Genomic DNA, 281936 nt, shown 5'->3' with positions numbered 1-281936 from the left:
GTGCGTTCCACTTCTTGACTTTTGCTCTTCACATGTTACTACATACTACATATGTATAAATACCTTAGTTTGGATTCATTTATCAACTATGAAATTAACAGATGAGAGATTCAATGTCCATGAATGTGATGGATTTCTTTAACTCACAGAACTTACATGTAATTAATACTTCTAGTTTATTAATACCTCTAAAAACTATTGTAAACGAGTGTGCTATTCATGAATAATTCAAATCACTTCATTCATGGCAATTAAGTTAGTCGTAGCCATTGCGTAAGTATCTTAAAAACTAGTAAGGAGTCCCCTGGTGATTGTAAATACCTTAGTTGTTAATAATATAATATTTGTTAATAGCTTATTTGCGTGTCACTTGCTGTTTTCTAACGGTTCCCCCTTCAATTTGTAACTAATAGAATTGTCACTAGCATATCTTCACATCTGTTTGCCAGCCCAGAAAAAGTCGGTTGCCATCATTCATGTCGTCCAAGCAATTGTGTTGTCGGACAAATGAATTTGTCCTGGTACTAAAGTAGAAAAACAAAGCCAAGGCCAACAAAAGCCACTGGGCAAAAAAAAAAAAATGCTAGAGCCTAGAAAGTATGTGAGAGAGAAAAACAGACAATTAGAGTGTGGTAATATCTTAGATTGCCGCGGAGAAAAGGGTATTTAAAAAAAAATCATTTAGTCAAAATATTGCTTGCTATTTTTTGTGATCTTTGGCGAAAGCTAATTAACTAATTACGAAATGTTTTTCATTGATTGTTCAAGATAACCTTATCATAACTAGTAAAATTCTGCACGCCGCGTTCGCTTTCACTTTAACAGTAGCTGATAAGAAAAAAACATAACTTAAGCATTTTATTTTGTTTGCATACGCAATTATTTTAAATGTGTATATACTGTGTTATATATCAAACACATTTTTATTTATGTATAAATGTTCTCATATCTCTTCACTTGTTTAGTTTAGCGGTCAGTAAAATTTGCAGCAATGCGCACGCCCATCTCTTAAATCAAATCGTATTCGCTCGCTCTGTGTTAAAAACGGTTGCCGCTCAGTGAGTTGTTTTATATGCAACATTGGGCAACGGCACTCTCATCGCCTCTTTAGCTCAGTGGTAGAGCGTTGGTCTCGTAAACCAAAGGCCGTGAGTTCAACCCTCACAGGAGGCAGTAGAATGTTCGATTTTATTTTTTTTTATAACTAACATATTTGCCATTAAATGTTATTGATGAGCATTGGATCTTTTTCTTTTCCAGAATATTTAATTTTTAAATAGTTACTTATTACAAGTTTATTTCTTCCTCCGATTTCATTTTCATTACACATACATATATAATGGTTGGCTTACCATTCTTTTCAATTTCAATTCTCCAAACACATTTCTCTAGATTTTTCTGCGCATGTCATTTCATAACAAGCAAACGAGACATGATCTTCAAATAAAGCTACTTAAAAGACAGTGTTATTCACATATTACCTAGCTTCTTTAAGTCGCATTTTGTATTGCTGATTTGGCCGCGCTCCCATCGGCGCCTCTTTAGCTCAGTGGTAGAGCGTTGGTCTCGTAAACCAAAGGCCGTGAGTTCAACCCTCACAGGAGGCATCGATTGAGAGAGTTTTATTTTTAGTTTTTTTTTGTTACTACAAATTTCATAATAATGGAAAAATAAAGTAAATAGGTAGTTCTTCATAATTACCTGATTGTGCTAATAGATTCAGAGGGGAAAAATGTATATAAGAACACACATATGTCGGACTCATTCAAATTCACTTGTGTCGGACGCATAAATAGCTCTAACGCGCAATTATTTTCTACTGCTGTTATTTTATGACCAACACAAACGCATACATATACATAAAGCACGTTTGGGCCTTTAAAACTAACGGCAAATAAGAGTTGTACGCATTCGTTTTGGACTGTATATGGCAAATGATGCGGGCGCTCGCCTCGTTAAACGAATACATTCTATGTCTGACCCAATCTAGCGCGTTTGTGTGTGTGTGTGTGTGTGTGTGTGTGTGTGTGTGTGTGTGTGTGTATGTGAGTGCGTGCTTAGCACAGGCATTGACATTCATTTGCGAATGTAAGGGGCGAAATTAAGGAAAATGTTTTTGACGTCGCTTAAACTGGAAGTAAAAATATATTCAAGCATGCGAATACATCAGTGAAACTGCTTTATCTTTAATATTAATGCCACCTTTGACTATCCAGCTGAGGTAGTTGAGATGCTTATAAGGAAAAAATAATAGGGTTAAGATTATAACAATATTTATTTCATTTGACTTACCGCCAAAAGTCAAGTGTTTCTTACTGGCACAAACAGAAACGGATATAGGGCAAAAAACATTTATACATATAGATACTATATATATAAAGAAGAAGAGCAGAAGAACAAATGTCAATTCAGGTTGCTTTTTACTCAGTTTTAAGTAACACTTGAACTGTTATTTTTACTCCGTTTAGCCCTTCTAAAGAGCATAAGTCAAGCTTGACTTTTCAATTAAAAAGTTTTTAATGTCAATTAATGCGGGGCGATGTGAGTACCCAAATTAAGCTCATCACATCAGTAGAGTGTACTTTCCTGCACACGGCCAGCATATTTGCTCATATAACACATAATATAAAAGTTAAAAGTTACCTGACTTGACTTCGAGCGCAAGCTGCTTTCTGCGTTAATTAATGCGGATTTGCGGCACTGTAAAGTATGCTTTATATTCTGAAAAGGGCTAACAAAATGGCGGCTGAGAAGTGTGCAAAATGCGTCCACTTTTGCCTGTGGCGTTAAATGGAATGACATAAATTTAAAGCGTCTTGCCACGACCTAGGCAAAATTCGTATTTATGAATTAATAAGGCAGCTGATGGAGCCTTGTGCTAGGCATTAGCCAAGTCGGGGGCCTTGTGGCTGAAACTAATTGAAGGTGACAGTGCGACTGACGCAATGTGAAGCTCCTTTGTTGATGATGATAATAATGATGATAATAATGACAGACAAAGTCACAGGCAGAGGCAGAGACAATATGTAACTACGAAAGACTATGTCGTCGACTGAGACCTGGCGAAATCAAATTAAGGTAATTTAGCGTTAAAGACAAAAAGCCATCATTTCATTTTCATACTCCCAGACAGGCATATAGATACTGGCTGGCCTTGTCAGTCAGAATTTATAGGCGTGGCATAGCTGACAGTAATTTATATACGTATCTCAGGCGTTTTCCTTACTTTTTTCCGTATATTGTTATGCCGCCATCTGCACAATTTGCATATTGTTTTAGTCCTGGGTATGTACTCAATAAACAGAACCCGAAAAAAAGTACGTGAGACGCCTCAGGTAGATGCTTAGTATGCAGGTGGCACGCTCACCTCGATGCCTGTCTACCTTGCTTCCACATGTTAAAAGGGGCGGCATTGCACTTTCCCATACCTTTGCGCTTGGCCCATTTGCTTTGGCTTTGGCTCTGAAGCATACTTCAACACGCACTCGCACATTCAGAGGCAAGCATTTGCCTTTTCTCGTTTAATTTCAACATTTTTTGTGCTCGACTGAGCTAGTCTGGGCCAGAAGCGGCACGTGCACAGGCCAGGACCCGCAGTGAGTCCTTTGTTCCTTGCCGTGTGTAAATAAATGATTGTTGTCTGCCTTGAATTTAAACAAATGCCAGATTGTGTTCGCTTTTATGATCTCGCTGCCTTTTCAGTTATTTAAACATATTATTTTCTAGGCATTTGCCTGCCTTCGACGTGGCAGGCACTTGCTGTATGCATATTTTGAATTAAGTTGTATTTTATATAATTATCTTTCGTTTTTTTTTTTTGGTATTGCTAATGCATTAATGATATTATTCGCCTCTCTTTAACTGAGATATTCCATCAAAATAGTGTTCATGAACAATTCATGAATTTTATTGCCATAATCAACGTAGACGAATTTTGTGAATATTGCTGTAACAATTAAATGAATAAATGAAATGTCATAAATATTATATTATGGCTTATCATGGAGTATGAAGAGAGTCCCAATTAAGCTGACATTTGAATCGATGGGCAAGGCGAGTCGTTGCCTTTCCCTCACCCAGTTTCAAGTTTTTTTTTTGTTTGCTCAAAGGTCACAAATTCTATTTTTCCGGAAAATGTTCTGCATTTGCACATCTTATAAGAAAATGTTTAATTTTATAGTTATTTTATTTGTAGTATATTTTTTTTACATAGATTTAGCTTGTCGCACTTTGATAGACTGTTTGCGCCTATTTGTGAACATAATACGTTTACTTTTGTTAGATCAAAGTTAATTTCGTTTTACAGCTCATTAATACATATATAATTTATTTACGTGTTGTTTCTTTGTTTTGTTCTTGTAATATGTTCACTGAACTTAATACTAAACATATATAGGTAATTCAATATCGACAATTGATTTAAATATATGTATACGAATACGCGCTAGGTTTCCTCAACATAACTATAGTGGGGCTTAAAAGTTGATTTAAGTATAATCCCAAACATTTTGCTATAATGTACATAATACATACACATATCTGACTTTAATACGATTTTATGTGAACTATTTCATTTTATACAATTATCATTTCGTGTGCATTTTAGCCCAATTTCATATATGTAGTATGACATGCAAATGTTTATACACACATATGTAAACATTTATTTGTGCTAATAAAAAACCATAAACAGAAATTTCAACGCATCACAATTCCGCGTTTGCCGTTGAGATATCATTTTCAGCAGAGGGTTAAATAGTTTTAATTTTTATATTGATTGTTCTAGGGATTATTTAAGGACGGTCGAAACATAAACTTACACTCTTCTAGTTTCGACACTTTACTTATGAGCTTACGGAGTTCAGCAAATTTGTAGTATCTTCGTGTAACTTTAATGGAAGTTTTGGGTAAATTTTAGGCAATATATAACATATATATTCAATTCGCATACATAAATATTTGCCATATTTTGCCATATAAATATTTCGAAGACATGGGCTAAAGAATACTTGGGTAACACCGAAAATAGCTGTAAAAAATAATGATTTGATTTCCTAAGTTTGATAAGTTAAATTCCACCAATTCACATTTGATAAAGTTCAATTAATAACAATATTTAAATTATGATATTTCGAGTGGTGCAAGCAAATCCTTTATATAACTTCATTCTCACTTTTAAGTAATCACTCAAACTTTTCAAGATATTTATGCTTAATGGCATTTGGCTGACAATTTTTTATCCTCCTTATCCTCCTTTTCTTTCAGTTTTGGCAAGAAATATGGAATTCATATTGGTTATAAATATGTGTGGGGGCAAGTATTATGTATATACATTCACATTGTATATTTGACATTATTATTGGCTGCATTTGTGAGTTTATCCTTCAATTGTCAGTTTATAAAGCGTTGTAAGTGTTTCCTTGTATATTTTTATGTACTTTGAATAATATTGAAATTCAAATGCTATTTGACAATTTTCTAATAATTTATCCTTGAACAATTTACCATAGGTTTCTCCTAATCACCTTCGGGCGTTGAGTAATAAATAATCAATTTATTTATTATAATAAATATATTTAATAATAAATATATTTATTTTGGTAAATAAATAAATAACAAATATGTTTATTATAATAGGTATATAAATAATAAATATATTGAATAGTAAATATATTTATTACTCAATGACTTGCGGGCTTGTGGCTAAGATTGCATATTTACTGACTTTCTTTTATTTGTTATTTACTCAAGAAGTGACCCGTATTTAAATAGTTGCTTGTAGTTGTTTTTGGTAAGATAGCCGAGATAAATTCTTACAGTTTGTCTAGAGCTGAGACCCTACTAATATAAGTAAAAACATGTTTGTAAATTTATTTCTAGATTTCTTCAAATCACGTTTGTTTACGTTTTGCTCTGGTTTATTTCATTAACATTCGCATTTCGCGCTTCCCAATTTATAATTTCTAATTTCCTGTACTTGATTTAACAATTCAAAAATCATAACTTATTCTCTTTATGCACTCGGAATAGCATCAAATACTTGTTTAGCCAAAGGCAAACCGTAAGTTATTCATCAGCCGCTGCTTTATATAATTATTCATTCGTAAAATTCACTAGGATTCAAAACTATTAATATTCAATATAATGCTTGTCTTTGGCTCTGATTAATCGGTACTTGCAATTGGTAAATAAACTGTTTACTTTCAGGTAAACCGCTTGGGTATTTGCCTATGGGGATTGTTACATAAATTGTACGCTTAAAATGTTCCCATCGGAATATAAAGGTGGGCTCAAATCATTTAAGATTAGGATAGATTCTTCTTAGTTCCTCTATACTCTAAACGAATTTCAATTTGATGATAATTCTATTCAGATTAGGCCAATAAGTTAATATGGTCACAAATGCTTGATTTCTTCTCTCCCTTTTTCAAATATTTGCCTGCCTTGTTCCCATTCAAAATAAATATTTTTGATAAAAAATTAAGAAAACTCTCGACAATACAAAGATTTGACCTATTTTCGGGTATATAGACCAGGGAAGAGGCGTGTTTAAATTATAGTTAATCGTATCACAAACTTAAGAAGTTCGGAAGAGAGCAGAAATGCACTGCCGCAGCTGCTTAGTCCCGAATGAAAACAAATTCATTGTAATGATTCCAGCGATTCTCCTCCGTGTCCACGCCTGGCTTGGGCTCTGCCGCCGAGCCTGCGGTGCCGGAGCCACAGCTGCCGGCCATGCGATATCCGTGATCGTGTAGATTGTCGAAAGCCTGCTCGATGAAGCAGTGCTTGAGGAAGAAGCGCGACGTGTAGCGATCTGGACCACCGTGATCCGGATCTCGTGATTCATTCAGCGTGTCGCCGAATACCTCGCGACACTGTGCGACACGGCCACAAACCAGGATGCGTGACAGCTTGCGGAACTTGACATCGGCCAGGCCATCCTTACCGAACTGGAAACTGCCGCGGTATCCAATCGTGATACAGCCAGGTGGCCGGGCATCCCGGTCGCCACGTATGCACTCCAGCATGGCGGCCAACTTGAAGTGCTCAGCCTCGCGCTGCAGGCGCTGGCGTTCACGGAAGCCCTCGGGCAAATTGAGCGCCTTGTCGCGCAGAAAGTCCAATATATAGCGGAAAAGGACACCATCACGGTCCAGGAAATAACGGCCCTTGCTGTCCTTGGCCAGCGACTCGCGACCCTCCGGTCCTGCAAACAGCTCGTACAGCAGCGTCGCCTTCTCCTGCAGCAGGGTCTTCAGCGTCGTCGTGTAGTGGACACCGCCAACGTTCAACTCCACAATTTCAGGCATATCGACTGCTCTAGCTTAAACCTTAATAGTTCCTGTATTTACCGTTAGTTCAGTTTCTCACTTCTCTAACACATATGGGAAATGCGTGATTCGCAGTTAAAAGACCTCTTGCGATGTCTACACTAACAGGATTTTCTGTTCGCACAGATTGGCTTGTTGTTGTTGTATGGTTTATGGCTTTGGCACGCGCCGTTATCTAGCTTCGATTCCAATCGACCGTTTCGTCCGTTTCGCGCGTCCGCACTCGCTGAGTTCTCGTGTCGAACTGGTCTCCTGTCTGCCAGTGGGGAACTGCTTCTCGTTGGTGTGGTGTAAAAATATGTGTGTATGCATTGTAGAAACTTTCGAGAGAGACAGCGCAGCTTCGGAGGCGGAGAGATGGAGAGATTGAGAGAGAGAGGCGATTGGGTCGCGCACACGTTGCATTTGGTTTGTTATTGAATAATATTTTGTTTAACAAGTGGTTAAATTCTCCAATGTTCATCTATATTTTGGGCATCTAGCCTTGAGAGAACGATATGCATATGTGCGATTGATGAGTGCTCGACGGACCGAGCAGGTGTTGTTCTGTTAGTAATTGGCATCAAGTGTTGCATGCAACCAACACGCAAACGCACACACATCGAACTATGCAGATGGCAGGCAACTAGAGAATACTCGTTCGGTCCATTTCCTAATAGGCATGCACACACGCCTTTAAACCTCGGCTGTCCATTTTTGGGGCAACAGGCGTTGACAATTTGACACCTTGGCACTGACATTTACCCATTTACCTATTTGCCCATTTGGCCATCAGGCCACAGCAAACGTGCCTCGCACGACTAAACGCAACTGGTTGGGCTCCCCCCACTTACCCCACTTTGGGCTTGAGGCTGGAACTGGCCCCGTTGGCTGCTTGCCAAACGGACAGCATGTTGGCAGATTTGTCTGCCTGCCTGTTCACGCTTACCTGCGGCATGTTAACAATTCATATGCCTGTTGACAGACACTGAACATTACCTTGGCGACTCGACCAGCTCATTGGGCATCGGTTCTCAATATTAGCCCCAGATGGCCAGCATAAAAAGCAGCCAGAGCAAAATCCCCCAAAAATAACAATGCGTTGACGCAAAAACTTCGCTTGTGCTTTAAACTTGACTCACATGCACACACACACCCACACGCACACACCCATGCTTAATTGAAGTGAAAACTTTCACTTGAGACAACATTTTGGCCACTGAATAGTGTCCCAGCTGCGCCAACTGTTTGAGTATGTTTTTCAGCAAACCCAAACTCCTTTTTGTTCCTCTTGCTTTTGTCCTTGCTGATTCAGTTCATTTCCGTTTCCTACCACCTGCTTTTTTTGAGTGCTGGTTGATGTCCTTCAACGTGTTTTCCCTAGCTCGTAGTCGCTTATCGGTCGTCCGTTAGGCTCGGTCAGCTTCTCTTCCTCTTGAGTCATTGCGCCGTAGAATTTGCGGTTTTTAGGAACACACATTAAGATGGCAGCAACAATTTACGCGCCATTACGCGGCACGTGCTCTGTGTAAGTACGGGAGGGAGAGAGAATACACGAAAGCAAGAGCGAGAGAGAGAGAGAGAGAGAGAGCATGAGGGGCTAGGAGCAGAGGCCAGAAGAGAACATAAGTACTTTTGTGGCCAGTGTGAGTGCACTGCTCTTATGCTCTTATACCTGCGGTCTGCGGCTCACCCTCCCTCCCTCCCTTCCCTGCGCCAGTGTTGCGCAATCGTCTCGCCTTGATGCTATTTGGCTGCCTGGAAATTGATTTTGTTTACATACGTATGAGTGTGTGTGCGTGTGTGTGTACGTGTGTACGTGTGTATTTGTCTGTGAGCATATCGCATTTTGTTTTGACAACACGCCAAATTGTCGCTTCAGAGTAGCAAAAAGCAGCTCACGTGCTGCTTCTGATTTGTTTGTTTACCTTTGAGCAATCTCTTGAGTACAAGGTGTAAGGCAGGCTAATCACAATTACTTGAAGAAACTCGCAAAAACAAGCGCTCGTAGATTTAAATTCTTTTCAAACAATATTTTATAATAATTTAAACAGACTATGTACAAGTTACAAACTGCCATCCTGTCAATTACAATGATAATAGGTCGTTTGGCAAAGACATAACAGTATCCACATTACTGCTGTTTCATTCTAAATGCAGTCAGAGTGTGAACATTTCTCTATTCTGTTACTCATTCGCACCGTTGCACAAATATTGAATGCATATTTCATACCTGATTGGCAATAAATCGATGTCCAAAATAGCATTTCGTATCTCAAGGTTTACACTGTCAATCAAAACTTTGGTGCAAATTGTGAATTTGTTTTTGTGCAACGAGATTGCCCAATGCCAAATAACGGAATTTCAAGGCAAACAAATACACAAAATCACATACACTCGCACATACATACATACATACAAGTTTCCAATCTTATATACACGAAACTGACAGCCCTTAAATATTGACACAACTAATGTGAGGGGAATTGCAATTGTGGTGGGAAACAATTGATGGAAGAGCAGGAGCCACCGATTAGCCGAGTCGCAAACACATCGACTATTGATTTACACCGTGTTCGATGTAGCTACTGATGACTGTCCATTGTGTGGCATGGATAAATGCCAGAAGTTAGAGCACAGGCGACTTAAGGATACACGCCAAGAACTTTTCTAATGTGTGACAACGAGATGAGGCATGCTTGTGTGGGGCTTCTTGTCTGTGCATCCTCAAGATACTCGTATTCTGAAAGCCTGCACGCGCCGCTGCGCACGCGAGGAATGCAAATGTGCGCCAGGCTGCTGGGCAATTTAACACCATGCAATCCTCGGCGTTGAGGCGCCGCGGGGAAGGACGTACATGGCAATAGATTTAATGGCAGTGCCTGGGCATGTAAATAAAAAATGCATAAATATGCAGCGAACAGCAACAAACAAAAACATGGTGAGACAGAGACGGACACGGAGACGCGGCCGGATATTTCAGTATTTATATGAAAATAGAAAGAGAGAGAGAGGGAGAGAGAGAGAGAGAGAGAGAGAGAGAGAGAGACAGAGAGCGCAAAAAATGGAGCGGGACAGACAGTTTGTCTGCATGCGTTATCGTAGAAGCTGATTTTATTTACTGCCTGCAGCAACAGTTTGACCCCCCTTCTCCCTTCTCGTAAATGATGTTGCAAGTTGCAGAGGCATTGTGCACGAAGGACATTCCCGAAAGTACTCATATATATATACGTATGCACGTTATATAGCATGCCTTGTGCTTCAAGCAGCTATAAATAGACGCATTCGTTATAAAAAATAAGAGACTCTCTTGCTTTATACAATTTAAGTGGATTATTCAAAGCCGACAAAGTTAATGCCAACTAGTGTGCCCCAGGCTACAAAAAAATAGATGTATATGTACGTAGTTGCAAAAATATTTGGCAGCACTGTTTGCGTATAAATTGTTTGGAAAACTTTATAATGTAAATGTTGCCGATTAGTTTGAGTTAAAGCTGGTTATTAACTTTTGCTTTATTCAGTAACTTGTATCAACTTATTGGCTCAAAGTTTGTTTAAATTTACTAAAGAATTTGCTCTTTTAAATATTTAGTTAAGTTGAAATATCAGAATTGCAGCGAGTTCTATTTGATGAATTGAGAAAACTTGGCCAAGCTTGTTTTCATGTTAATCTCTTGCAAAGCAGAAAGAATACCAACTGCTGCGAATTCATATGCTGCTGCAAAAGTAATTTGCCGCATTTATGTATGTATGTATGTACCTACATCACGTTGCGACATTCGCCGCGCATATTCACAGTCGCTGCAGACAGTAGAAAAGTGCAAATGCAAAACTATAAACGAGTTCTATTTGATGAATTAAGAGAACTTAATTAAGCTTGCTCTCATTTTAATCCTTGACAATGCAGAAAGAATATCAACTATCTTTAACAAGACTCTGCGGCGAATTCGTTTGCTGCTGCAAGTGTAATTTGCCTCAATTTTGCGATATTCGCCGCGCGTATTCACAGTCGCTGCAGACAGTCGAAAAGCAAATGCAAAACTATTAAAACTAAAATTAGCCATGCAATAAAAATTACTCGTAAGAAAAACTGTACGTACAATAGCAAAATTTAACGAGTCTATTAAGGAACAATTAATGAATTGATTAATAATTGCATTTTCAGCAACTGCAATCAGCGATCAGATCGGATGACACATCTATTCACTGGGGGCCAGCCCCGCCCCGCGGCGGTCCACTGGGCCATTTGGCTGATTTCTCTGTGCGCCTTCACAAGTCTGTTGGACATCTGTCGAGCCGAGCGGACCAATGTGGGTGAGTTGGGCGCTAAAAAACTAGCGGAATTTATTGTTTTTCGCTAAAAATGGTTATGTAATCGAAAATGTATACAGCAGCGTGCAAATATGGCTGGCATTTTCCGTGAGTGTGTGTGTGTATTGGTCCAAGTGTGTGTGTATTTTTATGCAGCAACGAAAGAAACATATGGCACATGCGGCGAATTGGGCGCATTTGTTTTGGCCCTGTAGAATTCGTAAACAGAATTTGCAAAGCAAAATAAAAACAAAGTTCAAATACTATGAATAGATTCTCGCTTTTCTCTCTTCTTTCGTTTTTGTTTACAATAGGTCTTATTTATGAAAACACTAACCCCGATCTTGAGAAAATTTTCCACTTGGCCATTGGCAAGGCGAATGAGGAGAATGAAGAACTTAAGCTCCATGGCGTGGCCGTGGCCATTGAGCCGAGCAATGCTTTTGAGACCTCCAAGAAATTATGCAAAATTCTAAGGGTAGGCAAGAATCTATGTTATATTGCAATACAAAGTTATGATTTACACGTTTTTTAGCAAAATTTGGTGGCAGTCTTTGGACCCACGACAAATCGAGCAGCTCGTCACGCACTGAGCATTTGCGATGCCAAGGAGCTACCTTTTCTGGACACACGCTGGGACTTTGGTGCCCAGTTGCCCACCATCAACCTGCATCCGCATCCAGCGCAATTGGGGGCTGCGCTCAAAGATTTGGTTACTGCCCTAGGATGGGAGAGCTTCACCATCATCTACGAGTCGGGAGAGTATCTGGTCACAGTCAATGAGCTGTTGCAGATGTATGGCACAGCTGGTCCGACCATAACACTTCGTCGCTATGATCTAGATCTCAATGGCAACTATCGCAATGTGCTGCGGCGCATACGCAACTCCGAGGACGATTCATTTGTGGTGGTTGGATCGATGGAAACGCTGCCCGAGCTCTTCAAGCAGGCGCAGCAGACAGGCCTGCTGACCAGCGACTATCGCTATATCATTGGGAATCTTGATTGGCACACCATGGACCTGGAGCCCTATCAGCATGCCGACTCCAACATTACCGGGTTGCGCTTCGTTTCACCAGAGAACGGGCAGGTGCTGGAGGTGGCTAAGGCATTGTACGAGAGTGAAGAGCCATTTCAAAATGGTAAATCTGCGTAATCTCTATTTGGATAATAATTTTATTTCCTGCAGAGTGTAGCTGACAGTCCATGGCCAGAATCCAGAATCCATTCATATGAGCGCATATAAATAATTGAATTTCCTGTAAAAATGATAAATGCAAATGACCATTGAACCATTTATGAACGTTATCCTTTATGGCCATTTTCCTCTTGCAGTATCGTGTCCTCTGACCAACAGCATGGCCCTCATCTACGACGGCATTCAGTTGCTGGCCGAGACATACAAACATGTTAACTACCGACCCATGCCCCTGAGCTGTGGGGACGACAGTGCCTGGGACAAGGGCTACACGCTCGTCAACTATATGAAGTCGGTGAGTGAAACATGGCGGGAAACATGGCAGAGAATGCTTCATAAAACATAAACATATGTATATGTGCCGCCGCAGTTGTCGCTCAACGGCCTCACGGGCCCCATTCACTTTGACTACGAGGGACTGCGCACGGATTTCCAGTTGGAGGTCATCGAGCTGGGCGTCTCGGGCATGCAGCAAATTGGGCAGTGGAGCACTGAGGCCGGCTTTGAAATGAATCGTCCCGCACCAGCACATACCCTCGAGCCAGATATGCGGTCGCTGATGAATAAGAGCTTTGTGGTAGTCACGGCCATTGTGGGTATTACTTTTTTGCAATATTAGAATATGGCAATAATAATTTCTTGCTCTGCAGAGTGAACCCTATGGCATGCTTAAGGAAACCGCCGAGAAGCTGGAGGGCAACGCTCAGTTCGAAGGATTTGGCATTGAATTGATTGATGAGCTCTCGAAGAAGCTTGGCTTCAGCTACACCTTTTATTTGCAGCCGGACAATAAATATGGTGGCATAGATCCCAAAACTGGCGAATGGAATGGCATGCTACGCGAAATAATAGACAACGTAAGTTCCTGTCTGGGGAATGCCCATAAATCCAATTGAAATCGCCCTGCGGTCATCTATATCAATGAGCTAACCTTTCCCTTGAGCCTAAATATCGGGAATCACAAACAACGTTATTAACATAATTGTCCCCCTGCCTTCAAACAACAATTTATCTTATCAATAGATTGTTCGTTATTAATCCAATTTCTATTGCCATAAATTATGATGGTTAAATTAGTAGAAGGGCTCTGTGAATTAAATCAATGTGTGCGTGTATGTATGTGAGTGTGTGTATGTTTGTGAGTGTGCGCAAGTTCAAGAACATGTCCAAATTTATTAATCCAATACCAAATAGTTGGCTGAATTGGAAAAAACGTTAAAATTGTTGCTGATTGAGTACACATAAGTTCAAAATTTTTCTAATTAAGTCAAAGAATAATCTTTTTTTTTGAATATGTATATCAGATCATAATTTGCATGCTTTTTGTATCCATCTCGAACTACGGACAGGTAAATAATACACAGGTAAATAATACAATTAATAATTAATATAGTTGCGCACGCTGCGAATGTGTAATATTTGCGTATTCATTTCAATTTGCATTTCAATATACTGAGCGAAAAATTGTGAGAATTTGTAATGGATAATACATTTTTGATAACATAATTAATTAGCGCGCTGACATGGGCATAACTGATTTGACCATGACATCGGAGCGGGAGAGCGGTGTGGATTTCACGATTCCCTTTATGAATCTGGGCAAGTATTTGCTGTCCGTGTTGACTTGTGACTTGTCATTTTCTATAGTCTTTGTATTGCGACAGGCATAGCAATTTTATTTCGCAAGCCGATGAAGGAGCCCCCCAAGCTGTTCTCGTTTATGTCGCCCTTTTCCGGCGAGGTTTGGCTTTGGCTGGGTCTCGCTTACATGGGCGTATCCATCAGCATGTTTGTTCTGGGCCGCATGTCGCCAGCCGAATGGGACAATCCATATCCTTGTATAGAAGAGCCCACCGAGCTGGAGAATCAATTTAGCTTTGCCAATTGCCTATGGTTCTCAATTGGTGCGCTGCTGCAGCAAGGATCCGAGCTGGCCCCCAAGTGTGTGCCTTAGTTCCTTAATTTAAATGGGCTTTTCCAAACTTTGTTCTTTTGAAATGTGCTTGCAGAGCGTTCTCTACGCGTGCCGTGGCATCTTCTTGGTGGTTCTTTACGCTGATTTTGGTTTCCTCCTATACGGCGAACCTTGCCGCCTTTCTCACTGTCGAATCGCTCGTGACGCCAATAGAGGATGCCGAAGACTTGTCGGAGAATAAAGGCGGTGTCAATTATGGTGCGAAAAATGGTGGCAGCACCTTTACCTTCTTTAAAGTAAGCATATGTCGATACTTTCAACATGCAAGCTACCTTATGTTTTTGTATTTGTTAAGGACGCAAAATTTCCCACGTACCAGAAAATGTACGAGTTCATGAAAGACAACCCCCAATATATGACGAATTCGAATCAAGAAGGCGTCGATCGCGTCGAGAATAGCAATTATGCATTCCTCATGGAGTCCACAACAATTGAGTACATCACAGAACGGCGTTGCACACTGACCCAGGTGGGGGCACTCCTAGATGAGAAGGGCTACGGGATTGCCATGCGAAAGAGTAGGTAGCTCCCAGCTCCAATCTATTGCTTTGTATTCATGGCCCGTTTTCCAGATTGGCCTTACCGCGACGTCTTGAGCCAGGCGATACTCGAGCTGCAGGAGCAGGGCGTGCTAACCAAAATGAAGACCAAGTGGTGGAAGGAGAAGCGTGGCGGTGGCGCCTGCTCGGTAAGTGTTCGCATATCCGAAAGGAGTTTGCCTATGCCCTCGGGTATGAATGTGTCTGTGTGTGTGTGTGTGCGCGCAGGATGCAGGCGGAGAGGCTGGCGCAGTGGCCCTCGAGATAAGCAATCTGGGCGGCGTTTACTTGGTGCTGGGTGTGGGCGCCGCCTTCGGTGTATTTGTGTCCCTCCTGGAAATGTTGCTGGGCGTCAAGGAGCGCAGCAATGAAAACAAGGTACTGCCAATGCTTTTCGGTTATCTGGTACGCGTTCGCTTTTGCGACCATTTCGCTTTATTATGTACTTGGCCTGTATCCCAAACACACACACACATACACACACGCACCCACACACATACACGTGCACACACGCACACAATGGCAACACCTCGTTATGTTCATCACAATTTCCGCCATCGCTGTTGACATTGAGTACAGGAGGTTGCGGATTCGGATGCCTCCTCGTTGGGCTTTGCGAATTTGGGTGGCGTGTATCTGGTCATGTTCGTGGGCAGCTGCTTTGCCAGTATTTATGGCCTGATTAACTGCTTGCTCAGCATCTACTGGACCGCGCGAGAGAATAAGGTAACGAGCAGGAGAGGTGGACGCTCTAAAAATACATATATATATATATATATTAACAGCTATCCAGCTCCTCCGACGCGTTGGAAGAAACGCTTTTGTGTCGTGACTAAAAATGGGCATGGGCATAAAGGTCAATTGTGACTTAAATAACGAATATTTTTCAACAGCTTGTACATCAACTTATGGGGTAGCATTCGAAATAATCAACTTGGCGACCTAACTAAAACTAATTTTCATATTTTTTTTTTAACAGAAACTCAAACTTTAAATAACAATCATTTCTTTGACTAGTTATGCGATATGCTTTGCATGGCAGCTTACCATAATCAATGCATGCCTACCTTTGCCAAGGTTGACCCAAATATTAAAGGAGCTTTGTACATTCCTAGGTCAACTTCAAGGACGAACTTCTGGATGAATTGCGCTTTATTATACAATGTTCGGGAAACACTAAGGCGGTTAAGTATCCCAAGAACTCGGGCAGCTCACACTCGAGTGGCAGCTCCAAGTCAAAGGGATCATCTCTATCTGTGGACACTTTACCTGATGAACCATCTGATGCTGATGTGGAGGCAGTCAGGGTTAAGCGCGGAAATGCTGCAAAAAATTAGACATTTAATTTTAGTACTACCATGAAAGTTTGTTTTCATAGCTAATAAAATTGTTAAAAAGCTTTCCATTAAGCTTTTACGGAGAGCTTAATAGTGCTTTTGCGCCGAACCCGAGTCAAATGTAGAGCTTTTTATCTGAGAGCTTTATTTCTGTGCATATCTTCACACATAGATGGCATAATTAAACTTGTGGAAAGAGTCATGAATTGGGCAAAACGTATTTAAACAAATTTAACCAGTTTAAACGGAAATGCAGAAACAAGTCGAAAAGTCAAAACATTTAATAATCTTTTAAATACCAATATATTTAATAGGTTTTTATAATTTTGCATATTCGAGTATAATGCCATATGTAATAACATACACACATAATATCTTTAATTGTTTATTTTGTTATGTTTGTTTTTTACTTTGTATAACCACTTTCCGTTTCTGGTAGACACTTAGATATTGAAAGGTAAAATTGTACGAAGTTTTCGTATAAATTATGTAGGTATATACCCCTTGTTTGTAAGTATTTAGTGGGTATGTAAGCTTTTGATGTGTATGTAAATATGTATAGATTGTATAATACAGCTTTAAATATCCATTGAAGTAAGTATTAACTAGCTACTATGTATTTATTTTATAACATATTTCAGCTAAACAGGCACACACAAACACACACACGCACACACACACAAAGGACTAATGGGGCGTCAAGATATTGCTAGTATTCTTCATACATTTTGATTAATTTAGGTACGTTACTTTATATATATGATATATTTCCATATAATGATATATTTCAAAATATTTAATTTAGTTGCCAGAAATTAACTACACAAACGTGGCGTATCAACAAAATATAAAAGCGACAGAAATACTTAGTAGTTATGTTGTACAATATTTATGGTAGTACATATTTTAAGCATTTGTCGAATTAATGCCACACCATTTTAATGTGTCTTACGTGAACTGCATCATCGGGGACTTGTTCAACTTTCCTGATTTACAAGCTTTCAAAATAACACATAAATTATATTATGCACAGTTGTGCCAATATTTATAATTAGAAAAGAATTGTATTTATTTCTGTTGGAATAAAAAAAAATAATAATATGAATTGCTGAATAGCTTTCAAGAATTCAACGTGTACTTTAATGTACATCAAATGTCTCCTCTTTGCGAACTCTTTGATCCATCGTAGATGTATGCCTGACTTGTTCAGACATATGCTTCGAATGGATATAGTACTTGTTTTTAATTATAGTGGCTTGCGTTTAATGAGTAGATATTTTAAGTTGACTTTGATATTGTTTATGTTCGAGTGATTGTGTACAATTAGGTATTGAATGGCCTTTTATGTTGGTCAGTGTTTTTGGGCGCACAGTTGCCGTGTCTTCGGTGGGTGTGTCAACGTTTTAGTTAACTTATATGTAAAATAATTGCAAACTATAAATGAAACAATCGATTTAATTGATAAGATAGCTTACTTTCACCAAGTCTCATAAAGTTCGATATCAAGTGTTAATTTATGCAATAAGTTATTGAGTTGATTGAGGCTTGAAAAGTATTTTAGAGTGAAAATAAAATGGTTACAAATAAATATATTTCTTTTTAATTCTGCCATTTAATGTTGTAAGCTCGTAAAGTTTGTTTGTTTGATTGGTCTCGTATAAAAGTATTTGCATTGTGTCCTCTTTTTTTTATGGGTTTGGCTAAAGCTAAAACATGCACATACAAACGGCAACAATTTATTAATATTTGTATTTTTGACATAACTCTTTTTGTTTCGTGATATTTTTAATAACATATTGCAAAGGACTTAAAGCTTTTTTTTAGATAAATATATATAGTTACACATTTAAAGCGCTTGTATATTTGTAAAATAGGCTGCTGCATATTGTTGGGAGAGCCAAGGAACCATAACAAATGATCCTGAGTTATTTTACTTGAATGTATAATAGATTTTTTTTCGCATAAATTTGGTGTTTCCTTCAAAAGTGTAAAGAATTTTAATTCTGGGAACATTTCCCTTATATTGTCTAACTATACAAGTAATATTTTAAATTTTAAGTATGTATATACCATATGCATAAAATTGTTGTTTTAGTTGTGTTTACTTCTCGCATCATTTATAAAATAGAAAAAGGTCAGGGGCAAAGGAATATTTATGAGTTTAATATTTAATGCACTCATTATAAGTGAGTTGATAGTTTTTAATACCATGTATATGAAGTTATCTTTGATTAGTTTATGCAAATCATACAATATTTGAATTTAACATTATCCGCGTGTGTTTAGTTTATTTTGTGTTATTTATATTCATCTCAAAAAGTCATTAAAATAAATGCGTTTCTTTTGTTGGTTGGGTGGTTTCTTATCCCAACTACCAAAGTATATCCGTACTCAACTGTCTGTAAATACTTAGCATGTGGTTGTAGTTAGTTGTATTTGTTAGTAGGTTACATTTATGGTGGGGCTTTAGTGTAGTTTGTAGTTGGTTTTGCCTACTATTTGGCTAAATTTTATCTATAGATTTGTATCTAACTATTCAAAAGTCAACATCGCTCCTCCGGAACTAGCAAGAAAGGCTTTTTAAAATTGTTAAACATTTACGGAATGACAGAAAGACGCATGTGAAATTGGCACACACACACACAACTTACATCCTGTTGTTGCATTTGTTTTTGTGTGTGTTTTGCCTATGGGTGGTCCTCTCAAATGACACTCATGCGACGCCTGCCATTTCCGGATGCCTCGGCTCAGTTGGAGTTGGCCAGCGTTTCGTGACATACCTCCATGTAGTCCGGGTCGTGCATTATGCCCTTTATCATGTCCTTGAGCATTGTGTATCGTGGAAATATCGGATACATCTTTGAGCTGCCGTACTCTTCCTGCAAGGATACGGACGTATATAAAGAGAGAGACACGGGAAAACAGTTCACAATTTGGTAAATTTATGTCAACTCTTTCCTACCTTTAGCACGCGTATCAAATGCCGCAGGCCCAGATACTTTTTCAGCAGACGATACAAGTCATTAATCAGCTGTGTATTTTCGAGCTCAATTTGCGCCGTTGTCATGTCTGTTGAAGATGCAGGTAATCAGGATTCTTCTGGCTAGCATCTGTAATCGACTTACGTTCTAAACGCTCCATCCGCTCCCGGCGCTCGGCGGCCTCCTCGGCCAGCCGAGCCGATGTCTTTACGCCCTCGCCGGACTTCTGGGTCTTTTCCATAATTGAACAGGCTCGCATTACGTATGAGGGTACCGTTTCCTGTTTCTCCTGTCGCGGAATGTCTACCAATGTCCAGTACTGAGTCTCCAGGCGTATTACTTCCTAATAAAAAAATATATATATATAACATTAATACTTGATGGGGCAAGCAAAATAAATTACGAACCTTTATCATTAGCTTGAGCATGGGGTAGCGCTGAAATATGTTGCGATGACTCTTTGAATCGCCGTACTTGTTCATGAGGTTGATCAGTGCTTTCTTTACCGTGTCGTACGACTCCTCGAGACGCAGGCGTAGTGAGCGTAGGCGTTCGTTGGTTTCGATAACCTCATCACGGGTCATGCCGCTGGGTGCACCCTCATCTTTGACATCTTGCACGATTCGACGCACGCTCTGCGTGAACTTCCCAACAAAATTTGTGGTTGCTATAATGACAGGAAAGTATTTTATTATTATCGAAAGCATAAGTCAAAATATAATTGTACGGAAATTGCACGAAACACTGTCATTCACTTTGGAAATGTCAGTAGACACGCACATTAACCCCTATATTTTACTCTGCGATCCATGCGGAAATTATTCGTCTATGAAAGAGTCGAACTATTATGCCATGATGAGTCGCATTGCAGCATTAAAAATAAACTAATTTAACTTTTTCCAAGCATCTACCAAAATTCATCAGCGCGGTTTCGAACCCGCGACTACACATCAACGCGTGAGACTTGACTCCCCACGTACTTCACCAAGGCCGCCACTGTTTGGCATATTGCTAGGGAGCACTTTGTTGGGTTTATAAAGTTTTTTGTTAATATTGGAATACGTATTAAACATGCCGTTTATTTTTGTTGGGCCATGTATGGTATTTTAAATATAATTGAGTTCTGATTAGCAAATGTAAATTTCTCCAAATCTTCTTATTAAGTTTTGCCTTAGTTATTTTTGGAGTGCAATGTAAATACATATTATGAGTTTTTAAGGGAGCTATATATTTATTATGTTTAGTATCGATTTAGTTAGTCTTGTTACTAGCCTTTTGCGAACATTGACATTGACTAAGAGCATATGAATTTTTATAAAAATTTCAAAAAGGAATAGAGTAACATCTTATGCAATAGTCGTTTTTTTGTGCTACGAAAATTCATTATCTCAAGTAAAATATTGTTGAATAAATAAGTTTAGATATGATTGTAAATCACAAAATTGGTAAGGGGCAATTAGCATTAATAGCCACATCGGAAATTCGAATTTATTCATATGCACGCGAAACGTGACATATTTTATGGCATTAATAAGTCGGCGCCGAAAAACGTTGCACGTTAGTTTCAGGTGTTGCAATAGGTTCCAGATGGGACTGAATAATTGTTATATGGAGCTAATAACATAGCCTTTTTATGTTAAACTTATTTTGTACAAAGCTTCCAATAGATAATGATTTATATACATGTTTTTAATATTTTACCTCGTCACGTGCATCAAGTTGCAAGACATTAAGCATTAGTCATACAACCATACATTGTTGGGCTCTCTTGTGTCAACAAATGTATAATTGTTTTTATAATGACGATCGATACGATGTGATCGATAAGCCTAAAGTTTTATTAAGTAAACGAAACGAAAGCTCAAGGGAATTTTCGCAAAGCGTTAAAAAAAAACTCTTCTAAGTATGGTTAAGGAGGATTATAACCATAAAAAACACCATAGCATATCGTGCCAGTCTCTTGGGAGCAATTTGCTCTCTTTTTCTCTCTCTCTCTCTCTCTCTCTCTCTCTCTCGAGGCTCTCACGATCGAATGGCAACTAGGCTACGAGTGTAATTATAAGTTCTTACGCGAGGGAGATCTTTTCAGTCTTTAGTAATATATCCGACCGCCAGCACACGACCGTCCGAACAAGTGAGCGCAAAACGAATCAAACACAACAAAGAGGCACGAATACAGCATAAACAAACAGTAGAGAAACCTATATACACTCATACATATAGATATGTATATATGTAAATATATTTTTGCATAGAGTAAAATTCAAGCATATAACGAATACGAGATATATCAAAACGAAAAGCCAAAGAGTCAACGATCGGGCGTTTTATTGAGTTTAATTGCGACAAAAATAATTTATAATTGAAAAATGTTGTGAGACCGCATTATTAAAGATTGAACAACTTATCTGATACAGCATAGAGAACCCAAGACTAAGGTGTTAAAGTGCGAAGAACGTTCCCTATTTTCCGCAGATATACCCATAGTCAATCAAGGTAAGCTTGATTAGTTTATATTATGGGATGTGTACGAAGAAATAGTTCCCAACCGAATAGCTCATTTACATTAATTGCATTAGTTATTGCCGTACTCGACAGTTGGCCTTATGCTGTGCTGATTATTTGACTTCATATTTATTTTTTTTCGCTTTTAAAGTATGCCACAATATTTCCACATTAAAGCTAAAAGCTGCAATTAATACGTGATTGTATTGCAAGCGCACGATTTTTGCTGATTTGCATATTCAACATTATATTTACAACTTTTTTTTTATATGTTTTATTATTAAGCTTTTCGCTAGCGATGCGTAATAATATACATAGAACAGCATGTTGGCCATATGGAATCATGTTTTCATTTCAGAAATAAAAGCTAATAGTCTATGTTTTTTCAAATATTAATTTAGTTAGATCCCTGGACACCAGTTTTTAAAAAATGTAAAGAACCAGTTGACTTTAATATGTTTATTTGATTAGTCAAATTGGATGAAATAAAATTCAAAAAAAAGTTTTTAATTTGTCATCAAATCAGCATTCCATAGTTGCTTAATACAGGTTTTTTAAAGGGATATTTATATATATTATACTATTTATATATTTATATAGAAATCCTCGACTCTAAGTACTGACGTCAAAAATAAAAAAAATATGAATCGTCACTTTTCGAAATAGCTGACGTAACCTAAAACTCTTGAGCATCTCCCACAGATGCTGACTTATCCAATTATTATAATTATAATTTTAATAAGTAATTTATACAATTGTGAAACTTGAGGTTGCCCCCCAAATTTTTGTCTATTTAAGCTGGCCTCGTAACTGGAGTATAAAGCGCACTTTTCGACTCAACAAATCAAAAATGCACATACTATAAATGTTATTATCGATAAAACCCATGGAAACTGGTGTCGCTTGCTGAACTTGTTTCGCGAATCTGGACCAGTCCCAGAGCCAGGGGCCAGACAGACAGATTCAGAATTAAACAGCAGATAACAGTCAACCTACAGCTTCACGTCGCTCAAATTCAATCCGATCGCACGTGAAAATATGCATCATCTGAATTTGAATATATACATATGTATGTATGTACCTAGACATGTTTGAACGTGCAGAGTACATGGGCTCCAATGCATGTTATAACTCTCCACTTGTTGGCTTCTCTTGCACACTTTTGCCCACTCTCCCTCTCTCTTTTCATTCTTTTTCGCTCGCTCTCGCTCTCCCTCTCTTTGTCTTGTTGCTCTCACGACCTTGTTGACGCTCAAATAATTGCCAACCTGCCTGCGACCAAGTAGCTTGGCACTCCCCCCATAAATGGAGCTGATATGAGGTACGGCAAATGTTTGACTGCGGCACTCTATTCGCGAGTTGGTCGCGAGTTCGAGCGACTGCGACTAATGAGCAAAAGCGGCTTTTGTTTACCTTTAGCTTGCGTTGGTACCACTCCCCGATGCCCTTGCTGCCCCTCGACGACAACCAGTGTAAACCGGTTGTTGCTAATTTGGCAAAACACAAACACACAAACACAAAAAGAGGAGAAAACAAAAAATGAGCATTGTATGAACAGTTTTTTTGTTGTCTTGTTGGAGGGCACACTCATAAATGCACACATACGCACGTGTGTGTGTGTGTCTGTGCGTGTGTGTAGCCACAAACATAACGAAATATGCTCATACTTGGAGTAACTCGCACAACAATAACTTCAAACGAAACGTGTCTCCAGTTCTTCATCCACTTGGTCTTCGCTCAGTTTTCAGTCACATTTTGTGTTCGACTGCATGCAGTACTGTGAGTCGAATATATATATATATCTTAAATATACATTTAGTCGGGTCGAAGATACATTTTTTCGGGTGGGAATTTTTGAAATGTTCTGCACGTGTTTGTAAATCGAAATTGTTTTAAATCCGAGAGTAGGAATCGTGTGCATTTTAATTATTTGGTATACATTCCAGTTTCAGTTGGCCCAGACTTTAAAAATAATTATGTTATGCTGAATTATAAAATATTTACAATAGATGTATATATGTGTGAGCCAATAATTTGCTTTGCGCCTATTTCATGTTTAATCTCTTCTATATTATTCTGAAATTGTATTTGTATAGTGCTGTTTACGTTTGCCTTCTTTGTTTACTTTTAATTTAGCGCTTTTCATTTTTATTAATTAATTAAAAAAGTTTGTGATGTTTACCAGTCGTTTCTTGTTGTTAAAGTATTTCAAAGAAAATTATTCCTTACACTGACGCATTTTTTTGGTATTTTCTGTTTAACGTTTGCATAAGGAATGTGATGGAATTGGGTTTTTACGAATTATTCATCATTGACCTATGAGACATTCAGTACAAACAGAACCGATTAACATAAAGGGGCGTGCCTGCCAATGAATGCATACTTTAATGAATGGCTAAGGTTTATGCTACGGATACTTTACTATCTATTGGAAAGCAAACATGAAGCATGTGCGAACTATCTATTAACTTACACATTAATTTGTCAGCAAACCACAGAAACGTGCTATATGAGATAGGGTAGGAGGTGCCATTCAAAGCTAATTAGCAAGAACAGAAACACACCCCCTAATAAAATGCATTTGAGCGGCATTTAATCTTTAAATAGATAGATTTTATTTTAATTGTGGGAAATAACTTTAAAAGCCACCGATGATATTTCATCATTGGAAAATTCAATGACGTTCGTTGGCAAAGTTTTCTTGAATAATAATGAAGTGAATAATGATTATAATGATTAAGCCAAGTAAAGAAAATTCGTAACTATTTTAATCCAATTAAGAGGTTGGCTTTAAAATTTCCTAAACAAAAATGCTCAGAGATAGCTTCCACTGAATAACATTAAATTGGTCATTTAATAATGATTACAATGATCAACCAACTGATATTAAAAAAATTCGAAACTTTTTTGATCCAATTAAGGGTTAATATAATAAAAACAAGATTTAAATAATATTATGTAGAGCTTATATGCTTCTGTTTCTACTGTTGATTAGCTGGTAAAACCAGTTCGATCTAGCATTATTATTATAGATGAGCTACTTCTTTCATTGCTCATTGTCGTACATATATATGCAGATGATGTCATGAACAGTCGATTGCACTTTAAACAAGTGCATCTAAATAAATTCCTTTAATTAAAATCCACAGTCGATTGCTCTGCATGTCAGGCGACCGAATCGCTGAAATTGTTTTCTAACCCACCAAATGGCAAAATTAATTGCCGTTTACTTTGTGCTGACGCGTATGTATTTCACAAAATGTGTGTAATTAAGCTGTGTATCTGGGCGTCTACGATAAGTACATGAATAATAAAAGGCTGACAGGTGCAAGAGGCGAAAAAAAGACGCCCCAAATGAGCTATAAAGAGGTATTAAAAGGAATGATCACAAATATACTACATCCGATATCCATTTGCAAAAGTCTATGTCTAAGGTATCTTTCGGCTTAATTGGGATCGTAGCTTTGGTCACGGCCAATGCACAAAGAAACGGAAATTGCCATCGCCAACATGAGATCATAAGACATGAGGTAATGCTGAGCAAATAGTCGAGGGGCTTAACTCAAGTGAGAAAGAAGCGGGAATTAAATAGGTCTGAAATGACAAAGTCCTCACTTTTAGATTTAGTAAAACCCAATTTGGCATAAGTTATCATGTTGCTTATTTATCTTTTTAATCAGTCATCACTATCAGCGTATGCACAATATTTGTTGCCGAGAACTTTATCCTCCCCTCTCCCCGGGGAGGCTTTAGTATGCGAGGAGGTGCACGTGCCATTGGCCATTAATCAGGAAACTAAATAAGCGTAGGAATGTGACGACGCCTTACAAATCCTAGTCGCGCGTGCTATATTCCCCTTTGATATTTGTTCGTCTGGCAAAATGTTTGCTCAGCGCGTTTTAATTAGTTCGGGCTAAAGCCCTTTGTTTCACTAATTGACCGCATTTGGTAACATTGACAGACGACACGCCTCTAAATGTAAGCTGGGGCTGGAGGCGTGTCACAGTTTGGCACGTGTTTGATTTATTGAATTCGTGCGTCGTGCCCATGCATTGAGATTGGGTTAAATTGACGTTGACAAAATGCAAACTGCAGTCGTGACCCGCAGCATTTATGAATTTATGGGCTGATGATTTATTTCAGATCAGGTACTCGTGGGAGTTAACCATATACCACCGTAATAAATGTGCGAAAATTTGTAGAATGAAGGTGACAATATCGCGGATTAGTCACATTAAAAGCCCCAACCGACGGCTTAGCGCATGAAACCCAACTGATTAAATAGAGCGTGGGATTCTAGAAAAAAAAAACGCCCAAGGTGTGTAAATATTTATGGAAGCATATTGAGTGTAAGATGAGAACAGCTCAAGGGTTTTTCAAAAAAGGGCTTTAGTTTGACTTAAACTGATATAGTTAAGCTTAGTGGGGTAACCAGTTATTTATCCTATGGGACGTATGCGCACCATGCATACTTTTAATTCAATCGCTGCGCTAAATATTATCAAATTTTTGAAACTCTTAAGAAACTTTGCTTAATGCAGAAGTTACATTAAATTCAACGGAGTGCGGGATTCTGAAAAATTAATGCGCACTCTGAAGCAATGCTTTAGCGCCTCTTAATATTTGATGGAAGTGTCTTTGAATGACACTCGGGGGACACTCTGCATGCGGTGCTTGCCAGAATGTGGTTAGTTCGGCATTTTCATTAAAACTTTAAGTCACTTTCGTCGCTTCGTCATTTCATGCTGCCATTTTGCATTATTTAAGCAACAAACAAAAACAACCGACTGAAGTTGACAGTCGTGGATTCTTGGGGTAGCACAAATAAATGAGTGTCACATAAGCAAACAAAAGGAAACGTTGCAACACAGAACCCACAGGCACTTGTTAGAACCACAGATGAGGCCAGGCAGCTACAGTGGAGTCCCAAATGAGAGATCTATGTGGGAGCGAGGACTTGCTCTGCGGAGCTGAGGCCCAATTTTAACTCTTGAAAAAGTAACAAAAAGGCAAGTGGATACGCGCTTTGACAGAGTGGCAGCAGGTGACACGTATGATGTGGCAATAACCACATCGATAGACAGACAATAATTACAAAGGCAACAAGGATTCTTTGCTACTAACATATTGGCGCGGCAACAACAACAACATCAAGAACAACAACAGCTCCGACAACCAGCTGTCAAGTTGTGCAAACTAAACAACCAGAAAATACACACACAGGAGAGAACGCTTTCAGCCAGCGAGACAAATTGACAGACAATTTAGCTGTCAATTGTGCGTCGCTCGGCGGCTTTCCACAGCCCCAGCCCCAGCCCCAGTCCCAGCCCCAATCCCAGCCACAGGATATAGCATGGCATTAATTTGGCTCGTGCTGCGTGCAGCACGAGTGCGGGCAACAAATGCAAAGCAGCACAAAATGAAAATGGCCATTTGATGACCGTTAAGCTGCTCAGCAACAAGCCGAAAAGCACAAAGCGAACAAAAAGCTGCTTTTCGGCCATATTCCAGAGAGGGGGGAAGGACTTCAGCTGGACTTCTTCCAGAGCGGGGGAAGGACCTCAGCCGCGTTTGTTTGCCCTTGGCGTCAACATGAATATTAGACCAATTGGAAGTGTCCTATATGTACTACATCAAATCTATGGCTTCGCAGGGCCCGTGTTAATCGGACAGATTGCTTGGCTAATCCACATCGTAAGCTATACAGACTAATAAATATTACGTGGCAACTACAAGCTGGCTGTTCTGACTACCCACAGTCTCTATAAGTTTTCTTTTGCTATATATTTCAAAATTTGCATCTTGTGCGACGACGCTGAGTGCATCTAATTTGGCAGCTCGACTCTAGCGTTTGGCCTTTTGGGCAACTTTGGCAATTAGAACTGCAGATCTGGCCAAGTGGCATTTGTGGCAACCTCTGTCCTGTCGCAAAGTACGCCCTTGTTGGGGCAGCAACTTTGGCAGCCACTTGCAACAGAACAGCTGCAACTGCCACTTGGTACTTGCCATTTGGTACTTGCCACTTGCCACTTGCACTTGCCACTTGTTATTGCATTTGTTGCTGCTTGTTTTACTGTTGTCACCACTTTGCAGTTTCATTTGAATGTAACCAAGCCCAACCCAACCCAAAAGTTGAATTAACATACGTACAAAACTCTTCCTGTTGCACCTATTTTGATCACCTGTACGTTATCGAGAGAGGCACAAGAGTGAGAGTCAGCCGAAATAAGCATTCTTTTGTCTAGAGATGTATTCATTTTGTATACCTCCAGATTGATACTCAAAGTTCCAACAGATACATTATTATTATTCACTATTCAGACAGTCCACAGTACACAGTTGAGCATTTGGTTTTGTATTGTTTTACGTTTGGCCCATTTTACGAGCACAAAGTAAAGTTTTTCTGAGTGTGTGTGTGTGTGGGGCGCATAAAAATCATTCTCAACAATAATAAGAAAAGTTGGCAGTGTTTGGCCCGCGGACGAACCTCCCAGCCAGATCCGCAAAGCCCAAGCAACAAGAGAGAACAAACAGCACTGAAAACAAAAAGGCAGCGTGCATAATTTACACACAAAAGCATCAAGGCCGAAGCTAGAATACTCTGCCAGAGAAATATTTAGAGCTCATGATGTGTTTTTTACCCTCCAAAGCATTTCTGGGCGTTGCAAACGTTATGGTAAGTTGCATATATCCCAATGTATGGAATCGTATACTGTATACACATTTATGAAAAATAAATGGCAAAAACTGCAATACAAAGAAACTCATACGAAAAACTGACAGCATCTGGCCGCATTCCAAGGCAATGGGTGTCATCGTTCATATTGCGTATACGCACCATTGAACAAACAAATCGCAATTATGCGGCCGCATTTGCAAGTATTCGGGCCATAAGCACATTTCAACAAAGCCGTGTTTATTTTGGCAATTAATGGGTATCACAAAAAAACCTTAATTATACATATATACGCCAGGCATGAGAGCGCAAAATTGGCACAGATAATCGCTTGGCTATCAGAAACACATTTAACACTATTTCTACCTATTTTCAATTTATAACTTGAAACTATTTTCCAATTTTTGATAGTTTTGATAGTTTAGTTGAAATAGGTACACACAAAACCTTGTTAGAAATAGTATTAAATAGCATTTGCATTTTGTTGCAACCAGTGCAACTTGTGCTACGTGAGAGTATGACATGTCGACACCTTGACACATGAATGGAACGGAACAAACGCCAGGATAATGCTCAGCTCAGAAGTTGCTACTTCTGTAGCCTGGCATTGTAAGCCACTTAATATGGAAACGGTTTTCAAATTCATGTCACGCCCGTTTTGGCCAACACTGGCACTGACAGCACCTGTGCGTACCTGTAAGCAAATGAGCTTAGCTCAGGAATCAGTATTTAAAATTACATTTTGTTGCATGACTCTGCTTTAGTTTTCATTAGGTGCGTCATTTGAGTTATTGCGCATTTTTAAATAAAGGCTGAATATTTACTTTACCTCTCTGCATCTTTGTTTCGACTTTTCTGTTGGCTTTTAGTCACTTTTGTTGGTCTATTCCATATTCCTTTCATCAGCTGCTGTCTTCGCTGCGATCGACATTTCCGCTGAGTAAATTGACTTGAGCACCGAGCAGCGTGTCACTTAAAGGCAGCCTGATTCGCAATTACTTTCCCGGCGACTACAACGTCCGACTCACAGCCAGTGGACTGGTCATACGGAAGAGCTCTGCCACTCTGCTTGAGGTTAGAGCCTGGCAGTCCAATTTGCGCCCAGGTGGCCTGGCAGTTGGCTTAGACACGCTTCACTGACTCGGCCCTTAGCCTTTTTTGAGGCATATGACGAGCTTGCCAGCTAAATGGCTACATTATGAGAAAACGGCTGACGGGATTAGTCGACCAGCTGCATTCCACAGAGGGGCATTTGTCCCTGGCTTGCTGCGCTGCAGCAGAATGTGTTTGTTGGTTGCTTTGGTAAAAGTTTATCGCCAGCTTATAAAATACAATTTGCCCGAAGGTCAGTCGGCAGGTCGGTCCATTGCTCAGCGGATCGCAAATCACATGGCTGTGCGGATGGCTACCCATTTGGCCATTCAATTGAGTGCTCCTCACTTTACTAGATAAACAATTATTTAAGTGGCAAATGTACGTCATTTATGTTATTAGCCCCTCGTGTGTTCTCTATATAAATCATGCTCGATTATTTATTTGATTTGTGGGTCGCAATATTAAAAGTCCTTGCATGCAATTTAACCAGTAAATTATGCTATGCACATAATAAATATAAATAGTTAGTCTGCTAAAAATATTCCTGGAATTTGATATTATTCAATATTGAAATTTCCACCCTATGTATTAATATAAAATGTCCGCTAAATTCGATTACATTAAAAAAAATAGGTTATAATGTTATTTACGTGTTGTTGTTTATTTTATTTAACAATAAATAATTGAATTGTTGAACAAAAAATAAATTAAAATCGCAAAAAAATAAAAATTTGCATTGCAATTAAGCTTAATTCTTTGCGGAAATTAAAAATTAATGTCAACTCCATTTGCTGTTGGTAACATGTAAAATCGAAATTGCAAATTTGCAATAATGATGAAATTGTGTTTTAAATTACTAAGCTGGCTTGAATTTATAACACATCATGCTTGATTTAATAGCGTAATACTTGACATTTGTTTTTATTTATTTTCGTGTTAATACTCTACTTCAATCAAAAATTGCCAGCCTTTGCCTAACGCTCCATCATTTTTGGCTTTATTTAGCTTTTTGCACACCTGCACGTACACCTATGTAAATAATCACATTTGCCTACATTTGTTTGATTTGGCCCGAAAGGGGTTGATTTTACGGTAAAATGTGATGGTTTTAATAACGTGTAAACAATTCAACATGAAGTACTTATTTTACTACACTTGGCTAATGTTTTAATTGCAATAGACAAATATTGCACTGGCAGCCCAAAAATACATTTTTGTTAACGTACGAATTTTGAAAATATTTTATTCAAATTTTCAGCCGTTTTATTTGGCTGCATATTTATGACCCCATATCATTTTATTCCCAAGTCTCTCTAATCTATATAGCAATTTGTAAGGCTTGGCTTTCTATCTGCCAGCTCCATTTGCGCTCAATTAATGTTGCCTAAAGCTCATATAACAGCAATAGATTCACGCCTTGAAATTAAATGCTTTATTAAACTAATTGGCTGTCGTCCTTGCTCGTCCTGCAGACAGCTTCCAGCTGGGACAGCTTTGTTTTATACCTAGTACCCAAACCGTAGGAAAAACAACACGAAATTGGCTCATGTTTGTTTTGTTTTTGGCTTTTCGGTTTATTCTAAGAAAAAGTAATTTTTCTGATGCCAAAAATAAATGTTCAAATTTAATTAAATTTTTGGCAATAAACCAAAATATTTCCCTCAGTGTTTTAATACGAACCAATGTTTGCATTTAACCATGCACGTCAGCAATATTTGTCAAGCTGATAACAAACTGTTATTAACAATAATGGAATATCTATAAAAAATGACTCAACTCTAACTCTCAGTCAAAGTTCTAGAATCTTCCAAAAGGAATGTATGCACCACAATTTTCTTAGTCACCATCTTAGTCTTCACATTGATAAAAGTCGCTGGAAATAAACATTTTCTTCATAAAAAGTATAAAATATAGTCAGTTTAAATTAATCGTTATTTTAAAAAAAAATCTTATGACTGTGCAGAAGGTGTAATCGGTTAGACAAATGTACGTTTAGCCGGGTTATCAGGTCTTTGCAGACCTATATCTGCATAACTCTAAGTCTATTAAAATAACTCATTTATGAGTTTTGTTTACCGTCTACTGTTTGTTTACATGAATAACTGGGGTACGCGATCGTGAAAAACATTAAATTCTAGAGAAACGTCAATTGAAAAGCGACTATTTGCGAGAACGAGAGGCATTCTTTGAGCAGATACCTTATTATATCAGCTGTTGGGATCTCATTAAATTCAATTGCTTTCGGCTAAAAAAGCGCAGTATCGATTTGGCCAGCGAAGCGAAACGACCTAATATTCAAACATATAGGAAGCACATTTGAAGGGAAATCGAAGTGCACATTCAAAGTGGGTGAACATTATAAATATGTAATATTAATATTATTGAACGTTAGAATACAAGTGATTCTTTTCGAAAGAAAGTTTTAAACTCGAAACGAGTCCGGGCACTTTGGTTACGCCGGTTACTGGCGAGGTGGCGCAATAATTCCGAGTATTAGAAAAACAAAACAGATGTCAGAGAAAAGTAATTCAAAAGTTAACCGCAAGGCACAACATGCAGCAAAGTGCGAAGGCGAAGAAGAAAAATTGCACCAAACTTGATGTCTAATTTAAAACAAACTCCAAGCCTGGCCAAAAGCCAAGGCAGTACCGCAATAAAATTTACAGTTTCCAAAAGTTTGCTACGCAAGGGTTGGGCCAACTAATTGAGATTGAGTTGGCCAATAAAATCTTGACACTGAGCTGTGCGCCAACTAATGATGAATCCTTGCTCTCTGCTCTCCATTGTAGACCTCGCACCACAAGCAGGAACAACAAACTTGAGGATATGAACAAAACGAGACCGTCAAAAGCCGGCCTTCCGGTGCTTTTGGTAACTTTTCTGTTTTTTGTCGCCCAAGCCGCGAGTCGGCCCTCAACGGAAAATGAAAGTGACATTGCATCTTTGCCGCCGGATGCAGACAACGTTGAGGTAAGCGGGGGTCTAGAGACTGCGAACTGATTTATCCTTTACTTTAATTTGCATCCTTGCTGCAGTTTCATCATGTGAAAGTCGTGGACGGTGTTATGCACGAGGATCATCCGGTGGTAATGTACAAAGAGGACTTTGTCAACGAGGACTATGGTAAGAAACGCTTCCATTTCTATAAAAACTTAAATTAATTTCCACACACTCACACACAGATCCCAGCAAAAACGAGACCAAAGTGCACCATCGAAAATTGTTCAAGGGTCTGCAGCGTATTCGGCATCATCACTTAAGACCACCTACAAAACCGGTGGCGGTGGAGGAAAAGATCGTATTTGATGTGTTGCCCGAGTCCCCGCTTATATTGGGTGATGATGACTCTGTTGCCGACAAGTATGAGGTCGCCCAGCTGGTTCAGCCTTTACAGCAGGAATCACCGCAGAAGTATCCCAAGAAGTACCACAGTCGCCAACGTCGCCAGGCCGACAATCCGTATGTGCGTAAATCATATAAGAGCGATTTCTATGGCAAAGCACCAGCACCCTACTATTTGCCCGTTCAACCTCAATATCACTATCAACGGTAATATATAATTTTGAGCCACTTGGGGGATCTTACAAGTCTGCATATTATATCATTACAGGGTTCCAGTTGTGGGAAAGAAACCAAAGTATCAGGGAAAACTTCCTTTCTGGCAGACCCCAAAACCTTCCCTCAAGCCAACGAGTATTGGCAACCGTGACGATTTCGGCGAAGATAATGAAAACAGCCTGTTTCACAATTCCAATCCAGACGATGCGGACTTCTCGATATTCGATCAGCCCAGGCCAGACGATAAAGTAACCGGTGGAGGCAATGGTATCAACTGGCAATCACCCCCAGTGCAAGGTTAGTCCGACCTGTTTTCTAACCCAGCTACTGTGTAAATGCCAATCTATAACATAAGCTGTATTCACAGAATCAGAGCCTGCACCAGTTTTCGGATCAAGCCAAGGCAGACGTCCAACTAGTGGCCCAGGTAAGCTATCACAGCTATCGAGCCGTTGCCGTCTGTCATACTTATTGGTTAATTTACGATCCATCATCCGAGTGTACATAACAAAGTATCTTTGCTTCCTAACAAAACGATAGGTCGTCCATCATTTCCATCGCTTTCTGCATATCCTACCTTCTATCTCATACTCTTGCTGACCAGTTCACATTCTTGTTACGTCACAGCACGGAGACCCGACATACAGTTTCCACCGTGGCCTCCAACAACCAGCCGACCAGAAGTATGGTCACCATCAACCACCCGTCGACCGGCGCCACCGCCACAGGTGACCAGCTCACCCCCAGCACAAACCACAGCTCGGGTGTCCAACTGCGTGTGGGCAATTGTCAACTGCTGTTCGCAGGGAAGCAATAAGATTCGATACAACTGCTTTGAGGAGTTCGGTTGCCACGGCGCCTTCTGGGGTGTTAATCCCTGTGCAGACAACATTCGCGACCGTGCGATAGCCTCCTTAACAAGATCGTCCAAATAGGCAGTCTGCGCCAAGGACATTAATCTTACAAAAGTATTCGATTGTCTTGTTTGGCTGTGTGCCCATGTCAATGTATTTTTAATAGCTATACAGGAAATCGTTTTAATTAATTTTAAGATAGGTCTTTACTCGAAAATAAAGTATCCTCTTGATGACCATCAAATACGTAACCTAAAGTATTCATTTGCAGACCGTTCCCAGGCATAATGTGAAAAATACTGTGAATAGCACGAATATTATCGGTGTGGTATTTCCGAACTATTTCTATCTTTCTGTTGCTAATTAACTAAATTAAATTAATTTAACAAGTACTCAATAATTGGTTTTAAATCGCGAAGTTTAAGTTAATTTGAAAATAGCCAATGCATGTTTGGCCTTATTACAATTGAAGCAATATAAACAATTATCTATTAATTAACCATCTACCATAGCATCCTTCAATCCTCATTCAATTCTAACTGCCAGACAGCGTTGCCTGGTCGACAACCCCTGCTTTCCATTGACCCCTCACCTGACTAACGCTCAGGGACTGCATAAACACCTACCCCTACCTGCCCCTAATTAGAGCATGAGAACAGCACAGCTAAGAGTTTTTGTTGTCATTGTTATTAAGTGCATGATGAATAATACCAAAGAGCTGCACCCAGTGTTCAGTAGAGTGTAAATTAATTAAATTTTTATTGGCCAGCTAATCGCTCACATGCATGCATGCACTCACACGTTCACGCCTCGAAAGTTAACATGTCGGCGCCTTTTAATTACAGGGAATGTTCAGTCGCCTTCAGTCCAGGCGGCATCCTCCTGGGCCAATCCGCCCAGGCCAAGACCACGGCCGGTCTTTCGTCAAGGTGAGAATAATAAGTATAACTGATGCCAAGTAAACCGATTCATTTGATACTCTTCCAGATTCCGTGCAGTACCCATCGGAGCCCAGCTATCAGCCAGGCAGCGCCTGTCATCGGGCCGCGCAGCTGTGCTGCAGTTTCGCAAATCTGGGCACAACTTATGATTGTTTTCATCGCCAGAAATGCGAGCGAAGCCTCGCAGAAATAGTCTCATCGTGCTCCTAGCGCTTCTTTACCTCTGTCGTAAATTAAGTAATGCAGCTTAATCAGCATCTGTATCCCGATTACGTCTAATCCAATCTGCATCAATGCCGCATCTGTATGGAACAACAGGAATCTAGTCGACACTGCCCACCAACTATTCGCTACTAAGATGGTGCATAGGGACTTGTTTTGCATTTTCTTTGAAGAATATACACGCTTAAAATTTACTCTAGCTTAGCATATTTGTACATTTGTATTTATATATTTTGGAAACCAAGATTTTTAAATTCACTGCGCCGGTCATAAATATATATTAAATATATCTCTATATATAAAACTGTTTGTCCTAACTGACTGACTGATGTTTATAAGGTGTGGCTTTTTGTTCATGGTTTGACCTCTAGATCAATTTGGCATCTAAATCTGGCAAAATTATGATTGGTAAAAATTCATGTAAGATTGGTGTGCTCACATAGGTAAAAATTCGAAATTGCGGAAGCACGCGAGCACACACACACACATCCATACATACATACATACATACATACATACATACATACATACATACATACATACATACATACATACATACATACTTACATACATACATACATACATACATACATACATACATACATACATACATACATACATACATACATACATACATACATACATACATACATACATACATACATACATACATACATACATGCATACATACATACATACATACATACATACATACATACATACATACATACATACATACATACATACATACATACATACATACATACATACATACATACATACATACATACATACATACATACATACCTACATACCTACATACCTACATACCTACATACCTACTTACCTACGCCTCCAGCTCCGCCCCCTTGGTGCTCCTCCTCCGGCTCCTCAGCTTCCAGCGTTGAAGCCGCCTGCGCCTAATTCATAGGTGAAGCCTGCTGGCCTTACTTACATTTTTGAGAATCGAGGAGGAGGGCAACTTTAATAAATACGTTTTCTTATTCAAACTTTCCGCACAACAAGACAAATTGGGCTGCTATTGGTATAGAAGACAACTTACATGCATGTATACATACATATATACGTACACACATACATACAGACACGCACATACATACACACACATACACACACATATCATAGACCCTATTTATACAAAGGTCAACATTTCCCACCGCCATAACTTTGTCAAATCGTATCCGATTTTCACGAGGTTTGTTTTTTTGTTCATGGCTTGACATCTAAATCAAGTTGGCATTTAAATCTGGCAGCATTATTCTTTATTCGAAATTCATGTAAAAATGGTACCCTGAAATACCCTATATAGACATAGGTTAAAATTTTCTACCCACATCACTTGGTCAAATCTTATTCGATTTTTACGTGGTTTGGCTCTAGATTAATTTGACTTATAAATCTGACAACATTATTCATGTTCGAAATTCAAGTAAAAATGTTATTCCAAATATCCTATATAGACATTATATTCAAAGCTCAGCAGCAGTGGTAAATTGGCTGTGAGTGAATTTATATTATACGTACCACGTGCAAGGCCAGGGATATATCCGCCAGTATATATATATATATATATATATATATATATATATATATATATATATATATATATATATATATATATATATATATATATATATACATATATGTTTTTTTCATACACCCCGCTCTCATTCCTGTAAGCTACCACATATTATACTTATTCGCAGACAGCCGGCGGTAACAAATCTCAGTTGATTTAATTTGCCAGCCTAATGTCACTTGCACTGATATTTACAGACCTCCATGCGAGCCGAGTCAGTAAGGCGATTATGTTGTGGGTATTGTAGTGCCACACCCACAGTTGCTGACATTGTGTGCTTTGGCTTAATTGATTTGTGTTTTGCCGTACAACACTTTTTTTTGCTCTTTCAAGCGGGCCCAAAGAAAAAAGGTTGTACTCACCGCTGCCGCTGTCGTAGGATCGGGAGGTGGAGCCACTCGTATTGGAACGCTTAATCTCGCGCCGACCCATGCTGTCTCTGTCTGTGGTCTGCTGCGGTTCCTGTTGCTGTTGCTGGTGGTGGTGGTGGGATGAGTGTGCGGGCGAGCTGCTGGCCACGTGGCACGTGGCAAGAAGTGCGCAAGCAGTTGAGGCAGCCGCTTTGGCCACCGCAGAACTGTAACTGGAACTGGGTGCAGCTGCTGGGCTGCTGGGCTGACAGTGGAGCGACGGGGTGGAGGCGGTGGCGGGATAGCGGTTCGCGAGCAGCGACCCGGCACTGCGCGTGGTGGGTGGAAACTCGAAGTAGTTGACCTGCTGCCGATTGCCAAGCAAATTGATGGCCGGTTTCGTGGCCAAGCTGCTACCTGTGTCCGCGTGGCTGGAGCTGCTGCTGCGCCTGTGCTGCTGGTGATGCTGGAGCTGATGCTGATGATGCTGCTGGTGATGATGATGCTGATGCGTATGATGCCTTTGGAGCTGATTGCTGATGGCGCTGCTGCAGCTGCTGCCGGCTGTTTGAATCTGATGTGGCGTGGGCGGCGGCGGGGGACAAGCGTTGTTGATGCTGCTGCTGCTGGAGAAGGACGATTTTCGCAGTGATGATGGCCTTAACCCCTTGACAGGGTACAATGGGTACTATCGCCCGGCAACGCGTACCCAATCGCGGTGGTCTCGGTCGCTGTTGTACCAAATGCCTGCAAGCAAATAAAAGACAGACATTGTCGTAATCATCGTAATCGTTATTGTTATCGCCGAGCATCGCCCAGCGATAAGCAACAGCTCTTAAAGCGTACTCGGCGCGCGTGGCCAGCATGACAACGCACATTGCGTATACGCCCCGCGTTAATGTTGTGCGGCAGCATCGTAAAAGGCAGACCGCGAGCCCATTAACCACGCCAAACCATTTGGGACAGTCTCTGACATTATCGACAGTCAGTGCCAATTTTACCAAATATTTGGCACATGAAATCATTTTGCGCTAATAAAATTTCACACCCCACTGGGCGGATCATTGATTTGCTGTAAAATGCCAACCACAAACTGACCACGCATCCCTTTTACAATTTGCGCTTAATGGGCATGTCATATGGAGCTTAATATGCATTGGTTAGAATAAGATATGTGATCTGCAAATGAAATGTGCTCAGCAAAGTTCATAAATTTCAAGTATTAGTAAAAGTTTGTTATTAAAATTTAATCATCTGGCGCCGACTGTAACTCGATGTGGTTGGTAATTTAATCAAACACACCATACAGCAAGTGCCTTGAAGTCGCCAAGGTGGCCAAACTAGAGAAGAGTTTTATTTGCCTCGGAGTCCCACTTGAGGAGCCGTCAAGCTGCAGCAGCTTACTTCAGCTGACATCTTATCTTTATGGGGCAGAGAAATGCTTTTAGTGACAAGAAAAATCAAGCCGAGGCATGCCACGCAATAAGAAGGCAGCTGAAGCAGCGGCAACGGAAGTAAAAAAAGAAATCAATAATAATGGCATTTTATTAGAGTTGGATGCTTCTCGAGCCGCCAGTACTCAACAGGTTGCACTTGCAATATGTGATTCAGGTCAGGATGGGACAGGACACGGACTCGATTAACTGTCAGAATCGAATCAGTTCCTGTTGCTGTCAAGTGCAGCGAGTATTGAGTAGTAAACTAGTTTTTCCTGCTATTTAATTATGGTGTGTATCCGCTGATGGCACACCACTAAAAAGCAAATGAGATTCCAGTTGCAGCACACAGAAACAGAGACAAATGGCAGAAGATGGAGTGGAAGTGGGAACCACAATCTTGACATGCTCAAGGCGAGCAGGCAACCGGTAAATACAATTCCATTTAAATGTCATGAAATGCCTTCTAATAAAGCAAATGCTGGCTGTCTACCTAATAGCCCGAGGGAAAGTCCTGCACAGATATTGTGGTATTCACGTACAGCTTCCGTTTTCATTTGTCGATGTGAAGCAACAAGCTGATTTGCTCATTTGCTCGGTCAATATAGGAATACAGGAAGGTATATACTTAAAAAGCTGGCCTGAGCTCGGCAGGAGAATATCAAGGTTGAATGGTCTAATTCCCATGTGCAAGAGAAATAAAGACAGTGAAAGAGAGAGGGGGGAAGCGCAACACTCAGTCTTCCACATGTTGCCTCTAATCGGTTCGGATTTGAATTTCCATAATATGTGGCCAGATAGCAGAGTGAGAGACAAGGATGACACCATGCACAAGCGAGAGGAAGCAAAGGATGCAAAAACGAAAAAAAAAACACACGATGTCAAACCCAGTGAAGCTCATAGCTCAGTTTGCCAGCCCAACCAACCAGGCCAGATCAGGCAGCCTGGGCCGGATTAAGGCATCAAATTGTTAGCTAATGCCTTTGCCTACATGGATCAAAGCATGCCACAAACCTGGCATATGTATGTGTATGTGCTTCATTTGTCCCTAAGACTCCGACATCGTCAGTTATTCATGGCTAGGGGGTCGGCTCTAGTTTTAGCGTCGACAACGTTTTTTAATCAATTCCTCAAGTCAGTCTATCAATAATGCCAAATGGTAGACAGACAAAATGAATAATGTCTTGGCATCGCTTTTGTTATTGTTGTTATTGTTGCCGGATAACTGCTGAGCAAGTGGAAAATACGAGTTTCCTTTCGCCTTCCCATTACATTTTTCCATTTGCCAGTTCGCCCTTGCCATTTTCCTTTTCCGTTTTCTTTTAAAGCCGCTGTTATGGCATTTGCCATATGCCCTGGTCACAGAATGTGCCCGCCTTTGAACATGTCAATTCATCACCACCACCCGCACTTTGAAGGAATCGCCTAAGCTTTGTTATGCATTAAATTTGCTAGCTGCATGTTCCTGAATCCTATATGGAATTTAATTTGTTTAAATAATCGCCAACGCGTTCAGGTGAGCCCTGCCTATTTTGGATTTGGTATTTGCTGCGCTTGCGGCATGCTCTTCAAAATACTTTTGTTATAATATTTGAGTACCTGGCACATTCCAACCACAACTCCCTATCCCTTGTCAATCGTGTGCCCAGTCCAAAACTTCGTTTTGGCATAGTTGATGTTGCCCACGGCTCGACGTTGTCATAGTTAAGCCAATGTAAACTTTTTTAATTTGCCATAATAATAAAAATTCCGTTTGCCGCTCCACACAAAATAATTCAACAAGTTTTATGCAAAAAGCCGCTCTCAAATATTTGTGGTTCCAGTTTGTGTTTTATGGCAGCTCACACATGGCCAGACCCAACGATGGGGATCGGGTTCAGAGTGGGTGGTGGGAGGTGGGGAAAGCTCGCCAGCTTAAGAGCCATTTGATTTATGGACTCAAAGTGCAAGTAGAAGTGGTTTAATCCCGCAGCTCCACTCAGCTCAGCAAGACGCTGGCATTTCGAGTACCTGCTTAAATTTACAAACACTTCAATTTGCCATAAAATATGTACAACAATTCGAGACTGCAAATTGTTGATAAGAAAATTCAATTTGGACGCTGCCTGGTCGCAAAACTGAATTTTTTAATAGTTTGCTAGTGGAATATTTAAATATTTAAAATATTTAAGTGACAGCGGCTTATCTATAATCTGGAAAAGATGTGAATTAAGAAAAATATCAGAGCTTCTCGGACTGTTCCTCAATGGAATATTCCCCTATTTCACTGGATATCGTGAGTTCGGACCACCTGACTTTAAACATAATGGTGCCATCTGAGGACTAAATAGTAAAAACGCAATATACCTTGTATCTCCCGAACATCTGAAGTCCACAATCAGCCAGCGAGCTTCGTTTTAGGATTAAACTCTGGGAGGCGTCACTAGCAGAGGCTTCAACAAGGACACACAAAGGAAGCTGCAGGCATGCGGCAGATCCTTTAAAGTTAATGCCGCTGTCGTTTACCGAAAATCGATTGCCACATGGGACATGAAAACGAGAATGTATCAAAAGGGCAGGGGGGAGGGAGAGCAGCAGGTATATTGGGCGAGCAACATGTGGCTAGTGAGAAGATGGGCGTCCTGTCGGGCGGGACGAGTTTCAAATGAAAACTCAGAGGAAATGGCGGTGTTTGGCGATGTTTTTTTTTTTTTTTTTTTGTGAGTGCTGCACATTTGCAGCATAAGCATTTTTATTGTCGCCAGGGCAGCTTGATTGACAGAGGGCTGCGCGAATTCGTTAAAAAATTGTTTGGATAAACGCCTGGACACCTGAACAGGTAGTCTACATGTTGGCCAACTCAATTGCCCTCGGCTTAAATAAACGAAGTTGCACGTCCTTTGCCACAAGCAGTTGCAGTTGTGCGTGTGAGCTTCCGCTCCAGCCATTATGAACAGCTTGTTTACTCAAGCTACATGTGCAAATAACCACACCGGAACCCAAACGAACTGGAAACAAGCAAGAGGCTCTAATCGGGAGTTCCTGACTAGGGGATATCCTGAACCCTTTTCTACCAACACCTTATACATCGCATACCAATCGCAAACATATGTCAATATACGCAACCGTTTTCTTTAATAACTGTTGTGTTACTAAATCGAGCTTGATGAAATATTCTACAATAGATCTTGTTGTGCTATAGAATATTTATATATTCTCGGGCACTAGGAGGACCTACAGCTAAAATTTCAAGTCTCTAGCTTTTATAGGTTCTGAGATCCTTGCGGACATGCCGACAGACAGCCGGACATGGCTAGATCGACTCGGGTTATAATGCTGATCAATAATATATATACTTTATGGGCATGAAAGTGCTTCCTTTTGCCTGTTACATACACTTGCACCAATACATTATACCCTTCTTACCCATTTTGAATGGGTACAAAAACAACAAGCTGGCCTGAGGCACAGGCAGAAGTGAGACCTGAACCCACAAACAGTAGTCGCCATAAATGTTGTTGTTTTAATTAAAATTTAATGAAATTAAGCAAAATATTTTTATTGCCCAGTTGCGACGGTCCTGGTCAGTCCGTACTGTTAAATATGAAATGTGAAACTTTGTTAAAATTTGTTTATGTAAATGACACGGCGCCTGAGAGCTCGGTATTTTTGTTGAATACAGTTTTAAAAATTCTAGGAAAAAAAAACTCCGGAAAAAGCGGGCAGAAAGCGGCAACGAATGCTCTCAACTGTAAGTAATTCACGTTTATTAAAATACCATGGAAAAATATCAACCTTCGCTGGCAGCCAGTTATGCGACAGTGTGGCACAGGGGCACAGGAGCATGCGGCACGCGGCACTGTGGCAACACTTATAGCTTTAGATTAACTGGCAGCTTGGGCAAATTCAAAGCTTAGTTGGCAAACAGCTCCTTTGTCTCCCCCCTGGCATTTCGTCCTGCAAACAGGTTAATTGAATTTACCGAATGTGTTGAATGCGAGGCGGGCGGAGCACGCCAGCGAGGGCAGTTTAGAACGCATGCAGCTCCTGCCTGCAGTTAGGTGATTACCAGCTATTACTCCTCCCCTCCAATACACAACAATTTCTTTTCCTGACCCATTTAACGCTTTCTTCTGCCAGCTATTTGCATACAAAGGATCTGTCGCCGTTCTCTCTGTCTCTCTCTCTCTCTATCTCTGTTAGGCTGTTAAACACTTTCCATTTCAAGCCTGATTTCAGCAAAAAAGTGAGTTGCAGCTACCTGAATTATTCTACGGCCAACCCCCTGTTCGTGTGAGTTTGTTTGTGTGTGTGATGTAAAGTTAATTATTCTACGAAATGGATTCAACACTCGGTACACGTAACGAGGCGGCAATGTACAAACTTTTATCGCCATTGCTCTGCAATTTGGCGGCCATCTCGACTGTGTCTATGTGTGTGTGCCCTGAGTGTTTGGGTGTGTATGTATGAGTGTATGCGTGTGTATGCATTAACTTCATTACCACAGCGCAGCACTTGCGCTGGACCCTTTCCCTCATAAAATATGATGTGCTCCCATGATGTCCCCCCCCTGTCAGTCCGCCCCCCTCTGTCTAGCTTGTGGATGAACAGCTTTGAAAATTTGCACGTCATACGCACACACAGTTTTTACGAGCAGCTAGGGGCTGCAAAGCGGGGGGCTGGCAACCCTTTTTTTTTTGCCCCAACCCCCAACATACATGTGTGCGACTCGAAACTTTGACGTGTTTTCAACAGTTTCTACGTGACTTTTCACTGAGCGCTGCACTTGGCACTTCAGATGTTGCCTCTGATTTTGGCTAGCGCCAACTGGAAGCCAACCTGATAGCCCCAACTGTTGCTCAACAGTTGGCCGCACATATCAATGACATAGCACTCCTACCAATTACAAGCTAGCCATGGACACGGGAGCAGCATCATTTTGGCTTGGTTTGAGCATTCAAATAGGGGAGCAATCGGTTGGCAAAGCTTACAGGTTGGACTGCAATTATAATTGGTTCTGCATAACCCACCGAAACGAGCTGGCAATCTGGCCAGCAGCACAGTCCAACCGCAATGGCATAGCGTCCACCCACCATGAGTGGAGGCAACGAGATGATGGAGAACCCAATTAAATTTTTCATTTTCTAGTCATAAATCACATCGAACAAATGCCGCAGAAAACATTTTCACACAAAAAACACTGCACAAAATTGGCAAAAAATTGCAAAAGTGCAAATAAATGCTCAAAAAACATGGAAATACATTTTTTTCTCCGGAACTTTCCATACCCAAAACATGTGAAACAATGGAATCGTTAATGAAAATGGGGCTAATTGGACGTTGAAGAGCCGGATGAAGCGGAAGGGTCACCCAGCCGCCATTTGATGCACACCATTTGGGCAACACGGAGCCGCAATTGTGTGCGTCTGCCTCCATGTGCATGGATAATTAGAAGCAACTAATTGTGGCCAGAAAATTGCTGAAAGTGGCTCCAATAAAAAGGCAAAAAATTAGAGCTCCATTAGAGCAGCAGTTGAAAATTGTCGGCAAGCAGTAGAAAGATATGTGAGCTCCATTTAAAATGTCCAAATGGATTCACAAACACTAATACACACACACACACACACACACACATGAACTTGTAAATAACTGCGGGATATTCGATTCAGTGAGATGTTTTCTCAGCTTGGAATCCATATCCCCTCCTTGAGAACTATTAAGCTTGAGAACTATTAAGCTTGAGGAACACCCATGCTAAGTATATTGTGTGTTATGGAAAGTGTTTATATATAGTATATACAAACTTGTTGATGGCTGCAGTTTTTGAGTTTTTCTTATCCTTCGTCTTCCTTTTGCATTCCCACACACACAACATCTACAGAGCATATTTATCCTGCTTACCTTCTTTTCTTTACAAGGCTTGCAATTTTATTGGAGTGATAACAAAATGTGGAAGTGTGGAAAACCATTTTTTATTTTCAATTTTTGTTGTCGATGACATGACAAAGTGCCCTCAACAATGGGGTGTGGCATTTCTCTGTTCAAATATTGCCGTCGCGACTGTCTTACCAATAAGAAGGCGAAAGAATACAAAAAAAGAAAAAACTTAGGAATCCTCTAGTACGATATGCATACCGATAAAAGGATATCGTTGTCAGTGTTGTAAGCCGGGCCAGCCGGAGGGAACAACAAATTCGATTTAAACGATGACGTTGTCGAAGGAAACTTTAATAGCAGCTGCTCAGAAGGACGACTAGGAAGTCCTTCTCCAAACAGAGACCCACCCCACAAAAAGGTGGACCATACTCCAGCCGAAAGCTGGCTATCCACACCTTTCGATTTCGCTGTCTGTTTGCACAGTAACATTAACTGGGTGCCTTTTTTGCCTGAGTTTGTCTGCCTTCCGCCCTTAGCCTGAGCGAAACTGGCTAAAATATTGATGAAATTAAGGCTTAAATTGTTAATTAAACACGGAGGCACGCCGTTTGGCTTTCGGCGTGCAGACTCAGTTTCTCTTCCCTTGCCCCTCGCCCCCCCCCCCCCCCCCCTGCCACTCCTCTTGGGAATTGGTACATTCTGATGTCCTGCGTCCTTCGTGCTGGTTTGTTTTGCCATTAATGCTTGTAAGTATTCATTAACATAAGCCGCAGTTGTTGTTGTTGTTGCCTGAATTGAATATCTGTGCGGCGTGGTCCTCTCCTCGCGGCCAGGACTTGCTCAATGCGAGGCACATTTAAATCAATTTTTATAAAAAATCAAGCAAATTTTGTGAAATTGCCCCATTAAATATATTGTGCATAGAGTCACAAGAAAGTGGTCCATAAAAGCACAGAGCCAACTTGAACACGAAGGCTGGGCCAGGCAGCCCGGCATGAGCCCGAATATAAAAGATAAATTAAAAAATAATATTAAGAAAACAACGACAGTGACAAGGATGTGGACGACAACGAGGAGAATTACGCATAAGAAGCCGCAATTGAGTTTTTCGACAGAACTCCGAGCCAGAGACCGAGACAGAAAGAATACAATTTTCCATGCAATATATGCGTAAATCTCAACAAATTTCATTTGCCTGCCTGCCGCCGTTGGGGGCGTGGGCCCCGTCAATAGCAGCGACAACAACAACAACAACAATGCGAAAATGTACACAGAGCCAAAAAGTCATACACGAAAACGACTGTCAAATAAAAGCGGGTGTTAGCGGGAAAAGAAATACTCGACTTGAATATACCCTCTTAAATACCACGACTGTTATACAGCCAAGGGCACATCTAATTAGTTAAGTTTCTTAGGGGTACTACATATTTGTAAAATTGAAGGTTTTAGATTGGCATTCGATATTCTGAACTGAAATAATTTTTTTTAAATATACATGTTCTTGAATATATACCCTCTTTAATGCCACGACTATTAGACAGCCAAAGGCATATCTAATTAGCTGAGCTATCTTTTGGGTAGTATATATTTGTGAGATATTAGCTTGGCATTCGAAATTCTGAATTGAATTAGTTTAGATAATACATGTATTTAGAGCAACACATATACCACTTGCACCCTATAAAAGTGAGTATATGAAAATACGCCAAAAGCAAAAGTGAAAAAGCACAAAATGTCGGGAGCAGGCCTCATAAAAATGTACACACACTGCGGGGCGTGAGGGGATGAGGAGTTGCAGGGGGATGGAAGTTTTTTAAAGCGCTTGCACTGTTCCATTAGCTCTGCAGCAATACTTTGGTTCGGGGCTTCATATGCTCCCGGAACTTGCAAACTTTTTACGAGCCCTTTTTTCGCTTATGGAAATCAATGCACGCTTAAAAGGACTTAAGCAGTCCGTTGATTTACTTGTCGCTCGTGACTTAAGTCTCGTAAATCCTGGGGATGCTTGAGAGGAAATAAGTTATAATTGCAAATGCGCTCGCGCCTTGATGTCACTTTTTATCATTTAGGGATAGGCAAAGACAGATTTGTTTAGCAGCTCCGTAAGGAGCTTAAGATTTGGCCACATAGCTTGTCACTTGCTTCACAATATCTCGGGTTTTGAAAAATGGAAAAGCGCAATTATTATCTAAAGCAAACACCACCTGCCGCTCAATTCTCACAGTTTTCCTTCTATCTAAGCTAGGCATGCAGTTAGCTCTTAGTTTTTCTTTTGTTCTTTCTTCAGGTTTTTTTTTTTTGTTTTTTTCTGCGTACATGAATTAATGCTGTTTCTTTTCAACAGTTATACTTGTTGGTTGCTGACCAACTTTTTTAACCGTTTTTCTGGGCTGGTAAATAACTTTTTTGTCATTGTTATAGTTGGGTTTTTGTACCATGTCGCGACAATTTCTCTATTTCGTCTGTCTGTCTGTCTGTCTCTCCGTCTGTCTGTCCGGATTTTCCCTATGTGCTGGTGAGGCTTGGATGCGGAGTATGGAGCAGATCTGAAGCGCACATTGTGCACTTGTCAGATGTCGGCAGACAAGCGAAAACTCGAAAAAAATAAGAAAAAAACACTAACGCTGAAAAGTAAATATAAAGGACATTAAGTGGCGTTCAACAGGACACAATATGCGGCATTGAGGGGGAATCAAGATCAACAACAACAAAGGCGGCAAATAAGTATAAGGGAGAGGCAACATGAGCTTGTGGCACGTGGCGTGTAAATGAGCAGAGCAATCCCCACATTTATTAGCATAATAATCACATGGAAGCAAGCATCGACAATGGCAATCGCAGCTGAGAGGAGCAACAGCCGTGTCCTGTGAACAGAGAAGAAGTCTGGAAAGGAGAAGTCCCTACATTTGGTAACTTACTTATCATTTTATGCCGCGTGGCCGTGCGTAAATCCTTCCGCAAGGATTTCTGCTGCGCGCTCTAATTATGCCCAAGCACAATGGATAACTGTTGCTCTTGCACGGCGGATTCTTCCTGTTCAGAGTACACACACACTCACACACTCGCACAGTCACTGAGTTTTAAGTTGGTAGCCTGATCGTCTGCAGCACGGCGCCACCTTTAATTGCAGCAGCCTTCAAAGGTATGCGTAAGCAGGTATTTTGCTTAGGTGTACAAGCTTTTATCGCTAATTCCTGCGATAGACACAAAAACGCGCTTAAGACTGAGCTGACATAATCGGGCAACTGTGCAAGTTGGAGGTTTTGGAGTTGTGCTCAGCCCCTTTTCTGGCTGCTGCTATTAAAATTTGGTCGTAAGTGCGTTTTGCCGCGTGCAACGTGCCACCAGGACGAGAACTGTCAACGAACTGTGCGTGCCGAGCAGCTGGAATTTCAACAGGCACGACTGTTATACGCCGCTGCGTATAACAGTTACAGCCAGCGACTCGCAAGTACAGTGGGAAGCATTTCATTGCCGACGCACACGGCGTATGCGCAATTTCCCAGCAACCGAAAAAGAGAACGCGAGCGATAGAGAGAGAGGGAGAGAGTGTAAGCGATTTGCTACGCAGCAGCAGCGCAACAATTTGTTGAAGAGCGACGAGGCAGCCGCTTTAACTTGTTATACGACTTTAGGCAGGCGGACGTCGATGTCGTCGTCGTCCTGACCGGAAGCAAAAAGTCAGCGCGATAAGCAACGGCAGCTGCTGCGACCAGGCGAGCTTCTAGCGCCCTTTTATTGCCAATTCGAAAGAAAAAAAAACACGAAGACGCAGCTCACCTTGGCCGAGCCTTGACAATTGTGCAGCAACAGGAGACGCCACAGCCAAGGCGCAGCACAAATTGTTGTTGTTGCTGTTGTTGTTGCCGTGCCCCGCATTAGCATAATGGCATAGAATGGCGCTGAGTGGAAATTGAGTTTGGCAGCCTGCAACTTTGTTTTTAGCATTTGTTGTTGCTTCTTTGTTGCCGTGGCAACTGCGTTCCAAATGTGGTTTTCTTCTGGGGCAGCAACTGCTGGGCAACTGTTGCTCAATAAGCAATTTCGAGTGTCCAGTCCAGTTTTAATACCCTGGTCCAGTATTCATAAATATGCATGAGCTGCAGAGGGTTTCAATTAAATTTACTTAAATTGTTGTTGTTGTTGTTTTCTGGTTATTTGCCAGACTCTCAGCTTTGTGCCCTTGCCTGGCTGAAGTCAAGAACTTGCATCCAAAAAATTTCCAAAGAATTTATTTGGGTTTTGCATTTATGATGAGCAACAGCAATAATAACAAGTAGGAGGTTCTAGTCGGGAGCTCCCGACTAGGGGATACCCTGAACCCTCTTATTCCAACACCAAATTCAGCTCGAGTTACGTGCTCTTTTGCTTTAGTAGTAACATAGATCAATTAAACAAAAAAAAATTAGTTCACTTGGCAGGGTTCGAACTCGCAACTAACCGCATTACTTGCCGCCGTCTCTACTCAACAGCCACAAAAAAAAAAATAGTGCCCTCAGTAGGTCTCGAACTCGCGACAGACAACACCACCTGCCACCGCCTCTGCTTAACGGCTACACCAATAATTTAGTCTTCCTGAGAAAAAAACCAATTAAAATAGTAGCACAGAAAACAATACAATCGCAATTATAATGCTGTTGATGAATACGAAGCAGACGCGCATGAATGTGTGTGTGTACATGCATACAGATATTCTTCGAATTTGCGCTGGTGCCGCAAACACGTGTTTCTTAACCGATCTTCGTGAAATTTTCTACAGTATATCTTATTGTACCATGGACTAGGAGGACCTACAGCTAAAATTTCAAGTCTCTAGCTCTTATAGTTTCTTGCGTTCATATGTATATACGGGCGGACGGACAGACAGACGGACATGGCTAGATCGACTCGGCTGTTGATGCTGATCAAGAATATATATACTTTATGGGGTCGGATATGCTTCCTTCTGCCTGTTACATACATTTACATTTTGCACAAATATAATATACCCTTTTTACCCATTTTCAATGGGTTCAGGGTATAAAAACGCAAATTAAGGCCAAAGCCAGCTGGCCAGGACGAAAGTGTTAAAGCACCAAATGATTTCAAAGGCGAACGCAGACTTCCGTCTTGACACGGGCTGCGACTCGGACTTGGCCATAAGTCCACGCAGATCCGGCTCAAATTGCTGCACGCGCAGGCACACACACACAAACACACGCACACACACATACAAACTTGACTTGACTTGAATTGTCCACGGGCAAACATGAGCACAAAAAAAAACATGAGACGTGCGCTGCCTGCAAAGGACGTTGATTACGCAACAGGGCTGAATGACTGACTGCCTTATTCCTTTTCTGCCTGCTGCTGCTACTGCCACGCCTCCAATGAATTAATATACACACCCGCACACACCCTCAAATCAATGTATCACACCCCCTCACAATCGTCTTTGGCAAGCTGGCTGCTTTGCTGGGTTATTGAACCACAACACCTGTTGATTTGGCTCATCAGTTATTAGATTAAATAATGCCCACAAACAAAGACATTTTATGGCTTTTCGAGCAGCTGCACAAAGTGCCGTCTTAGCCAGATGCTATAACAATGTCGAAATAATTGCACAACATTAAAGCTTCAGATGGTTAGCTTCAATACGTATTACTGACTCAATCAAAACATATCTCTAAGACTATTTTAATTAAAGTAAAGCTATCGGTTAATAAAGACTTAGGTTAAAGAAAACTTAAAAGAAAAATGGGCAAATAAACGTATTTTAATTTAAAAGAATTAGAAATTACAACAACAGTCACAGCAAGGATCTAAAACTGTGCAATGAGCTTTCTATTTGAGTTGCTCTCAAAACGGCTGACATTTTTCAAAAGCGCCCTCTATGTTTGATTGTAAGACTAACAATTTTACAAGCATTTTGTATGAAGTTCGTTTACGCTACCAGCCAACAGATGGCGCATCGAAAAATTAAAACATTTCAAGTTGTTGAGTTTTGCGGATAAACATATTCTCTGTTATTCTAGCTAATATATATGCCATGGCTAGTATGTTTAAATCATGAATTTCTACATTTGTTGTTGTTTTTATTATCATCGTTATCTATATATATATTTATATAATATATATATTGTAATTGTTTTAAATATTATGAACTACATTTGAATTTTACAATCTAATTAATAATTAACATTTAGCCCATAATAGTACACAAATATGCGCATAGGTATAGTTAGGTAATATATTTATTTTTATATTTTGTTTTCTTTACGTTTATTTGCCTAGCAACATTTACATTTACTTAGATTAATATTTTATGAATTACATTCAATTTGTTTGTGTTGTTTTGATTAAATTGTATGATTACTATCTATAACAAACGTTAATAGCCCAGCTTTCTCTTACCGTTCAGTTTTCAATTGGATTAACGACTTTTCACAAAAAGAAAATCTCGTTAGCCACATTTGGGCCTGTGGGCCGAGCTATTTACACACACAGAGTAGTACCAGAGAATATTACGTATTCCATTACGAATCCTAAGCATATAATATACATATGATTTAAAGACTTCGTTTAAAGCAATCTAATAAAATGTACAATTACAATTACACGTATGTATGTGGACAAATATTTTCAATTAAATACATTGGGCATAAATTATTACATAATTGTGCTAATTGGTTTTTTAAGTTTCCATCATCTTATTATATTTCTTTTTTAACTTGTTTTACTTGTCGCTCTGCTAGTTGAATATTTGCATCTTTTTATCTTTTGGAACATTAATTTTTTGTATATATTTTTTTATGTACGTTTTACGTTTTACGCTTTGTTATTTGTGGTTCACTTTATGCTAAGGGTATTAAAATTAATATGTACATAAAATGACTTACTAACTAGCAAATATTTGCAAGGGTTGTTATTATTGTGTTGTTGTTGTTGAATGCAACTGAAATTTCTTTCAAAGAAATTTCAATGTAATTTTTCATTTATTGTTTTTTTTTTGTTTTGCGTTCGTTTGTTAATTTGTTATATTTTCAATGCACAGAGAATTCTACTAATTATAAGCGCTAAGCATTGTATATCATTATTAATTTCTATGGTACTATGCAGTTAAGTTTACGCGTTTCCATATGCTATACGTACGTATGTGTGTATTTATGTGTGTATATTTTAAATTAGAAGCGACCAGATAAATCCTGCAACGAAAGAAAATCAAGTTCTTATAAGTTTTGTAATCGAAATAAAAATGGACCCATACTGAGCCCATCAACATATCATTTTGTATTAGAGAGTCCTCCAAATGCCAATCAACACTTCATAAAGGGACAATCAGCAGCTTCTGCAAACTGCCCAGCGGCAGAATCCTCCCCCGTCGCCCTACTCCAGGATGGGTGCTAATTTATTCATTTAGGCACTTGACATTTGGCGTCAAAATATTCATAAGCGATAAGCAAATGTAAGAGATGGCTTGCCATAAGCTTCAGCCTGGCAAATTTTTATGCAAATGTGCTACTGCGAGTCAGCGGAAAAGCAAAAAAGATGCCCGAAAATGGAAAACTACAAAGAGCTGGCTCAAATTGTATCATAAAAACGGCAGCCTAAACATTTAAAACGAGAATCTGGCTATAACAATAAATTTTCTCTCAAACTGTTGTTGCCAGCATAAAAATCAAAACTCAACGCTTATCAGCCGTTTTATTAGTTTCGGCTTAAAAAAATGAAAATATATATAAATATGTATATATATTTGTATATGTTGATCACGCGCAATTTTTATGGCCAGCAATTGAATTTTATGCGCGCCCTTTGACACGGCCGGCCGGGGCCAAAAAATCATTGCCTACTTATGGGCGCCGTCAAATAAGTTTATTGCCGCCCTTGAGGGCGCATTCATTTCGCCCGCTTGACTGCCTCCTCGCTGATTAGTTGCCACGCCCACCGGGCATATTTGCACTCAGCACACACACGGCAGCTAAATTCCTTTGCTGTTTGCCAGCACCTCGGCTAAGTCCTGCAGTTTATTACAAGCGTGTCGCTTGTTTGCTTTATTACTTATTGCACACACCGTAAACGTGTGCGTGTGTGTGTGTGAGGGTGTTCATGTCTGTCACGTCATTATCCTTTGTCCGTGCAACAAGTGTTTCAATCCCGGCGCTTTGTGTGCCGTGTGTACATGAGAGTGTGTGTGTGTGAGACACAAATCCTTGCGTGTCTTAAGCAGCTTTTGCTGTCCCACTCTCGCTCGCCGCCAGCTGCCAGATGCTCGTCCTTACACAAATGTATGTACTTTGCCCTTTTCCTGCCACTTGGCAATTGTTTTCCGACACTTCCTTCGGGGCGTCGCCTGCCAACTCTGGGACCCGGCAAGACCTTTAAGTGTGTGTAAATGTGGTTTGAGCCCCGCACCGCTCCGGCCAGCTGTGTCCTTTGCCATTTGAGCTTCCTGTCGCCAGCTTAAATGCTGCTATTCAATTGCTGACAATTTGTATCATCATTATAAATTCTGCGCTCGCTGGCAAATTGATTCTGCTGCCTTGTCAGTCCGTCCGTCAGTTAGTCTGTCTGTCCGACTGTCTGTCACCTTGGCTTACGGATAATCAGATTTTCAATGGGCGAACAGTTGAACAATTAGCTGTCCGTCCTGACAACGAATTAGATGCGACAGCAGCATAGTGTGCTGCTCTCCTGGGCCATGCCTGGGCTAACTCAATTTATACAGCAACTCGAGCAAATCCCCGGACATTTATTAATGATGCGCGACCATTAAAATTTAATCAAATGTGCCCAAAAAATAGAAAAGGCGAAAAAATAGCAAAGTGGTCGGCAAAACTTCTTGACTTCTTCTTGAATTATTTAGCGAGTTGCGGGCAAGTTGCAACACCTCCAGAAATGGAACCCAGCCCCAAACCCACACGAAAAAAACTTTTGGTTCCCCCGACAGCCTAGGAGTAGGCCAGGACAACGTCGCCAATGTCAACCTCAAGCTGAGGCAACAGAAATCGCGCATTTTGATTTTCTCGCTTTTTGCTTTTTACATTCTTTTTCTTTTTTTTCCACTAATAAATTGGCCTAAAATGCTTTTGTGTTTCACGCGCGCTTTTGCCGGGGCAACAGCAGCTTCCCTCTCGCAGCAGCTGCAGCCATAATTTGTGCGACTTTATTATGTGTCAAGTGAGTCAATCTGCGGACGATGATGACACGACGGCAACGTGAAGAAATTGTGATTTCCGGAGCGGGGAGCAGCTCACATCTTAGCCGTTTATTGACATGTGTCTCGCTGGCGGCGGCTTATTAGGTAACCGTGTGCTATATATATATATATATATATATATATGTGTGTGTGTGTGTGTGTCCTTCTATTTTTTATTTTATTAAATATGCAACATGCGGCTGGCAACTTTAAAGCATGCCACAACATTTACCGCATTTGCATAATATATACAAAAAAAATTGTAAAAAAAATTTGTAAATTCCAGCTATGAGAAATACTTTGGTAAGTAGATCTGTCAGTTGGTCGGAATTATAAAAAAAAGTGTAAGATGGATAAATGGAAAAATGGAAATCCGCCTTCGAATGTTGGCTGCAATTCAAATTATTCACTCAAATGAAGCGGCGGCAGCCAAACACAAAAGTTTGCACTTGGCATAAATTTCGATGTGTCCCAGCCCCCTTCTCCTTCCCCTTCCCCTTACCCGACCCTCCCCATCCCCCTCGTCTTAGGTGGCACGCTGCTTGCCCCATGACAAAGACGATTTGATTTTATTTTATTAGCACATCACACGATTGGCGCCAGAACTTGACAAAGTTTCAACTTTGTCCTGGCGCTGGCTAACCCCCCCCCCCCCCCCCTCTCTCTCTATCCACCCGTCTCTCTCCCCCCTCTCCTGGAAACTTGGTCTTGGCCAGCAGCTTGAAGATTTTTTTCTGGTCGCTTTGCTGTTTTCTAATTGTTGGCTTACAAAACTTAATGTGGAATTCAATTTGTGCGTACTGCACCAGGCGGAGGAGGAGGCGGAGACGTAGGCGGAGGCGGGGCATTTGAAAAAGTTTTTCCTGGCACTTCATTGGGTTTTTTGTCGCCCCGCTGTCCACTGTCCCTACCCTCCCCGCAACAAACTTGAGCACAAAGCAAAAATGCACACTGACAGCTTAACTGACATTGAAAAAAGCCAGCAACAATGAAAGGCAGCAAAAGGTAGCGCAAGCAGATGCAACGACTTTTCAATACCCTGTAATATGAAAGTGAACAAAAGACTTGGCAGAAAGCAAACTTAGCCTAAGCTCCCTTTCTCGACGAACTTTCAACTGAACTTTGACAAAGCGAAGGGCTAAAAGTTGCACTCAGAATCTTAACCAACATTCTATAGGTAAAACCTTTGTAAAATATGCGAAAAAACTGGAGGTCATTTTTCAATATTAGCTGCACTTAACACGCTTGATTTGAGCGCGAGGCAAACAGGTAAATAGCCATAGGTTTTGTTGGCCAAGGACAACAACAACAACAGGAGCAACGGCAGCAATATTAGGGACATAAGTTACCCTAAGGACGTAATTAATTTTTCAGCATTTGCTGTTGCCACACACACACACACACCTGCACACACTGAGGCGGCAGGTACAGGTTGCCTTGACGAATTTGCGCCGCGGTCGCCAAAGGACTTGCAAAGGCAGCCCTCGGGCCGCTTGCCCAACCAAATTAGCGCGGCCATTACTTGGGCGAAATAGGAAGGGAAGGGGGAATGTGGGAGTGAGGGGGGTGGGGTGCATAAGGACACTTGAATGCCGGTGGCCAGGTCTTACATATTTTATGGGCCCCGGTAAATGGACTTAATTTTCCGCAGCACGCGCCGCTTTAACGTTGGAAAATTGAAAAAATATCAAAATACTTTAAACTTGTGTTTTTTTTGCGCCTATTTTTGATTTTTTTTTTTGGTGACGGAGGTGGGGGCTGGGTGTGAGGCGCACTTGACATTGTATTATGATAATTGAACGCGTGTAATTGCCCTCAAGACGAGAAGCCAGCAGTTGGCAGTCAAAAGCCAGCTCTGAAGAAGGCATCCAGCAAATGGAATCGCCATAAAAGATTCATGGAGCAGGCAACTCGGGGAAATGGCGACTGAACTAAGGCGATTTGTATATATGTATATCAAATGCTTATAAAGGCAGGACACGGCGAAAAAAATCAGAGTGAAAAAAAATTTGTGGAGCGTGGGGGTTGGCTGTGCTCCCCGTCTCTGTCCCAATCTTTGGTCCCGTCTTTGGTCCCGTCTCTGATCCATTCTCGGGCTCCACCATTTTACATATTCATAATGTATCGCTTTATGCGTTGTGATTTTACATTATTAACATAATTTATGCATAACTGTCACATTGAATGTCTTTTAGGCTTGATGCTAATTGAAACCGAAGCGGAGTCGACTCGGAGTTGGAGTCGGATCGGATCGGAGCACCATCTACTCACTTTGTAAACTGTTGTGGCTGCGAGCTCCCATCCTCCTGCTAGTTTAAAGTGTACACATTATATTGTCCTTAGATTAGGCCCAGCCACGTATTCCAGCTAGATACTACCTAATGCACCCAGGAGGGCGGCGAGGTGACCACGCTGGGCTGTGAGTACTGGACGCGGGCGTTCAGATTTGCAGTCGCCGTTTGTGTGGCCAGTTCCAAGCTGTTGTTGCTATTGTTGTTGTTGTTGTTGTTGTTGTTATTGTTGCTCAACAGCAACTGTTGCTGCTGCTGCTGCTGCTGCTGCTGTTGCTGTTGTTGTTGCTGCTGCTGCTGCAATTGCAGCTGAGCCTGCAACTGATTGAGCTGAACACCTGCGCTGCTGTTGGAGGCGGCATTGCTGCTGCTGCTGCCGCTGTTTGTACTATTATTGGTTAAGATCACATTGTTGGTATTCGTGTTGACCGCCGCGAGCGGTATATTGATGTCCAGCAGACCGTCGTATCGCATCTCCTGCTGCAGCAGCTAGAAGAACAAACAACAAGACAGGTTGAGAGGCTGGCTCCGATCTGGGATCTACGTTTGGCTTACCTCCTCGACGTTGCACTCGAGTCCGCCCTGAAAGTCCTCCAGATTAAATTCGTCAATTTGCTCGCTGTTGAGCGCCTCCAGGCATTGCCCTATCAAAGTAGAGGCGCAGTTATTATCTGTTCAAGCAGCGACAGACATAGACAATAGATAATAGACAATAGAGGAATAGATAAGACGGAAAGGAGATGCATCAGAGAGACTCTCAAGACTTACCCTCCAGACCTGAGGACAGCTGCTGCCTCTGCTGTTGCTGTTGCTGCTGCTGCTGTTGCTGATGCTGCACAAGAAGTGCAGCATTATCCGCGGAGCCATCTAGCAGAACGTTGCTGTATGTGTTCAGAGAGTCGGACGAGGGCTCGCTATTGGGATACGCAGGCGACATTGTGGTGGTAACTGAGTTGGGCGACAGGCCCTGCCAAAATAGGAGAACAGGCAATTTAAGGAGATTGATCTTTGAGAATCCTTGAGGATGGGATTACTCACATCTCGCACTGGGGCGCTGTGCAGGCAGCCGCAGTTGAGCGAGCGATGCAGCAGGCATTGCCCCTGCCCCTGTGGCTGTGGCTGCGGCTGCATTGTGGCATATCCTGGTCCGTTCAGGGAATAGCCCTGTGGAAGCTGCGGCTGCTGCGGCGGTTGATAGGGCGGCGGCGGCTGCGTCGGCAGGCCGGATGCGGCGCTGAACCTGCTCCAGCCGTACGATCGTTGGGTTGCAAATACAGAAACAGACGTTGACTTTATAGAGCAGTTAAATATCGTATATAAATATTGATTGGAATAAGAATATGTATATCGAAGCATGCAAAGCTTGTGAAACGAACAACAAAAGAAGGCGGCCCACACACACACACACACACACACACACGGACACACGGACACACAATCATAATCAAACACAACTGACCCTTGCTGCTGCAACATGTCGCTCTGGAGTTTCAGCTCTTCGGCCATGGAGCCGGCCAGCTGGTCAAGCTGTTGGGCCTGTGCCTGCGTCATTGTCGTGTTCTGATAGTCAACCGAGAAGCCCCAGTCGGGCTCGAGATCCAATGCCCGTATGGGACTCAGACGGCCGCAGGAGCTGGCATTCGATGAGGCGCGCTGACGAAAATCGGGCGACAATTGAAAGCCGCCGCTGAACCGCAAAACGATAGATAAATGTAAAGAAAACAAGTAAACAATACAAAATTAAAAATGTAAACAAAACAAAAAATACTCATAATAAACGAATCCAAAAATCATAAGCAGCTAATTCAAAGCTCAGACTTTTGAGTAATCTACAGTTAAAAGCCAACATTCAAAACTATTTATTTATATGCTTATGATCTAAAATATGCGAACAAATATTGCCAAATCTGCAAGCTACGTGAGGGCTGCATGCTCATTATTTAAAATTAAGGCTTAAGATTATATAGCTAGATTTCGTGTAGTCTGTTTTCTTTGATAATGGGTAAAAAGAGTGTTATATTTATTTTGGATATTTTATTGCGACCCTAATAGGAATATAAATGCAGCGTGGAGCTAGATAATCAGAGAGGATTAAGCTCAGCATGCTCATTATTTTGAATTAAGGCCTATAATCATATAACTAGATTTTGTATACTCTGTAGCTATAGAAAGTGGGTATAAAGGGTATTATATATATTTTGGAAAATAAAAAGTCAAATGCGACCCGGAGGCAAGTCCGTCTATCTGTCCTGTCTTCTGAATAATCAGTGTCCATAAGAGCTATAGGCTTCACATTTAAAGCTTAAGCACAGTTCTCTTCGGGGTAGTATAGATTAATAACCATAAAGAAATTTACCAGATGTGTTTGTTTCTATACTATAACTTCCCTAGAACTTCTGGGTTGATTATCCAATAAAAGCTATGCGAAATAGTAGTTTGATGAGATTTTTTATAAGGATAGTTCGAAAAAAAAAAAATATAACTTGTATTTTGAGCAATTGTGTTAATCTTGCCTGCAGCAAAATGATGAAACTATGTTAAGTTTCATCAGCTTTAATTTTAAACGGAAAGGCTTTAAACAGACAGACGGAACGATTCAAATTAAACTATATTTTATAGGGGCGATGTTTCCTTCAAATATCTTGACAAATAAACAAACATCTTAACAACTGTCTTATCAAATTTCTTGAAAAATTTCTTGACAAAATTCTAATACCTCCAGAGCAGAGCTTACGAACTATTTCAAATACCTTAAATGTTTGATTTCTAGATATATAATTGTATGGATAAATGATAAATAGATAGCAAAATATCTAAAGGATCTACTAAATTGCTATTTTTAATTGTAATCGAATCAAAGCTACTTTCTTTTTTGTTTTCTCAATTGTAAATAGTTACCTGTGCAGCGGACTCTCTGGAAAGTGATCCAGCCCCTCGCTGACGCTGCTGCTCGGCGAGGGCGTGGCATCATTGAGACCGACAACGCCGCCCTGGCGCAGAGCCTCGACACGCTTCTTGGCCCGTCCGCGGCGCTTCTCGTAGCGCGAAGTCTCCATGGAGGCGGCACGACGTCGCACCGATTTGCCAGGCTTAGCCTCCGGGTTGAGCATCCACCAGGAGGACTTGCCGGTGCCCTCGTTCTGCACGCGCATAAACCGATTGTGCAGCGACAGATTGTGCCGGATGGAGTTCTGTAAATGTGAAGGGAAACCCAAACCAAAAACGTGGCAATTATTATCGACGCTGAGCTGAGTTTTGTCTTTCTTTTTTTTTGATTTGCAAATCTTGCGGATTAAGCAATTCCCGTCAAGTCGCGCCGATGTAACGATTTGTAAGCAATTGCGTTAACTTCCTGTGGGGGTAGGATAAGGTCGGTAAGGTCTTGTGCTACGTTTCCTTTTCCCGGTTTGCCATTCAATTGTCTGACGACATTTTTATGGGTTTTAGAGAGCGAGCACACACACGGTCTCTAATTGGAAGTTGTCTTCACTTGGCTGTCGTTCTTAGAGCTCCGCGTTGTAGTCGTCGTCGTCGTCGTCGTTGCCTGTCGCTTAAGCTGTCAATTCATATTTTATAACAATAGTCATAAATATATCGTCATGCGCAACGTAATGACAGCAAATCGACGAGCAGACGGACGGACCACCAACTGGCAGACTAGAGTCCTCTGACTAGAGGTAAAAAAAGACGCACAACAATTACACACCAAACACAAGCAACAACAATCAAACACGTTTAGAGCGGATTTGTCATCGGTTACAATTTTGCCGGAATATATATATATATATACCATACAGAAAAAAGTGAAATGGAGCATTACAAGCTAAACTAACCGAAAAGCAAGGCTGCCGCAGATTCCCTCGTGTCCCAGCTCCGAACCAAATGCGATGCGTCGCGACTTCAGGCGGCAGATTGGCGCCATTTATCACCGTTGCCAGGACATATGTGTGTGTGTGTGTGTGTGTGTGTGTGTGGGTGGAAGTACGCCTGAGGACTAAACCTGTGCGCAGACAGCAGACGACACACGAGAGATAGGGTAGACAGGAGCAGGAACACCGCCAGGGTGCAGACCTTCCAATACTTTTTTTTTTTGCCAGTCAAAAACTTTTACTTGGCTTCAGTCGAGTCCTGTTGGCGTCTCCTGGCGTCGTCGTAATGACATTTCGGTTTTAGCCCACGCACACCCCCATGTACCCCACCGCACACACCCACACACACACACCACCTTACCCTTTCTATTTACTGGCTCTTGCATAAAGTTATCATTTTTATTTAAATGTTTAAGTGCGTCCTTTGGCCCAAGCCCAGCCGAACTTAATGTCTGGTATTTGCAAAGATGCTTGGCAATAATTTAAACAGCGAAACGTTTTTATTATGCTAATACGCCTAGAGGAAATTATCTTACAATTCGCTGGACAGGAACCATTATTTGGCATAACATGCATAAATTAGTTCCGATTAAGCTGCCACATGTCAGGCCAAAGGATTAAGCTGCTTAGTCTATAAATATGTTCCTTATCCTTACTGTCTCCAGCTCGATAAACGCAGCACACAAACGCATCAAATACATTCAAAAACGACAACTTTATCATTTTCGATGCGGAATCAGTAAATAAGGTAAACCATGCCCAAGTTAAAACGCCGAAGATTTCATACCCTTGCATAGCCAACCTTTTCATAATGCTCATAATGCTTTGCTTGTATCTAAGAAGCAAAGGGAAAATAGTTAATGCCGAGTATGGTTAAGATATCTAGATAATGAAAAAAAAGTTTTTTCATAAAAGATCCTCATTTTCGACCGATCGTTCCTTTAGCAGCAATAAGATATAATGGTCCGATGTAAATAAGATTTTGCATATATATAGGGAGCATAGTAAAACTTTTAAATACCTAGTTTTGTCAAGATATCTAGAAAAACAAAAAAGTTTTTCATACAACAACTTTATTTTCGACCGATCGTTCCTATGGCAGCTATATGATATAGTGATCCGATGTTGAAGGGATTTCTCATATATATGAGACGCAAAGTAAAACTTATAAACGCGGAGTTTGGTTAAGATATCTTGATAGACAAAAAAGTTTTTAGTACAAGAGTCTACTTTTCGACCGAACGTTCCTATGGCAGCTATATGATATAGTGGTCCGATCCGGCTGGTTTCGACATATGTACTGCGCGCACTTCTGCAGAATTTCATGACGATAGTTTTTAAACAGACAGAGGGGCAGACGGACATAGCTATATCCACTCGGCTTTTATTACTGATCAAGAATATATATATATATAATATGGGATCAGAGATGTCTCCTTCACAACAAAATTATAATAACCTGTGCAAGGGTATAACAAGATAAGTTTTTACAAGGCAAAAGGGCAGTTTAATGTCACGAAAGGAGATTTTTCTGGCGTTTCGTGTCACGCCGGAAAACACGACAAACACCCATCGCTACTTGGGTCCACAAAACCTACTATACGAAATGCTAACAAATGGCATTCATAATTTATGGCACACACTTCATTGAATATTCATAAACTTAAATCTGGCAAATGCCTACCAGAAAAAAATTCAATTCATCTAACTAATTGGCGCTATAAACTTGGAAGATATGTGTGTACATACATCGAGAAGACTTCCAGCCGAGTACAAGATACTCTAGAAAGGCAGCCAACGGCGGGGGCCGGGGGCAGTTGCCAGGGCGCTGCATTATGTGCTTGTCAGAGGGGTGTAGGCGGAAGAAGAAAAGCGGGGGTGTGCGCTCACAATACGTATGTGGGTCACACTCGGGGGGGCAACCCCCTCAATCAAATATGAAAAGAAAGAAAGCCTGGGCTGTTATGGAAAAAAAAGCGAAAGAAAGAAAAAAGCAGAAACTATGCGAAATGGCAGCTCGAAGGCTTCACTGAATTTGCTTGCAACAAAATGGGCGAGATCCAGAAATGGAAATTTAATACGTATATGAGCACAAGTCCATTTGTCGCCAAGGATATTCGCATGTCCTTTTGTGTACACACACAATTAATGTGCACCAAGCGTGAATTACAATGAAACAGCATCCCCCTGCCTCCCAATACACCCCCCCCCCCCCTTCCAAATGGTTGCCAGGCGCTCAGAATTTGACCCAGTTATGCAGAAATAGTTGCGAGCTGCCGATGCCAATTACATTTATTAGACACACAGTTTTTATTTATTAGTCAGCGCCTTGTTAAAGGTCGAGCTCTGATTCATTTCTCTATAATTTATAAGAGTAATTGGCCCACAGTTGGGGAGCTGGTTCAAATGGGGGCGCAATATATGAAATCTACCCGAGTCAAGTCCCCATTCAGCTAGCTTTTTGCTTGCCTAGCAGCAATCCGGGGGCACGCAACCCCCGCGACCCGCGACCCCTCGATAATGTGCCCTCAGCTCGACATCAAATATGCACATTTCACGTTTCGAGTGGCTTATTGAGCGCTTGTGGCAGCCGCAAATGCCGCCATGTGTCACTAAGTACGCCCAACCTGCAACGCACTCAAGTTGAAGCTAAAGAACAAACATTTCTCACAGTGGTATGTATTCTGAGGATGGATTTGTTTTAGAACAAACATTTTTCGCAGTGCACAGTCCTTGTTAGGTAGTTAAAGAGGACACCTCACCACAGAGCTGACCCAATCCAAGGGTAGATACATATAAATTACATTAAATGCAGCTCAATCAGTTTTATTCATTTAATGTCCAAAAGAAAAAAACTTGATTTAGACGGATCCAACAAGTACTTGACTGAGAAGTAAGCCAATCCGAAGCATAATCCTGCATAAATCAGATATATTTCATTTAAATGCTGCTCAATTAGTTAAATTCATTCAAAAGAACTTGAATTACACGAATCAAACAAGTATTTAATGTCGTGTTCCGTTTAATATATACATATATATTTGTATATATGTATTCAAATGAATAATATTAAAAATTATACGCAGTGGCAATTGTTTGGGGGCTCCCAAAAACAGATTGGCAGCAAAATAAAATTGTCGCTTTGAGTGGACTAAATGCCAGTTAGCCGGTCAAATCAGATCCATATCGGCACAAGGTACAGATATACATATATATATATATATATTTACAAAGGTGTGTGTGTGTGTTTGAGTGTGCATTGTGCTACTATAAAAAGAAATAAAAGTAAAAATAATAATAAAGAAATCGCGCTCGAATGCTAAACAGCTGCGGCAATTCTCACACACAAATCAAATGAACCCAAGCGCTGAACCCAACACAAAAAGCACAAAAAAAAAGAATAAAAAAATGGAGAAAAAAGATTATTCGCATTTAGATGTGAAATTGAGATATAAATTTTGAAACGGCAAACCATGCACCATGCGCAGGTTGTTCAGCTTGCCCCACAGCCTGCCACTAATTGCGGCACGAGCTGGCCAAGTTCAATGCATTTAAAATTTAATTTGCCACACAACCTGCAGCCACGCAGGCCACGCCCCTAGTTCTGAGCGCCTACAACTTGACTGGCCAGTTCTCTTTTGCGTGTTTTTTTTATTCTTCAATGAATTCAATTGTTTTAACAAATTTTTCTGCTAGCCAATTTGTAAACACTTCGACACCGAAGACTAAACAAATGCTTGTATCCATGAGATACAAATACTTCTATCCATGAGATACATTTTTGCCGGCCCTAAAATTGATGGCCTCGACTCGAGCATGTTTATGTTTACTTCAGTCTAATTAATTGTTTAAACATTTTTTTTTCTTTCTTTCTACTCTTGACTTCAAATGTGGCATCTTTTGAAAGCTGGGCAAGTAAGGAGGGGAGGGGGGGTGGGCGTGGCAAATATGGTATGTGGGATCAGGCCATCGAATTTGCATTTGCATAATCAATTCCCATCATCGTTGCCTTTGACACTCGCTATTAGTAAACGGTCATTTATCGTTTACCTTTTGTAGCCAAATTCTCAGCCGGGAGGGGCTTCGTTTGGAGATCTATCAGTCACCTATTTATTTAAAAGCAATTTGGCAAAAGTAACGCTTTATTTTTTGGTTCAACCTTTTTAGCTATTTTTATTTTTTTACTTTTTCTGGCGCGTGTCATAAATAAATTCATAGCTTTTAAACGGCCCAAGCGAAGCATTAACTCGATTTAAAGTTTGGTTTGTCAACGAAGTTTTTAAAATCCATGAAAACTAACTAGCCACATTTCAATAGAACAATTAAATTAAATATACTATTTTTTTCCGCTTTCTTTTTTTGTTTTATTTATTTATTTTACCAATATTAACTAAAAATAAAAACACACGCACATTTTTGTGAAGCAACCCTTTTAGAAAAAGAAACTGTTAACCTCAAATTTAGCTTGACCTTATCCCATTTTAAGGTTCGCCTCAAATAATAAATGGGCTCAAAGCCCTTACTCCCAGCATATGAAAAAAGAGTTAGAGCATCATTTTATGTTTGATTTTATTTTGACATTTGATGGAATCAGTTTTTAGGCCCAAGCTTAATCAATATTTTTACAGTGTATCAAAAAACTATTTGACGTCGGCGGAAACTTGAGCAAAGCCATTTGAACCAGCAAAACTTTAAGCACAAGCCGACTATCAAATTGGAATTGAGTAAAAAGCCCGTCGAAAAGCCGATGAGACAGATATGGCCCATTCCAAGAATCCAACCCCTCCCACAGAAAGTTGTCCAAATATTGTAAAGATATGCGAACATAAAACTGGCAGCATTATCGAGCCGATGATGATGTGATGATACGGGCATGATATAAAGAAAAGCAAAAGTTTTTCGTATCTCTTTTAGTTTTTTTTTTTTGTATCTGGGCAAACTTTTATGAATTTGAGTTGGCGACAAAGCCAAAAGGAAAGTTTGCGATTAATCGCTAAGGCAATGGCGCCTGCCGGCAGAGGAAATAAAAACCGGAAGCCGCAGCTGTAACGGAAGCTGTGCTGAAATTCTCAACTGCATTCAATTGCACCTGCACGACTTTAAGAAGCGCCACATAAAATGGCCAACAAATGGTAAGCCACACAAAATAAGGATCTCATCGTCCTGTCTGTCTGTCTGCCAAGAAGCAGCAGCAGCAGCAGCAGCAGAAGGGGAATGCACTCGATAAACAGTTCATAAGTGTCGCGTTTGTCTCGCAACAAACTGAATGGCCAAAAGGTTCTCAGCCAAAGGCTAAAGCAGCAAAAAGAAAATAAAGAAAAACTTTTCCCATTCAAGTGGCGACAACAACAACAACAACAACAAATCAAGCCAAATTATGTACAATTTGTGCGGCGAGGACATTGCCCCAAAATGTATGCAATCGAAATGGCAGCGAATTGAATTCAGTTTGTGCCACAGTTTGTGCCACAATTTGTGGCAATAGTTTGTTTGTCTGTCTGTCTGTCTGTCCACTCGCTAGTCTGCTTATGAAGCCGATGACATTCATTAAGTACTCGTCCAGTGCACTGTCCACCAAATCCCTGTGCCCGCTGGCCAATGCTTAGCACGTGATTGATTATGCGACAGCCTTTCGGAGCAGGTTTAAGGCACAGGCTTAAAGAGAAGACCGCGCGACTTAAATTACATAATCATTTAGTTTGTTCCAACTCTGCCTAAACCAATCGCAAATTTACGAGCTGGCCATTAGCTGGCCATTCAAATGATGAACGTGCTCCGCCTGGATCCTTCTCATCCGTTGTGGCCAGGTTGTCGGCACCTGCTCTGGCCACGCCCACATAGGCAGAGACAGGTTCTCGTGCCGTGCCAGAATTTTGCAACACGTTTAGCGCTAAGTTAACAAAATATATAATTTTATTATCTTCAGTCCGTCTGGTCTGGTCCGGTCGTCAGGGCCAACCACATGAGGTGCCCCACACACACACATCTCCACATAAAACAGTTTCTCTTCTGGCCAAGTTTTTATTATATCTTTCTTTGATCAGTTGCTGTTTCAGTTTTTTATTTTTATTGGCGTTTCTGATTATTATTGCATTATTATTTATTGCCTGTGGGGTGGCATTTTCTCTATGAGATAATTTCTCAATAAATTTTTTAATTTATTTTTTTATTACTTCTTTTTTGTTGGCGAATCGAAACCAGTTTGGAATGCATTATTTATAATTCTTCAAGTTCATTAAATGCCAAACTTTGGCACTTTGTATGTATATATGTATGTATGTGAGCTGATCAAAAAATAATTTATACCATTAATCTTATTCGCACAGCTAAAAAACTGAAGCTAAATGTAAGCGTAAGACTTGGCTCATTTGTTTGGAGACGAGTTTGGCTAAATTATATAAATTTTTATTTGACAAAAACTTCATGTTTGAGAGATAGTTCATATTTAGAGATTGGGTTGTTTAAAAAGTGTTTTTCTGCAACAGTCAAGCTTATTATGCTATAGAATATTCGTGTATTCCCAAAAACTTGATTTATAGCTATGTGGTGAGAGTGGGGTGAGGATGAAATATACTTTATATATATATATATTATTCTAGAAGCTACTTTTCACATTTCGGGTTCCCAGCTTTTATAACTTAAGAGATTTGCTCAAAGAACAGAATTTCGATTCCGACTTTGATCGATTACTCGAAAACGGGGCAATTTATCGATTATCGGAAACAAGCTAGTACTGCGCGAACACTAGGAGGACCTACGTACTAGATGACAATCCTTTGAGATTCTAGCGCTCATACATACGGGCAGACGGACGGATAAGCGGACAGACAGACGGACATGCATTCGATCGACTCGGCTATTGATGATCAAGAATATATATACTTTTTGGGGTCGGAGATGCTTCCTTCTGCCTGTTACATAGACTTGCACAAATACATTATACCAATTTTACCCATTTTTCATGGGGTGTTTTATTAAATTTTCGAGCCAAGGACATGTTCCTAACAGTTCTCAAATATCGCTTTGCAATGCGGCCTTGCAATCCACACAAAAGTCTACTGCGCACTTTGGCCATATTCCGGAGTGTGTATTTGTGTATGTGTGTGTTTATGTGTGGGTATACGTGTGTCTGTTATTCTGGCTGGGCTGCCAGACGTTCACGAATGCCAGACAATATTTGGCGCATAAATCGTGCAGCATTCAGAAGTAGCTTTATTTTGCATTTTAGTGCGAGAGCCAGGCAAAAATAAATAAAACTAAAAAAAAGCATTACAATTTTACGGCCTAAGGCAGACGTTGGCGTTAATAAGTGCAACAAACCCGAGCGTGCCATAAAAATTCCAATGTTTCGAGTGGAAATAGTGCAACAAATGCCACTAACCTCGGACAATGCAAAACTCAGTGCGACGCAATTGCAATTGCAATGGAAACAGAATTAGAAGCGGCTATAAAAAAAAAAAAAAAAAAAAAAAACTATTACGTGTTTAAGGTCTATTAGATCAGCCTCACAATCAGATTCAACTAATCGAGCAATTTTAAAATATCCCCCCCCATATAATTATTATTGTTATTAGCCATACTTGAGATATTAATCAAAAGCAACAATTTGGAAAGCTTCCGAGAAATTCAACAGTAATGCACGAAATTTATAAATATTCCCAACATTGAATCTAGGATTTCTTTTAATATACATACTTTCAATATTTTAAAGGATCAATCATTTCGAAAGCACATTAAAGCTTGCCATTAACTTTTCTTAAATTCAAAGCGTTTTATTTTTTATAATTAAAGTTTTTGGTTCAGATTCTTACTGCAAGTGCCTTAATCTACATACTACGTGGTGTGCTAATATACATATGTACGTACTATATATGCACATACCTATTTGAGGTTTATCAGTAAAGATATATAATTAAATGGGGGCACTTTAACAAATGGCCTGCAATTAAAATGTTAATAAATAACTGTAACTGAAACTAACACATGCACAAAAAGAGAGAAAAAACCAACAGCTAAAATCATTTGCCAAAGGGAGGCACGGCTGCTTCCGCGTCGCCAGCTGCTGACGTCGCTGTCAGCAGCGAAAAGTGGGCGTGTGTCAGGCCAAGCGTCTACTACGGAATTGCCGGGTACAGTTAGACGAGACACGACACCAGCAACAACAACGACGACGACATGTCAGCAGCAGCAGCAGCAGCCAGAACAACAAATACAAGAACCGAACGAAGATCATCAAAATAAGGAGCCTGCCACAGTCTGGCTACAGCGTGTGAAGAGGAAGAGAGAGAGAGAGAGAGAGAGAGAGAGAGAGAGAGAGAGAGAGAGAGAGAGGGAGAGATAAGTAGAGATCGACAGAGCTCGGCAAGGGGGGCTCGTGCAAGGTTATTATTTATTTATAAATAAAATATTGCTGATTGCTCTCATGTGTTTAGCACGCTCTCTTTCCCCCGCCTTCTCTGTCACTCTCTCATCTAGCATTCTCTCTTTTTCTCATTCCTATCAGTCTGTCTTTCAAGATTTCTACTGTGCACAATTATTCCAGTATTTGCACGTTTCATTTCATTGGATTTGCCAAATGTAAAGGAAAACAAAAATATTTTGCTTCATTTTACTTTGCGACCGCTTCTCGTAGCCCACACACAGAATACCTCCACCTCTCTTCCACTTATTGGTTTTATTGTGTTTCGAACTAGTTATTGTTTTTGTTATTGTTTCTCACATGCGCTTAGCACAAAATGCGCCGCTAACCGCATAAACGGAGCTGGGCGAACGAGGGTTAATGCGGCGTATACTTAACGCGCGCGCTTAACTAGCGTGCAAAATATTTTTGTTGTTAATCGTTGGCGTTTACAGGTTCTATTTCGCATTCTCCTTTCCGCTTCTCTTTTCTGCTGTTGCTTCTTGTTTGCATGCCGTCTCGCTTTTTTTTTTTGTTGCCATTTGATAAATTTGCAAGAGCGCAGCTGCATTTTTTCTTTATTTATTTTATTTTTTTTTTGTATTTCCTTTTGCAACTTTGCTAAGACGCAGTTCGACTCGGCACATGTCACATGGGCCCCGCGGCCCGCTCCGCTCCTTCCAAGTGGCTGCTCCAAGTGTCAAATTGATTACGCAAGCGACATTGGTTAAACGCAGTTAATGAATGGAATTACTTAGCCCACCTTGTGGTGAAATGCGGGGCACGTGTACTGCAACTGTATGCATAATGAGACCCGTTCTTTTGTAATTCCCCCATATAGACAGGCAAGTGCTGCGGGTGCAAGGCTGTGCCGTTAAATGGAGCCGTTTATATCGGAACTAGTTCGAATAATGATTCCCTATCTTGACGCCCCTGGCAAGGGGGGCACAATGCACTGATAAACACAAATGCCTTATGTACTTAGGGTAACAAAAGAAGTGCGAATTGGCCACTTGAGGACAGCTGATAAGGTGTATTGATAAAAAAAAGTTACAGTTACAATGACTATATAACTATCTAAAGATAAGCACCTCATGTTTTGAGTAGCCTTCAGGGGAAAAGATTAATTTTAAAACGTCATTTGAGGTATGTCCATAGAACCGTTAGAAAATATATCCCAGCTGCAGCTCACATCCTTTTGCTATAAATCAGCCTCATTTAATTACTGCATCGACTTATAAAAACTACAAAATGTTGGGCCAAAAATATGTTAACACTTTTAGGATCGCAGCCAAAGAAAAATAAAAATATATTTATACAAGAGAACATACGAGCACATACCTATAAAAATACAAGTTTTATTTCAAGAAATAGAAAACAAAAAATTAAATTAAAAAAAAATAACACTAAAGAGAAAAAAACTTGGCACAGGTTCAATGGCCAATCGTCGCTGGGAATGAAGACAACGCGAACGTGAACGTTGCCACAGACCGACCGCGAAGCCAAATTTAAAATTCCACAAATGTCATTTCAGTTTGTTTTTATTTTCCTTTTTTTTTTTTTTTTTATTGAAGAGGAAGCGCCTGGCAAAGGTGTTGCAGTGTGCCAGAATGGCCAGAGGGGCGGGTCGCGGGCGGCGGGGGGCGAGCCGCGGTCAGGCCAAAGGAAGCAAATGTCAGAGAATTGCAACGTGTTGCATAAAATTAGCCAAAGACTCTAGAGAAATTCATAAAAGGCATCCCGCACTCGACTGTCCCTTTCAGCAGAAAAACCGGAAAATTGCAGCACTAAAAATAGTCAGAGTGCACACGTTCAGCTGCAGTTGTACACTCAGAGAAAATTCATGCTCACAGCAAAAAGTTCGCATTTCGATCAGTTTTTAAATGCAAGAATCAAATGCAGTATTTAGATACCCTTGCACAGGTTATTATAATTTTGTTGTGAAATGTGTAACGCATACAAGGAGACATCTCTGATCCCATATTATATATATATATATTCTTGATCAGTAATAAAAGCCGAGTCGATATAGCTATGTCCGTCTGCCTCTCTGTCTGTTTAAAAACTATCGTCATGAAATTCTGCAGAAGTGCGCGCAGTACATATGTCGAAACCAGCCGGATCGGACCACTTTATCATATAGCTGCCATAGGAACGTTAGGTCGAAAAGTAGACTCTTGTACTAAAAACTTTTTTGTCTATCAAGATATCTTAACCGAACTCCGCATTTATAAGTTTTACTTTGCATCTCATATATATGAGAAATCCCTTCAACATCGGATCACTATATCATATAGCTGCCATAGGAACGATCGGTCGAAAATAAAGTTGTTGCATGAAAAACTTTTTTGTTTGTCAAGATATCTTGACCAAACTCGGCATTTACCATTTTTACAATGCTCCTCATATGTATGCAAAATCCTATCAACATCGGACAACTATATCATATAGCTGCGATAGGAACGAACGGTCGAAAATTAAGTTGTTGTATGGAAATCTTTTTTGTCTTTTAAGATATCTTGACCAAACTCGGTATTTATAAGTTTCACTATGTTTCCCACATTTATGCAAAATCTTATTTATATTGGACCAGTATATCATATAGCTGCCATAGCAACGATTGGTCGAAAATTAGGTTTTTGTATGTTCAAGATACTTTAGCCATACTTTGCATTAACTATTTTCCCTGTGCTTTTTAGTAACGGGCAAAATATTATGAAAAGGTTGGGTATGCAAGGGTATTAAATCTTCGGCGTGCCGAAGATAAACCTTCATTCTCGTTAAGACCTACTTTTGGAATGTTTTAAATCAAAAGTTTAAAAACATAGACCTGGCTTTTTTCCGAATACGGTTGTAGATTTAACTATGGGCTATATTTACATCTGCATGTCGCAGATGCGACTGTCCTTGACTGGGGCTGCCCGTCTTCCTGTTTTGGCTCTGTGTTGAATTTACTCTTCGAGTCCGCTCGGCGCGTGTTTTATGCCAACTGCGTACTTTCTTTGCCCAATCAGCAGTCGGTGTCAGTTTTCGCAGAACACGAATCGCACTGACACATTCACGCCTAAAGCGTCATCAGAGTGCGTTCTCATTCTCCGGCAGTTTCTTTATCAGGCTGTTATTTTGCCGCGTAATCGCCGAAAAGGGATCGAAACGACAGTCAGACAGTCGGGCAGTCGGACCGACGGAACGACACTCGACTACTTCCGCGAAAATAGCAACAGGCACATTTATAAACAATAACAATAACACATTCGCATTTATAATACGCTCATCACGCGATATTTCGCCGTACATCATCATTATCATAAAAAAAAAACTATAACACATCAAAATGGGTTTCGGATGTCGCCAGTGCAGCAAATTTTTTGGTTTTTGGTAAATGCGCAGACAGCGAGGTGTTAAAGTACAGCAACGACAGTCAGTCTGGTAAAAAATCAAAAACCCAAACCAAGCAGCAAAAAATTGGCGTCTAAATTCGTGATATGGCCAGAAAGTGGCGACGGGCAGGAATCACGTGCATGACGCACAACAGTTCGTGCGAACTGGAACTGGGAATGGATTGCGTTCTGTTGAAATTGATAAGCTGTTCTCTAGGAACAGTTTAAACTGGTTAAATATTGTTTGGAGTTATTTATGTGTGTTTATTATTTATGAAAACCATTCGAAACTTTTAGGAAATGTAATATGATCACTATACAATATAAATATAACTTATTCATTTAATTTGCAAAGTGTGAAGCGCAATTTTATTGATATACAAGTGTCAATGACCTTGCGCCATTTTGATAGCTAGCAAAAAAAATGAGCATGACCTTATCAGCCGAAGAAAAAAATACTATGTACATGCACAAAAACTTAATCAGAATTCCGATTGTTAACTGTTTTTTAACTGCCACACAATATCAGATGCTTGCATCGGGTCAAACAGAAAATAATCGAAAAGAAACCCTCTCACTTAATATGAATGGAAATGAAACGTGTTCTTTGTGTGCGTGTGTGCGTGTGTAACTGTTCTTCTATTTACGTATGAATGGATGTAAACAAAACGTAAGAGAGCAATGATAAAAGCGCATTAATTGCAACTTTGTGTTCTGTGCATGGACCACGCGATAGGGCGGTGAGGATGGGGGGCACACAGGGAGGTAGCATGTGTAATATTTCATGTATTTATTAAGTAACATGCACAACAAGTGGAAACGACAATGCAAACAACAGCAGACGACGACGTCGACGTCGACGGCCACTGACCGAACGACACACAACAGAAGCAGAAGCAGAATAATATGCGAAAAAAAAATTCAAGAAAAAAGCACAAATCGAATACAAAAAGTAAAGCAAACCAAACACGCAAAAAAAATGAAGAATACAACGAAAAGCACAACACACAATTGCCGACTCTTTCACTCCATTAGGCACTCTCTTTGGCCGTGAACTTGACCATATTCTTGCTTCTTTTATTCGCACGCTATAAAGAACCGAATCGTGTTTGGAACTAGTCGAATAAACCAGTTAGCATTATGCAATAGCTCACAAATATTGTGAACTTGTGAACAGACAAAGCTCATGTGAGCGCACTAGCATAGTCGCATGTGTTCTTTTATTTTGTTGTTAATGAAGATGTTCCCTTAAAGAGAAAATGTCCATTTAAGGAGAAGATGTTCCCTTAAAGGAAATTAACAACAATTGCTTCCGATCGAATTGATTGGCTAAAAGAGACAGATTTACACCGAAGAACAAGAACTTAGACTTACCTTCCAGCCAGCGCTGCTATTCGAGTCGCCTTTATCCTTAAAATAGGACACGTTTTGAACCATCCACTCGTAGATTTGGCTCAGCGTTAGTCGCTTGTCTGTGGCGGAGCCTATGGCGTGCGTGATGAGATCGGCATAGGACAGATTGCCCCATGCGTTGCGACGGGATGAGTTCTTTTTGGCCGCATTCGCATTCTGCATGGCCTGCTGTGGATCTGCGAGTGCAAGAATTTGTCAAATAGAAACAGTCGGAGGAGGAGCAGCAGGTGAGACAGTTGCTTACCGCCGCTGGCCAGCTGCTGATTGCTGGCCTTGGTGCTGTCCAGCTCATCGACGGGCTCCACAAAGTTCTCGGGCCGTGGACATGGCCACGTGTTGGAGCGGGCGCGCGTCTGCGGCTCAAAGCCGCCATCTGTTGGCAGCTCGCCGACCAGCTGATCCATATGCAGCCCGTTGTCCGACCGGGGCAGGGTGGGCCAGTCCTGAGCGAAGCCGTCCATGATGGCAAACAGTTCGTCCTGTAGTTGCAGCTTTGTGGCTTTCTGCAGCTCGCTCCAATACTTGAAGCAGCACTGCCAAATAGAGACAGAGAGAGAGTGAAAGAGAGAGAGAGAGAGAGAGCGTTAGTTAAATTGAGCGCAACTAAATGAAGCTCTTAGCAATATACCCTCCCCCTGATGCTCCGCGCACACACTTTCAATTGATCTCTAGTTAATCATAATGCGAATTGCCCTCATTTGCAATTCCATTAAATCATTTTGCAATTCCATTAAGTCATTTTGCCATATCATTTAGTTATTAAACGAGAACACGAACCAACCTTTACGGCTAATGGGACAAATGATGGGACTGGCATTCCATTATAATATCCGTTCACGATTAGCATGTCATGAAGAAGCAGATGATATAGACGCCAGCCTTATTCGATTTTCCAATTCAGGTAATTTAACCTGTTTCAAATTGATTACGAAATACGATATTTTTATGCTTTAAAGAAGCCAGCTCATTTTGTAAAATGAGTATCAAATAAAATAAATGTATGTATAATTACTCGATTTTAAAAATATTTAATCAATTAAATACAACCTGTTTCAAATTGATTACGAAATAAAGTATTTTAATGCTTTAAAAAAGCGAGCTCACAAAAAAAATGTAATAAATAAACTAAAATTATAATTTCCCTCTTTTATAAATATAAAATTAATTAATTTTCTTTAAGCACATTTTTAGTCCTGCCAAATTTCAGAATAATATATAAAGAAGAACATCATTTTGTGATAAAAAAATAAGTAATAAATAAACTAAAATTCGAATTTTCCTGTTTTATAAATATTAAATTCATAAAAAATATCAATTAGCACATTTTTAGTCTTTCCAACTTGCAGATTTTCATACAAAGAGGGAAAACTGGCAGCACAAAGAGCAAAAGCCCAAAGAGGGCGTATTTGCTTAAGAGCGAAAATAGAGTATTTGAGTAGGGTATTCATGTGACTGAGTGTGTGTTGGCGCAATCAGCTCTGGGTTACGATCTCGTCAGATGCGTTGATCAATTGAGCTCCATTAGGGTAGTGTGCGTGAAAAGTTGCTGCTTTTGTAACTACATTTAGCATGCCAAACTAACTAAATGATAATATTAACAAGGTAATCAAAAACAAGGCATCGAAGTGCTGTCAAACATTTGCTTTGTGAAGCTTTTGTCAATAGACATGTTGTATATAAATATGTGTGTATACCACACTATTCAAAGTGTGTGTGTGTGTGTGTGTGTGTTACTTTGTGTGTGTGCGTGCACATTATCAAAAGTCTATTGACACTGGCCGCGCTGTCTGCATGGGGACGCTGATAAGCTACTGAAAATTGACTGCAGCTTGACGAACTTTGCACGAATTTTAAATGCTCTTATCACTTTTCTTCTTCCTTTTTTGGACAGCCGAACTTTGTTGAAAGTTGTACAATACGTATAGTATATATATATATATATGTGTGTGTATGTAGCTATGTATCTTATCAGAAAAAAGCTTTGTATTCAAATACATTGAGGCCTGAACACAGTTTTATTTTCGACTCAATCGCAGACTCTCTTAAATTGGCACATGATAACACAGCCGCCCACTTCGCAAGAGAACGTCCGCTCTCTTCGAGAGCTTTGTAAACAAATTGAAATATGTGTGTGATTTAAAATACACCTCACGCGCACACTTTTGCACGCTCGCAAAGAGAGCGCCAGACACACACGCACACATTGAAAACTGAATATGTACAATGAAATTTTAACGAAAGAGGCGCAAAACACAACGGCCGTTGATCGCCGCAAAGGTTTTTTATTTATTGAGTTTGTTTTCGTTTTTGTATTTTTTTTTTGTTCAACATTTCTTTTGATTTTGTGTAGTTGTTTTTTTTTTGAACAGTGGCGCACTAGGTTTACCCTGTGCGTGTGTGTGTGTATGTGTGTGTGTGTGCGTGTTTGTATGTAAATTTAGGAGCAGATGTGGCGATGGCGACAGAGGAATACCTTGAGACAACAGCACAGAACACGGAAGTGTATCAAACAAACGTTGCTCTTGTTAAGTATGTATGTATACATATGTACATATGTGTGTGTGAATGCTTGGGATCTACCTGTGCAGGTAACTCGCACATATCCGAGTTATTCCAAGAACATGAACCAGCCGGCAGCAAACTCTCTGGAACAAATGCTGGCTACAAAAAAAGTAAGGCCTTGAAATATTTTTGAATAGTGCCATTTTTTAGATAAGCTCACCCGGCATTACATAACATTTGTAGCGAGTAGTTTATGGCTGTAGATAATGAGAATGAAATGGAAATTAGCTGCATTTTAACAGCTGGAAAAACCGCACGAACAGCCAACTGAACTGCACCTCAAACTGACCTTAGACACCACCGGCAACAGAAAAACAGCAAAATAGAAAAACAGTAAAACGGAAAAATGGAAAACAAAACAGAAATGAAAACCCATAAACACCCTGTAGCCAATTATATCCGTCACATAACTTTTACAGCAAAAAAAAAAAAAAAAAAAACAAATAAGTGGCATTGTCTAGTTGCGAGTGCACGACTGCAAAATACTCTGTTGCAAGCAGTTTATATTCATTATACACAAAAATATACAAAGACATTCACACATACACGAACATTAAACTTCGGTGCTTATTGTCCGATCAAAAAGCAATTTTCAGGAGGGACAGTTACACTACACTACACTCGAATTTTGGAGGTTGGTTAGCAATATTATTAAAATAGAAGGAATGGGAATTAGGTATAAAAGAATATTTCATTTCAATTTCAAATCTGAGTGTTGATTAAAAGTGCATGCATTCACTGTCTGTATAAAAAGGTATACTCATCTACACAAAATGGATTCAGGGTACAAAAAGGTATACTCTATATGTACTCGTGTGTAGTAAAAGCAACTACGACAACTTGGGTTTTATGTGTCAAACTATTAATTGGCTCTATTCTTAATAGCTGTGCACTGTTTTCAGATGCATTTGTAGGCCAGGCACTAACGATTGCCTTGTGCTTTAAAATAGTCCAAATATTCAAATATTTTCTTTTCGAAAATTGCGTCGCACAAGTGAGAAGCCCCTGATGGCTACTTGTTGCCGCATAATAAAAGTCCAAATTCTTGGCAATGCAAATATATATATATATATATATATATATATATATATATATATTTTAATTGCGAATAACAAAATGAATAAAAACACAAGGCAAATCTTTGATGGGACAGCTCTCGGGTTTTAAAATCTGCGTCATCGAATGTTTTTCTATACATTATCAAATTCCAGCAAAGTTAATTTGATATCAACGAAATAATGTGATTTGTTTACAACATCAAAACACAAAACCTGCCCAACAAAAAGCATATAGACCTACGCCAGACGAGACTAAAAAGTATATAACACGCATATTGAAGCGATATATATATACATATATACGTTATATATACATATATCAAAACACATATCGGGCATTATTACCACCTGAAAATGAGTCAGAATCGTTTCTCAAAGTGGGCCGCGTAGCATAACACAATTTTTTTATAAGAACCAGAAAAAAAAAGAGTGTGGGCGAGAAATTAGCATCTGAAATTTTGTACAAACTACGTAGTTCTAATTCTGTGCATTACACAATTTTCCCAAAACGTATCTGTGCCGTGAGTTGATCGAGAAAAGTACCTCGAAACGAAATAATTTGCATTTTCAATGTCACCAGAACGGAAAGGAAAAGTTCACTTTGACAGCAACTCATTAGCGAAAAGTTTAACTAATCTATGGATCTCTTATTTTAAAAGAGAGAGAGAGAGAGAGAGAGAATATATAATGCATAAATATTTAAACAGAATTTAATAATAATAATAAAAGGCAGGAAAACAAGTGGCGAGCAAACAAGAAAATGAAAGCAATAAACAACAAAAAACGCACACATAATAAAAAAAGAAAACTAGAACGGGACGAATATCGCATACCCTTTGTTTTAAAAGCTGTACGATAAGGTAGTGTGATTTTGATAAGGTTGTATGTTATGTTATAATGTTATAATTTTTAGTTATAATATTTAGTTGCTGTGTTTTTGATAAAGATAGCTTGAAAACCGGAACAACTTTTGGATGGAAAAACTAAGTTTTCGACAGATAATTCCTTTATCTTCCAGCTATACAACTTACATATCCGATTAGGCAATCTTCTTCCATATATTCTCCCTAGGGACTTAAACTCTATAAAGTCAATGCGACTCACATTTCGTGTAAAAGTTATAATACCCCGGCTAGAGTATAATGAAAGCAGAATAAGAAAGACGCCAACACAAAATTAACTAAAGACTTATTACGTAACATTTCTAACGCTTTACTTATTCTTTTTTTGTTTTTGTCCGATATTCGGAAGAGTAAAAATAAACACACTCACACACATGTATTTAGAGTTTGGCCGGATCAAGTGATAAGCAAAATATTAAAGAGTATGTTTTATATGCATCTATCTAGAAAGAAACATTTATCTGCTGCTTATCAGACGGGGCCAAGTAGATCCCAACGGTGTAGCTCTCTCCTAATCAGTGTGGCCAATACAGATAATTTTTGGCTAAATTTGGGCACTTTTAGAGGTCGTTGGGTAAAAACTATTTTATGGCATCTCAACAAAAAATTTAACACTTTTTTTTTAGCACTGGACTCGGCTAATTTTTTGAAGCGGCATTTGACAACACTGCTTCCGATGATCAATACAAATCCTCTGATCAGTGTGGCCAATTCAGATAATTTCTGGCTAAATTTGGCTACTTTTAGTGGTCCGATAGCAAAATGCAGCTATTTTTAACACTGGTTTCGGCTACTTTGACAACACTGCTCCCGATGTTCATGCGATGTGATTATGCGTCCGAATCAGCCAACCCCTCACACATGGCCAGGAAGTAAAAGATCGACCCACACACGCACATACAAAGAATATATACACACACACACATACAGGTACGCGCGCACACACACACACATGCTTGGCATAACTCGTCAAACAGGATTATTAAGCAAAGTATGTCAGCGCTGGCTTTGCTTTAAAGACGGCATCTCGAGTGAGAGAGGCGGCCCTCGGACGAGAAAACAAAATAAAGCTGACAGCTGGTCAACTGGTCTCGGTCCGCCTTGGCTCGGACTGGCCGGGCCAACACCTCGGCCCCAGATGTAAATGACAAAGATGCTGGCCGGGCCGAAAGCCGCTCACTCTTGTTACCGTTGCAGTTGGATTGGGCCAGAGTGCTCTCTGGTCACACTTGATCGGGCGACCTTTTAGGCCAGGCTGATATTGAGCCGCCGATTAGCATTTCCCGTTCCCATCTGGCGAAAGTGAAATCCATAGCTGCGCTTTTATAACTTTCTTTCCCTGGGGATCATGGCAACAGATTTTATAGACTTTATTCATATCCTGCAGAATTTTAGTACGAATGTTCTCTTGTAGAACCTTGGCATTCTCGTGCCGAACTTCTAGCTAGTAATAAATGCAGTAATATCTTAGTTGAATGTTTTTTAAAAGTTAAGTCATAGCTGGTAACTAGAGTCAGAGCAAAATGTTTGTGCTAAATTTTGCTATAATCAGTTAAAAAAACACATTTTGTTTTTGACAATTCTTAAATGAAATAATTGGCATTGAAAACGCTTGGATTAAGTGTAAAATATGTTTATATGAAAATTATGCAGGGCAATAATTCTATTTATAACTGAATTTCTGATAAAATTTCTTGTGTTTTTTTCCCTTTATAAAAAAATTACACGTTTGATGCTTGCGTTAGTTGCCAGCTTTTGGTATAATCTATTTCAAAATCATAGCTTAAGATCGTAAAAACACATTTTGTTTTTGACAATTCTTCAATTAAATTTGAATAAGCATCGTAAACGCTTGGATTCAGTGCATAATATGATTAATATGAAACTTAAATAAATCTATTTAATTCTTAATTTTGTCAAAAAATTCTTGTTTTTTTTTCGCCTAGTTAAAAATTATATGTTCGATCCAGGCGATAGTTGCCGGCGTTGTAGCCCGCGCTTCACTCGCCTTTAAGCACTTGATGCACACACAAAATGTTGGCGCTTTACGACGCTCGCGTTGGGCTCTCTTATCACACACGCATTAAGATAACACACACAGAGTACATTATCTGTGGCCAGCAACAGTCCAGTTTTCCCAGCTATACAAATGTCTGTCTGTCCATATATATATAGATATATATATATATATGTATATAGCTTATCACACGCGGCATTCCCCGGACTAAAACCTAGCACAACACAAAGAGCAAAAGTACCTTTCTTAGATGCCTTTTTCTCTCTCCTCTTACACACACGCACGCACACACACACGCACACGTATGTTTAGTTGTATGTGTGCGTGTGTGTAGTTTTGCATGTTTCTGTCATTACTTTTCATTAGCTGCTGGTCTTAAGTAAATCATCTCAACCCTGCACGCTCCCATGCATTCCCTCTCCCTCTCCCTCTCGCTCTCGCTAGCTGCAGCAATATTGTAAGTTCCCCTCTCCCCCCCCCCCCCCCCCCCCCCCCTAACGGAGAATGTGGAATGGAGAGGGAAAGCACCAAAAGAGGCGGTCAGTCATCGCAGTCGCCGCATTCTGGTTTTCATATGCTGCTGCTGCTTATACCCTTCGCTTCAAGCGGGCATATCGATTAGCTCATGCGACTTGCCAGCAGTAGGCAAGAGTAGAGCATCGCATTGTCGCCTAGGCTAATCTTATTTGTTATTAATTTATGAACTCAATTATCGCGGAAGCGCATTCAAATAAAAGCTTATTGAAAGTGCAATGCGCCGACTCTTTCGCACTTGTTGGCTTTGGAGCTTTACACGTGCCGAGGAAGGTCAAAGAGAGAAACACGCGCGATCCGCTCGAAGGGGAGCAGACCGAAGCTGGCAAATAAAAGATGATTTTTATTTATTTTATTTTTCATATTAATCAAAGGCTGTTTGGGTTATAGGAAATCGCCTATCGATCGATCAACAAATGATTGGAATCATTTTTAAAGCAGATGCAGTTCATAAATAGATAAAGCTACATCTAATGAACAATTTTTACCTGGGCGGACATCGCCTGTTGTCGAGAGCTACTTTTTTGTTAAAAACTTTACTCGAAAACCACTTGAGAAATTTAGAAATTAAATGAGATTATTTTGTTTTCTGATTTTCTAATTATTTAAGTATATTCTTTATATGGGGTATATATAATTGATCCCATCTAGCTGAATTTAATGTTTAAAAAAATAAAACAACACAATTTGGCTAGAAAAAGGCTGAATTATCAACACTAGTCCGGCAGCATTCCCCTCCAAAGATCTCTCACCGTATTTCGTAGAAAATTTTCCTTGAATTTACTTAAATAAATTCGTTTGATTTATGGCTTTTAGAATTAATAATTTGGCAAACCTATTTCAGACACTATCTGAACACACAATCTCAAGATATGCCAAAACGGCCAAGCATAGCCATAAATACACCAGTTCCAACTACCACCAGCAGCTATAGATAAGCCATTTACATAGACATTTATATAAGCACGCTCTGCACTTATCACTGATCGCCGGAGAATCGACCCATTTAATAAAGTCATTAGACCTAATCACATTTCAATGTCAATACTCTGTTGAGAAACTAAAAAAAGACGACGACAGAAAAAAACGAATTGAAGTCCTGAACAAAACGTGGAATAAATTAAACAAAAACTTTGGAAATGATTCCCGAAATTCCAATAGAGAGACAAGACTTCCTATAAGAAATATTGTGCGCTTTACACTACGCTTCAAAAGTAAAGACTTTCTAATAATTGTTATGTTTTCTCTTTTTTAAAGTCCACAACAAATAGTACATAGATTATTTATTTAATATCTTAATTTAAGAAAATACAATAGGAAAATAAAAAAAGTTATTATTTGTTCTTGAACCCTTTCATATTGTCAGAGGATTCCCGCCGTTCGACCTGTGTGTCGTAGCTAATAAGTCACACTTGCTGGAAGGGTAACAGAAACAAAAAAAAGAGCAAACGACAGCGACATCAGCGACAGCGACTGCGACAGCGACAGCGCACCGACACGCGCTGTAGTCGACGCTATCAGCAGCGCGTACTATTTTTAGACGCATTATCAGCCGTGTTCTAATTAAGATCTCTGCACTGGGCTTTCAAACAAAATGCTCACTAATCAAAATCGCAGCTCTGCAGCCCCCAAAAGAAGCGCAAGTTCAATAAGTCCAATAGAAACAATCATCTCCAATTGGAGTGATGGATACAGAGATACATACACACGCGCAGTTCAATTAGCCCCATAGAATTAAATATATCCAATTGGAGTTATAATATACATATGTACTTACATACACAAATTTAAACACGCACACATGCACACAAGTTCATACTCAAGTAAGATACAAGATGCCCAACTTCGATAAGTCCAATAGAATAAACTATCTCCAATTGGAGTTATAATGTAGACACACACACAAGTTCATAATCAAGTACGACTCTGATCCGCCTGATGATAAGCGTCTCGCATTTAACCTTTTGTAGGCGTTAATTGGACAGAAAACTTAAAACTATCTTAGACATGTTTAATGGAAATGTTTCTATTTACCTGTGTTGGTCTAATCAGAAATTGAGTAGAAGCTTTGCTGGCTCCTGATGAGGTTGCTGTTGTTGTTGTTGTTTTTGTTGTTGTTGTTGTTGTTGTTGTAGCTGCTGTTGTTGTTTCTTGTATTCTTGTGTTTATTGTTGTTAGTTAATATTGTGCACTTTATTATTAGTTGTCGACACTTTCACGGGAGTCTCTTTGTTGTGCATTTATTAACTCTTTAAATGCGATGTTTTTTGTTGTTTTGAGCGCAACTTTTGCCGGTTTTGTGTATTAATTATTATTAAGCTTCGTTTAAAGGCTAACTGGCATAATTTCTTGCTCACACACACACGCACACACAGTTACGTGTATCGATTCCGCATACAGATAAGAATGTACACATGTATATTATGTACAAACACACACTTATGTATTCATACACTTGTTGTTGGTTTTTTGTGGGCGGCTTCTGCTGTTGCTTGAGCTATAAACATACAAATTAAAACTGTATTTACTTAAGGAATAATAATAAAAATATAACAAAACAAAAAACCAAGAGCAAGTTATGTATAAATGTAAATATGTTTAAAAGCTTTATGAAGAGCGCGCGTGTTGGTGCCAAAGAGCGGGAGTGGAAACAAAAGAGAGAGTGAGCGTGAGATCGCGTCACGTCACCAATTCATGCCAATTGGACGCATACAGAAATTAATTGGAATTCGTATAAGAATTCAATGAAAGCGTGCGCCGCAGTCGACGACGGCACAAACACACACTAACGATCTACAGCACACATATACATAAGCAAGCATATGTGTGAGCTTATGTAGATAAATACATAATATACATATGTATATAGATATAGATACGTGTGTGTGCTTGTGTGTATGTATGTTTAAAGTTCAAATGGAAAAATTGATATGTATATGGATGTTCGTATGTATGTACACATACATATGTACATATATATAAGCACGTTTACTGTTTATTTTTTATTCTTGCTTTACTCAAATTTGAATTTGAGCAGCTATTTTGATTTTGCACTTGCGTGTATGTGTGTTTGTGTGTGTGTGATTATACGCGCGTAGCTGCCGGCAGCCCCCAATGGGAAAAGATCATTTCCAGGTCTTGCTACGCTATTTGATTTAATTTCTTACTACGCATTCTTCATACGCTATTTCTTTGTATTTATTCTTGCTCTCTTGTGTATGTGTGCGTGTGCGTGTGTGTGTGTGTGTATTTTGTATTATGTTGTGTTCACTTTTTCACATGTAAATGTTTTGATTTGGAATTTTGCAGAACTATTCACTTTTCAGAACACTCATCGTTCGCAGTTAATACGATTGTCGATTGGTAGCGGGGCGGGGGGTGGGCAACACGTGATCAAACGGCTTGGATTGGGCTCGAAAGAATTTGGTGACGTTGGGGTTAAGTAGCGCGCTTAACGCTGATCGACCTCGTGGCTTTTAACCGCAAACGCAACGGACTCTGCTCGTTAACTGCTTTCTAGTTGGATGCGAACTGACAACTGATTGGTATACGAAACGCCACAAAACGAAGCAGCGGGAAACGACAGCGTCGGCAACGGCGACAGCGACAGCGACAACGACGAAGCGACACGAACAGCTAGCCGCCAGCCAGCAGCCAGCCAGCCCGGCTCGTCTCTCGCTTAGTGGTGTGGGTCATAGATGGTGAGCGCCGAGAGACAAAGCTCTCTTAAAAATGCGTGAGTGTGTGTGAGTGTTTTGGAATCTACATTTGAGTTCCACAAAAATGCACGTTTTGTATTTTGGCGCTCACATATTTTTACAGCATATACTTACGAACACTCTGGTACACACACACACGCACATCAATTGAGTAATAAAGCTCATAGTTTGCGTATACTTGTGTGTGTGTGTGTGTGTGTGTGTGTATGTGGGCTCTAAATGATTTTTTCGTGAATTTTTGCTATTTTGTTTTGCCTGCCATCTTCTTGACAGTCGATCTGAATCTGGTAGCGAATCGCGTAGAGTAGAATCCAGTTTCCACCGTTGCTGATAAGCGGCAAATGGGGCAGGGCTGTTATCTGCGCGCGTCGCCGTACACTCTGTGGGAAATTTTCCGACATTACACTCTGATAAGGAAAGCGCTGCATTTTGCAATGCGCTAGGCACGCGCATTCATAACACGAATTTTATTGACTTCCCCGCCCCGCCCCGCCCCGCGCTCGGAACCAGTTTGTCGCATAGACTGGTTCATTCGCTTGGACATTTGAGTTTTTAATGTGACTGCCACATAAATTCCACAAATTACGCTGCTAATGAAGTCTAGACGTTTGAGCTTAAGTAAGGCTCAGGCGGTTTATGGCCCAGACACGGCTCACAGATGCGAGTCGCAAAAGTGCTCAGATGAGAATTTATGAGGCATAGATCAATTTTTAGTTCTATCCGTGCTCTGCCGCAATATAATCTGGCATTCATACTTTCCCGACTGCAGTCTATAAGTTTCCCTTCTTAAATCGCGCTACATCCCAATTGTCTGGAACATAAAATGTTGCGAACTGATTCAGGTTCATGATCAAGCATGTGAACCAGTTCAAGAGCTCACCAAACTCTTCTGAGCTTGGAGAAGAACCTCATAAGGTTTGTTTGCCTCATGAAATCGGATAAGACTGGAGTTTAAACTTGTTAAAAACAATTTGAAACAACCATTATAAATGTGAACATTTACACATAATACATTGGCAAATGTTTGGCTTTATCAACGTTTGCTTAATATAAATCGGAGATCAACAGATCCGAGCTGGCGCGTGTCGAATATTCAAGTCTGATCGTCGGCGTCATCATCGACTTCTTATCGCAACCAAAATCGGCACAAGGTGTTAAATAAGGTTTCACATAGACGTCAAATGTCGTCTGTTCATGAGCGAAAAAGTGACGAATGTTCTCCGCGCGCTTGTGACGTCACAAGCGGACATCAAGTACCGAGCAGCCCTGCGCCCACGTTGGCTACCACGGCGCAAGCGCCGCTGTCGCTGTCGCTGCCGGCAGAGCCAGGTCCAAAGCTCCGCTCCAGCAATTGACGGCGTAGTAAAAAATAAACCGCGACGTCGGCTCAATTGGAATTAGATGGGGAGTAATGATATCAGTCCGCGACTGGCCTTCAAAAAATTATAATTTCTGTTTAATGGTTCGCCTGTGCGCTGACTGGTATGCGATGAGAGGAGGTGGGGTGTGGGGGAGAGAAGGGCAACTGGAGAAGAGAGCTAACTCGCCTGCTGTCTGTTTGTCTGTGTCTAGAATGTTTGCTTTCAGTATGCCTGTGTATGTGTTTGTATGTATTGCGAGTCCAATTTGAATATGGGTACTAACAATTTGTTGGCTTGAGTCTAAACTGGCATAGAGTCTAAACTGGAATATAGATTGGTTATTTGGCTGTTCTCTGTGTGAGGTGAATGTGAAATGAGTAGGAATCAAATATTTATTACTGTTATTTATGCGAAATAAAGAAGCATACAAATCGTTCTTAACAGGAATTAAATTGGTCTCTTATTTGATGGGTCTCTCCTCCAAGCCCAGCGATAAATTGCGTAATACCTTCTCTATAACTGAACTAATGAAGTTAATGCATTGTGATTAATTAAGCGGCGCAATTGATGCAATCACACATTAGCGCACGGCCCAAGAATTAACGCAATTGAAAGAAAACTTGTATTTCCAGCATCCCCGTATCCCCGCATCCACCTTCATCCTCCTTCTCGAAAGACGTCAATGAAAGTGCGACTTAGTTTGAGTCTATGGAACTGGTACTTCTCGGAGCGGAGCGGACCGGAGTGTTCGCTGATGACGTCGTTTAATATACAAATGACACCGGGGCCTGAGGCCGAGGCACACACACACATACACACAGAGACATAACTGTATTTGTGTGTATGTAAATTTGATGAAGCACTTCCTGATGCTGCTAGAAGACAGCAGACACCAGATATTAAGATAAAAGAGCGCGACGCTCTTCCGAATGCCATCCACAGCGAAAATCGACAGTCCACAAGCACAGGCTTGGCATCCACATCCACAGACTTTACGAACTGGCGACTCGCCAACATAAAACCACGTGGTCTCTCAAGTTCACTAGCGAAAATAGACAAAACGTAGAGCGCAATAAAAATAGGCAAAAGAGCAAAGAGTATAAGAAGGCACTCCGCTATACATAGGTATGTGTATATAATACGAATACATACATACGTGCATATGTATGCCATGTGAATTGAAGAAAACCACATGCTACGCGAAAATATTGGGAAGGGGCAGCAGCCGCGCTGAGGATGATGAAAACGACGGCAAGAGCGCAGAGAGTGCAGCTAACAGGTTGGATACCGGCAGCAATGAAAACAAAAACAAAAACAAAAGCAATGAAAGCGGAAATAAAACACAAATACGCGAAAGGTTTTTTGTAAACAAACCAGAGTAGTTTGTCTGGAGTGCAAAGAGAAAGAGAGCAGCTAGAGAAGCGCCCGCGATCATTGGAGAATGGCGCTCACAAAAGTGAAGCTAAACCAGAAATACACACACACACACGCACACGACTTACATAGATATATGTATGTACATGTGTCTGGCAAAGTGCCAGCTACAAAGCGGCGCGAAGTTAGAAAACAAAATTAAAAACCTAACCTTACCTAATGTGGTATGAAATGACACGCATAGCTACTCACACATACACACAAACACTCGCACACACGTACAAACTAAGTAGCGCAAAAACGTGGTTTGCGGCGCCGACTGCGACAGCGCAGTCGGCGTCAATTGCGTCGTTTAAAATACAGAAAGAAAAATAAAAAACGACACAATCGCATGTTGCTGAAAGAACGAAAGCGAATAGAACATAAAGTAGCAAAGAGTTAGGCTCTCGTATGGAAGAGTGAGATGGAGGCATAGCCAATGGGTGAGATGTGAGCACCAAAGATGCGAGTCTTTTCTAGAATTCATTTAAATACACATGCACATGATATACATATATGTACACGTATTAGTAGACGAGTATGCATTACAATAGTTCCAGCTAATAAATTAATCTACTACAACCTATTAAGCTCTTTACTGATTAGCACAGCCATCATGTTCCACAAGACCACTTGTATGATTTTGACTTACACTCCACAATAATTCTCTCCCACACACACACACACATATACACAGTCGCTCTCTCACACTCAGACGTCGGGCAGCGGCCACTTACTTTCTCTCGGCTTTTCGATGCGTGTACTCTTCTTACTACAAACTTTTCGCAGCTTCGCTCGCTCCTCTCACTCAACCCCCGAAATGCATTTGCATGCAGACTCGTTCGCACTTCAACGCCTTGCCATGCATTCGACAGAGACGGACGATTTACGGTAACTTGCCTATGACAGGTAACGGTTATACGTATACGCAACCAGGCTGGGTCGCCTTTCTTGACACACTTTCGCTTCGGCTTGGAACGTGTGTGGGCCGGGCGGGTGGCTGCAGCTGCGGTCGGCCGCTGTCGGCCGTTAACTGTTGGTTAATATCGCCTCCGGGCCGTCCCGGTGGGTGTGGCTCCTGCTTAGCTGCCAGGAGTCTGCGCAGCGCGTCCTGTGCTCCAATAGGTTGCGCTTAATTGCCGCCTGGTTGGCTCCCGCCGAGCCTGCTGGTTGGGCAGCAACAGAGACAGACGCCTTCCTCGGGCTAGGAGCCTTTCATGCTCGTTCTCACCGCCGACTTCCGTCGGCGTTCTGCTCGCTCAGCTCTTAGCCGACAGCTTAATATGGGGGTTGTTAGGCAGCCTAACACCGTGTCCTTGGGCCTAGCCACACTCACACACTCGCAGCTCTGGTATATACGCAGGTAACGCAGGCTATTTAGGTTGGCAGCTTGTTTTATCCCGCCATAACCGAACCCGCCGTAATCCTAAGCGTCATCTCTGCTGGGCATTTGTAGGTAGATAACACGACAGACTGCGCAGCATATCAACACGTAATAATCATCCAAATTAGAGCATCATCAGCATAATTCAAGGCGCTGCCATATCAACAGGTGCCCCCTCGCTCCGTGCCCCAGGAGCACCCATTAGTAAATTGAGCAACGACCATTATCCTCATCTCAAGCGTGATTTCCACTCGTCTCCCGCTTCCATCTAGCTGACCTCCTTAAGTCGTAAAAACCTGTTAATTAAACTCATAACAATAATACTAATAATATTTAGGCTTATAGATTACCATAAAAATACTACAGAAATTGGGAACTGTAATGGCTGAAAATGATTTGAGGACATGAGCTATGCTTTTTTTCTACTAGTTGTAAAAATAATTATAAGCGTATTTCCATTAGGGTAATATATTTTTTCAAATACTATTATTACACTGTACCCATTTATTTTATATTTTTTTCATCCCTTAAAAGAGATTTATTCCTGTTCAAAAGGACGAGTTAAGTAGATTTAGTTATGTATGTCAGAAATTGCGATTTGAGATCTACAGGAAAAAATTATCTTTGACTTCTTCCAATTACCCGACATTTACAATATGAACTCTCTAATAAGTAAATGACATATACATATGTTCTAATTATAAGTACGTAAATTTTTGATAATTAATAATATCCCTTTGAAGTCCCTATTTTCCATATCATGCCTCAGTGCTACAGACTGCAAAATGGAATACAGGCAGCCTATAGAATGCATACAAAATATTTCCCAATCATAAAAAATCCCCATATTAAAAGGAACAACTTTTGCGCCTTTCACATACATTTGCATAGAATCTCGAAGTCTTAACGTTCTTAGAAAGCTTCTTTTAGGTAAGCGGATCGCTTTGTATGACCTGTGCTCAATAACCCCCCCCATCCCATCCGACCCCAATTCCCAGTATGCACGTGGCTGCTGCACTTTTCATGGTTACGTTGAACCTGTCGCAACAGCTGCTGCTGCAGTCGCCGTCGCAGCTATTGGAAAATTTTTGTTTCGCTCGACATTTGCATTATCTCTGTAATATTTGCCCTGTTTATACATATATATAAAAATGTATCTGTGTGCGTGATTACTAAGAATACTTTTGCGAGCGCTAAAGAGAGAGAGAGAGGAAGAGAACAACGTGGAATTGGGCCTGGGGGAGTTTGGTGGGCGAGCGAGCTAGCGTCTCACATATTTCTCGGCCTTGCTGATTATGTGTGCACACACACACACACACATACGCACACATGTGTGCTGGTCTGTCGATTCACATTTTGGTTTTATGCACTTCTCAATTTATGACTGTTGCAGTAATTGTAACTGTAATTGTATGCATGTAAATGTATGCGGAGACACGCACTGGCCGCTGCCACCAGCAGCAGCGCAGCAGCAGCTCTGTCTCCTTGTCGTAATTATAGATACGTGTGTCTGGAGTCCATCGGACGGCCCAGCCTTATATATAGAAACATATATATTGCGGCATATCGGTGAATGTGCCCCGATGACAAGTGACATTTGTGCCGGTTTGTGTCTGGCGCTTCGCTGATAGCGCTCCTTGCCCCTTAAGGAATGCGGCGATCACAGTCTGCCCTTTTAATATCGAGGGGAATATCAGGGGCTCAACTAATTTATACCAGAAGCACTTGCCACCTACTGGGAACGTGCTTTCCTTTTAGAGATCCAGTAATATTTTAGCTAACTTCCAGTGATGCGTGGAAGTACAACATTTCTTAGACTTAGTACTTACTGTATTTTAGTTTTGTAGTCAACAAATCTTTACATATATCACCTGGTTTATCCTGACTGACCGACTGACTGATGGATTGGTGATCAACGCTCAACCCATACCGTAAGAGCTGGGAAGCTGAAATTGTCGATGTTACCTTATGTGATGAAAGCACATTAAGACGGGATTTCGGGAAATTCCACTCGCATGTATGGGCAAATCATGTTTAACATCCGATCGGCCTCAAACATATTTAAACATCTTTGCTTACATTTATTTGAAAGGTGCACTCCTCCTTGGTGGACATGGGGGTCAAAGGTTTGTTGGGTGACGTTCCGGTTCAAATTTATGCCAAAGATCTATACAATACATCATATGAGACGTGTTTCACACTTTTCACAGAATACAAGCTTTCTCGGTGGAAAATGAAATACAAATAATTTTTGGGCGAATTGTTAAGCTTGCATATATTGTATATGTACATATGCCTGTTTGTACATACATGCGTACATGTATGAATACATGTCCGGATACCTACATACATGTACACATGCATACAAACGTGTATGTACGTACATACATGCATACATACATACATACATACACACATACATACATACACACACACATACATACATACATACATACATACATACATACATACATACATACATACATACATACATACATACATACATACATACATACATACATACATACATACATACATACCTACATACCTACATACCTACATACCTACATACCTACATACCTACATACCTACATACCTACATACCTACATACCTACATACCTACATACCTACATACCTACATACCCACGCCTCCAGCTCCGCCCCCTTGGTGCTCCTCCTCCGGCTCCTCAGCTTCCAGCGTTGAAGCCGCCTGCGCCTAATTCATAGGTAAAGCCTGCAGGCCTTACTTACATTTTTGAGAATCGAGGAGGAGGGCAGCTTTAATAAATACGTTTTCTTATTTAAACTTGCCGCGCAACAAGACAAATTGGTCTGCTATTGGTATAGAAGACAACTTACATGCATGCATACATACATATATACGCACACACATACATACACACACGCACACACATACACACAAACCTCATAGACACTATTTATACAAAGGTCAACATTTCCCACTCCCAAACCTTGGTCATATCTCATTCCGAATTAAATCTGGCAGTATTATTTTGGTCGAAATTCATGTAAAAATGCTAAAATTAAGAAAAAACTTCATGATTTACCCACTGGCTCTACAAAAATGTATACTCTCCTTTTAAAGGACTTTTAATTGGAAAACTTAGAATTTAATTTGTTTTAAATATGACAAGAACAAAATCTCACCGCGTAATAGATAATAACAAGCTTGTATATTTTATTTATAAGCGTTTCTTTTGCTTTCGCAAATCGAATCCAGATCAGACGATGTCAGTAAGCATTTCCACGGCAACCAATAGCCAAATAGCTACTAAAAGGCTTAGATAATCCATTAGTGCCAAAGGGCCAGGCCAAAAGGTACAACACGCTGCGCAAAAAGGACAGCAGGCGGTGTCAGGACAACGTCGAGTCCTTTACCCCAACAAAAAAAAAGAAGCAGTACTGTGCGTGCGGGTGCGTCTGTCTGTGTGTGTGTGTCGATGTCGACACAGCAATTTGTACAAGTCAAACTCGTTGGCGCCAAAAGTCTACGGCGCTGGCATTAGCAAAAGAAAAGCCACGCAAGAGATGAAAATCCGTTTAAAAAAGTGCCGAACGTGCCAAAGGTATCGTCCTTCCGCCCCGCCCCCCGCGCTAACCCACAAGGCGAACCCCCTGGATGATAATTTATGGCCCTGAAAACTTTGCGTACAGAAGTTTTTCGCCTTTTTTTTTTAGAATAACTTTGCCATGTTGCGCGGCGTTTGCGATTTTTAATTCTTGTGCTAAATTGTTTAAAAATGTTTTAGAAGAATTCTGCAAAATGCGAACAACTTTTAGCCCGCCCACCGCCGCCCACACGGCTCGCTGCCAAGAATCTTTCGTGCCGCGTTTTGGCAGCTGCAACTCTGCTGCTAACAAAGTTTGCGGCATGTTGACCACTTTGTCGCCGGCTGGAGATAGTTTTTTACAGAAATTTTCCCAACTTCCGCTTCAGTGTCGATGCAATTTGTATTAGCAAAGTTTTGCGCAAGGAATTTCGCAGTGCACACAAAGTATCCTCGAGGGCTGTAAATTTGCAATTGCTCGAACGGACGGAGGCTGATTTATGGTCAATTAGCGCGGCGCTTAACCGAACCTGTCGCTGCCCCAGCACCGGTACACAGATGCAAATACAGATGCAGATTTCACAGATACAGATACAAATTTTACAGATGCAGATACGAATACGGATACAGTAACAAATACAGATGCAGATTTAACAGATACAGATACAGATTTTACAGATATATCCAAAATCCCCCCTTCCCCGCAACGCCTTGGCAGCACATTCATCAAAACTCTTTCGGCACTTTGTTTTTTATGCGTTGCGACTTTTATGTGCGACGTTTAGTACCAGCTCCGGTTTGGGCAGGAGTAAAGGATGGGCCATAAAACCATTTAAGCCGATGCCGCTGCCGACGCCTTTTCGATTTTATGCCCAGTTAACCAGATAGTGTGCTGCCAGGGGCGGACATCCAACTGATCATAAAACTACACGCGCCCTCCATAAAAAGCGCCAAAGTCAATTCCAGGATGATTTTTAACTTCATCTTTGCTCTCCAGGAGCCAGGGGACGTATCTCACTCTTCTCCTGCCAACTCGTTCTTTAAGCCATTTTATGAGTTAACAAGCTTTTTGGGTTAGCTTTAATATGGTTAACATTAATTTATATTGATTCTTGCGGTTGCGAGAGGCGGGCACTGTTTGCGGTTTCATTTGCACATTAAACTCAGAATTGGAAATAACTCAAAATAATTGTATATTATTTATATTTATTATTATTTTTATTATTCAAAAAATAATATTAATATTATTTTAAAAATAATAATAATATTATTAATATTTAAAATATGGAAAGGTCGCCAAAACCAGTACCAAGTTTATTTTTTTTTTTGTCTTGCATATTAGAATAAAAAAAATATAATTAAAAAATCTGAAGCTAAGTAATGCTCGAGTCACCAAAAACTCTTTTTTGCTTATTATTTTGTCTCGCATATTAAAATAATATAACTAATAGATCTAAATCTAGGTAATGTTCGAATCAGCAATAAAATATCTCTATTTTGCCTCTCGCTCTTTATCAACATTGTTTTCAGCTGTTTATCTTTATCTATAAAATGGAAACTAGCACAAAAATCAAGAGACAGCAAAAATTTGGCAAGTTATGAAAGTTAACTAACTCTCGAATCAGCTCAAAGCTTAAGTTAAGCAATTTGACGGCGAAGTTCAAAGCGACGAGGTGGCCGAGAGGTTAAGGCGTTGGACTGCTAATCCAATGTGCTCTGCACGCGTGGGTTCGAATCCCATCCTCGTCGAGCATGTCTTTTTGTTTTATTATTGTTTTTTCTTTTTTTTTTTTTGAATGTAGCCAGCACCTGGCTAAATCAATTGCCAGCAAGCTGCCGAGTTATATATGGCCAATTGGACTGGAAGCCAAGAACTGTGGCCTCTGGCACAGAATTCGTTGATAAAAATGGATATGGCGCTGGCCGGAAATGTCAAATAGTTTTCTGCGAGCAAATGCCAAACAGTGCCGTGTTTCACTTGCCCACAGCACTTTACCCCACTTGTGGCCAAAAATCAAAGTCTTCGCGCTGCAAATTTTTGCAAATTTCGTGCTCAGAAAAGATGAAAAAAAATAGGACGAGAGAATGCCAGCGAAATGAATTGGATTGAATGGAAATCGTAGGCGATAAAAATAAATCTTTGCAAGTGTGCAGCGCGGCGCCGCCAACAGCTGACGAGCTGAAGGGATGAAGGGCGATGTATTGTAGGAGGGAGGGGGGATGGAATGATGAAATTGAAAAACTACACAAGTTGACGGCTGGCGCAGTCTAATGCCCGGGGAGGGGGTTGTGTTAGCTGCAGCCAGCCCCATAAGTCATACAATGTGCGTTATCCTTGGCGTCTGCAGGATATTGTGTCCTAGCCGCGCTTTCGAGCACAGCACAGCAACTCATTCAATATGCAAATGCTGCTCAATTGCGCTTGTCTTTCATTTTTATGAGCCTCTCGGCTTCAAATCCTTTAAAGTCACCACCCAGTTGGAGAGGGAAGAGAGGGGAGCAGCACTCATCAGACAACTTTGGAAATCTTCTAGACACCAAACACTTCTCCTCTAAAGACTTTCCGTTGCCATCAATTTTTATACGTTTTCTATCGATGGCCATTTTGACCGACTTCATAAAAAAGTTTACGATATCAACAAATTTGTTGAGTAAAAACTATAAATACACACCACACATCGACTGGATGGACTCTTGTTGTCCTTAAGTTCTCGCTCTATCTCTTTACTTCCTTGGCAACTGTAAGCTGCCCCCTAGTGTTGATGACATGGACATACTGACAGTTGGATGGTAAAACGTGTTTTAAATTGATTATTTATGTCAAATGGATCCATATATGATGTACTTATGGTTTTCATGATGATGTGGGATGTAATGATAATCATATTTAGTTTATGAGAATCGCATAGAAAGGCGATACAAAGGAAAGAGAAGAAAAAAAGTATGTGAGCTGTAGTCGGAAAGGATAAGAGGGAGACATAGAAAACTGAAATAGAAAAATAGATAGGGAGAGAGAGAGAGAGAGAGAGAGAGAGAGAGAGAGAGAGAGAGAGAGAGAGAGAGAGAGAGAGAGAGAGAGAGAGAGAGATAGACAGATATATAGACAGTCAGAAAGATGGAGATTAAGAGAGAGCATCGAGAGAGGGAATAGATTGTAACCGGGAAAAAGCGAGTGAGAAAGACGGAGAGAAAAGGTGAAAAAAGTCTGTCAGAGAGAAAAAGCAAGAGTCTCTCTGTGGAAGTAAAGAAAAAGAGAGATTATATTTCTTTATATACATATGTATTTGACTCGTTTATTACAAGATGAATTTGTATCTTTAAAGCATGTCGATAAAATATTACGTTTGTAGGTTATGTGTGCCCGTCAAGGTCACATACTAACCTGATCCGAAATCCAATCATACGACACGCTGGTATTTACAAAGCATTAATACATATCTTTTTTTTATTCCTTTACAGAGCCCGCGGCACTTGGCACACACTAGAGCTGGACACATGTATGCCTCACACATGGACTCAGATTCCAGCATGACTCCAGCCCAACGGACTGACCAGGGGCTGGGCATGGAGCTGAGTCTGTGTCTGGCTTTGGGCATGGGTATGGGTTTGGGCCTGGGCAACCAACTGTGCGGCTATCGGGCGAGCTCTGATTGAATAATCGTGCGCCATGTCGGCAGTGGAACAAATCGTGTCTAATAGACTGATTAATATCGCAAGATTTCCAGTTCAAGTCCAGCGAGCAGCCCCCGAACTCTGCCCCCCTTCTCACAAGCCCAACCCAGACTTTTTGCCCAGCTCAATCTGCTCTGCCGCATGTAACATGATTCATGTGGATTAAATGTGCTCAAATTGATTGATTGCTCAAATGATGTATGGTCATTAGATGGTTTCTATTTTTTCTCGCAGTCAAGCACCTGTCACCTCTTCCCATCTCACTCTCTCGCTCTCTGTCTCACTTTCTCTCTCTTTGAGCAATTGCTTAGCCGCAATTTTAATTAGTTTGAGCTAAGCGAAAAACGCAATTTTCAGCATTTTCTTCGACTTTTTTCTTTCACATTTCTTCTTCTTCGTCACACATCAAATTGATGTCTAGCGATGCGCAAATAAATTCGGGCCGTTCCAGTTAATATGGCTTTGCTAAAAGCTGCATAAAAATTATAAATAAAATGATATATATTCACGGATATCCGCAAGTGCTCAACTCCAACAAAACGAAGAAAGACGCACAAAAGTATGCACAAGTTTTTTTTATACTTTATTATCATATCCAACCCCACCTCCAACCCCTCCCCTAAGTATCTTTGCCCCTTTTATGGATACACCTTCTGAGTTGAGTACGGCGGATGCGTGGTCGGTTATAAAGAAGAAATATTACACATTACGCCAAATTGTGGAGACTGTCAGGCGACAATAATAACGTTTAGAGTTAAGTGTACGTATGTGCGGGTCGCCAGAGGGATGGTCGCGGGGGAGGGGGGTGTCTACAGACAATAGACAGACAGTTTTATTGTAGCCGGGCTGTAAAGGGTAAGAAAATATACGCTTCACATTCAAGGGGGAGCTTGAGGGGGGACAGATTCTAGCCAAAGTGCAACAGCTCATTGATAAGAAAATGATCCAAAGTGCATTTAAGATATGCAATGACACGGGTTATGAGGGACGGTAAGGGCAAGGGGAAGTGAAAAAGTTTTCACACTCAAGGAAAAGGGAAAAATAATATTTAGATAACAAAAACTCTTTGAGAATGTTGGTGCTCTTTTTCCACTCTTAAATTTAACATATATTTCTTACAATTAATTGCAAGAATAATAATAACAAGTATAATTAATTAACACTTTTTGTAGTACAACTAATGTATCTAAGTTTTTTTCCTAAAAAATGTATAAAATGCGAATAGCAAGTACTCGTACCCGTAGGCCTTTTGTAGTCCATTGAGGCATAATATAATTTATTCTGCGAACATCTTATATATGAACGAAGCCAGGCCCCCGAATGTCGGACAATGCGCCATTAGGTAAGTCCACTAAATGGCCGATTTAAGTCGAGGAGTTGGAGTCCTTACAGGCAAATAAATATTTATTGCGCGCTCAAGAGCAAGAAATCAAAGTGCCGGGCAAAAGGCAAAGGCATGCAGAAAACTTGGCCCGAAACCCCTCCCCGCTCCCAAATGGCGAAGGTATACGGAAGGATGTGGCGCCTGGGTGCTCAGCGAGTCGCACAGCTAAGGACACTAATAAAATATTGAACGGGCCATCGATAAGCGAAGGAGTTGGCCCCAAAACTCAAAAGCGGTCGGAAGAGGGAGGAAGAGGGAGGGGAAAGGACGTCAACAAACCTTGCGGACGAAATTTCTTCAGAAGTGGGGAAGCGCTTACGTAGGATGGCAAAGATGACGATTAAAACAAATTTCCACGACAACCTGGCGCCGTTTAGCCAAAGCGGAAGGAAGCGAAATTGTTAAACGCAAAACTTGCTAAAATGCCAGCAGGAGGTGGACGAAGGGGGCACACTCAGAAGCGGAAGAAAGGACTTTACGATTGCACCTTCTCCGTGTGTGTGTGTGAGTGTGGGAAAGGGGAGAGGGTGGGGGAGGGGGAACTTGGCAACTTGCAGACAAGTTTTAAATGAATGAGCAGCGCTTCCGTTCAATGCGTTTCACTATGTCCAGCGTGTCCTATCTGTGTGTGTGTCCCTCCGTGTGTGTGTCCTGCTCCTGCCAAGCATGACAATGCCGATGGCGATGTCGAGTGGCGGCCACTTGCCAATTGCGATTATGGTTTATGTACAGTGCGCGATAAAGGTCGTCAATAGGTCGCCGGGCACACACAACATCCTTTTCTGGCATGCTTTCGGATCCTTTCGTCGCGGGCAAGGAGCAAGTTTCTTGTATCGGTAACAGTTGCGAACTTTTGTTTGACCAATCGAGCGCCATTTTCAATGGCTCAATTATTTTTGGACAATTTGCGAATAAAGCAAAGTTAGCCAGGACATGGTAAGGACACCGAGCATTCTGCTCGCAGCTAAAGCTTGTGCCACATTCAAGCTCGCCTGTTATTAGCCTAATTGAGTTGCCGGTCAATTATGCCATGCGATGGCTTAAAGCGGGATATGTACAGATTTCTGGGGATTCCTGAGCGTTCGTTGTCCTTGCATTTAACGCACAGTTGCGTGCCTCGTCCTGTTCTTGAAAATTGCATTTTCTTCATTTATTTGCTATGCAAATTTATTTATTGACTGCATGTCGAATGGGGAAATGGCCAAAATGGCATTGACACAGCCCAGTTGGCCAACAGTCGGAGGACATGCAACAAGGCTGCGAATACATATCGATTGTCTGACTCCGCCCCCCTCCCCTCCCACTTGCCCTCCCCCTCCGCCCACACGTGCGTGCATGTGGCACGTATCGTTGCATCCTTCAATGAACTGGAGGCGGGCGGCCGGAATCAAAGCTTCATTCTGGGGTTCAATTCAAAATGAGATTTTACAAATTTGCTCAATGAAAATTCTGGCGAAGTAAAATTATGAGCTGCAGCTGCAATTGGCTTTAATCAATGCAACAATTGAGTTAAGTCCACAAATAGATGCAATTCCCAAGAAGAGGAGCTGTGCAATTTATTTATGGACTTGACATACAACCTATTGGAGTTGCAGAGAAACTATATATAGTAGTCGGATTTTTGATATGGAAAGAGATTAATGTTGGGAACACGCAAATTATCCCAATTAACAGGCAAGGCCTCTTCTAAAGAGACATAAAATTGGAGGATTGCGAATGCACATCGGCTATATATATATACATATATAAATAAATAATAAATCAATTTTATTTTAAGTATAATTAAAGAAAGAATAATAATAAATCAATCCAAAGTTTCATCAGAAGACAGTTGGATGTCCCGATTGAATATAGATATAGCCCGTTCCAAGTTCTGAATTGCCTTAACATACTTCGTTATCGATATTTGTAAATATAAATATACCCATAAATGGCGTATAAAGACATACGTCGAAATTTCCCAACCTCATAACTCGGCCAAACCTTAAACTAAACTCTTGGTTGAATTCCAGGGGTAAATGGTACCCTCAATTATCCCGTACAGACAACGGTCGAAATTTCCCACTCATTCTAGGTAAATTTGGCACACAGGTCAAAATTTTCCAACCCCATAACTCGGTCAAATCTCATCCGATTTTCAAAAGGTTTGGCGTTTTGTTCATGGTTTTCCCTCCAAATCAAATTGGCATCAAAATCTGGCAACAGTATTTTTGGTCAAAATTCATGTAAAAATTGTACCCTCAAATTACTTATTTAGACATAAGTCAAAATTCCCAACCCTATACCTCGGTCAAATCTCATCCGATTTTCATAAGGTTTGGCTTTTTGTTCATGGTTTGACCTCTTAATCAATTTGGCATCAAAATCTGGCAACAGTATTTTTGGTCAAAATTCATGTAAAAATTGTAGCCTCAAATTACTTATATAGACGTTAGTCAAAATTCCGCAACCCCATAACTCGGTCAAATCTCATCCGATTTTCATAAGGTTTGGCTTTTTGTTCATGGTTTGACCTCTAGATCAATTAGACATCAAAAACGGGCAACGGTGTTTTTGGTCAAAATTCATGTAAAAATTGTACCCTCAAATTACTTATATAGACATAAGTCAAAATTCCCCAACCCCATAACTCGGTCAAATCTCATCCGATTTTCATAAGGTTTGGCTTTTTGTTCATGGTTTGACCTCTATATCAATTTGGCATCAAAAACGGGCAACGGTATTTTTGGTCAAAATTCATGTAAAAATTGTACCCTCAAATTACTTATATAGACATAAGTCAAATTTTCCAAACCCCATAACTCGGTCAAATCTCATCCGATTTTCATAAGGTTTGGCTTTTTGTTCATGGTTTGACCTCTATATCAATTTGGCATCAAAAACGGGCAACGCTATTTTTGGTCAAAATTCATGTACAAATTGTACCCTCAAATATCCTAACTAGACATAAGTCAAAATTCCCCAACCCCATAACTCGGTCAAATCTCATCCGATTTTAGAAATGTTTGGCTATTTTTTCATGGTTTGACCTCTAAATCAATTTGGCATCAAAAACGGGCAACGGTATTTTTGGTCAAAATTCATGTAAAAATTGTACCCTCAAATTACTTATATAGACATAAGTCAAATTTTCCCAACCCCATAACTCGGTCAAATCTCATCCGATTTTCAAAAGGTTTGGCGGTTTGTTCATGGTTTGCCCTCCAAATCAAATTGGCATCAAAATCTGGCAACAGTATTTTTGGTCAAAATTCATGTACAAATTGTAGCCTCAAATATCCTAACTAGACCATAAGTCAAAATTTCCCAACCCCATAACTCGGTCAAATCTCATCCGATTTTCATAAGGTTTGGCTTTTTGTTCATGGTTTGACCTCTATATCAATTTGGCATCAAAAACGGGCAACGGTATTTTTGGTCAAAATTCATGTAAAAATTGTACCCTCAAATTACTTATATAGACGTTAGTCAAAATTTCCTAACCCCATAACTCGGTCAAATCTCATCCGATTTTCAAAAGGTTTGGCGTTTTGTTCATGGTTTGCCCTCCAAATCAAATTGTCATCAAAATCTGGCAACAGTATTTTTGGTCAAAATTCATGTACAAATTGTACCCTCAAATATCCTACTAGACCATAAGTCAAAATTTCCCAACCCCATAACTCGGTCAAATCTCATCCGATTTTCATAAGGTTTGGCTTTTTGTTCATGGTTTGACCTCTATATCAATTTGGCATCAAAAACGGGCAACGGTATTTTTGGTCAAAATTCATGTAAAAATTGTACCCTCAAATTACTTATATAGACATATGTCAAAATTTCCCAACCCCATAACTCGGTCAAATCTCATCCGATTTTCAAAAGGTTTGGTGTTTTGTTCATGGTTTTCCCTCCAAATCAAATTGGCATCAAAATCTGGCAACAGTATTTTTAGTCAAAATTCATGTACAAATTGTACCATCAAATATCCGAACTAGACCATAAGTCAAAATTTCCCAACCCCATAACTCGGTCAAATCTCATCCGATTTTCAAAAGGTTTGGTGTTTTGTTCATGGTTTTCCCTCCAAATCAAATTGGCATCAAAATCTGGCAACAGTATTTTTAGTCAAAATTCATGTACAAATTGTACCATCAAATATCCGAACTAGACCATAAGTCAAAATTTCCCAACCCCATAACTCGGTCAAATCTCATCCGATTTTCATAAGGTTTGGCTTTTTGTTCATGGTTTGACCTCTATATCAATTTGGCATCAAAAACGGGCAACGGTATTTTTGGTCAAAATTCATGTAAAAATTGTACCCTCAAATTACTTATATAGACATATGTCAAAATTTCCCAACCCCATAACTCGGTCAAATCTCATCCGATTTTCAAAAGGTTTGGTGTTTTGTTCATGGTTTTCCCTCCAAATCAAATTGGCATCAAAATCTGGCAACAGTATTTTTGGTCAAAATTCATGTACAAATTGTACCCTCAAATATCCTAACTAGACATAAGTCAAAATTCCCCAACCCCATAACTCGGTCAAATCTCAACCGATTTTAGAAATGTTTGGCTATTTTTTCAAGGTTTGACCTCTAAATCAATTTGGCATCAAAAACGGGCAACGGTATTTTTGGTCAAAATTCATGTAAAAATTGTACCCTCAAATTACTTATATAGACATATGTCAAAATTTCCCAACCCCATAACTCGGTCAAATCTCATCCGATTTTCAAAAGGTTTGGTGTTTTGTTCATGGTTTTCCCTCCAAATCAAATTGGCATCAAAATCTGGCAACAGTATTTTTGGTCAAAATTCATGTACAAATTGTACCCTCAAATATCCTAACTAGACATAAGTCAAAATTCCCTAACCCCATAACTCGGTCAAATCTCAACCGATTTTAGAAATGTTTGGCTATTTTTTCATGGTTTGACCTCTAAATCAATTTGGCATCAAAAACGGGCAACGGTATTTTTAGTCAAAATTCATGTAAAAATTGTACCCTCAAATTACTTATATAGACATAAGTCAAATTTTCCCAACCCCATAACTCGGTCAAATCTCATCCGATTTTCAAAAGGTTTGGCTTTTTGTTCATGGTTTGACCTCTATATCAATTTGGCATCAAAAACGGGCAACGGTATTTTTGGTCAAAATTCATGTAAAAATTGTACCCTCAAATTACTTATATAGACATAAGTCAAAATTTCCTAACCCCATAACTCGGTCAAATCTCATCCGATTTTCAAAAGGTTTGGCGTTTTGTTCATGGTTTGCCCTCCAAATCAAATTGGCATCAAAATCTGGCAACAGTATTTTTGGTCAAAATTTATGTACAAATTGTACCTTCAAATATCCTAACTAGACCATAAGTCAAAATTTCCCAACCCCATAACTCGGTCAAATCTCATCCGATTTTCATAAGGTTTGGCTTTTTGTTAATGGTTTGACCTCTATATCAATTTGGCATCAAAAACGGGCAACGGTATTTTTGGTCAAAATTCATGTAAAAATTGTACCCTCAAATTACTTATATAGACGTTAGTCAAAATTTCCTAACCCCATAACTCGGTCAAATCTCATCCGATTTTCAAAAGGTTTGGCGTTTTGTTCATGGTTTGCCCTCCAAATCAAATTGGCATCAAAATCTGGCAACAGTATTTTTGGTCAAAATTCATGTACAAATTGTAGCCTCAAATATCCTAACTAGACGATAAGTCAAAATTTCCCAACCCCATAACTCGGTCAAATCTCATCCGATTTTCATAAGGTTTGGCTTTTTGTTAATGGTTTGACCTCTATATCAATTTGGCATCAAAAACGGGCAACGGTATTTTTGGTCAAAATTCATGTACAAATTGTACCCTCAAATTACTTATATAGACATAAGTCAAAATTTCCCAACCCGATAACTCGGTCAAATCTCATCCGATTTTAAAAAGGTTTGGCTTTTTGTTCATGGTTTGACCTCTTAATCAATTTGGCATCAAAAACGGGCAACGGTATTTTTGGTCAAAATTCATGTTAAAATTGTACCCTCAAATTACTTATATAGACATAAGTCAAAATTTCCCAACCCCATAACTCGGTCAAATCTCATACGATTTTCATAAGGTTTGGCTTTTTGTTCATGGTTTGACCTCTAGATCAATTAGACATCAAAAACGGGCAACGGTATTTTTGGTCAAAATTCATGTAAAAATTGTAGCCTCAAATTACTTATATAGACATAAGTCAAAATTTCCCAACCCCATAACTCGGTCAAATCTCATACGATTTTCATAAGGTTTGGCTTTTTGTTCATGGTTTGACCTCTATATCAATTTGGCATCAAAAACGGGCAACGGTATTTTTGGTCAAAATTCATGTAAAAATTGTACCCTCAAATTACTTATATAGACATAAGTCAAAATTTCCCAACCCCATAACTCGGTCAAATCTCATACGATTTTCAAAAGGTTTGGCGTTTTGTTCATGGTTTGACCTCTAAATCAATTTGGCATCAAAAACTGGCAACAGTATTTTTAGTCAAAATTCATGTAAAAATTGTACCCTCAAATATCCTAACTAGACATAAGTCAAAATTTCCCAACCCCATAACTCGGTCAAATCTCATACGATTTTCAAAAGGTTTGGCGTTTTGTTCATGGTTTGACCTCTATATCAATTTGGCATCAAAAACGGGCAACGGTATTTTTGGTCAAAATTCATGTAAAAATTGTACCCTCAAATTACTTATATAGACATAAGTCAAAATTTCCCAACCCCAAACCTCGGTCAAATCTCATCCGATTTTAAAAAGGTTTGGCTATTTTTTCATGGTTTGACCTCTAAATCAAATTGGCATCAAAATCTGGCAACAGTATTTTGGTCAAAATTCATGTACAAATTGTACCCTTAAATTTCCTAACTAGACATAAGTCAAAATTCCCCAACCCCATAACTCGGTCAAATCTCATCCGATTTTAAAAAGGTTTGGCTATTTTTTCATGGTTTGACCTCTAAATCAAATTGGCATCAAAATCTGGCAACAGTATTTTTGGTCAAAATTCATGTACAAATTGTACCCGTAAATTTCCTAACTAGACATAAGTCAAAATTCCCCAACCCCATAACTCGGTCAAATCTCATCCGATTTTAAAAAGGTTTGGCTTTTTGTTAATGGTTTGACCTCTATATCAATTTGGCATCAGAACCGGGCAACGGTATTTTTGGTCAAAATTCATGTAAAAATTGTACCCTCAAATTACTTATATAGACATAAGTCAAATTTTCCCAACCCCATAACTCGGTCAAATCTCATCCGATTTTCATAAGGTTTGGCTTTTTGTTAATGGTTTGACCTCTAGATCAATTAGGCATCAGAACCGGGCAACGGTATTTTTGGTCAAAATTTATGTAAAAATTGTACCCTCAAATATCCTAACTAGACATAAGTCAAATTTTCCCAACCCCATAACTCGGTCAAATCTCATCCGATTTTCAAAAGGTTTGGCGGTTTGTTCATGGTTTGACCTCTATATCAATTTGGCATCAAAAACGGGCAACAGTATTTTTGGTCAAAATTCATGTACAAATTGTACTCTCAAATATCCTAACTAGGCCATAAGTCAAATTTTCCCAACCCCATAACTCGGTCAAATCTCATACGATTTTCATAAGGTTTGGCTTTTTGTTAATGGTTTGACCTCTATATCAATTTGGCATCAAAAACGGGCAACGGTATTTTTGGTCAAAATTCATGTAAAAATTGTACCCTCAAATTACTTATATAGACATAAGTCAAAATTTCCCATCCCCATAACTCGGTCAAATCTCATACGATTTTCATAAGGTTTGGCTTTTTGTTAATGGTTTGACCTCTATATCAATTTGGCATCAAAAACGGGCAACGGTATTTTTGGTCAAAATTCATGTAAAAATTGTACCATCAAATTACTTATATAGACATAAGTCAAAATTTCCCAACCCCATAACTCGGTCAAATCTCATCCGATTTTAAAAAGGTTTGGCTTTTTGTTCATGGTTGGACCTCTTAATCAATTTGGCATCAAAAACGGGCAACGGTATTTTTGGTCAAAATTCATGTAAAAATTGTACCCTCAAATACTTATATAGACATAAGTCAAAATTTCCCATCCCCATAACTCGGTCAAATCTCATCCGATTTTAAAAAGGTTTGGCGTTTTGTTCATGGTTTGACCTCTATATCAATTTGGCATCAAAAACGGGCAACGGTATTTTTGGTAAAAATTCATGTAAAAATTGTACCCTCAAATATCCTAACTAGACCATAAGTCAAAATTCCCCAACCCCATAACTCGGTCAAATCTCATACGATTTTAAAAAGGTTTGGCGTTTTGTTCATGGTTTGACCTCTATATCAATTTGGCATCAAAAACGGGCAACGGTATTTTTGGTCAAAATTCATGTAAAAATTGTACCCTCAAATTACTTATATAGACATAAGTCAAAATTTCCCAACCCCATAACTCGGTCAAATCTCATCCGATTTTAAAAAGGTTTGGCTTTTTGTTCATGGTTTGACCTCTTAATCAATTTGGCATCAAAAACGGGCAACGGTATTTTTGGTCAAAATTCATGTAAAAATTGTACCCTCAAATTACTTATATAGACATAAGTCAAAATTTCCCAACCCCATAACTCGGTCAAATCTCATACGATTTTCATAAGGTTTGGCTTTTTGTTCATGGTTTGACCTCTATATCAATTTGGCATCAAAAACGGGCAACGGTATTTTTGGTCAAAATTCATGTAAAAATTGTACCCTCAAATTACTTATATAGACATAAGTCAAAATTTCCCAACCCCATAACTCGGTCAAATCTCATACGATTTTCATAAGGTTTGGCTTTTTGTTAATGGTTTGACCTCTATATCAATTTGGCATCAAAAACGGGCAACGGTATTTTTGGTCAAAATTCATGTAAAAATTGTACCCTCAAATTACTTATATAGACATAAGTCAAAATTTCCCAACCCCATAACTCGGTCAAATCTCATACGATTTTTATAAGGTTTGGCTTTTTGTTAATGGTTTGACCTCTATATCAATTTGGCATCAAAAACTGGCAACAGTATTTTTGGTCAAAATTCATGTAAAAATTGTACCCTCAAATATCCTAACTAGACATAAGTCAAAATTCCCCAACCCCATAACTCGGTCAAATCTCATCCGATTTTCATAAGGTTTGGCTTTTTGTTCATGGTTTGACCTCTATATCAATTTGGCATCAAAAACTGGCAACAGTATTTTTGGTCAAAATTCATGTAAAAATTGTACCCTCAAATATCCTAACTAGACATAAGTCAAAATTCCCCAACCCCATAACTCGGTCAAATCTCATCCGATTTTCATAAGGTTTGGCTTTTTGTTCATGGTTTGACCTCTATATCAATTTGGCATCAAAAACTGGCAACAGTATTTTTGGTCAAAATTCATGTAAAAATTGTACCCTCAAATATCCTAACTAGACATAAGTCAAAATTCCCCAACCCCATAACTCGGTCAAATCTCATCCGATTTTCATAAGGTTTGGCTTTTTGTTAATGGTTTGACCTCTATATCAATTTGGCATCAAAAACGGGCAACGGTATTTTTGGTCAAAATTCATGTAAAAATTGTACCCTCAAATTACTTATATAGACATAAGTCAAAATTTCCCATCCCCATAACTCGGTCAAATCTCATACGATTTTCATAAGGTTTGGCTTTTTGTTAATGGTTTGACCTCTATATCAATTTGGCATCAAAAACGGGCAACGGTATTTTTGGTCAAAATTCATGTAAAAATTGTACCATCAAATTACTTATATAGACATAAGTCAAAATTTCCCAACCCCATAACTCGGTCAAATCTCATCCGATTTTAAAAAGGTTTGGCTTTTTGTTCATGGTTGGACCTCTTAATCAATTTGGCATCAAAAACGGGCAACGGTATTTTTGGTCAAAATTCATGTAAAAATTGTACCCTCAAATACTTATATAGACATAAGTCAAAATTTCCCATCCCCATAACTCGGTCAAATCTCATCCGATTTTAAAAAGGTTTGGCGTTTTGTTCATGGTTTGACCTCTATATCAATTTGGCATCAAAAACGGGCAACGGTATTTTTGGTAAAAATTCATGTAAAAATTGTACCCTCAAATATCCTAACTAGACCATAAGTCAAAATTCCCCAACCCCATAACTCGGTCAAATCTCATACGATTTTAAAAAGGTTTGGCGTTTTGTTCATGGTTTGACCTCTATATCAATTTGGCATCAAAAACGGGCAACGGTATTTTTGGTCAAAATTCATGTAAAAATTGTACCCTCAAATTACTTATATAGACATAAGTCAAAATTTCCCAACCCCATAACTCGGTCAAATCTCATCCGATTTTAAAAAGGTTTGGCTTTTTGTTCATGGTTTGACCTCTTAATCAATTTGGCATCAAAAACGGGCAACGGTATTTTTGGTCAAAATTCATGTAAAAATTGTACCCTCAAATTACTTATATAGACATAAGTCAAAATTTCCCAACCCCATAACTCGGTCAAATCTCATACGATTTTCATAAGGTTTGGCTTTTTGTTCATGGTTTGACCTCTATATCAATTTGGCATCAAAAACGGGCAACGGTATTTTTGGTCAAAATTCATGTAAAAATTGTACCCTCAAATTACTTATATAGACATAAGTCAAAATTTCCCAACCCCATAACTCGGTCAAATCTCATACGATTTTCATAAGGTTTGGCTTTTTGTTAATGGTTTGACCTCTATATCAATTTGGCATCAAAAACGGGCAACGGTATTTTTGGTCAAAATTCATGTAAAAATTGTACCCTCAAATTACTTATATAGACATAAGTCAAAATTTCCCAACCCCATAACTCGGTCAAATCTCATACGATTTTTATAAGGTTTGGCTTTTTGTTAATGGTTTGACCTCTATATCAATTTGGCATCAAAAACTGGCAACAGTATTTTTGGTCAAAATTCATGTAAAAATTGTACCCTCAAATATCCTAACTAGACATAAGTCAAAATTCCCCAACCCCATAACTCGGTCAAATCTCATCCGATTTTCATAAGGTTTGGCTTTTTGTTCATGGTTTGACCTCTATATCAATTTGGCATCAAAAACTGGCAACAGTATTTTTGGTCAAAATTCATGTAAAAATTGTACCCTCAAATATCCTAACTAGACATAAGTCAAAATTCCCCAACCCCATAACTCGGTCAAATCTCATCCGATTTTCATAAGGTTTGGCTTTTTGTTCATGGTTTGACCTCTATATCAATTTGGCATCAAAAACTGGCAACAGTATTTTTGGTCAAAATTCATGTAAAAATTGTACCCTCAAATATCCTAACTAGACATAAGTCAAAATTCCCCAACCCCATAACTCGGTCAAATCTCATCCGATTTTCATAAGGTTTGGCTTTTTGTTCATGGTTTGACCTCTAAATCAATCTGCCAACATTTTTTTTGGTCAAAATTTGTACTCATAAATATCCCATAAAGACAAAATGTGCCACTTATTCTTGTACTAACTGACCTTCTCCGCCACAGTGCGACTCAATCCTGCCAATACCCTGCAAAGCACTTTAACCACGCGGCGAAACAAATGTCAAAACATGAAATAAACCCGCGCAGGCAAACAAAGATAAATTCCGCCCTACCCTAATCCCAGCACCCCTCCCCCTCCCACCTCCTGTCACACCCTTCCGCAGGGCAATAAAAAACAATGCAACTCAATTGGAGCACGCGGCCAAATGCCGTCGCTGACGAATGGCAACCCTGCCAGAGTCTGTTACGGCGCCCCCACACGCATGCCCCTCCCCCCCCTCTCTAGCTGCTGCTACCCTCTATTTCGAGAAATGCAAAAGCCAAAATTTACTGTGTGAATTCGGGCGTTCAGTGGCACATGCAAAATGAAAGTGGAAATGGAAAAGGAAAAGGAAGTGGAAATGGCGCCTGAAAATTTGCAGCGCGGCGAGGCCAAAACCACAATGAGCCCCAAAATTGCCAACATAATTTATGTGCATGTGCATGCCTATGTGTGCGTGTGCGTGAGTGTGTTTGGACTCTGCCATTGCTAATTAGCGGCATAATTTAATTCCCAATTGGCAATTGGCAACGCAGCGCAGAGCCGAGTGTCGACATCAGGCTGAATTCCAATTGGAAGCAGGCCCTGCCAATGGTTACGAACATTTTAAATGAGCGGCCTGTTGCGCCAAACACATACGCACACACACGCACACACACACACATACACCAATATATACATACACTCGGAGAAAAAATATGATCTTCATTCTAGTATGTAAATATCAGGCCAATAAAAGTTTTTGAATTTGGTTTTAAATAAAATAAATAAATACAATTACGTATTATAAGAAAATAATTCTTATTCTTACTGCAAGAATTTATATAGAAATTGAAAATAAAATTTCCCATTAATAATAATTATTTGTATTATTAATAATAAAAAATGAAATTCTTAAAACAAGAGCTAAAGAGCATTTCGAGCTTGGCTTGGCTTTCGACAACGTTTGAACATGATTCAATATAACTTAGTATTTTCTTCAAGTGTATGCAAAGCAATAGGTTTGCCTCATGTGCTGGCACACGACGACAAACAACTTTTTTTGGCTGCGAGCGTGTCCTGCATGGGAAATGATGCCCCGAGCCAGGGCCAGAGCCTCATTTTGGAGGCGTCTCCAGCTGCTGCAGCAACGGTTAAAGCCAAGCAAAAATCGCTGACGACTGATGCCGAAGGGAAATCGAATTAAATTAAAATTGCAACTGACACACACAGATACACACACACACACACACACTTACACACATATGCTCCCGCCATGCGTGGGGCATTACACTAACAAATGATGTTGACCGCCCGTGGGTCGAGCTGTTAATTAATCTTGATTTTCAGGCGAGAGTGCGAGTCGCTTGCGTCAAAGTGACAATTAAATTAATCATGGTGGCAAACGATTATGTCAACAGGAGAAGCTGGACATCCAGCAGGACATGGAGCAGGACATGGAGCAGGACGCCCGCAGCGCGGCGACGACTAGGAAGCAAGGCTCTCGGATTTGGGTTCGGCGCTTGCCCCAGAATCTCATTATGTCTGCTATAAAACTTATAATTAACATTTTGACCGCAACAAAATTCGCAACAGTCGCATTCCGTGCAAACTAGGCAAGAGTTATGGAAGCTTCAACAAAAAAAAAAAGGGTTTAAGATATAAAAAACTGCATTTGACCGCAAGCAAGTGTGAACTTTATGCTAGAGATATTTTTAATTAGTTTTGCGGTTTTACATTCCATGCTCTCAATTTAAAAGGCATATAGAAAAGGTATTCAAATTGATGCTTTAAAGGTCGGTTATAAATTTACATAGAATTTAAATATTTCAATATGTTAAAACCAAATTCATCAACACTCAGAACTAGAGATGACACGAACCCAAACTGCACGCAACTCTACATAGTTTTGTCTACATTTTTTTTACTCTGTCCAATTTTGTAGGAAATCCGCTAAAAACTAATTAAGAATTTTATTTTTGTTTCAAATTCCCAAGTTTTTTTCTCTTCAAGCTTCATTTCTATGCAACATTTGAAAATTCCTCAAATGCCATTGTTGGCGCGCTCAAAACATACGAAATATGGCTTTTTGCATGTCCAATCAGAAAAAATGGCGCGCGCCCAACTCTACACAAAACTCAAAATCATTGACAAGAACAACAAAACATACATATGAATATAGCCAATACACACACCATCGCTTTTGCTGTCATGCAATGAATTTGTTTCGTTCAGTTTTACGTTCGGTGTGAAATGTGTCGGTCAGTCGATTAATAACACTGTTGCAACTTGTAGTGTTGCAAAAACAAAAAAAGAAACACTCGCACGAGGCTACAAAGCAAAATTAAATATAAATCAGTTAATTGAAACAAAAAGGCGAAATAGTATGGCGGAAACAGAGCCAGAGGTTGAGGTCAATGGCACCGAGGTCGAGGAGGATGGCCAGGACGAGGACATCAAGCAAAAGAAGCAAACGCGTCACGACGGCGGCGCCGCCGACCTGGAACGTGTGACAGACTACGCGGAGGAGAAGGAAATCTCGGCTGCAAATATATCGAGCGTAAGCAGGAGTCAAATAATAATAGCAAAGAAACTAATTCAAATGGAAATTGTTAACTTTCAGGCCGTGGAACAGTTTGGCAATCAGCGCAGCAAAGAAAACGAGATGCGAGTGGCCAAGGAGAAGGAGCTGCAAAAGGTGCAGGTGAAGAAGGAGGACATCGAACTGATCGTGAGTATAAACCATGACCACTTACCCATGTAAAAATCCAATAAAACACGCTCTTTCCGCTGTAGATGAACGAACTGCTCGTGAGCAAGGCCCAGGCCGAGAAGGTGCTGCGGGAACAGAGCGGCGATGTGGTGGCCGCCCTGGAGGCCATCATCAGCAATTGAGCCGCCGGCTCATCCAGCCTGGACACGCCGTCTGTTTCCTTTACTTAGCATAACACTGCTTTATTTGTACATTTATAACTAGTAAAGAACAAAAAGAGAAAACCTGTTTGTAACGCGTCCTTCCGACCATGTCCAAGATGTCATCCGGAAACAGTTTGATTTTAAACTAACTTACATATTTCCAGACTCTTAATTTGTGCTCTAGATGATTAGATAATTTTAAAACTTGATTCAGCTGCTGTTTTCATCCTTGCTGCTCCACAGACGCCTTTCAAAGGGCTCCATTAAAAAGGTTTTCCATTTTGTTTATTATATTTAATGTATTTATTTAGAGCACTATCCATTGTTGACTTCTCTCTGGTCTTGGTAAAACATTTGCCAATTTGACTAACGAACCAGCACGTACAGTGAAAGCTCTCTGAACGGACAGCTTCTGCAGAAAGAGTTTTCATTGTATGCCGTTCAATTTAATTTATGAATGAAAATAATTGTCTAGCTAGCAAAAAACCCGAAATTGACATTTGGATATTGCTTTAGTTAAGAATTTCAGATGCCCGTTTCAGCAGATATTTCCAAAGTCGGCTGTTTCTCATTAAATCTATGCATAAATGTGTTTAGTTTGATTTGATGTGGTGTCTCGTGTAAAAAAGGCATAAACTATAACAAATTATTTTAAAACAAAACTCATTTTATAACAACTAGGCAGACAAAAACTAGAACCAAAACGAAAAAATGGTTAAATCACGTTTAAATTTCATTGCGAGCGTATTGCGGATATTGAAATCATGTGATTAAATACTTTTGCAGGTTCTCGCACGACGGCGTATTAATGTTCTGTGCCTTTCGATACAGATCCCGGTCACCAAACGTGCGAGCCTTGGCCAGCATGGAGTCGCCTGCAAAGCAGACATTTAAGATTAAAAATTCAATTTATAAAAGTTAAATGGATGGAAGCGATAATTACGATAGTTTCGCTCTCGACTGCAAGAGTGCTTCAAATGATTGATAAAATCTTCCTCCACCGATTCCTCGAGACGTGCCACCGAGCCCTGATATTCCGAATAGAAGTTGTCCTTGACGTAATACGGAATCTTCAGGCCGTTTGTTTCGCGCTTCACAGAGTATTTACTAGAAAATCAAATTGTTTAAATCTAGAAAATAGATTAAATAAGTAAAACTCACTGCGAGGGCGTCAGACTGTACATGGGATCCGATATGAAGAAGGAGGACATCATGGACAGGCCAATGAGCAGTAAAATGGGCAGCAAGTTGATCAAGGCAGAGGAATTGTTGGTCTGCAAGCATGGATTTGAATGTAGTTAATAATTTGTTGTTTTATTTATTAGCTTTTCTTACGTCTCTCTCCTCGCGCGCATGCTGACGGCGTCGCTGCTGCCGCATGTAGACATTCTGCTGAGAGAAGCCGCCGTTGAAGAACATGTTGAAGAGTTCCTCAGGACTGATGTCAGCCTGGAAGCCGCCGTAATCATTGTAGTGCTGGCCATGTCCATGGTGTCCGCCTCTGTTGCCATGTCCGCTTTGCGACTCATTGATGCCATATAGATCGTAATTCTTTCGCTTTTCGACATCGGTCAAAACGCCAGCAGCATTGCTCAATGTTTTGAATGCCTCGACAGCACCGGGCGCCTTGTTCTTGTCCGGATGCAGCTGCAGGGCCAGCTTCTTGTACGCCTTTTTAATCTCCGAATCAGTGGCCGCCTTGGTCACGCCCAGCACTTCATAGTAGTCCTTGCATCTGCAGGAGACATTATTGAGTTAAGAAAATCAAATTGTACAAAGACTATGATGATACACACTTTTTAACTTTTCGCACCGACTCCAGCTGATCGTTCGTGTACTCTGGTGCATGGCTCCTAGAATCCGAGTTAACACGCTTTCGCGGCCCAGTGTCCGCATCTGCGCCTGCAGCGGGACGCTCTTTGCCATTGCCGGCATTACCAGGCGAGCTTTTCACCTTCGTCAGCAGCTCTGAAAAGATTGTCGATTTACAATTAAAATGATTGCGAAAAAATTTGCTACACTCACGCTTTGCCTTCTCCGTGGGGTAAAGTCTTTCCGCTTTTAGGAGTAGCTTTTCCGCCTTTTCGGTCCTCCCCTCGGCATATGCCTGCTCAGCCATATCGATGCATCGCTGCGCCTCATCTTTGTTGCCCTCCATGGCTGCTGCAGTTATTCTCCGCCGCTGTGAATGTTGCTCGAACTAGTCGACACGTAAATACGTGGTCAAGGGGCAATATGCAATTGCAATAAATAGTTGGGCTTTGTGCGTGTATTGGTATACTACATACACGACGATTTTTGGAGCTCGCACTAAACACACACACACACACACAGAGCCTGCCGTGGTCTTTAGCAGTTTTTTTGCCACTAATTATTTGTTTAATCTAGGAGTGCACATGAGCTGCCTGGCCACTTAATAACCGAGTTTTTTTTTACTTTTATATATATTAACTAGACGGCCAGCTCAGCTCTCTAATTTAATTGATTTTACTGCGTTTCGTTGACTTTTTCATCACTTTGCAAAAGGACTTATCGATCTATCGCCTTGCCACCATAATCTATCGGCCTGGACGTAAGGTGAAAGCGCTTAGTTAAGCACACAGACTCGAAATGATTTTATTGCCAAAAATTTAAAATTGCTGGATACATTCCGTGTATGTACCCTTTTTGATAAATTGGTAATCTTAATGTTCATAAACATTAGTTATTGATTCGATAACTTCTAGTTGGCTTTGACAGCTGGTTTCAGGGCTGCTTTTACTAATAGTGCTGCCAGATCGCTGCGGTGCGCCCACTACACTTACATTTGCCGTACGTAAGTGTGTGTGTGTGTGTGTGTGTGTTTGTGAGCGCCGCAGCATGGAATGAAAAGCGCAGCGCGTTCGCTGGCTTAATTCGTCTCGTATTTATTTATAATATAAAAATAATAATAGAAGGCGCACAGAATCTGCGATGCAATAATCCCAAATACCGCGTAGCAAGAATATAGTCAAGTGCAGTGCAATAACCGATGCATTTCGGCCCATCGTCACCGTCGTCGTTGTCGTCGTCGTCGTCGTTGCCGTTGTCATCGAACGTGTGTGCGTGTGTGGCGCAGTTTATACAAGTTGGCCTGAAAAAAAGTGAAAGAAGCAATATCGCCATATTGTGTTGTGTACTAAAATCTATATAATTTTGTCAACAAAACAAATGCTCAGCTAATTTTCGTATTGCGTCGACTTATGTAAATTGAATTGACGGTACGCAATCAAGAAAAATAACTATCTACAAAGGTGCGTATGTGTGACTCTTGGGGTGTATTAATGCATACATGTGCATATATACGAATAGGCAAAACTACTACTAAACCCTTGCATGCAAGCGTGTGTGTGTGTGTGTTTTCGGAAAATGCAGCAATCCAATCTTTGTCTCCATGCTCTGTGGTCATGCGAATTGTCTGTTGCACGGGTTGATTGTTTATATTATTTCAATATATATCGAGCACAAAATTGGAAAATACAATTTAATCGATATCAATAAATATATATCGATAGGCAGCAGGGCACTTTCTGGCAAACTGTTTACATTTTCACCGTTTCGTTTTATACGGAATATATTATATTTTGTGTTTAAATGCATTGAAGATGACATTAGGTGTATTTTTGATACTCGTTAATATATAACTGCAATGGGAATTATCTATTAACATTGCTTTTTAGAAACGCTTTAGAAATGAAATTTTCACAAACCTCAGCTAAAAGACCTATAGAAAATATTACCATTAAAATTAGGTTTATAATGTTTATTATTTATTACTATTTCGGTTAATGTGGTCAAATGAATTAAGTATATGCTTTTAAGAGTTTTGGGCTCTTGGAACTTTGTAATGGGTATTTCGTAGTCGAACACTCCCGACTCGCGTATTTTTGGCTGATTTACTTTTGGTTTTTTTTTAACGAAACTTTTTATATTCCGAGGGGAATGAATGCAACACACAAAGGGAACAACAACAGCGGCAAAAAGTCAAAGACCGATTTGCGCATTTTTAATTCGTTAATTTTGTATTTTTATGCAAAGGCAAAGTAAATGCACGCGTCGTATACGATGGAAAGCACTTGCGATGGCTTTTTCCATTTCAGTCGATATGCACTTCTGCTTCGTAGTCAAATTAATATCTATTTCTAATTGATTCGTACTTATTTGATTTGTTTACAGACTCCGATCGCTGTTGCTTTTGTTCTGGCTGCTGCTTACACAACAAGCTACATACGAATTGGGTTGCTCGGTTTCTGGACAGCGCTGGCTGTCAACAGTTAAAGAAGGTGAGTTATCTGATATTGGACAAAAGGAAATAGCATAGTTACAATGTTAGTTTGATTAGGCCGGTTATCGGTTTCTTTCGGCCGGCTAAATGAGTTGTCCGCCCAAGGGAGCTTTTACTGTAGTTTATTTTTGCGCCGAGCTACATTTTAGATGCCTTCCTATGACAAGTCTTGATATGGGTGGACCTTAAGTTCCAGCATCTCAAATCTAAGCTGTTTTCTAACTATCAAATAATCCTTTCTCCCCCTGTTGGAGAAGTTCTCGTTACGCGGCGACAGCTGAGAGCGAAAACATAAAAAGCTCAACCGCAAAGGCAAACAAAGACAGAGGCAAACGCAAAGGTAGCGGCAACAATGAACAACACACGCGCGCACACACACTGCCAGCCAAAAAGCCAAGAAAAAAGCTCCCTCAGTCGTCAGCTGCTGCGCGTAGCGTGAAGTTTATGTGCTTTCCTCTCGCTGTCTCGCAGAACGCGTCTAACACAGTTGAAACAATTTGGCTAAAAACTATAAACTATATACTACTACGCGTAATCCGTTGTGGAAGAAGCTGATTTCGGTTTGCCAAGGTGTGTAAAGGTCGGGCGTCGCTTAACGTATTCAATCAATTTGTAACTGCCGGCCATAGCGTGACCCGAACGCGCGTGCTTTACCATTGCTGTATAACTGTGACCTTAATTTAAACAAATAATATCAGAAGCCAAATACAAGCAAGCTTCAAATAAGAAACACGCGCAATTAAACACAAAAAGCGAACGAGCAGAGAGCTTTACAACAACAACAACAACAACAACAACAACAACAACAAGAGCACTATGAGAAATACATAGATAACTTCCTCAATCTGGCAACGACCACTTTGCAGTACTCTTGAATTTTTGGTCGTTTGAGGTCATTCTTCAAGTACGCACAGGCAACAAGACAACAATCAAATAACAACAACAACAATTGATGATTGGCTACATCAAATTTATTACCTCATTGGAGACAAGCGGCTTTAACGAAACGCACTCAAGAGCAATTTCTTGCTCTCTTCTAATCTTAGTGACGCAAATGAACAGTTTCATTCTTATAGAATATTGCTAGCAGAAATTAGTATAAAAAATTCCGCCGCATCAAAGTTGTTTGTTTAGAAGCGTTGCCAGGTTTGTGCAAATTTTTTAACAAAATAAAATAAATGCTTGCCAACAGTAATAGCCACTGCAGTCAGCATTGAAATTCTCGAGCTGGTTCTCTCTCTTAATGTATATGTGTGTGTATGTGCTTGCGTATGTATGTATGTGTGTATGTACGTATACGTAAATATGTCTCATTCTATTTGTCTCACTCGCACACACAACACATGTTTTGATTTTGCCTTGCTGGCCGTGCAAAGTAAAATGCAATTAAAAACATGTGCGCCACTATTTTGTTTATTGTTTATAAATGAGCGCACTTATTGAAGCTCAGCTGCGCGCTCACTCCCTAATTCACTCGCTCGTTTGCGCTCTCCCAATTTGCACTATTTCTCTCGCTGAGGTCATGCTCAGCGCTCAATAGTCAAACAGACGAAACACCCACCGCTATTTACTGCTATCAAACGACCCTCGCCGGTGCAGGTTTTTTTTGCCTCGTTGCTCGTGAGCAAGTGAGTGAGCGAGAGAGTGTAAGTGAGTGGCGGGTGGCGGCAGAGTAAGCGAGCGAGCGCTTGAGTTTCTGTGCAAAGTCAAAAGTAAACGCAAGCTTTTTATTGCTGCGCAGGTTTTTGGCTTTTCGATGTGCTTTAGCTTTTTTTGTATACACACGTATGCTACATATGTGTATATACCCACACACACAAACACACACACGCACACACATTGAAGTCAATTCGACTGATATAGGAAGAACCTTGTCTACTCTCATGACTATGGAATGGAATTTAGCTAGTAGTTTTTTCCTCTCTTCTCGTTTGCGCTTCTCAATGCTGCCCGCTGTGGCCGTTGTTGTTTCTGCTGTGATTACTACACACTCACATTCACACTCACACTCACATTCCCATTCACAGTACGTTTTGTTTGGGTGCACTGTGCACCTATTCTAAAGTCGCATGCAGAGATTCCCAAAAGACCTTCCAATCGTCCCTTTACTGCTCCATGGGGTAATGTGAAGGTACTCATCTGTACATTTGCTCATCTGGCCTGGGTGTCAATGTTGACCTCGCTGTGCCCGGTGCACAGTTATTGATTTTCTTTGTATGCCCTTGCAAAAGGTATAATCCTTTTTTTTACCACTTGTGTAACGCGGAGGATCTCCGCCTCTATAGAGTATATATATATACATTCATAATCAACCGAGCCAAAATAAACGCAAATTGATTTCTGGCACTGTTTGTTATACATTTGTATAACGGTATAATTTACCGCACATCTGATAGACGTCAGCAAGGGTATTCAAGCTTTGGCATCCCAAAGTTTTATTGTTCCTTGTTTATTTTTTTCTTTTTGCTTTGGAGGCTTTTCTCAATCCCTTTGCCGGGCCATGTGCACATGAACATACCGAGGGGGAGGGGCCAGCACTGTAGAGTCAGCAATTTCTGCTGCCGTTGTTCTTGTTCTTGTTGTTGCCGTTGTTCTTGTTGTTGCCGTTGTTCTTGTTGTATTTGTTGTTACTGTGGCCGTTACCGTTGCCTTTGTTTAATTTCGTTGCTTATCACACAATGCTGATAAGTTGGTTCGCATATTTTTTTTTTCTGTTTCGAATCAAATTTTTGCTGTTGTTTTTGCTTTTTTTTTTGTCGATGGCATTGAACATTGCTTTCTGGTTTCTTCACCCTTCTTTTATACATATACATACGTGCACATCTACATATTTATATTCATATGTATATGTGTATTTGTTATGTGTGCTTTTTGCTGCTGCTGCTTTGGCTTTGGCTTTTTGCTTTGTTGCTTTGTTGCTCTTTGACAATTTCACGCACAAATATCACGTAGCCGGGTATATCAGCTTGGCTTTAATATGGTGACACACGTACTCCCCGAATTGACTGTGATAAATTTGATGTGTGCTTTTTTCACTTTTACTCCCCTTTGTCGTTGTTGTTATTGTTATGATTGTTATTTGATCAAAGCTTTCCTCTTAGGACCAAAGCGTTATCTAAGGCTTCATGTGTATATACATATATGTTTGTGTATATGTATATGTTTGTTCAGCATGAATATGACGCTCATTTGAAACACAAGCAAATAAACATAAAAAACAAAAACGACTTCTAAAATTGGCAGCAAATTGGCAAGAATTTAACTTTGAAAATTTCACATAATATTAAATAGTGCAGTGAACTACAAATTTATAAATAAATTACTAAATCTGACGCAACAAGTTCTGGATTTGTTTTTGTGCTGGGCTCTGGTCAAAGAAAATCTTTCAAAGTGGATGCAATTGCGCTGCCTCTCGGAGGGCTTTCTCATGTTAGAATGGCCTTAGCCAGGTAAGATAACGGACATCCACCTGCATGTTAACTATAAAACCCTAGAGCGGACATTTAAACTTTTATATCCAATATTTTTTAATATTCCTGCGAAACAGCAGCAAGAATTCTAGACATACATAACAACAAATATTTGTACTTGGATACTTTTTAAATTGTGTTTAATCGCTTGAATCTAATAGGAAACATATATTTACACAAGTATGTATGTGTGTGTGTGTGTGTGTGTGTGTACTCGAATTCAGGGCCAATGCCGTGCCTAGACGTAATTACCGTTATGCTCTAGCGCAACAACAACAACAACTACAAAAGCTCATATGACAGATAAATATTTAAATATTACTGATCCCGCTATGGGGCTATGGCTGATCGTTATCATGAAATAAAATAAAACGAAATTTCCTTGCCATGAAAACTCATTGCAACTATTGTAATTGCAACCTTAGCGAGAGAGAGAGAGAGAGAGAGAGAGAGAGAGAGAGAGAGAGGGAGGGAGAGAGGGAGGCGCGATCGATACACATGTTTATAATCTGTAGATATCGGGGTTATATTTTCCTATAGGGACACACGACTCTCTCCTGGCTTCGAGGTGAGCGGCAAACCGAGTCACTTTCACGCCTTGCGTTCTGTATTTGTATTTGCATTGAATTTGTGCCTGCAACTCGATTTCAACTATTTATAGAGAGAAAGTAGATAGCAGTAGCAGCAGCAGAGCAAACACTCGCTCACGATTACATTCACAGCGGAAGAGAGAGCAAGAGAGAGAGAGAGAGAGAGAGAGAGAGAGAGAGAGAGAGAGAGAGAGAGAGAGAGAGAGAGAGAGAGAGAGAGAGAGAGAGATGTGCACAAGGCTCGAGTCGATTGATTGAACGAAGGTGAGAGGCTGCCAGTGGCAGTGGGCGTGGTTGTAAGTGATGTGGGAGTGGATAGGAAGAGGGGGGAGGGGTGCCCTGTTGGTGAGTGAAAATATTGTGCGAAGGATGGCGCCACATTTGACGTCGACGGCGGCAAAGAGTACAAAGAGACAATGATTGTTGATGATATTTATAATGCTGCCGCTCTTTGTAAACGTGTGTGTGTGTGTGTGTGTGTGTGTATGCGTTTACGTGTGTGTGTGCGTGTGTGCACTAGGAAGTAAGCAAGCTTTTGTAATTCTGTGCAAATGTGCTGCTGTTGTTGTTATTGCTGTTGTTATTACAAATACACGAACATACTTGAACATATGCATGTCTGTTTGTATGTATGTATGTACATGCTTATATAGATACCTAGACAACAGCACGTGTTCACGTCTCTGCTGTAATCATAGGTTACAAATGCGCGTTATGTTATTGTTGTTGTGCATAGAGTTAATTTATACGATAAGGTCGTTTTGCTCTACGGTTTTGCGTAATTTGCCTTTGATAATTTTCAATGAGATTTAAGTGCACAGCACATACAAACACCATGAATTTATATACTATGACAGAAAGAAAGTAAACATGCATATTTTAAATATTTTTTATAATCTACTTATAAACTACGAGTCGCAAGTCTCACACTTTTACTATTTCCTTATAAAACATTCTGAAGTCGGAAAATGTTCAATTTGTTTCTCAAATGTAGCAATATCTCAAGGTATGACTTGCATTATCAGATTTCCAGGGCATTGTGAACTACATACATTCAGCTTATCGCTGTGACAACTCTCGGCGTGTATTGTCCAAGGTTGCTTCAGCTGTCACCTATTGACACGTTGAAAACTTTTAGGGTATCTGCTGTGTAGGCAGCGCTATAAATAGCGGTGGTTATCACAACAGGCCAATGACAAGATAGGCAAGCCGAAATGCCCCCCTCCCCCCTCTTTCCCCCCTTCCGCCTAACAGCGACGGTTTGTAAGCGTGCGTGTATCGATTGTGATTTCTGATTGGGTATTTGACCTCTCTCGTATATTTACATGCACTTAACGAAAAGCGTTAAACGCAAACACAATTACAGTTAGAACTTGGTTGGCAGGCAACAAGTTGAAATATTTATTTAAATGCAACCAGCCACAAAACGGCGCAAACAAATGCTAAATAAAATAATACTGTAAAACAATGCATTGCGAAAAAGGAGGTGGAGGCTAAAAGCAGACAGCGCGACAAAACGCAGCAGCAGCAGCAGCAGCAACGACAAAAATGCAGGCGACTGTGACGTCGGCAGCGCCGTGACAGAGGCGTTGGCGGTGCCGTGCCGTGAACATAACATAATGCTGCTGCACTGCGCTCGCTTAGCCTCGTTACAAGCGGTCGCGTCAGCCGCGCCCTCGGCAACGCCAACGCTAAACGTAGAGGCGGCAGCAGCAGCGGCAGCGGCATCGGCAGCTCAGTTGCCCTCCATGCGGCCACAAATCTTGGCGGCGAATTCGTCACCAGGTGGCAACTTACAGCTGACGTCGATGCCAACGTCGACGCTAGCAGCGTGTACTACTTTTGTTTTCATTGAAAACGTTTTCTGTAATATGTTTGTGGTATGCTGACGTCGGCGTCGCTGCTCGCTGTTCGCTGTTCGCTGTTCGCTGCTCACATGGTCACTGAGCTTTGCTGAGCAACGGCTGACACTTATTTAAACAGCAGAGGCAGCCGCCACCTCTGTACGGACGTGTGTGTATGTGTGTGTGTGTGTGTGTGAGCTGGGGGAGCTTGCACGACAACGTCAGCGTTACGTTTGGCGCGCTGCTTCGCTCTGCGCTGCGTTGCGCGTTGCGTTGCGTTACGTTGCCACGCTCGTTTGTTTTGGGTTGTATTGACCTTCTTCAAAAGTAGGTAACCTCATTTCTCATTTATCGTATACAACTTACATGCTGCCGCTGCTGCTGCTGCTGCTGCTGCTGCTGTCTGCTGCTGCTGCCCCATACGCAGGCGGGGAGGCGTGTTCGATTGCTTGGCAATTGTCTGACATTCAAGTCGTACGCACAGTGCGCGTCATTGTTTGACCAACGCATTTGTAATTTTCACACTCCCGGCGAGAGTTAAACGCAATGTAATTTGTCATGCAGTCCGACAGGGCAGCGAATGGTGGAGAGGGGGAGGGCATGAGAGAGCGCATGAGCGAGAGTTAGGGAGAGTGAAATGAAAGACAACTCGGTAACAAACCGATTCGATTTGATTTGACTCAAATTCATTTATATTTATTACGAGATCTTGCATAAATAAATACTGGATCACACATACTTGTTTTCAGGCTGATCGAACGCTAATTAAACTTTCGCCTTTACAACTTATGATATAAATAGTTATCTATTTACAAATCGAGTTTAATGAATTTAGGCAATAATTTTGTAGTTTGTTGTCATGCGGTTGAAAAACAACTAGATTCATTCCACATTTTATACACGTTTTCACATGGAATCGCCTTGTTTTTAAAATGATCAAACTTTTGCATTAAAAACTTAAATTATAAATAGTTTTCTATTTACAAATGTAGTTTTCAAATGTCAACTTTTCGACCTGCAATAAATTCAAACAATAAATCTTTAAAGATTGGTTTGTAGTTTCATTCCACGTATTTTCCACGCTTGCACATGGAATCGCCTAAAGCAAAATCACAAAGTGTACAAAATTCAACTTTCTAGTTTCAGCTAAGTAGGACTCTATAGTTTTATAGATATATAGATCTATCTAGATATCAGACATCTATGTCAATTAGTTGATTGGAAACCAACAAGTTACATTCCACATATTTTGCACGCCTGCGAGTGGAATCTTCTCACACATAATCACAAATTGTACAAAATTCAACTTTCTAGTTTCAATTAAGTAGGACTCTATAGTTTTATAGATATTTAGACATATCAGACAGCTGTGTAAATTAAGGTGTGAACTCACGGTTGCCGCTTCCTGGTTTGGTGCTGACGTCACACTTGGCTTGGTGCTGTGCTCCGTGTTTGTCTTGGTCCACATAAACATTTGTACGTTAATTGTTGCACTTGGAAATAGTGTCTCAGCTTGCCCCGTGCCCCGCGCAGCCCAAGCCATGTTTGCTTTGTGCGTGCATATACATTCAACATTTCACGTTCGTTAGCTGCTGCGTCGCAGTCGGCGTCGCTGTCGGCTTTGCTGTCGGCGTCGTCGTCGTGAGTCTCGTTTACTATTGACACCATTAATGCTGCTATGCTGCCCCAATGTAGGTCAATTGCGCGCTAATTGCCCCGCACTCGGTTAGATGAGGGGTGGAGAGGGCCGTAGCGGAGTCTCTCAATGTTGCCGCTGAATGATTGACGCTGCCGACGTCGACGTCAGCGCTGGCAGTAGCAGCAGCTTGACCTTTTGGGCAGCAACAGCAGCTGCCTTTCAAAGAAATTGCGCATATTACGCATACGCCAAGTGCGCCAAAAATGTGCCCATCGAGCAGCTTGTTATAATTCCTCTTCCCTAATCCCCCTTCCCCCTACCCTCTGCGCCCCTCTATTGTTAATGCTGTTGCTGCTGCTGCCTATTGTTTTTTTTTTTTTTTTTTTTTTTTTTTTGACAGGCTGGCAACTCTGACCCAGTTTCCGCTTTTTAGGCACCGCAATTCAAAACTCAAACTTGGCTTTACTTTGCATGTCGTGTCTCCAGAGAGACCCCTCATCTCCCGCTTCCTCTTCTATATATACATATAAAGTTTTGCATATTTTATGATTTAATCAAAGATATTATACGTACACACACACAGGGCCATCCAGCGGGAGTGCCCGACTGCCCCTCTGCCCTCTTCCCCGCTGTTGAGGGCAATAAAACAGAAACTTGACCCAATTCTGCCAGCGGCAATCACCAGGCATGAAAACAGCTCGAACCACAGAAATATTGAAAATCTGTGTGCGATGCTGGGCCACAACTCAAGTACGGAGCGGGGCGTGGTAAAGGGGGAGGGGGGGGGGGGGTTTGTGTGTGTTGAGAATGCTTAAAATTATGGTATTTATTCAATATACAATTGGCTATTTTGGGTCAATTCGATTGCCAAATCCATGGGCAAACATAACTCGAGTGAATCCTTGGGGCCCTTATTACTTAATTAGAAAGCGTACTTAATAGAGAGAGTTGAGTGTGCATGGACTCGATAACTAGGTTGGCAGATGTCCAAAGGAACACGTTAGGAACGAGAAGAGAAATTCGAAGCAAGTTAACAATTATAAAAAAATTGAAGAGTAAGCATCGTGTATTAGCGAATCCTAAGAAGGAACCCTCCCCATGGAATTAGATTCAGAATTCTCGAGTTACATCTGATTCAACATACATTGATTCAGCTTACATATTATAAATAGATTAGGGATTCATTATCGGGTATCAGCGAGTACTTAGAAGAAATCCTTCCCACGCCTTATTCGGAAGTAGATTCAGAATTCTCGGTAAATATCTAATTAAACGGGCAAACATATAAACTCGGTAATTCCTGTAACTCGTAGGTTGTTCTTTGACGCAAATCTTGCAGGTCGCAGTACAGTAGAGCCCCAGTAGAGCCCCATTTAGCGCGACATATGTATGTATGTACTTGCCGCATGCCGTTCACAATCTATAAATTTTCATTGACAATTCCGAAACCTTGCCTCTAGTTGTTGTTGTTGTTGCTTTTGTTGCTGCTCTCAAGTCCGTTCGCACAGGGTTATTACTGTCCGTATTCCCTGCAGCTCCGTACCCTTGCAGTTTCCCCTCGTCAATCACTTAATGCAGTCATTCGCCTAGGGCCAGGGCCGCACACACAAGCACACACACACACAGACACAGAGACATGTACCCTACCTATGGCCGGTTTCTATTCTATTTCGTTTTATTCCATTTCGTTTCTGGGTGTTGGGTAAATTGTGCCCCCATTTAATTATGATTGCCATTATTAAATATTTTCATTAGCTAGTTGAACGCTTGTTGCTAACTGAAGCCCTCCCACTCAACCCGTCCCCTCCACTACCATCTCCCCTCGCTCGTCCCGGGGAATGTCTCTGGTTATTCTGGCTTGTAATTGCAGCGCTTCGAATACTTTTTGCCTCGTTTGGTTGCCTGTTGTTCTGCTCGCAACCTTGTAGCAACTATTTTTTGTAGTTGTTGTTGTTGTTGTTGTTGTTGTAGTTTTTGTTGCCTTTAACCTTTGCTGCGAAGTCGACTGCGACGTCAGCGTATCCTTGAAAGCGTCTACTGTCTGAGGGTCATCAACAACAATTTTATTGTCGTTGTCGTCGTTGTTGTTGTTGCCAGTTATAGTTACATACCGTATATATACAGCATATATATCATTCGTTATTTCATGGCCAAGCGAATCGGGACTATTTGAAAAGAGGAAGCCAGCGAGTCCACGAGGTGTGCCCAGTGTGACATGTGTGTGTGTGTGTGTGTGTGTGTGTGTGTTTGTGTGTGTGTGTATCTGGCTGATGGTACGCATTAATGATAATTATTAGCGATAGCTTGCGGAGTAAGCGACCCATTATCAGTAATTGCCTTTGTCCAATATCGATTTTCATAGCTAAAATGCTTTGCATGTTTCTGGCCCATGCCCATAACTATAACAAAAAAAAAAAAATCAACATGCCTACAAACATTTATATACCCCGTAGCCAAAGCAAATAAAGCGGCCTTTCAGGTCAGGGCTTTAAAGTGCGCACACACACACACACACACGCAGAGAGTTACACATAGCTACATAAATAAATAAAAATACTCGCACTGCTTGATAATTATCTGACAATGAGCTGCGGACAGTGCTCATTGAAATGAGCAAGCAAAATCCGAAAAAAAAAATCAAAAAATAAGAGCAGAGGCCAAAGCGAAAATCTCATTGTGTGTGCGTGTGCTCCCAGAGCTAGAGAAAAGTAAATCCCATACATGTGCGCAAAAATACTTGCATTTAGTGTAACTGAAAACTGAAAACTAAAAACTGGAAACTGGGTTATAATTGAAGTCAATGGCAGACGGCGGACCGCGGACATCGGACATCGGACATCGGACTGAAAGCCGACAACGCGTTGACTTGAATTTCAACATAAACAATGCATGTGGCCAAGAGAGGAGACCCGTAATAACAATGATTTATGAGAGCCGCCAAAAGACGCTGCGCCGACGCATGACGCTTGCAGCTTGTAGCTTCTTCTTGCCGTGTTCCATTCCATTTTGGTTCCATTTTAGTTTGCAATGCTTTAAATTGAATTCAAGTGGCAGACGGCGGCCAGGAGGAGTCTTCAAAAGGCGATGTGCGTGACAAAAATGATGACAGGCCGTAAAGCAGCGGCTGCTTTTCTTTTTGTATGCCCTGTAACCATTAACAATGAATAAAACCGGGTATATTGATTCGCAAACCCAAAAAGTATATAGCTATACCCATTGAAAATGAGTGAAACAGGGTATATGCCCTGCAAATCCAAAAGGTATATAGTCTTTATCAAGACGACAAACTGATTCGGTTTTCATTTTATACCCTGTACCCATTAAAAATGAGTCAAACAGGGTATATTGATCTGAAATCCCAAAAAGGGGTTTAAAAAGACAACAAACTGATTCGATTTCTGTATGTATATTCCTCTTTCCATTTCCTCAATCAATGCGAATTGAATACCGAATACTTATTTTTTAATATCAAGTTGAGGGGAGAAAGGTTATCTCTACAGGGTATCTCCTTGTTGGGCTCGCTCGACTTGGACACTCTTGTTATTCTCGAGGCACTCTGCTTTGCATAAGTTGCCCGGTTTGGCCCGTTGGCTCGCTGCTGGCTGCCTGATTTCTCAAGGGTAGCCTCGTTTGTTTCAATTCCAAAATGTTTCAATACGTTCCGCTGCCAGAAGAGTTGGCGACGCCCCGTTGACCATGAGGCCGTCTACCTTCGACTGCGGCTGCCACTTCCACTTACACTCGACCAGACATGCTCTTTAAGCTCTTTTAATCATTTTCATGCTGCCTCTGCTCTGCTTCTGTGTGTTTATTTATTGCCCTCCACTCGACAACAACAACAACAACAATAAGAAGAAGAACAACGTTGGCGTCGTGTTCGCTTAGGCCTCAATCTCAATGTCTACCTCTTGTAATTTGTATCTTTAAGATACGGCAAATGTGGCCGCATCTCTCCACACATCTACATCTGTAGATCTTCGCATTAAATATTTATTATGTAGCCAAAGAGTTGGCTCGCTGTCCGTTGGTCTGGCCCCCGAGCCTCCCTCCCTCCCATCCCTCCATTCTTTGTTGTAGTATCTTCTTCTGTTGTTTGTGGTCGGCCGTGTTTCCGCTTCGTGTCCAAAAGTATCTCAAGAGCAATAACTACATATGCTCTGCTCTGCTATGGCTGCTTCGCTGCTGCGGTTTGTATCTGCCAGCACGCAGCTACCTAATGCCAGGCGACTCTCTCTCTCTCTTTCCCCTCTCTCTCTCTCTCTCGCACTCACACGCGAACCCTACGCTCTGGTTGGGTATTTCGCTTTTGTCATGCAGTTCGGCAGCACCTTAAGGCAATGTTGAGACTGTGTAGCAAGATTCTCCAGAGATTCTCTGTCACTGCATTTTCTCTCTCAAAAGCGTATTCAGTTGTCGTTGTAGCCTACTTTTCTTCTGCTTTGTTAATAAGTAATCGCTGGCGATATTCACTTCAACGTGCCCGTCGTCGTCATCGTCATCTGCTTTTTTCAGATTTATTTTTATTTTTATTTTTTGTTATTGTTGTTAATCGCTTCTATTATATCGCATTTGCTTGCCTGCTTTTTCAGCTATCTGCACATTTTGATCTCGTTCGGCTCGTCATTTTCCAGTCCCCTTTCTTACTAATTACGGCTAATCATTTCACAAAGGTTTTTCCTACGCTGTGACTTTGTGTTCGTTTTTTATTTATTTTTTGGTCTCCCTTCCAAGTGGTTGGCTTTTAATTTGCATAGTAAATCAGTTCTTGTTGTCTGTAAATTGTGTTGTGTGTTTGGGTTGTTGCCTCTTCGCCGGAAAAGCGTGAAAATTATGGCAGCTAATCGCAGCTTTCACCGAATTCTCGTTAAGTCTATCGCCTTATTAACATCGTTTGCCAAGAACTTAACACTCACTTTCTGAAATTTGAGAACGCTAGAAAGTACAGAGTTATGGCAGAGGGGGACTTGGGGGAGGAGGGGGCTTAAGAGTAGGATAACTAAAGATGAAATGTTCAGCTCTTGTTTTTAGCTAGTTAATTAACTCTGCGAATAGATGTTTATCAAAATTCTAGTATGAGCGGATTACAGTTCCATTTTATTTTACGAATTTCGGATACATTTCGTACCAAAATGTCTTTGATGCAATGTTACGAAAATGCACAAAAATTCATATAGCATATAAATCTTTTAAATTGCTTTGAATATAAACTACAATTTTTATTCTCTCAGTGCAGGTGCCGATAAGAAAATAGAGTTAATTTTTCTTCGGAAATTAGAAGCATGGCCATAAAATGGTTAGGTCCTAAGTAGAGTATCGTTTCGTTTTAGTTTTAGTGCACTTAAGGAAATGTTATTAACATTATTTCTGTGAATTGTGAGCGCAGCTGTTAAAAAAGGAAAAATCTCTCATTACAAGCTAAAATAAGATACCACAGAAAACTCTCGACATCGCGGCATTGTCGTGTTTTAAATACAAGTAAAAGCGGGCTCACTTCCTGTTAGTCTGGTAGCTAGACAGCGAGAGGGAGAGGGAGAGAGAGAGAGACACAAATAATTAGCCAAAATATTTGTTGGCTATTGGAAAGCCGCTGAAATTGAAATTGGTCCTTTTCACTGTAAAATGAAATGAAAACGGCTAAAATTGAAAACGAGTCAAGATTATGGATAAGAGAGGGGCGGACGCGGGGGCTTTTGGCGCATGCTGGGCGCCAGTCAGCGCGAGTATCTTTCACTCAAATGAAAGTAATGAAAGTACTGCAGAAAGGCAGGCTGGCTGGCAGAAAGACTGACTGACTCGGAGAAACAAAATCAAATGAAGAAATGAAATTTGCTTTCAAAGAGCTCTGAAGCGCCAGCCCCAAATGCCTCAGCTGCCAATTGTGACGCCAACAGCGACGTCAGCTGCGACGTCGACTGCAGCTGAGCTTGTGACTGCGGCAAATGAAAGCTTACGGCTTGGCATTGGCCGACGACAGCTGCAGCTCAAGGTGGCAACTGTCAGCAAATGCTGCCGCTGCCGCTGCTGCTGCTTCCTCAGCTTAACTTGACACCTTGCAGCTTGAAATTGAAATTTATGAAGTGAGAGCGAGTGCGAGTCAGAGAGAAGTCCAAGTCCGAGCTCAACTCCCGTCATCTTGCTGTGTATCTTGCATTACTTTCTCTTCCTGTTGGCGCTAAATGATGGATATCATAAAGAGGGCTCTGGTGCAGCAGTTGGTGCCACATGTGGGTGCCCCGCCTGGGCGCAGCCGAGTCTGACCACAGACAATAACAAACGAGAAAGAAGGGCTATCTTCGGCACGTCGACGATTTAATACCCTTGCAGACCCAACCCTATTATGTTGATTATCTAAGAAGCACAGCGAAAATAGGTTATGCCGAGTTTGGTTAAGATACCTTGAGAAATAACAAGTTTTTATACAAGTACCTGATTTTCGACCGATCCCTCCTATGGCAGCTATATGTTATAGTGGTCCGATATAGATAAGATTTAGCTTAAATGGAGGGAGCATAGTGAAACCTTTAAATTCCGAGTTTGCCTAATATCGACTCGGCTGTTATTACTGATCAAGTATATATATACTTTATGGGGTCGGAGATGTCTGCTTCTAGGCGTTACACATCTCGAGACAAAATGATAATACCCTCTGCAAGGGTATAATGACAGCTGTCGTTTGTCTTTAGCCCAGGGTGCAATTTTGTCTCAATTGCCCAAGCACAGCTGGCTTTTTGTGGCATTCTCCAGACTCTGGAGCTTTTTCCTTTGTTGGTTCCATTTGGAAAAAACACCCACATTTGAAAATCCAACAATTGTTAGACGCAACAGTAAACGAACCTTTCATATATATGTAAGTTGTGTAATTTCTATAAAAAGGCTAAGGCTGAGCTTCGATTTTGTTAGTTTTGTCACAGAATATTTCCCTAGTTTTAAAACTAGCAAAGTTTAGTCTTATTGCAGCAGGCCCCATCGAAACCCTATATCATAAACTGCGTCGAGGACTTCATTAAATTCCTTTGCATTATATAGACCATTATATATAAACTATAGAGGGTATTTAAACTGCGGCACTTGAAAGTCAACTGTTTTCCTCTTATTCTTTTGGCAAACGCTATTTGCATTTGTAAATTATTTGCGGCTGTTGGTTTATTGCGCAATTGGACAACATGTTAAATGCTTTTAACCATTAACTGTGGGGCACAGTGGGGCAAAAGCAATAAACACTGTCTAAATGTGTAACTGGAAAATGTGTACCTGAATTAAATATCTCAGTTGGGAGGGAGTCTTATAACAAAGTTGACATCTTAACATATCGCTGAATGCCACTGTGCGAGCTCTTCAAAGAGCCAACGCCTCCTGTCGCACTCTCCTGTGCCCCTCTGTTCCCCCCTCTTCTTCTCATCCACCTTCTACTCCTGCGATAAGTTGCGCTTTATGGCTGCGCCAGTTCATTAAATTTAGTTTACCAGACAGCGACAACAATGTCTGCACAGGCCTTCCCTCTGCTCCCTCTCTCTTCCCTCATCCCTCTGCGCTGCTTTTCACTCCCTCTCCCCCTCTTCTCTGCTTCGTCTGCTGCTGATTGCAGCTCGCCGCACAGTTGCTCGGTTCAACTCTAGCTTCAAACTCCGGAACGGTTTCAAGTAGCTTTAAAACTGGCAGCAGAAAAAAAAAGACAACACTCACACACATGCAGATGCACACACATGCACATGCACGTACCACATGCACACTTACACATATGCAGCTGCTGAAAACCGCAGACAACGTCCCGTTTGCTGCCCCCCTTACCGCCCTCTCTGTGCGCTCAGCTCCATATGTCTCTCTCTCTCTCTCTCTCTCTCTCTCTCTCTCTCTCTTTCTCACTCTCTGTCTCTTGCACACAGTAGTCTGTGCAATGTAGTAAATTTAATGTCAGTTGCATTTAAATTGAAACGAGCGAGGGCGTGGGATACGAAGGGGATGGGAGGGGGACAACGGCAACTAGTGGCTAAAGGGAGCTGCTTGGCTGCGCTCTGCTCTTGTTCTCGCCCGCATCCTCGCCCGTGTCCTCATCCTCGTCAGTTGGGTGACGTTCTCTGGACTGTCGACAGTTTGAGTTAATTTCGTAGCCACCGCCTTTTCCACACATTTAGCGCACACACACACGTGTGTGTGTATCTTGTATCTTTTGCATCTGGCATGCAGCATTGCCCGTCCTCCTGCTCCCTTTTTCCAGTGCCAATCTCAAGCCCTAGCCCAACACCAATCCCAATCCCTTTTTATGGCCTCTGTCTGTACGCCCATCCCTCCCTCTGCGTCCCTCTCTCCTACGTTCCTCACAAATTTAAAGTTGAGCAACAACGAGTAAAAGTTGGCCCCTTGTGTCGTTATTGTTGTAGTTGTTGTTGTTGCGATTGTTGTTGTTGTAGATGTTATTGTTGTTGTATTGCTTTAACGCGCTCCACTGAAAGATACAAATTGTTATGCAAAATGGTGAAAAGTTTCATTTGGCATCCTCAGCGACCGACTTTATTGTTGTTGTTGTTTTTTTTTTTGTTTCACAGCCGCTTGGTTCGCTTTTTATGCAAAATTTTTTTACATTTTGATTTATTTTCATTTTATGTTGATCTGCTTTCCGCCGCTGTCTCTGTCTGCGCTTTTATTTCATTTTTTTTTTTTTGCCTTTACTTTTCGTCTGGCATTGTGCACAACTTCAATTGACTTTATTTGACTTGATGGGCTTATGTTAGGCCTGTTCGCTGTCGCTTTTTGTCAACGGCAAGAAAATGAAAAGAGATCCCTTTGCGACAAGCCTCCTCTCACGATGCTATCTTGATCGCGACGTGGCTGTTAAATTGTTGTACAATATGTAATTTATAATGTTTTTAATAAGCGCTTACGAGTCATTGTACTTATCTCAGGCATATTTAAGCTATTTGTCTGCAGATGGCACAGCCAGGCAAGTAAGCAATGAGGTTAGGCATGTAAACATTGGAATGGAACATTGTTCGCTTTATTGAGATTTAAATCGATGTTTTTCATAGGTTATCTTTGTAAATTTTTTATTAATATTTATGATATTAATCTGCTGCTGAAACGATGAGAATGAAACAGCAAGTCAAGTTAGCATCAAGGTTAGTCATGAAAACGTTGGAATGGAACATTGTTCGAATTAGTGAGACTTAACTCCATTGTTTTGATTGTTAATTTTCTTTTTCATTGATATGATGAAACAATGAGAATGAAACAGCAAGTCAAGCTAGCGGCTATGCCTATGGCTTGAAACGTTTGGAATGGAATTGAATTAGTTCGATTTAAATCGAGTTGCTTTTCTAGAGATTTTGCTGCCTTCTTTCGTATCATGCCACAATTATCTCGCAAAAATATGCAAATTTTCGGCACTTAAAGTTCACCATGATTTTATTGTTGGCCGCCGCCGCTTTCGTGTACAAAATTCTCTCTTCTGCTCAAGGCCAGCGGTAAAAGAACCCGCTTGGCCTCGGGCTATACCAAAATGCTGCTGCCCAAAAATCGCCCTAAACCTTGAGAGCTCATCGCACGTTTAATGCCCCGAACGGTCATTCAGACTGATAGGCAAACATATACAGATATATATATATATATATATATATATATATATATATATATATGTTTGACAGACGTTGGCTTCTAACGTTCATAATTACTGGGCACACAGACACGCAGCTCGTTCATTATGCCGTCGAAATTATGACAAATTTCAATAAGGCCAGCAAAATACGTCGGCGAGCTGAGAGTCAAATAAGTTCAAATAGTCCGCCCATTTAAATAAACAAAGCAAAACGTGAGCCAAAAAGTCAGAGAGAAGACGCGTTAAACGAACGAAAACTACGGCCCGTCTTTTGGGCATGCCCCATACACACGCATCCACACACACTCAGATTCTCTGTCAAACATTGCCCGAAACCGAAACCAAAAACCCGAAAAGCCCGAAGCGTACGGCATTTGAAACTTATGATGGGTTCAGGGTCAGAAACAACCTGAGTTCGTGAATACAATGAAAAAGCACAAAGAATTTCGGCACTTCAATGTTTTTGGCGCACTATAAGAACAAAAAAAATATCCACCTTCAGGTAGAATACAATTATAGATCTATATAGAATTTGAAGAAGACTGCAGCAATACATAAACCTTTGTACTTATATATTTACATAGATTTCAAGTCTAGAGTTTGAACAACTTGCCAAAGTAAATACTCGAAAAAGTTAAACGAGCTGCAGGGCTTTTACAAATTTTAATGCCTTCGCCTATTTCTAACACTTGGGTGACAAATTATGAAGAATTTCTAAAAATATCTCAAAACGGGCAATTCTTATGCGAAAAAATTGCGAGCAACTGACAAAATGTTTGCTTTAAAGCTGTGAGCGAAAAATAGCGTCTTACAACACTTGAAAAAAAGTCACTTCAAGTTCAAAGAGTTCTGTAAAGTGTTTGGTTATTTAAATACAAATTACTTATACTAATTGTTTATTATACATAAAAGAAAAAGACAAATATTTATTTTATTTGGAAATTTGATAATCTAAGCGAACTCGCAGAACTAATTAAAACACGTTCCAACACTAAATTGGTATTTTTACAACACTTAGAAGAAATGCACGCTCTGAGGCAAGTCTGAGCATTTTCATCTGCAAACTATTTCAATGCTGACATGTATTTTCTTTGATGCCGTGCAGATTCTCATTTTCTTAACTGTTCCGCTCACCCCTGAAAAATAACTTGCAAGGTTGCCTGCAATGGCAATGATAACAGCTTTTTGTTGTAGTTGTGATTGCTGCACTTACTCGGCGATGTTTTCCGCGATTTGTGGCATGCTCGCGGCCAGGGCGCTTCCTCAATTCCGGCTGCATGCTCTGCCCATGTGAAGGGTTTTATAATTTTGTCATCAAATCTGTGTAGACCTATTCGATGCCATAAGTAATTGCCATTAGGCAATTATTACTAATCCCACAGTTTTAAATATTCAAAGATGGCCAAATCTCGGAAAGAGTTCATAAAATGGAGATCCTACTTCTAGGCTGTGTTATTTGACTTTTGGAAGGAAAACTTTGCGGTGCTTAGGTAAATCAAATAAAAGCGGATTAGCAATTTGGTTCAAGAAGCGGCACTTTTGCCATTCACAAAGGACACTTGCGGATGGAATCGCAGAATGTGTAGTATGTGAATGTAATGTAACATTTTTTGAGCAGAGAGGAATCAGCCTATAAGTTGTACTTATGAGTTCTACCAAGAAGCTTGCTCACAAGTCAAATTAAATCAACCTCTCCACAAGCCAATTGTCTAAAAGGGTATTTAATATCCGTTGTGCCTGAGGTAGACGTGCTTTCTTGAACATAGTTTAACGTGTTTTCACGTGGCTGAGCGACCCGTTTGGATTGTGGGGCTGGGTTCCGGCCCCACTTTAGGCTCGACCTTAGTTCTTTAGCATTTAGGTTGATCTTTCGGTTTGCTGAGATGCCGCAGACCCAATTAGGGCACATAATGAACGCCAAATTGTGGCCCGTTTTGTAATTTGCAGGCGCCCTTTGCATGAAACCTTAAATGTAGCCTGTTCTTTTTATACGTTTTTTTTTGTCGGTATCTGTGTCTGCATCTGTATGTTTGACCTACTTCTGGCAGTTGTAAAAATTCAATAACAAAAACGGAAAATTAACTGAAAAAGAGTCGCAAGAGCCAGAGTCGGAGCATTGATAAGACACCCAAAGCGAAACTGAACCAAGGCCTGCAGCTCGGCACGATTTCTACTTTGGATGCCCTTCGTTTGGCACAGCTCGCAGAAACAGAAACAGAAACCAAAACCCAAGAGTTGAGAGCCAAGGAGGAGACACGCTACGGATTGCACCCATTTCCATGCCATTTCCCATTAACGTGGTCGCATATTCGAAACGTGAGTGGCCCCCTCCTCCCCTCCTCCAGCCCGCCTCCCTCCTCCCTCGGATGAGAAGAAGCGACCGTCGATGACACCAGCGATGCGTGTGCGTACGTGATGCAATCAAAATGTTATTAATAACGCAATAAAGTAACCATAATTTCGAACATTAAAATGCACACATTTTGCGGTACGTGCCGCCATAAAAAAAGGCCAAACCGTAACCGAAAATCCAACAGAGCCAACAACATTTAAACCTAAACTTGGCTAAAGACACAGAAAAGAAAGAAGCACTGTGGCTTAATGTCATGTTCAAGTTTATGGCAACAATTTTCGCCTACAGTAGTTGCAACACGCTGCCAGCCCACTAAATGCCACGCCCCATAATCCCATGTTGTGTACTAGGTTGTTATATTGAATGTACTTGAGTATAGAATCAATCTAGAAGTCTGAGCATGATAAAAATAGCATTAGGTTTTTAAATTGGTTACGTTTTGAAAAGGTAATGACAGTTGAAAGTTTCGAAAGGGTTTAAAGTCTGGGAAGGGAGTTTGAAAAAGTTACGGGAGTAAACTAACCCAAAAGAGTTTAAGTTCAGGCATTGATATTAAAATAAACGAAACACACAAATGCATTAGACAATTCGATAAAAGCATCGGAAGTGTTGGAAAACAAGAAAACTAAAACAAAAATCGAGGCGCGAGCTTCAATTGACTGTGTATCTAAGAGATACACGTTTCGGAGAAGGGGAGAGGGAGGGGGTAGAGAGATATCGAAAAGCGGCAACAAAAAGTAAAACGAAATTTGTTTAAAGGAGAAATTATTAAAAACGTGGGCTCCAGCGACTCTGTAAATTGTGGCGTTGCGATATCACCAAAACCCAAACCAAGATACATTTACTCCTACAGCAACAACAAAAACAACAACAATAGCAACAACAAAGCTCAATTGAGCTCGAGTTATATTTATGACAGTTGTCCGTAGTTGTTGTTGTTGTTGTTGTTGCTTTAAGTTTCGCTGTTGCTTTCCCATTTGCATGCTGAAAATTGTGACAGTCGCTTGGTCGGCAAATGCAAATTTGTGCAGCGATGCGTTTTGGCAGCGTTTAAAGTCGCGCGCGTGAAAGTCGCGCTCAGCGACCAGCAGCTGCGCTGCCAAAAAAAAAAAAAAAAGAGCTGGCCAACATTTTGCAACCAACAGAGAATTGTGAAGCTGGCAATTGCTAAAGTTGGGTCAAGATCTCTTTGACAAATATACATATAATAGTTTATACGACGACCCCCGATTCTTGCTAGAAAACTATGTGATATATAAAGTTGTGTAAGCTTTGGCTCATATGCGAGGTGCTTGATAGATCTCGCAAAAGCCAAGTTTCCGTAATCATATCGGAGTAAATGTACTTCTGGATATCTACCGAAAGCTTTTCTATAGCTTAGCTAACGCTTTCCATACACACATTTTACCTCTGCAGTTGTTGCCAAGCGGCGCAGAAATCATTTTCAAATTGTGATTGTTGTTTTTGTTGTTTTTGTTGTTGTTGTTATTTGTTGCTGTGCGGCCATTGCCGTGAAATTTGTGTGAATCAAAGCGACATTAACAACAAAAACGACGTGAATAGCACTTGACAAGGTAAAGCGAGCCGGCTTTTCACATCGAGCTCTGCAAAATATGCCTATATTAAGGGGGGTGGGCAGTGGAGCGGGGGGCTGGCCGTGAAACTAGCAGAGGCAGCGGCAGAGGCTGTTAGAGATAGCCTCAGCATCAGCATCACATGGGCATTGCCTTCAGCTCGGCAATGGACAAATATGCGTGCCTTTTGTATTTATTTATTGTTTCAGCTCGCAAGCTGTTTGATATTTGTGCTCGGCAACGAGCCGAAGAGCTGGCTCATTGCCAGCAGCAGCAGCAGCAGCTGGGCGTGGCTTCCTGAGGTTGACCCAAACATGGGATCACATGGAGCAGACATTTCTGCCCAAGCAATAGGCCCAGTTCCAGGGCATGTCCCATGTCAACTCTTGACGTGACGACCCGTTGCCAGTTTGATTTATGGCCAGATTAATCACAGCTAAACTCACACACAACACTCACACACACTCACATGTTAACACGAACTTTTTGGAGACCTTATAAAGGTTTCGAAATGTATTTCGAGCTTTGTTTCAATTTCACTTTGTCGTACAATATTTATAGCTGCCCGAGAGAAGAAATGTGTTTGATTTTTCAACATTTTGTATTTCGTATAAAGAGCATCAAAATTGAATGATGGACAATGCTCCTTTTGACGGATTTATCGCTTGTTCAGAGATATTAGGCAGCATTTCCAGCGGCTGGGCTTACAAGATCTATTTTATAGATCGTTAAGATCAGCAACGAGGAGAGAGGCAGAGGGGCATGGCATGCCTTTAATCCCCTTTTGGTGTTTTGGGCATTGTTCAATTGGCCACAAAAGGGAGATTTTTATAACCTGAACAATACCCTGAAAATGCGTAAAGATTGTATAATAGTTTTGGGCAAATGTATCTAAAAGAAGAAGCAAATCCTTTAAACAGCGTATCATGAAGTTAAAATTCAGTTACATTAGCTGTAGAGTTAGCTGGGCTTAGGGTATCTCCCACACAGGCACGCCCGACTATAGCATTTGTTTCTGCGCGACGTGCTTCGCATTAGTGTAGCTTTCAGATCTTATTTCTTTTTTGTTTGTAATTGTAATTGTAAAGTGTAATTAATTAATGTTTTCCCTTCTTCTTTACAGGTTTGTAAAAAGAAAAAAATACCTTTTAAGGCTTTCACGTAAAGCCCACTTAAAAGGCAGCTGAAATTGTTGGCCAAAATACCGAACGCTTCTGCGCGTGAGTAATTATAATTTATTTAAATTGATTAAACAACTTGAAAACTTGATCAGCTCCAAATCGAAACGATCCGATCCGATGCGATCGACCCATTTAAGAGGCTGTTGCAATTATTCATTTAAATCGACACCAAAGAAAATAAACCCAAAACCCAACCAAACCAGTTCTTTTCCTGTCGATAAAAATATTTTGACAAATTCTTAACAAATATTTGATACCCTACAATTGTCACGGGGCGTAGCCAAGAGCCCAACCGCATCTGTTTCGTATTTTATATAATTGAACATCTCGATGATATCATGCTTCCGGTTTCGGATCAATTCAAACTCGATTCAAAACTGGTTGAAACACTTGTAAATTAGGTTTGCCTTTAAAATAGAAAATATGATGAACAAGTTTAGATAAGTTTAGATAGATTGGGAACTGTTGAAACAATTGCTGGGTATCTCTTAGTCGTTCAATTAACATTTGTTTGCCTTTAAAATACAAAATATGATGAAATTGTATTTGTAGATGCGAACAAGTTAGACATTAGATGAATAACTTTGAAGCTGTAAGCAATTACTGAAATTACTGAGTATCTCTTAGTCGTTCACGTAATATAACACGTAATATATTAAATATGATGAAATGATTTATATAAATGCGAACAAGTTAGACATTAGATGGATGGTTTTTCAGGTTTAAAAAATTGCTGAGTATCTCTTAGTCGTTCAATCGAATTAATTGTGTTCGCCGCGTGCGTGCCCCAAATACCAGTGACGGCTGTGAGAGGGGCGTGTGAAATGTGAAAAGTAAGGGGTTGGGGGGAGGGGGGGATAGCTGGGCGATTGGGCTGGGTCAGTAATGAAGTGGAGTAGGCGATAGCGCCATCTATTGACCAACTGCTACACTTAAAATGAGGTCACTCCAACAAAAAAAAAACGCGCCTCTAATTTGGCTGCGTTTTGCCGGCGTTTTAAGCCGCGGTCAACTTTTTAATTGCGGATGCGCAGACTTTCGATTTCGTTTCATTGTTATTGTTGTTGCTATTGTTGTTACTTTTGTTGTTGGTATTGTTGCTGTTGAGGCCTACGCTCTGCGGCGGCAGCAGCAGCGGCAGCTTCATGAAGCGTCGAGTTTTGCGGCTTTCCAAAAAAATGAAAAAAAAAAAAAACAATTTCAAAAAAGTTGCTGCACAGTTTCACTTGAGGGAAATCGCAGCTCCCGGTGTCGCGACTTCGTTGTGGCTATGACATAACAGACGACGCTGCCGCTGCCGACGTCGACTGCAGCGTTGACTGCGACTGTGGAAAGTTGAACGCAAATTGTCGCGCTTGGCTTTTGCTTGAATTTTCAACTTTTGCAACTGCCTCCAATTGATGTGAAAAGTGATTTTCGGCCGACCCAAAAAATTATGTTACCATTTGAATTGTGCAATCCGAATTTGAAAGTATCTGTTAGATACTTATTGGAGCACAGATTAGATGGCGGCAGCTTTCATTCAAATGAGGCGCTAACGATGTGATTGTGAGTAGCCTAATCACAGATGATAATAATAATCACTTAATTTGAACTCTAATTGGTGGCCCGGGCCTTTGGGGGGCATTCACTTAATGACTTTCTCAACAGCGTGAAAAACGAAAGGTGATCTCCTTTTTTTTTTCTTTCGTCTTTTCTCTTTCATTGAACTTATGCAAAACAATGAGCGCTTTTTGTCCAGCTCTCCCCTCGGTTGCCCTCGGCTACAGAAATTTGAATTCCAATTGTAAAAGTTCATTTTCATTTGCTCGTTGTGCTCGGCTTAACGGCGGGGGAATTGGAAAGGTAAAGATAAAGGTCTGGACCTGGAGAAACACACGCAACATTTACCAAAGCTGGAAGCTTTAGTAGGTGGCGGGGGTGTAATACATGGATTGCATGCCTCTTGGAATCATGGATATGCATATTTCTTACCCAACTGTTACTAATGTGAATCATAGTGTTTTGCTTGTGGCACGCATAACAGCTAACTATTTTGTATGACAGTATAACAGGTTAGGTTTAGTATAAAAGTATAATAGGCTATGCACAGTATAACAGTATTTAGACAACATAACAGGTTAGTTATAGTATAACAGTATATATACTGTATAACAGTCAGGCAAAACAATTGGCTTTCTTGTTAAGTCGTGCATGTCACAGCCAGTTCTATAATGTATAACAGATGGCTTATAAAAAAAGTACCCATTTAATCTTTACTAATGAGCAACCATATAACATTACATTTCCGTTTAGATGCATATAACAGCATTTCACATTGAGCGTAAAGAAAATTTGGCATTAAGGTAGAATGGATTGATTTATTTACTTCAAGCCTCTTATAGAACAGTTGACATTTAAAAAAAAAACCGCCCATATTAAGCCCACCTGCATATAACACTTTGGGTATACTCCCATTGTGTATAACTGTTAGCGTTCATAGTTGTGTTTTAATATAAGAATTAAACCGTTCCCCATATAATAGATATATATAAAACCCATCTGCATATAACACTTACTTGGGGTACTCTTCTATTGTGTATAACAGTTGGCATTCATAGTTGTGTTCAATTGTGAATAAAAGTTGTTATATATAGTTGTTTTAATAATGAATTAAACAGTGGACATTTAAAAAAGGCTGCCCATATAAGGCCAACTGCATATAACACTTTATGTACTCTTCTATTGTGTATAACAGTTGTTATTCATAGTTGTGTTTTAATAATGAACCATCAACACGAATGCCCCCTCCCCGCTGTTCCGTTCCACTTCTGGGCTTCATTTTATTCAGCATATCCCATCTCCTCTCCATTTCAAATTCAATTTCCTTTCGTTTTGCCAATCAATTTAAATCCCGCCTGCGCATCCAGCTGGCTGGGCAAATCCAACAATGCCGGAACTATGCGCGACCCAACGCAAACACCCAAAAATAAAAGCAACAAAAAAAAGAGAAATAAAAAAAAAGATTCATGCACTTTTTACCTTTTACGGTTGCGGGGCGATTTCACTTGAATTCGTAACACCCAAAAGAGAGTTGCAAAATTTGTCGAGTTGAGATTTGTGTTAAAACAAAAGACAAAACGAAACCACCCGCGATTTTTTTTTTTTTCTGTGATTGTGATTGTGTGTACACACACGCGCACACACACACGAAATCTCACCCGCTATCACATGAGGCAAACTCTCTTTTCTGCTGCTGCTGCTGCTGCTAGCCGATTATCTACACCTTTCACCTTTCACGCCAACAACAACAACAACAACAACAGCAAGTGAAGCCACAGCTGACGTTGGCTCTGCCTTTGTTTTCATTTTGATCTCCAAATTTGCAGCCTTTCTAATTTCAATTGTGTTGTGCAATCTGAGCTTAATTGCCAAGGATTGGGCTGAATTTTCTCGCTGAGCTGGAAGCTCTGTGACATTTGTACAACAATATGTGGCAGCGCCCACGAGCTGCAGCATAGCACAAAAAATCCATGACAAATATGTATTACATAAACACACTCTCGAGGGATTTCCACACCAGCAGCTAACTGCAGCAACAACAACAACTGCAACAACAACAACTGCAACAGCTAACAAGTCAAACAGCCACACACTCCCAAACAAATACCAAAACACGCAGAGAAAAAAAAATAAAGAAAAAAATTAGTTTCACCTCTTTTTCATGCCATGCGCTTAAAAAGCGCAGCAAATTATAAACAAGCGCGACTAAGCACTGGCAACAGAGAGCAAAAGAGAGAGAGAGAGCAACAGAGGGAGAGAGAGAGAGCGAGAGAGAGAGAGAGAGAGAGAGACGGAGACGGATTGCAGCGCCCACATTTGCCGCTGCAGTTGCAGTTACAGTTGTTGTTTTTTTGGTAACTGCTTTTTGGCAACACCGAAATTTGGAATACACAAAAAAAAAAAATAAGTAAATAAATAAAAGAAAACGTCTACAACAAATGACAAAACGCAGTCAGCGTCTACGGCGACGTCGGCGTCGCTTCGTTGGGGACTATTACATAACAAGCGCGACACGTTTTTGTGCAAGCGACGACGGCAACGCGACGTCGGCAGCGACGTCGACAGCGACGTCACATGGCCAAAAAAAAGGGGGCACGACTGCGCGCCACAAACGTCGTCGGCGCAGGCGACGTAATAAGCGAAACAACAAAAACAAAACTTGGTCTTGGTTTAGTTGCCGCCGCTGATTGAACTCTAAAAATTTGGCATCGCTTAGTGGCTTTCTTTTTTGTACACATACACACATACACATTAATATCCATATATACATACATACATATACATATCTCCCTCGACAACAAACAAAAAAAAAATTTCAAAAACTGTAACTCCAGCAATTGAGAACAACATACGCAAATAACCGACTGGCAAATATCCTGTTAACTATCAAGCTCGAAGCAAAGCTGATTGATGAAATAATAGTGTCCGGCTTGTTCGAGTAATACCTAATGATTAATACTGGGTCTAAAAGGATTTATTTAATTACCTCTTAAAAATTGGTAAATTAATTTATATTCCTGTGCAAACTATCATAAAAAGGTGAATAAACGTATATACCCATAACTGTACAGGGTATATGAAAAATGGTTTTAAATACATTTCGACTGGTGCTGCCATCTTGTGGCCAACTGTTTGGCGTGCGCCTTTTGGGCCGCCCTAATTTCGCTTAATTACACACACGCACACACCCGAACAGAGACTGTCAGACACACACACACACATACAGAAGCACGCACGCACACACGCACACACACTTGAACAGAGAGATAACAGCTTTACAAGTTGTGGGTAACAGCAGCTAAGTCGCCCGCATTTATATTTCTTTAATTTTTGTGTTATGGTTATTTCTTTTTTTTTTCAGTCTTCATCTGTCTGGGCCATATATTTCTTCTGTTTCGCTCTTAATTTTTTTTCAGTTTTTTGATGTAATTCGGCTTTTTGGTTTTGTGGCACTTTTGAATTTAATTTTATGACATTTTTCGGACTACTGCCAAATGTTTGTCCGTGCAGTTTTCACTCTTTCATTTTTTTCAGAAATTTACGCTTTATTTACAATTAGTCTTCATTTGGGGCGCGCTCAGTTTTCGGATTTCGTTTTTCGGGGCCAACTCTTTCCGAATCCGAATCCGAATCTCTCAACTGGGCCTTGCCGCTGGGTTACTTGGAGCGTTTGTTTGTCTGTTCAGTTTGCGCGGTCTTATATGGTAAATACATATAATTTGGTCCCTGCCTGATTAGCAGCTCGTTTGAAAGTTTGCTTACAAAATAAGCAAATACATTTCTTTACATCTACAAATATATATATATATATATAAGTATGTTTGTCCTAACTGAAATATAGAAATAGTTCGAAATTTCCCAGCCCCATAACTCCCTCAAAACTCATGAGGTTTGACTTTTTATTCATGTTTTGATCTTTGGCATCAAAAACTGGATACAGTATTTTTGGTAAAAATTCATGTACAAATTGTACCCTCAAATATCCTAACTAGACATAAGTCAAAATTTCCCAGCCCCATAACTCCGTCAAATCTCATCCGATTTTCATAAGGTTTGGCTTTTTGATCATGGGTTGACCTCTAGATAAATCTGGCATCAAAAACTGGCAACGGTATTTTTAGTCCAAATTCATGTAAAAATTGTACCCTCAAATTACGTATATAGAGATAAGTCCAAATTTCCCAGCCCCATAACTCGGTCAAATCTCAATCGATTTTCATAAGGTTAGGCTTTCTGTTCATGGGTTGACCTCTAGATAAATCTGGCATCAAAAACTTTAGTCCAAATTCATGTAAAAATTGTACCCTCAAATTACCTATATAGACATAAGTCCAAGTTTCCCAGCCCCATAACTCGGTCAAACTCATCAGATTTTCATAAGGTTTGGCTTTTTGTACATGGTTTGACCTCTAGATAAATCTGACATCAAAAACTGGCAACAGTTGTTTTAGTCAAAATTCATGTAAAAATTGTACCCTCAAATATCCTAACTAGACATAAGTCCAAATTTCCCAGCCCCATAACTCGGTCAAATCTCATCCGATTTTCATAAGGTTTGGCTTTTTGATCATGGGTTGACCTCTAGATAAATCTGGCATCAAATTACTGGCAACGGTATTTTTAGTCCAAATTCATGTAAAAATTGTACCCTCAAATTACGTATATAGAGATAAGTCCAAATTTCCCAGCCCCATAACTCGGTCAAATCTCAATCGATTTTCATAAGGTTAGGCTTTCTGTTCATGGGTTGACCTCTAGATAAATCTGGCATCAAAAACTTTAGTCCAAATTCATGTAAAAATTGTACCCTCAAATTACCTATATAGACATAAGTCCAAATTTCCCAGCCCCATAACTCGGTCAAATCTCATCCGATTTTCATAAGGTTAGGCTTTTTGTACATGGTTTGACCTCTAGATAAATCTGGCATCAAAACCTGGCAACAGTATTTTTAGTACAAATTCATGTAAAAATTGTACCCTAAAATTTCCTATATCGACATAAGTCAAAATTTCCCAGCCCCATTACTCGGTCAAATCTCATCCGATTCTCATAAGGTTTGGCTTTTTGTACATGGTTTGAGCTCTAGATCAATTGGGCATCTAAATCTGACAACACTATTTTTGGTCAAAATTCATGTAAAAATTGTACCCTCAAATTACCTATATAGACATAAGTCCAAATTTCCCAGCCCCATAACTCGGTCAAATCTCAATCGATTTTCATAAGGTTAGGCTTTCTGTTCATGGGTTGACCTCTAGATAAATCTGGCATCAAAAACTTTAGTCCAAATTCATGTAAAAATTGTACCCTCAAATTACGTATATAGACATAAGTCCAAGTTTCCCAGCCCCATAACTCGGTCAAACTCATCAGATTTTCATAAGGTTTGGCTTTTTGTACATGGTTTGACCTCTAGATAAATCTGACATCAAAAACTGGCAACAGTTGTTTTAGTCAAAATTCATGTAAAAATTGTACCCTCAAATATCCTAACTAGACATAAGTCCAAATTTCCCAGCCCCATAACTCGGTCAAATCTCATCCGATTTTCATAAGGTTAGGCTTTTTGTACATGGTTTGACCTCTAGATAAATCTGGCATCAAAACCTGGCAACAGTATTTTTAGTACAAATTCATGTAAAAATTGTACCCTAAAATTTCCTATATCGACATAAGTCAAAATTTCCCAGCCCCATTACTCGGTCAAATCTCATCCGATTCTCATAAGGTTTGGCTTTTTGTACATGGTTTGAGCTCTAGATCAATTGGGCATCTAAATCTGACAACACTATTTTTGGTCAAAATTCATGTAAAAATTGTACCCTCAAATTACCTATATAGACATAAGTCCAAATTTCCCAGCCCCATAACTCGGTCAAATCTCATCCGATTTTCATAAGGTTAGGCTTTTTGTACATGGTTTGACCTCTAGATCAATTGGGCATCTAAATCTGACAACACTATTTTTGGTCAAAATTCATGTAAAAATTGTACCCTCAAATTACCTATATAGACATAAGTCCAAATTTCCCAGCCCCATAACTCCGTTAAATCTCATCCGATTTTCATAAGGTTTGGCTTTTTGATCATGGGTTGAACTCTAGATAAATCTGGCATCAAAAACTGGCAACGGTATTTTTAGTACAAATTCATGTAAAAATTGTACCCTCAAATATCCTAACTAGACATAAGTCAAAATTTCCCAGCCCCATAACTCCGTTAAATCTCATCCGATTTTCATAAGGTTTGGCTTTTTGATCATGGCTTGACCTCTAGATAAATCTGGCATCAAAAACTGGCAACGGTATTTTTAGTACAAATTCATGTAAAAATTGTACCCTCAAATTTCCTATATCGACATAAGTCAAAATTTCCCAGCCCCATAACTCGGTCAAATCTCATCCGATTCTCATAAGGTTTGGCTTTTTGTACATGGTTTGAGCTCTAGATCAATTTGGCATTAAAAACTGGCAACACTATTTTTGGTCAAAATTCATGTAAAAATTGTACCCTCAAATTACCTATATAGACATAAGTCCAAATTTCCCAGCCCCATAACTCGGTCAAATCTCATCCGATTTTCATAAGGTTAGGCTTTTTGTACATGGTTTGACCTCTAGATAAATCTGGCATCAAAACCTGGCAACAGTATTTTTAGTACAAATTCATGTAAAAATTGTACCCTCAAATATCCTAACTAGACATAAGTCAAAATTTCCCAGCCCCATAACTCCGTTAAATCTCATCCGATTTTCATAAGGTTTGGCTTTTTGATTATGGGTTAACCTCTAGATAAATCTGGCATCAAAAACTGGCAACGGTATTTTTGGTACAAATTCATGTAAAAATTGTACCCTCAAATTACGTATATAGAGATAAGTCCAAATTTCACAGCCCCATAACTCGGTCAAATCTCATCAGATTTTCATAAGGTTTGGCTTTTTGTACATGGTTTGACCTCTAGATAAATCTGACATCAAAAACTGGCAACAGTTGTTTTGGTCAAAATTCATGTAAAAATTGTACCCTCAAATATCCTAACTAGACATAAGTCAAAATTTCCCAGCCCCATAACTCCGTCAAATCTCATCCGATTTTCAAAGGGTTTGGCTTTTTGATCATGGGTTGACCTCTAGATAAATCTGGCATCAAAAACTGGCAACGGTATTTTTAGTCCAAATTCATGTAAAAATTGTACCCTAAAATTTCCTATATCGACATAAGTCAAAATTTCCCAGCCCCATAACTTGGTCAAATCTCATCCGATTTTTATAAGGTTTGGCTTTTTGTACATGGTTTGAGCTCTAGATCAATTGGGCATCTAAATCTGACAACACTATTTTTGGTCAAAATTCATGTAAAAATTGTACCCTCAAATTACGTATATAGAGAAAAGTCCAAACTTCCCAGCCTCATAACTTGGTCAAATCTCATCCGATTTTTATAAGATTTGGCTTTTTGTTTATGGTTTGACCTCTAGATCAATTGGGCATCTAAATCTGACAACACTATTTTTGGTCAAAATTCATGTAAAAATTGTACCCTCAAATTACGTATATAGACATAAGTCCAAATTTCCCAGCCTCATAACTTGGTCAAATCTCATCCGATTTTTATAAGATTTGGCTTTTTGTTTATGGTTTGACCTCTAGATCAATTGGGCATCTAAATCTGACAACACTATTTTTGGTCAAAATTCATGTAAAAATTGTACCCTCAAATTACGTATATAGAGATAAGTCCAAATTTCCCAGCCCCATAACTCGGTCAAATCTCATCCGATTTTCATAAGGTTTGGCTTTTTGTACATGGTTTGAGCTCTAGATCAATTTGGCATCAAAAACTGGCAACGGTATTTTTAGTCCAAATTCATGTAAAAATTGTACCCTCAAATTACGTATATAGAGAAAAGTCCAAACTTCCCAGCCTCATAACTTGGTCAAATCTCATCCGATTTTTATAAGATTTGGCTTTTTGTTTATGGTTTGACCTCTAGATCCATTTGGCATCAAAAACTGGCAACATTATTTTTGGTCTAAATTCATGTAAAAATTGTACCCTCAAATTACCTATGTAGACATAAGTCCAAATTTCCCAGCCCCATAAGTCGGTCAAATCTCATCAGATTTTCATAAAGTTTGGCTTTTTGTTCATGGTTTGACCATCTAGATCTAGATGTATTTGGCATCAAAAACTGGCAACTCGTATTTATGGTCGAAATTCATGTAAAAATATGGATTAAAGTAAAATTTTCCCACGCCCATATCTCGGTCAAATGTCATCCGATTTTCACTAGGTTTGGCTTGTTGCTCATGGTTTGGAGGAGCTGACACCTTTTCCACAAAAATGGGAATAAAATTGTGCTTAAAAATACGCTGCTAGCAATATAAGTATGACTGTCGCCCATTTTCTCTCCCTTAAAGAGACCTGTGATTAATTGCAGGTAAATGTAAGCCATTCGTTTAGTACACACATGAGGTTGTAAAACCATCCTCACTTTCTTAAACACGCGTAAATCTACCTCAAATCATAGACAAGCCTCATCAACAACCTGTGGCTGTTGGTTCCACAACTAATTACCAGATAAGAATCCATAGAAAACAATTTTTATGGCTCCTCGACTTACCCTAACCCCCGTTGTTGTTGTTGTTGAGACTCGCAAAGTCAAAGGTCACATTGGGTGAGGGACAGACATAGAAAATTAAATAAGAATTAAAGCCAATTCGAGATGCGGAAGGGCCTGTGTTTTGATGGGGGAGGAGGGAAACAAACGCTGACAGCCGAAAACAATTAAGCCAGAACAGCAAAGGCCATAAAATTGTAGCCCAAAAACTAATAAGAGTGAGCTAGTCGCGGGTGCTCGACTAACAGATACCCTGCAGGCAACATACAGACAATAATTTGTTTTGTATTTGCTGTGCTTCTTCTTTTCCTCAGCCCCACACTTGGAAATGATTTCTTTAATTGCAAACTAACTTCTGTGTATAATAATATCCGAGTACTTTGAAATTTTAAACCCTAAAAAGAGGGTATTTAAAAGTATACATTAAAAAGCACAGCCTAAACTATTGATAAGGAATTGCTTTTAGTTTTGGACGGATTTTGTGAGAATATTCTTGAATTGAGAGTAATTCGGAGTCTAGCACATTCATAATGAGCTGAAAAAAAAATCGAAACTAGAAATCGATATTAATCGATTATCGAAAAATAACAGCTACAACTATTATTCACCCTTTAAATAAACATTTTCAATGGAAAAAAACAAGCTGAAACGGGAGTAATATTCTGCTTCTCTTTAGTTTACGGTTGCGAATGCGAATTCTGTTTTTTATTTTCTCCTTCATCTTGCCTTGTTCCGGAATGTGCTATCATTATCGAAACTACAAATCGATACTTATCGATACAACTATTATTTATACTTACGTTACATATATGCAGTGGATTCTAGACATGAAAGAAAACGAAGTCAAGTGGGAGAAATATTCTGCCTCTCCGCGGTTTACTGTTGCAACTGACTTCTGTTTCTTTCTTCCCCCTTCCGTTTCCCTTGTTCTTGGCAGCGACGTCGCGACGCGTCGGCCACCAACGCTGCTGCTCGAAAAAAAAGGAAAACAAGAAGAAACAAATTCGTGTGTGGCTCCTCCACTCATCGCTCTGCTGGCATCGCCGGCGTCGCCGAGGCCGAGGTCGACTCTCATGACTCTATGAGTGTGTGCGTGTGTGTGTGCTCGTGCGTGTGTGTGTGTTTGTGATTGTTTAGGCTCTGCGTCTGCGCTTGACACACACACACAAACACACACACACACACGCACACACAAGTTCACACACGAAGCCGCACAACTTTGGTGGTATTTAGCTGTATTTTTTTCTCTCTCTTTATTTAAATTATTAAAGAAACAAAAAGATGTATTATAACTGGCAAGGGGTTTCCTTTTCGGTCTGTTGCCCAGACACCGCATCCTATGCGAGATCGGGAAAAGGCAGCACCAACAGCTCCGAGCTCTGCTCTCACAGGTACCTGGCCCGCCAGGGCCACACACAAAGCCCCGCACACACGCACATCAAATTAGCCTAGCCGCAGCTACAAATGCCCAAATGAGTGTGTGTGTGTGTGTGTGTGTGTTCTTTGCATGTTGCTCCAGCTCTCACACATCTCCTCGTGGTCATCCATCAGAGGAGCATCCATCACAATGGCAGAGAGTCGTCAAAAGAGCAAGCGCAGATTGAATTATTTGCCATTGAGTCGTAATTGTTAGAAAAGTGTAGATACACTCAAAAAAAAATGTATATTCTAGCATGATCGGGATGAAATTCTTTGAAATTCTTGAAAACTTTTTTGTTTATCAAGATATCGTAGCCAAACTCGACATTTATAAGTTTTACTATGCGTCTTATATATATGTAAAATCCTTTCAACATCTGACCACTATATCATATAGCTGCCATAGGAACGATCGGTCGAAAAGTAGGTTCTTGTATGAAAAACTTTTTTGTTTTTCTAGATATCTTAACCAAACTCGGCGTTTATTAGTTTTACTATGCGTCTCATAAATATGTTAAATCTTATCTATATCGGACCACTATATCATATAGCTGCCATTGGAACGATCGGTCAAAAATGAGGTTCTTGTATGAAAAACTTTAGTTTATAAGATGTAAGAAATTTAAAATTGATTTTGAGCATATAACTCAGTGTTTTTTCTCCGAGTGTGTGGATAAGACGCAAAGAGACCACATAAGATCGGGCCACACACGCAGCAATCCGCGTGTGCAGGTGCCCGGCTGCACCTTTTAACGTTTAATGAGCGTAAACAAACGCCGTGGGAAGTCTATTGCAGCCTGCCCCTTCGGCTCTTATCCTATCCTGGTAGACTGTGGTTTTGCCTGCCAGCGGGAAGAAGCCTTAGCAATTGCATTTCAAATAGATGCTGGGTTTTTTAACAATCAAATTACGTCCTGCGATGTCCGTATGCCACTTGCCCACCCAGGGTCGAGGCGAGCGACGGGCAGGACACCAAAAGGACTCGCAGCAATCATATTAAGGCTTGTTGTTTTGACATTGTCGGTCGCTCGAGATAAGATCGACAAAGTCTGCTTGGGTGTTCCTTTGTCTTTGGTTCCCTTACAGATGGCTTGAATCCAGACTCAGGACTCGCTTTGACAAATTGTCTATAGCTCGAGCTGTAAAATATTGCAGTTGGTTTTGTGCATAAAGGACCTACAATTGTAGGGATCGTATAGAGCAGCACGATCTGATTTTACAGATTGAATTGTTTAACAATAGATAGATAATGTTGTAAGCACTAAAACCCAAAGAAAATTAAACTCTAGGGTGTCGAAGAGCAAATACACTTTCCATACCGAAACCCAAAGAACATAACAAAAAAAATTATTCTTTAGGCTGTCGAAGATTAAATACACTTTTTATGCTTTAAAAAAATACAGTACAAAGACAACAATTCTTCCTATTGTATCTATATCATAGAGATTTCATACAGTTTTCATGAAGATAGCGAAAAGATGAACTCGGCTTAAGAGTATCTATACCTTATCAACTGTGTGTAACACCTTTTCCGACAAACCTTTAATGCCCTTTCGCAAGGGTTTAAAAAAAAAAAAAAAGAAACCGACGAATGTTGAATAATCGTCGAAAGCAGCAAAAGCACAAGCCAAGGCCAAGACTCGACACGCGTTTTTTCGACACTTTTCCCGCACTGGCCAGCCTAAAACCAAGAGCTTCGACAAACCTGATTACGCAAAGTATAAAAAGCGAAAAAAAATCGAATCAAAATAATAAACTGTTTATGAATTATCGTTGAACTAGTTTTAATGGGCGCGTGACAGATACAATAAAACAGAAAAAAAACATTACCAAACTATATGTGTATGCTAAACGGCAAATGGAAATCGAAAATTGGGAGCTCGAAATGTGTCAGTGTTGGAAAGTTGAGATTTGTCATTGATGACGACAACAAAATGTGGGCGAAACAAAACTGAGACAAATATTTCAATGTCTGCGAGTGTGTGTGTGTGTGTGTGTGTGTGTGTGTGTGTGTGTGTGTGTGTGTGTGTGTGTGTGTGTGGGTGTGTGTAAATGCGGAAAATGGCGCTGGCTGCGCGCTGCTCCAATCACTCACAAAATGTTACATGGGCCACGAAAGATTATGAAAATTTGAAATGTAAATTAAGCGCAGCGCCAAATAGAAAACGCCAAGCAGAAACAAAACAAAACGTAACAAAACAAAAACAAAAAAAGAAGAAGAAGAAGAAGAGTAGTAAAAGACTGCAACCGAAACGGCAATTGCTGTGCAAAGTGATTACGAAAAAAGTCTCAAAGTTTCACTCGGCTCACTCGCGGCACGAGTGCGGAAGTTATCCCACGGCATTTGGGCAGCTCTCGCCGATGTGAAATGTGTGCATGTATTTCGCCGCTTACAACTCCATTTGTGTATCTAACCAAACTCCCCCCTCCCCCCTAAAAAACCGCCTGGCAACATTTACACTCAGCTTTTCGTGTGTTCGTTGAGAGCTGTATTTGGAATATTTTTTTTGTTTTTTTTTTTTTGTAGACGCGTCGATCATCTGTAAAAGCAGCTCTCGCAGGCAATAAAATCAATTAACACTTTCGTCAGCGGCGCCGCAGCCCACGCACTGCAGGCGTCGCAGTCAGCCGCCAGTCAAAGTTATTAGCAGAGGGGAGGGGGCAGAGGGAGCGCCCAAAAGCGCTCAAACGTTTGCTTTAGTTTTAATTTTGTCAAATGTAGAGAAGGTAACAATGCGATTGAGAATGAGAATGAGAAGGCGAATGAGATGACGTCGCGGTCGCTGTAAGCGTCGCTGCCTGCCTTGGTCGTCAACGCGTCGAGCTGTCCACATACACATGTGTGTGTGTATATGTATGTGTGCACGAATATTTTGCTTTGTTGCTAGTGAAAATTGGGTTATTGTCAGAGAGCCATCCATTCATTGAAGCGTCAGCAGGGGCGAAGCGGGCGAGGAGGGGGCATCGTTTTTATTGAACTTTTTGTTTTATTTATGGAAATTAGTGTCAAGTAAATCATGTGCATGCGCTTTTGCCATACAATAAATAAACATATAAACACACACATGCTCGGCGTTAGGAATTTCTATTAACAGCTTATTGTAAATCGATTAACTGTGCACCAAGCTCAGCTCTTCAGTGTTGTGAAAGTCGATAGATATTCAAGGAGTTTGCTGAACTGCGGACCAAAACATTTTGAAAGGTGAACCAGTTGTGTTATTTCCGCTATTGAAGGAAGTGGTCAAAGGCCAATGGACGTGAAATGGCCTTTAATATCAATACTTATGAATAAGCAACACGAACTTGAGTCTCTATCTCGCTGCCCAATAAGGTGCTTTTGGTGTGGGAAGTATTGGATCGTAAGTTCCGATGATGATGAGAACATCGCAAAGCGACTAAAATTATTGACGAAACACGTGACACTTAATTCCCTTTCTTATTGGGAACATATTTTATGTTAAAAGACTTCAAAAACTGTAAGGGAAATTTGAAGCTGGGAATTTTTTTTAAATTCCCCGACAGCTTAGGCAGCCAATTTCGCCAGTCTCTCTCCCAGCGATAACTCAACTGAACGCAATCGAAACTCTCGCCCAGCTTTCAACACGTTTCGGTGTTTGCAACTTCAAAGTGAACGACGCATTACTGTCAAATTTTCACACATTCAAGTGATGCCCAGACGCAGCTGTGGGCCCGACTAATGGCCAACAAATTGCCAGCCGTTGCAGATACAGTAGCTGCTGCTGCTGCTGCGGCTGTTGCTGATGTGTGGCCCGGGCCAAAGGACACGGACACACACGAAGACCCTACGGCCGATGCTAATTTGCACGCCATAAATGAAACGAATGTGTTGAGTGGCCAACCAAAGAGACAGAAAGGGAGAGAGCGAGAGAGAGAGAAGGAGGCTTCAAATGGAGTAAAGTGAAGAGCCGGCTGCTTCTGCTGCTGCTGCTGCTAGTTGGGTGGGCCAAGACAACGATGACGACGGCGACGACGACGACTGCAGACGACGTGACATGCGTTGCCGACAACGCCCCTGGGTTGATACATACATAGTTCCGCGTACATATGTATGCCTATGTATGTATGTATATGCAGTCTGAGAAAAAAACTAAGAATTTTGTGCTCAAATCGAGTCAATCTCCAAAAACCTAACGAAGTTTCTATTGGAAGAACTGTCCAAAACTATACTCAATTTATGCATGATGTATCCCTATTCTTGTAATTGTCATTTTTAAGTAACTCAAGTCTTTTGAGTGATTCAGTTCCGCCCATACTAGAATTATGAGTGGACAATGCCTCTGAGAGCATAACCGATATGTGCAATCGAAGTTGAAGCCGTCGCGCACTTTGATGTAAAGTAGGAAGCGCCGATAAGTCAGCCGCAACAGCAGCAGCAGCAGCGGCAGCGGTAGCAGCGCAAGGCCGCCGCGGCGGCTCAATTGAAGAGCTGCCTCTGTGACTAAATGATTAAGGCTTATCTGCTCGAAGGACCTCCGGCTTGGCCAGGCCGTTCCATCAGCCATCATCATGCCATGCCATGGCCTCATTCGCCTCGCCCTCGTCAGCCACACACTCACACACATATACATACAGACGCACTTGAATACATACAATTATCAGCTGCCGTTGGCCCTCAGCTAGCTCTCTCTTGCTTGCGCGCTCACTGGCGCACTCTCTCCGCAGTTGCGCTCAGTGGTTTTTCAGTGTCGCCGCTGTCGATTTTGCTTCCTTTTCCATACGCTAGTCGACCTCACACAAAGCGCCCCACCAACGCCTCTCACTTGACTAACCGTGGAGAGTGTAGGTGTAGGTGTGCTCTGTACGAGTCTAGTCAAATGTGTGTGTGTGTGTATGTGTGTGTGTGTGTGTGTGTGTGTGTGTGTGTGTGTGTGTGCGTTTAACGTTTCGCCATAGTACGTACTGCAGCGTCGACTTTGTTACATAGTGAAACGAAACGAAAATTGAAACGCTGCGAGCAGCGCTGCTGGCGTCGACACCGAAATTCGCCGAGCATTGAAATCGGACAGCCGCTCACTCAGCAGCAACAGCAGCAAGCAGCGACGTCGTCGTAGTTGTAGTCGTCGTCGGCAGCAGTCGCCCGACCCGTTGCTCAGTTGGCTACACTTTGTTTAGTTCTCCGCAAACTTTCAAGCGAAGCGGTTGTGGTTCGTTCTCAATTTTTGTGCGTCCGCTAAAAAAAAAAAGCTGACGGCCAAATTAGCAGCTGCTACAGCAACAACGACAGCTTTAATAAACGGCATGGAGCGTTGCAGGGTTTCAATAAAACTTTTCCAATAATAAAAACAATATTTCTTTTGTGGAATTTTGTAAATTTGTAAACATAAATTGTATCCATTAATTGAAAACGCGTTGAACGGTTGAATAAAAATAAAAAAACAACAACAATAAACATACAAAAAAAAAAAGCTTGCCAAAGAGCTACAGAAAATTTATTAATTTTATACGTGTGCCTGCGTATTTGTGCTTTTGTGTGTAAATGTGTGCAATAAGCAAATCGCTTAATACATAAGTTTATCAAATTAAATTCAAATACAAATAAAAATAATAAAAAAAGTAAATACAACAACAACAACAATAAGAGAGCCAATTTATTCAGTTATAAAATGTTTGAGCCGTATGTGAAAATCAAAAAAAAGCGTAACGTGCACGAAATCTATCAAAATGAAAATGTTGTCGATGTGAATTTGGAGCAACAGCAGCAACAGTCATCGCAGCCGCAGCCGCAGTCGCAGCAGCAGCAAACGTCGCAGCAGCAGCAGCAGCAAGCGTCTAGTGATAATTGTTGCTGTCAAAGTGGCCCGCGAAATGTTGCTTTGAGCAGCGCGTTGGCTGAGACGCCAGCAGCGAGCAGCAGCAGCAGCGGCAGCAACTGCAGCCGCCTGCAGCAATTGATATCAACGCCTCCAGTATTACTGCGCAGATCGTCGCTGTCGACGCCAGCGTCTGCGTCCACGTCGACGTCAACGTTGCCGCAACACCCACACACTGTTGCTGCTAGCACGCCATCGCCGCCGCCGCCGCCGCCGTCGCAGTCGCAGCAGCAGCAACAAGCGGCAGCACCTTCAGTTTTGCAACAACATTTGGGTCACCTGAATTACGAAAGTGGAGCAACTGCAGCAGCAGCAGCAGCAGCGGCAGCAACGAGAAGTGGCACAGCAACACTGGCGCAACATTTGGCAACACCCAGCAGCATATTACAGGCAGCTTTCAACAACAACAACAACAGCAGCAGCAGCAGCAACAGCAGCAGCAGCAACAACAGCAACTTACAAAACATTTTGACGCGCGCACAAAGTTCCTCCTCAGCCTCTGCCGCCGCCGCTGCCGCCTCCTCGAACAACTGCAGCAGCGCCTGTGCCGGCAACAGGCACTACAACGGCGGCAACAACAACAACAACAACAGCAGCAACAACAACAGCATCATTGCCAGCCGCCTGTTTGGGCCCACTTTATCCACCGCCAGCTCCAGTTCGTCCGCCTCCACCTCTTCCGCCTCCTCGACTCACCTGTCGCCGCATCATCATCTGCATAGCCATCATTCCGCTCTGACCAATTCAATAACGAATCGCATTAATCAGTCGATACGGCGGCATCTCAACCAGCAGCAACATCAACACAACAGCAACAACAGCGCCTCATCCTCAGCTACCACCAGTTCCAGCTCCTCCTCTGCCGCCGCCGCCGCCGCCTCTACCTCTGCCTCCTCATCACACTATCAGCAGCAGCAGCAACACTTTAATTGCGCTCATCCTGCACAGCAGCAACATCAGAGCCACAGCCATCATCATCATCAGCAGCACCACAGCAACAACTACAACAACAACAACCACCACAGCAACAACCACCACCACAACAACAACCACCACAACCACAACAACAACAGCAACAACAATCAACAACAGCAACAATCTCCTCTGTGCCTAGTATTATTAGTTAAATGCCCCAATTCGAAGGAGTTTTGTAACGCCGCTGCAAATTTCTGTGATAAAAGGTAAATAAACTCGAAGCCAAATGTGTGCACTACAGTCGTGTACATAAATATATATTAACTGAGCGAGGATGACGAAGTTTATTTGCAACTGGTTTTATTGAATCTGTACTTTTCGTGATGTAGTCTAACAGTTCTTTACTTAGCATAACATAACATAATCTGTTACTAACATGGGAGCTGCTGCCTGCAGCCCTTCTGTTAATGCGGGCCATTGATATTGTGACGTCACTATCCGACTACAATACGTATACGTAAATGTACCGCTAGAAATGAAAATGAATATGGAACGCCGTTGGGCAACTATTTTTCTATAAATTTTCATTTATTTAAACGCGCTGCGAACTTCGCTTCCTGGTGAACAAAGTCGAGCACGCGGCTAAGCAACAGTTTTCTGTAAAAATTGTTTCAGCTTAATAGCAAGCTCTACTTACAGTCTGACACATTTTTTAGTGCCAATCTCCTAACTTACCTTCTCTAAATTATGTATTTAGTGGAAATATTGTACCTCGTTGGGCGGATTCTCTTTTTACCGGAAGTCTAAAAACTAGTAAAAGTTTCAATAATTATTTGTTCTTTAACATTGCTTCAACATCTCTTTTAAGCGGACAAGTCCCGCTCAAACGAGCTTTCACTGTAGTTGCTCAACACTAACTAGTCAAGGCGCATCCTTGACGACGGCAACAAACCGCGCCATATTTGGTTTTATTTTAATGCATTTACCAACATTATTTGCGTGTGTTAATTTGGATGATTTGTCGTTTTACTCTTGCATTCACTCGTTCTCCACACACACATACAAAACAATGTGTGTGCATGTATGTCTGTGTGTGTGAGTGCTAGGTTATGTGCTAGTTCGGTTCGCAAACTCGGCGTAACCCACTTTTAATTTGTCGCTTTGTAGATGGGTGACCTTAGTGTTGAGCGCGAGATTGAGGCTGGCTGCCAGTGTTGGTAAGTGCGACTTGCTGCACTTGATATTAAAAGAGCTAAACAGCTGTAACAGTTGTTTCTAAAGAAATTGCACGTACATATGTTTTTCTTAGTTTTATGGCAATTGGATTTGGAATTGAAAAGATAATTTTTGCACTTGTTGTTTTTATTAATTAACCTTGGAACTTCGGATCGTCTGATAGGCCCGGAAGCGATAGCCTCTTTCTTGCGATTGCATTTACTTTCTTTATTAATGTGATTCATTTGGGAAATCAAAGAGAGAGAGGGAGAGAGGGATAGAGAGAGCGACATGTACCTTATGTGAAGACTTCAAGCGTGCACTGTACCTGTAATGGATATTATGCTTTTTTTTATTATGTCTCTGCTTTTGTTCTTGTTAAGTTGTGGTTTTTTTTTTTGCAGACGCTCTGCGCAAACGGAACGGGAAGTTTGCTTCAGTGCCCCTGCCACAGGGGTCAGAACTCAGGCCTCATCCGCATGAGCCCCTGTCAATGTAAATCCTATGTTATGCTAATGTTAATGTTAATGCTTATGTAATTGCTTAACGCATCCGTGGGCTAATGTTAATGCGTATGTAATTGCGTTGGCATCTCGTCTTTTCAACGCCATAGTGAAATGTTGCTGCAACAAGTTGCATATGAAATATGAATTCGAAACGAAATGCGTTCATCTCTTGCAACTTTCTCATTTTAATATCAATAAGTAAGCGTACATAGTAAATAAATTATTTAAAAGCCTATGTGTGTGTGTGTGTGTGTGTGTGTGTATAGTTTGGCGCAAAACTTTCAAAAATTAAATTAATTAACAACGGCAGACATCGATTGCTGCAGCTGCGGCTGCGGCAGCAACATGTTGCCAGCGCGCTGCGGCTGAGTGATTCGAGTTGCTTGAACTCTGCTCTGCGCTGCGCTGCTCTGCTCCAATCAATGAAATCATTGCTACAGATGTTTTTTTTTTTTTTTTGGTTTTCACTTTGCTTAACGCATTTCACCCAGTAATCATAAAAGCAACAACAACAACTAAAGCAAGCAGAAGCAATACACGCCTCTTTCACTCGGGCCTACATTTTGAATTTAGAACAAATCTCTACACAAATTTCTAAGCCAATAAAAAAAGAGAGAGAGAGAGGGAGAGCGAGAGGGAGAGAGAGAGAGAAATCCGGCAACAATATCAGCAGCAGCAACAACAACCACAACAAAAATGAAAGCACGACAAAAACAAAATGTGAAAACGCATGAAAGCCAATTTCTTGTCGTCGTCGTTTCCTTCGCTTCGTCGCAGTCGCCGCACAATTTGTTTAGAAAGTGCAGAGAAATGGTAAAAGCGGCAAAATGCAAACAAGCCAACAACAACAACAGCAACAATAACAGCAACAATAGTCGGCCAAGTTTGGCCTCTTGTGCACTGTAAAAATTGGGCACAAAATGTTTATTAATTTATTGATTTCATTTCATGCCTCAACACGATAATGAAGCAAGTTAATGACGTATGCTTAATGATAATTAAACATTCGCTTGAGGTTTTTACTATTATACAATACACACGCCACGCGCTAAGCCACAACGTGCTCATAAACCGCAGAGAGTGCGGCAGAGCGACAGACAGAGAGAGACTCTGAGAGAGAGTAAGTGAAGGAGGCCGCGTGTAAGCTGAGCTTTGCTGCGCTACGTCATCAAACAAGTTTTATTCGCCGCGCTTTGACCGCTGTTTTGTTGTTGCTGTTGTTGTTCGCTTACGATTACATAAAGCGTTGTCGCTTCGTTATTCGTGCCTAACAGCGATTTGCTCTCGTTTTACGTCGCCTGACTTCGGTTACACTGCGGTCGGGTGAAATTCGCTGCCGCTGCCGCTGTCAGCGTGTCGCTGACGCCTACGCGCCTGCGCATACAGTACACGCCACACAAATAAATACAGGCCAGCGACGGCGCGAAGTCGACGGCTCATTTCAATGCTGCTTGTAATGCTTATGTAACGAAATATGTTTTCCCTTTGTCATTATTCGTTATTAACGCGAAACTAGTGTAAACTTTCATTTATGTTGCAATGCTGCCAGTTAAAGTGTCAAAATTGAGCAAGATCCTGCCCTCCGCAAGGTCTCTCTCTCTCTCTCTCTCTCTCTCACACACACGTTTCCATTTCCTAGGTCCATATTTTGTTTTCTTTTTTGTGTGGAGTTGAAAAATAAACAATAAAACGATTCTATAAAAACGAACAGCATAGTTTATGTTAAAAGTAGACCGCAGTACTTTTGTGCATTATAAAGTTGTATAAAACACAACATTTTACAGTTAAAAATGTAAACTTGCAATCGTTTGCAAAAAGTTTGTAACAAAATAACAAAAATAAAAATTTACAAATTTCACTCTACTTAAATGATTTTATACATTTTATATAACAAAAGCAACAAAAACAACAGTAGCCGCAGCAGCTTCACAGTCGGCTGCGACTTTCACGAAAACTGCAAGTAAAACTGCAGAGAGAGAAAGAGAGAGAGAGAGATAGATACGCTGAGGAGCTTTCTCCTTATGGGTCGGCCTTTGCCTCGACTGCGCTGCCCCGCAAAGGCAAATGGACGCAGCGAATTGACGACTGACTTCACAATAAGACGAGGCAGATAAAACAACAGCAGCAGCAACAATAACAACAACAACAACAACAACAAATATAATAAACGTAGCGAAGCAAACCCTAACGATAAAACGAAACTTGAGCGTGGGAGCTTACAAAATTAATATGCGTTCAAGTGTTGACATCGCCCCAAAATACACATATACATACATGCATACTTGTGTATATGTATGACGACCATGGCGAAGAGCAAAGGCAAGGCGTAGACGAAGAGAAATTGCATGAACGACGGGTGGGTGGCTATTGTTTTTGTTGTTGTTGCTGCATTTTGTAGCGGAAGTGAAGAGATGAGCAGGCGCTAAGAGTAGTTTCTCTTTTGAAATCATTTTCATTGGCATGAAAGATCACATTATTTAAATTAAATTGCCAGGCCGTTTCTGCTCTGTTGTTAAATTTATCTTTGCATCGCCTATATATAAGTTTGATTATGTGTGTGTGTGTATGTAAAATGAAAAGCATTTCCTTTTCTTCAAAACGTTTTTCACTCGACTCTGTTGTTGTTGTTGTTGTTGTTGTTGGACGTGGAGTGAAAGGAGTATTTTTGCCGCTTCTCTTGTTGTTGTTTTTTATGTTGGTGAAAACGCCAGCAACAACAACAACAATAACAACAACAACATCCACAAGCGAGTGAAAACTCATGCGATAATTTGTTGTAAAAATGAAAATTTTCACCATTTTTATTATTGGCTTGCCTTTTGTTGTCGACATTCGTGTCTTAACGGGGAGGCCTTTTTTCTTTCAAATTTCATTTAAATGCTAATGAAAAGTTGCCGGAAGTATGTGAAAAGCACCACGCGAGTCGACTTCAATTATATAACAAACAACTTTTGGCGGAAAATTGGTGAAAAGTTGTATGTGTTTCGTTGCCCAATTTGGCGCGATTTTCTTTTGCAGCTGCCTGCTGCAGACCCCAACATATTTTTTCCTCTCTCTTTTGTCTCCTCTTCCTCCTCCTCCTCCTCCTGCTCGACAGCTAAGCGCATCTTAACACGTGCTGCTCTTTGTCATAAATTCTCTTTGCTTTGCTGACCTGGTGCTGCTCTCTGTCTACCCTCCTCTCTCCTCACACTCAAGCTGTCTAGGCAGCGTGTCCGTGACCAAATGCATTCGATTCAGCTGCCAATGGCGGCTGCGGCTGCGACTGCGCTGTCGGTTTGCACACTTAAAGGCATGAAAAGGCTGGTCCTTAAAACAAAGCTGCTGAACCCTGTACAGTGTCCACTCGATAACGCAAATCTTTACTATTTTACTGTTATTTAAACCAATTATATTAATTATTAAACAGCTTCAAAATTTACTATTTTACTTTGCATTTGGAGTGTCATAACTGCTGCTCAACTTTGCAACCCTCAAACGTTTTGGGTCCAGCCTAATCAGCTCGCGTGCTGAGTCATTCCTCACGTTGGGAGTTCTCGACGATTGCTGTAACTCATTAATCATCATGAGCTTAACTGTTCACTGAGGCTGCCCAAAATCACTTTAGTTTAGCCCTCCGCCCCCTTCCCCTCGTTTTGGCTCGTTTAACCTTAACTGCATACTTGTGCGCCATGGGCTTTACCTTGTGGCGCCGCCAAAGCATGTTTGAGGTAAATGTTTCCAATGTCATAACAAACAAAAGTTTTCGCTCTGGCCCTTCGCAGCCATAAAAAAGAGAGCGCCAAGCGAGAGAGAGACGGCAGCTTGTGCTTGTGCAGGTGTAGCTTTCAGTAAGCATGTGTGTGTGTGTGTGTCGCTCAATGCCAAATCAATGTCATTAACATTAAAGCACACTCACTAAAATTGAATAAAGCTACTTGAAGGTACTAAACCCGACGACTCAGCGGTCGCCAGCCCCGCATGATTGACGTCGGCGTTGACGTTGGCGTTGACGTTGGCGTCGACGTCGACTGCGCTGCTGCACGCTGACTTCGTTTTTGCGTTATTATTGTGCCTGCTGCTGCTGCGGCTGCTGCTGCGACTGCGACTGCGGCTGTTTCCGATGCTGTTTTACGGTTTGTTCACCTTGATAAAATTCGCGTCAGCCTTTTAACACACGCACGCGCTGTCACACACAGGCACGCACTGAAGGTCCTTTTCAGCGTTTGATGGCCACTGCGCGCGGCTCAGCAGCAGATGCGACTGGGCTAAGAAAACTCAAAGAAAATCTCAGCGTTGTTGTTGTTACAGCCTTGTATAGATGTTTCCAAGTTTTTCTATTCTTAATTGTATATAAAAATGTTGCTGCTGCTCTGTTGTGCATCTGCGGCAGCGTGAAACTGGCATTGTTGTTGCTGTAGCAGATCCTCGCTCTCTGCCGCGTCGCCGTCGTCGTCTCGCCCATTGTTTGTCAATTTTCCACTCTTGGCTACATTTTCGGCTATTGTTTGCTGTCATCTGCAGGCACTGCTGCTGCCTGAATTATCCTTGTCTCCGCATCCTGTGACGCATCTTGGCCGTTTCAGATTCTGATTTTACAGGCCCACACAACGGTGCAGTGTTCAGTTTTCATTTGCCGCTTCAGCAGTACGGTCGTGCCTTCGTTCAGTTCTTACTCTCTCTCTCTCGCTCAGACAATCCATAGCCAGCCTAGACAATCGGTGCTCAAAAGCTCACTTACTCTCTCTCTCTCTCTCGGTGCTCAGTTATGATCTCTCACTCAAATATCGCACAATAACGGTTAACGCTCAGCTTTCGCTCATTTGCCATATTTGCCATATTTGCGATATTTGCGCGCCTTCCTCGCAATTATGCGCGCTGCACATTTTGGCGCATTCCGTTTTGTGATTTCCGTGTGCCTGTGTCTCTGTCTCCGTGTCTGTCTCGTCTCCGTCTCGTTTTATACTGTTCAAAGTGTCTTTATATTCTAGCTTTATTGTTAACAAATTTACAAATTTTTTTGTTGATATTTCCGCGCGTCTGGGTTGTGTTCGTGCGCGTTCAAGCTGGAGAACTCTCTGCTCTTAAAGCTGCTCAATCTCCTGGCCCGGCATTCGAGTTCCAACAGCAACTTTGTCAAGATTGAGTTCGAGCGCAGCATCATGGATCTACTGCATGAGCCAAGGTGCTAGCTCCAGCTATTTGCATATAAATAAATGATTATATATAAATAAATTAGATTTTCATCGCATTCCGACTCGATCTAACCACACTTCTCTCTCAACTCTTACCTTTGCAGATTGCCGGTAAACGAATGTCAGGCAAGCCAAACAGCTAGAGTCACCTCGAACCTGCACGCATCCAGTAGCACAATGGCGGTCAGCCGTGTACCCTCGCCGCCCCTGCCGGAAGTTAATACGCCAGTTGCTGAGAACTGGTGTTACACGCAGGTAAGCCCCGCCGCCAAATCCCTTGTCCTCCTCCTGCAAAGGATTAAATTTCCAATGCACACCCAAGACACAATCCGGGACCTGAACATTCCTATGGATTTGCCGCTGCATCTGCTCAAATTTCATTTATGTAAACTGAATCCATTTTGTGGTTATATGCGTATTTGCACTCTCAGCCAAATGCATTTCCGTTTGTCCATCTGAATTTTACGTTACGCAGGTGTGCGCCGAGGATAAACTGAAACTGAAAACAAATCCATTTGGAGAATCGTTAAAGAGAGGCGAAATCTGTTGAAAAGATTTGCAATCGCCGACTATAAAACTGTTTAATCTGCCTGACTGACTGGCTGATTGACTGATTGACTGACTGACTGACTGACTGATTGACTGACTGACTGATTGATTGCATGACTGACTGACAGATTGACTGATTGATTGATTGATTGACTGAGTGACTAATTGATTGACTGATGACTGACTGGCTGATTGACTGACTGACTGACTGACTGATTGGTTGATTGCATGACTGACTGATTCATTGACTGACTTATTGATTGGCTGGCTAACTGATTGATTGACTGATTGATTGAGTGATTGATAGACTGACCGACTTATTAATTAACTGACTGTTTTGTTGACTGACTGTTTGATTGACTGATGATTGACTGATTGATTGATTAACTGACTAATTGATTGTCTGACTGATTGACTTACTGATGCTCCGCTCTTTAAAATAGTTAGTTTTTATAGTTCGTTATTTAAATTTCGTTGAAAACGTGATTTCAACGGGATACTTTTCGTAAAATCCACCCTCCTGGGTGAAAATGAAGGTTCCCAGCTTGCACAGACGAAACTTAAATTTTGCTTGCAATGCAAACTTAGTTTCATAGATCTATATAAGAATATTATGAAGGCGTAATTTACCAATGTCAGATAATCCATACCATAAACGTAAAAAGGGCTGTTGTAATACCGGACAAGGCCGGGTACTGCCCGCCTTTAGATAAATAATTATTTTATTTCCCTTTACTAATCTCTATTTCTCATAAATTCATCAACTTCTTGCAGGTCAAAGTGGTTAAATTTAGTTATATGTGGACCATAAATAACTTTAGTTTTTGTCGGGAAGAAATGGGTGAAGTACTCAAATCGTCCACATTCTCAGCAGGTGCTAATGACAAACTAAAATGGTGAGTACAGCAAAACAAAATATAACGGTTAAATACGGTTAAATACTAATGATTATCTTTTTGAAGGTGTTTACGAGTGAATCCCAAGGGTCTGGATGAGGAGAGCAAGGATTACTTATCATTATATTTACTGTTAGTTTCGTGTAACAAATCTGAAGTCAGAGCCAAGTTCAAATTTTCCATACTAAATGCAAAACGTGAGGAAACCAAAGCAATGGAATCCCAGCGGTAAGTCCAAAATAATGCCAACAATCGAAGATTATCCCAAATATAATATTTTATTCCGTTTACAGAGCTTACCGTTTCGTGCAGGGCAAAGATTGGGGCTTTAAGAAGTTCATACGCCGCGACTTTCTTCTGGACGAGGCCAACGGCCTCCTGCCTGAGGACAAGCTGACCATCTTCTGCGAGGTCAGCGTCGTGGCGGACAGCGTGAACATCTCCGGACAATCCAACATAGTGCAGTTCAAAGTGCCCGAGTGCAAGCTCTCCGAAGATCTCGGCAATCTCTTCGATAACGAGAAATTCAGCGATGTGACGCTCTCGGTGGGCGGCCGTGAGTTCCAGGCGCACAAGGCCATACTGGCAGGTAGGACAACTATATCCTACCAAGTCTGATAGAACCTATTGCTAATCTCTCTCTCTCTCTCTCTCTCCTTCTGCGCTCTCTTAGCGCGCAGTGATGTCTTTGCGGCCATGTTTGAGCACGAGATGGAGGAGCGCAAGCTGAATCGTGTCGCCATAACCGATGTGGATCATGAGGTTCTCAAAGAAATGCTCCGATTCATATACACGGGCAAGGCGTCCAACCTAGAAAAAATGGCTGATGATCTCTTAGCGGCTGCTGATAAAGTAAGTCCTCCACTTCCAGAAAAACTCAGGGAAAAACAAAATAACTGCTGCTTGTGTATTTAAAATGTATTGTAACTCATTTTCTCCTTCTCCCAATTACAGTACGCACTCGAAAAGCTGAAAGTGATGTGCGAGGAGGCGCTGTGCGTCAATCTCTCTGTTGAAACAGCAGCCGAAACGTTAATATTAGCTGATCTCCACAGTGCGGATCAATTGAAAGCACAAACGATAGATTTCATTAATACGTGAGTACCCACTGACTACTCGATCTGTCTGAAATAAACTAATTGTGCTTTATTATTTACAGTCATGCCACCGATGTGATGGAAACCACGGGCTGGCAAAATATGATCACAACACATTCACATTTGATAGCGGAGGCATTTCGTGCACTCGCAACACAACAAATCCCACCAATTGGACCACCAAGGAAACGCGTGAAAATGAGCTGAAACTACAATGCAGCAGCAACCAATTCAAATGCAACAACAACAACAGCAACAACAACAGCAGCAACATGCAACAACAACAATACCTACAACAGCAACAATAATATTAACAACAACAACAATTGTAACATACATTTTAACAGTTGCATGCAAATTGATGACTTGATCAACAAATTCATATGCGATACTACAACAACAACAACAACAGCAGCAACAACAAGGGCAACTATTAATAATATTATCAATAATAACAACAACAACAATAACAACAAGAACAACACCAACAACTGGCCTAAGCCGCAGCCGTTTATTGTTTCGATATCGAGTAATTTAAATTTGAAACACTTGATAAATGTAATTTTTTTATTTTGTTGATTTATGATTACGATTAATGCTTAATTTTAAGATGAAATTGAAACAAGAAATAAAATGCTTAAACAAAAATGAGAACAAGAGTAAAAACCGCAAGCAAAAACAATTTGAAAACTAATAAAAATAAACAAAAAACAAATCAATAAGCGTAAAGCTCATAAGTAAAACGCAAGGCAAATATAAAAAAAAAAAAAAACAAACAAACATATACATAAAAAAGTAAAATGCGTAACTATTATAATTATTATTATTATTATTAACTATATTATTATGATTACCGCGTATAATTACAAAGCGTACACTTTGATTGTGATGTATATTCGATGAGTATGACTAATGCATAATGATACGGATATGATAATGAAGTTGATTTATATATTGTGTATATGTAAACTCTGCTAATTGAATTCAAGAGAGAGCATTAAAGGTTTTATTTTTGTATTTACCGAAAACTTTGCACCCCCTCTCCCCTCTACACACACACATACACAACAACCCCCGCCGTAACACACAGCCCCTTTCAATAGAACAGTAAAGGTTTAAATTGTATACATAAAATTTCTTCTCTTTTTCGTTAAAAATAAACTTGAATGTTTTTTGTTTTTAAGTATTTAATGCCAACTTCTTTATTTCTTGTACAAAAAAAAAAAAAAAAAACTAAAAAGAAACACAACATCAAAACATTGTCGAAATAAACGCAAAATTTAGCACTCTGTGTAAAGTAAGCAAAAAAAAAACAACAACTAAGTCTTTCTTATAAACGAGGCCACTTTTTTAGTGGCAAAAAGATCCAACAAATGGGACAGATGAGAGGCTGAGCTCGAGTCTAGTCAAGGCTTGTTTACATATTTTTCATTTGTCGCATCTTATTTGAAAACATAAATGATATAGAGACAGACAACCGAGAAACGAATAAAGTAAAAGTGATAATCCAACTATAAATATTCAAATTTGTATAAGATCAAATTGTTTAAACTTAACTTAATTTGTGTACGACTTGAGATTCAGGTATTCATGCACATAGAATTTTGCAATCGAAAAATAGATGGAATTAAGCAAATCGAAGGAGAGAGTTTTTGCTTGATTTGCGCAAGTGTAAATATATATAGAGCAATAGATTTTTTGATTCCGTTCTCGTATGATATAATTAAAATGCACAAGAAATATAAGCTAAACGGGGTGTTTGCACAGCTCGCGAAGAGCCTCCCAAAAATCGAATCAAGGCATAAATTAAGTGCTATTAGGCATAATTTATTTGTATGCTTTTTAAAGCGTTTGTTTGTGCGTTTCATTCCAATTGACCAAATGCAAGCAATTAAGTGGGCTGTGCGAATGCCGCCAGATAACTGAAGATGGTTAATATCAAAAGCAAACATATTTAAGCTAATAGAAGAACATTTTTATGCATGCCAATCTAAATGTGTAGAAAACAATAAGAAGGGAGCTGAAGAACTTTATAGTGAAAACTGGGGAAATGCGAAATGCGAAAGAAAAAACGAGCAACACGGGAAACCTTTTTAAAAAACAAACGCAAATTGTAATTGTATTTAACAAATTAGATAATAAATTAATATGTTCTAAACAGCGTAGCGGCTATTTTTTCTCCTGCTCATCGAGAAACTGTTGCAAAAGAGCCGCATCAATTGGAATGTTCAGCTGCTCGGAGCCGTCAACACTGCGCTTCGACTTGACCAGCTTGTGATCCAGGAACTCGGTCAGCTGGGCACGCAGTGCCAGATCCGAGCTAACCAGAAAGGCTTCACGACAGCTCCAGTACAAGTCCTTGAAGAGCATGCCCTGATAGTTGGCATTGCCCTTGTTCTTCAACTGAAACTTCACAATCAGCATGTAAATGCCACGCGAGTTTGTTGTCAACGAGGAGAATACGCTGCGCAGCGAAGAGAGCGCCAGTTCACCGGAATTCTGCACCAACAGCGAGTTCTCGAAGGCCGTTTCATCCGTGTAGGGCAGCATGGTGGTGCAATCCCACCAGGAGAAGTTATAGTTGCTCAGCTTGTTCTGATCCCAAACTAAATCGTGAAAATAATTTCAAAGAAAGCAATATTCATCAGCAATATTCATAACTATTTGACTTATGGCTACTTACGCAAGGGCGTATTGATGTGGTCTATGGAGGCCAGCAGATGAATATTTGGAACGCGCGCCAGACGTGATAGGATGGACTGAGATTTGACATTACGAAGCATGGCACCGTCCAAATTGTGCACAATCAGGTACAGATGTGTATCGGGTATCAGTGCAAATTCCTCCTCAATCATGTCTACGGCCTCGTGTGCATTGGCAGAGCTCGGACCAGCGTCGAGAATCTCGCCGGTGATGCTGTCCAACACGTCCTTGAGCGTCAGACTGGGAAAGAATCCGTTGATGACCAAGACCGTTTGCTGGCTGAGAATTTCACGATGAAACGATTGCAGCAGCTGCCGCTTCGAGCCGAGCCCATAGAGCAGAATGTTAAAGCCCTCGTTCAGGATGCACATCCACTTGGGGAAGTACGATCGATACTCTTCCATAATGGCATTAATGGCTGTCTCGTGTTCGACCGATGCCTTCATATCGGCCAACAGGCTGAACAAACGATCTGCGGCCAGTCGTGGATTCTTCAGACGATCCAGTGTGTGATCCGATGTGAGTATCTTGCTGCTGGCGTGCGAGTGAAAGTAGCCATCGCTCTCTGGCACAAATTCATTGGATCTCTTCACGCGCGCCGACTGCCGCTGACGCGCTGCCGACGGCGTCTTGGGCAGCACAGGCACCACAATAGCACGGCGCGCCTTGCATGGCGTTTTCGACTCATCGTCTGCAGCGTCGTTGTCTGAGCCGGCTCTGTCACTGCTGTTGCTGCTGCTGCTGCTTGATGATGAGTCGCCGTCGGTCGGGCGAAAGTCGCTGTCGTCCGCCGAGAAGTCCTCATCAGAGTCGGCCACTATTTTAGCTATCTCTGTAAGAGAGTGGAGAGAGTGGTATTTAAAATATTGATTGCAGCTTTGATTGAATGACATTTACGTTGCTTGACGCGTGTCCGGACATGGGCTGGCGTTTTTGGTTGATCTGTCTTTTTGCGTTTCGTATCTGGGGTCTTAACACCCAGCCTCGGAGTCTTTGGTGTCTTTGGCGTGCAGGGCGTCGCATTGAGCGCAGCCAATGCCATGGCATCCCTTTTCTTGGGCGTATTGAAGCCAAACAAGCTGGCGCCCGCCACGTTGTAGTCGGATTGTATGAGCTGTAGATCCCGTGTGCTCGGCTTTGCTGCACCAATGCCTATCTCCGCAGCATGGTCTTGCTCAGTTTCGGTCTGGGACTCATCTTCGTCCGTGCACTCAACATAATTGACAACAACGCGCTGCTCATCGACTTTGGCTCTATAGTCTTGATACTTCTTAGTGGGACTTGGCTTGCGGGCTGAGCGACGTGTGCGTGCTTGCTCCTCGATCTCAGCGGCACTTGATTCATCCGAATTTGTTAAATTTTCAATAGATTTTAGACTGGCGGATTTTGGACGCCGGGTCGTTGCTTTTTGTTTCTTTGGCGTTTTGTACTCGGAGGCACTGGCGGCAGCCAAATGTGTTTTTGGCGGAGTTGCACTCATTTTAAATATTGATTAAGCGCTATAAACAAAACAAAAATAGCTTTTGTTATTTTGCCGCGGTTTTCTTAACTTTATATCGAATAATCACTTCTTTGCGCATCGTGTCATCGATTATTTTATATGCATTCAATATACAACACTTCATGGGTAATTAAACGCATTATCCAACACTCCTACATTCTGAAAGTCGATAAGGAAGAAAAACATGTTTACCGCCAAACGACAAATTAAATAATTAAATAAAACTGACATAATAAAAACAAGATCTTATGAATATTTTTTTTTTATCAATAAATGGTTTTTTTTTTAAGTTTTGCTTTAAGAAAGAAAGTTGCAAGAACTAAACTTATACATCTCATAAACAAATTATATTAAGCGCAAATATTCGATTACTAGTTATCGATAGAGGGGAAAAAAATACATCACTAACTCTGAGTCAGGCGGTTTAGCGTGCGGCGATTTTTCACTGAAAGCAATAGCAGTGCGTGTTTAAATTGTTTGAAATATTTATTAAAAGTCGCACAACACAGCCAAAAAATGTCGACAATGGCGAGTCCCTTATCCATCGCTGGAACACGGCAGTCCGGCGCTTCTGTGCGCACACAGAACGGTAAGAATTCCCTGCTTTCAGCAACAGCTGCAGCTCTTCAAGTTGCCGGGGAGAAGCACGTTGCCAATCAGACCCCCAGTTGGTGGTGACGAATCTTCTCGAACAAATCGCTCGAAATGTCTCTTTTTTCTAAATCTTGCGTTTGTAAAAGCAAAACAACAAAGTAAATGAGAATTAAATGAAACAATGTCTAGTAATTAAAGTGAGGTTATGACGTCTAGCGTCCAGAGCACTTATCATCTCGGGTTGTATTCTCATCTGGTTCTCTCTTTCAGTTATGGCCGCCCTCTCCATATCGAACATTGTCAAGAGCTCTCTGGGACCAGTCGGCTTGGATAAAATGTTGGTGGATGATATTGGTGATGTGACCATTACCAACGATGGAGCCACCATTCTTCGTCTGCTAGAGGTGGAACATCCAGCGGCAAAGTAAGTTTAACAATTGATTTTGTGATTTTTGGTGACTATTCTATATTCCACCTCAGGGTGCTTGTGGAGTTGGCCCAGCTGCAGGATGAGGAGGTTGGCGATGGCACCACATCCGTAGTCATTTTGGCCGCTGAGTTACTAAAGAACGCCGACGAGCTGGTCAAGCAGAAAATTCATCCAACTTCAATTATCTCTGGCTACCGTATTGCCTGCAAAGAAGCGTGCAAATACATTTCCGAGCACCTGACTGCACCAGTGGACGAGCTGAGCCGTGACTCACTAATCAACATTGCAAAGACATCAATGAGCTCCAAGATCATTGGCGCGGATGCCGATTTCTTTTCGACCATGGTCGTGGATGCCGCTCAAGCTGTGAAGATCACCGATCCCAAGGGTCAGACAGCCTACTCGATCAAAGCCATAAATGTGCTGAAGGCGCACGGCAAGTCGGCACGCGAATCGGTGCTGATCCCAGGCTATGCCTTGAACTGCACCCTTGCCTCCCAGCAAATGCCTAAGAAAATAGTGAACGCAAAAATTGCCTGCCTGGACTTCTCGCTGCAGAAGACCAAGATGAAAATGGGCGTACAGGTATTGATCAATGATCCCGACAAGCTCGAGGCCATTCGCGCACGTGAGCTGGATATCACCAAGGAGCGCATCAACATGATTTTGGGCACCGGCGTTAACGTTGTGCTGTCCAGTGGCGGTGTTGATGATTTGTGCATGAAGTACTTTGTCGAGGCCGGCGCCATGGCTGTGCGTCGCGTTAAGAAGAGTGACCTGAAAATCATTGCCAAGGCAACGGGCGCTGCATTCCTTACCTCGCTGACAAACATGGATGGGGAGGAGAGCTTCGATGCCTCGATGGTGGGCGAGGCAGCTGAGGTGGCACAGGAGCGCATCTGCGATGATGAGCTCATTCTCATTAAGGGCACCAAAGCTCGGTAAGATGTCGCTTAACCGAAAGTATAAAGTGACCATTTCTTATAATTCTCTTGTGCTTTTACAGCGCTGCTGCATCTATAATTTTGCGTGGTCCCAACGACTTCTACTGTGATGAAATGGAGCGTTCCGTACACGATGCTCTGTGCGTAGTGAAGCGTGTGCTGGAAAGCAAAAAAGTCGTTGCTGGTGGCGGCTGCGTGGAGGCGGCGCTGTCCATCTACCTAGAGAACTTTGCTACGTCGCTGTCGTCGCGCGAGCAGCTGGCTATTGCCGAGTTCGCCAAATCGATGTTGGTCATTCCCAAAACCTTATCTGTGAATGCAGCCAAGGATGCCACCGATTTGGTGGCCAAGCTGCGCTCCTACCACAACTCCAGCCAAACAAACTCTAAGCATGGCGAGCTGAAGTGGACCGGCCTGGATCTGATTGAGGGCGTCGTGCGTGACAACAAGAAGGCTGGCGTCCTGGAGCCGGCCATGTCCAAGATCAAATCACTGAAGTTTGCTACGGAGGCGGCAATAACTATTTTGCGCATTGACGATATGATTAAGCTGAATCCCGAGGACAAGAGCGGCAAGAGCTACGGCGATGCCTGCGCTGCCGGCGAGCTCGACGGTTAAAGCGACCCGCAAACCTTGCTCTTGGCATTTCTAAAATTTGTTTAGGCACTTAATCTTATGTTAAACTCACTGCAAACTTTCGCTCCCATTTAATTGTAATAACAATTTAATTGTTTTCTGCTAACTGCGATTTGTATTAACCCCGCGCATCATTTAATAAGCCCGCCTCATTCACGTAACACACATAATAAATGAAACTTCAGAATATGCTGCGGCGTATGCAAAACTAAATCGGAAACTAAATGTTTATTATCTAGCGTAGAGTATAGAGAATTATGTGAGAGAGCGCAGCAAAGAGAGCCCGAGTCCACAAAAGGGGCTATATATAGAACATGCATCTATTTTGTCTATAAATACAAAAAGAAAACAATATGCCAGAGAAATCGGACAAAGAAGCGTAAACCGTGTGAATATTTTATAATTATTTAGAACAATTTTAAGAAATATGTCTGCAAACATTTCGGAAAACGCGGTTGACGGCGATGTGAATAACAATGAAGCCGCTGCCTGTGGACAGGCTGAACAAGAGGAGCAGCCAGCGGCGCAACCCCAAAACGAGCTGCTCGACATGGTATTCACATTGGAGAGCGAAAAGCAAGCGTTGCTCGAGGAGTCCCGCAAACGAATTGGTGCGCTGCGCAAAGATTTTGAGGTTAGTTTTGGATGAACCATTTGCCGAGTAGTTAAATTGGCTTAAAACCCATTTGAACAGGATGCGCGATGCGAGAATGAGCGATTACAGAAGCGAGTGGCCAATTTGGAGCAGTCCCTGAAGCAGTCGGTGATGCTGGGAGGCACAGATGCGCCCAAATCACGCCAGGAGCAGGAGGAGCTGCTGCTTAAGGCCAAAACTTTGCTCTTTGAAAAGACAAAAGTCAACAAGCAGCAGGAACAACAGATTGCCGTGCTCAAGAATCAGGTGGACTCCATTAAGGATGTGCTGCAGGTGACCAAAGACATGCTGCAGCTAAAAACCACAGAGTGCGAACACACCCAAGCGCGTCTGGAGAAGAGTCAACTGTGGATCAAGGCCGAGCAGGACAAGTGTGCGCTCACCGAAAAGAAACTGGCTATATCAAAGTCCGTCTACGACAAGCTGCGTGCAGAATATGACACACAGTCAAAGATATTCAAGGTGAGCTTTGAAATATGATGAAAAATAGGTCAATAACAAACATATCCAACTTTACTTGGCAGGACCTGAAGGCAGCCTATGAGCAAAAGTTGCAGGTGCTGAGTGTAGCATTGGCAGAAGCCAAAAAGTAGTTGAACAATTTAATAAACTACATATGTCAATTAAATGCACAAATTCTTTATAAGTTCAATAATTTAATCATCATCTTTGTTCTGCGACCAGTCGACTAGGCGCTCTGCTTGCCTTGCTGCTGCTGCTGCTGTTGTTGCTGGATCATTTTTGCGGCAGCCGCTTGCTTCATCTCCAGCACACCCATCACAGAGTTCAGGAAACGCGTCTTTTGCAAGTGGATCTTTTCGATTTTTTCGATCTGTTCCTGCACATACTCGACGCGTCGCTTAAAATAGTCCTTGGAGCCCTCCAGATCCTGTTAAACCAAACAAATGAAGTGAGCGCAGCAAAATAATTAAAAGCAGTTCGAGTTACCTTTTCGATGTAGTAGCCGGTGCCGATGTCTATGATGAAATTATTCAGATCCTTTATGCGACCCGGCACATACATACTGCTGGTCAGCGGAACGAGTATTTGACGGTTCTCCCAATCTGGCTGGAATGCTTCTAGGGCATCTTTCGATCCAGCGTATTTCGCTTTGCAGCCGTGTAAAGTGGACAGCGAGTCCTGTATGTTGGTCATCTCCTAAACGTGCCACATACAAAATCAAATTGTTAACATGTGCCATATTAGCGTGCAACTGCGCTACGGTACCCCGCGCTCCCCTCGGCAGCTTGGTGAGCAGCAGCAACACCCACATGCGACTGGCACTCACCTGCTCGAACTCTTGCTTGATTTGCATCAATTGATCCGGACTGAGCTTGGTGAGATCAATCATCTCGGTCTTTGCGGCAGCATTTGCGGTTCCAGCCATATTTTGTGCTTAAACTTATAACTTAAAAAGGTAATTTTTATTCTTAATAGTCACACGCAAATGTTATAGTGTTGTATTATATCTTTTAGAATAAGTTCAATTGAATGACTCACGAAACTGAACAACTAGTTCCTCACGCCCTTGCTAACAGCTGTTATGGCATTTTTAACATTAACATTAACATAACATTTTGCTGCACTGTTATCTAACATAACAGAGCCAGCCGTATAAATACAGCTGCCCATCGAAGCTGGGCTTCAGTTGAAGCTGCGCGGCGGTCCAGTGCAGGTGAAGTGGCAGTGTGAATGTGTTTGTGTGAGTGTGTAAAAATATGAAAGCGCGTCATTAATGTAGGTGCCGGCAGTATAAATAAGACTGCCCACTGAAACTTGGTTTCAGTTGAAGCTGCGCGGCGGTCCGGTGCACATGGTATAAAGCGTTGGTATGCTGGCCTAATTTTTTTTGTAAATAAAAATTAACATTTTTCAGCAATGTTATTTAACATTGCAAAGCCAGTCGTATAAATATAGCTGCCCGTCGAAGCTGAGCTTCAGTTGAAGCTACGCGGCGGTCCAATGCAGGTGAATTGGCAGTGTGAATGTGTTTGTGTGAGTGTGTAAAAATATAAAAGCGCGTCATTAATGTAGGTGCCGGCAGTATAAATAAGACTGCCCACTGAAACTTGGTTTCAGTTGAAGCTGCGCGGCGGTCCGGTGCACATGGTATAAAGCGTTGGTATGCTGGCCTAATTTTTTTTGTAAATAAAAATTAACATTTTTCAGCAATGTTATTTAACATTGCAAAGCCAGTCGTATAAATACAGCTGCCCGTCGAAGCTGAGCTTCAGTTGAAGCTACGCGGCGGTCCAATGCAGGTGAATTGGCAGTGTGAATGTGTTTGTGTGAGTGTGTAAAAATATAAAAGCGCGTCATTAATGTAGGTGCCGGCAGTATAAATAAGACTGCCCACTGAAACTTGGTTTCAGTTGAAGCTGCGCGGCGGTCCGGTGCACATGGTATAAAGCGTTGGTATGCTGGCCTAATTTTTTTTGTAAATAAAAATTAACATTTTTCAGCAATGTTATTTAACATTGCAAAGCCAGTCGTATAAATACAGCTGCCCGTCGAAGCTGAGCTTCAGTTGAAGCTGCGCGGCGGTCCAATGCAGGTGAAGTGGCAGTGTGAATGTGGTTGTGTGGTTGTATAAAAATATGAAAAGCATGTCATCCAAGCAAGACAATTGACCCTGCGCAATTTGAATGTGATATACGTCAGAAGAAGAGCAAGCAGTATAAATTGGAGCAGTTAGAGTTGTTAGCTGTTCAATAACGTTTGCCTGGTGAGTTCACAAATCATTTTACATATTTAAAATAAAACACCGTCTTTTATACTTTTACTTTATTTATTATATGCAATGTTATAATTCTGTGTTTTGTCAGTCATTCTGTATTTGTATGCAATTTTATATCGTTTTTTCTTTCTCATAAATTATAAAATCTAACACAAAACAAAGCCATTTCATTAACAATCACTGCCGCTACATGTACAGACACGTACAGACACGCTCATACACGTTACGATTTGTTATAATATAGGCGCAACCTGAGCGTTGCGCAGCCATTACATGTTCATATACTCATATACATATTCTTTGTCGTTATATACTGGGTATGTGTGTGTGTGTGTGTGTTGGGTGTGTGTTAATTTCGTATATATATATTAGATAACAATGATATTAAGCCTAAATAGATATAAGTTTAAGTTGTATTGATACATTGTTTGCATTTCATTCGCATTTACCTGTTCCTACAATCATTCAACTATTACATGGTTTAACTAAGTTACCGTTACCGTTACTGTTACTCATTAAACTAACTGTACTTGCCTTGCCCCTTATCATTTAGGTTTATCATACATAACATTATTCTTTAATCGATTGGTAGTGTTGTATTTGTTTTATCTAATATATTGTTATTAAACAACTTATTAAGTTTTATTTGCATGGCGCGTAGACTTCTCAATAGGTTGAATTTATTTGCTTTTTGGGTGCACTTTTAATAATCGCAAGGCAAAATTTGAGTTTCCTTCAAATTGAAATGAATAAACTTTGTGGTTTACTTTAAATGCAGAGTTTTCCTTGTGCAGCATTAACATTGTGAGAGGATACATACATATATATATAATTATATATATGTATATAGAAATTTATCGTAGCCATTGGAGAGTGGTACATACATATTTAAGTGGGAATGTTAATTTGTTATCAACAGCATTTTAATTTGTTATGAATTAGTTATCAAATTGAAGGGACGAAATACATAATAATAATTCATTAATTACAATCGTTACAATATATTGTATATGTATGTATATGTTGTATAGATGTACATTTATAAAGAGTAGAGTATATATATATATATGTAAGTAGGGTTGCCTTTGTATGTGTGTATATGTATGTATATATATGTGCATTGTATAGTGTTGTAAATGTCCTAAGTGTTTTCGCTAGTTTGTCGTGTATTTCGTTTGTATACAAGTTGAGATTCTCAATAACTCAAAAATGTATCAAATAAATTTGGAAATTCTATAAATGTTTAATAGGAGTCAAATGTACATACATATATGTAAATATACATATATATATAAATATTTATTTTTAATTTAAAGCAAATTTAGGCGAAATTCAATGAGATATTTATTAAGCTAACTCATGTGTTGCAAGTGTGTGTGTGTGTGTGTGCGTGTAAACCTCCAATATATATATATAGATATATGAGTACATGTGTATAATATGTAAGATTGAATTTATTAAATAAATGTATACAAAAATTTGGTATACAAATAGCAGCAGAATTAAATAAAGCCTTCCAAATTGATATATGTAATTACAAACGATTGAATTTTAATCTGTGTGTGTGTGTGTGTGTGTGTGTGTGTAGGTGTGCTTGTCTGTGTATTGGTAGTTTGCCTTATTGTTAGTTGCTGCTGCTGCTGATTGCGTATACGTCACGTAAGCCGTCTAAAAATATGCACAAAGCGGCTCTAATACTGTAAAATTGTTGCTTGTTTCCGTTTCCGTTTTCTTTTCAGCTGTAAAGTAATTCTGCTCACTTATGTAAAAAAGCTAGGTAGGTTCGCTTCAGTGTGTGTGTGTGTGTGTGTGTGTGTGTGTGTGTGTGTGTGGGTCTGTGTGTGTGTGAGAGAGTTCGTGTCTTTTGAATTGATATGTCCGAGTTCATATTGCATAAGAGTCTATGACAATATATAGTCTCAAATACATATACATATATTTAAAGTATATATGTTGGGTATTGTTTTTAGGAATTAAATTGGTTAAATCATTAATTATTAATTAATATGTGGCATATTGTTTTGCTGCACGCAAACAAAGAAATCGCGTATTCAACCATGTTGCAATTGTTTTTTTGCTTCAATAAACTTATTCAATAAACCATATTTGCATTTGTCATTAACATTAGGCTAATAATATTTAATCTTACGCTGCCTGCATTGTTTATATCATTAAACAGCACCACATTTTGTAACTTTACACGCTGCTTGTCGAACTTTATGCATATGTATTTTGTATTGTATTTTAATAATATTTTTGTGTTAATTACGTTTACATCGAATTTCGCTAAATTGTGTAAATTCTAGTTTATATCTTGCAGTTTAGTTTTGTTTAATAGGCCGCGCTTAGCTAACACTTGCTCATGCTTTATATTTAATAGCGATATATTATACACAATTATTTGATTGGCTAGTGGCATAATTTATTATAACATAATGATATATGCTTGTCTGTGTGTGTGTGTGTGTGTGTGTGTGTGTGAGTGTGTATATATATATGTTGTGATTTATATTCTCTTTTTTTGTTTAGTTTTGTTTTTATTTTTTAGCAAGTCTTGAGTTTGAAGCAATAATTACTTAGGCATATTTTGTTTGCTGAATTTTTTGTTTTAATTTGTCTTGTAACTTTTTTGAATACCTTTAAAACTTAATGCGTATGCAGCTAAAATATTATGTGTTTATTTGTATTGATTTGTGTGGAATGTCCATTTGCTAACAAACGAATCCGTGCGGGCTTTGCTTATTATCCTTCCGTCATTTGTACACTTTGTCAATGCGTGTGTCTAGTTAATTAACGCCATGAGATTGCTAAATAAACATATATATATATATATTTAATTTGTTGTGTTTTTTGTTGCATGCGTTTAAATATAAATGAAGTAAAGTACTTGGGTTTGTCTTTCGGTTCAACTGGATCAACTGGATCACCTGTCGTATTGCTAATTTGACGCTGTTTGTTTGTAGCTGGCGTTGGCGTTGGCGTTGCTTACACATACCACTCCTTGACATCCTTGGAGTCGCGCTTCTTGGCCTTCGGCTGCACCAGGCCCGCCATCTGGGGTCGCCCGTCGCTGCCGTAGCCGAGCGAGCCGCTGCCGCTGGACATCATGCCACCGCCTCCTCCACCAGCTCCGTTGATGTTGTGATGCTGCTGCTGCTGCTGCTGCTGCTGCTGCTGCAGCTGGTGCTGACCGTGAAGCTGTCCGGGTAGCCCGCCACCGGCTGCCTGATGATGCTGCCGCTGCTGATGGTACGAGCCATTGGTGCTGGTGTTGCCCAGGAGCGCGGCATTCGGATTATGCGAGCCGTAGGCGGCGGCTTTTTCGCTCTCCGTCTTGTAGCCGCGATCGCCGTTCGACTTGAGCCACAGCACCAGCAGGATAACCAGGATAACCGCAATTAAAATGCCCGCCACAATGCCTATAATCATGGCTGTGCGCTCTTCCTCAATGGAATTAATGCGTCCACCCTTGCCGCCCTTGGGCCGATAGCTGTTCACATTGCTGTTGTAGGTGGTGCCGCCATAGGGCCCGTATGGCGGCGGATCTGGCTGGGGTGGCAGCGGCGGGGGCATAGGAGGCAACTGGTGGTCGTCAGGCAGCTGCATGCGCTCATGATCCCGGTTGCCGCCGCCAGCTCCGCCGCCGCCGCCGCCTCCTCCTATCGCCACGTAGATATCGTGCGTGGTTTCGCGCTCCGTGACCGTGGTGCGCAACTCCGGCTGTGCTGTTGTCGTGCTTGTCGTGGTTGTTGTTGTCGTCGTGGTTGTTGTCGTCGTGCTGGAGCTGCTGCTCGGCTGGCTGCTGCGCTGCGTGCTGGTGCCCGCGCTGCTGGACGTGCTGCTTGGCTGGCTGCTGGATGAGCTGCTGCTGCTGCTGCCGGCACTGGACATTGTGGTCATATAGGTGGAGGTGCTGCTGCCCAATCCGCTGCTGCTGCTGCTGCCATGTTGCTGCTGCTCAGTGGTGAGATCGCTGCGTCCGGTTGTGGATGCGGTCACCAGCTCGATGTTGGACTCTGTAAGTGGTTAGCACCGGTTTTTAGTGACTGATTTGGAATACTGAGCTGTGCTGCGAGTGCTGCTTGTGCTGCCTGTGCTCTGTGCTGTGGCAGTGCGTGTGCGCCCCGCCCCCAGAAAGAGAGTATTTATCTGACGTTGGACTTTAGTTTTCATAATTTATTGAACGTAAACTTAGAGAGCCTAGTTCGATATTGATATTGAGAGATATGCTGGCTGATATGTACAATTGGAAGAGAGAACTAAACGTACATTTAGGTACTTATGCAGCTAAGCTAATTTTGTATGTAAGTTTGTAAATTATTTATGCAAAAATACTTTCTTTCCATCAATCACACGTCTCGCTACGGGTATATACATACATTTACATATCGAGTGTTTGCATACAACATACATACACATTTGATTTTTAAATATATTTTTTAAATACACGTTTTTTTCAGCGAACATATTTCGATGCATTGGGTCTCAAATAAAAATAATTTGTAAAAAAAAAAATGTATATATCTTAATTGAAGATTTTTGTAATGAAAGAAATGTTTTTAAAAAATATTTTCCTCAAATGAGATTTTTGTAATGAAGGAATTTTTTTTTAAATAATTTCCTCAAAACATCAATAAAGTTCGATAGTGTTATTATCTCCCTGATCCTTGAACCCAGCCCGAACGCTTTTTTATGTGTTGCTTTAATAGTTGTAGGATTAATTGGAGTTGTTGTTGTTGTTGTTCGATATCTTGTTGCTGTTGTTGGTGGTATTGCTCAGATACATATAATACATATATGCTTAATATATATATATATATATATATATATATATATATATGGATATATATAGGTATATAAGTAGTTAGACACTGTCTAAGTATTTAGGCGCTTAGCCTATGTGCATTGCTTTGTATTTGCATATCGCATTTCGATTTCTTTTAGTTTTAGTTAAATTTACAGAGTATCCAAGGCGCAATCACAGTCAGAAATATGAAGACGTGTTCACATTCTGAAAGAGACACATAAGGCGTACTCATTGTCAGTTCAAATTAGAAGCATCATCAACAACAAAGTGGATGAAGTGGGCGACTTTTTTTTTGGCGCTGAAGCTGAACTGAGGATGACACGAGTTGAGTGAGACTGAGCTGAGTATTGATTTTGAAAGTTGAGTTTCGAGATATTGAATTGAATTGAAACACTCAACATAGATATATATAGAGACTGGACAACTAGCGTAAGAGAGTGAGAGCACGCATATTTTTGTTCGAATTGTTGCTTGTGCAAACACACACACACACACAAATTTAAATGATCCCTAAACACAAGGAGAGCGCATTGAGAGAGCACTGAGAGTAAGTGAGAGCGATGCCGTTCTACCACACTGAGAGGAAGCCAAAGCAGTTTCCTGTAGTGGGAGCGAGATAACACACAAATCATTTGTATTTCTTACTCTCTTTGCTGTCTGAGCATGCTCGAGCGACAAAAAAATGCGTCGTCCCATTCTTGTACTCTATTTGTCCAGTCTATATAGGTTCTATGCTTCGTGTTGAACTGATCTTAAACTGAACAATATGTGTGTGTGTGTGTGTGTGATATGTATGTCTGTGTTTGTGTGTATTTTTTGTAAGCGTTTAAAAGCGTAGCATAGTTCAAGGCGCATAAAAACCCAGAGTAGAAGAACATCTTTAACTGATAAGCGGCTTAACTAGAAGTTATATATGTGTGTCTACTAGGCATTAAAAACGAACCACATTCTACTTATATACGACTGTATATATATATATATATATAGGTATATATATTATATGTAGTCGAACAATACAGTTTTGGCTAGCTAATAATTGTGTCTGATGATGATGTGTGATGCAAATGTCAATGACAAAATGACACCACACTGGCAGAAAAAAACTATATAGAAAAATGGAGAACTTTATCTCACCTGCACCCTTGGCCGTGCTGGTCGACGTGAACTGCTCCGTTGTCTCTCCATAATCGCCGGAACCGTGCACACAGTCCTCATCATCGCAGGCGCGCTCCGTGCCATTGTTGTTCGTGTTGTTGTTGTTGTTGTTGTTGCGATCGGAGCCCAGATTGTTGTTGCCCTGCTGTGTGGTCGTCGTCTGCTTGGTGGGCGGCACATAGACGGGCGTTATTAGGTCATCCCCGCTGCCCGACTCAAATGGGGGCGTGCATTCGTCCTCGTCGTCGCCGCGACAACCGGACCCGGCCCCGGAGAAGATCAGATCGTCTATGGCGCCCGGATAGCCGCTCGCAGGCGTCTGTCGAGTAGAGTTCAAAGTCTAAATTTACTTCAGTTGATCTGGCGCCGACCTGGCCAAGCGGTTATATTGTTTGTTAGTGATTGTTACTTGAGTAGGTGCATTAGATTTGTATGTATGTTTACACTCGGAGAAAAAATCCGCAAATAATTAAAGTCTTGTATGAGATACAATTTAACTCATGATTTGTTCTCTGAGTATGCGAACTATTTGCAACTGTGTGCATGGATGTGTTAGCTCATGTATTATGTAGTGCAGTGTATTTGAGTACTTTGTGCTGGTTATGTATAGAGTCATGCAGCATTTGTGCGTTTAAACTGGCTTCAAAACGAGAAAATGTACAGTGCAAACAAAACGTTAAATCTATCTGGATATCAATGTATATCTATAGATGTGATTACTTAAAGGTATTATACATAATGCATATATATGATTATATGCATTGATTATTGCAAAAAACTAAGGTAAGTGGCAACTTCTTGAGGATTATTTGCTGGTGCTGGTTACAAAAAGCGTTACGTTAAGTTAAGTTAAGCATCGCTGACAGAAACAAGGGAAATGAATATATTAATAGTATATGAACGGAAATCAAATATGGCATTTACACTAGCTTAGACATTTAGTAGCTAATACGTTAGTTTTAGTTTAAGTTAAGGTTTTCAATGTGGAACTGAATTTCCCCCCAGCATCACATTTAAGGCTCAATCTCGAATGATTGATTCTTGAAGGATGTGTACTTGAGGTAGGAAAATCGGTTCACACAACGAATAAAGCTGATTAATTATTTCGATTTTATATTGGTTTTTGGTTTTGATTGATTAAAGAAAGAATTTTGAATAAACTTGTTTGTTACGATGAGAAAAATACTTTGGAAAGTTGAAAGTTGAGAGGAATTGAAATAAAATTTCAAATAAATTCCCTAACCTGCTGCATTCTCTGCAGATCATTTCTATCTAATACTCCAGTTACCAATTGAACATCTCCACGTATGGTGATATGCGGATCTCGCTCGACGGCCAGATCCAGGATACGCAGCTTGTTCACCGACAAGCCGGCGATGACGCCCGCAAACGGTCGCTCGATCCTGGTGCGACCGTTGCGGCTAAATTTGCCGCCCACCTGAATATTCGACATGGTATTGAAAACGGTCGAGTGGTGTCCTGTCGGAAAGATATTTAAATTCCATGAATGAGATCTAAGAAGAGAACTCCTCGAACTTACCCTGAGGCGTGAGCGCCTGCACATTGTAGTCGTCCAGCTGGAGCGTTGCGTTGCCGCCCTTGCGGGAGAAGCGTACGACATGGTAGGCATTGTCGTTTACCTTGGTGCCGATCTCGCCCAGCGGCAGGTCCACGCTGCCAATGTTGTACACCATAAAGATATTGCCCTCGACTATCTCCAGCTCCATGTAATCCTGTGTGGTCGAGCTCTCAATGCGCAGCAGCACGGCATCCGGCTTGGTGGTAATGAAGCCCAGCGCAATGTTGTCCTCCTCGGTGTCCGCCTGTGCACTCTCCGGGAAGCTGTACTGCACCATGCCCTTGCTGTTGCCGAATTCATATGCAATGGATTCTACAAGATTGGGAATTAATGTGTTATTTTAGCATCACTTTCTGAAATAGAACCCACCGTCATAGCAGGTTGGACCCGTGTACGAGGTCATGTCGCACTCGCAGGCATACGCATTCCATTGCTGGACACAGACGCCGCGATTGGCGCACGCATTCTGGCTGCACTTGGTGGGTCCTTCGCAGCCGCTGACCACCAGCGAGCTGGGCACAACCGCATCGCTGGTCAGTGAGGGCGAGCTATCGCCCAGATCCAACGAAGCCAGGCAACCCTCGAAGCCGGAGCGGGAGGATATTGAGCCCGGCAGCTTTGAGTACATGTCCTTGAATACGCCGCCAATATACAGGATGCCCGCCAGCTCGAGATGCATATTGTTGCCCGTTAATGTGATTATTTCAAAGGAATCGTCCACGGTCAAGGTGTGCGTCTTGGGCCCGGGTCGCCGAATGCTGACCTGATGCCAGCGATTGTCGTTCATGTGAATCCGCGACTTATCCCGCATGGTCACAGGCCCATCGCCCAGATCGAATGTGTAGTGTATGTGCCCGTTGACCAGCTCCACGGCCACGAAATCATTGCGTCGTCCGCCATTGAAGACCAACAGACCGTTGGGCTCCACGGTCTTGAAGCGAAAGTCTATAGAGATGCTGGTGTAGGCCTTAAGCATGGCCAGACCTATGTAGGAGTGCTTGGAGCGAAAGGTAGCCGCATGATACGGCTGTCCCGCCGGCGAGTTGACAAAGCGTGCCGTCAGCTTGAACGTGGCGCTGGGCAGTGCTGACAGCTCCGGTCCCAGCGATTTGACGATGTCCAGGTAACTATTAAAGGAGCCAATGGATTAAGGTGTTTCTTGTCATTTGAGAGCCAGAGATTATTTCCTTTGCTTACCGCTGACCATTGAATATGAAGCCCTGCATTTGGCCCACGAAGTTCGGCATCGTCGAGGTCATCTGTATCTCCTCCTCGGCATGGAACAGCCCGCCCAGGTGTATCGAACGTATCTCCATGGTACTGTGCCGTCCCAGTATTGTCTCAGCTGTGCAAAGAATACGGCAAAGATTGATAAACCTCGGGCTAGTACGGGCTAGCTGGGGCTTGCTCTAATTGTTTAGTTAGACTAGTACCGTTAACATTTGGTATAGGCATACATACAAACATGTATGTGTACTGTACTACATAGTATATATGTATATATACGAGATATGTTGTTGTTGTTGGTGACAAATTAATGTTTTAGTTACAAGAAGCACATACGCATTTGTATTCAAAACGGTGTAAGTAGTATATAGTAGGAGTATTTAGTAGTAGCAGAGTCAAAGACAATATAAACACCAAGAAGAGTAACGGCATAACACAAAATGCTCAAATTGAGAACGAAAACGAAATCAGTTTCGTTGCGCTCTCACAGCTGCAAGAGAGCAAAAATGCTAACAATAGTATTTTTGCTCAGCTTCGACTGTTATGTTATGTTTGTATGTGTGCTCATATTTGTACATATATAACGGCATATTTTTAGTGTGGCTTTTGCTGGCAATGAAATAAACGAAATCTGTATCATTTTCACTCTCACAGCTGAAAGAGCGTAAATGCTAAAAATAGAATCTCAGCTCCGGCTCTGCAAGCAATTATGTTTGTTGTCTGTTCATATACATACATAACGGCATATTTGAATGTGTTGTTATACACTGCACTGGCTTTGCTCATTCTTAGTGTTTTTTATTGTCTTTGGTAGAGTATATAGTGGAGTATATAGATGTATATGCATTAAGTAGACATAGAGCTAAATTTGATTCAAAATCGTTTCGGGCAGTTGAATATTTAGTTAGGTGTCACTCGACAGTCGCAGCTTTTGGGTACATACTAAAGAAAGGTGCAGTTACGGATAGTTATCATATATATGGTATATATATATTTATGTAGATACGAGTATACGAACATACATACGTATACACATGTATGTGTGAACTGATAAATATAGAGAAAAATTAAAGATAAATGCTGCAGCTTTAAACCATGAATAATCGTTAGACTAGTGTAGTTAGGTAAAAAGGTATATATAGTTAGTTTAGTTAGTTGGGTGCGCTTGCTGATATACATACATACATATATCCAACCACATACATACAGAGTGGGTATATGTGTATGCCATTTTAAGGTTCTTATTTTTAGGTGTGTGAGATACAATTTCATTACGATTACTTTACGTAGCGGTGACATTTTTATTCATTAGGTGCATTGCTTGAAAGAATATAAACCAAAGATTAAAGAACGGAACAGAAAAAGAGTTGATAATAATTTATTTTTATTAATTTTTTGTTTCCTTTTTTCACCTAAACCAAACTCGAAAATAATCAAAAATATTCCTATATTAAAAAATAAAAAATATTGTGAATTTTGCTTCATATTGAACGACATTGAAACTAAACATCGATTGGCAATTTATACTCAAATTTTGTATAGTTAGTATAAATAGGTTATGTTATGTATGTGTGTGTGTGTGTGTGTTGGTGTGTATGCGTGTCACCTATACGTTGACTACGTCTAGCTAATAATGGTGCATTTGCCCCAACGGGCAGCGACCACAATGCGCATACGACGCGTGGGCCACGCGTGAGAATGATTGTTATCTGTACATGCAAATGACTGCCGAAAGCTATAACTGTAGTTATAAAGAGACTGCGAGAGAGAGAGAGTGAGATAGAAAGTGATAGAAATGAAATGGACTAAAACTAGGTGAAATGCAAAGTGGTTCACAATTGTTGCAGCTGCTGGCTTAACCATATAATTAGCCGCATTTGTATTTTTTTAAGTACTCGACAAAAAGAGAAATATGAGAGATATAGATATATTTATCGGGCATATCGTAGAGCGTGGCATGTACAGCAAGTCATGCGATTTTTGGCTATAGTTTATTCAAACTTAATAATTTTGCTTCCTATTTTTTTTTTTTTTTTAGTTGTTACGTTCTCATTTATTTCAGGTGCGCACATGCAAACGCTGACGTGTGTGGTGTGTGCAAAGTTATTGGTGTGCGTGCGTGTGTACATAACAACCGAGGTGCAGCAAATATTCGCGTGTGCTTGTGTGCGCGTGCGTGTGTGTGCGTGCGCGAGTATGTGTGCAACGCCTCAAGCTGGCCACGGCGAGCAGCCAAGTTCGTCAACAGGAGCCGCCTGGCTGCTGGCGCCGGCGCCGCTTCTTGGCGAGTTTGCACATTTACGACACTTACACAACGAGAAACTAGTTTGGACACGCTAATTAAGACGTAGTTATTAACTAGTACATTAGTAGTTTACTTAACACAAAGCTAATTACATATTAAATGGTGCAAAATTACAGCCCTGGGTGCTTCCAAACATTGTTTTGCCTTCTCGTCTCAATAAGTCACAGGTCGCGTGCGCTCGGACACCATTTTCTTTTTCATTTACAGTTTCTTTTTCGCATTTTCATTTTCATTTGTCGTCACGCTCGCATCCTTAACGCGACTTTTATCGAGCGATTTGGCAAAAAAATGCTTCACCGAGTTCTTGCGTGTCGATTTTTTTTTTTTGTTTTGCTCTCGCCTTAAAGAATTGAAATTGCAATTGAAATATTTTCCGTTGGTTTTTCTTTACTTTCTTTACACGTTTTTCGCTTTTCATTGTTGCTGTTTGCATTTTGAAATAGAAAAGATCGTTAAGATCACATTTGTGATTAGAAAATTGCATTTGCATTCGACATTAGTTGCTGTTGTTGCTGCTGCTGCTGCTGCTGCTGTTGTTATGCTTTTGTATATATAGAAACACAAAAAAGTGTATGTATTTTAATTACACACTCCTGAAACAGTCTGTTCACATACCACACGTGTCGTTTAATTATTAAATGGCAGTTATTTAAACACACTTTCTTTGTTTAGCTTATACTTAGTATGCCTGTAAGTACAAATCTTTGATATTTACATGAAAACAATAGCAAATCAAATCATAAATTATAAACAATTTACAATGCTTGATGTTGAGTCTGACCAATCAAAACAGGGATGTTTTGTGACGTCACATTATCAATTGCCAGTTATAACAGAAGCACACACACGGACACTCTGGCAGCAGGGCCCATGTAACAGATTATGTTAAGCATTAATGTTAAAAGCAGTCTGCAGACTACAGAAATGAAAATTTTTGTATTTTCGAATTAATTAATTAATTTAGATATTCGATAAGCCATCAACTCAACATCAAGGTCATAATAATGTTGTTCATATAATTGAAATGTAACCCAAAGATGAATATTCATGTACATCTATAAGTACTCAATATGATAATATTTTCAAGGACATAACAATTTACAAGACAATCAATTTCATATGGATATGTATAACATTCAATGCGATTTTGGCAGCTGTACACCTGGATTTGTCTTTTAAAACGAAATCTATTTTTGTTTGTTTAAATGTATTCTTATTTATACATAAGAGAATATGCATACATAGTTTTATGTATGTTATGTAAATTCATTGAAATGTTAGTTTGGGTACTTGTATTGGCAATCATATAGTCGAAAATTAAACAAAATACTTATATGACAGAGTAGAGGTATCGCAAATGAAAACACAACATCAAGATGTTTGAAAAAGTCTCAAAAAAATCTAACGAGAGTCAAATAAATGATAATGAACGAGTATTCAAAATGGAATCAACATCTTCGTCTTTTTGAATCCAAAATCAATTCAAATACAAAGTAAACGGAGTGTGGATAGTTAAGGTTGTTACGTAATTACGTGAAAGAGGCGTTAAATGTATTGGTGTGAATATGGGTATATAATATGTATGCAAATTTCCAAATGCCGTTAAGAAATGAGAAATTCAAAATGAGAAATGAGCATCAAAGAAATGTTTGGGAAAGCAAACGTAACGTATATATATTTTTAAGGTTCTCCTTATGTTATTTCCTTATCAATATCCTTTTTTTTTTATTGTGTGTGTGTGTGTGTGTGTGTGTGTGTGCGTGTGTGTGTTTATTGTTGTGCACGTGTGTTTGTAAAAGTTAAATAAAAACTCTCTCAAAGTAAAAATTGAAGTTTAGAAAAACCAAAAAAAACCGCTGCTGACTGCACTTTTTAAATTGAAATCCTAGCACCTTCACACACCTTCACGCAAAAGGGGGGCGAAGCAGGGTACATAACTGGCTATAACTGTCAACAATAATGCACAGGTCGATTGGAGCTGGGGCTTGAACTTGTTCTGCTTCAGATTGGAAACTAACAATCGAATAGGAGTTGCTTATGGATAGCGGGAGACTCGAGATTTGGGAGTTTCCTTTCAAAAAAACGACACGGCACGACACGTAGTAGGGCAATAGATGTGCTGTTGATACATACATAACATACCCCTGACGGGGGGAGCCCCGTCAACTTGTAGACGCAGATTGGACGCTCTGCGCGAGAAGCGTATGGTGTGCCAATTATTGTCATTGAGCACCGATTGGCCAGCGAGCAGGTTCTGCAGGATATGGATACATGGACACAAATAGTTACTTGAAGCTGTGAAGTTAGAGCACGTACCTTTTCCCGATCGCTGAGCCGCACGCTGGCGCGAATACGACCCGCTACTAGCGCGATCTCTAGGCGATCCGGGGAATTGGATTCGGCGCTGGTTAGGAGCAGGAGACCGGCCGGTCGCGAGGTCTTGAAGCGTATGACCAGCTCCTCCGTTTGCGTCTTAGTGCCCTGGCCATTGGCCAGCCAAATGGTCATGTGTTGGCTGCCATTGAAGGCCAACGTGGCCAGCTCCCGGCCGCAAGTAGGTCCGCCGTACAGAGTTGCCGAGCAGTCGCAGATGGGTCGGTTCCAGCCCTCCAGACAAGTGCCACCATTCAGGCAGGGATTGCCGCTACACACATTGCCCTGCACATGGCACGAGGGCTTGACAGAAGCTGCATAAAATTTGAAATTAGGCTATGTTTAATGTGTACCAAAAGGCACGGCACACTCACCGGAATCCTGCACGCGTGCAAAGGCAGCTATATCGATCGCCTTGCCGCTAAGCACCAGGTCACGCAAGCAGCCGACAAATCCTTGACGCAGCGTCGCTGTCCAGATGGCCGCCGGCCAGGCAACGCTGTTGTAGGCGGGACCAACGCCACCCACATACATGTGTCCGTCTAGCTCGAGTATGGTGCCGTCGCCGGGCGTGCGAAAGTCGTTCCACACACCGTCCACGCTGACCTTGGCATCGCGGCCGTTGCGGCGCAGAATGAGATCGTGCCAGTCGCCATCGTCCACACGACGTCGCGAGGCGCGTATCTTCGAGGCGCCCGATCCCAGATCCAGATGTATGTAAATGTGCCCGTTGAGTAGCTCAATGGCAATCAACACAGGCTAGAAAAGATGAAAGATTAGCAGAGGGAGGAGAATTACAATCAAGGCTTAGGGGCTTACGTTTTTGGCGCGTGGCTGCTTGGAGCCCGTGGCTAGTATGATGATGCCATTGGGTTCCTTAGTCCGGAATTTAAAGCTTATCGAGCTCTGCTTGCCCGTCTCCCAGGGGGGCAACACCTAAAGGGGCCGGGGATAGGGGTTAACCCTTTACAGAAGCAACTTGACAAAAGCAACTTGCCAGATAACTTACCAAATGGGATTCGCGCGTGGTGAATGTGACCGGGTCCTGGGGATCGCCGCTGGGGCACTGGTATTCCACATTGCCCGCCACCTGTATTAGCTTGGAGCCGCTTTTAGCCAGATCGATGAGATTCAGGTTCAATGTGTCCGCCGAAAACTCCACCTTGCGCAGGCAGCCCACGAAGTTGTTGTGCACGCGAGCGCCGAGCAGAGCACGAGGATTGACAGCGCCGCCGACGTAGACGCGCGAGGAGGAGAGCATGGTGAACTTGCCGGCGATGTGCGAGTGATCCGTGTAAACGTCATCCACCACCGTTACGAGCTGTGAAAGCAGCGCCTATCAGATCTTGGCCCTTGTGCAGCTTGTGGAAATAAATACGCACCCGACAGAAGCTGGTTATGGACGAGATTTCCTGAATGCGGCGATGGACGGTCACCTTGTGCCACTGATGATCATCGAAACGCACCTTGGCGGGCTTTATGTGCATCTCCTGCTTGCCGTTGGCCAAGCCCATGGTTAGCGAGACGCCCCCGTCGCGCAGCGCCAGGTTCAGATAGTCAGTACCGTGGCCCGTGTAGAAGAGCAGCCCGTTCGGCTGCCGGGTGCGAAAATAGAAGGAGATGGCATCCTGGGCGCTGACAATGGGCTCTGCGCCCGTCTGACCCAAATCGTACGAGAGGAACTGTGTACCGCGGAACGTTGCTTCGGATGGCGCCTTCTCCTTCTCACAATACTGGCCGTCATACTCCAGATTACGACACTCGCATATTGGACCCGAATCCGTGGATATGCATATGCCGCCATGCTGGCAGGGATCGTTGCGCTCACAGGCGTCGGTTGTGTTGCCGCGAACGCCCTACAACAATTTTAAGCAAGTCAAGAATGGATGCAAAGAAGAGATTTAAAGGAAGATTGCACTTTAATGCATTCTTAACTGCTCCTGAAACTGATTTTCAATTGAAATAGTCCCCCTTCGGCACACTTTGTAAAGCTATGCATTAAAATGCTGCCAGTAACGGTTTCAACTATTGATGACAGCTACGCAACGCGAAGCTACACCTCCTATCGATAACTTTCTAAGTTATCGCACAAGACAACGTGCGATAACTAAAAAAAAAGAGTGTTAGACAATTATAGAAGATCGTAGAGTTAGTTATACCTTCAAAGCTACATACATAAATATGTTGTTATTAATGGTTTTAACTATCGTAGCAGGCTGATAGCGAGACACTGTTGTGTGCCCAGCTTCACCTCCTATCGAAAACTTTCTTAGTTATCGCACAATACATAACGAGCGATAACTAAGAAAAGAGTGTTAGACAATTATAGAAAGTCTCATTCGTTAGCAAAGAAACGAATAAAGACGTGATTTTACTTTGCGGACATTGAAAGACTTTCGGATTGTAACGGTTTCAACATAATGTTGGGTAATTCATTCCCTCACAAACGGAATATGGGCGATGCAACGTATTATGTGTGGAAATTGGGGATCGAATGGTACGAGTAAGCTTTAATTTTCACACGGACGGGAAATTAATGAAAAAGATTAATTGGACTAGCAAAGGTCGGGTAATATCTACTATACTAATGAAATCTTTAAACCACATTCCCTTCGAAGATGCTTGGGTTTTGCAAGAAGAGTGAAACACGTCTTAAAAGGTCTTTGGAAATAGTTTTGAGCTTGAAAATTCACCAACCAATTTCTTGACCCCCTTTTCCCCCCAAGGAGAGATGGATTTTCACAAGGTATAAAACACTTCTCAAATTAATTTGAGCAAAGATCATGGAAAATGAGATTAAATCTGATCGAATTTTGAACGAAAATGTTTGAAATAAGCGTTTTTCACTCTTTTTCCACACTGCTTCCTGCTTGGGCTATGCGTTGATCAGTCAGTCAATCAGTCCGTCGGTCCGGCAATCAGTTCGTCAATTCGTCAGTCCTTCTGTCCGTCAGTCAGTCAGTCAGTTAATCAGTCATTCAGAGAATAATAAGTACTCGCGTATATTCAAAATAGTTTTGTCTTACCCTCATTCCTCTTTCGCGGGGTGGCATCTCGCCATGGTCGCAAGGCGCGTCGCCACATTTAATGTCGCGCGGCTGCTTCATTTCCTGCCGCCTGGTGATGCCGCCCGGCTGATCCGCATAGACGAGATTGCGAATAGCGCCACGGAAGCGCGGTTCAAAGATGACACTGGGCAGGGCCAGCAATGCGAGCTTGCTGCTGTACCAGTTGGGCATGCCGCCCACATAGACATCCGAGTTGCTGGCGAATTTGCCGAACTGGAACTCCTTGCCCTTGGTGGAACGCTGCTGTGAGACGCCGTCGACGATCAAGGAGGTCTGATCATCGTTGCGCAGCACCTGCACCTTATGCCAGTGTCCGTCGTGCAGCTCGCGTCCCACCGTTATGATCTGGGCACCGCCGCCCAGATTGTAGCGCAGACGCAGTGCGCCCTCGACCAGCTTGAGCTCGAAGAAATCGTAAGTGCCGCCGTCGTCCGTATAGAGCACCAGGCCGTTGGGCTGCTCCGTCTTGAACTCCAGCTCCAGCGTGCCATTCAGACCCGTATACCATTTGCGAAAGGTGTAGAACGAGCTTTGCGAACCGTCCAGCTGGAAGCCAGCGCTGATCGTTATAAAACTGGCCACCAGGCTGACCAGAAGCGCCGTCACAATCAGCACCCGATATGAGCGACGATATTCCACCACGATGGCTGGCCGGGAGCAAGAGCGCGAACGACAACGACGCTGAGGACGCGAGGGCTGCGGGCGAGTCTCGGCGAGAACTCTTCGCCGACGGCGCGCCTTATTGAACAGCAAGTCGGAGGAAGAGGAGCAGGCCTTAGTGGTCGCTGGCTCGGGCAGTAGCCGGGTGCCATTATTATTATTATTCTCTGACAGCAGCTCGTCCATTTTGTGGGCGTTCTCAATGCTGTGGGCTGTCATTGCCGCAAGTGCATAGTCTGTGTCCGGATCTGTGTTGTATATTTATCTCAGGCTCTTTAACTCAGATATGTTGCACTTGGCGCGCGCTCATTCACACACACACAGCCACGCGCACGCACGCACGCACCAATGCAAGCATGAGGAGTTGCGCGCGTAAAACGTAAATGTCAGTTGCGTATTCGTATTCCTTTTCGTATTCGTATTCCAGTCCTTGACGGGCAGCTTTCCGTTTCTGGCGCGTGTCCTTGTATTGGTGTCTACTATTACTACACGCGAGCGAAACACTTTGGAATTTTATCCGCGCGTGTAACTTTCATTGAACTTTTCTTTGTGTAGTCGTGTGTGAGAGCGTCAATCAAAAGAGCGAGAGAGAATTAAAGAGAGCGAGAGAGCAAGAGAGTGGGAGAGAAAAGCTCGTCGTACGCAAAGTTGGCTGCGGCTGTTCTTACGCTGTTACGCTGTTACCGTTACTTATTTCTTTTGTTTTTTTTTTTCTTTAGCACAAATCACTTAAATTGTTGCTAATGTTGCCTTGTTTTCCACTTTCGATTGCAATGTTCTTTGAGTTTTTGGCATTTTGTAGATTTCATTTGCATATTGCTTGACAAATTGCTCAACAGCGTGCACATTCTTTTTTTTCACAATTTATTCGTGTTAGCAAACCGTTAGCAGCCGAATATGTAGCTTGGTGTAGGGGTGGCAAAAGCTCGCCGGATGCCCCCTCCACCCGATGCTACTGCGGTGCCCACAAGCGCCTCAACGTACATATACATACTAAAAATCGGAAAATTTTCACTGTACGTAGGCGAAAATTTTTAATGCCACATCAGAGTTAATATTTCCACGTATGAAAGAAACGAATTCCTTGTTAGTTTACCAGCACCTCTTATTATTTGAACTATTGATTTCACCTTTTAGTTCAAGCACTCGATTTGCTTACACAACTGTTCAACTCGATTTGTAACACACTTTTTTGTATTTATAACAATTTTGATTTAACTTTTGTAAGGATATTGAAGCTGATGAGATGTGTGCATGAAAATTTTTGGAGAATTTCTACCCAAATAGGGATACAAAAATTAAATGTCGAATTTTTTCAAAGCGCCACCCGCTGCTCCAGGTTTTAATATCGATCTGCGCTGCATTCACGACAAGACTGAACTGCAATTTCAAACTCAATTTCTTCGCAGCGTTTCCAATGGATAACGAAAGCTCCGACAGCGTTTTCACAGAGTGCCAGCAGGCGGCTTAGGCGACATAGCCTAGACGCTACGCTGAGTACAAATTGTACACGAATAACAATCGTTTACACTCTACAACAAGGCAGTAAGCTATTCTAATAATTGAACAATTTCTGCTTGCTTGGGTGAAAATAGTTTCGGTTGTACTCTTGTTCGCGCCTGGGTGTATGCTACGAATAAGCCTGACTGCCGTGTGTAGGGCATCAGAATGCCAAAAATTAAAAGCTTCCTTGCTTCGACGAGCCATGCATATGCGTACTACTAACATACATATGCACACACACACACATACAGGCACGCACGCACACACAGAAGCACACTCACACACATGCGTAATGAGCGCAGAACACGCAGGTTCATAACCTGCACCACTCGAAGCGTATTAGAAGGGACAGAATATATGTACATACACTTATACAGGGACGTCTAGGACGACCCGTGTAAATGCCTTGACATTTATTACACACTTCACAACTTCGACAGCTCAGCGTCAAATTCGATTTGCATTTGCTGCTGCTGCGTGTGTGTGTGTGTATGTGAGCTAATGTGTGGGCTATTTGTGGGTTGCTTGACCACATGGGTTTCTGCAACGGGAACTCTTGGGTGAAGCGCGTATAATATGCAATTTTGCACGCATCTCGGAAGGCGGACACGATTATATTTGATGTACATATGAACATATTCTTCAGCATTGAAATCACGCACTAACCAGAATACAGAATGCATTTTAAATTTTATTATAATAATTTCCCATTTCGACACGAATTATATCCGCAATACCGCGTAGTCCTTACGGACGCTAAGACACACTGCTGCAATGTGCTGCAGCGACTGAGTGTTTCATAGCAAGAAGCTTTACAGCGAGTGCAGACAGGGTGATTCGGGCTAGCGGTGTCAGCTGAGTGCGGCGCCTTTAACAACTTGCTATAAATGGATAAAATTATGCCAATTTTATTTAGAATGTATGGTAGACACTTGGGTCTTATATTAATTTCAATTCAGGGTGAAATTTTGAAATGAATGCATGCTTTCGTGCGACATACAAATTGTGAATTATTGCCATACACTTTTTGGGGATTTGAATTAAGTAAAAAAGTTTTGGCCATGGAGCTTTAGACAAACTCTATCGATTTGATAGTCACGAAAATGCCAAGATACGCAAGGCCTTGTCCGAATTATGGGTCAACTTTTATGATTATGTATAAAAATAAAGTAATTTTTACAAATGGAAGGGAGACAAGAAGTTAGACGCGTCATTGCACATTAATAACAGCCCTGTGTACAATTTTTGAATACAATTAGTGATCAGTGTTAATAACAGTTCAACTAAATACTTAGTTATCGAACCAGTGCTGTAAAGCTCTACGCAGCAGGAGCGGATAATAACAAACAAAACGCAGAAAAGCTTGCCGGACGGAAATCTCCGCTGCCCGCGCCAGAGTTTACAGCTGTGCGATTTATCAGAGCGCTTATCGAGCACTTTACAAGGCACCTGTATGCGCACCTGTGTGTGCACCTGTGTATGTGTGTATTTACACAAACAAGAATGAAATCGCGCTAATTTAAAGTGCACTCGAAACGGACAATTTGACTAAAGTTTCTTTTGTTAATACCAGCTCCTTACGTAATGCTCTCAGCCACTCAACTGGGCCGTCTGGCAGCAGGTCGTATTTTGCCCGGACTTGTGGCTAGACGTGCCCACACGGAGCGCAAGGTGCGGGTAAAAGATGCTGGCGACCTGCACATTGTCGAATCCGGCAGCGGATCACGCAGTTTGCTGCTGATGCCCGGAGCTCTGGGTTCCGCCTGGACGGACTTCAAGCCACAAATAGAGCAGCTGCCCAAGCTGCTGCCGGATCATACGATAATCGCCTGGGATCCGCCGGGCTATGGCAAATCGGTGCCGCCGCAGCGCAAGTTTGGGCTGGAATTCTTCCGCGAGGATGCGGAGGCAGCCGTTAATCTGATGCGTGCCCTGAACAGACCCCGGTTCTCGGTGCTGGGCTGGAGCGATGGCGGCATCACAGCCCTAATACTCGCCGGACGTCATGCAGATGCGGTGGAAAAGCTGGCCATTTGGGGTGCCGGCGCCTATTTGAATGCGGATGAGGTGAAGGCGCTAAAAGCGATCCGGGACGTGGCCAAGTGGTCACCACGCATGCGTGAACCCATGGAGCGGGTGTATGGCGCCGAGCGCTTTGCCCAGTTGTGGGCAGAGTGGGTGGACGCCGCCTGCGCTTTCTATGCGCAGCGCGATGGCGACTTCTGCCGCACGGAAGTGGGCCAAGTGAAGGCGCCGACTTTTATACTGCACGGCAAAAAGGATCCAATGATTGCGGCTGAGCACGTGCCCTGGCTAAAGCAGCGGTTGCCACTGGCACGCTACCACGAGTTTCCCGACGGCAAGCATAACATCCACCTGCGCTACTCTGCGGAGTTCAACCAGCTCGTGGCCGACTTCTTCGAAGGAAAATAAAGCACGAAGGGATTTGCTTATGGAAAATTTATTGCTTTATGTTTTGGAACAGAGTGTTTATTTGATGTGGGCGCGAATGGTGGGCACATAGTCGTCGTACTGCGCCTGGAAGAAGTTGCCGGCAACGGGTGTGCCAAAGCTGTATTTGGCCACGTAGTCGCGGATCTTCACGTTGAGACGACCCTCCAGGGTGCTAAATGGGGAAAAAGAAATGGGATTACTTAAGGAATTGGTATATATTTGAGGAGCACCCACGTCTTGTTGATGAACTTGTCGCTGGTGATCTTGTCGCCCTGCTTGAACACGAAGAAGACGTAGCGATGCAGGCCGCTGCCCTCGGCCGGGCCGGCGCCCACATACTCGGCCAGAACCTGGCCGTCGGCGACCTTGTTGCCGGGAATGTTGATGACGGCCCAGTGGAGCACTTCACGCATCTTGGGATCGGTGCGGCTGGGCGCATCGGGATCGACCATGAGCAGAGTGTACAAAGCGCCAGCCTCGGCATCCCAGCTAACGGTGGGCTCATCCTTCACCTGTGTGGGCGTCAGCTCCTTGCCCAGATCCACCTGTGCGCCGGACGGATAGGTAACCGTTGCCCGCGCCTTGGGCTTCTCATCAACAATGTCGGGAATAATGCCGCTGGTGTCCATGGTGCTCTGTGATACTCTCTGTCTGGCGTTGAGGCAGTGACTCTGCCTTCGATGTCGCGCCGTGCGCTATTTATCGATCCGGGACGGCTGGCCGGCGCTTCCGCTGCCAAGTCATAGTTGGCTGTAATCAGTTTTGTGCACTTTTGGCTAGATAAAGATAAAGATAAAGACAAAGATAAAGATAAAGACACCCAGCTGATAGGGGCCCGGTGGACTTTATTGGCCAGAAAAATGACTACAGCATATTGCATAAATTTTGGAGTCCAAGCTAGCCGGTAATCTCCTTGTTCCGTATGGGCACATAGTCATCGTATTGCGCCTCATAGAAATTGCCGGCAATGGGCTGGCCCAATCCATGCTTGGCCGCAAACTGGCGGGTACTGAAGTTGAGGCGACCCGCTCGAGTGCTGCAATGGGCAACAGGATATCAGTAAAACCCGGAGCAGGAGCAATCTCTTACCCACCGTCTGTCTATGTGCAGCGACTCATCAATCCTTTCGCCTTGGCGGTACAGCAGGAATATATAGCGATGCAGTCCGGTGCCCTTGGGCGGGCCCGAGCCGACGTACTCCGCCAAAGTTTGGCCCGCACCCAATTGGTTGCCCGGTATATTGACCACGGCCCAGTGTAAGATCTCACGGAACTTGGGCTCTGCGCGACTGGGCGCATCGGGATCCACCATCAGTAGCGTATGGAGAGTTGCCTCATCGCCTTCCGCGGCCTCCCAGGTCACAAGCGGCTCGTCCTTTACCTGGGTGGGCGTCAGCTCGTTGCCCTCCTGGACAGCCACCTCACCCGCATAGCTGACCTTCAGCTTGTCCTTGGGCGGCGCCTCATCGAGCACATCGGGCACAATAGCATTCATTTTTTCGTCTTTGACTGACCAGGCGACGTGTAAAATAAAATCTCAGCCGGGCGATATCGATTTTCGTTATCGCCGTGGTAATTTCGTAATTCGATACGGTGATTCAGACAAATGATAAGGCAAAAGGTGGACAGCTCCTCCTCCTCCTCCTACTCAGCACACAAATACATTCATATGTATGCATATAATATAATTCCAATTAATTAATATCCAAACAAAATTGTCAGGCCTGGTGACAACTATCGTCGTCTTTATAAATCAAAAATGAACTTTGATCTGCGCAAGTTTTTCCAGATAGTAGCCCATGCACACGGCCACAGTCTAATATTTTATAGGTCTTTTAAAGATATCTTTATATATATGTATAGACAGACCTGTCCAAATTTATTGGATTTTTAACTGTGTGCATTTATCATTTGATTCCTAATTAACTTTAGCTGGGCCATTGATATATAAATGTATATATATAAAACCAGTTGACACACATCTCAACTATCAACTATATTTTATATAAAATGCTTGCTCATTTATTTGAGTATATGCATATCTTGCTATTTATTTATTAAACAATTCGATTAACACTTTGAATATCAATATTATTAGCGCGCTTTGACAGAGTTTTGGTCTATCAAATACATCCATGGGGGCAAACATTTAATATAATAATACATAAATCATAATTAGGTGTAAAAAGTGAGATTTAAGACGCGCGTAGTCTAATAAAATTACATAATATAATATTGTAAATAATAATATAATATAATGGTATGTTTAATATGTGCCTATATATGCATATATAGGTAGGTTAGAAGATGGGCCAACTATAATAAATATATGCATTTAAGGCCCGTTGCTGAAGAACTAAATTTGGAATATGCGACAGCATTTGTTCAATTCGATTGAGAGAAATTCCAATAACATTGAATATTGGCAAAAGCTTTCAATTCTCTTTCTTTTGTTGTCCTTGTGATACACTTGCTCGATTGCTTCCGGTAGGCCTGGAGCTGGGCTTTAACAGCGTGTCTCGTAGAGACCGCTGCGTCCGATGTAACGCACCCATTTGACCACATCGTGATCGGAATAGTTGAGCTTGGGCTCGAACACTTTCAGATAGCGCACCTTGAAGCCGGACGGTGCAAATGGCACCTCGAAGTTCATGGATATGGGCGGGCGTGTCCACTTCTTTTTGGTGTCCGTTTCGAGCAGTTCAATTTCGGCTGAAAGTTGGGTTTCCTTCATGCCCGCCATCCGTTTGATTTTCCACACAATCGCATTCTCGGAGGCCTTGTACTTGGCCTTGCCTTTCAGGCAAATCAACTGCACGCCCGATGTGTTGAGCGGTGTGGGTATCTTCACCTCGATCTTCTGGCCAAGCAGCGAGGGCTTAAAGTTTGACTTCAGCACGACCTTGGCCTCCATCTTGGTGCGGCCCACCTCGCGCACCAGGGGTATCACACGGAACGGCAGCGATATGTCCTTTGTTGTACGGTAGCGCATCAGCTCGAATTCACCGTCCGGCGGTATGAAGCTAATCGAATGCTCCGTTTCAAATTTGCTCAGCTTGACGCATTGATGGAACTGGCAATCGTCAATTACGACCACCGGCTTGCCGGAGCGCGATGTCTCCGCCTCGGAATTGCCCGAGAGGCCCCTGCCCTTAGATTCCATGACGATTTTATCGTTGATTCCAAACTTGCATTCAGGCATTCCTAAAAATCGAATTCAATTAATTATGATAATGATCGAAGAAGTAGATCGGGGCTCACCTGACAAATACGACTTCATGACTACTTTGCCGGCAACGTGAGCCGATAGCACCTGACCCTGGGGGCTCATCAACAGATTAACATACTCGAGCACATCAAGGAACAGTTCGTTGCGTCGATATTTGATGCCCTCGCGTCGCCAGCCAATCTGGCCGGTAACCTGTGAAGTTATTTGCATTTGCTCCTCCTTGGTGGCCGACTTGATGCCCTGCTGCGTAATGAACGTCTTTAGTGTACCCGAGTCGGTATTCTGCGGATAACCGAAATCCAAGATCTCGTCCAGCAGCTCATAGATGAGCACAAAGTTATTCTTGATGTTCTCCTCGGAGATCTTACCAAAGTAAGACTGCATCACCTCAATGATCTTGAGCAAGAACTCAAATACCATCGCAGCATTCACATTTTGCTTGGTGACCGCAGCCAGCCAAATGTTGGCACGCTAAAAGAGGCGGAGGAGAGGGGAAGGGAGCATAGATTAGAGGCTGGGCGGACATCCGGTTGACGTGGCACGTACCTTGATGTGGAAAAAGCTAGTTCTGGCAATGTTGGTCACCGGCGAGCGCACCTGCTGCCTGGCATGGATGACGTTGACTCGGAAAGCGTCCACGGCGTTGCGTCCGATGTCATCGCGATAAACTCGAGAGATTAATACCTCGCCCTTGTGGTTGTAAACAAACAAGCCACCAATCATCTTTGCGCTCTCTAGTTGCGGAAGCAAGCCTTGCGAATATTCGTACTCTTCACGATTAGCACTTGGCGGAAAACCAATAATTTTCCACAAATTTGGGGCCTCTTATCACTTTTCCACTAAAAAATCAATTGCTCTCGCACTCCCCTTTTTTCGATAAGCAACTTTACATCGCTACCATCGATAACAAATTGCTCAGTTTTTCAACACTGTCAACAAATCATCGCAGCCAACTTTAACTTGTACATGACTCTGCGGCTTTGACGAAAACAAATTTCATCTTCACTCGGAAATAATTTCCCTGTTTGATTTAATCGAGACGTAAAGTTAAAACAAAAACATGCCTGCCGAAAACCTCGAGGAACAGGGTCTGGAGAAGAACCCCAACCTGGAGCTGGCTCAGACAAAGTTCCTTCTGACGCTTGCGGAGCACAAACAAGATGCAGCACTAAAGACCAAGCTGCTGGATGCAATACGCGCAGATAATATGGCTCCATGGTACGAGCACATCTGCACTGAGCTAAACTGGAATGTGGACAAGGATTTGCTGGCACGTATGCGCGAACAGAATCGCATTGCAATTGAACAGTTGGACGCTGCCATTGAGGATGCCGATAAAAATCTCGGCGAGATGGAGGTGCGCGAGGCAAACCTTAAGAAATCGGAGTACTTGTGCCGTATTGGCGACAAGGCAGCTGCCGAGACGGCCTTTCGCAAGACGTATGAAAAGACCGTGTCGTTAGGCCACCGCCTGGACATTGTCTTCCATTTAATTCGTCTGGGCCTGTTCTATTTGGATCATGATTTGATTACACGCAACATCGACAAGGCCAAGTATCTGATCGAGGAGGGCGGCGACTGGGATCGTCGCAACCGTCTCAAGGTATACCAAGGCATCTATTCGGTTGCCATTCGCGACTTCAAGGCGGCAGCCACCTTCTTCCTGGACACCGTCAGTACCTTTACATCCTACGAGCTCATGGACTATCCAACCTTCGTCCGCTACACCGTGTACGTGGCCATGATTGCCCTGCCCCGCAATGAGCTCCGCGAAAAAGTGGTCAAGGGGTCCGAGATTCAAGAAGTGCTGCATGGCCTGCCCGATGTCAAGCAGTTCCTGTTCTCGCTCTTCAACTGTCAGTACGAGCAGTTCTACGTGTATCTGGCGCAAGTGGAGAAGCAGCTGCGTGCAGATTATCTGGTGCATCCGCATTATCGCTATTATGTGCGCGAGATGCGCATTCTGGGCTATACGCAACTGCTGGAGTCGTATCGCTCGCTCACGCTCCAGTATATGGCCGACTCGTTTGGCGTTACCGTTGACTACATCGATCAGGAGTTGGCACGTTTTATTGCCGCTGGACGCTTGCATGCCAAGGTGGATCGCGTGGGCGGGATTGTGGAGACGAATCGGCCGGACAACAAGAACTGGCAGTATCAGGCGACCATTAAGCAGGGCGATCTGCTGCTCAATCGCATACAGAAGCTCAGCCGTGTTATAAATATTTAAGTTCTTCATTCTGCTGTAGCATAGATATACTCATACACACCCAAGAACATATAAATTTTATTAAAAAATTCAAGTTATAACAATGTAAAACTAAAATTAATCTGAAACGATACAGCTTAATGTAGACAGCAGAAAATGTTGTATTCTTAAATTCGCTAATCAAATGTGAGAACATTTGCATTTATTTATTAACTAAACTCTTTGGAATTTGTTTGGTATCGCTCTTTTTTTTTATTTGAGTATTGCATGCTTTCCGTTTGTACTTAATTTGGTCTTTAAATGTATATTTAAATCTCCTCAGCGAAAATACGCTAGGTGGCGTTTTGCTTATCGAAATTTGCTGCCCTTGTTATCGACAAATTGCAACGCTGGGTTCGCGCATTTTAATCATTTCAAACGTACGATATCAGTGCACATCAGCCCCTTCGTTTTTGCACTTCCAATCATGCTCTTTAGTTAGATCATTGCCAATATTGTCATTATCTGTTTGTTTGTTGTTGCTAATGCAACTGCGCGCCATGTCGTCCAGCGCAGCAGAGTTTCGAATACCGCAGTCGAGCGGTTCTTCGCTTTCGTATTTAAGCGCCTCATTTGCCCGCTGCTGCTGCTGTTGCTGTTGCTGATTAGCTTCTGCTGATGCCTTGGCCAGATCATGCAGATTCTGCACTACCTCATCTATTATAGGGGACCCCGGAGTTAGCGCGCCTGGTACCATGGCTATGGGTGGCAGAGCACCCAGCCCGCCCGGATTGTGTCGTCGCATTGCGGCCAAATGGTTCGTGCTCAAATTGATTAACGCATTCATCATGACCTTGTTGCGTTGATAGTCCTTGCGCAAATGCTGCCGTATCTCCGTGTGGCAATGTTCGTTGTTAGTTACTATGATCTCGCCCGTGTCAGTCGTGGTAACTCGTGCCTTGCAATTAAATTTGCGCGACAGATTGCACTGCCAGTATTTTTTATCCTTACGCACGTACTGAATGCCAAAAGTGTGACCGTCGTGGACCAGCAACGGTTTGCCGCGCTGACTCAGCATAAACTCGAGCTTGCCTTGAAACCAGTGTTCGCCGGGTGCGACTACAATATACACAAGATTGGCAGGATTGAGCGCATGTACATGTGTGTTTGTGTGTGTGCTTGTGTGTGTGTCTAGATGTGTATGAGTGTAGGTTATGTTTGATGGCTGGACATTCACAAATGAGCCCCGTTATTATTATTGTCTCATGCAGACCCCAGGATGTAAGACTTACCTGCTAACCGGCTAACGCTACATTTCTTTTCGCTTTTCTCAATGTCAAGTTTTACTCTTTTTTCACATTATAGAGTTTTTGAGAAAAGAAATTGCAAAATCGCGTTTTATATAATGACGTCACGTAACAGAAGTTTGAAGAGACATTTTTTGATACTTTCCAACACGATCAAAAAAAGTGTGCCCAACTGGCAGTAGTTAAATTGACATTGAAAAATCCAAAAGCCGACACTTTACCAGGCTAATAGACAGATTTACTGGACATTGGGAAAACGCGCCAAGTTTGAGAGATGTATGTTTGGTATGTATGTTTCATTTGCATTTGCATTTGCATTTTACATTCGATATACATGCCCGCAGGTAGTACTATATACATTGATGTACATACAATCAAATTGAATTTCGTCTATAAAAACACTAACTAAGCGGCTCCAGCCGCAATAAATTATCGTTGTCTTATTAACTAGAAACGGCGCCCTCAGATGTTCTCGATCTTAAAATTGTGACTGGCACTGCCGGGCGATATCGTTATGGAGTCGATGACGTGCGCTGCCGTGCCCGCTGCGCTCTCCGCCGATCCGTCCGCGCTCGCATTGATGTCCACGTGCCGCTGCTCCGCATCCGCTGGCTGTGGCGGTGGCGGGGGGCTCTTCATGCCTAGAGGCGACTCAGTCGCATGCATCGAGTGGCTGCTCCTGTTCGACTGCGGACTCTGCTGCTGCAGCTGCGCGGGCGACAGAGGCAGCAGCGATGGCCCTGGCCCCACGCCCAGTTCCAGATGGTGCGGCGAATGTTGCTGCTGTTGCTGGTGATGATGTGGATGCGGCTGTGCCTGCATGGGCAAATGCATCAGATTCGGATTGTGCATTATGTTTTGTATGACGCTGCTGGACGGCGGAGGCGGCGGCGGCGGCTGCGGCGGACCATTGCCCATGCCATGCTGCTCCATGCTGACGTGCGACGAGTTGTGATGCTGCACGAGAAGATTGGGCAGCGCCTGCGTCAGATGTTGATGATGATGATGATGATGCTGATGTGCTCCGGCTGGCGACGCTGGCGTCTGGTTAGCGAATATGTTGGCGCCCAGGCGCGAGCCGGATCCATGGTTCATTTCCACGACGGCTGCTGCCGGCGCAGTCGTCACATGACTGCCCTCAGAGACGTTGTAGCCAGCCTGGCCGGGATTAGGATTGGGCGTAACCGTCACCGAGCTACTGCTACTGGGCGTGCCGGCATTGCTAGCGCCGCCGCGCATATGGGGCATGTGATTGTGAACGCCGGTGGCGGATATAATCCGGCCCAGATGCGTGATGCAGCGCGCCCGACACATGCTGATGCGATAGGACTTGCACAGCCAGTAGGTCTTCATGCCCTGCTGCGTGGCGACCGTGTTGTTGCGATTGAAAACGCAATTGCCGTGCAGCAAGGATGTGGTGGACAACATGACCATGTTGCTGCCATCTGATCCATCCAAATGGGTGCAGCGTCCGCAACAAATATACGTACAATTGTGGAAGATTAGTGGGGCAAATCTTGCGGGTTAACCAAACAAATGCTTAACGCCTAGACGGAGGATGTTATGTACAAGGAGAGGCTACGAAAATTCGTTTTGGGTAAATTTTATTGGCGGTGGGGCAAAGCATGTCCAGGCAGCGAGCTGTGCAGATAACGCTGGTTAATCCAGAGATGGAAACCACGCGCGCACGTGAAACACAGGTGAATTCAAGTGTGATAGGTTCCTATTTGGTTATAATATTAAAAGTGTCTATTATCATTGTCGAATTGGCTTAAAGCCCGGTTTCCATCCCTGTTTTAAGCCAATATTAACACTGTGGGTTAGTAATAAGATATGGAAACGACGCGCGCACGTGAAATACCCGTGAATTTAATTGTGATAAGTTTCTAATCGGTTTCAATACTAAAATAATCGTCGAGTTGGCTTAAAGCCCGGTTTCCATCCCTGTTTTAAGCCAACATTAACACTGTAGGTTAGTAATAGGAGATGGAAACCACGTGCGCTCGTGAAATACAAGTGAATTCAAATGTGATAATTTCCTATTAGGTTTATATCGTCGAATTGGCTTGAAGCCCGGTTTCCATCCCTGTTTTAAGCCAACATTAACACTGTAGGTTAGTAATAGAAGATGGAAACCACGTGCGCTCGTGAAATGAAAGTGAATTCAAATGTAATAAGTGCCTATTTGGTTTATATCGCCGTTTCAGTTTCCATTCCCGTTTTAAGCCAAAATTATCCCTGCGGATTAGTAGTTAATCATGATGGGTGAGCGGATGAACCAAAGAATTTTAAACTAAAATCGAGAATGCATGCAACAGAGAGACAGAGAGAGAGAGAGAGAGAGGAAGAGATGTGTGGATACATAGATGGTTAGTTGGAAATGCGTCACCTACTTGATGGTATGTCCATGTGATTGGCAAAGTTCTTTGAGTAGTCGCTGGGCATATACAGATCATTTGGATATTCGGTGGCGTTGACACCCAGGCTGCTGCCGCCGCCGCTGCCGCTCCCGCTGCTTCCGCCGCCATTGTTGTTGCCCATGCTGACGCCCACACCGGACACATTGCTGGAGCTGCTGGCGCCGCTGCTGTTGCCCGCCTTGTAGAAGTTATTGTAGTCCAGATTGAAGGCCGGCGCAAACGGATTGCGCAGTGAGCCGCCAGCTGTTGAAGGACCGGAACTGCCGCTCTGATGATTCTCCGCCTCGCGCTTCAGGCTGCCCATATCGTAGCGTGGCTCCACCATGGAGATGTGCGGTATGGGCGGCAGAAAGAACTCCTCAGTGCCCAAAGCATTCTCCATGCCGCCGCCGCCGCTGTCCGCATTGTCAATGCTCTCGCCACCCGGCTGCTCTGTCAGGGATCTGCGCAACTGCTTGCGCGAGTAAATGGACAGGGAGTCGCTGCTGAATTCTGCCGGCGCCGGGCGCTTGGTCTGCATATACAACGGCAAACCCGTATCCGCTCGACTGCTGCTCGGCGAGTTCGTCGGCGTGCGCGAGCTGCCTTTCGGCTCAGCCTGATCCGCATCCGCCTTGCTGTGGTTTTGGCTGCTGGCGTTGCTGCTGCTGTTGGGCTCGTCGCCGCCGGCAGCATTTGTCGCCTGGCTGGTGGACTTCTCCGATGCACTGGAGCCAGGCGGGCTGTTCGAGTTGGTCGCAAGTCCCTTGATCTGCAGCAGCTGGCCAATCTTCATAAAGGACTGCAGCTCCGTGTGCTTCACATTCACGACGCCCTGGTACATAAACTCCAGCAGCTCGCACATGATATTGAAGCTCACATCTTTGAGTATGACTGAAAAGGCGATGCAGAAAATGACCAGAAATTAGAAAAAATATCTCAACATGAGTTTATTATTTGTCGGCATTGGGTTATAGAAATTGAAATAGAAATAATTTGAAATTGGAATAGAAATAATTAGAAATTTGAACAGAAATAATAAGAAATAATTGGAAATTAAAAAAAAAATCTCAACTGGAGTTGGGTTTTAAAAATTTAAATAGAAATAATTCGAAACAATTGGAAAATTTTAATTGATATTGAAATAATTAGAAATTTAAATTGAAATAATTTAGAAATTGAAATAGAAATAATTGGAAATTAGAGAAAAAAAAAGCTCAACAGGAGTTTATTATTTTTCGGCATTGGGTTTTTTTTTTAATTCCAATTACGTTCTATATTTAAATATATTTGTTGATGCGACGCAAACATCATCATCAGCTTGAAAGGAGGTCACATTCATAGTGGAGATGTTATCATCGAAGCGCTCAAATACTAAATCAATACATAAAAAATAAAAAACACGCAGCTACGATAAGAAATCTGAAAAAAACTTAAATATAAAAACTCAACAACAACGGCAATAATTATTAAATAAGTAGCATGTCATATCATCGCCGGCAACTGGCAACTGGCGCTGCCTTGCGACACGGCCTATGGAACTGTCCGACTATTTATGTTTCTGATTCTGTTACTACTGCTCTGGAGCTGATCTCGGCACAGTGGTCCACATAGCTTGACCCGGAGGGCAGTATTCCAATTAGAATATAATATCATTTGACTAAAGGCACTTCTAAGCTCATAGAGAAAACTTTATTTCTCAAAAAATAAGCTTTAATCGAGAATTAATTGGATCTAGAAACTAGAAAATTGATTTTTAATATTCTAATTAGAATCCAATATAATTTCATATATATTCAGTGCTCAGTAAAAGCTCCTAAAGAAAGCTTCTTTTTGAAAGAAAATGTGCTTTAATAGAAAATAAACTGTACATTTATTTTCAAAAACATCCAAATGAATATCAAGCCAAAAGGTTGACCCAGAGGGTAGCAGAAAATATACTAATTAGAATCTAATATATTTTCTGTAAAAGCTCCTTTAAGCTCCTAGGGAAAGCTTTCTTTTTCCAGAAAGGATAAAGAACCAACTGGCAAAATTTATTTTTCAACGTATCAAAATGAATATCAAATCACATGATTATGATTTAACTTGAAATAGTTGTTGATCTTAGTGAACCAAAGTTGAGTCTATGGAAAACATAATATTAATTATCAACAAAATGAGATAATGTCAGATTTTCAGGTTAAAGTTCAAATATGTGTATACAAATTTGAATACAAACTTGAAGGAGCTGCAACATTTGTTAATGAAGCCAATCTCTGATTTTCTTTAAATTAAATATAATGGAAGCAACTCCCAATAAATCGAACCCAATCGAGACACATTCGATCCACTATGCCCCGCATCTCAATACGCTGGCATCAACATCTAGTTAAAATAAAAACAATATTATCACTTGTTCTCAATAACAATATTGTATATATGAAATCTCGAGCTCGACTGGTCAACTGTTGCTTAATCTCATCTGGGCTCACGACGCCGTCATCCTATCCCGTGCCTATCTGCGACTCGTATCTGTGCGTCGCCACGTCCGTGTTTGCTAAGTATTGCAAAGATCAAAATCCGGGCAATACTACCTATATATATATATACATATACATATATATACGGCTGGAGAGGGCTGAAGCCTGTAACCCTCAACGATCTCAAAAGCCTGACGGCTGATCCCTCATAGAGACGTGGCGATCGTTGCAGCTAATCATATATTGAAAACTTATTTTCAATAAAATTAAATTTATAATCAGCGATAAATGTAGAAATCCGTACAATATTTGTCGCAGTACACAGATACAAAATAAATATATAGAAAGACGTGTCGTGGAGAGGGACAATGTGTCGCACAAAGAGATCCACAGACACAGCATGATCGAATCTTCGAGTCATATAAATGTACTGAAACGAATTCTGTAGATAAACTTTTGTCTAAAGTTCACGGAGAACGTGATAAATACGCGTAGCATGCTGCGGCTGCTGCTGTTGATAAGGAGAACATCCACCAAAAAATCTACAAGCACAATTCGGCCTGACGATCAACGATCGTCAATTGTTGCCTCTATCTGGTTGTGTATGCTTAAAATATTATGTACATATGCATAAATATGTTATATATGTACATACGTACATATGTGTATGGAAGTCGGCAGAAGGAGAAGCAGAGCAGAGCACACAAATCGCCCGCCTTGCAGGACAGTCTTTTACGAAAGATACTTAAGTCTGATCTGATCTGATGTGATCTCTACCGGACAGTCAAGATATATATTTAAGTTGATCTGATCTCATCTGATCTCTACCGATCTTTACTTACCACACGGCTATAGGTCTGATCTCTGCTGATCTCTACTGATATTGCCCCACAGCTATAGATCGCCACAGCTTGCCCGCCATAAAGAACAGTCTGTTACGATATATATTTAAGTTGATCTGTTCTGATCTGATCTGATCTCTATTGATCTCTACGTGTCTTTACTCGCCCCACAGCTGTAGAACGCCATACAGGACAGTTCAGATATATATTTCAGTTGATCTGACCTCTACTGATATCGCTCACAGTTATAGATCGCCATACATGACAGTAAGGATATATATTTAAGTTGATATTGATCAGATCTGATCTGATCTGATCTCTACTGATCTCTACCCGCCCCATAGCTAAAGATCGCCACGCGGAGCAGAGCTGTAGAGCACAGCATTCAGATCGCCATACAGGACAGTCAGTACTTGATATATATTATGATTGAAGTTGATCTGATCTGATCTGATCTCCAGCTTGAACAGCAGAGCACAGCTCGCCATGCAGCACAGTCAGTCCTCGATATATATTCAAGTTGATCTGATCTGATCGCGCCAGCTATAGCTATATGCCACAGCAGGCGGAACACAGTTCACAGCTCGCCTTACAGGAAAGTCAGTTACGATATACTTTATTTAAGTTCTAATTTTGTTGTGCCCACACCCATTGTGAAGAACACGCCCACTTGGAGCTGGCGACGACCAATAAGATTGCAGTCGATCGCTTTTGAAAGCAATTTTATTTTATGATTATGATAAATGTTTATCGAATCAGAACGCCAATTGGTTTGGTTTTTTGTTTTTGTGCATGTGCCTTGTGCTGGAGTGGGCTGTCGCATTTCGACAATGTCGACTAACTGGCACTAACATTAATAAATAAATGTTATCTTGAAACGCCATATTAATCAGGCAGTCGTAGTGCCAGTTAGGCTAGGTGTAGGGCTAGTCTACCACCTGTGTAAAGTTGGGACGATCGTTTCACCACGATATAACACAATCCGTCATCAAGGATATTTATACAACTGGAAAGCTAGTTCAACTCTATATATATATAAATATATATATATATATATATAAATGACTGATTGATTAAAGTAATAATCGCTGTGATGTCAATAAAAATCTTGGAAAGCTGGAAAGTTTGTCACAAGAAATTTTTTTTGAACACTTATTGGTTTATTATTATTATTTATTATTTATTACTTATTTTTTATTACTCATTATCTATTCTCAATTATCTATTATCCATTACTTATTATTCACTATTAATTATTTAATTATTTATTATTCATTATTGAGTATTTATTGTTCATTTATTTATTATCTATTATCTACTATATATTATCCATTATCCATTATCCATTATGTATTATTCATTTATTTATTATTTATTATATATTATTATTTATTTATTTATTATATATTATTCATTAGTTAGTATTCAGTATTAATTATCTATTTACTATTTACTCATTAATTTATTTGTCATTATTTTCTACCGCACCTTAGTGGAAAATTGAGATGGAACGTTTAATTCCTTCAATCGGCTTCAAATTCAATGAATGAAAATTAATTATTTAAGAAAAGCAGTCATCAATGAATACCATTTTATATATATGCATATACTTTTGATACTTTATATTTGTATGTCTATCCTTTCGTAGGACATGCTGTTTTTTTCTAGTGTATGGGCTAATACCTAAGCTTGGGCATAAATTTGGGCTAAGGTGTTTCAACGCATTTGGGCATTAGCCAAGGAATTAGCCGATAAGTAAATCTATTTGTTGCTACTGCCTTTTGACTCATAAATTTCGAGTATTTGTCAACACAAGAGCTCCATAAAAAACTAAAGAAATTTCATATGCTCAATGTCAAAGTCTGATATTATATGATACACTTATAAAATGTACTCTCGTTAAAATACGTAACAAAACGACCAATGACAGCTGGAAGACAGAGGCGTACCTAAAAAGGGTAAGGCAAAAAAAGAAGGGAATTCGAATACAGAATGAGTAAAATAATACTTCCAATTGTCCTTAACTAAAACTTAGGGTATTTTTTAAATTGTTTGCGTTTTATAATAAGGTAACCCCCATTTAGTACCCCTATTGAAATTGACAGCTAAAAGACAGAGGCGTACCTAAAAAGGGTAAGGCAAAAAAAGGAAAAGAGGGAGTCTTGATGAAGAATAAGTAAAATAAAGCTCTTAGTTGTCCTCAACTAAAACTTAGGGTATTTTTTTACACTCTCTCCTTTTTTATTTATAAATTTAGTTAACCCCCATTTACTACCCCCATTGAGGTTTTAGCGCTTCCTGAATACGCCGTCCCTGCTACTGGTTTCTGGGCCATAAAAATAACATTGAGTTTGATATTTACGACAAGTTCACCCGGTCGATATTATATTATCTTCATTTATTGCGGCTAATATCAGCAACAGCCAGAGCCAGAGCTAGAGCCAGAGCCCCAGTCCGATCCCTGGAGCACTTGAAGAAGAAAAACACTATGGTTCTCGTCTGGCTTTGTAATTGTATTTTGGGTTTATTAAGTGCCAATAGAAAACTTATCTCTGCCCAACTGGCCATAAGTCGAAAATCTTATTTTACGATTTAAAATTATACCAAAAAAAAAAAAAATAGAAAAACTGATAAACACTCGAGCTCATACTTATTGGTGTTTATGCCAATAATAAAAAAATGGGAAATAGATAATATACGAGGATTAGCGTTGTACGGGGCCACAAAATGGCGTAGATATTAGAAGTGCCCACCTCTCTTTAAGTATTTTGTATATATCGATCGCAACACGGCAACAACTAGAACAACGACAACGGCTATATCAATATACAATATACAATATACAATATACAATACGGCAATTCATATCTCGCTCCGGTAACCAACTCGAGCCTCCCGAGCAACCCTAATCAATATCTCGAAAAAGTCTTCAAGTGCCTGTCGACTAGAGATGGGCGCGTGTCGAAATATAACTCACGACTTATCAAAAAAAAAAAATGCATTTCATAGATAAATTTATTTAGACAGTTGCCCTTAGACTAAAAGACTGTCAACTAAAAATTAGCAAGGTAGCCAAAATTAATTAATCATTTTTATTTTTCTTCCTTTTAATTCCATTTAAAAATTTGTTGACACGAACATGTGTTATTTTGACACGAGTGCAGATGAAGAACGTACTTATTTCACGACTTGTTGAAAAAAATAAATGCATTTCTTAGATAAATGAATTTATACAAGATTATACATATATTTTCCATTTTGACATAAAGCTTCCTTTAAAGTTTTTGTGTGATCTCTCACGATGTTTGATTTTTGTCGTCGACACGACAGTCTAGACTCGAAATGCACACGAAAAATAGTTCACGACTTATTGAAAAAATAAATGCATTGTATATATAAATTTATTTATTTTAGTTTGAGTCAATTAAAATTAAATTTTGTTTAACATTGATTGCCTTCTCATATTCCCAGTTTCTCTTGCTCTCACGATGTTAGTTTTTCTGACACGAACACGTCGCGTTCATTAGACACGACATGCTCCCAGCTCTACTTTGGACACTCGGCGTGCAGAAGTGCCGTTAGACCCCGGGCAAATGGGCACCGGGCAACCAGTTGCTCAGTGTTGGGCAATAAATGATTGTTGGGCGCGATAAAAAGATAAAATGTTTGACTTTTGTTGTTGGACAAGTAGTTGCTGCTGCTGCTGTTTGTTGTTATTTAAGTGTAACACGCAGGAGCAACAACTACAACAACAGCAACAACAACGACAACAACAACAACAACACCATCATTTGGCTTGTTAGCACCTTAACGCATTGTTTTTGTTGTTGTATTATGACTTGGTTTATTTATAATTATTTTTACCCAAAAGCATTATTTATAGCCTATATTAATATTCTTTATCATTGAAAATAATACTTATGGTGCTGTTCCCTTCTTGTTAATATACCCTTTAACCACTAAATATGACCAAAAAAATAAGGGTATCATCGTTTTGTTTCTAAATATGTAACACAGAAAAGTTTTTTATACTTTTTTATATTTTCCAAAATTTTGACATCAAGGTTCCCTTATGCCCTACAACACCTATTTTCCCAAAATGAATTTATGAAATTTAAAGACAATCTTGGTGAATATTATTAGCTCAATTTATGTATATAACTGTCTGTCCTGACTTATGACAAATGCATTCCTCCTTGATTGAAATGGGGGACACAGATTTTCGTTTCGTTTTGTTCTCAAATTCATTTTCAAAAATCTATTCGAAAAATTATGTGAGACGTGTTTCACACTTTTCGCAGAATCCAAGCTTTCTCGGTGGGGAATGCGATTCAAAGATTATAAGGGCGAAGTTTCAAGTTTTGTCCGCTTTACTTTACACTTATTTTCAGCGATTTGGTAAATTCCACCCACAACAGTGGAAATCGGTCGTACGAAAGACTTTTAGTTTACGTGAGAATTTATTTGATACGTGCCACGGGCAAGGCCGGGCTATACCCTAGTTATATATATGTCTAAATATCTATATCTATAATATCTATATATATCTCTTTTTAACATCCAGATTCGACAAGTCCAACAGACTAAGAGACACAACAATTGTTTAAGAAAATATGTTGCACATTTCTGCAATTACAGGGTATCAGCTAGTTGCCCAACTACTACTTCCTTTCGGTTGTTTTTGTTGGTGTTGTTGTTTTTGTTGTTAGGTAGCACATTTCCACAGCTACTTGAAAGATAAAACATTGTTGTTTATTGCCGCTAGATCTGATAAAGCCACCGTGCAGCAGGCGAGGCGTGTAGAACAAGCCAACGACGTGGCAGGCAACCGGCCGGGAAGGCCGGGTAGCCGGGCGATATCATATCCATGAACAATTCCAGAGTCCATGCCCAATATCTAGGTTGAGTTAAGCATTTGATGTGCATTTGATGAGGTCAGCAACGCACCCAACTTGAAGTGGAGCTACCTTATCAAGGGAGCACTCGCATCGGCATGGACTGGGCCATATGGAGGCCAATAATGGATAGCTGCATCTGGAGACAACGTGGCGACGACTAACCAGCTCAATAGAGGATTATCAGCAATAATTTTGATTTATCACTGAACCCAAATAGATATAAACATTCGTCTTAGACGGGGGAGTTGGGTTCTTGTTAACTCTCAAATGTGACATCGAAATTTATGATATGGGCTTGATTTATATCGAGCACGGCACGGTCTGGCATCTGACAACTGACGGGTGTACTTAGATAAAGCGACAGGTGGACAGGACCGTGGACAGCGTATCAGTGATAAAATTTCACCCTGTCGATACCTTTGCAATCCGTGTACAGTAAAAGCAACAACGTGGACTATTCTTGTTCAGGGAGACGTCCGCTTTCTATCCGTAACAATTAAATACTCGATAGATTTATTTCAGACAACACTTGATGTTCTACAGAAAGGGTACCTAAGTTGTTAATAATCCTAGAGTAATATAAAAATGTAGCTCGATCCATAAGGAGAAAACAATTTTTTTCTATAAAATATCGTGAATTTTAGACAACACTTGATGTTCTCCATATTATTCCAATTATTATTTCAGAAGCTAATTTTGTAAAAATCCTAGAATTTGAAGCTATGTTTTCTATAATTCTTTCGTGGTTGTTTAAATTTCCCTTTTATATATATTCAAATCCAATTTCCATTATTCCTTCTTCCATGTTAAGGGAATTTTTTGTTGTACCAAGAAGTGAGGCATAAGAACGTCCACCAAATAGAGTTCGATTTAAAAAAGAATATTAAATAATTAATGGGACTACCAAAAATTATATGTTCGCTCAAGCGAGCTGTCCGTTTGTAGACAGTTTACTGTACATTCAGGGCAAAGCTTGGCGCGTTAAATTTCCCTTTTATAATTCCCATTCAATTCTTCTTTAGGATATTTTTTGTTTTGTAAAAAGAAGAGAGCCACAAAAAGTCCACCAAATGGAGATCAATTTGTATTCAATATTTTAAGATAATTATTGGGACTACCAAAAATGAAATGTTCGCTCCAGCGAGCCGTCTGTTAGTAGACAGTTTACTGTACATTCTGGGCAAAGCTTGGCGCGGCGCCGCGTGAACAATTTGGGCAAACAAATGCTAAACAAATCGGAGCACACACAAAAAAACAACTTGTGAAAAGAACGTGCCAATAATTAAATATCCACATACATATACTTAGTTATATATATTCAGAGAGCGTGTTTGTGTGTGTGTGTGTGCGTACTTACTGATTGGATGCTGGCAGGGATTGGTGGTGAATATCTCCTGGAAGTACGGACTGCATATGGCCAGGACGATTTTGTGGGCCTGCAGCAGCTTGCCGTCGCAGGCCAGGGTGACGTCCACCAGGTCGCCGCGGTCATACAGATTCTGGAAGCCGCTCGCGATATTGTCCTGGAAATTTTTCCAGCATAGCTTGAACTCATCGTCCATGGCGTTTGCCAATTGTCGGCGGCGTTTCACGGCCAGCCAGCTGTATATATTTGTATTTATTTAAAATACTTTTATTTGTCGTCTTTTTGCTGGCGACTCGACTTATTTGTAATTGTTTCTGGTTAAATGTGCAGAGAAATCTTGAGTCTGTGTTTTATTGCCGTTTTTTAATGATTCTTGTTTATTTGCTTTTGGCCGTGATTTCTTGGCTCGTGCACTTTGTGGCTGACATTCACAACTGAGATGCCACAGAATGTCAGGTAGAACATAAACACAAAATATATGTATATATATATGTATGGAAAAAGCACGCTCACGAGAGCCAAACGCCGTCGCGAATGTAATTTGGTATTTTATTTTAAACAGATGCTGCAAAACAATTTTAGTTTGTTGTCGTTCACGCGCACGAAACACGAACCGTCTGCGAGCACAGCCAGATTGACTTTGATTTCGGTTTTAATTAACACTTTTTGATTTAAAACATTTTTATCAGAAAAGCGTGAAATGGCAGCGGACGCTGTTTACGTTTCGGTTCGGTCGCCGTTCATATCTGATAGAGAGAGTGAGAGAGAGAGAGAAACTAGAAATCATGCGCACAAGCAAAACAGCTGTTTAACGAGCAGTGCTGTAAAAGGCGAAAATAAAGATGGCGGGTCTGACTAAATTCAAATGGCTCAAAATGGCTTTTTTCTACCAGCATGAAATTTGTATCATATTTTAACAGTAAGACAGTCTTCTTGATATTTATTTGTTTGCTATACACATCCCTTAAGTAAAGAGAACTTACTGATATTCGATTTATTCAATCGATATTCGATACATTTCTCTGATAATATTTCCAGGCGCGGACTATAAAATTTAAAAGCGCCAGCAGCGCTGATTGATAAGCGCTTATCTAAATTTTGTAAACTCCCCGACACAGTTCGGCTGAGGTCGACTTAGCGTGTGCGGTGAAATCGTAGAGCCAAATAAAATCGTTCTAGGTAACCGACCGTCACAGTAGATAACGTGGTCGTGTATAACCCACTTTGTGTTTTAAACAAAAACAAAGAATTTCTTATCTGTGAATGGTTTGCACGTTAATTATATACACACCCAACCATATATAGGTGGATACCAATGCCAATTGGTCACCGGTTTGATTTCTCTGATTTAGTGCTTTAAAAACGTTCAACTGCTTTGGTACAAACGACATTTGATTATCTTCTTATTATAATGGGTGGTTGTTGTAGTAAGCAAACAACGCAACCTTAACAACGATTATTCAAATAATTGTAATCCCTATTAATTTTCTTTAGGTACTAGTAAATCGGTCGATTTGCCAGCTGTGCCGCCAGCGCCAGCTAAGCAGCGAGCCACAACCTTGCCGGAATTTCCGAGTACGCTTTCAAACAATAATTCCGGCATTTCTACATTGGGAGGAGCCACGAACAGAGCACTTGAAGAAGATTAGCAAGGCTAGAACAATGCAACTAATAAAGAACATACTACTAGTAATTTCGAGCAATAAGTGTTAAATATGCACCCAATTGGAATTCACATCAAACTTTCCTTTTAAAAATAAAACGTTTAAGTAATGTAGTTAATATTTTGTGAAATATGCACCTATAAATATTTATTATAAATTCAGTGTATTCAAAAGAGCGCCAAAGAGACTTTTACAACACTTTGAGCACAACTGTTGCTCGAGTGCGCACATAACAAAAATACTAAGAAATACTTCTTTCAAATACTGGCATGCAATATGGTACTACACGGTGTAAGTGTTAAATATACACCTAACATGAATTAAATTTGCCTTTTAAAAAAAGGTTTAAGTATTCGCAGTTAACATTTTTTCAAATATGCTGTAATAAGTAATAATTATAAACATAGTGTATTCAAAATATTTTGACAGAGCGCCAAAAAGACCTTTACAACAATGTGAGCACAACTGTTGCACAGCACTAAAAGCGCTACTAAAAAATACTTCTGTTAAATACTTGTACGCACTACACGTGCATGCGGCTCGTGTGTTTTATTTTTGAGAAACGTTTTTTTATCAATCTTGGCCGATTATATATGAAAACACGGCCAGGGACATATAAAGATGGCAATACAAACGAATAAACGGAAAAGAAAACATGAAGCTGCAGCCGCAGACCAACCAGATGATGCTGAAATAGCGGTACCCAAAAAGCAGCACAAGGAGTCCCATACGCCAAAGAAAAAATCAAGAAAGGCAAAAGAACAGGTGAATAGTGAAGAACAGACGAATGAGGCAACAAATGAGGAGCAGTTGGAAGCTTCCGACAGTCCATCCAAAAGTAAAAGGGAACAGGCAGCTGCCAATCAAAAAGATGAAAAAGTGGACGAAGCGGAAATCAGTCCTGACTCGGGCATCGAGCCGGAAGAGAAGCCTCTACGGTTTCCCAATGATTTCAAAATGATGCATTTTCGGAGCAAGCTGCTCGGCGACAACTTTATAACGGGTAAGACTGAGATTAAGACTATGATTCCTTTTATCTAATTTTGTTCTGCGAACAGAATTGCGTCACTTTCTGTACATGTGCGAAGTACGGCCCCGGATCGTCGCCAAGTATATTGAGAAGCGCGGCAAGCCGTTGGAGCTGGCCGAAGCCTTCAATCGCATCGACAAGACCAACATACTGCATGTGGGCTACCTATGCGAGGCGCTGCAGCGCATTATCATGGAGATACTCACGAATCAGAAGGCTCACATGGAGTCGGCGGCGCACGCGGGTCGCTATTTCCTCAAGGTGCATGGCACGCTGCTGGAGCAACTGTTGCAGTCAGCACAGCCGAAGCATCGACGCAACGCGCTCAAATTGCTGACGGCGATTGTGTGCGTGGACTCGCAGCTGGGCCGCCAGGTGCTCAGCTCCTACGATATACTCTCGAATGTGCGCACCATGAACGAAATGTTGTCGCACTCGAAGCACGATTACCAGAACGAGGATACGGTGCGCAAGGCATATATACACTTTGTGCTGGCCTTTCTGGTGGATGGCAATGCGCTGCTCATACGCAACATTATGGATCGCGCCCATCTGATCCGTGTGCTGGCCAAGGGTCTGGTCTACGATGACCATGTGACCGCTTGCGTGGTGCTCAACACGCTGCGCCAATATGTGCTGGAGAATCCGAGCATATTGAAAACGAAGAAGGTGCACGTCTTCGATCTGGAATGCTGCAAGTATCTGCGCCGCCTTTACGACTGGGAAGGCCCCCAGGGCCTGGCCGTATTCTATAAAGGACACAAGACGAAGCACAACTTTGTGCCGGAGGAGCGCGAGGCCGTTGCCGCCGCCGCACATCAGTTTCTGCTGCTGCTCTTCACCTCGCGAAAGCACGGCATCAGCTTCGATGCGATGAGCAACTACCGCCAGAAGCACAACAAGCTGCAGGGCAAAATCCTGGGTAGCCTATATCGTGCATATGCTGACCCGTATAAAACGGAGCTTATATTGAAGACGCTGCATGCCTGTCCCGATCTGGGCAGGCACACGGTGCGCAATTTCGCCTCGTATGTGAATCCCATGCGAGTACCCGCGACTGATTTGCCCAAAGCCATCGATTTGCTGGCCCAGATCATTGCGGCGGTGCCGCCAAGCGCCCTGTCCGTGGCCATGGACAAGATGACACTGACCGACTTCAGCTATTGGATCAAGGAGCTCTGCCTGCCCATCGAGGCGCTGCTGCACATTGTCGGCAAGTACATGCTCAAGCACAACGATTTCCAGGTGCGCCTGGCCGTCAACCAGCTGCTGCTGGCCATGATGACGCAGTACAGCAACTATGTGGGCGCCGTCGCCCTGCGGGAACAGTCGAAGCGTGCGGGCAACTCGTTGCGTAAATTTAAATTCGAGCTGCTCAATCATTTGCTGATCAACTTTCCGCCTATCGAGAGCGTACTGTACTCGCTGTATATGAGCATAGAGGAGCGTCAAAAGGATGGTGTTCATGTGCTGGAGCATCTGTCGGTCACCCTGGAGCTGATCCTCATCATGTGCAAGGAGAATCGGGCCTTTGTGAACAAAACCAGCCAGATTCTCGACTATTTGGATGTCTTGAGGCCGCTGTACGAAACAAACTTCGATGAGCCGGAGTCGACGGAGGCGAATCCTCAAGAGCTGGACAAGGTGCAAAAGATTAAGCTGGAGTTGAAATCAATCAAGACGATTTTGCTGCTGTTTCCGCGCTCGCTGCATCCGCAGGAGCAGCTCTTCGAGAAGGTGTTGCGCTCCTTCGTCAAGGCCTACATGCTGGAGGATGATCAGGCGGTCAAGTCGGAGGCCGGCGAGCTGCTGCATAGCCTGTTCCAGAACACGGGCATGTTTGACTCGTGCAGCTACGAGATCGACATCTGGCTGGAGGCATTGATCGGCTTCGATGCCCAAACCGTGGACAATGTGACAAGCATTCTGCTCAACATACTCTCGCTGGACTTGTCCCAGGTGGAGGAGGAGCAGCAGGAGCTGCCGGCCCTGAATGCGGCCGCAACGACGGCCAGCAATGTGGAGAATCTGCGCAAGCTTTTCGCCCAAATCGAACAGGGCCAAACAGTGCAGGCCTATGTAGAGACGCTGACACTGAGCAAAATGTTGCCGCTACTGCTGCAGGGCGTCGCCATCGAGCCTCCGCACGATGCCTACGTGGAGCTGGTCTGCGTGCTGCTCTATCACTATCACACCAAGCCCGAGCAGCTGCAGCAGCTCTACAGCTCGCAGCTGTCGCGGCACAAGGACTACATGGAAATCGGTCAGGGGCCACGTCCACTGCCCGCGCAGATAGCCAAACATTGGCCACACCTGGCGCAGCTGCAGCGTCTGGTGCTGGAGACTTCTCCGAAGCAATCATTTGAGCACATATTCCGGCCGGCGCCGGAGCAGAGCGAACCGTTTGAGCTGCAGCTGGCGGATGGCAACAAGCTGCAGCTGCATCTCAGCCTTCGCAATCCGCATCGCAACATGATCTACGCCCACGAGCTGATCTTTCTGCTCGCACAGCTGGTGCAGAGCAAGCAGCTGGGCGCCCAGCAATCCCAACTGATAGCCGATTGCCTGATTAGGCTGCTGCAAATTGCCGCGCAGCTCGATGGCGGTAAGCTGAGCGCCCCGCTGGCTAATGAGGAGGAGCAGGAGCAGCAGGGGGAAAGGGAGCGGGAGGAGACTCACACACAGCGCCTGCTGCACTACATCTACAGCATTCGGCTGAGCCAGATGCGCGCGACGCACCTGCTCAGCGAGACGAGCGAGACGCAGCTGCACTACGTCAGCTGCCTGCGACGCCTGACGGAGCACTGTCGCCGGCTGCCCGGCTTTAGCAGCTACACGAGCTACTACAGGCAGCAGCTGGTCCTGGCGCTGGAGATAGCACTGGAGGATCGGGCAGCCTTGACGGCTGTCGAGCAGCCGGCGCAGCTGCTGGAGTGCGTCGCCCTGGTGGATGCCTTCGAATTGAATGCCAACGAGTGCGCGCAAATGCTGCAGCTGCTCACGGCAAAGCTCGAAGCGAGCGATTACCTGGCGGCGCCGCATTACTTTGAGCTAATGCTGCGTCTTTTGCGGCGCCTGGCGCAGCTGCAGGAGCAGCCCGTCGACTGCAGCCAGGCCATGCTCCGGCTGCAAAGCTATTACGGCGAATTTTGTGATAGCTCCTTGCCCGCCGAGCAGCTGGAACAGCTGGAGGTGGCCCTGCTCGAGTTCGTCAGCAGCCAGCATCATCATCTGGCCGCTTGCCACGCCCAGTTCTTTAGCTGTTTCTTCTGCACATCCAACCGCAAGCTGAGCAAATCAGCAGTAAAGCTCGCCTGCCTGCTGCTGCAGCGCAACACTCAGCTGTCCTCCACTTTTGTGCAGCTTTTGCCAGAGCATGTGGAGCAAAAGGATCTGATCTATCCGCTGCTGGCTGTCGCTTTCAGTCGAGGCTATCAGCTGGAGCAGTCGCTGCTGCAGCGCTGCTATCAGAGCTACAAGGGGGGCATCCTCAAGAGCATCGAGAAACCACAGAAGGCGGCGCTCATTTACCGGGAGCACGCGGCGGCCAGTGCTGCGATCATTGGCCAGTGCATGCCCAAGTCGGAGTGCGTGGACTACTGCCAGAAGCAGCTCAAGTTCGATGCCGTCGGCCTGTTCCAGATGCGCGTGCTGCGCGAGATTTACCGCCAGGCCTTCGGCGCCAGCAAGGATGCACAACAGCAGGCGCAGATATTTGTAAACTACGTGAATTTGAATGTCCAAATGCTGGCGCTCGACCTGAAGAAGCAAAGCGTGCAGCTGGAGCAGCTCGAACAACTGGCCTTCAACTGTTACGACTGGTGGCAGCAGCAGAAGCTGGACTTGGACTCCTCCAAGCCGGATTGGACGCGTCTGCTGAGCGCCTCGCATTGGCTTAACTTCTGTCGCAGCTGCTTGAAGCAGGCCCTCCACATGGCCGAGGAGCCGGAGCAGAGGCAGATCAATGGACTGCTGCTTAAGCTGCTGGCCTACCTGTGCGATCAGCTCTACGAGGATTACAACGAGGAGCAGGCCGAGGAGCATGCGGATGCCGCGCAGCTCTACGAGATGGCCTGCACGCACTCCTGCTGCTATGATCATCTGCTGGGCGAACCGAGCGCCGTGAAGACACATCTGCTGCAACTGCTGGAGACGCTGGCACGGAAGGCGCCATCGGCGTTGCACAGCGCCCACATACCCGTGCTCCTGGGCGCCTATCATGCCAGCCTGACGCCCGCCGATCGCTACGTCCTCGCGCTGCTGGAGCACTACGAGCGCTACGATGTGGGCCTGTCCGCATATCGGCCCTTCGTCTGGGGCGAAAGCGCCGTCGCGCACTATGCGCTGCGCGAGGCGGACGCGGATGAGCGCGCCAAGCTGCAACAGCAGGAGACAAATGTGGCGCAGGTCCTCGCCTTGATTGTGCGCCAAACCTGCCAATATACGATTGAGAACTTTCCCATCTGGCGCACGCTGCACGCCAGCCAGCAGCTGCCGGAGCTGCAGTTTGTCAACCCGGCAACAAAATCTGTGAGATTCGGCGATAACCAGCTGGAGCAGCGCATCGAGCTGGACGGCATCAGCAAGGAATTCTCGCAGGATCAGCGCCGGCTGTGCCCGAAGCGCGACGAGCTCTACGAGCGCTGCTACGATCCGGCCTTTATGCTGCCGCTGATGATGCACTGCTTCGCACCGGAGTCGGCGGTGCGTGCCCAGTGGCCCGTCCAGAATGGCCTCCTAGCGCTGAGCTTCTGTGCGCTGTCCTCGCTGGACAAGGACATGCGTCTGGCCGCCGCCTGCTGTCAGCAGCGTTATCGCAGCCATTTCGAGCTGTCCAAGTTCTACGAGAAGCCGCTCTGGACGCAGGCCTACGACAACATTCAGTCGGGTCTCGTTGAACTGCGCGACTCTTGGCTAGCCCAGCGCCGCACACACGGTGGCATTCCGCGTGTCCCACTAATCCCGGTGCTGTTCATAGCTCACAGCTTCAATCTGAGCACGGATCCAACACATTTGCTGTACAAGCGCATGATGATGTATCTGCAGCTGAAACAGAGCTTCAATTTCCAGACCATACCCGAATTCAATATATTCTTCTACTCCCAGGAACCGGAGCATCAGCAATACCGCGAGTTCATTGTCCAACTGCTGAGCAATGGCATCAAATGCAGCTCGGATCTCTTCCTACTGGTGTCCACCAATACGTTCAAGGTGCTGCTCAGCTTCTATAGCTCCCAACTGGCCACTCTGGACACCAATCTGCTGCTGCTCTCCGTGCTGTCCACGTGCGTGAAGATTCCAGGCGCTGTCAAGATCATGCTCGAGCATGTGGGCATCTTGTCCTGGCTGGTCGGCGTTATACGCGACACCCAGTTTCATCAGTTCGACATCATCGAGGGCATCATTAGCATTGTCAACAATCTCTGGTATTCCGTTGCCGCCAGCCAGTCCGAGCTGCTGTCCGACTACGCATATGTCCAGCTGCGCCTGCATCGACTCGTGCTTCACCTGCTGCCGCTGCTCTCGCCGCGAGTCTCCACGCCCGGTCTGGCGCGTCTGCTGAATGTCGTCCAGAAGACCGCCTCCGCCGGCCAGTATCTGGCCCTGTCAGGCCTGCAACTGGATCTGCTCTTGGACTGCGTCGCTCGCCATTGGCCTGAACAGATTGCCAGCATCCGCTACGTGCGCAGCTTTGGCGGCATCTACGCCAGCCCGCGCTCCGAATACTGCGACGCACTGGCCAGGGAGCATAACCTGGATATGCACTCTGTGCTCGCGCTCTCCAGCCTGCGACAGTACGTGACAGACTGGTGGCAAGCGCATCACCAGGGCACAGATGTCGAGGCAGTCCACAAAATGGCTGTAAGCGTGTATCCTCCAGACGAAGAGGTGTCCGCTTCTTAGGGAGAAAATTTTATTGGCCTGTTAATTATTAAATGTAGCCCTAAACCGTGTAATATATAAAATATTTTTGCATTGATTTCATGAAGATTTCGGGCTTGTGTATCTTACCCGGCATTAAACGGAGCAAGTTATTTCTTTAAATTCTTTTGCGGTTCCATTTGCAACGCAATCTCTAAAAAATCATTTAACAATCTTCTTTAAATCTCACTGAATGGAACCTTGAAACTAATCCTATTGAAAAAACTTCAATGAACTTTAATGGGAGGATTGACAGAGAAGGAACTTTTTTGGGAAAGGATGAAACTGAGCGACAAACAGCTTAAGATAAAGATAAAATATAAATACAATTTATATAAGGAAGTCTTCCCTAAACTTCTCTGGATGGCAAAAGGTAGACAATCCTTTGACTGGAGGACAAACAGCTTGGGATATATTAAGATAAGGTTTAAATACAATTTATTTAAGGATTCTATGATTATTGTGTCGAAATGATGTTGCGCATTTGTCTGATGGCCGTCACGAGGCGTGGCTCGCAGCCGCTGCTCAGGTTGAGATACTGCTCGGGTGCTGCCTTGAGCAGCGTGAGGATCTGGGCCAGCTGCAGGTTAATGGTGAGTCCCAGTTCCTCGAGCACGTTCGACAGGTACTCAATGTCCACGCTGAGCTGCGTGGCGGCGGAGGCGGGTAACGACTTGATCTGCAATATCTGCGCCTGGTACATGACACAGCACTGCTCCACGACCAGGCTGAGCAGGACATCGGCACAGGGCATCGCCTGCGTATACTTGATGTTGCACAGCTCCAAGGCCTGCTTGAGCAGCGCGGACGGCGCCAACAGCAGCGGCTCCAGATGCTGCGGCAGCGTCAACAGATATTGGCCAATCTGCGTGATGCTCTCCTGTGGCGCAAAGCTGAACGCGGGCATGTTGATGCCCGCCGTTGGGTACACCTCGATGGGCGGGCGTATGTGCGCCAAATGCGCCTCGATCGGCTGCAGCAGGATGTTTAGCGTAATGTCATGCGTCTCGGCCAGATAGGTCTTAATTGTGACATAGACCTGGGGGAAGATGCCCAAGCTGTCCGCACTGGTGGCCGCTGTCGCATCGCTTCCCTTCTGCTGGTAATCCGCAATATTGGCCAGCAGCTGGGCGCGCAGCGCCGGCTCACAGGTCTGATAGATGCTAATGGCGCCGCTGGCGGGTCGCTGCAGCCGGCTAGCGAGGGCGACCAGGCGCAAATGCAGCTGCTGCTCGAACTGATGCAGCTGCAGCTGAAACTCGGCCAGACATTGCAGCTGGGACATGGTGTACTGCAACAGGGACCAGTTTTCGCTGCGCGCCATGCCCTCGCTGTTGCCGCTGCCGAGGCTCAGGCTCAGCTGGCGCTGTGTGCGACTAAAGTTCTCCAGCTGCCGCTTGAAGATGCCACCGAGAACCGTTATCAGCTTGCACAGCGCCAAATCATTTGTGATCGAGTCACAGCGGGCACAGGCCTGCTGCAGCCACTCGTAGAGCTTGCGCGTGCTGTCCTCCAGATGACGCACTGCATCGCTGGGCGTAGCCTGATTGGACAGCAAACGATCAACTTGCGTGGACAGCTGCGTCTCCTCCAGCCGTGGATACTGCTGTATAAACTTGTGAAAATATTCAAAGATCGATTCGCCCAGCTGACGATGCAAATCGGCCGATAAACTAATCTGCGACTGCTCCAGTGTTGAGTTCAGGTGCAGCACAAAGTTTTGATTGGCCTGAGCGTATTGGGCCAGTAGCTCGAGCCGCTCATTGGAGCTCTTCAGCAGCTGCAGTATATGGGCGTCCCGGGTGGGCTGCAGCGCCGGCAATAGCTCGGCGATGACCAGAAATGGCTGCGACTGTGCCATGTCCAGCAGCTCACCGGCAAACAGCTGAACACACCATTTCAGCTGACGCTGGCAATGCTCTAGCAGCTGGTCGTAGTAGAGCGCGAGGAAGTGCTGCTGTGGCGTCTCGCTGACCTGCAGCTCCAGCGTCTGCTTCCACTGCTGCTGCAGCACGTTCTTCTGCACGGCTCGATAATATTGCTGCAGCTGCGGCAATCTTTGAATGCTAGCGAAGATTTGCACATGCCGCTGAGCCTGCTCCAGATTCGACTCGGCGAAGCACTGTACCAGGCTGGGTGAGGCCATGGCCTCCAGGCGATTTTTGAAGTCCTCCACCTGCGTTTGGCGCTCGGCATGACCGGGCAGCTGTTCCTGCGCCTGCAGCGACTTCTGCAGCGCCGTCAGCTTATCGCAAACGCCCTGCAAGGAGTAATTATGTATATTTGTGCTGAGAATTCTCTGCCGGAACGGGTTACCTTCATGTCGTTGCGTTCAAAGCAGTCTTCCAGCTCGGCAAGCAGATTGCCCCAGCCATCCGACTCTTGCAACGATTCCTTGGCCGCCTGCAACTTGGTTTGCAATGTGTTTAGGCGCTCCAACGTGGCCATACAGTCGCCCGTCTCCTCCTGCACGGCGGCCACCTCCTGACGCATAGCGCTCATCTTCTGCTGCAGTGCTGCCACATCGCACTGCAGAGTGGCAGCCTCCTTGGCTATGCGCGGCATGCTGGCCACGACCTGCTGGCTGGACTCCTCGACGGCATAGTTCACCTGCTGCACATATAGCTGCAGCTTGGCCACGTAGCTTTGTATGAACGCGGTGGCAGTTGCGCTCCCCTTTTTATTATTCTCTTCCGTATATTTTTTATAGTTTGCATTTATCCAATCGGCGGCAGAGAAACTTGGCTCTGATAGCGCCAAAATATCCATTTTCAAAAACGGATAAAACACTAATCAGGAAATGTTTTTAATATAAGTTCGGCTTCTTGAGTGGCACAGCTGTTAGACTTGTAGTGTTGGAAAATGTTGGGTAGTTGTTTATTTTTTTAATATCTAATGATTTTAACTTAGAGTTTAGCACAGCTGTTAGACGTGAAGTGTTGGGCAGTTGCATTGTCTTGAATGGCACAACTGGTAGACTTTAAGTGCTGGAAAATGTTGCGTAGTTTTTTATTGTTTTTAATTTCTACTGATTTTTGCTTAGAGCTTAAGAATTTATAGCTAAATATATCATATGGTAGCCATAAATCAAGGTAACGACCAACCGGTAACGGTAGTTACTAATTCGCGTGTCGATTTTTAGTTCATAATACGAGCACGCACGATTCTCATCGCTCATTTTTAGCACACGCACTGACAGATGACAGATATTACAAAATGTTTTCAATGTAAGTTCTGCATCTTGAAAATATTGGGTAGTTGTTTAAAAGCTGAATATAATTATATCTTAGCCATAAGTCAAGGTAATTCTCATTAAGCTTTCGATTTTTCGTTCATGAACGAACACGCACGATCCAACAATATTAGTTCGTGCCAAACAAAATCGGTGCACGCGCTCATCTCTAGCACTGGCACTGACAGATGTATTATTATGAGTCTCTGATACTTTGCTCGAACAACAACGATTTGCTTAAAAGCTTACGCTGATGTATTTAGTAAGTGAAACATGTCAGTTTGCAAAGCCGATCCCTGGCAAGTGAAAAATAATAGCAGTAAACCAGAAAACGGAAATACCGACGTGATTGAAAAATTCGAAGATAATTTCAACCCCAATAAATCAGAGAGCAGACGCACATCAGATATCGCCGACAGCAAAACCGAGAGTAATGCTTCAGGCTCACAACGCATCGAGCCGCTGCCAGATTCGGCAAACTATTTGCAATTGCTAGGTGCGTATAAAGAAACTGCGTATTTAATTTGATTTTATCTTCAATTGGCCACGCAGAGCGAAAACTGGAGAAAGTGCAAAAGGGCAACAAATTGTTGGACTCGCTGCAGGAGAAGAAACAGGATTGCATGCGCTCCTTGCTGGCGTCGAACGGTGTGCCAGAAACTACGCTCGAGCAGCTGCTCGATTTTGATACGCCCATCGAGAGCGGTCGGCTGCATCGTCACCTGCTGCCCGTGCAGGCGGTAACCGTAGGCGAAACATTGCAGATCGTGCAATACGACGCTCTCGAGGAACAGGCCGTAGAGCAAGTCGAGCAAGGTCAACAGAAGAAGCAGCAAGACGAGGCGGAAAAAGAAATTAACTAAACCTAATAATAATGGACTCTACGTTTGGCAATGTGTTTCTGTTCCTCACCGATTTGGCTTGGAAGAGTCGTTTGACAATACCATTGCTGGTCACAACAGCTTTCCTGGTCATGGACATACGCTTGCAGATCGAGATTAACATCCAGACGGGACAAGTGGTACCTGAAAACTCCCTACCATTAAATCCAGAACTAATCGCTTTATACCACAACTACAGAATGCCAGCGACCTTGATGAGCAGGACGACGCTTTCGAGGAACAATTGGCGCACGGCGCAGCGTTTGCAATGGAAGAGGAGAGCGACGTCTATACGGATGATCTCGAGGAGTATAATAGCGAGTATACCAACGGAGATGGTAACAGCAGCGACACGTCACGTTACAGCGTGGATATCGACGATGACCTGGGCTCCGAGTATGACGTCGAGAATGATCTCGATGCTTACTATGCGAGCGAAATTCACTTCTAGCTAGACTACTTCGAATATAAATTTTAAGAGTAATATATGTACATGTTAGAAGCTAATTTCTGTAGATTGTAGATGTATATGCATATAGCCCCAATATTACGTGTTTGTATATTTCGGTGTAATCACAATTTTGAAACCAGTTCAAGCCAAAATGCTTGTCTTTTAGTTTTATTAGCCTTACATATACAATTTGATCAATTCGTCGCTAACCGCCGATGGCGTCAGTATGCCCAAATCGGTGAAGAGCAGCGTGATATATGCAGGCGGTGTGTAGTCAACCAATGGATGCACCTTAGACACATCATTTAAATGCTTGCGCGAATACTGAAAACGAAAATAAAAAATTCATTTTGAATTGGCACAAATCACTGTCACGGCGTTGCCAACTGCCGCAAAAAGCTAATTAGACATCAATTCGCTTCCGTTTCAGTGCTAATTGGAATAAACAGAGTTGGTAACGCTTATTGAACTGCCAATAAGTAGCTGACTTCTGAAAACGGTTCATTGAATTGGCAACCCTGCCTGCACTGCATCTTGCCTACCTTGTACTCGTTGGACAAATCTCTTTGATTCAAAGGATATAGGCGAGAGAACTTGAAACTTTCAGAGAGCACATAGAAGGGCTTCTTCATTTCGCGCGCACACAAGCCCATTGTGTAGGAGCCAATGCGATTGATAATGCCGCCGCTCTCCACGACCGCCTCGGCGCCTACCATAACAAAGTCCACCGATTCCATTACATAGCCAGTGGCAGCGTCTAGTATTAGCGTACAATCAATGTCCGCGGCCTGCAACTCCTGCACCATCTCCTCCCTAAAAAGAGGTACAGTTAGGCAAAAGATAACAATTGAGCGTATTAATACTTGCCCGGGGCTACCTATGCCGCCCTGCGTCACAAATACGTGAAAGGTCTTCTTGTTTTGCGATGCGGCTATCAGCGCCTGGAGGACCACTCGAGAGCGGGAGTGGGTAAGGATTCGACAGCCATCACTGATAAAACGCTGTGCCTGCTGTGAAATGACCTGACGCGAATTCAGTAATTTGGTTAGAAAGATTTTCCCCCGATTTAACATGATCTGCCGGCACTCCTCCATGTGTTTGTCGTCCAAACTGAGTGTTATAAAACGACAGAAGAGCTCGCCAGCCGACACGATGGCTGCTATGGACAGGTCCGTATTACGCATCGCTGCCACAGCCTCGCGCATTGTGGTGTGCAAAATATGTATGGTGCCAACTAAGAGTTTATTACGATTATTATTATTATTACCAGTTTATAAAAACGAATATATGCTTACATTGTTTCTTCTCTAATATCATCAGCAACGTTTTAATGGCCGCTATGCCAGAGGACATGTCCTTGTCATCGTCGAGCAACTGCAGAAAGTACTTGACAACATCTAAGAAAATAGTTTGTTAATATTGAACAATTTAATGACATTTCACGGTCACTTACCAAATTCTTCGCTCGTTTTTGTAACTTGTGGCATCTTAAAAGTAAATTTTATGCTGTTATTTCTCGCCGTCAACAATTGCGATATAAACAGCTGTTTTCTTGCGCGGGGTGATTACACGTTACGACAGGCTGTGGAGATTGGGGATGGAATTAATTAATTAATTGATTAACAAACCAATTAGTAAGCTGAAAGCAGGCAATTTACATATTTAGCAGATATCATAACACCTTACTTTTATATCTATAATGCGGCAAATGGCATAACGGAGTTTTTATTCCCTAATGACGTGCATGCCAGTGTTGCTTGTCGACGGGCACATTATTAATTTAACCAACACTGAGTGCCGGGGCAAAATAGTAAACAATTGAATATTGTGGCAAATGTTATTTTGTTTTTATTTTATGTTTCGGCATAACATCGTAACAAAATTAACGAAATGTGCATTAAATTAGAGAAGGAAACGTTCAATTAACTAGGGAACCCACTTGAGCTTTGGTTAATGCGCTTTACCAACGTGTAGTCGTGGACAGCGACAATGTTTAAGCTAGAGTCCTACATAACACCAATTTTGCTGAACTACGTGGCGAAATATGTTAACATTCGTGACGAAGATGCACAGGTGTCGCTGTGGGAGGGCGAGGTATCGTTTCAGAATTTGGACCTGCGCCTGGACGTGCTCGAGGAGGAGCTGAATCTGCCAATTGAGCTCGTCTCCGGCCACATACACGAGCTGTCCATCCAAGTGCCCTGGACAAAGCTAACATCGGAGCCGGTGCGCATAGAGATCAATACCATTGAGTTTGTCGCCAAGCTGCCCAACGAGGAGAGCAAGCAGCGTCGCGCCGCCCGGCTGCAGGAACAGCGTCGCAAACGCACTGCGGCCGAGGCCGAGGAGCAGCAGCAGGCCCCCACCAGCATTCCCGCTGTGGTCAACAAGATCATCAACAACATCAACTTGCAGTGCCACAACATCATTCTGAAATACGTCGACGATGACATTGTGGTCTCCATGAATGTGCAGTATTTGAACTTCAGCGCCGCCGACGAGAAGTGGCAGCCAGCCATGGTGGATGTGAATCCCGTGAATGTGTTTTTGCGCAAACTGCTGCAGGTATCCGATTTAACGATATGCCTGGACAAGCGAAACACAGCTGGTCGTATTGAGGTGTGCCAGGAGCCGGTTCTATACCGTTGCACACTGGAGCTGCGTGTGCTGCGGAAACACAATGTGAATACCATGAGCACCATGAGCACCACGCGGATTGGCGTCTTCACCAAATCGCTGGACATTAATGTGTCGTCGATGCAGCTGCCGATGGTTATGAGGCTGGTTAAAATGCTACTGGAGCTGAAGCCCGCTGAAATTGAGGAGGAAATCTTTAGCTTGGAGGCGCCGGTGGCGACTCCCAATGTCGGCGGCCCCACAAATCTGGTCTCAAGCGACGTGGTCACAACTTCTTTATTTTCGCGTGCATGGAATTTGTTTCCCAGCTTCGAGACACCACCGACCTCGGCAACTGTCGAGGATCCCGTTGGGCATGCCTTCGATGTGGGCGTCTATGCGGAGGAATTGAATTTCCAGCTCAAGAACTCGGAGCTAATCACCGACCAGGCCATGGGCGGCATCAAGCGCATACGCTATACCCCAATTCTGCGCATCAGCCTGGGCGGCATATACTACGAGAGGTCGCAGCTGAAGGAGAGCGATTGGACGAATGTGCGGGCGGGCCTGTCCAGTATTTGTATGGAGCCGTTGGGTGTCTATCGCAGCGAAGATCCCATGGATCGCAGCCTGGTCAACACAAAGGAGGTAGTAGTCGATTTTCCATTCCATTCTCTTGACTCTAAGTTGTTGTCCTTTTCCTTTTAGTTCCACAACGAGCGCGCGTTCATTGACAAGAGTCTGTTCGATGATCAGTACACGTTCGCGGATCGCAGTTGGTCCAGCCACAATCACGACGATTACTTCGCACGCAACACCGACGAATATATGCTCTTTCGCAGTCCGGTGCTCGCCTTCGACATTGTCGAGTGCCGTGCGCCGCGGCCCGCTAGGGGCCAAGCCTCGCCGGAGGCGCAGCTGAGAGATCTGGGCCTGCGCGTCAAGTATCGAGTGCTGTCCGCGGGCATAACATTCCATTTTACGCAGTCATTTCTACAGGTTAAAAATGTAATTAGTGATTTATTGCGTCCTTACGATTACACAGGATATCATGCAGAGACCGTAAACGACAACGTCATCAGCCCTGTGAGCAGGGAAGAGGAGTACAAGAACCGGTACATGACTTATGCCGATTTTGAGTACCTGATGGGCTTTATGCCTATGTGCAACTATAAGATTGAGTTGCGTGACATGACCGTCAAGTTCTATCCGCGACAGCAGAGTGACGAGAGCTCCTCGGCCGCCAATCAGCATCGCTTGACCACCACGGTCAACCAATCTCTGCTGCCCTATCTGCAGCTGAGGCTGGCCTTCGCCGAGGGTGTCATTTGTGGACCGGCCAATCCGCAGCGTCTGGTGCAGCTGATCACCCATCTGGAGGACAAGCCGCGCGAGATAATCGAGTCCTGCTATAATGCGTACACGTTTAATGTCAAGAATTTGTCGTTGTCGGCAATCAATACCACGCCGGAGATGGGCACGGCCAAGCTGTTGAATATACCCAGCATGCAGGTGCAGTTCAAGAGCCTCCTCTTGCCCAATTATTGGCGCCGAAATGTGGCCGCTCTGGAGACGGCCGAGGTACAATCGGAGCTGATTAACGTGGAGTTCTCCAAGCGTGAACTCGTGCTAACCACACGCATCATACCCCTGATATTGGGCTACAATGGCCCCCAGCTGGGCGCCCTGGCCAAGCTGACCGCACAGGCGAACAACTCCTCGGACGTGATCAAGCTGCAAACGCTCATCACCAAGGTGCGGCTCAACTATCGCAAGTACCACACGCACCTGGCCATGTTGTTCTCGCTGCGAAACATGAGCACAGATGTTTACCACACGATGATGAACATTCGAAACGTGGTCTTGTCCACAAATAAGGGCATCACCAACAAATGGCTTGAGCTGCAGTTGCAGGTTCCGCTTCAGGACTCGAAGCTGGACAGCAAGCTAATACCCGCCAATGCGGTGTGCCTCTGGATCGAAAGTTTTCGCATCACACTAGACATCTATTTGTTGCAGTTTCTCAACTCTTTCGAAAATCCCGAGCCGTGCATTGAGAATGGTAAGTCCCCTCTTCTCCTAGATATGTACACAAAACGGAATGTTGAAACCGACTCAAGGAGTTTAGGAAAAACGGTGAAGACTATCAACATTTTTAGTATTTAGCATTCATGTCCTAGATAAACGCCTTTATATATACGGCCGGACGGACAGGCGTGTGGACATGGTTAGTTGCATTCTCTAAGAAGCACAGGGAAAATAGTTAATGCCGAGTTTGATCAAGATATCTTGATAAACAACAAAGTTTTTCATACAAGAGCCTCACTTTCGACCGATCGTTCCTATGACAGCTATATGATATAGCAGTCCGATGTTAACAGGATTTTGCATATATACGAAGAGCATAGCAAAACTAATAAATGCCGAGTTTAGTCAAGATATCTTAATAAACAAAAAGCTTTTTCATACAAGAAAACATAATACATGCGTAAAACAGACAGAAGCAATCGGAAATATATATACTTAATGGGCTCGGAGATATCTCCTATGACTCCTACCCTCTACAAGGGCATTAAAATAATAATATAATATTAAACACTTATTATTATTATTCAACTTTTTTTCCGCCTTGTTTTAGATTTGGAACCCGAGTTTGATTCATACAGTCTATCCGAAAAGCTTCCGTCGAATTCGAACTTTTCGATGGCTTCGGTGCCAAAGTTGTCGCAAATGGAAGTGAATATGCGTCGCCTGAGCCGGACGAATAGCCGCAAGATCTCTGTGCCCGCAGAGACGATACACGCAAGCACCGAACGCGACGAGAAGCCGGCCACGCACGTGGAACCCGTAAAAATGGCGCCAAAAAGCGAATCGAGCGGTGATCAAAGCATCGAATTGATCCAGTTGATGAAGCGCCTGAGAACCATAGTTGTGGTCATGGAGATAACAAAGGTGCGGATCGATGTGTGCGAGGTGATGCTGCGCAGGGCCAACAAGGATGCGGATGTGGAGTACACATCGATTCGATTGGACCGCCTGAAAATCAAGTCGAGCCACGCCGACGAGGTGCTGCGCGGCAACATACGCACCGTCATCAGCGTGACGAACAATGCGGAGCTCTGCAACTGGGTTATGGAGCTGAAGGATTTCGCCGTCTGCTATCGCCTGGGCGACACAACCGAGATGATTGTGGCTCCGGTGCGGACAACAATCACGCTCGCCCTGTCCCACAAGATAGCCGAAAAGGTGCCGGAAGCGCTGGACTCCAAGTCCAACAAGCGTTCCGACTCGTTTATCGAGGAGGCCAAAATTGAGGGCCAGTCGGGCTCCAAGAAAGTCGAGTGGCAGGAGGAGCCGCAGTACAAGGCGGAGCTGCCGAGCACCTACTCGATCAATGTGCACGTGGACATGTCAGCTATCAATATCTTTGGCCGTCATGTAGGTGTCCCGATTGGTCTTGGATATTCTATCTGTAACCAGCTCTCCTTTTATCTCCTTTACAGCTTAAACTCATGCATGATCATTACGAAATCCTCAACGCGGTCTACACTTCGCTTCTCTCCTTGAGCGCCGGCTCGTGCCAAACGCATCGGGCGGAGCGCCGGCCCAGTCTGGAGATTTACACGGGCAGCGCACAGAACTATGCCATGCTGAAGGAGTTTCTCGAACTGGATCCCAACTTTAAGCCGACCGCTAACACCCCAGGTTATATAAGTACTTATAGATTATCCATTGACTATTTAGTTACATTTTGTGTTTTTTAGATCCGAAAGTGAAGGCCTCCTTGATATTTTTTTGTCAGTGGACTATTCCGCGCATTTCGCTGGAAGTGGAGGGCTTTTGTGATTACAAGCACCGCAAGCTCTTGTTGAGCTTTGAGGATCTGCTACTGAACGTGGACAGGCACGAGGACTTCACCAAGGTCACCACTAAAGTGGAGAACTTCAGCCTGAACTACTATGAGGCGATCGTGCTAGACGAGTGGCAACTCATGGACGACTTTCACATCAAAATGCTGGGCGACAATATGAATTTGCCGCTGATCAATGTTGTCGTCACAACTGTCAGCCTGCAGGATCTGCACTCAAAGATTGGGGCTCGCGATCTGCTTAGTGAACGTCGCACAATCTCCGAGCTGATCATCGAGGTGCAGCCCATCGAAATAATCTTGCATGTGGATCGCATTAGCGAGTTCTTGGTATCCCAATGCGAGGTCTTTGAAATAATGCGCAGCGGTTCAACCAAAGAGGTCGCCAAGACCCAACCGGAAGCTGTTAAGGATAGCATTACGACTGTGCATGATTTGCCCATGGTACATCTGAACAGCAAGGGCATCTTTATCTACCTGCCCGTCGAGTCGGAGAAGAAATGCTGCAGCGTGCTCTTGCTGCGGGTGAGATGAGCATTAATTCCATAAGAAATCATTCCTTAATCCTTTCTGTACCTCTCTCACAGATCGAGAGTATCAAGCTGACGCCGAGTGTGGAGAATCCTCTGGTGCGTCAGCCCATTCGCCCGGATGTATACAACAAGGCAGCGGAGCTAAATATGCTGAGCACGCCGGGCTCCCTGGTCGAGGATCGTCAGTACGAGCTGAGCGTGCGCAGGATTTCGCTCTCCTCAGGCAACTGGCTGCAGACGCAGAAATATCGCACGGAGGCGACGCTGGTGAACAAGCACAGCAATCCGGCTCTGGAGTGGAACAATCAGACGCGTTCCACAGAGCTGGAGCACATGGATATATTCAAGGACTTTGATTTTATCACCGTTTTTGCGCCAGCCATCAGCTACGATCGGTTTTTGGTATGCGGCGAAAGCGTCGAGTTCAATTGCGTGACGGATTTTGTGGCGACGCTGAATACGCATCAAATTCACCTGATCTCCTGCATCATAAATCGTGTGCAGCGGCTACGCGGGTGGGTCCCTCACTTTTCCTCCAAGTAAATCAAATAACATGTTTAAATTCCTCAGCATTCTGGGCCAGAGCTGTTTGGAAACATGCCCCAAATCCAGACTCCCTGCGATTGTCGGCAGCCTGAAGCTCTCCGTAGCGGATGTGCAACTCGCTCAGTCGATCTGGTCGCAAACGCATAAAAGTAAACTGAATAAAGATTGGGCGAAGGCGAAGGCGAAGGCGCCTGCCTTCGGCAGCTTTGCGGATGCCCACAGCAGCGACACGCTGCTCGTCTCCTGCCAGAGCGACTCGGGCATTAATATACCCAAAAATACAATTGGTGTCCAGGTGCCGCGAAACTATACGTTGGACTCGCAGAACCAGCTCGGCGTCACAAAACAAAAATTGAGCTATCCGCGCAGCGTCTCCTTTGTCGCAGGCATCTTTGCGCTCAGAGTCTACGATGTGCTCGAGGAAAAGGATGAGCTGAAGTTCCGACCGCTGCTGCTGGTGACCGTATCGCAGCCGAGTTTTATGTCCACGCAAACGCCGCGTGCTGTCATTACCCAGGCTTCCGTTTTTGACTTTAATATACATTTGGCCAGGTCGGACACGGAGCGCGACTTCGTCAGCTATGATGAAGCTCTGAACGGGCAGTTCAGCGAGCCCGTCTTCGACACGCAGCCCGGTACGCTCGGCAGCTCCGGCATTCCACCGCCTCTTTTCACCCTGAAGACGCAAGTCGATAGGAACCAGCACGTGGACGTGGACATCGAGCTGCGCAAGCCTATGCAGCTGAGCCTATGCGAGAGCAGCGTCAAGCTGCTCTCCAGCGATCTTATACGCATCTACTCCTTGTTGAGCCTTACTCCTTACTTTGCCCAGCGCAGCGAGAGGCCTGTTGTGCACACCACGCACATGCGCCAGCTGAAGCTGCAGTGCTTCAATGCGGATCGCCTGCATTTCGTTTGTGACCGGGTCACCGTCAAGTTCTACGACGAGGCGCAGAGCTACAGCTGCAGCGCCGTCTGCCTGGACTTTAATGCCAACGTCAAGTTCACGGACCGGCCACAAAAGGCCTCCATTAAGTCGACGCTGGGCGCCTTCTATGTGCATACCGGCGATCAGATACTGCTGCATCCGCTGCTGATACGCCTCTCCGCGGATCTGCTCAGTGAATCCTGGTGCGATCAGCTGCTGACCAGCATCACGCTCAAGCTCAACGTGCTGCACGTCGATGCGAGCATCCAGAACATTTTGCATCTGAGTCAGGCGCGCGATGGACTGGACAACATTAAAACACACGCTGACCAGGAATGGCAGCACTTTCTGCAAGAGCGTCCATCGCTGGGCCAGCCGCCGGCAAATCCGCCGAAGGAACTCTTGAAGTACACGCCCTCCCAGGCAGAGATTGTGCGCTCCAAGACTGCGCAGAAAACCAAGATTGAGTTCTACCAGGACGACTTGCGGTCCGTTTGTGAAAGATTATTATTTTCTCGACGCGTATTTAAATATTCTTATTTATATTGCAGCGCGGGCGCCTTTCAGTTTGTCTATCTGAACACGGACACCATGCTGCCAATGCCCTACCAGGTGCAGATCATCAAAAAGAACTATGGCATCATTTGCTGGCGCTATCCGCAGCCGCGCCAGATGAGCCGCATACACATCTATCCCGTGCCAATGCCCGTAAGTTGTTCAAATGTTGTCCTGATCTCTGCCATAGCTTGAATTTTTATCCGCGCAGGTGGAGAATCCCATACACATCCAATGCCGCATGGAGTACTTCAGCGAGACACACGAAACATTTTTGCACTATTGTGATTTCGAGCTCTCGGAGATTGCCAGCAAGCAGTTAACGCCGCCGGATCGCAACATTAGCGCGACAATTTGGCGCGTGGTGATCATGCAATCGCTCATCTCTGTGAACGGCTCCTGCTTCGATCCGGAGGAGGATGAGGATCTGCAAACGGTGAGCGTGTGCACATGCTTATAAGCCGTCACCTTATCAATCCCCTTTCAGATCGAGAGCAGCCGCTTGGAGTTTGACTTTAGGAAATGTGACAACAATGATTTTATCCTGCATCCGAAAGTTCTGGTGGGCTGCATGCGCATCGATACCACCTTCCAGGCGGATCTGGTGCCCAAGCTGCAGCTGCTCGTGTGCTGTCAGAATATTAAGTTGAACTTCTTGAACCAACCGGACGCGTCGAATGTGCTGCCGCCGCCGCTCCGGAAATATTATTTGCGACGCATCACGAAAATAACGCAGACATTTCTCACCGTGCACGTGGATGATGTGCGGCTGCACGCGTCCGTCTATACGCCGAATAATTACAGCGTTGAGACGGACTTTCGCAGTCGCATTAAGTGCCTGGACTATGGCTGCCTCAATATGCTGGACATCATGGAGCCCATGGCTTTTCATAGCTATTTGCGGTTTAACAGCGCAAAGAGCTTGCTGCAGGCCAACTTTTTGCTGGACAAGCTGCGTTTCAATTGTGGGCCCTGCGTGATACACACGCTGCTCTGCTCCAAGCAGCACTGGCAGGAGCTGCTGCAGCAGCACGACGTCGTGCACACCCTAATGCCCAGGTGCGTGATCGTCAATCGCATGCAGACGGCTTTTGTCTTCGGCCAGACGGGCACAAGCGAACGGATCCCGGTGGCAACCCAGGAGATGCGTCCCTACTATTTCTGCAGCGATAGTCACGGTCAGGAGCTAACGTTCCACATCGAAGATGCGGACACGCATCAGCTGGAGGTCAGCGAATCGGTGCCGATTGCTTTAAAGTTCGAGGACGAGCACCAAGTGCGTCATGTGCGCGTCGGTCAGCGCTTCCTGACCATCAAGCTGAGCAAATTGTCCGCCACGCAGGTATATATCCTGGTCAAGGGCCAGATTGAGCTGGTGAGCATGGTGCCCTTTGAGCTGCTCACCGAGTTTCGAACTGAGGGCAATCCACAGGACGAACAACAGACACATTTGCTGCCTGCCAAGGGCCGCGTTTCCTTTTACCAGGATGTGGCGCGAAATGCCGACATCAGCATGAGGTTCGTGAACCTGAAATATATAGCAGACCCCTAGAACTGACTCCAAGGAGCAGGACTTGCCTCTTTGTGGGACCATCCCTTTTAGATTATTATAAATATTGTTACACACACGTTGTAATCGCCCACCATTTATTTTTCAGGCTCAAGCTGAGCTCGAGTCAGGGCAAAGGACGCACTGGAGACATCCCGCTTAAGTCGAACAACAGCCTGCCCTGGCTGGTGAAGGTGCCGACCCAGTTGCCGCAGCAGTTTATCAGCTTTTGGGTGCGCATTGTGCGCGAGGACATTCCGCTGGGACTTATCGATGATGATGATTTGTCGCCGCAAAGGATACTCGTCAGCATTTGGCCCATATTCGAGATCTGCAACTTGCTCAGCTGCGAGCTGCCGGCAACGGAAAGCAGCACTGAGGAGCAGTTCATTATTGCTGCGGAGGGAGGTCGCCAATCCTTGAGCACGGCCACAACGCACTCCACGGAGCATTGCGTGAAGTTCAAATTCCCGTACGTTGACCATATAAATAATTTATATTCCTTTTCCTAATCTATCTCCTGTTGATGATCAGCTGCGCCCTAGGCCCCGCCTCGCAAGGAGAATACACTTTTATGCTCAAGTCCATCGACTGGCACAAGTTTTTCCACTACGAGCCCGCGGATTGGCCCATTGAGCGCACGCTGGACCAGTTGGACAGGACTCTTAAGCCCAAATGGCCGCTAAACGATGCCGAGGAGCTGCGCGTGCATCGACCGTTCAAGCTGCTCGACCAGCTGGATGTCCAGTACCGTGCGCAGGCGACACGCGAGTTCTCCTGCACCCTCGGCCTGGAAATTGCCGCCTGGGGCATGTTCATCAACGACACGGATCTGGATGTAAGCATCTGTTTGCCGGCGGCAGGCGCTCGCCATCTTATCCGCGCCAACTGCCTGGAAATGCTGCCCGCGCTAGGCGGCTACTTTACAATCGCAGCGCCCGTCGCCTCCAGTTGGATATCCTCGCTGCCCATCTGCCTGGAGAATCAGACGCAGGCGGCGGGTGGCCTGGGGCGTCATGTGCTTTTGCGCGCCAATTCGTATGTGGACATAGTCCTGGTGCGCTGTGCGGATGTGTTGCGTTTGCTGCTCGAGTTCAAGCTGGAGGATGGCCATCGCGTTTTTAAGCTGCGCTCCAAGTTTGTGATCGCCAACTTCTCGGACGTCACGCTGTCTGCCCTGCCGCTGACCATGGACCACAAGGAGACCGCGTCGCGCTCCGATGTTAATGCTCTGGATTTTCTAAGGACCATTCGTAAGCTAGAATCCTTGAAGGCCAAGCAGCATAAGTGAGTGCATCCAAATGCATTAATCTTATCTGGCGGTAATTGATCTCCCTTTTCCTCCCTTCCTTAGCAACATTGGCGTCTCCGTGGAGCTGTTCCACGATCTGAACGCTCACAAGTCCAAGCACACGAGCGACACTGCTTTCGTCTACTTTATGTGCTTCACCGTGGCCGGCAAGCAAGACATTTGCATACCCGTGCCGCTGACGCTGCCCTTTACGCGCCGTTGCTTCAATCTGCAGGACGGTAGCGATTCCATACCCTTAATGATCAGCCTCATCGAGAAGGACAATGTGTACTATCTGAACGTGTTCCGCGACACGTCGCCGGCCCTGATCATAAACAACAATACGAATGTGAAGCTTGTGGTGGCCCAGACGAGCGCCTCGGGCAACAGCAATGTGACCTGCACCTCGCCCGAGCTGGCGGGCAAGCACTTCGAGTGGAATCAATTGATTGCGCCGTTTAGCAAATGCTACTATACGCCGCCCCAGATGTACGCCAACTTTCCCGACGTCGAGTTCACCATGTGCAACCTGTCCCTGGCCCTTTACAGCGGTGAGTCTTGGACTACCAAAAAGATTCCGACTCAGCAACTATTTCTCCTTGCAGATTTAGTTGCTTGTGGCAAGCACAAGATTAGCTGGTCGAAGCCGATTCGCACGGACAAGTCGTGGCAGAAGTTCATACATGTGCCCAACCATGGCGACATCAAGGTCGTGATCTGTGATAAGCATCGAGCAATACGCTTCAACATCTACTACATAGCTCAGCAGCTGGAGTTCTCCGTTAAGGATCTGCGCTCGCGCCTCAAACAGCCTGAAAGCACGGCACAGCCGCAATTGCCAGAGGTCGCCGAGGAGCAGCCGACCCGGTCGGAGGTGGAACCCTCTGGCTGCGAGCCGGAGCATCGAACCGTTGACTGCATCCACTTTAGGCAGGAGTGCGAGGCGCATCTTACGATCGCCGTGCGCTTCTTCGTGAAGAGCTTCGTCTTCAGCCTGCACACAAACGATCGGGATCGGGATTATCTGAAGACCGAGGTGTGCAACATATATGCGGACGATGTCATGTTGGCCTACGACGACGACGAGGACGGACAGCGTGTGCTGCAGCTGCAGCTGCCCAATCTGCAGGTGGACAATCAGCTGTACTCCAATGGCAAATACGATTTCCCGGTGCTTCTGTGCGCCCAGAAGCTATACAAGCGCGACAGCTGCCTGCCCAAGGTGTACGATCTGGAGGAGCTGTATCGCAGCCAGGCGCGGGGCACGATTTCAATGATAACCTTTGTGCTGTACGAGGATGAGCTGCAGCTGCAGGCGGTGCGCTGCCAGCTGCAGCCCCTGCGCGTCTACATCGAGGATGCGTATCTCAACCAGCTGCTGGACACGCTGGTCGAGTGTGCGCCCTCCAACTGTGTCTATACGCCGCGCGTGGACACCAAGCGCGTCGTTCTGGACGCCGGCCAGATATGGCTGCCGGAGCAGGTGGTCGCCCAGGCGCGCTACATCGCCGAGCCGCTGCGTCTGAACAGCTTTATTGTAGAGCCGCTCAGTCTGCTGCTCTCGGTGCACACATCCTCGCGCTTGTATATCGCACTGGATCATTCGCCTCTCTCCTTCTCCCGTTACGAGCGCGAACAGATTCTGACCGTGCCGCTGCGCTTCGGCCAATCCCTGGGTCTGCACTATCTGAGCGGCGCCATCTTTGGCGCCGGCTGGGTCGTCGGTTCGCTGGAGATACTGGGCAGCCCGAGTGGACTCGCCCGTTCGTTTACCACGGGCATGCGCGACTTCATTTCGATGCCCGTCCAGGGACTGTTTCGCGGCCCTTGGGGCTTCCTTGTGGGCATCACCCAAGGCTCCGCCTCGTTGCTGCGCAATGTCACCGCGGGCACGGTCAACTCGGTGACCAAACTAGCCGGCTCGGTGGCCCGTAACATTGATCGACTTACGCTGGACTCGGAGCACATTGAGCTGACGGAGGCGCGACGACGCGCTCGACCCCAGGGTTTCGCGGATGGCCTGACCCTCGGCCTAACCGGGCTGGGCATCAGCCTGCTGGGCGCGGTCGGCGGCTTGGCGCATCATACGCTGGAGGCGCGCAGCTCCGTAGGCGTCCTGACGGGCCTGACCAAAGGCATTGTTGGCGCCATAACCAAACCCATAAGTGGTGCGGCCGAAATGCTGGCTCTGACGGGGCAGGGCGTGCTGCATACGGTCGGATTTAATGCCATGCCGCAGCAGGTGGAGCCGAGCGTAACGCGGAATGTGGCATTGCATACAAGCTCCTATCGCATCTGGCGTTTCCTGCCGCAGCAGCTGAGCAGCGATCAGATACTGTGCTTCCAGGAGATTACCCTGCTGCTCGGTGGCCACCTGCAGCCGGCTCTGCTGTTCCTGACATCCGCCGTGCTGGTTATTACGGAGCTCAAGTGTGACGATCTGAAGTTCATTTCACCCGTGCTCAAGGTGGAGCTGCTGGCGGATCGCGACGATCCCTCCAAGCTGTACCTGAGCCTGAAGCCCGAACAGGCCGACGACATGGAGGGCGTAAGCATTCCGAATGGGCTAATCTTTTGTCTTATGTACAGTAATCTTATCCCTTTTCCTTGCAGCAGATGAAGTACACCAACGAGCGCATCATTAGCTTCCTGAACGCATCCCGAACCCATGGGCCGACCAACGATACTCTGAGCGATCTGCTGCAGTTGCATGAACAGGACCAGGACCAGGACGAACACGACGCTCGCCGCCAGACGCAGTGCATCTTCTACATTAGACCCAACCTGGGCGAGCATTTAATACACTACCTGAAGGTCATCAGCCAAACCCGAAGAAGCTAAAGTGGGCGAACCTGTACAGAATGTATTGTTAACTAGATGCATATTTGTACATAATATTTATTCTAATATAGTCTACGTGCATCCGTGTTTCGTGCATCACATTCCCCCAAGTATTTCTGACTCCGACTCTGTACACTTTATACCAAAAACAAAAAAAAAAAACACAAATAAGACAATTTAGCAAACTATATTTGTTACCTTTTTGACTGGTTGCACTTTTTGCAATAAAAAACGTAATTCTTAAATATTATTCTATTTGTAAACAAAAAAAGGTCGTTATTATATCGGTTCGAACCTTATTAACATATTTTTGTCTTTGTATATTTTTTTGGTGCACAAATAATTCTTTCAAAAATTCTTATATTGAATTTATAAATTATATTAAAAAAGTCTCTTCATATAATTTTTTTGATGAAGAAATATTTTTTTAAGCAAACAAATTCTTATAATATATTAAATTTATGAATACAAGGATCAAACATTTAAAACTTTGCAAATAACATGTCGATGGCTCGTCCTTGAGCCTGGTTTTGGTTCGATTTTCAAGTTCACATTAAAGAATTCCTTTCGTGTATTATATTATTATAAATATAATTGCAAGCTTCAAAAGCATAATGTCTTATTAGATTACAATGAAATTGTCTTAAATGTTCGGAATACTGATGTCAGATTTAACTTGTGCTTGCATGTCGAATCGCGAGTTATTGAAAAGTTTAGAGCAGGATGTCCTCTTGGAATTTCCGCTCACGTGCGCCAAGGACAACGTTTTCCTGTAGTGGTACATAAAGCGTGCCGCAAAACTCAATTTAATCAAATTGATTTTAGCTAAGACCAGCAGTAAGCGAGCAACAAAACTATGTGGCCGACCAGCGCACAAATACCAACAAAATGGCCAGGACACGGGCGAACTCTGGATGCAAGTGCACTGCGAGGAGGCTGCCAAGAACTTCAGTCGCCGCATCGTAAGTAGAGCTCAGAACAACAACTAGGCAAGAAGACTCTCACTGCGCCGTAAGTAGTCGACTAGGGGATGCCAACGACAATATAAAAATGGGAACGAACACGAAATCATTATCATTTGCACTCTCACAGCCGAAATCTTAAAGCGTAAAAATAGAATTTACTCTCAGCTTCGGCTCTCTCAAAGACAATATAAACACTCAGAAGAGTAACGACATACCACAAAGTGCAAAACGAAAACGAAATCAGTTTCGTTGCGCATTAAAAATATAATTTACTCTCAGCTATATGGCTATATCTGTATTTTTAAGTCGATGCACATATATATATAATTTTTTCCCTATCTTTCTATCCTTAAGGCTTTTAAAAATTTACGAAACTGGACGCTTTTACACAGATGGTCAGCAGTCGTCGTGGCTAACTATGAAAAGTCATTGTGTACAGGGTATAAAACAATAACAACAAAAGCAGCAAAACCATAAAATTTACTTGGAGCCAACCGCCGCAGCAAATTGCTTCGCATTTTTTCGCTTAAAATATAATTTGCTTGGTGGTTGGGCGCATGGCTGCGCTGCACGCGGCTGCATAACCAAAGGATTCAATTATATTATGGCCACCACCTGCCCAAAACCACAGCATCATACTCTCATATGGCTGACTCTGTGTGTGCGTGTGTCTGTGCGTGTGTGTGTGTGTGTTTGTGGGCATCTACTGCATACATGCGGGCACATTATTCATACTAAAAAGTCCGCAATAAGCTCACCTATTTAATATACTATAAATAAACATTGCTTACAATAGAATCCTTATAAGGACATTAGATATATAGCCATCAATTGTTCTTAAAGATATGTGCACTTTACGACTTGTTTTGGCTTTCGCAGCAAAGTTTTGCCTTTGTGTTCCGGTTCCGTCTCAGCAAATGTGTCTATGTGTGTGTTCGTTTGCGTGCGTGTGTATTGTGCACTTGCGTTGCGCTTAAAAGTAGGCAACGAATTGTGTCAGGCACAGACGGTTTCCTTTGCCTTTGACTGCGCTGAGGGCATGCGGTGAGTGGTTGTAGCTACTCTTACCTTCGGATGCAGCACTACACCCAGACAGATTCCTTAAGCGTGGGAGCTTTATGAGGTAATGTATCTATTGAGGCATTTTAAGATCGGCGTTTCAATCTATAACTTGTCCCAAAATGTATTTATTCATTACATTCCATGACTTTGATTATTAATGATTATTATTTATATTTAATTCATATACCTTAAATTTATACATTCTTTAAATGAGTTCTTGAGTCCGCTCTACATGACTATCGATAATTCCTTATTATTAGTAATTAACATGTGTCTTATACATCTATCTTAAACTATTTTGCATCTGTCTGTTGACAATCTATCTTATACAATCTATCTTATACTACTCTCCATCTGTCTTTTGACAATCTATCTTATACTATTCCCCATTTGTCTTTTGACAATCTATCTTATACTATTCCCCATTTGTCTTTTGACAATCTATCTTATACTACTCTCCATCTGGTTTTTGACAATCATTCTTATACTACTCTCCATCTGTCTTTTGACAATCATGCTTAGACTTCTCTCCATCTGTCTCTTGACAGTCTATCTTATACTACTCTCCCTCTGTTTTTTGACAATATATCTTATACTACTCTCCATCTGTCTCTTGACAGTCTATCTTATACTTTTCTCTGTTTTTTGACAAACTTTGAAAAGTTGAAGGATTTTCAATTGACTAAACAACTTTATGAACTATCAAAACCAACTAACTCTTGTCCTGCAAGTGCAATATTTATTGAATTTCGAAATGTTCGATTTATGGGTCAACTAATGCATTTGTAACTGCAAATGAAAATCACTTCGAGCAGAAATTATAAACTTTATTATGCATTTAGTGTGCTTCCAGGCGAATGAGTTGCATAAACATAATTACCTCCGAGCTGTCAATCAATTATTTATGGCGGCTGGTTAACTGCTGTGACAGGCAGGATATACTCTACATGGGCTGGAGAATCATAGGGCATTAGAACCCAAGGACTTGACAAATCGCCTAATGTTTTTTCGACATAAGTGCATGAGTTTCGCTCATATTTATTTAACTTTATACAAAAACGGGTAGGAAGGGCTATCTTTTCTCGTATGTAAGAAGTATAGGCCAAATAGTTAATGCCAAACAATTTCCATACAAGAACCTCATGTTCGACCGATCGTGCCTATGGCAGCTATATGATATATGGATATGGACCGATCTAGTCGGTTTCGTCATATGTACTGCGTGCAACAGAAAGAGAAAGAGAAAGAGAGAGAAACAGACGGACGGACAGACTCGGCTGTTGATACTAATTAGGAATATATATGCTTTATGGGGTCGAAGATGTATCCTATGCGTTACACAATTAACAACAAAATTATCATACCCTCTGCAAGGATATAAATATACATACATATTTATTTTTGCGTGCGTGCATGTGTTAAGGAAAGTAAATAGGGTACATGCTGTCATGGAGTGGAAATTCATGAGGGGGGCATCCCAGCATTTGGGTACATTGTGCACATCTATGCAAATATTAGTGGCACAGGCCTCAAGCGATTTAAAAGGCGCCCAATGCGAGATTTTCCGGCACAGATGCTAAATTACTTTGACATATACAGACACACACACACGCACACCCCTCCACACACACGCGCACATAAAGCAAATAAAGGCAAATGCAATTTTCTCAAAAATTGTAACTTATGAAAAATTGATACGGCAACAACACAAAATACGGCTCGAAGGTACGTAAATAAATGTATGTATGTGTGCATGTATGAATGAATGTAAGCATGTATGAAAACATGTTTGTATGCATGCATGTGTGCATGTATGTACGCATGTGTGTATGCATGTATGGATACATGAATGTATGTGTGTATGTATGCATGTGTGCATGTATGTATGCAAGTATGTATTCTTGTATGTCTGTATGAATCCATACATGCATGTATGCGTGTATGTATGCTTGTATGCGTGTATGTATGCAGGTATGCGTGCATGTATGCATGTATGTATGTATGTATGTATGCATACACGTATGTACATACATAGAATGTATGTATATGCACGTGCTGTCAGACTTTTCCTTGGCATATGTATGCAACCATGCCTGCCATACTTCACGTCTTACATGGACGCCACAGGGCAACCGGATTATATCTATTTGCATACAGCTTTCCCAGCTTTCCATCTTGGCCCGAAGCGCAGTTTACGGACAGGGATTTTTATTAATCTGTTGCTCTGGATCCGGTTGTTGTGCGTGAATTTCAGATCTTTGTGTGCAAGTTTTTTCCCTATTTGGATATTTAATGCTGGAAACGCTTTGGATTTTGAGTAAGACGCTTTATTCACAATTCACAGAGGCTGAGACATACTTAAATATATACATAAATATTTTTATATATTTACACAATTATCTTTGACAAATCAAATCAACAAGAATATTTATTCTCGGTATGCCGAAGATTAAGTAATCGACCCTATCAAATTTTCAATATATTTTTAGACTAGACACAAAATTGAAATTTTAACTGACTTTTAGTAATTAGATTTACTATATTATATAGTTTTTCGACTTGGTTTTTCCGATAGTTTTTTGACCACGTTTTTCTGCTTTGTTAATATGATATGAAAACTCTGTTTTCATCCGTTTGTTCTTGGATAATAGAGCTATATAATATATTTACCTAATTTTCATCAAGCATAAATACAGACAGACGTAGTTCGCCAGATCGAACAGAATAGGGATATATATTTGTCTGGGAATTGTTACACATGGCGTGAGTAAATTGGAATACCCTATAGAAGGGTACATATATTTCATTTGTAATTCTTCTATACGAATTATACACTTAACTTATATACAAGGGGTACGGGGAGAAGTCTTCATATGCTTCATATGACTTTGTAGCATGCATACATACATATAGTTACATACATCATACACTTGTAGCATACATACATACAAACTGTTACATACATCATATATCATTTACACACTTAGATCATCAAAATTGTAACTAGACTCTTGGGTAATTTTAATTTATTTTTATTTAACACTCGGTGACATTTTGCATTTAATGAAGCCGCAATGAATATTCGTAAGAGGGAATTGGGAATACATTTTTTTAGCTGAAACTTGAATCATCTTAAAGCTGAGACTCAAATCAACTTGATGTTAAAACTCGAATCAACTTGAAGTTAAGATTTGAATCAACTCGAAGCTGAGACTCGAATCAACTTGAAGCTGAGACTCGAATCAATTTTAAGTAAAGACTCGAATCAACTCAAACCTGAGACTTGAAACAACTTGTAACTCATACGCCCTGTTGATATAGAAGCTAGTTATAGGTCTATCCATCTTTTATTTTTGCTTAGGCTAAATTCGAGAGATAGTGAGAAGAGAAAACCTACAGCCAGGTCTTGTCATCAGCTGCAGATGTGTTGATGCCTCGTCGATAGTCGTTGTTGGAGCTGCAGACGAGTTGCATCTGGAGCTCCACGTTCTCCGGGGCTGCGGCCTGTCAGGAGAGCAGCTGCGTGGTGCGACATTCCGTGGACGAGTTCAGGGAATTGCTAGACTTGTCACCGTTCCAGCGTTCCTGCATTTCCTGCTGATAGGACGATCTCTGGCCACGCCGGCTGCTGCTCAGCTGCTGCACGGGCAGCGACCGCGGCGGAACACCTGGAACGGAGGAGGAGTAGGAGAAAGCGTGGCTAAATGACAAATCATTGCCACGTAAGGAGTCGTCCTTACCACAGTGCGACACGCGATGCGACTTGGGCGAGCTGGGGCAGGCGTAGAGTATGGACTTCTGCGTGTCTGTAAGGTAACATTTATGTGTTTAAAAGTGCGAGGATTAATCTTTGGCTGAATACCATTCCGTTTGATGCGATTGTGATCCGGCGAGCCGGAGCAGGAGTAGCGCGAGGTTAGATTCTCGCGACGGTTCAGCGACTCGGCGCCCACATTCACAAAAGGACACCAGCGGAAAACCATTTTGAAGCCATAGCGGAAACTAGAAATGGAAAGTGAAAAAGGAAATATGAAAACTAAAACTTCAAAAATTCAGCTTTTTCGACAAGCCAACCAACTGGCTACTCATTAAAATCATGTTGACTAGTTGCATGTTAAAGTTAAATTTCTCGACAGCCTTTCTATGCAATTCTCAGTTTAATTGGTAGCACAACGTAATCTGTAATGCATGCAACTCGGTTATGTCAGACTTCTGACAGTCTGTCTTCTCTAATCCTATCGTTTTTCATACATTTTCAGTTGCCTTTTTCTCTTTTGTTGCTCTGCATATGTTCTGGATACCCTGTACACAATGAGGATGGCCAGCAGCGGGCACCTCCGACCGGGTCAACAGTCGACCTCCAAGACTGTAAGCTTTTAAAATTATGCCAATCTATATGTATCTATATATAACAAAGAAGCTTGGATTTGGTGAAAAATGTGAAACACCTATCAAATGAGTTTTAATGTAGATCCTTGGAAATGAATTTGGGGTCGAAAAATCACCCACCAAATATTTGAACCCCATTTCCACCAAGGAGGAATGGATTTACTCGTATCACTTAGTCGCATAACAGGGTATCAGCTAGTCGACTACACTCGGGTTCATCTCCCTTATTTATTTTCTACGAACTATGCAAGCATTTTCCCACCCCCCCCTGTCATGGCCAGAGAATCTTTGGCATATGAATGATTGGGTAGCTAACCAAGCCCTGAAACACGTCAAGCGGCTTGATTTATGTTTCAGTATTTCAGTTCGTTCGGGTCTTTATTTCGTATTCCTATGGATCGACACGGAACGACAACCCGTTAAAGGCGCCTGCAATAATAATAAAAAACACCTTCATAGCCGACATCATTTACATAAGGGCGTCGCCGAGCGACGAAGGGCACTGCTCCGGACGGGATGGGGATGGGGATGGGACGGGAAATGGGCTGTAGTTACACATGTCGGATTCTTGGCGCTAAAGTTGTACATGCACGTAGTAACCAATTCCCGCATCTCCCCCTCATCACCCCTGGTCGCTGGCAACAGTCATTGGCATGTTGACTGGGCGAAATTAATTGCAATCAGTTACGCTTCCCCTTTTGGCGGATGTGGCCCACGGACGCGACAACATCAACAGTCAATTTGTGCAAACGTAACGAACATAGTTCACTGTATATATGTCCATATATGTCTATTTATGCGTATAAGTATGTGCATGCGATACATGCGAGGGCACAGGTTGGAGCGAGGCTGGTTCTATATATAAGAGATTGTCTAGTAGGTAGAGTTCTAAAACATGGAAAGCGTCGTAAGATATGATGAACTCTTGAAAACATTTTCAGAAAAACAGTAAACAGTTTTAGTTGCATGCAATTTTCTTTTAAGTTAGGTTAGGTTAGGGTTGGGGTAAGTTAGGTTAGGTTAGGTTATGTTAGGGGAGGTTATGGTGAGGTTACTTCATGTGTATTCCGAAATATGGAACATTCATATAATTAAAAATATTTTAAGCATTTTGTATGAGCCGCCCTCGTATATGCTGTTGCGAAAGTTAATGCTAATGTCAATGGCGCGCATGATATTGATGTTAATCGCGACATTGATAATGATGATGATGGACGGCTTCATTTCCGGATAACAAGCTAAACGACCAACTGGCTAAGTGATGTACCCGAAGCCAGCTGCGAGGACCGCGTCAAAGGAAAGACCCTCGACGCAAATTACATAATTTGTTGCGGTTTGTGGTGGCGTGTGTTAGAACTTATGAGGTGGCACTCACCGGGAATTCATCCAGCAGTATATAATCGGATTGTACATAGAATTGCTCATGGCCAGCCAGTAGATAACCAAATATAGCTCCTGAATGAACGGCGCCTCGGTAATAGCCGGATAACAGGATGTGACGATGAAGTACGTGTGGAAGGGCAGCCAGCAGAAGCCGAATATCAGAACGACCACAATCATCATCTTGACCACCTGAGCGGAAAATTGAAAGTCAAAATATGAAATATACTCGCATCAAAAATTGAGACTTAATGTTAAACAATAAGCAAATGATGCGATGAGTATGAAAGAAAAGAAAACTTAGCATACTTTTTGGGGCAAAGTTCAAATTAATGCTGATGAATGTTATTAACACCCTGCACTCAGCCTTCGCTTGCTCCGCACATTTTAAAATTGGAATTCAAAATATGAAATATATTCGCTTAAAAATTCGACAGTTAATGTGTGACAATTAGCAATACGCATAAAAACCTAACATAATTTTTGGGGCAAAGTTCAGAGGACGAAAACTTAGCATACTTTTTTGGGACAAGGTTCAAATTAATGCTGACGGAAGTTATTAAAAAAAGTGGAATTCAAATTATGAAATATATTCGCAAACAAAATGTAACGCCTAATATTTAACAATAAGCAAATGATGCGATGAGTCTGATGATGAAAACTTAGCCAACTTTTGGATTGTGGACTCACCCTCCGCTTGCTACGCACATTCTCCGTTTGCCTGGGCGTGTACTCGCCAATTGTCTTGGAGCCCCACAGTTCGATGCCCACGCGCGAATAGGTGACCGTCATCGAGATAATGGGCAGAAAGTAGGTGAGTATTAGGATGAGAATATTGTAGCTAAATGGAAGGCAGAGAAACACATAACAGAGAAACCATCATAGATTAATGGGAAATAAACATTCACAAATTAATCAAGGATCATATTTAAGGATTTTATTTTCCCATACTTCAAGCTTACGAATATGTTGAAGCCCCATTTACAATGAGCTTTAATTTATAGCTACAGGATGCCATGGAATACTTGTCCTTGTTGGAACAATATATTTATTTATTTTATATCTACTTCTAATTATAAGGTCCATAAATGAAAAGTATTAATAAGTTTCTCAATTTTTACATTCATGATGCAAGGACATACATCTAGTTGAGGCTAATAAGACTTTTGATTACATATTATTACCATATTGTTACGTCGCACCGGCAAAGTGCCTTCGGTTCTCATCGTTATGTACACAATGTTCTCTCCATTTTTATTGGACTACTAGATCCTGGTTTAATGGTCTCGCGTGCCCGACTGCATTGAGGCAGGCAGTTACATTTTGATTACCCATATTTGCTTTCAAATTTGTCATGCCAAGCGGCTGTTAAAAGCTGCATATGTCTTTTATGTGGATAGCCCCTGGACAGTTGTTGATGTGCTGTCACTTATATAAGGTGCTAAAAGGGTATGATGAGCTCATAAATAACTTGGCCAGATTCTATGAAATCTGTATCGATCAAATCTCTTAACTTAAAGCAGCTAGATACATATACTTCAGAAGATAAGTTCTCATAGAGATATAGATAAAATAAATTAGTCAACTTTTCCGCTCTTTCCTCTCTCAATTGAGAAGATTTACGCTTCAAGGCATGGTCTTTGGTAAATACTTTAAATTACCTAACATTACTTTCAGTTTATTATCATTATGCATTACTTTACATTATTGAAGCCTTCAAGTTCTTATCAGGATTGTAATACAAACGCTGAAGTTAATCAAGCAGGCCTTTCCTATACTCATGACACAGCCTTATGAATCTATAGAGGATAGAGGCTATTTATTTGATTTGTAAGCGCAGTATCTTCTAGTCGGTTACTCCCGACTCTTTCTCGTTTTTATGTGTTTGGTTTAGTGACTTCTTTTATGACATAGATGCATTCCAACCCGTATCCGACTCCTACTCCCCATGATAATCTGTTAGCATAGATTGCCTCTGTCTCTGCATGCGCATCGCAGATTTCCTGATTTATGGCACGTTTACTTCAGCTTTTTTTCCGCTGACTGCATGCACACAGTCGCACACACACACACACACACACACTTGCACACACACACACATTGATTTTCTCACTTACATGTGCTCCTGCTTGGAGTGATTCGTCTGTCCGTCGGGCCATTCGGGAAAGCAGACGATGCGTGTTTTGTTCTCCATGGTCACCGGCACCTTTGGGCATTGAAATAAAGTGTTCGCATATATTAAAGGGGACAGCAATTGTTTTATTTTCGAAATGGGGAAAAGGGGAGTACCTCCTCGGTCCTGAAAAAGAGCAGCATGGGGCAGGAGATGAGCGTCGATGAGAGCCAGATGAGCGCGGCAATGGCCAAATTGCGTCGCTTGCTCATCCGCGGCTGCAACGGCTTCATAATTGCCACGTACCTGCAAGGACAAAGGGCCAAAGGACATGCCCACCATCATTATTAATGCAATCAAAGTGGCACAAGATCACGCCAAAAGCCGATTATTCTCATACGCTCAACATTTCTGAACATGTCATCAAATTGTTAGTGCCAGAACCTTTCCAAAGTAGGGGAGGTTTGAGCCAGCACGATGGTTCAAATTTCTAAACTTGGGTCTCCAGCTTATAACCTTATACTATACTAATATTAATTTATATATTTGAATGAAATATATAAGTAAAAATAATAATAGAGTATCTAGCTGAGGTTTGAGCCAGCACGATGGTTCAAATTTCGAAATCGAGGCCTCTAGCTCCCTATACTATGCTAAAATTTATTAATATAATTGAATTAAATATATAGTGAGAATAATAATAGAGTATCTAGCTGAGGTTTGAGCCAGCGCGATGGTTCGAATCTCAAAATGTAGGCCTCTAGCTTATAACTACATTCTATATTAATTAATATAATTAAATATAGCAAAAATAATAGAGTATCTGGAAATCGTATTCAACCTTTAAGGCTGCCACATTACCAACTCTTGTTTATGGCACACATTTTTGTTACTCGCCAAAAATCCAATTAGGTCTGCAAAATTTTAGTTACGCGTCGGCGAAAACGAATCCTGGTTAAAAGCCTAGTTGACTAACAATTTGATTGCCAGCATTTTGGTCTATTTTAGTTTATATAGTTTTCATTATAATTATCGATGGAAAGTAGAAATGCATTTTATTAATTTGACGGTCAAATCTTGTCAAAATTGATGAGCTGCACAAAATATTTGAAGTTTGGATTTTAGCCAATCCCAGTTGGCTTTAAATGAGCCATTCATTAATGGGGATGAATGATGGCCTACATTCATGTTTGTTACCCCTTCGAGTTTGACATATCGAGCGACAGGCATATAAATTGAGCAGTTTTTCTTGTTTTAACAAGATTGATAAGGGTAACAAATGCCACTGCCCCTCAAACCTGGCCAGCGGGCCACGCACAACTGCAATTTGTCGAGAATGTAATGATGTATGTAACGATGTATGTTACGATGCATGTAATGATGTATGTAACGATGTACATATGTAACGATGCATGTGTGTATATCGTGATGAAGTGCGGCACATTAACTCACTCACCTGTCGATTGATATGGCCATCAGAGTGAACACCGACGCACAGATACTCAGCATGGCAATAAATTGCGATACCTTGCAGTAGAGCTCGCCAAATATCCAGTCGCTGTCCAGCATATAGTAATAGTTGAAGGTCACGTTCAGACTGGAGACCATCGCATCGGCTATGGACAGGTTCACTGGGAAGAGTATACAAAAAGTGCGCTTATCAGTGAAAGTTCACCAAAAATGAAGCAAACAAAACACGCGACAAAGCTAACACAAATGAAAATCCAAATGGCAAATATAAAAGTGACAAAAAGTGTATCCCAAGCCAAACAAGACAAATGGCAGCTATGTTCGAGCTGCCGAAAACTGAATACCCTACCAAATAAATTTAATATAATAGCTCAATGTTTGCCATATGACGGAGTTATGCGATACGTTTGGCCAACTGCCTAATATATATTCTATACCTAAACATTATTATTGGGTGGCTCTAGCTCTAATAACTTACGAGATTTGCTCAAAAAACAGGCTTTCGATATCGATTTTTATCGATTGAAAACGGAGGCAAGTTATCGAGAGGAGAACCCACATTTCAAATGTCAGGTGTCTAGCTCTTATAGGTTCTGAGATCTTGCGTTCCGACATACGGACAGACGGATGGACGGATGGACAGACAGATGTTGATTGATGCTGATCAAGAATATGTACACTTTATTGGGTCGGAGATGCTTCCTTCTGCCTGTTTTACTTCTCTTTGTACCCATTTCTAATAAATTCTTATAATAATATAAGCTTTATATGATCGCAGCTGTCGCCCACAAGTCCTAGCATATTTTATGCAACAATTTGAATACCCTCTCTAGAAGGGGATGCAAAAGTAACCAAAAAGGCAGCAGTCCAATTCTTTTTGTTGGTCATATGTACATATTCTTGTTTGTTTATGCGTTGTACATTTATAATTAGTGAATAAGCCAGCTCTATCGAATCTGGATGGAGTGGATGGGACTGGGACTAGGACTGAGACTGGGGTTGGTGTTGGGACTGGGACTGGGCTGCGCATAATTAAATGGAAGCTGCAAATGGAAAGGCGGCCATTTGTCTGTCTGCCTGTCTGTCTGTGTGTTGGCCATCATTTATTACTTGGCACATTTGTTATTGTATTTCGGTTTGTGAGTGTCTAACGATTTACATGCCAATGAATCACCAAAAACAATGCGGTGGACACGGCAACAGTCCCCCCTTGCAGCATAAAGACAAAAATTATTATTATGGGATGCCTTTTTGCCATTGTTTACTTTTCATTATCTATGTAGATAAGCAGGGCCAGAAATAAGCATAAAAAGCAACACTCGCAACAACGCCCTCACGTGACAACAAAAACAATTATAATGATACTAGTAAGTATCTGTCTGTCGGGTCCAACCGACTGCGCAATACTCGTTCAGCTTAATAATAAAAAATCATCACAAAAGGTTGACTTTACAAACGAATCGTTTTGCGGGTGGAATTTCCCGAAACCCCGTATTAACGTGCACCTTCATCCCCGTTGATCACCAATCAGTCAGTACGTCATTTAGTCAGTTTGTCAATCAATAAGTCAATAAGTCAGTTAGTTAGTCAATAAGTCAGTCAGTCAATCAACCAGTCAGTCAGTCAGTCAGTCAATCAATCAGTCAGTCAATCAACCAGTCAGTCAGTCACGACAAACTGTTTTATATATAGAGATATATGGTATAGACAGAATATATTCCATAATGTGTTACACCGCCTCACGAAACGAACCAGCGAGTTGGTTCAAACCCTAAACTGAATCACAAACACTTTTTAAGCCTTTTAGAAGGCGCATTTTTCTTTATTTAGACCTCGCTTGCATTTCAAATTAAAACTGTGCAAGGTATACATATTCCTGCTTGAATGGGGCGTATTGAAACTTTATCTAACGTGGATATTCAGGAGTATATATCCCCAGATTCCAAATCTCTAACGTGAATCCAACAAAACAGTCTCAGCAAGTGGACCAGCCCATCAGACTCTCTTCTCACTTTGTGGGCGAACATAAGGAATATTCCTCTTGTCGCATTACACACTGTTTGTAGCACTTGCCACGCCCACAAACGTGGCGATTTTGGGCAAACGACCTGGCCAAGAAGCCAGGGCACGGCCAGGGCCTGTCAGTGCCACGTAGTTGATATCGATTGAGCATCGTCTTAATTAATCAAGACAGAAACACAATGCGAATGAACACAGACAGAAATAAGAATATAACTCATAACGCTGGCATATTATCAGCTTGTATCCGGCTGGGCACTTTTCCCGAGCAGAGGGCAAACTTAACTTGGTAAACTAATAATAATGGGGCAGCGTGTATTTAGAAATGCAAATTTTTGTAATGGCTTCCAAAGCCGTTCGAGGCTTCAAGGCATTTAGTTTACATAATAATAATAATCATGGCGCTGAGATAACAGCTGCCCAGGCGAAGACTTGGCTGGCTTTGGACCCACCCGATGCCAGCGACAGCATCCGTTCCGCAGTAAGTTAACTTTCCAGATAGGTCAAGGGGGTGGGGGTGCAGTGGGTGAGTCTCAGAAGCTATTGGGCCTGACAGTGCAACTAGTTTGAATTTAGATACCCTTTCCTAGGGTTAGGTGGGGTCTACCCCCTTTTTTTTGCCTGTTGTTAAGCTTGCTCAAGATAACTATTTCATATCGATATTAACTTATTTACTAGATTATATCTATAAATAAAAAATAACTTAATTTCCGACACATGCAAAGCCTCTTAAACTGCCAGTGTTGGAAAGCAACAGTAGTATAAGACATACTAGTATATAGTATATAAATACATGCAAGATGATCTTTAAAATATTTAATATACCCCACATATAATTAACATGCCTTGAAGGGTATTCATACTTCGAAAAGGTCTCAACTTTCTTTTTTTATTGTGAACTTGCGCATGCATAAGGCCTGCGGGCTTTCGCGCGTGTGTGTGTGAGAGAGTGTGTGCGTGTGTGTGTATGACAATTGTCGGAAGGCAGTCAGCTGACAGCATCTGGCCAAGCTTATTGTTGTTGTTGTTGTTGTATTGCATTTTTATGCCCTTTGTTTTTAACGGTTTCGGCAAACCCAGTCGGACGGGCGGACATGCGGACAGACATGCAAACATGCATACTTTCGCATGCAATATAAATGACTCGACTGCAGGACAAAGACAAGGCGCAGTCACCAATCTTCCATTTAAGGACATTCGAAAGGAAAGAGCAATGTCTGAAATGTCATTGTTATTAGACAGGCAGAAAGAGAGAGAGAGAGACAGACAGAGGGGGAGAGAGAGCAAGAGAGAGGGAGAGAGCGAAGCATTTCATAAATTATCTCTCGAAATGCAATTACGATTCGAATAAAATTTTGCGCAAACGAAGTTAAAACGGCAAATGCTGTTACCTTTGCTTAGTTAGACTTGAGTATGTCAATTGAAGGAATATTAAAATTTGAATTGATTTAAGCTGGCAGGTATTACCCGGCTTTGCCCGGTACAAGCATATTTTATCCAAATTATAAACCTTCGAATTAGAAAACAGAATTCTCCAAAGAAACAATTTAAACTTAATTTGAATGAAAACTTAAAAGTGAAACTTTCAACTTAAGCGCGCTTCAAATTTTCTACACCCATCAATCAGTTCGTGAGTCAATCAATCAGTCATAATTATCAATGTAGTTCCTTTTTATGCTGCCAAGTGTCTAATATTAGAAAACTCGCAATAAAGCTGCACGCTTGAGTGTAAGAAATACTTAAAATTAAATAAATACAAATCGAATATGGATAAAGTATTAAAAAGGCCTCGAGGGCCTTGAAAACCACAAGCCACAAAAATCAATTGCTGCAGTTGAAGTGCAGCTCGCAGCTTATAAAGCAAATAATTTAATTAATTGTGCATTGGCACGTACCACGAATTTTCGGCTTTAATTGAGAGCATTTTGAAGGCTCAAGCAATTAGGGCAAAAATAAAAACAAACAAAATCACAACAAATTGTTTGTTGAGGGCCAGCGTGACGTATGCGCAATTTATGGCTCATACGCCTAGTTCCCATGGCCACACGCTCACACAAGCGCACACACGCAGACAAACACACAGTGTATACTCACCTATAAAATAGTTGGTGACGGTGCGCATACGCTTGGTGGTCAGCACAATCCAGACGACAATTAGATTGCCGCCAGTTGCCACAATGACCATGCCGCCGAATAGAATGCTCCAGAGCACCTGGCGCCACCAGGGCACAACGAAGGCAAAGCTGGCCACGGGCGATGCCGCATCCTCCTCGACATCTGCAGCCGGAAGTCCTGTGATGCCCGTGGGCAAACTGTGAGGAAGAGGGGGAGAGAGAGAGAGAGGGACAGAGAACGGGAGAGAGAGAGAGAGAGCGGGAGAGTTGGGTTATAAAACAATGGTGAATTAGTGGCATGAAGATTATGTGCGTTAAGCCCAAACAAGTGGGTGACAAGTGTGTGTCCTGTGTATGTCCTGTGTGTGTGTCCTGTGTGTGTGTGTGCGTGTGGGGCATATTAGGCGCATGTAATTGTGCGTGCGTTAGCAAAATCCTTGTCTGTTGTTATTCATAAAACCTCAGGCTCAGACTGGGTTACGACTCCCCTACGTTTATTTAGAGCGTGCGTGTGTGTGCGTGAAAGTGTTTAAATAGGAACACACACACACACACACACACACACCAACACAAACACACGCACCCAAGCCTGGAAAGCCTGAGATTTGGGTGTCTTTGTCATGCCCTGAACTCATTAAAACAGGGTAGAAAAGGGTATAAGGTCTCGTCGATCTCAATAACTTAAATGGCCAGAGATTGGAAATTTTATAATGTGAAAATTCTCTAGGGCCGTCGTGTTAAATTGATGTCCGCTTAAGAGGAGTGTGCGCTTATTAGAGGAAGGGGATGGGCGTGGTCTGTTATATAATTATTAAAGAAATTTAGAAATTTGATGCAGTGAAAATATTAAAAGTAGGGTATGGGCGTACTGTGTTATATAATTATTTTAGAAAAAATGTCCGTCCAAGCTGGATGTTCGCCTTACAGAAGTGTCCGCTAGGAGAGTTTTCATCAAATCAATTTATTGAACATTACGTTTTTGATAGGTTTCGTTTAAGTTTAGGGTATTCGCTAGTCGGTCACACCCGACACGAAAACGCTGCTACTTGTTGTGAGAGTCTGCACAGGCTGTTGCTTGGCCTCGTCATCGTCTGTCAACGCTAATACGGCCGTAAATTGGGGCCCGGCTCGTTAGGAGCCCGGACATCAAGTAATTTAATATGCTGTGTCCCGTCTCTCTCTGTGTGTGTGTGTGTGTGCGTGTGCGTGTGTGTGCTGACATTTGAAGCCAGCTGGGCGTGGCTGCGCCCCAGTTAGTCAGCTGTTAGTCATTAGCGGTTAGTCGGCCCTTCACAGCAATTAAAAGCATGTATTATGATCGCTTCGGCATACCCTGTACACAATTTGCATAAGTCGTCTCACTTTGTTGTTGAGAGGATTATTGATTTTTATGGACAGTGCAAAATGTAAAAAATACAAAAAAAAAAAAAACTAAAAAGAAAACAATTTCGAGCAGCAGCCGCAGGCTCACGAAAGAACGCTAAGTAAAAGGAAAAGCCAAGAGTGGAGGCTGCTGCACTAAAAGCTACCCTGTAAATTAGCCATTGTGTTTTATAAGAAGTCGATATAAGCTAGGCTGACAGCAGAGGCTTATAAGAAGTCGATAGATGCCCGACTGACAGCAGAGGGTATTTTTCTATATACACCTTGTACACGAGCTTTTGGGTCTTATGGAGAAAGGGTATTTTTGTATATTAACTACAGTCAAAGGAAAAGCCTTGAGTGGAGAGTGCTGCACCAGAAGCTACCCTGTACACGAGCTATTGTGTCGCTACTCGACTGACAGCACGGGGTATTTTTTTATATTCACTTGAGACTTATGCCAATATCATTGGCTCATGTAGTTTCTCAGGCATATTTTATGCCTTACAGCGACGTCTTGCTCTACTTTATGGGCAACCTTTTCTGCCAATTTTACGCGTGCCGGGAATAAAAATAAGGAAAAAAATACATTTCCTGCTGTCAAATCCATTGTTGTTATTTTTCTAGAATTTTTTTTATTTTGGGCCTTTACTTGTTTTGATTTTTTGCATTAAGCACGGCAACGCGCCGACAAGCTAAACAAATAAACATTCTAAAGAGCGAAAACATTGGGAAAACCGCAGTAGCAGAAGCCAAAAGCTGTTGCAAAAGATACTTTTACTTAAGGATGTCATCCATCCTAGCTGAGGCAGAACGAAGACGATTTGTGGACTGCCAAAAAGTATTTTGCGAAATTCAAACGCAGCAATTATCTGTTCGAGTGGAACAGTCCATATAAGACTCTATATTTTGTGTGTGTGTGTGTGTGTGTGTGTTGGTGTGTTGGGGTGGGTGTGTGTGTATGAGTGTGTGGATGTGTGTGTCGTTGGGAGTAAACAAATTTTTGCTGCAGTAAGCCGACTGTCGTTAAAAAAACATAATATAAAAATACAAAAATAGAATAGACTCGACTAGAAAATGCCCTATGAGATGTTGAAATTTCCAAAATATGCATATCTAATGTAAATAAAGGCAAATCAGTTCAAAATATTGTTGATAGAAATTTATAAATGAGAAAAAGAAAAACAATTTAATGTAAACAACTTGTAAAAGAATTTAAAAATAATATTAAAATTAGTGCAAAACAGTTTTAGTGCGCATTTTAGAGGTTGAACTTCGGCCAAGTTTCAAACCCAAGTGCAAGCAAAAGCACAGAGCGATCAGCAACTACAACCAGTGTTGGCAAACAACAGTAGAATATAATACTAGTATACTATAGTATATATGTACTAGTATATGTATATGTATTTATTGAAAATAGAAGTTGGGCACTCTACGAAAAGGAGAAGAGGACACGAGTCGATGAAATTAAAAAAAAAAAAAAACGAGAAAATAAAAAATAAAGAAGAAAAATATAAAGAAACAGAATATATAATCTATTTGATAATAAAAAATATGTCCTACCCTTCCGCTGGGAATGCTTTAAGTGCGCGGCAGAAGACATAAAGAAGTCACGAGCAGCACACACACGCACACACACACACACGCACACACACGCACACACAAACACACGATTATAGATAAATGCGAAATGTGTTTTGTATATATTTGTATTTGTATTCCGCGTGGGCCATCAATGTAATGTATTTAAAACGGAAATAAAAGCCATGGCAAACGGAAATGCATGACTGATTGAAGTGAATGACGGATTGAAGTGAATGACTGATTGAGTGGGTGAGTGAGTGAATGGCTGAATGATGCGTCATTAGATATGCATGTCCAGTACAGAAAGCAGGAGGAGGAGGAACGAGCTCATCAGCCCAAATCCTGAGCTGTCCTAATGCATTGCTCTAATGAGATGGCGGCATGTGTCGTGCATTAATTCAATTTGTATCATAATTAGACATTCGGACTGGACGCTATTTCTTTTTTTTTTTTCTGCTGTCTCTTTGTGTACTTACACCCTGCTCAGATTGTAGGCCAGACTGGGTCCGTATTCGGTGGAAAGAGGAGTCTGATTGGCCAGGACGCTATTCATGGCATTATAGATCAGGGCGGGGCCATAAGTGCTCCAGTTGCTCCAAGTGTTGTCCAGCAGCTCCTCGTTGTTCTCCATGACCTGGCCAGCTCCAGTTGTTCTTGTTCTTGTTGTTGTAACGGAATCCAGCATGATCTTTAGTAGAGAGCGGGGGGAGAGCAGGGCCTTGGACCCCCCTTTGTTTGCCCGGACTAATGTTGCGTGTCCTTATTTGGCTGGCATTTGTTTGCTTGTGCGCCTGCAAAAACGACAAACGGATAGAATAATACATTTAACTAATTTCCTTTCTATTTATTTTTTATTTACTTTTAGCAGTGGGTCAAATAATTCTTAGATGTTGCTCCCTTTGCAAAAAGGCAGCTCAAAAGTTTGCAATTTCATATTCGACTTTTGGCTGTGCTCAGATTGACTTTTTCATTTGTATTTGTCGCTGGGTTGGGCACATTTCCAGCTTCTTTGACGATTTTGAGGCCAGAAAAAAAGGTTTTTATTTTGCGGTTTGTTTTGGGTACTAAATAAAATGTATTTCCACACAAAGCGCTTTAATAGCAGGCATATTAGGGCGCTTTTCAAATGTAAATAGGGCTGACATAGTAGTTAGAGTTTGGTAGTCGGGCGTGCCCATTCAGCAGATACCCTAAACAAAAAACATGTGCTCTTTATTAATTAACTTCGGTGCTTATTGTCCGATTTTCTTAAATCTGGCACAGAAAACTATCTATCTTTCCAAATGCGAACTCCCAATTAAAAATATTTTCAATTTGGATAAGATTATGCAAAAAGAATATTATTGGATGTAACAACTTTTCAAGTCAAAAAATCTCTAACATTATGTTGATTGATATGATGAAAATGGGACAAGATATATATATATATATATACATAAGCTGCATAGGGTAGACGATAATATACATATATATAAATGGTCTCCAGTTATTTATTGGCCTGACTATATATATTATATTATTATATTTATGCTATAATATATATTTATTTATTTATATTTATGCTATATATATATATACTATATTCTTGCACAAAATTGTCAAGCCCAATTTAACCAATTTCCAAATGGGTTTAACCTTAAACAGGTAAGAGGTTCTAGTCGGGAGCTCCCGACTAGGGGATACCCTGAACCCTCTTCTTCCAACATCAAATGCATATATATTCTATTCTAGAAGCTATATGTCAAGTTTGGTGACAAAAAAAAAAACAATATTGATATCGATTTTTATCGATTGCTTGAAAACGGAGTAAGTTATCGATAATCGGAAACAAACTCGATCTGCGCGGGCACTAGGAGCACCTACATCTTTGAAGTCTCTAGCTCTTATCTGAGATCCTTGCGTTCATACATACGGACAGACAGACGGACATGGCTAGATCGACTTGGCTCTTGATGCTGATCAAGAATATATATACTTTATGGGGTCGGAGATGTTTCCTTCTGCCTGTTACATATATTTGGATTTTGCACAAATTCAATAAACCCTTTTTACCCATTTTTAATGGGTTCAGGGTATAAAAAAGCCCAAATTTAAATTAAATGAACAAACTTTTAAATTAGCACAAACTTTGCTACATCAAAGAAAATTAAAACGTGGCACATCGGAAATTAATAAAGAATGGGGCTTAAAGCTCTGTTAAATAACCTGAGCATATTATTATAGAAAACCCTTTGTGGTTTACAACTAATATACTAAGTAGCTTCATTTTGGGTTGATATTCCCTATTAGGGTTTACCCTAAAACTCGTCCACTTAACTGAAGAGTTCCAAGTGCAACCACAACAAACACCTTAATTGCACATTATTTAAATCGAGTTTAATTAATGTTTGGTATTTAATAAATTGTTTTATTGATTTTCACTAAACCAGAAGAGAGCAAGAGCTGGCATTGGTATCTAACCAAATCAAAGGCATTTCTTATCTGAGCAAAACACTTGAAAACAACTTGAAAACAAATTGAGTAATAGTTTGAGAATATTTTGCAAGTGATTGACTTTGAGATACCCATTTTGTTGAAGCACCTGATGCTCATGAATTCAATTTCGGTTTTTCTTTTCTTTTTTGGTAATCAAAGATTTTGCCTTTTGACTAGTGAAACAGTTCGAGAACTTTGCAAGTGATTGACTTTGAGATACCCATTGTTGCAGCATCTGATGCTCAGGTGCTCAATTCAAACACTTTGCCCTTTGACTGCTGGAAAACAAAGAACTGATGAACTCTCCCCAAAACTAATTCAATTCGCAACATTTACACTCGAACGACTCCCCAGAGCTGGATTTACCTTTACCTGTCGCCGCTTTCTTTGTATGTTTGTGACAAGGCAACGAAAATGTCTTTTGTTTTCAGCCCAGCCCCGCCCTGATAAAGTTTTTTGCCCCTGATAAGAGGCGAACAGTTTGTCGACGTCCGGCGCTGACAGATTGAGACAATTGCGTCTTACCTCACCTGAGGCAGTTGCCACTTGCCACATGCCGCATGCCACACGCCACATGCCACACTTTTCACTTAACGAAATGAAAGCAGCTGCCAGTCAATAGAATTTAACATACTATATAAATATATATATACATATATATTTTGTTATATATTTACATAAATGTCTCCTGCATTGAAACTTCTATTTATATACTTTACATTTGCAATGCGTTCTTCCAGTTGTTGAAATATTTTTAATTTGGATAATATTGTACTCCTTTTTTTTAATTTTATACATTTACATGAATGTTGCCAAGGAAATTTATTTTCTTTTCGCCAGATTTGTTGGAAAAACAGCTCATCAATAAATCGGACAAGACAAATATTGAAGAACTAGGCAAAAAAATCAATTAGCGGCGAGTTGTCTAACCCCTCACAATAATCAGAGAAATGTGTGTGCATACAAAACATATGGCTAAATTATATGGTGCGAGGGTGCGGCACAGTCAGATAGAAGCGGGACGAGGGGGGAGGGTGGGTGAGTGCTAGAGGTAGCGGGGGGATAGAGGAGGGATTGCGGGTGTTGGGCTGCAATTGCGGCGACGACGCGCATTGTTGTCTTAATGAAATGTAAACAAACTTCAAAAGAATGTTGGCCATAATTGGCAGCTAGCCGGACGGACGGACGGACTGCTCGGACTGCAATCGAGTGGGAGAGAGAGGGGGAGCGGGGGGTAGCGGGCGATGCGGGGCGTGGCAGATGCAAGCCAGAGCGTCGTGCCACGAAATAAACTCAAAATATTTGTTGCAAAAATATTTGCCCAAATAGAAAAAAAAAACTGCGGCCCGGCAATAATTCCGGCTGTCCGGCAAACAATTCCAGCTGTCCGGCAACAAACTCCGGCTGCTCCGCCCACTGTGCACACACGCCCCTATTGACTGATGTTGCCATGAAAAAAACTTTTTGCTTTTGTGTCGTTTCGCAATAATCGCACCAAAATTGAATTCCATTTTTGTTGCTTCTGTTCTACGTTTCTGCCGTGGACTTGAAAAATAGGCAAAATGTCATGCGGGCAGATGACGTATACGCCCCGTTGTACGTAGAAGAATTTAATGTTTGTCTGCGTAGCATTAAAATGAATTTGTCTTTGGCCCGTCTGTAGTTTGAGCTGCTTTTCACAAAATTTACACGCAACTAAGCACGTTTTGTAAATATATGTTGCCTCTTTTTGAAGAAGCGAGAAAAAAGAGAACAATTGTGTAGCTTTAAGGTTCACGCAATAAAGTTTCTAAGCATACAAATATAAATTTGGAATGGGTCTAGACAGCTGTGTGAAATTGATGGCAAATGTTTGCATCAGCTTAAAACTCTTCTTTTTTTTGGCAAACTTTTTAGCACAACGCATGCTCTTGTTGGAATTTAAGGCCTAAGGCAACTGTGGAGTGACACTTTTTGTTTCCGGTTCAATTAAGTTCAACTTTATTTCTATAATAAGCCGTTTGCTAAAATTCACTATTAGATTTAAATCTTAAAATGGGTGGACAACTGAGGCTTAAAATTACATTGCGAACTCGTGCAAAGCCGGGCAATAACTATACCAATGATTTGCATAAAATGCATTATTTGTATATCGCCCTACAATGCGATTCTCAAAAATGCATGCATGACATTGGCTTCGGTGCATTAGGTATAAACGTTAATTCAAAAAGTTGTTGTGCTAAAAAAAAAAAATAAAATTAACAAGCCAAGCTTGAAACAAAATCCTGTACTAATACTAATAAAATAATATATTAAAATGTATATTTTATATCGCTCTTCTATGCGATTCTCAAAAATGCAAGCATGACATTGGCTAATGGTTTCGCGAATCCAACCTATGCACCATTTGTATTGTAAATAATTAATATATGAGAATCGCATAGTAGGGCAATATGCACTACCCGCAACTATTTTATACGTTAATTATGTTGAGCATCAGCACAGAAAGGGTATTTAGGTCTCGCAATGACTGAATATCAGTTTTTTGTTTGTTTGACAAGTCAAGTACAGGGTACAACAAAAAATGGGTATGAGAATAATAATAATAAAGAAGAGTTTTTTGGTCTGCGTGGCAGTTGCGCCATTGTGTGTGTGTGTGTGTATGTATGGGCCATACATGAGCAAGTGTATATGTATGTATTATGTATGTATGCATGTATGTACATGAATGTATGTATGTATGTACATGTATGTATGTCAATAGGCAATGGGTTCCGTTGGGCACAATGCGCCATGCTGGTCTTCTTTTAGGCTCTTTGCCACACACCCCCCCCTTCCGCACACTCTTTGCCCCCCTTTCTACTTGGCCTGCTGAGTTCTAAAACAATTTAATGTTAAAATGCGCACAGCTCACATTTGTGGGCGTGGCAGGGCGAGAAAAACACTTTTGCTTTTCATTTAGATTCGGCTTTTGTTTGGCTTGTTCCACACAATGGAAACGAAATGAACTTGAATTGTAATTGCCAAGGCGAAAGAGCTCGCAGAATTTTTTTAATTTACCACACACACACGCACACACACGCACATACACTCATAATATATTTAAATAAAATTAATTTTAATGCCACGCTGCAAATTGGCCACATGCCCTGCTCCAGCCGCAGCTACTGAGAGCGAGAGGGAGAGTGGGAGTGGGAGTGAGAGAGAAAGAGAGAGGTTGAGCATTTTCTTGACTAAAATTCATCAAAATGATTTTTTAATGAGCTGCGCGGGCCTTGTCGGGAAAATTTATTTATGGCTATGTGTTTGCTTTCGCACCTAACAAAAAGCAGCCAAAAGTTTAAACAATATCCGCAAATACCAATATAAATAAAAGGGGTGCAAGGCACACACACACACACACACACACACACATGTCTGTGGAGGCGAAAATCTGGCATGAAAAAGTCGCTGGCAATCTGTTTTTTTTTTTTTTTTTTTCTGGTCTGCGTGGGCGCGAGATAAATTGTTTATGCGCTTTTAATTTGTTTGCGTGTGTATTAAAATATTTAAAATGAAAGCAATTAGACTCGACCCAGGCGAAGGCCTACTTAAACGCAGTTTGCCAAAGCGATTTGACAAGATTTTCGCGCTCAAAATTGCGCTGAAATCAACTCGCGGACACGTCGAGCCAAGCTGGTAAACTTTCCAAACTGGAACTGTAGAAAAATCGAACTATGTCAGTTTAGAGTCTTCTAAATAATGTTATAAAGAGAGGAGAGGAGGGTATTATAGAATATTCATTGAATATGTAACGCATAGATTAAGTGAAGTGTGAGAAATTACCTAAATTTCTGTCTGCTTTTATCAAGTCAGGTTATATAATTATAATATAATATATAATATAATATAATAATTGAATTCTTATGAGCATAAAAGTATTATATCACACAATTTCCATATCTGATTTATATCTGCAAGGGTATTTCATATTTTATGCTTTATACTTTATGCCAACATATGCGCACAGTTTCATAAATTTAATTTAATTATCCATGACATATTTCACAGAGACTACAACTAGGACAGTTAATGAATACACCTATAGTTAGAGTAGCCTGTTGTACATGCAATATAAATGTCAGTTTAGATAAAGCCAAGTCAGTATATCAAGTGTGCGTGACTAGGAGATACCCTATAAATATTCTAGCTTCGTTTAATACGTGTAAAGCAAACACGAAAATGCATTCTTTATAAAAATCGGAGCTTATTGTCCGATCTCTCTTAAATTAATCAGGCCTCATATACGGCGCCCATTTGTACTCATGTTTCTACCTAAAAAATGACTATTTTTCAATTATGAGGGGAATGGAAGAAGCTATTTAGAAAGTGTACAAACCTACAAAAGCAGTTTGGCTCATTTTCGAGTTATGCCTTAAAAATAAACTCTTATAATCTATATGGAAAAGAAAATGCGATGCGAGCTGCTACGTTCTGTCTGATACATAAATTTCCAGCCACTTTCAATGGGTTCAGGGTACAAAAAGAAAGAAAAGCATGAGGCAACAGCTAGCCATGAGCATGACTTAAAAGCCATGGCCAAGAGGCCAGAAGCCAAAGTACTTGGCTGCCAGTAAATACGTTATCCTATCGCCTTTGAGTTTATCAAGAAGCCAGCAGATATTTATGCCCCTGTGTTGTGTATGGTTAACCGAACTCGTTCTCCCGGCGCGGAACGGAGACAATCTACGGTTGAATTACTTTATATTTCTCTTTAGATTGGAAGAGGAGCTGCGTGTTGTGGGGAATACAATATATATATTTCGCCTGCTTGCCCTGCCCTCGTATCAATTTATTGCAATTATGTGTAAATTGAGGAACAAAGCCAATCCAGACGTTGGCATTCATTCAATGAGATCTCAAGCAGCAAGTGCCAAAAGGCACCCAACCGCCAGGCACTTGTCACCACACAGCGGGACAGGGCGAGAGGCATTTGAAAAGCTGAAAACCTAATAATCAAATAAAACGAGAAAGAAGGCACCCTGAAGTTTGAATACCCTTGCAGAGTCAACCTTTTCATAATGCTTTGCCCGTATCCAAGACGCACAGGGAAAATATATCTAAGATATCTTGAAGAACAAAAAAGTTTTCCATAAAGAACCTACTTTTCGACCGATAGCTCCTATCACAGCTATATGAAAAAGGGGTCCACTATAAATAAGATTTTGCATAAAATAAGGGAACATAGTGAAACTTATAAGTGCCGAGTTTGGTCAAGATATCTTGATAAACAAAAAACTTTTCCATACAACTTAACTTTTATTTCCTATTGGCAGCTGTATGATATAGTAGCCCGATATTGATAGGGTTTGGCAAATATATAAGGAGCATAGTTAAACTAATAAATGTAGAGTTTGGTCAAGATATCTTGAAAAACTAAAAACTTTTCCATACAACAACTTAATTTTCAACCAATTCTTCCTATGGCAGCTATATACTATAGTGGTCCGATCCAGCTGGCTCCGATAGCCTTAAAACTGAGAAACTAGTTCGCATAGAAACAGACAGAGGGACAGATATATCGACTCGGCTATTGATACTGACCACGAATATATGTATATACCTTATAGACTCAGAGATATATCCATATATTTCAACCACATGTATACCCTCTGCAAGGGTATAAAAAGAGGAACAAACTGAATTCGCAGAAATATGTACATGATTTACAGAGTTCTTTAGGACATTCGCCGTTGGCTTCATTTAAATTCATATAGTGCAGGATCGCGACAAGGATCCGGGTCCTGGCTAGCTTCAGTTCCAATTTAATTAAATGTTCTGATGCATGACAGGGCGGGCGCAGAGACAGCCCTTCACACAGACTTCAATTCGTTAAAAGACCTTTCCGCTGAGTGAATTCGCAAAAAAAGTATCTGAAAAGCAAGAAAGTATCTCAGTGTGTAAATATGCCAGCTATGTCTGGGCATATAAAATTTAACTAATGGCTGGCAAAACGCTTCGGACTATGCCCTAATGTGTGGAGTCGGGGGCTCGCTAAAAGCAATTCGTGTTGAAAGGATTTCAGCTGGCTAAGCTGACCAGCGAGTGATGCTCGTGGTTTTTTTATACCCTAAGTTGAATGAAAATCGGTGAAGGGGTATATTATTAAACGACAATAACAAAATAATTCCCAAATATGGACTAAGCCAGAGGCATGCCGCCTGCTTATGTTTACAGAAGGAAGCTGGCATTTTCTAACTGCTGTGCTAAGGGTATCTGCTAGTCGGCCACACCCAATCAGATGCTTACTTTTTCAGTATATTAGCAGGCAGCTGGTTTTGGCCTATTGGCCTCACCGCCGGATTGCGCAAATTAAGCCATAGTTCACGGCGCCTAACCACACTATTCCATTTGCCCATTGGGGTCCATTGGTTACGTGGTTTCATGGTGTTTGGTGGTGTTTGGTGGTTTTAGTGTTCCCGGAATCAAAGCCTGACCGCAGCTGGCGCAGCTCACGACCAGCCGGATGATCCTCATTTGCGACATTAAATATTTAGTGCCAGACGGGTTAGATTTACGAGATTTGGCCACATTATGCTCCGGGACATAACACTCACACACACACACACACAGAGAGAGAGAGAGAGACCCATAAATACAGGCACGTAGAAAATTGAGTTATGTTTCCGTTTTGTAATAAACGAAAAGAAATGCGCAGCGCAAATTTAATTACATATTTTGAGTTTTATTCCCGTTTTCACATTTGTTTTAAAATCAGTTTCCAGGCAAGGCCACAAATTGTTGTTCGAAAAGCAAATAAAAACTGATAGACGAGCAGGAAATTGTCGCTCAAATATGCGCAAGGGTAAGACGAATAGTTTGACTGTGCATTAAATATTGTTAAACTATTTAAAATCGGGAATTCTTTTTTTAAATGGCAAAATTCAAATTAGACTTAAACTCAACTAATATTTACTTATATATAAGTATTTTTATTTTATTTAACTTTTTTTTTATTTATTATTATTATTTATTTTTATTTCTCACTCAATCAAGGGAACGGTAGGGCTGACTGTGAAATAATATTGTTAAACTATTTTTCGATTTTCTTTTTCTTTTAAGAAAATCCAAGCTTAACTCAAACTCAGCTTTAATTTTTTATTATATTATAATTTATTTTATTATATTTATTTTCATTATTATTTTTTATTTATTATTTTATTTTTTTTACACTCTCTTTGTTTAATTATTTAAAACGGAAGTGCGATATTTTTTTTCTCTTTTAACAAAATCCAAATAAAACTTAAACTCAGCTAGAATTTACTCATAAAAATTGTGGCAGTATTATATATATATTTTTTTTAATATTTTGTGTTTATATTTTTATTATTTTATTGCTTTTCCACTCTCGATTTCTCACATAATTGCACTCAATTAATGGCAGCCCACAACACAACAGAAGACTCGATGAGGCGTGCTGAATATTTGATTTGAGCTTCAATTATTATTCAGTCGATTTGAATTTGAACATGCAATGCTTAAATCGAGTGGAATTACGAGACATCAAATTCAAATGGTGCTTAAGTTGGTTATCTTCTGGCTTCACTGAGCTACCTTTCCGAATTTCGCACACAAAAACTTAATTAAATTAGCGTCGATGGGATGAAATACTTCAATTATTACTGCGTCAAGTGCACGCAAAAAATTATGCTAAATTTAAAAAAACAAGTAAGAGGTTCTAGTCGGGAGCTCCCGACTAGGGGATACCCTGAACCCTCTTCTTCTTCACCTAATGCAAATATATGTATACTATTCTAAAAGCTATATGTCAAGTTTGTTGACTCTAGCTCTTATTATTTACCAAAATTGCCCAAAAAACAGGATATCGATATCGATTTTTATCGATTGCTTGGAAACGGAGCAAGTTATCGATTATCGAAAACAAACTCGATCTGCGCGGGCACTAGGAGCACCGACATCTAAAATAACATCTAGCTCTTATAGGCTCTGAGATCCTTGCGTTCATACATACGGACGGACGGACGGACGGACGGACGGACATGGCTAGATCGACTCGGCTATTGATGCTGATCAAGAATATATATACTTTATGGGGTCGGAGATGCTTCCTTCTGCCTGTTACATACATTTGGAATTTGCACAAATACAATATATCCTTATACCCATTTTTAATGGGTTCAGCGTATAAAAAGTTGCCAATCAAAAAGAAATCTTCTTATCTATTTCAAAGTTTTTAAGTCTTAAAAACAACAAGTTTGTTTTGATAAAAAGGACATAGGGAATACATTTATGAAATTAAAGATAATTTCTAATTTTGTCATTTTTTTTTTTTTTTTTGATAAAAAAAGAAATATTCTTGGCTTCGGTTGGGTTTGTTAGTCTTAAAAACAAGTTTATTTAATTTTGTTGGAAATTGAAATTTAAAACATTATCAAATTTTTGGCAATTTTTTAAAGTTTAGAAAACTGGACGAAATACTTCAATTAATTCTGCGTCAAGTACACTCAAAAAATGATTATAAATAAATTATAAAATGGACACAACATTAAAACATTAAAACATTTTTAATTTATTAACACTTTTTTAGGGTTTTGAAACTTGTTAAATTTGTTGTAAAACGAAAGACCTGAGCTGCTCGAACGCGAAATGCTTCTGAATTGACAGCGTTGAAATTTAGTTGTTTAGCTAAACATTTGCACAAGCTTGAAATATAATATTAGTTAGTCAATTGTTTACTTTATGGTGCATTATTAAGCACTTCCTGTTGCACACAGCAAATACTCGGAGAGCTTGCTGAATATTTGTCTCAAATAACAAGGGCTTTTAAGTGTAAGGCAAGCCTCGTCGGAGGTTTCACTGTACAGTTTTTATTTGATTTAAATACCGGAAAAAGTTAAACAAAAAAAAAATGCTATTTGTAAAACTTACCGAGAAATGACTTTTCTGATGCACCGCAGGAAACAAAAGTCGGCAATAAAAAGCGTTTTTTATTTATGATTTGTTTTTTTTGTAAATATTTCTGGAATTCATTTAATTGAATTTTCACAATTTTCTTTTCTACACACTAGTTTATTGCTTAATGCTTTGTGTTTATTCAGCGCAAATTTAATTTGGATTTCAATTGAATTACGTTTCGAAAAATGTTGCCGCCGGCATTTTCCACGCTCAACATTTTCCGCACAAAAGTTTTCTAGCGACGCGACGCGACGCGTTTCTTCCGTCTTTTCGAACTGTTCGCGCGCGACTTTGCCGTCGAACTGTGTTTGCTGCCCAAATGCTCCAACAGTGCCTCTGCTCAGTATGTGCGCACCCGGCCCCGCCCCTTCGCCTGTCTGAGGTTCTGATTGGAATGGAGCGACCTGCTGCTGCGCGTTTGCTGCTATTTGCTTCCGCTTGTTGCGCGCGATAAGAGAATATCGTATGAAATAAGTCAAATTTCTATTTATCTAATTTTATATTTTACCAAAAATTTCAATTTAACAACAATTAATACAAAACTGTAAACGTATATTGCCCGCGTTTGGCCAGTGTTGTCTTGCTGCGCGCATATAAAACAAGTACTATTCTCAAAACTGTAGTGTTCAAATGCAAACGATTGGCCAGTGTTGTCGTGCTGCGCGCACTTTTGTTTTGCTGCTGCTATTTGCTGGCGCTTGTTGCTGCTGCGTGCGTTAAGAGAAATTCGTATAAAAAAAGTAGCCAAACAATATTTTAAATAACTACGTCTAATTTCAATTTATGTAATTTTACATTTTGCCAACGAGTTTCATTCAACAAGAATTATTCCCAAACTGCAAATATTTCAAATTAAAACGTACTGGTCCGCAATTGGCCAGTGTTGTCGTGCTGCTTGCCGACTGCGTGCACTTTTGGTTTGCGTCTGCGCTTTACCACGACCGCCACGCTTTTTGTGCTCTCTCTGTTTTCATACGCACATTCGTAAACAGAGAGGCCGCAATTGCCTGCGGGCACGTGCAATTGGGCCCAAATTCAAATTGGCGGCCACACGCGGCGCTAGTTGTGTCTGACTGCGTGTGTGCGTGTGTGTGTGTGTGTGTGTGTGTGTGTGTGTGTGTGTGTGTGGAAGTGTGTGTCTGTGTTTGTTGCTTTTGCTGGTGGCAACAAATGTTTTGTCTCATTCGCATAACGCAGCTGCAGGTGCGCGTCTATAGTCAAAAATGCCTTAAATAAGCAACATTAAAGCATATGAGAAGCTGAAACTAAAACAAAAGTTTTCCAGTGACCAAATTGGGAATACCCTGTATTAAACAGCGACAGACTCAGCTCGTCGCTTCGATCAAGAATTTAAATTTGGAAATGTTTCCTGCTACCTATATACTCTGTATATCAAGTATACCCAGTATATTCTGCATACCCTGTATTAAACACCGACCCGCCGTAACACACGTTCGACTCAGCTCGTCGCTTCGATCATGAATATGGGGTCAGAAAAGTTTCCATCTGCCTGTATACCTTGTATTGAGCACCGACCCGCCGTAACGCACATTCGTGTCCTTCTGCCTGTATACCCTGTATTAAACAGCGATATGCCGGAACGCGGCGTTCGGCTCAACTTGTCGTTTGGTTCAAGAATATATTTTCGGAAGTGCTTTTTTCAGTCTGTATACCCTGTATACCCTGACCAAGAATTTGGACTCAGAAAAGGTTTCATCTGCCTGTATAAGTTTCCATCTGCCTGTATACCCTGTATTAAGCACCGACCCGCCGTAACGCACATTCGGTGCAGCTCATCGTTTCGATCAAGAATATGAATTCTAAAAAGTTTTCTTCTGCCTGTTACAAGCACTCGCACAGCTGCAACTCACCCATACGCATTGCGTACAGGATAGCTCAGAGTTTAATGCATTAATCTTCGAGTACTTCGTGTTGTCGGAGGAGAAAAACTCATTGCAGCTAACTTAGCCATTGCTTGGCTCTGATTTCGTTTACATTTTGCGGTCTGCAGGAGCCCAGATCTCATTGAGACGGGTAAATCAATCATCATCATCACGGCTCGATGGCCGTTTCCAGCACCTTGCCACGCCCAAGCACACGTGGCGTATACTTTATTAAAAGCCGTGTTAATGGGCCACGTTTAATACACATTAATTGCGCAGAGCTCGCTTCTGTTTCTGGGCACCCCACAAAAACTGTGGCCTTAATGTTAATCTGTTTGTCAACCTCAAATTGCAAATTTTACATTTTTTTTTGTGGCTAAATACCAACAGAATTTTTTTGATTGATGGCCATCTAACATCTCCATCTGCTCCTGCTCCCCCCCCCCCCCCCTCTCTCTCTCTCTCTCTCTCTCATATATATAAATAAAGAATTTAATTTTCAACAGGATATCCTGTTGCGCGTCCTGTCTGCGAAAAGTCAACTACTTTGCATTAAGTTGACCAAAATGCAGCTGTAATTTAATACAGGATGTGCACAATTAAATTAAGTGTATTACACCGATAGAAATAACCCGGCGTTGCCCGTGTAAAAGTAATGTTGTTAAATACGCAAGTTTTACAGAAATTTTGTTGTGAACTGAATGTTGGATTTGAACCAGCGTTTTTATACGGATGCCGAAAGAAATAACCCCAGCGTTAAATTTAGTGTATTATATGGACACCGACAGAAGTAACCCGGCGTTGCCCGTGTAAAATGAATATATGTCAAATATGCTACAGAAATTTCTTTTGGGTAACTTGCGACATTAACCCAAAAATGAATATTGGATTTGATCCAGCGGCTTGCCGTTTATCAGTCCGACGCTCAGACGCGCTTCTCTTAATATTTCTTTGCTTTTCCAATTAATGCCTCAGCTTAAGATTTAGCGCAAAACTGCTTTGGTTTGCCCAAGATTTGGTTATCCGGCAACAGGCCACACATAAATATTCGAGCCGCCATCTGTTAGTTATCAAGGTCGATTCATAAAACTTCCAGATATGCCTCTCAGGTGTTATTTGAAAACTCCGCAAGAGTCTGATTTACGGGCCAATAAACTGCAGGCATAAACATGGCCAAGGAAAACTTTATTAAAATATGCAACACGGTGTCAATAGTTGTTGTTGTTGTTGTTGTTGCTGTTGTTGTTGTTGTTGTTGTTGCTGTTGTTGCTGCAGCTTCATTAGAAAAGGTTCAATTTCCATAAAACACAAAGTTTTCGTTCTTTTAAAGGGGCGCATGCCAAAGGCTCGTAAAAAGTAAAAGCTGCCAAAAAAAAAAAAAAAATGGAGCCGCAAATCAACTACAAAAATTGGAGGCACAAAACTTTTGCGGAGCACGTGCAGGTGTGCGTGAGCAGGTGTTAGTGTAGGTGTGTGTGTGTGTATAAAAATTGAAGGTGTCACCTTATGCTGCTGTTAATTTCACAAAGCAAGCGCGTATGTTCGAATAAACCTTTGGGGGAAAAGCCAGAAGCTAGCTGGGAGTTGGCTGAGGGAAGGAAGGTGAGGAAAGGTCCTTTATCCCTGGCTGGCGCTCCTGTTAATTATGCGTCTACGTGACTTTTGTAAATGAGGCAAAAGTGCGCTTGTTGCGTTTCGGTTGCAGCTGAAGACTAAAGCTCAACCTTGAACTCTTAAAACGACACGAGAGAAATACACACACATACATGGACACACACACAGCACACACACAGCACACACACAGGGACACATTTAATGTGTATATATTAAGTGTAACATGCGCCATTTATCAGCCGGCCCGCCGTCTAAGCATATCCAATCAAGCGAAGACTCAGATGCCAGCCGGTGGGAATCAATGCGAATTACCGCATGCCACAACAACCTGCAACTGTGACCAAGTGTGCCCCCCCTCCTCCTCTCCCCCCTTTCTCCCTCTCTCTCTCTGGTGTGCCAGCTGCCGCAGTTGCCGCTTGTTATTTGCATGCACTCCAAATTGAAGTGCAAAGTTTCAAAACTCAAAACAAAATAAAACATGTTGTAAATGTTGTCGGTTGAGCCACAGCCGAAGTTTGAATACCCTTCACAGACAGGCTATAAATTACTCTATAATATATATATACCCTACTAATTTTGGCGTCTCTAGTTCGTTGAAACTTCGAGCTGTGCTTAAAATAAAGCAAAAATAAAATCAAGAATGTTAAAAATGGCAAGCATTTTCCGAAATGAAAGGGTCTAGATTCCATTATGTCTGAGACATAGCTATGAGTATGGGCTTAGCTTGACGGATAGGCTATAAATTTCCCCAACCGGGTCGGTTAATTCCCATCAACTATCTCTTTAGCCTATCTACTTAACATAAACTGATCAAGAATACATTTAATTTGTCGGATGCCTTCATCCATGAGCTACAAGTTTTGTAAGAAAATTAAAATACCCCACTGCAAGGGTATAACAAAGCTGAATGCTTACCTGGATACCAACATGAAATGTTGGATTTTGGACGAAGTTCAGGCAAAACATGGTTTATGGTGCGAAAACTTTGATTTGAATTGTGAATAAATTGTTAAATATGACTGGCTGCAGTTTTGACAGTTGATTGTAGGACAGATTTATTATTAAAAACCCAAAAGTTTCAGGTGAGCTTAAAATTTCTTTAAAGCCACATTCAACATTTTCCAGCATTATGCTTTGCAAGTTATTTCAACAATCCCTAATGGCTTTGACTTTGGGGGCACGTCCTGTTAAAGGTTACATTACGGGATTAGTTCTCAGATGTAATAGGGAGAAAAGTTGGCAGTTTTATGACCTTGTTGCGGATGTGCCTGAGCCTATCGTATTCCGAGAACAGCTCCGAGTGGCCTAGACCCTTGACAAAGGTGTCATTTGATGGGCAATTGGACAACCTCAAAGCTCTAAAATGGGCTGCTAAAGAGTCCCTCTTCGGCTTCATCTAATATTTAATGTGGACTGGCAAATTAGCTTAACGATGATCTACTTTACGGCTGCGGAAACATGTTGGGAAAACGTTTCCCGAAACAATGAAACTTTTCAATGTCATTCCAGCTAAAAATTCCATTCACCAAAAATGGTAAATAAATTTCATTCACAACAAAAAGAAATAAATTATCTTTGCATTGACGAAGATCAAATACCCTAGCTGACATATAAGAGAATCAAGATATGTTTCCATATTGTCTGATAATTTGATTATTATAGAGAGAGCTAAAGTTGCATCTTTCATTCATGATACCCATTAAAAATGTGTAAAAATGGGTATAATGTATTTGTGCAAATGTATGTAACAAGCAGAAGGAAGCATCGCCAACCTACTATACTATATATATTCTTGTTCAGCGTCAACAGCCGAGTCAATCTAGCCTTGACTGTCTGTCTGTCTTCCCGTCTGTCTTCCTGTCCGTCCGTCTGTCTTAACTCAAGGATCTCAGCCTATGAGAGCTAGAGACATTGAAATTTGAAATGTAGTACGAGTTACTTTCCGATAATAGATAACTTGCCCCGTTTTCGAGCAATCGATAAAAATCGATGTCAAAACCCTGTTTTTTTGACAAATCTCTGTGGTTTTAAGAGCTAGAACCGCCAAATTTGACATTTAGAATAGTATACACAGATCAAGTATCTCTCATTTAATAGATATCTTAAAGATTTTTTGTGATCTGACCTCGGAATATATTTGTCCTAATCTTTAAGGCAAAAAGATAAGTTAGTATTGACACAGACTCAGCTTGTCGTTCTAACTCTTCCTCTGGAAGGGTATAACACCACGCTAAACTCTTTAACTTGCTTACAAAATTGAATCAAAGCGAAAAAGGCTTTAAGCACAACATTTTATTAAAGAGTAAAAGGCTTAAAGCATCATCACATTCTACTGGACATAAAAGCTTACGGCTATTTGGAGGCTTTATTAATGCCAAAGAAAGTATATGAAAATATTTGTAAGCCAAGCAAATCAGGTTTTCAATAAGAACTGCCAGCCACAATGGAGATGACAATGACAATGTTGACGACACCACAGGGAAGAGGGAATGGGAAATAGGGAGTGGGGAATAGGGTGTGGGTAGTAGGGAGTAGGGAAGTAGCGAAGTAGGGAGTTGCGAAGTTGTGAAGTGGGGAGTGGGGAGAAGGGAAGTAGGAAAGTTGGGATGTTGGGAATGGGGAGTTGGGAGTAGAAAAACATTCTGCGGAGTAGGGAGACATTCTGCGGCTGTAACGTGGCCGACTCCAATTGCCCGGCAATAAAAACTTTGTCCTTGCTCAGACTTAAGGCCCGCTCACCCCACAAGATCCCTCGGGCCCTCGGGCAAATACGGCGCACAGCCGAATTGGTAGATGAGCAAGGACTCTGTCAACGAAGAGAATTTGAAGCAGAAGCCCTGCGCAAGCCCGCAGACCAGGACAAAAAACAGATTTGGGTCGTCGTAACCAACTTGATGACAGATTTATTACATTTCAATTTGTTGAGCCGAGACTATACACAATATATATTTGTGTATTTTATGCCAACAATTACCGAGTTGTCTTATAATTTTGCTTTTCTTTTGACGCGCAAATATCTTTTGCATATCCCTTTTTGAGACCGGCCTGTCCAAATTAAGAGTATATTTATTTACTGCCCGACAACTTAATACAGAAATACCTTTTTCCGCATCGAACCCATTTAAGCGTAAGAAAAAGTATAAATAAATAAAGAAAAAAGAGCTGGCAATCATTGAACTCAGCCCGCCTCAGCTTCTGTTTCTAATAACGAACAGCGAAGCAATTTGCTCGACTGTCAGGCAAATTTGGAGGCGACGCACGGAATTTAAAAGGATAATTTGAAACAAATTACGGCAAAAATAAAGAAAAAAGAAGACCAGGCGACGATAAGAAAATGTGAAAAATCTTGAATCACTTCGTCATCTCGTCAGCAGACATTTTGCATGCGCTGCAATAAGCTGGCAGCCAAAACAAATGTTTGCCCATCTCTGGCCAAAAGCGGAGATCATAAATTTTAACTGGCAACCAGCTAAAAGACTCGCTCTCCAGCTGCAAGTGCAGGGCTTAGCGAGGGTCGGCTACGACCGAATAGGGAGCCAGGGGACAAGTCGCTTCAGCCAGACAATATGGTAATTCCAGGCAGCATAATGTAATGTAATTGAGACAGCAACGAGGGGCGTTTAACACCAAGACACCAGAGAAGTATGAGTGTTATATAAGTGTATGCCCGACTTGAAAATACCCTGAATGTGCTCTACAGTTACCTACCACATTTGGTGCATCTAGCTCTAAAACACACCCTAATAGCCTAATTCCACTGATAACATTTCTTACATTTTTCGCGAATGTAACATTTTACGTTTATCTATGAGAAACCATATTATTCACATTTGCACAAAATGTTGATATTCTCCCGGAGTAATAAGCCAATTCGACTGTCAACATTTCTTACATTTTTTGCGAATGTAAAATTTTTTGCTAATGTGAAAAATGTTATCTGTACGTATTCCCATGAGGAACCACATTTTGCACATTTGCTAAAAATGTAATATTTGCTAAAAATATTGGTATCCGCTCAGAGAGCTAATGGAAGAAGCTAATGGAATCGCCGAATGTGAAGTTTGTAAATGTAACATATTTTGAGCATAGTGATTAAATGGTAACAAAGTAAGTTATCAATCATTTATCAATAGGACAGCCTACATTGTACATCTAGTAAACGGATGGACAGATGAATGGGTGCTCATCTAGAATATATAAGTTTATACTTTATGTACTCGTAGAAACCTGGTTCTACATTTACACAGAACCATTATACCCTTTAATACCCATTTTCAATGGGCTCAGTGTATGAGAACAAAAGATGATGACAAAAATGTACAAAAGTGAAAAATAAAAATAAATAATATCTAGACCTGAAACGTTGAACGTGACCCTGGCGAGCACTTTGTAAAATTATGCGAGCTATCGAAATCCCAATTTTTGTTTATTTTGAGATGCGTGTCAAACCCTTCTCTGGGCTCAGCCAGGCAAACACCTTGGCGATATTCATAGTAGCCCCTTGCCCATGTACATTGCGCACACAATCGCATGCAAATGAGCGCGACGAAAGTACAATATGTCCCAAAAAAAAAGAAGATATATATTAATATATATATATATGAGATACACTTTCCTGCAGGAGTTACTCTCACTTAGCAGCAGTCTCTGGCTGCTTCTGCTAATGTTCTCGGGGATTGAAGTGGGCGGCTCTCGACCTTATGCTTATAAATGTCGGTCGCATTTTGGCCGGGCAAATGACCGCGTCTCGGGCCCAGACGTCGCCCACTTTTCCGGGCTGCCAAGCGGCAAGCTCGTCCATCAAGCCTCAAGTTTATGAACTTTATGAGCAATCGTTATACTGTATTTAAGCAAGTGCCATATGAAGTTGGCTCAAATTATTTATTAGTTTGCCCTCGTTCAGTTATTTAGTATACACCCTTTGCCCGACTGCCTCGAGAAGTTAATTCGCGACAGTTACTTCAAGAATTCGCA

At 41.8% G+C, this 281936-nt stretch overlaps 27 protein-coding genes and 3 non-coding genes across 54 annotated transcripts; 16 read left to right on the top strand and 14 right to left on the bottom strand.

The window, feature by feature from the left end:
* The first annotated feature begins 1101 nt into the window (after positions 1-1101).
* Trnat-cgu lies at positions 1102-1173 on the top strand. Its single transcript has one exon. It is a non-coding gene; the product is annotated as a tRNA-Thr (tRNA).
* A 362-nt stretch (positions 1174-1535) lies between these two features.
* Trnat-cgu lies at positions 1536-1607 on the top strand. The gene has a single exon. It is a non-coding gene; the product is annotated as a tRNA-Thr (tRNA).
* Positions 1608-5631: 4024 nt separating this feature from the next.
* LOC115761193 (BTB/POZ domain-containing protein KCTD12) lies at positions 5632-7556 on the bottom strand. The gene has a single exon (XM_030702866.1). It carries the CDS (start codon positions 7311-7313, stop codon positions 6621-6623), a length of 693 nt encoding a protein of 230 aa, XP_030558726.1. The 5' UTR covers positions 7314-7556; the 3' UTR covers positions 5632-6620.
* Positions 7557-11381: 3825 nt separating this feature from the next.
* On the top strand, positions 11382-16768 carry LOC115761194 (glutamate receptor ionotropic, kainate 2). 3 transcript variants are annotated; one of them, XM_030702868.1, is made up of 14 exons: positions 11382-11405; positions 11479-11627; positions 11939-12102; positions 12160-12766; positions 12960-13117; positions 13193-13414; positions 13473-13679; positions 14337-14421; positions 14487-14763; positions 14832-15033; positions 15093-15315; positions 15370-15485; positions 15916-16062; positions 16452-16768. In XM_030702868.1, exons 2-14 carry the CDS (start codon positions 11504-11506, stop codon positions 16671-16673), a joined length of 2754 nt encoding a protein of 917 aa, XP_030558728.1. In that variant the 5' UTR covers positions 11382-11405; positions 11479-11503; the 3' UTR covers positions 16674-16768. The 3 variants fall into 3 exon arrangements, with proteins under 3 accessions (XP_030558728.1, XP_030558727.1, XP_030558729.1); XM_030702867.1 differs by lacking the exon at positions 15916-16062 and adding an exon at positions 15565-15714 and having other exon boundaries at positions 16452-16767; XM_030702869.1 differs by lacking the exon at positions 15916-16062.
* A 2114-nt stretch (positions 16769-18882) lies between these two features.
* On the bottom strand, positions 18883-38333 carry LOC115761186. Its single transcript, XM_030702849.1, has 6 exons — positions 38226-38333; positions 37468-38143; positions 20062-20321; positions 19799-19997; positions 19636-19742; positions 18883-19552 (listed from the first exon to the last, which is right to left on the bottom strand). Exons 1-6 carry the CDS (start codon positions 38331-38333, stop codon positions 19421-19423), a joined length of 1482 nt encoding a protein of 493 aa, XP_030558709.1. The 3' UTR covers positions 18883-19420.
* Positions 21767-35766, top strand: LOC115761187. 8 transcript variants are annotated; one of them, XM_030702853.1, is made up of 8 exons: positions 23790-23938; positions 32720-32900; positions 32966-33053; positions 33113-33479; positions 33541-33785; positions 33844-33915; positions 35188-35271; positions 35330-35766. In XM_030702853.1, the coding sequence occupies exons 1-8, from the start codon at positions 23817-23819 to the stop codon at positions 35491-35493; spliced, it is 1323 nt and encodes a 440-aa protein (XP_030558713.1). In that variant the 5' UTR covers positions 23790-23816; the 3' UTR covers positions 35494-35766. The 8 variants fall into 8 exon arrangements, with proteins under 8 accessions (XP_030558718.1, XP_030558715.1, XP_030558717.1 ...); XM_030702854.1 differs by having other exon boundaries at positions 33856-33915; positions 35330-35764; XM_030702858.1 differs by lacking the exons at positions 23790-23938; positions 35188-35271; positions 35330-35766 and adding exons at positions 21767-21788; positions 34116-34591.
* Positions 38334-51724: 13391 nt separating the features above from the next.
* LOC115761188 (forkhead box protein O) lies at positions 51725-82820 on the bottom strand. Of its 3 annotated transcripts, XR_004017732.1 has the most exons (10): positions 82384-82820; positions 73521-73809; positions 73238-73452; positions 59115-59407; positions 57676-57903; positions 57255-57456; positions 56985-57183; positions 56772-56887; positions 56197-56705; positions 51725-51931 (listed from the first exon to the last, which is right to left on the bottom strand). XR_004017732.1 is itself a non-coding variant. In XM_030702859.1 (9 exons), exons 2-9 carry the CDS (start codon positions 73735-73737, stop codon positions 56304-56306), a joined length of 1872 nt encoding a protein of 623 aa, XP_030558719.1. In that variant the 5' UTR covers positions 73738-73809; positions 82384-82820; the 3' UTR covers positions 55724-56303. The 3 variants fall into 3 exon arrangements, 2 of the variants coding, with proteins under 2 accessions (XP_030558719.1, XP_030558720.1); XM_030702859.1 differs by lacking the exon at positions 51725-51931 and having other exon boundaries at positions 55724-56705; XM_030702860.1 differs by lacking the exon at positions 51725-51931 and having other exon boundaries at positions 55724-56705; positions 56772-56860.
* Positions 82821-93463: 10643 nt separating this feature from the next.
* Trnas-gcu lies at positions 93464-93545 on the top strand. Its single transcript has one exon. It is a non-coding gene; the product is annotated as a tRNA-Ser (tRNA).
* Positions 93546-110682: 17137 nt separating this feature from the next.
* LOC115761216 (huntingtin-interacting protein K) lies at positions 110683-111438 on the top strand. Its single transcript, XM_030702906.1, has 3 exons — positions 110683-111001; positions 111065-111172; positions 111238-111438. The coding sequence occupies exons 1-3, from the start codon at positions 110828-110830 to the stop codon at positions 111334-111336; spliced, it is 381 nt and encodes a 126-aa protein (XP_030558766.1). The 5' UTR covers positions 110683-110827; the 3' UTR covers positions 111337-111438.
* Positions 111439-111949: 511 nt separating this feature from the next.
* Positions 111950-113515, bottom strand: LOC115761215 (dnaJ homolog subfamily B member 12). Its single transcript, XM_030702905.1, has 6 exons — positions 113383-113515; positions 113154-113325; positions 112693-113092; positions 112519-112631; positions 112301-112464; positions 111950-112232 (listed from the first exon to the last, which is right to left on the bottom strand). Exons 1-6 carry the CDS (start codon positions 113513-113515, stop codon positions 112120-112122), a joined length of 1095 nt encoding a protein of 364 aa, XP_030558765.1. The 3' UTR covers positions 111950-112119.
* LOC115761214 (protein roadkill) lies at positions 113511-165950 on the top strand. Of its 4 annotated transcripts, none has more exons than XM_030702902.1 (9): positions 113511-114629; positions 115552-115658; positions 163233-163383; positions 164452-164573; positions 164640-164801; positions 164867-165162; positions 165247-165425; positions 165528-165670; positions 165733-165950. In XM_030702902.1, the coding sequence occupies exons 3-9, from the start codon at positions 163306-163308 to the stop codon at positions 165875-165877; spliced, it is 1125 nt and encodes a 374-aa protein (XP_030558762.1). In that variant the 5' UTR covers positions 113511-114629; positions 115552-115658; positions 163233-163305; the 3' UTR covers positions 165878-165950. The 4 variants fall into 4 exon arrangements, with proteins under 4 accessions (XP_030558762.1, XP_030558763.1, XP_030558764.1 ...); XM_030702904.1 differs by lacking the exons at positions 113511-114629; positions 115552-115658 and adding exons at positions 155013-155177; positions 155229-156499; XM_030702903.1 differs by lacking the exons at positions 113511-114629; positions 115552-115658 and adding an exon at positions 137924-137939.
* A 927-nt stretch (positions 165951-166877) lies between these two features.
* On the bottom strand, positions 166878-169867 carry LOC115761213 (origin recognition complex subunit 2). Its single transcript, XM_030702900.1, has 3 exons — positions 169271-169867; positions 168354-169205; positions 166878-168276 (listed from the first exon to the last, which is right to left on the bottom strand). The coding sequence occupies exons 1-3, from the start codon at positions 169851-169853 to the stop codon at positions 167840-167842; spliced, it is 1872 nt and encodes a 623-aa protein (XP_030558760.1). The 5' UTR covers positions 169854-169867; the 3' UTR covers positions 166878-167839.
* Positions 169868-170293: 426 nt separating this feature from the next.
* On the top strand, positions 170294-172691 carry LOC115761174 (T-complex protein 1 subunit alpha). The gene is made up of 4 exons (XM_030702836.1): positions 170294-170463; positions 170739-170892; positions 170949-171839; positions 171905-172691. The coding sequence occupies exons 1-4, from the start codon at positions 170391-170393 to the stop codon at positions 172458-172460; spliced, it is 1674 nt and encodes a 557-aa protein (XP_030558696.1). The 5' UTR covers positions 170294-170390; the 3' UTR covers positions 172461-172691.
* Positions 172692-172850: 159 nt separating this feature from the next.
* On the top strand, positions 172851-173740 carry LOC115761175. The gene is made up of 3 exons (XM_030702837.1): positions 172851-173112; positions 173173-173595; positions 173658-173740. The coding sequence occupies exons 1-3, from the start codon at positions 172906-172908 to the stop codon at positions 173724-173726; spliced, it is 699 nt and encodes a 232-aa protein (XP_030558697.1). The 5' UTR covers positions 172851-172905; the 3' UTR covers positions 173727-173740.
* Positions 173741-173742: 2 nt separating this feature from the next.
* Positions 173743-174604, bottom strand: LOC115761176 (probable prefoldin subunit 5). The gene is made up of 3 exons (XM_030702838.1): positions 174422-174604; positions 174082-174291; positions 173743-174022 (listed from the first exon to the last, which is right to left on the bottom strand). The coding sequence occupies exons 1-3, from the start codon at positions 174518-174520 to the stop codon at positions 173822-173824; spliced, it is 510 nt and encodes a 169-aa protein (XP_030558698.1). The 5' UTR covers positions 174521-174604; the 3' UTR covers positions 173743-173821.
* Positions 174605-178836: 4232 nt separating this feature from the next.
* On the bottom strand, positions 178837-194476 carry LOC115761173 (neurexin-1). Of its 4 annotated transcripts, none has more exons than XM_030702834.1 (13): positions 192343-194468; positions 190699-191172; positions 190326-190637; positions 190136-190252; positions 189691-190075; positions 189260-189630; positions 189077-189197; positions 184609-184756; positions 183781-184538; positions 183373-183723; positions 183121-183311; positions 181812-182151; positions 178837-179886 (listed from the first exon to the last, which is right to left on the bottom strand). In XM_030702834.1, exons 1-13 carry the CDS (start codon positions 193261-193263, stop codon positions 178856-178858), a joined length of 5520 nt encoding a protein of 1839 aa, XP_030558694.1. In that variant the 5' UTR covers positions 193264-194468; the 3' UTR covers positions 178837-178855. The 4 variants fall into 4 exon arrangements, with proteins under 4 accessions (XP_030558694.1, XP_030558693.1, XP_030558691.1 ...); XM_030702833.1 differs by having other exon boundaries at positions 183076-183311; positions 189086-189197; XM_030702831.1 differs by having other exon boundaries at positions 183076-183311; positions 192343-194467.
* A 1383-nt stretch (positions 194477-195859) lies between these two features.
* Positions 195860-197008, top strand: LOC115761191 (valacyclovir hydrolase). Of its 2 annotated transcripts, none has more exons than XM_030702863.1 (2): positions 195860-196024; positions 196121-197008. In XM_030702863.1, the coding sequence occupies exon 2, from the start codon at positions 196132-196134 to the stop codon at positions 196978-196980; it is 849 nt and encodes a 282-aa protein (XP_030558723.1). In that variant the 5' UTR covers positions 195860-196024; positions 196121-196131; the 3' UTR covers positions 196981-197008. The 2 variants fall into 2 exon arrangements, with proteins under 2 accessions (XP_030558723.1, XP_030558722.1); XM_030702862.1 differs by having other exon boundaries at positions 195877-196028; positions 196121-197007.
* Positions 196993-197671, bottom strand: LOC115761192 (protein D3). Its single transcript, XM_030702864.1, has 2 exons — positions 197236-197671; positions 196993-197173 (listed from the first exon to the last, which is right to left on the bottom strand). The coding sequence occupies exons 1-2, from the start codon at positions 197628-197630 to the stop codon at positions 197038-197040; spliced, it is 531 nt and encodes a 176-aa protein (XP_030558724.1). The 5' UTR covers positions 197631-197671; the 3' UTR covers positions 196993-197037.
* Positions 197672-197806: 135 nt separating this feature from the next.
* Positions 197807-198712, bottom strand: LOC115761185 (protein D3). Its single transcript, XM_030702848.1, has 2 exons — positions 198095-198712; positions 197807-198037 (listed from the first exon to the last, which is right to left on the bottom strand). The coding sequence occupies exons 1-2, from the start codon at positions 198493-198495 to the stop codon at positions 197899-197901; spliced, it is 540 nt and encodes a 179-aa protein (XP_030558708.1). The 5' UTR covers positions 198496-198712; the 3' UTR covers positions 197807-197898.
* A 316-nt stretch (positions 198713-199028) lies between these two features.
* Positions 199029-200952, bottom strand: LOC115761197 (AP-2 complex subunit mu). The gene is made up of 3 exons (XM_030702875.1): positions 200776-200952; positions 200262-200700; positions 199029-200204 (listed from the first exon to the last, which is right to left on the bottom strand). Exons 1-3 carry the CDS (start codon positions 200950-200952, stop codon positions 199507-199509), a joined length of 1314 nt encoding a protein of 437 aa, XP_030558735.1. The 3' UTR covers positions 199029-199506.
* A 238-nt stretch (positions 200953-201190) lies between these two features.
* LOC115761198 (26S proteasome non-ATPase regulatory subunit 6) lies at positions 201191-202542 on the top strand. The gene has a single exon (XM_030702876.1). It carries the CDS (start codon positions 201290-201292, stop codon positions 202457-202459), a length of 1170 nt encoding a protein of 389 aa, XP_030558736.1. The 5' UTR covers positions 201191-201289; the 3' UTR covers positions 202460-202542.
* Positions 202543-202630: 88 nt separating this feature from the next.
* Positions 202631-216306, bottom strand: LOC115761195 (protein bric-a-brac 1). 4 transcript variants are annotated; one of them, XM_030702872.1, is made up of 3 exons: positions 215683-216306; positions 206118-207017; positions 202631-203536 (listed from the first exon to the last, which is right to left on the bottom strand). In XM_030702872.1, the coding sequence occupies exons 1-3, from the start codon at positions 215885-215887 to the stop codon at positions 202866-202868; spliced, it is 1776 nt and encodes a 591-aa protein (XP_030558732.1). In that variant the 5' UTR covers positions 215888-216306; the 3' UTR covers positions 202631-202865. The 4 variants fall into 4 exon arrangements, with proteins under 4 accessions (XP_030558732.1, XP_030558731.1, XP_030558733.1 ...); XM_030702871.1 differs by lacking the exon at positions 202631-203536 and adding an exon at positions 203827-205169; XM_030702873.1 differs by lacking the exon at positions 202631-203536 and adding an exon at positions 205179-205962.
* A 193-nt stretch (positions 216307-216499) lies between these two features.
* LOC115761199 lies at positions 216500-217626 on the top strand. 2 transcript variants are annotated; one of them, XM_030702877.1, is made up of 2 exons: positions 216500-216610; positions 217186-217626. In XM_030702877.1, the coding sequence occupies exons 1-2, from the start codon at positions 216586-216588 to the stop codon at positions 217338-217340; spliced, it is 180 nt and encodes a 59-aa protein (XP_030558737.1). In that variant the 5' UTR covers positions 216500-216585; the 3' UTR covers positions 217341-217626. The 2 variants fall into 2 exon arrangements, with proteins under 2 accessions (XP_030558737.1, XP_030558738.1); XM_030702878.1 differs by lacking the exon at positions 216500-216610 and adding an exon at positions 216974-217118 and having other exon boundaries at positions 217186-217501.
* A 270-nt stretch (positions 217627-217896) lies between these two features.
* Positions 217897-224445, top strand: LOC115761190 (nucleolar pre-ribosomal-associated protein 1). Its single transcript, XM_030702861.1, has 2 exons — positions 217897-218358; positions 218414-224445. Exons 1-2 carry the CDS (start codon positions 217977-217979, stop codon positions 224287-224289), a joined length of 6258 nt encoding a protein of 2085 aa, XP_030558721.1. The 5' UTR covers positions 217897-217976; the 3' UTR covers positions 224290-224445.
* Positions 224446-224718: 273 nt separating this feature from the next.
* On the bottom strand, positions 224719-227484 carry LOC115761179 (conserved oligomeric Golgi complex subunit 7). Its single transcript, XM_030702842.1, has 2 exons — positions 226624-227484; positions 224719-226567 (listed from the first exon to the last, which is right to left on the bottom strand). The coding sequence occupies exons 1-2, from the start codon at positions 227074-227076 to the stop codon at positions 224765-224767; spliced, it is 2256 nt and encodes a 751-aa protein (XP_030558702.1). The 5' UTR covers positions 227077-227484; the 3' UTR covers positions 224719-224764.
* A 254-nt stretch (positions 227485-227738) lies between these two features.
* LOC115761181 lies at positions 227739-228417 on the top strand. Its single transcript, XM_030702845.1, has 2 exons — positions 227739-228035; positions 228092-228417. The coding sequence occupies exons 1-2, from the start codon at positions 227813-227815 to the stop codon at positions 228400-228402; spliced, it is 534 nt and encodes a 177-aa protein (XP_030558705.1). The 5' UTR covers positions 227739-227812; the 3' UTR covers positions 228403-228417.
* On the top strand, positions 228395-228993 carry LOC115761182. Its single transcript, XM_030702846.1, has 2 exons — positions 228395-228560; positions 228620-228993. The coding sequence occupies exons 1-2, from the start codon at positions 228414-228416 to the stop codon at positions 228869-228871; spliced, it is 399 nt and encodes a 132-aa protein (XP_030558706.1). The 5' UTR covers positions 228395-228413; the 3' UTR covers positions 228872-228993.
* A 40-nt stretch (positions 228994-229033) lies between these two features.
* LOC115761180 (translation initiation factor eIF-2B subunit alpha) lies at positions 229034-230652 on the bottom strand. Its single transcript, XM_030702843.1, has 6 exons — positions 230558-230652; positions 230325-230453; positions 230167-230268; positions 229739-230105; positions 229414-229684; positions 229034-229195 (listed from the first exon to the last, which is right to left on the bottom strand). Exons 2-6 carry the CDS (start codon positions 230356-230358, stop codon positions 229049-229051), a joined length of 921 nt encoding a protein of 306 aa, XP_030558703.1. The 5' UTR covers positions 230359-230453; positions 230558-230652; the 3' UTR covers positions 229034-229048.
* A 75-nt stretch (positions 230653-230727) lies between these two features.
* LOC115761177 (vacuolar protein sorting-associated protein 13B) lies at positions 230728-243942 on the top strand. Of its 3 annotated transcripts, none has more exons than XM_030702840.1 (15): positions 230739-232135; positions 232196-233549; positions 234126-234925; positions 234991-235192; positions 235252-235880; positions 235943-236403; positions 236459-237850; positions 237914-238070; positions 238129-238353; positions 238405-239435; positions 239576-239938; positions 240001-240753; positions 240821-241308; positions 241363-243305; positions 243374-243942. In XM_030702840.1, the coding sequence occupies exons 1-15, from the start codon at positions 230861-230863 to the stop codon at positions 243596-243598; spliced, it is 11298 nt and encodes a 3765-aa protein (XP_030558700.1). In that variant the 5' UTR covers positions 230739-230860; the 3' UTR covers positions 243599-243942. The 3 variants fall into 3 exon arrangements, with proteins under 3 accessions (XP_030558701.1, XP_030558700.1, XP_030558699.1); XM_030702839.1 differs by having other exon boundaries at positions 243371-243942; XM_030702841.1 differs by lacking the exons at positions 234126-234925; positions 234991-235192; positions 235252-235880; ... (8 more) ...; positions 241363-243305; positions 243374-243942 and having other exon boundaries at positions 230728-232135; positions 232196-232486; positions 232545-232609.
* A 4042-nt stretch (positions 243943-247984) lies between these two features.
* LOC115761212 (tachykinin-like peptides receptor 99D) lies at positions 247985-273064 on the bottom strand. The gene is made up of 11 exons (XM_030702898.1): positions 272989-273064; positions 262533-262847; positions 259091-259308; positions 254964-255138; positions 253684-253813; positions 253512-253600; positions 252085-252235; positions 251390-251586; positions 249488-249627; positions 249366-249431; positions 247985-249293 (listed from the first exon to the last, which is right to left on the bottom strand). The coding sequence occupies exons 2-11, from the start codon at positions 262739-262741 to the stop codon at positions 249133-249135; spliced, it is 1536 nt and encodes a 511-aa protein (XP_030558758.1). The 5' UTR covers positions 262742-262847; positions 272989-273064; the 3' UTR covers positions 247985-249132.
* Between the last annotated feature and the right edge of the window lie 8872 nt (positions 273065-281936).

This window comes from Drosophila novamexicana, unplaced genomic scaffold (genome assembly GCF_003285875.2).
Source record: "Drosophila novamexicana strain 15010-1031.04,08,12 unplaced genomic scaffold, DnovRS2.1 tig00000463-arrow-arrow-pilon, whole genome shotgun sequence".
Lineage (NCBI taxonomy): Eukaryota > Metazoa > Arthropoda > Insecta > Diptera > Drosophilidae > Drosophila > Drosophila novamexicana.
This window is presented reverse-complemented; position numbering and strand designations above follow the sequence as displayed.

Excerpts from the sequence above, each read along its gene's own strand:
- LOC115761190 (XM_030702861.1), top strand. The coding sequence starts at position 217,977 with ATGGCAATACAAACGAATAAACGGAAAAGAAAACATGAAGCTGCAGCC. Across the intron at positions 218,359-218,413 it reads CGGCGACAACTTTATAACGG|AATTGCGTCACTTTCTGTAC; the intron begins GTAAGACTGAGA and ends TTCTGCGAACAG.
- LOC115761180 (XM_030702843.1), bottom strand. The coding sequence starts at position 230,358 with ATGCCACAAGTTACAAAAACGAGCGAAGAATTTG. Across the intron at positions 230,106-230,166 it reads GATATTAGAGAAGAAACAAT|TTGGCACCATACATATTTTG; the intron begins GTAAGCATATAT and ends ATAAACTCTTAG. Across the intron at positions 229,685-229,738 it reads GGCGGCATAGGTAGCCCCGG|GGAGGAGATGGTGCAGGAGT; the intron begins GCAAGTATTAAT and ends ACCTCTTTTTAG.
- LOC115761199 (XM_030702877.1), top strand. The coding sequence starts at position 216,586 with ATGAAATTTGTATCATATTTTAACA. Across the intron at positions 216,611-217,185 it reads ATTTGTATCATATTTTAACA|GTACTAGTAAATCGGTCGAT; the intron begins GTAAGACAGTCT and ends AATTTTCTTTAG.
- LOC115761213 (XM_030702900.1), bottom strand. The coding sequence starts at position 169,853 with ATGAGTGCAACTCCGCCAAAAACACATTTGGCTGCCGCCAGTGCCTCC. Across the intron at positions 169,206-169,270 it reads CCGGACACGCGTCAAGCAAC|AGATAGCTAAAATAGTGGCC; the intron begins GTAAATGTCATT and ends ACTCTCTTACAG. Across the intron at positions 168,277-168,353 it reads CCACATCAATACGCCCTTGC|TTTGGGATCAGAACAAGCTG; the intron begins GTAAGTAGCCAT and ends TTCACGATTTAG.
- LOC115761181 (XM_030702845.1), top strand. The coding sequence starts at position 227,813 with ATGTCAGTTTGCAAAGCCGATCCCTGGCAAGTGAAAAATAATAGCAGT. Across the intron at positions 228,036-228,091 it reads AAACTATTTGCAATTGCTAG|AGCGAAAACTGGAGAAAGTG; the intron begins GTGCGTATAAAG and ends TTGGCCACGCAG.
- LOC115761173 (XM_030702831.1), bottom strand. The coding sequence starts at position 193,263 with ATGACAGCCCACAGCATTGAGAACGCCCACAAAATGGACGAGCTGCTG. Across the intron at positions 189,631-189,690 it reads TGCACGCGTGCAGGATTCCG|CTTCTGTCAAGCCCTCGTGC; the intron begins GTGAGTGTGCCG and ends AATTTTATGCAG. Across the intron at positions 189,198-189,259 it reads GGCTCAGCGATCGGGAAAAG|AACCTGCTCGCTGGCCAATC; the intron begins GTACGTGCTCTA and ends CATATCCTGCAG.
- LOC115761186 (XM_030702849.1), bottom strand. The coding sequence starts at position 38,333 with ATGTGCGTTGTCATGCTGGCCACGCGCGCCGAGTACGCTTTAAGAGCT. Across the intron at positions 19,743-19,798 it reads GCGGATGGAGCGTTTAGAAC|ACATGACAACGGCGCAAATT; the intron begins GTAAGTCGATTA and ends CATCTTCAACAG. Across the intron at positions 19,553-19,635 it reads ATTTGATACGCGTGCTAAAG|GAAGAGTACGGCAGCTCAAA; the intron begins GTAGGAAAGAGT and ends GTATCCTTGCAG.
- LOC115761176 (XM_030702838.1), bottom strand. The coding sequence starts at position 174,520 with ATGGCTGGAACCGCAAATGCTGCCGCAAAGACCGAGATGATTGATCTC. Across the intron at positions 174,292-174,421 it reads TCAAGCAAGAGTTCGAGCAG|GAGATGACCAACATACAGGA; the intron begins GTGAGTGCCAGT and ends TGGCACGTTTAG. Across the intron at positions 174,023-174,081 it reads CCGGCTACTACATCGAAAAG|GATCTGGAGGGCTCCAAGGA; the intron begins GTAACTCGAACT and ends TTGGTTTAACAG.
- LOC115761214 (XM_030702904.1), top strand. The coding sequence starts at position 155,112 with ATGTTTGAGCCGTATGTGAAAATCAAAAAAAAGCGTAACGTGCACGAA. Across the intron at positions 164,802-164,866 it reads AAAGCAATGGAATCCCAGCG|AGCTTACCGTTTCGTGCAGG; the intron begins GTAAGTCCAAAA and ends TTCCGTTTACAG. Across the intron at positions 165,426-165,527 it reads TCTTAGCGGCTGCTGATAAA|TACGCACTCGAAAAGCTGAA; the intron begins GTAAGTCCTCCA and ends TCCCAATTACAG.
- LOC115761192 (XM_030702864.1), bottom strand. The coding sequence starts at position 197,630 with ATGGACACCAGCGGCATTATTCCCGACATTGTTGATGAGAAGCCCAAG. Across the intron at positions 197,174-197,235 it reads GACAAGTTCATCAACAAGAC|CACCCTGGAGGGTCGTCTCA; the intron begins GTGGGTGCTCCT and ends TTCCCCATTTAG.
- LOC115761187 (XM_030702850.1), top strand. The coding sequence starts at position 23,817 with ATGCTCATACTTGGAGTAACTCGCACAACAATAACTTCAAACGAAACG. Across the intron at positions 33,480-33,540 it reads CCTCAATATCACTATCAACG|GGTTCCAGTTGTGGGAAAGA; the intron begins GTAATATATAAT and ends ATATCATTACAG. Across the intron at positions 33,916-34,115 it reads ACGTCCAACTAGTGGCCCAG|CACGGAGACCCGACATACAG; the intron begins GTAAGCTATCAC and ends GTTACGTCACAG.
- LOC115761215 (XM_030702905.1), bottom strand. The coding sequence starts at position 113,515 with ATGGAGGGCAACAAAGATGAGGCGCAGCGATGCATCGATATGGCTGAG. Across the intron at positions 113,326-113,382 it reads CCCCACGGAGAAGGCAAAGC|AGCTGCTGACGAAGGTGAAA; the intron begins GTGAGTGTAGCA and ends CAATCTTTTCAG. Across the intron at positions 113,093-113,153 it reads TCGGTGCGAAAAGTTAAAAA|ATGCAAGGACTACTATGAAG; the intron begins GTGTGTATCATC and ends TGTCTCCTGCAG.
- LOC115761177 (XM_030702839.1), top strand. The coding sequence starts at position 230,861 with ATGTTTAAGCTAGAGTCCTACATAACACCAATTTTGCTGAACTACGTG. Across the intron at positions 232,136-232,195 it reads GCCTGGTCAACACAAAGGAG|TTCCACAACGAGCGCGCGTT; the intron begins GTAGTAGTCGAT and ends TTTTCCTTTTAG. Across the intron at positions 234,926-234,990 it reads TCAATATCTTTGGCCGTCAT|CTTAAACTCATGCATGATCA; the intron begins GTAGGTGTCCCG and ends TCTCCTTTACAG.
- LOC115761179 (XM_030702842.1), bottom strand. The coding sequence starts at position 227,076 with ATGGATATTTTGGCGCTATCAGAGCCAAGTTTCTCTGCCGCCGATTGG. Across the intron at positions 226,568-226,623 it reads TTGAACGCAACGACATGAAG|GGCGTTTGCGATAAGCTGAC; the intron begins GTAACCCGTTCC and ends TACTCCTTGCAG.
- LOC115761212 (XM_030702898.1), bottom strand. The coding sequence starts at position 262,741 with ATGCTGGATTCCGTTACAACAACAAGAACAAGAACAACTGGAGCTGGC. Across the intron at positions 253,814-254,963 it reads ATGGCCATATCAATCGACAG|GTACGTGGCAATTATGAAGC; the intron begins GTGAGTGAGTTA and ends TTGTCCTTGCAG. Across the intron at positions 249,432-249,487 it reads CAATCGCATCAAACGGAATG|ACACGCAGAAGTCCATACTC; the intron begins GTATTCAGCCAA and ends GTTACCTTACAG.
- LOC115761188 (XM_030702859.1), bottom strand. The coding sequence starts at position 73,737 with ATGGACGGCTTCGCTCAGGACTGGCCCACCCTGCCCCGGTCGGACAAC. Across the intron at positions 59,408-73,237 it reads ATAGCAGCGCTGGCTGGAAG|AACTCCATCCGGCACAATCT; the intron begins GTAAGTCTAAGT and ends TCACATTTACAG. Across the intron at positions 56,706-56,771 it reads TCGAGTGCAACGTCGAGGAG|CTGCTGCAGCAGGAGATGCG; the intron begins GTAAGCCAAACG and ends TTGTTCTTCTAG.
- LOC115761182 (XM_030702846.1), top strand. The coding sequence starts at position 228,414 with ATGGACTCTACGTTTGGCAATGTGTTTCTGTTCCTCACCGATTTGGCT. Across the intron at positions 228,561-228,619 it reads ACATCCAGACGGGACAAGTG|AATGCCAGCGACCTTGATGA; the intron begins GTACCTGAAAAC and ends CCACAACTACAG.
- LOC115761174 (XM_030702836.1), top strand. The coding sequence starts at position 170,391 with ATGTCGACAATGGCGAGTCCCTTATCCATCGCTGGAACACGGCAGTCC. Across the intron at positions 170,464-170,738 it reads TTCTGTGCGCACACAGAACG|TTATGGCCGCCCTCTCCATA; the intron begins GTAAGAATTCCC and ends TCTCTCTTTCAG. Across the intron at positions 171,840-171,904 it reads ATTAAGGGCACCAAAGCTCG|CGCTGCTGCATCTATAATTT; the intron begins GTAAGATGTCGC and ends GTGCTTTTACAG.
- LOC115761193 (XM_030702866.1), bottom strand. The coding sequence starts at position 7,313 with ATGCCTGAAATTGTGGAGTTGAACGTTGGCGGTGTCCACTACACGACG.
- LOC115761197 (XM_030702875.1), bottom strand. The coding sequence starts at position 200,952 with ATGATTGGTGGCTTGTTTGTTTACAACCACAAGGGCGAGGTATTAATC. Across the intron at positions 200,701-200,775 it reads CTAGCTTTTTCCACATCAAG|CGTGCCAACATTTGGCTGGC; the intron begins GTACGTGCCACG and ends CGCCTCTTTTAG. Across the intron at positions 200,205-200,261 it reads CATGAAGTCGTATTTGTCAG|GAATGCCTGAATGCAAGTTT; the intron begins GTGAGCCCCGAT and ends TTCGATTTTTAG.
- LOC115761191 (XM_030702862.1), top strand. The coding sequence starts at position 196,001 with ATGCGCACCTGTGTGTGCACCTGTGTAT. Across the intron at positions 196,029-196,120 it reads CTGTGTGTGCACCTGTGTAT|CTCCTTACGTAATGCTCTCA; the intron begins GTGTGTATTTAC and ends TGTTAATACCAG.
- LOC115761198 (XM_030702876.1), top strand. The coding sequence starts at position 201,290 with ATGCCTGCCGAAAACCTCGAGGAACAGGGTCTGGAGAAGAACCCCAAC.
- LOC115761194 (XM_030702867.1), top strand. The coding sequence starts at position 11,504 with ATGACACATCTATTCACTGGGGGCCAGCCCCGCCCCGCGGCGGTCCAC. Across the intron at positions 13,118-13,192 it reads TCGTCAACTATATGAAGTCG|TTGTCGCTCAACGGCCTCAC; the intron begins GTGAGTGAAACA and ends GTGCCGCCGCAG. Across the intron at positions 15,715-16,451 it reads AGCGCAGCAATGAAAACAAG|GTCAACTTCAAGGACGAACT; the intron begins GTACTGCCAATG and ends GTACATTCCTAG.
- LOC115761185 (XM_030702848.1), bottom strand. The coding sequence starts at position 198,495 with ATGAATGCTATTGTGCCCGATGTGCTCGATGAGGCGCCGCCCAAGGAC. Across the intron at positions 198,038-198,094 it reads TCGCTGCACATAGACAGACG|CACTCGAGCGGGTCGCCTCA; the intron begins GTGGGTAAGAGA and ends TGCCCATTGCAG.
- LOC115761216 (XM_030702906.1), top strand. The coding sequence starts at position 110,828 with ATGGCGGAAACAGAGCCAGAGGTTGAGGTCAATGGCACCGAGGTCGAG. Across the intron at positions 111,002-111,064 it reads CGGCTGCAAATATATCGAGC|GCCGTGGAACAGTTTGGCAA; the intron begins GTAAGCAGGAGT and ends GTTAACTTTCAG. Across the intron at positions 111,173-111,237 it reads AGGAGGACATCGAACTGATC|ATGAACGAACTGCTCGTGAG; the intron begins GTGAGTATAAAC and ends TTTCCGCTGTAG.
- LOC115761195 (XM_030702871.1), bottom strand. The coding sequence starts at position 215,887 with ATGGACGATGAGTTCAAGCTATGCTGGAAAAATTTCCAGGACAATATC. Across the intron at positions 207,018-215,682 it reads TCCCTGCCAGCATCCAATCA|TCATACTCAAAGATGTGAGC; the intron begins GTAAGTACGCAC and ends TCGCCTTTTCAG. Across the intron at positions 205,170-206,117 it reads TCACATGGACATACCATCAA|ATGGCAGCAACATGGTCATG; the intron begins GTAGGTGACGCA and ends TGGATGGATCAG.
- LOC115761175 (XM_030702837.1), top strand. The coding sequence starts at position 172,906 with ATGTCTGCAAACATTTCGGAAAACGCGGTTGACGGCGATGTGAATAAC. Across the intron at positions 173,113-173,172 it reads CGCTGCGCAAAGATTTTGAG|GATGCGCGATGCGAGAATGA; the intron begins GTTAGTTTTGGA and ends CCATTTGAACAG. Across the intron at positions 173,596-173,657 it reads CACAGTCAAAGATATTCAAG|GACCTGAAGGCAGCCTATGA; the intron begins GTGAGCTTTGAA and ends TTTACTTGGCAG.